This window comes from Anas acuta, unplaced genomic scaffold (assembly GCF_963932015.1).
Source record: "Anas acuta unplaced genomic scaffold, bAnaAcu1.1 SCAFFOLD_38, whole genome shotgun sequence".
NCBI classification, from domain to species: domain Eukaryota; kingdom Metazoa; phylum Chordata; class Aves; order Anseriformes; family Anatidae; genus Anas; species Anas acuta.
The window spans coordinates 108-277489 of record NW_027076215.1 but is presented as its reverse complement, the minus strand read 5'-3'; the positions used below and the strand labels follow the sequence as shown (position 1 = coordinate 277489).

General features: G+C 51.6%; 9 protein-coding genes and 3 long non-coding RNA genes across 23 annotated transcripts; 5 read left to right on the top strand and 7 right to left on the bottom strand.

Annotated features, from left to right (window-relative positions):
* The first annotated feature begins 106533 nt into the window (after positions 1-106533).
* Positions 106534-114982, top strand: LOC137849104 (uncharacterized). The gene is made up of 2 exons (XR_011091686.1): positions 106534-106655; positions 107493-114982. It is a non-coding gene; the product is annotated as an uncharacterized lncRNA (long non-coding RNA).
* Positions 114947-115669, bottom strand: LOC137849103 (mitochondrial import receptor subunit TOM5 homolog). The gene is made up of 2 exons (XM_068668581.1): positions 115487-115669; positions 114947-115275 (listed from the first exon to the last, which is right to left on the bottom strand). The coding sequence occupies exons 1-2, from the start codon at positions 115605-115607 to the stop codon at positions 115241-115243; spliced, it is 156 nt and encodes a 51-aa protein (XP_068524682.1). The 5' UTR covers positions 115608-115669; the 3' UTR covers positions 114947-115240.
* An 8572-nt stretch (positions 115670-124241) lies between these two features.
* On the top strand, positions 124242-142678 carry LOC137849112 (uncharacterized). Of its 2 annotated transcripts, XR_011091687.1 has the most exons (5): positions 124242-124363; positions 135651-135794; positions 137742-137860; positions 138107-138249; positions 140594-142678. It is a non-coding gene; the product is annotated as an uncharacterized lncRNA (long non-coding RNA). The 2 variants fall into 2 exon arrangements; XR_011091688.1 differs by lacking the exon at positions 138107-138249 and having other exon boundaries at positions 124243-124363.
* A 5680-nt stretch (positions 142679-148358) lies between these two features.
* LOC137849111 (S-adenosyl-L-methionine-dependent tRNA 4-demethylwyosine synthase TYW1B-like) lies at positions 148359-155125 on the top strand. The gene is made up of 2 exons (XM_068668600.1): positions 148359-148488; positions 154737-155125. Exons 1-2 carry the CDS (start codon positions 148419-148421, stop codon positions 154910-154912), a joined length of 246 nt encoding a protein of 81 aa, XP_068524701.1. The 5' UTR covers positions 148359-148418; the 3' UTR covers positions 154913-155125.
* Positions 155126-158629: 3504 nt separating this feature from the next.
* LOC137849108 (adenylate cyclase type 10-like) lies at positions 158630-175792 on the top strand. The gene is given in 15 exon segments (XM_068668592.1): positions 158630-158889; positions 159622-159775; positions 160006-160198; positions 160506-160592; positions 161047-161330; positions 162000-162136; positions 162788-162919; positions 163488-163742; positions 163887-164099; positions 164102-164218; positions 164436-164498; positions 164746-164968; positions 165339-165446; positions 169757-174072; positions 175390-175792. Coding segments are annotated over 13 exon segments (2073 nt in total). The 5' UTR covers positions 158630-158684; the 3' UTR covers positions 165349-165446; positions 169757-174072; positions 175390-175792.
* On the bottom strand, positions 171789-197843 carry LOC137849109 (protein N-terminal glutamine amidohydrolase-like). Of its 5 annotated transcripts, none has more exons than XM_068668598.1 (6): positions 197620-197843; positions 197333-197432; positions 196523-196573; positions 195167-195315; positions 194696-194820; positions 171789-171915 (listed from the first exon to the last, which is right to left on the bottom strand). In XM_068668598.1, the coding sequence occupies exons 1-6, from the start codon at positions 197694-197696 to the stop codon at positions 171896-171898; spliced, it is 522 nt and encodes a 173-aa protein (XP_068524699.1). In that variant the 5' UTR covers positions 197697-197843; the 3' UTR covers positions 171789-171895. The 5 variants fall into 5 exon arrangements, with proteins under 5 accessions (XP_068524699.1, XP_068524695.1, XP_068524697.1 ...); XM_068668594.1 differs by lacking the exon at positions 171789-171915 and adding an exon at positions 189428-189729; XM_068668593.1 differs by lacking the exon at positions 171789-171915 and adding an exon at positions 194075-194256.
* Positions 181249-182958, bottom strand: LOC137849110 (maestro heat-like repeat-containing protein family member 1). The gene is made up of 5 exons (XM_068668599.1): positions 182800-182958; positions 182579-182658; positions 182299-182419; positions 181928-182017; positions 181249-181841 (listed from the first exon to the last, which is right to left on the bottom strand). The coding sequence occupies exons 1-5, from the start codon at positions 182956-182958 to the stop codon at positions 181668-181670; spliced, it is 624 nt and encodes a 207-aa protein (XP_068524700.1). The 3' UTR covers positions 181249-181667.
* Positions 197844-198011: 168 nt separating the features above from the next.
* Positions 198012-264683, top strand: LOC137849107 (ATPase family AAA domain-containing protein 2-like). Of its 7 annotated transcripts, none has more exons than XM_068668585.1 (29): positions 198012-198218; positions 201301-201443; positions 210141-210333; positions 211182-211335; positions 212160-212238; positions 213757-213829; positions 215990-216100; positions 216541-216646; positions 217450-217572; positions 217801-217903; positions 218124-218262; positions 219189-219363; positions 219734-219822; positions 220156-220315; positions 221164-221254; positions 221682-221996; positions 222307-222433; positions 223411-223594; positions 224590-224775; positions 225990-226119; positions 226271-226467; positions 227614-227773; positions 228129-228242; positions 228339-228488; positions 229562-229810; positions 230495-230628; positions 231928-232056; positions 262716-262876; positions 264161-264683. In XM_068668585.1, exons 15-28 carry the CDS (start codon positions 221221-221223, stop codon positions 262836-262838), a joined length of 2232 nt encoding a protein of 743 aa, XP_068524686.1. In that variant the 5' UTR covers positions 198012-198218; positions 201301-201443; positions 210141-210333; positions 211182-211335; positions 212160-212238; positions 213757-213829; positions 215990-216100; positions 216541-216646; positions 217450-217572; positions 217801-217903; positions 218124-218262; positions 219189-219363; positions 219734-219822; positions 220156-220315; positions 221164-221220; the 3' UTR covers positions 262839-262876; positions 264161-264683. The 7 variants fall into 7 exon arrangements, with proteins under 7 accessions (XP_068524686.1, XP_068524685.1, XP_068524687.1 ...); XM_068668584.1 differs by having other exon boundaries at positions 218124-218945; XM_068668586.1 differs by lacking the exon at positions 217801-217903 and having other exon boundaries at positions 218124-219363.
* Positions 235585-245302, bottom strand: LOC137849113 (uncharacterized). Its single transcript, XR_011091689.1, has 2 exons — positions 245019-245302; positions 235585-235809 (listed from the first exon to the last, which is right to left on the bottom strand). It is a non-coding gene; the product is annotated as an uncharacterized lncRNA (long non-coding RNA).
* LOC137849114 (maestro heat-like repeat-containing protein family member 1) lies at positions 242442-243915 on the bottom strand. The gene is made up of 5 exons (XM_068668601.1): positions 243574-243915; positions 243353-243432; positions 243073-243193; positions 242702-242791; positions 242442-242615 (listed from the first exon to the last, which is right to left on the bottom strand). The coding sequence occupies exons 1-5, from the start codon at positions 243730-243732 to the stop codon at positions 242442-242444; spliced, it is 624 nt and encodes a 207-aa protein (XP_068524702.1). The 5' UTR covers positions 243733-243915.
* LOC137849106 (olfactory receptor 10H1-like) lies at positions 249440-251044 on the bottom strand. The gene has a single exon (XM_068668583.1). It carries the CDS (start codon positions 250960-250962, stop codon positions 249973-249975), a length of 990 nt encoding a protein of 329 aa, XP_068524684.1. The 5' UTR covers positions 250963-251044; the 3' UTR covers positions 249440-249972.
* On the bottom strand, positions 256482-261329 carry PPP5C (protein phosphatase 5 catalytic subunit). The gene is made up of 10 exons (XM_068668582.1): positions 260958-261329; positions 260276-260423; positions 259452-259573; positions 259262-259327; positions 259049-259147; positions 258851-258956; positions 257898-258040; positions 256947-257034; positions 256800-256840; positions 256482-256689 (listed from the first exon to the last, which is right to left on the bottom strand). The coding sequence occupies exons 1-10, from the start codon at positions 261312-261314 to the stop codon at positions 256507-256509; spliced, it is 1353 nt and encodes a 450-aa protein (XP_068524683.1). The 5' UTR covers positions 261315-261329; the 3' UTR covers positions 256482-256506.
* Positions 264684-277382: the final 12699 nt, after the last annotated feature.

Genomic DNA, 277382 nt, shown 5'->3' with positions numbered 1-277382 from the left:
ACGCATTTAATGGAGCCTGATTTTTCAGTCATCTTCGATGCCGGCTAGGGCTATGTTTAGGGGTGCTCAGAAACAGCGAACCCGGAGGGTCCAGTTGCATATGGGGCTCCGTAAAGGCTCTCCTTGGGAGTTCACTTGTACCCAAAGCCTTCCTTTGGGGGCACTTTTGGATGGTCCAAAGGGGCTTGCAACGTGTTTTCTGGGGTCCGGGTTTTCAGTCTTCTCCCATGCCGGCTAGGGATATATTTAGGGTTGCTCGGAAAAATCGAACCCGGAGGTGTCCAGTTGCATGTGGGGCTGCATAAAGGCTCCCCTGGGGAGTTCACTTGTATCCAAAGCCTTCCTTTGGGGGCACTTTTGGATGGGCGAAAAGGGCTCGTAAGGCATTTCCTGGGGCCTGATTTTTCAGTCTTCATTGATGCCGGCTAGGGCTATGTTTAGGGATGCTCGGAAACAGCGAACCCGGAGGGTCCAGTTGCATGTGGGGCTGCATAAAGGCTCCCCTGGGGAGTTCACTTGTATCCCAAGCCTTCCTCTGGGGGCACTTTTGGATGGTCCATAGGGGCTCGCAACGCATTTCCTGGGGCCTGATTTTTCACTCGTCTCCGATGATGGCTAGGGCTATGTTTAGGGATGCTCGGAAACAGCGAACCCGGAGGGTCCAGTTCCATATGGGGCTCCGTAAAGGCTCCCCTGGGGAGTTCACTTGTACCCAAAGCCTTCCTTTAGGGGCACTTTTGGATGGGCGAAAAGGGCTCGTAACGCATTTCCTGGGGCCTGATTTTTCAGTCGTCTTCGATGCCGGCTAGGGTTATGTTTAGGGATGCTCGGAAACAGTGAACCCGGAGGGTCCAGTTCCATATGGGGCTCCGTAAAGGCTCCCCTGGGGAGTTCACTTGTACCCAAAGCCTTCCTTTAGGGGCACTTTTGGATGGTCCAAAGGGGCTTGCAACGTGTTTTCTGGGGCCCGGGTTTTCTGTCTTCTCCCATGCCGGCTAGGGATATATTTAGGGTTGCTTGGAAAAATCGAACCCGGAGGGTCCAGTTGCATGTGGGGCTGCGTAAAGGCTCCCCTGGGGAGTTCACTTGTATCCAAAGCCTTCCTTTGGGGGCACTTTTGGATGGTCTAAAGGGGCTCAGAACGCATTTTCTGGGGCCTGATTTTTCACTCCTCTCCGATGACGGCTAGGGCTACGTTTAGGTTTGCTCAGGAACAGCGAACCCGGAGGGTCCAGTTGCATGTGGGGCTGCATAAAGGCTCCCCTGGGGAGTTCACTTGTATCCCAAGCCTTCCTCTGGGGGCACTTTTGGATGGTCCATAGGGGCTCGCAACGCATTTCCTGGGGCCTGATTTTTCACTCGTCTCCGATGATGGCTAGGGCTATGCTAAGGGATGCTCGGAAACAGCGAACCCGGAGGGTCCAGTTCCATATGGGGCTCCGTAAAGGCTCCCCTGGGGAGTTCACTTGTACCCAAAGCCTTCCTTTAGGGGCACTTTTGGATGGTCCAAAGGGGCTTGCAACGCGTTTTCTGGGGCCCGGGTTTTCACTCTTCACCCATGCCGGCTAGGGATATATTTAGGGTTGCTCGGAAAAATCGAACCCGGAGGGTCTAGTTCCATGTGGGGCTGCGTAAAGGCTCCCCTGGGGAGTTCACTTGTATCCCAAGCCTTCCTCTGGGGGCACTTTTGGATGGTCCAAAGGGGCTCGGAACGCATTTCCTGGGGCCTGATTTTTCCGTCGACTCCGATGACGGCTAGGGCTACGTTTAGGTTTGCTCAGGAACAGCGAACCCTGAGGGTCCAGTTGCATGTGGGGCTGCGTAAAGGCTCCCCTGGGGAGTTCACTTGTACCCCAAGCGTTCCTTTGAGGGCACTTTTGGATAGGCGAAAAGGGCTCGTAACGCATTTCCTGGGGCCTGATTTTTCACTCGTCTCCGATGCCGGCAAGGGCTATGTTTAGGGATGCTCGGAAACAGCGAACCCGGAAGGTCCAGTTGCATGTGGGGCTGCGTAAAGGCTCCCCTGGGGAGTTCACTTGTACCCAAAGCCTTCCTTTGGGGGCACTTTTGGATGGGCGAAAAGGGCTCGGAACGCATTTCCTGGGGCCTGATTTTTCAGTCGTCATCGATGCCGGCTAGGGTTATGTTTAGGGATGCTCGGAAACAGCGAACCCGGAGGGTCCAGTTGCATGTGGGGCTGCGTAAAGGCTCCCCTGGGGAGTTCACTTGTACCCAAAGCCTTCCTTTGGGGGCACTTTTGGATAGGCGAAAAGTGCTCGAAACGCATTTCCTGGGGCCTGATTTTTCAGTCGTCTTCGATGCCGGCTAGGGCTATGTTTAGGGATGCTCGGAAACAGCGAACCCGGAGGGTCCAGTTGCATATGGGACTGCGTAAAGGCTCCCCTGGGGAGTTCACTTGTACCCAAAGCCTTCCTTTGGGGGCACTTTTGGATAGGCGAGAAGTGCTCGAAACGCATTTCCTGGGGCCTGATTTTTCAGTCGTCTTCGATGCCGGCTAGGGCTATGTTTAGGGATGCTCGGAAACAGCGAACCCGGAAGGTCCAGTTGCATGTGGGGCTGCGTAAAGGCTCCCCTGGGGAGTTCACTTGTATCCAAAGCCTTCCTTTGGGGCACTTTTGGATGGGCGAAAAGGGCTTGCAACGCATTTCCTGGGGCCTGATTTTTCACTCGTCTCCGATGACGGCTAGGGCTACGTTTCGGTTTGCTCACAAACAGCGAACCCGGAGGGTCCAGTTGCATGTGGGGCTGCGTAAAGGCTCCCCTGGGGAGTTCACTTGTATCCCAAGCCTTCCTCTGGGGGCACTTTTGGATGGTCTAAAGGCGCTCGGAACGCATTTCCTGGGGCCTGATTTTTCACTCCTCTCCGATGACGGCTAAGGCTACGTTTCGGTTTGCTCAGGAACAGCGAACCCGGAGGGTCCAGTTGCATGTGGGGCTGCGTAAAGGCTCCCCTGGGGAGTTCACTTGTACCCAAAGCCTTCCTTTGGTGACACTTTTGGATGGTCCAAAGGGGCGTGCAACGCGTTTTCTGGGGCCCGGGTTTTCAGTCTTCTCCCATGCCGGCTAGGGATATATTTAGGGTTGCTCGGAAAAATCGAACCCGGAGGTGTCCAGTTGCATGTGGGGCTGCGTAAAGGCTCCCCTGGGGAGTTCACTTGTATCCAAAGCCTTCCTTTGGGGACACTTTTGGATGGTCCAAAGGGGCTCGCAACGCATTTCTTGGGGCCTGATTTTTCACTCGTCTTCGATGACGGCTATGGCTTCGTTTAGGTTTGCTCAGGAAAAACCGAACCCGGAGGGTCCAGTTCATTGTGGGGCTGCGTAAAGGCTCCCCGGGGGAGTTCTCTTGTACCCAAAGCCTTCCTTTGGGAACACTTTTGGATGGGCGAAAAGGGCTCGCAACGCATTTCCTGGGGCCTGATTTTTCAGTCGTCTTCGATGCCGTCTAGGGCTATGTTTAGGGATGCTCGGAAACAGCGAACCCGGAGGGTCCAGTTGCATGTGGGGCTGCGTAAAGGCTCCCCTGGGGAGTTCACTTGTACCCAAAGCCTTCCTTTGGGGGCACTTTTGGATGGGCGAAAAGTGCTCGTAACACATTTCCTGGGGCCTGATTTTTCAGTCGTCTTCGATGCCGGCTAGGGCTATGTTTAGGGATGCTCAGAAACAGCGAACCCGGAGGGTCCAGTTGCATGTGGGGCTGCGTAAAGGCTCCCCTGGGGAGTTCACTTGTACCCAAAGCCTTCCTTTGGGGGCACTTTTGGATGGTCCAAAGGGGCTCGGAACGCATTTCCTGGGGCCTGATTTTTCACTCCTCTCCGATAACGGCTATGGCTACGTTTAGGTTTGCTCAGGAACAGCGAACCCGGAGGGTCCAGTTGCATGTGGGGCTGCGTAAAGGCTCCCCTGGGGAGTTCACTTGTACCCAAAGCCTACCGATTTGGGCACTTTTGGATGGACGAAAAGGGCTCACAACGCATTTCCTGGGGCCTGATTTTTCAGTCGTCTTCGATGCCGGCTAGGGCTATGTTTAGGGATGCTCGGAAACAGCGAACCCGGAGGGTCCAATTGCATGTGGGGCTGCGTAAAGGCTCCCCTGGGGAGTTCACTTGTACCCAAAGCCTTCCTTTGGGGGCACTTTTGGATGGGCGAAAAGGGCTTCCAACGCATTTCCTGGGGACTGATTTTTCACTCGTCTCCGATGCTGGCTAGGGATATGTTTAGGGTTGCTCGGAAAAATCGAACCCGGAGGGTCTAGTTGCATGTGGGGCTGCGTAAAGGCTCCCCTGGGGAGTTCACTTGTATCCAAAGCCTTCCTTTGGGGGCACTTTTGGATGGTCCAAAGGGGCTCGGAACGCATTTCCTGGGGCCTGATTTTTCAGTCGACTCCGATGACGGCTAGGGCTACGTTTAGGTTTGCTCAGGAACAGCGAACCCTGAGGGTCCAGTTGCATGTGGGGCTGCGTAAAGGCTCCCCTGGGGAGTTCACTTGTACCCCAAGCGTTCCTTGGAGGGCACTTTTGGATGGGCGAAAAGGGCTCGTAACGCATTTCCTGGGGCCTGATTTTTCACTCGTCTCCGATGCCGGCAAGGGCTATGTTTAGGGATGCTCGGAAACAGCGAACCTGGAGGGTCCAGTTGCATGTGGGGCTGCGTAAAGGCTCCCCTGGGCAGTTCACTTGTACCCAAAGCCTTCCTTTGGTGACACTTTTGGATGGTCCAAAGGGGCTTGCAACGCGTTTTCTGGGGCCCGGGTTTTCTGTCTTCTCCCATGCCGACTAGGGATATATTTAGGGTTGCTCGAAAAAATCGAACCCGGAGGGTCCAGTTGAATATGGGGCTGCGTAAAGGCTCCCATGGGGAGTTCACTTGTATCCAAAACCTTCTTTTGGGGGCACTTTTGGATGTACGAAAAGGGCTCGGAACGCATTTCCTGGGGCCTGATTTTTCACTCCTCTCCGATGACGGCTATGGCTACGTTTAGGTTTGCTCAGGAACAGCGAAACCGGAGGGTCCAGTTGCATGTGGGGCTGCGTAAAGGCTCCCCTGGGGACTTCACTTGTACCCAAAGCCTACCTATTTGGGCACTTTTGAATGGGCGAAAAGGGCTCGGATCGCATTTCCTGGGGCCTGATTTTTCAGTCGTCATCGATGCCGGCTAGGGCTATGTTTAGGGATGCTCGGAAACAGCGAACACGGAGGGTCCAGTTGCATGTGGGGCTGCGTAAAGGCTCCCCTGAGGAGTTCACTTGTACCCAAGGCCTTCCTTTGGGGGCACTTTTGGATAGGCGAAAAGGGCTCGTAACGCATTTCCTGGTGCCTGATTTTTCAATCGTCTGCGATGACTGCTAGGGATACGTTTAGAGTTGCTCAGAAACAGCGAACCCGGAGGGTCCAGTTGCATATGGGGCTGCGTAAAGGCTCCCCTGGGGAGTTCACTTGTACACAAAGCCTTCCTTTGGTGACACTTTTGGATGGTCCAAAGGGGCTTGCAACGCGTTTTCTGGGACCCGGGTTTTCAGTCTTCTCCCATGCCGGCTAGGGATATATTTAGGGTTGCTCGGAAAAATCGAACCCGAAGGGTCCAGTTGCATGTGGGGCTGCGTAAAGGCTCCCCTGGGGAGTTCACTTGTACCCAAACCCTTCCTTTGGGGGCACTTTTGGATGGGCGAAAAGGGCTCGTAACGCATTTCCTGGGGCCTGATTTTTCACTCGTCTTCGATGCCGGCTAGGGCTATGTTTAGGGATGCTCGGAAACTGCGAACCCGGAGGGTCCAGTTGCATATGGGGCTGCGTAAAGGCTCCCCTGGGGAGTTCACTTGTACCCAAAGCCTTCCTTTGGTGACACATTTGGATGGTCCAAACGGGCTTGCAACGCGTTTTCTGGGGCCCGGGTTTTCTGTCTTCTCCCATGCCGACTAGGGATATATTTAGGGTTGCTCGAAAAAATCGAACCCGGAGGGTCCAGTTGCATGTGGGGCTGCGTAAAGGCTCCCATGGGGAGATCACTTGTACCCAAAGCCTTCCTTTGGGGGCACTTTTGGATGGTCCAAAGGGGCTCGCAACGCATTTCCTGGGGCCTGATTTTTCACTCCTCTCCGATGACTGCTATGGCTACGTTTAGGTTTGCAAAGGAACAGCGAAACCGGAGGGTCCAGTTGCATGTGGGGCTGCGTAAAGGCTCCCATGGGGAGTTCACTTGTACCCAAAGCCTACCTATTTGGGCACTTTTGGATGGGCGAAAAGGGCTCGGATCGCATTTCCTGGGGCCTGATTTTTCAGTCGTCTTCGATGCCGGCTAGGGCTATGTTTAGGGATGCTTGGAAACAGCGAACCTGGAGGGTCCAGTTGCATGTGGGGCTGCGTAAAGGCTCCCCTGGGGAGTTCACTTGTACCCAAAGCCTTCCATTGGGGGCACTTTTGGATGGGCGAAAAGGGCTTGCAACGCATTTCCTGGGGCCTGATTTTTCAGTCGTCATCGATGCCGGCTAGGGCTATGTTTAGGGATGCTCGGAAACAGCGAACCCGGAGGGTCCAGTTGCATGTGGGGCTGCGTAAAGGCTCCCCTGAGGAGTTCACTTGTACCCAAGGCCTTCCTTTGGGGGCACTTTTGGATAGGCGAAAAGGGCTCGTAACACATTTCCTGGTGCCTGATTTTTCAATCGTCTGCGATGACTGCTAGGGATACGTTTAGAGTTGCTCGGAAACAGCGAAGCCGGAGGGTCCAGTTGCATATGGGGCTGCGTAAAGGCTCCCCTGTGGAGTTCACTTGTACACAAAGCCTTCCTTTGGTGACACTTTTGGATGGTCCAAAGGGGCTTGCAACGCGTTTTCTGGGACCCGGGTTTTCAGTCTTCTCCCATGCCGGCTAGGGATATATTTAGGGTTGCTCGGAAAAATCGAACCCGAAGGGTCCAGTTGCATGTGGGGCTGCGTAAAGGCTCCCCTGGGGAGTTCACTTGTACCCAAACCCTTCCTTTGGGGGCACTTTTGGATAGGCGAAAAGGGCTCGTAACGCATTTCCTGGGGCCTGATTTTTCACTCGTCTTCGATGCCGGCTAGGGCTATGTTTAGGGATGCTCGGAAACAGCGAACCCGGAGGGTCCAGTTGCATATGGGGCTGCGTAAAGGCTCCCCTGGGGAGTTCACTTGTACCCAAAGCCTTCCTTTGGTGACACATTTGGATGTTCCAAAGGGGCTTGCAACGCGTTTTCTGGGGCCTGGGTTTTCTGTCTTCTCCCATGCCGACTAGGGATATATTTAGGGTTGCTCGAAAAAATCGAACCCGGAGGGTCCAGTTGCATGTGGGGCTGCGTAAAGGCTCCCATGGGGAGATCACTTGTATCCAAAGCCTTCCTTTGGGGGCACTTTTGGATGGTCCAAAGGGGCTCGCAACGCATTTCCTGGGGCCTGATTTTTCACTCCTCTCCGATGACTGCTATGGCTACGTTTAGGTTTGCACAGGAACAGCGAAACCGGAGGGTCCAGTTGCATGTGGGGCTGCGTAAAGGCTCCCCTGGGGAGTTCACTTGTACCCAAAGCCTACCTATTTGGGCACTTTTGGATTGGCGAAAAGGGCTCGGATCGCATTTCCTGGGGCCTCATTTCTCAGTCGTCTTCGATGCCGGCTAGGGCTATGTTTAGGGATGCTTGGAAACAGCGAACCTGGAGGGTCCAGTTGCATGTGGGGCTTCGTAAAGGCTCCCCTGGGGAGTTCACTTGTACCCAAAGCCTTCCTTTGGGGGCACTTTTGGATGGGCGAAAAGGGCTTGCAACGCATTTCCTGGGGCCTGATTTTTCAGTCGTCATCGATGCCGGCTAGGGCTATGTTTAGGGATGCTCGGAAACAGCGAACCCGGAGGGTCCAGTTGCATATGGGGCTGCGTAAAGGCTCCCCTGGGGAGTTCACTTGTACACAAAGCCTTCCTTTGGTGACACTTTTGGATGGTCCAAAGGGGTTTGCAACGCGTTTTCTGGGACCCGGGTTTTCAGTCTTCTCCCATGCCGGCTAGGGATATATTTAGGGTTGCTCGGAAAGATCGAACCTGGAGGGTCCAGTTGCATGTGGGGCTGCGTAAAGGCTCCCCTGGGGAGTTCACTTGTACCCAAAGCCTTCCTTTGGGGGCACTTTTGGATGGGCGAAAAGGGCTCGTAACGCATTTCCTGGGGCCTGATTTTTCACTCGTCTCCGATAACGGCTAGGGCTACGTTTAGGTTTGCTCAAGAACAGCGAACCCGGAGGGTCCAGTTGCATGTGGGGCTGCGTAAAGGCTCCCCTGGGGAGTTCACTTGTACCCAAAGCCTTCCTTTGGGGGCACTTTTGGATGGGCGAAAACGGCTCGCAACGCATTTCCTGGGGCCTGATTTTTCAGTCGTCTTCAATGCCGGCTAGGGCTATGTTTAGGGATGCTCGGAAACAGCGAACACGGAGGGTCCAGTTGCATGTGGGGCTGCGTAAAGGCTCCCCTGGGCAGTTCACTTGTACCCAAAGCCTTCCTTTGGTGACACTTTTGGATGGTCCAAAGGGGCTTGCAACGCGTTTTCTGGGGCCCGGGTTTTCTGTCTTCTCCCATGCCGACTAGGGATATATTTAGGGTTGCTCGAAAAAATCGAACCCGGAGGGTCCAGTTGAATATGGGGCTGCGTAAAGGCTCCCATGGGGAGTTCACTTGTATCCAAAACCTTCTTTTGGGGGCACTTTTGGATGGTCCAAACGGGCTCGGAACGCATTTCCTGGGGCCTGATTTTTCACTCCTCTCCGATGACGGCTATGGCTACGTTTAGGTTTGCTCAGGAACAGCGAAACCGGAGGGTCCAGTTGCATGTGGGGCTGCGTAAAGGCTCCCCTGGGGACTTCACTTGTACCCAAAGCCTACCTATTTGGGCACTTTTGAATGGGCGAAAAGGGCTCGGATCGCATTTCCTGGGGCCTGATTTTTCAGTCGTCATCGATGCCGGCTAGGGCTATGTTTAGGGATGCTCGGAAACAGCGAACACGGAGGGTCCAGTTGCATGTGGGGCTGCGTAAAGGCTCCCCTGAGGAGTTCACTTGTACCCAAGGCCTTCCTTTGGGGGCACTTTTGGATAGGCGAAAAGGGCTCGTAACGCATTTCCTGGTGCCTGATTTTTCAATCGTCTGCGATGACTGCTAGGGATACGTTTAGAGTTGCTCAGAAACAGCGAACCCGGAGGGTCCAGTTGCATATGGGGCTGCGTAAAGGCTCCCCTGGGGAGTTCACTTGTACACAAAGCCTTCCTTTGGTGACACTTTTGGATGGTCCAAAGGGGCTTGCAACGCGTTTTCTGGGACCCGGGTTTTCAGTCTTCTCCCATGCCGGCTAGGGATATATTTAGGGTTGCTCGGAAAAATCGAACCCGAAGGGTCCAGTTGCATGTGGGGCTGCGTAAAGGCTCCCCTGGGGAGTTCACTTGTACCCAAACCCTTCCTTTGGGGGCACTTTTGGATGGGCGAAAAGGGCTCGTAACGCATTTCCTGGGGCCTGATTTTTCACTCGTCTTCGATGCCGGCTAGGGCTATGTTTAGGGATGCTCGGAAACTGCGAACCCGGAGGGTCCAGTTGCATATGGGGCTGCGTAAAGGCTCCCCTGGGGAGTTCACTTGTACCCAAAGCCTTCCTTTGGTGACACATTTGGATGGTCCAAACGGGCTTGCAACGCGTTTTCTGGGGCCCGGGTTTTCTGTCTTCTCCCATGCCGACTAGGGATATATTTAGGGTTGCTCGAAAAAATCGAACCCGGAGGGTCCAGTTGCATGTGGGGCTGCGTAAAGGCTCCCATGGGGAGATCACTTGTACCCAAAGCCTTCCTTTGGGGGCACTTTTGGATGGTCCAAAGGGGCTCGCAACGCATTTCCTGGGGCCTGATTTTTCACTCCTCTCCGATGACTGCTATGGCTACGTTTAGGTTTGCAAAGGAACAGCGAAACCGGAGGGTCCAGTTGCATGTGGGGCTGCGTAAAGGCTCCCATGGGGAGTTCACTTGTACCCAAAGCCTACCTATTTGGGCACTTTTGGATGGGCGAAAAGGGCTCGGATCGCATTTCCTGGGGCCTGATTTTTCAGTCGTCTTCGATGCCGGCTAGGGCTATGTTTAGGGATGCTTGGAAACAGCGAACCTGGAGGGTCCAGTTGCATGTGGGGCTGCGTAAAGGCTCCCCTGGGGAGTTCACTTGTACCCAAAGCCTTCCATTGGGGGCACTTTTGGATGGGCGAAAAGGGCTTGCAACGCATTTCCTGGGGCCTGATTTTTCAGTCGTCATCGATGCCGGCTAGGGCTATGTTTAGGGATGCTCGGAAACAGCGAACCCGGAGGGTCCAGTTGCATGTGGGGCTGCGTAAAGGCTCCCCTGAGGAGTTCACTTGTACCCAAGGCCTTCCTTTGGGGGCACTTTTGGATAGGCGAAAAGGGCTCGTAACACATTTCCTGGTGCCTGATTTTTCAATCGTCTGCGATGACTGCTAGGGATACGTTTAGAGTTGCTCGGAAACAGCGAAGCCGGAGGGTCCAGTTGCATATGGGGCTGCGTAAAGGCTCCCCTGTGGAGTTCACTTGTACACAAAGCCTTCCTTTGGTGACACTTTTGGATGGTCCAAAGGGGCTTGCAACGCGTTTTCTGGGACCCGGGTTTTCAGTCTTCTCCCATGCCGGCTAGGGATATATTTAGGGTTGCTCGGAAAAATCGAACCCGAAGGGTCCAGTTGCATGTGGGGCTGCGTAAAGGCTCCCCTGGGGAGTTCACTTGTACCCAAACCCTTCCTTTGGGGGCACTTTTGGATAGGCGAAAAGGGCTCGTAACGCATTTCCTGGGGCCTGATTTTTCACTCGTCTTCGATGCCGGCTAGGGCTATGTTTAGGGATGCTCGGAAACAGCGAACCCGGAGGGTCCAGTTGCATATGGGGCTGCGTAAAGGCTCCCCTGGGGAGTTCACTTGTACCCAAAGCCTTCCTTTGGTGACACATTTGGATGTTCCAAAGGGGCTTGCAACGCGTTTTCTGGGGCCTGGGTTTTCTGTCTTCTCCCATGCCGACTAGGGATATATTTAGGGTTGCTCGAAAAAATCGAACCCGGAGGGTCCAGTTGCATGTGGGGCTGCGTAAAGGCTCCCATGGGGAGATCACTTGTATCCAAAGCCTTCCTTTGGGGGCACTTTTGGATGGTCCAAAGGGGCTCGCAACGCATTTCCTGGGGCCTGATTTTTCACTCCTCTCCGATGACTGCTATGGCTACGTTTAGGTTTGCACAGGAACAGCGAAACCGGAGGGTCCAGTTGCATGTGGGGCTGCGTAAAGGCTCCCCTGGGGAGTTCACTTGTACCCAAAGCCTACCTATTTGGGCACTTTTGGATTGGCGAAAAGGGCTCGGATCGCATTTCCTGGGGCCTCATTTCTCAGTCGTCTTCGATGCCGGCTAGGGCTATGTTTAGGGATGCTTGGAAACAGCGAACCTGGAGGGTCCAGTTGCATGTGGGGCTTCGTAAAGGCTCCCCTGGGGAGTTCACTTGTACCCAAAGCCTTCCTTTGGGGGCACTTTTGGATGGGCGAAAAGGGCTTGCAACGCATTTCCTGGGGCCTGATTTTTCAGTCGTCATCGATGCCGGCTAGGGCTATGTTTAGGGATGCTCGGAAACAGCGAACCCGGAGGGTCCAGTTGCATATGGGGCTGCGTAAAGGCTCCCCTGGGGAGTTCACTTGTACACAAAGCCTTCCTTTGGTGACACTTTTGGATGGTCCAAAGGGGTTTGCAACGCGTTTTCTGGGACCCGGGTTTTCAGTCTTCTCCCATGCCGGCTAGGGATATATTTAGGGTTGCTCGGAAAGATCGAACCTGGAGGGTCCAGTTGCATGTGGGGCTGCGTAAAGGCTCCCCTGTGGAGTTCACTTGTACCCAAAGCCTTCCTTTGGGGGCACTTTTGGATGGGCGAAAAGGGCTCGTAACGCATTTCCTGGGGCCTGATTTTTCACTCGTCTCCGATAACGGCTAGGGCTACGTTTAGGTTTGCTCAAGAACAGCGAACCCGGAGGGTCCAGTTGCATGTGGGGCTGCGTAAAGGCTCCCCTGGGGAGTTCACTTGTACCCAAAGCCTTCCTTTGGGGGCACTTTTGGATGGGCGAAAACGGCTCGCAACGCATTTCCTGGGGCCTGATTTTTCAGTCGTCTTCAATGCCGGCTAGGGCTATGTTTAGGGATGCTCGGAAACAGCGAACACGGAGGGTCCAGTTGCATGTGGGGCTGCGTAAAGGCTCCCCTGGGGAGTTCACTTGTACCCAAAGCCTTCCTTTGGGGGCACTTTTGGATGGTCCAAAGGGGCTTGCATCGTGTTTTCTGGGGTCCGGGTTTTCAGTCTTCTCCCATGCCGGCTAGTGATATATTTAGGGTTGCTCGGAAAAATCGAACCCGGAGGTGTCCAGTTGCACGTGGGGCTGCGTAAAGGCTCCCCTGGGGAGTTCACTTGTATCCAAAGCCTTCCTTTGGGGGCACTTTTGGATGGGCGAAAAGGGCTCGTAACGCATTTCCTGGGGCCTGATTTTTCACTCGTCTTCGATGCCGGCTAGGGCTATGTTTAGGGATGCTCGGAAACAGCGAACCCGGAGGGTCCAGTTCCATATGGGGCTGCGTAAAGGCTCCCCTGGGGAGTTCACTTGTACCCAAAGCCTTCCTTTGGTGACACTTTTGGATGGTCCAAAGGGGCTTGTAACGCGTTTTCTGGGGCCCGGGTTTTCAGTCTTCTCCCATGCCGGCTAGGGATATATTTAGGGTTGCTCGGAAAAATCGAACCCGGAGGGTCCACTTGCATGTGGGGCTGCGCAAAGGCTCCCCTGGGGAGTTCACTTGTATCCAAAGCCTTCCTTTGAGGGCACTTTTCAAAGGGCGAAAAGGGCTCGTAACGCATTTCCTGGGGCCTGATTTTTCACTCGTCTTCGTTGCCGGCCAGGGCTATGTTTAGGGATGCTCGGAAACAGCGAACCCGGAGGGTCCAGTTGCATGTGGGGCTGCGTAAAGGCTCCCCTGGGGAGTTCACTTGTACCCAAAGCCTTCCTTTGGGGGCAGTTTTGGATGGTCCAAAGGGGCTTGCATCGTGTTTTCTGGGGTCCGGGTTTTCAGTCTTCTCCCATGCCGGCTAGTGATATATTTAGGGTTGCTCGGAAAAATCGAACCCGGAGGTGTCCAGTTGCATGTGGGGCTGCGTAAAGGCTCCCCTGGGGAGTTCACTTGTATCCAAAGCCTTCCTTTGGGGGCACTTTTGGATGGGCGAAAAGGGCTCGTAACGCATTTCCTGGGGCCTGATTTTTCACTCGTCTTCGATGCCGGCTAGGGCTATGTTTAGGGATGCTCGGAAACAGCGAACCCGGAGGGTCCAGTTGCATATGGGGCTGCGTAAAGGCTCCCCTGGGGAGTTCACTTGTACCCAAAGCCTTCCTTTGGTGACACATTTGGATGGTCCAAAGGGGCTTGTAACGCGTTTTCTTGGGCCCGGGTTTTCAGTCTTCTCCCATGCCGACTAGGGATATATTTAGGGTTGCTCTAAAAAATCGAACCCGGAGGGTCCAGTTGCATGTGGGGCTGCGTAAAGGCTCCCATGGGGAGTTCACTTGTATCCAAAGCCTTCCTTTGGGGGCACTTTTGGATGGTCCAAAGGGGCTCGCAACGCATTTCCTGGGGCCTGATTTTTCAGTCGTCTCCGATGACTGCTAGGGCTACGTTTAGGTTTGCACAGGAACAGCGAAACCGGAGGGTCCAGTTGCATGTGGGGCTGCGTAAAGGCTCCCCTGGGGAGTTCACTTGTACCCAAAGCCTACCTATTTGGGCACTTTTGGATGGGCGAAAAGGGCTCGTAACGCATTTCCTGGGGCCTGATTTTTCACTCGTCTTCGATGCCGGCTAGGGCTATGTTTAGGGATGCTTGGAAACAGCGAACCTGGAGGGTCCAGTTGCATGTGGGGCTGCGTAAAGGCTCCCCTGGGGAGTTCACTTGTACACAAAGCCTTCCTTTGGTGACACTTTTGGATGGTCCAAAGGGGCTTGCAACGCGTTTTCTGGGACCCTTGTTTTCAGTCTTCTCCCGTGCCGGCTAGGGCTATATTTAGGGTTGCTCGGAAAAATCGAACCCGGAGGGTCCAGTTGCATGTGGGGCTGCGTAAAGGCTCCCCTGGGGAGTTCACTTGTACCCCAAGCCTTCCTTTGGGGGCACTTTTGGATGGGCGAAAAGGGCTCGGAACGCATTTCCTGGGGCCTGATTTTTCGCTCGTCTCCGATAACGGCTAGGGCTACGTTTAGGTTTGCTCAAGAACAGCGAACCCGGAGGGTCCAGTTGCATGTGGGGCTGCGTAAAGGCTCCCCTGGGGAGTTCACTTGTACCCAAAGCCTTCCTTTGGGGGCACTTTTGGATGGGCGAAAACGGCTCGCAACGCATTTCCTGGGGCCTGATTTTTCAGTCGTCTTCGATGCCGGCTAGGGCTATGTTTAGGGATGCTCGGAAACAGCGAACACGGAGGGTCCAGTTGCATGTGGGGCTGCGTAAAGGCTCCCCTGGGGAATTCACTTGTACCCAAAGCCTTCCTTTGTGGGCACTTTTGGCTGGTCCAAAGGGGCTTGCATCGTGTTTTCTGGGGTCCGGGTTTTCAGTCTTCTCCCATGCCAGCTAGTGATATATTTAGGGTTGCTCGGAAAAATCGAACCCGGAGGTGTCCAGTTGCATGTGGGGCTGCGTAAAGGCTCCCCTGGGGAGTTCACTTGTATCCAAAGCCTTCCTTTGGGGGCACTTTTGGATGGGCGAAAAGGGTTCGTAACGCATTTCCTGGGGCCTGATTTTTCACTCGTCTTCGATGCCGGCTAGGGCTATGTTTAGGGATGCTCGGAAACAGCGAACCCGGAGGGTCCAGTTCCATATGGGGCTGCGTAAAGGCTCCCCTGGGGAGTTCACTTGTACCCAAAGCCTTCCTTTGGTGACACTTTTGGATGGTCCAAAGGGGCTTGTAACGCGTTTTCTGGGGCCCGGATTTTCTGTCTTCTCCCATGCCGGCTAAGGAAATATTTAGGGTTGCTCGGAAAAATCGAACCCGGAGGGTCCACTTGCATGTGGGGCTGCGTAAAGGCTCCCCTGGGGAGTTCACTTGTATCCAAAGCCTTCCTTTCAGGGCACTTTTCAAAGGGCGAAAAGGGCTCGTAACGCATTTCCTGGGGCCTGATTTTTCACTCGTCTTCGATGCCGGCTAGGGCTATGTTTAGGGATGCTCGGAAACAGCGAACCCGGAGGGTCCAGTTGCATGTGGGGCTGCGTAAAGGCTCCCCTGGGGAGTTCACTTGTACCCAAAGCCTTCCTTTGGGGGCACTTTTGGATGGTCCAAAGGGGCTTGCATCGTGTTTTCTGGGGTCCGGGTTTTCAGTCTTCTCCCATGCCGGCTAGTGATATATTTAGGGTTGCTCGGAAAAATCGAACCCGGAGGTGTCCAGTTGCATGTGGGGCTGCGTAAAGGCTCCCCTGGGGAGTTCACTTGTATCCAAAGCCTTCCTTTGGGGGCACTTTTGGATGGGCGAAAAGGGCTCGTAACGCATTTCCTGGGGCCTGATTTTTCACTCGTCATCGATGCCGGCTAGGGCTATGTTTAGGGATGCTCGGAAACAGCGAACCCGGAGGGTCCAGTTGCATGTGGGGCTGCGTAAAGGCTCCCCTGAGGAGTTCACTTGTACCCAAGGCCTTCCTTTGGGGGCACTTTTGGATAGGCGAAAAGGGCTCGTAACGCATTTCCTGGTGCCTGATTTTTCAATCGTCTGCGATGACTGTTAGGGCTACGTTTAGAGTTGCTCGGAAACAGCGAACCCGGAGGGTCCAGTTGCATGTGGGGCTGCGTAAAGGCTCCCCTGGGGAGTTCACTTGTACACAAAGCCTTCCTTTGGTGACACTTTTTGATGGTCCAAAGGGGCTTGCAGCGCGTTTTCTGGGACCCGGGTTTTCAGTCTTCTCCCATGCCGGCTAGGGATATATTTAGGGTTGCTCGGAAAAATCGAACCCGGAGGGTCCAGTTGCATGTGGGGCTGCGTAAAGGCTCCCCTGGGGAGTTCACTTGTACCCCAAGCCTTCCTTTGGGGGCACTTTTGGATGTACGAAAAGGGCTTGGAACGCATTTCCTGGGGCCTGATTTTTCACTCGTCTCCGATGACGGCTAGGGCTACGTTTAGGTTTGCTCAAGAACAGCGAACCCGGAGGGTCCAGTTGCATGTGGGGCTGCGTAAAGGCTCCCCTGGGGAGTTCACTTGTACCCAAAGCCTTCCTTTGGGGGCACTTTTGGATGGTCCAAAGGGGCTTGCATCGTGTTTTCTGGGGTCCGGGTTTTCAGTCTTCTCCCATGCCGGCTAGGGATATATTTAGGGTTGCTCGGAAAAATCGAACCCGGAGGTGTCCAGTTGCATGTGGGGCTGCGTAAAGGCTCCCCTGGGGAGTTCACTTGTATCCAAAGCCTTCCTTTGGGGGCACTTTTGGATGGGCGAAAAGGGCTCGTAACGCATTTCCTGGGGCCTGATTTTTCACTCGTCTTCGATGCCGGCTAGGGCTATGTTTAGGGATGCTCGGAAACAGCGAACCCGGAGGGTCCAGTTGCATATGGGGCTGCGTAAAGGCTCCCCTGGGGAGTTCACTTGTACCCAAAGCCTTCCTTTGGGGGCACTTCTGGATGGTCCAAAGGGGCTTGTAACGCGTTTTCTGGGGCCCGGGTTTTCAGTCTTCTCCCATGCCGGCTAGGGATATATTTAGGGTTGCTCGGAAAAATCGAACCCGGAGCGTCCACTTGCATGTGGGGCTGCGTAAAGGCTCCCCTGGGGAGTTCACTTGTATCCAAAGCCTTCCTTTGGGGGCACTTTTGGATGGGCGAAAAGGGCTCAGAACGCATTTCCTGGGGCCTGATTTTACACTCGTCTTCGATGCCGGCTAGGGCTATGTTTAGGGATGCTCGGAAACAGCGAACCCGGAGGGTCCAGTTGCATATGGGGCTGCGTAAAGGCTCCCCTGCGGACTTGACTTGTACCCAAAGCCTTCCTTTGGTGACACTTTTGGATGGTCCAAAGGGGCTTGCAACGCGTTTTCTGGGGCCCGGGTTTTCAGTCTTCTCCCATGCCGGCTAGGGATATATTTAGGGTTGCTCGGAAAAATCGAACCCGGAGGGTCCAGTTGCATGTGGGGCTGCGTAAAGGCTCCCCTGGGGAGTTCACTTGTACCCAAAGCCTTCCTTTTGGGGCACTTTTGTATGGGCGAAAAGGGCTCGGAACGCATTTCCTGGTGCCTGATTTTTCAGTCGTCTTCGATGCCGGCTAGGGCTATGTTTAGGGATGCTCGGAAACAGCGAACACGGAGGGTCCAGTTGCATGTGGGGCTGCGTAAACGCTCCCCTGGGGAGTTCACTTGTATCCAAAGCCTTCCTTTGGGGGCACTTTTGGATGGTCCAAAGGGGCTCGCAACGCATTTCCTGGGGCCTGATTTTTCACTCCTCTCCGATGACTGCCATGGCTACGTTTAGGTTTGCTCAGGAACAGCGAAACAGGAGGGTCCAGTTGCATGTGGGGCTGCGTAAAGGCTCCCCTGGGGAGTTCACTTGTACCCAAAGCCTTCCTTTAGGGGCACTTTTGGATGGGCGAAAAGGGCTCGCAACGCATTTCCTGGGGCCTGATTTTTCAGTCGTCATCGATGCCGGCTAGGGCTATGTTTAGGGATGCTCGGAAACAGCGAACCCGGAGGGTCCAGTTGCATGTGGGGCTGCGTAAAGGCTCCCCTGGGGAGTTCACTTGTACCCCAAGCCTTCCTTTGGGGGCACTTTTGGATGGGCGAAAAGGGCTCGGAACGCATTTCCTGGGGCCTGATTTTTCACTCGTCTCCGATAACGGCTAGGGCTACGTTTAGGTTTGCTCAAGAACAGCGAACCCGGAGGGTCCAGTTGCATGTGGGGCTGCGTAAAGGCTCCCCTGGGGAGTTCACTTGTACCCAAAGCCTTCCTTTGGGGGCACTTTTGGATGGGCGAAAACGGCTCGCAACGCATTTCCTGGGGCCTGATTTTTCAGTCGTCTTCGATGCCGGCTAGGGCTATGTTTAGGGATGCTCGGAAAAATCGAACCCGGAGGTGTCCAGTTGCATGTGGGGCTGCGTAAAGGCTCCCCTGGGGAGTTCACTTGTATCCAAAGCCTTCCTTTGGGGGCACTTTTGGATGGGCGAAAAGGGCTCAGAACGCATTTCCTGGGGCCTGATTTTTCACTCGTCTTCGATGCCGGCTAGGGCTATGTTTAGGGATGCTCGGAAAGAGCGAACCCGGAGGGTCCAGTTCCATATGGGGCTGCGTAAAGGCTCCCCTGGGGAGTTCACTTGTACCCAAAGCCTTCCTTTGGTGACACTTTTGGATGGTCCAAAGGGGCTTGTAACGCGTTTTCTGGGGCCCGGGTTTTCAGTCTTCTCCCATGCCGGCTAGGGATATATTTAGGGTTGCTCGGAAAAATCGAACCCGGAGGGTCCACTTGCATGTGGGGCTGCGTAAAGGCTCCCCTGGGGAGTTCACTTGTATCCAAAGCCTTCCTTTGAGGGCACTTTTCAAAGGGTGAAAAGGGCTCGTAACGCATTTCCTGGGGCCTGATTTTTCAGTCGTCTTCGTTGCCGGCTAGGGCTATGTTTAGGGATGCTCGGAAACAGCGAACCCGGAGGGTCCAGTTGCATGTGGGGCTGCGTAAAGGCTCCCGTGCGGAGTTCACTTGTACCCAAAGCCTTCCTTTGGGGGCACTTTTGGATGGTCCAAAGGGTCTTGCATCGTGTTTTCTGGGGTCCGGGTTTTCAGTCTTCTCCCATGCCGGCTAGTGATATATTTAGGGTTGCTCGGAAAAATGGAACCCGGAGGTGTCCAGTTGCATGTGGGGCTGCGTAAAGGCTCCCCTGGGGAGTTCACTTGTATCCAAAGCCTTCCTTTGGGGGCACTTTTGGATGGGCGAAAAGGGCTCGTAACGCATTTCCTGGGGCCTGATTTTTTACTCGTCATCGATGCCGGCTAGGGCTATGTTTAGGGATGCTCGGAAACAGCGAACCCGGAGGGTCCAGTTGCATGTGGGGCTGCGTAAAGGCTCCCCTGAGGAGTTCACTTGTACCCAAGGCCTTCCTTTGGGGGCACTTTTGGATAGGCGAAAAGGGCTCGTAACGCATTTCCTGGTGCCTGATTTTTCAATCGTCTGCGATGACTGCTAGGGCTACGTTTAGAGTTGCTCGGAAACAGCGAACCCGGAGGGTCCAGTTCCATATGGGGCTGCGTAAAGGCTCCCCTGGGGAGTTCACTTGTACACAAAGCCTTCCTTTGGTGACACTTTTGGATGGTCCAAAGGGGCTTGCAACGCGTTTTCTGGGACCCGGGTTTTCAGTCTTCTCCCATGCCGGCTAGGGATATATTTAGGGTTGCTCGGAAAAATCGAACCCGGAGGGTCCAGTTGCATGTGGGGCTGCGTAAAGGCTCCCCTGGGGAGTTCACTTGTACCCCAAGCCTTCCTTTGGGGGCACTTTTGGATGGGCGAAAAGGGCTCGGAACGCATTTCCTGGGGCCTGATTTTTCACTCGTCTTCGATGCCGGCTAGGGCTACGTTTAGGTTTGCTCAAGAACAGCGAACCCGGAGGGTCCAGTTGCATGTGGGGCTGCGTAAAGGCTCCCCTGGGGAGTTCACTTGTACCCCAAGCCTTCCTTTGGGGGCACTTTTGGATGGGCGAAAAGGGCTCGGAACGCATTTCCTGGGGCCTGATTTTTCACTCGTCTCCGATGACGGCTAGGGCTACGTTTAGGTTTGCTCAAGAACAGCGAACCCGGAGGGTCCAGTTGCATGTGGGGCTGCGTAAAGGCTCCCCTGGGGAGTTCACTTGTACCCAAAGCCTTCCTTTGGGGGCACTTTTGGATGGTCCAAAGGGGCTTGCATCGTGTTTTCTGGGGTCCGGGTTTTCAGTCTTCTCCCATGCCGGCTAGGGATATATTTAGGGTTGCTCGGAAAAATCGAACCCGGAGGTGTCCAGTTGCATGTGGGGCTGCGTAAAGGCTCCCCTGGGGAGTTCACTTGTATCCAAAGCCTTCCTTTGGGGGCACTTTTGGATGGGCGAAAAGGGCTCGTAACGCATTTCCTGGGGCCTGATTTTTCACTCGTCTTCGATGCCGGCTAGGGCTATGTTTAGGGATGCTCGGAAACAGCGAACCCGGAGGGTCCAGTTGCATGTGGGGCTGCGTAAAGGCTCCCCTGAGGAGTTCAATTGTACCCAAGGCCTTCCTTTGGGGGCACTTTTGGATAGGCGAAAAGGGCTCGTAACGCATTTCCTGGTGCCTGATTTTTCAATCGTCTGCGATGACTGCTAGGGCTACGTTTAGAGTTGCTCGGAAACAGCGAACCTGGAGGGTCCAGTTCCATATGGGGCTGCGTAAAGGCTCCCCTGGGGAGTTCACTTGTACACAAAGCCTTCCTTTGGTGACACTTTTGGATGGTCCAAAGGGGCTTGCAACGCGTTTTCTGGGACCCGGGTTTTCAGTCTTCTCCCATGCCGGCTAGGGATATATTTAGGTTTGCTCGGAAAAATCGAACCCGGAGGGTCCAGTTGCATGTGGGGCTGCGTAAAGGCTCCCCTGGGGAGTTCACTTGTACCCCAAGCCTTCCTTTGGGGGCACTTTTGGATGGGCGAAAAGGGCTCGGAACGCATTTCCTGGGGCCTGATTTTTCACTCGTCTCCGATGACGGCTAGGGCTATGTTTAGGGATGCTCGGAAACAGCGAACCCGGAGGGTCCAGTTGCATGTGGGGCTGCGTAAAGGCTCCCCTGAGGAGTTCACTTGTACCCAAGGCCTTCCTTTGGGGGCACTTTTGGATAGGCGAAAAGGGCTCGTAACGCATTTCCTGGTGCCTGATTTTTCAATCGTCTGCGATGACTGCTAGGGCTACGTTTAGAGTTGCTCGGAAACAGCGAACCCGGAGGGTCCAGTTGCATATGGGGCTGCGTAAAGGCTCCCCTGGGGAGTTCACTTGTACCCAAAGCCTTCCTTTGGTGACACTTTTGGATGGTCCAAAGGGGCTTGCAACGCGTTTTCTGGGAACCGGGTTTTCAGTCTTCTCCCATGCCAGCTAGGGATATATTTAGGGTTGCTCGGAAAAATCGAACCCGGAGGGTCCAGTTGCATGTGGGGCTGCGTAAAGGCTCCCCTGGGGAGTTCACTTGTACCCAAAGCCTTCCTTTGGGGGCACTTTTGGATGGGCGAAAAGGGCTCGGAACGCATTTCCTGGGGCCTGATTTTTCACTCGTCTCCGATGCCGGCAAGGGCTATGTTTAGGGATGCTCGGAAACAGCGAACCCGGGAGGTCCAGTTGCATGTGGGGCTGCCTAAAGGCTCCCGTGCGGAGTTCTCTTGTACCCAAAGCCTTCCTTTGGGGGCACTTTTGGATGGGCGAAAAGGGCTCGCAACGAATTTCCTGGGGCCTGATTTTTCACTCGTCTCCGATGCCGGCAAGGGCTATGTTTAGGGATGCTCGGAAACAGCGAACCCGGAAGGTCCAGTTGCATGTGGAGCTGCGTAAAGGCTCCCCTGGGGAGTTCACTTGTACCCAAAGCCTTCCTTTGGGGGCACTTTTGGATGGGCGAAAAGTGTTCGCAACGCATTTCCTGGGGCCTGATTTTTCAGTCGTCTTCGATGCCGGCTAGGGCTATGTTTAGGGATGCTCAGAAACAGCGAACCCGGAGGGTCCAGTTGCATGTGCGGCTGCGTAAACGCTCCCCTGGGGAGTTCACTTGTACCCAAAGCCTTCCTTTGGGGGCACTTTTGGATGGTCCAAAGGGGCTTGCATCGTGTTTTCTAGGGTCCGGGTTTTCAGTCTTCTCCCATGCCGGCTAGTGATATATTTAGGGTTGCTCGGAAAAATCGAACCCGGAGGGTCCAGTTGCATGTGGGGCTGGGTAAAGGCTCCCCTGGGGAGTTCACTTGTATCCAAAGCCTTCCTTTGGGGGTACTTTTGGATGAGCGAAAAGGGCTCGTAACGCATTTCCTGGGGCCTGATTTTTCAGTCGTCTTCGATGCCGGCTAGGGCTATGTTTAGGGATGCTCGGAAACAGCGAACACGGAGGGTCCAGTTGCATGTGGGGCTGCGTAAAGGCTCCCCTGGGGAGTTCACTTGTACCCAAAGCCTTCCTTTGGGGGCACTTTTGGATGGTCCAAAGGGGCTTGCATCGTGTTTTCTGGGGTCCGGGTTTTCAGTCTTCTCCCATGCCGGCTAGTGATATATTTAGGGTTGCTCGAAAAAATCTAACCCGGAGGGTCCAGTTGCATGTGGGGCTGCGTAAAGGCTCCCCTGGGGAGTTCACTTGTACCCCAAGCCTTCCTTTGAGGGCACTTTTGGAAGGGCGAAAAGGGCTCGGAACGCATTTCCTGGGGCCTGATTTTTCACTCGTCTCCGATGCCGGCAAGGGCTATGTTTAGGGATGCTCGGAAACAGCGAACCCGGAGGGTCCAGTTGCATGTGGGGCTGCGTAAAGGCTCCCCTGGGGAGTTCACTTGTATCCAAAGCTTTCCTTTGAGGGCACTTTTCGAAGGGCGAAAAGGGCTCGTAACGCATTTCCTGGGGCCTGATTTTTCACTCGTCTCCGATGCCGGCAAGGGCTATGTTTAGGGATGCTCGGAAACAGCGAACCCGGAGGGTCCAGTTGCATTTGGGGCTGCGTAAAGGCTCCCCTGGGGAGTTCACTTGTATCCAAAGCTTTCCTTTGAGGGCACTTTTCGAAGGGCAAAAAGGGCTCGTAACGCAGTTCCTGGGGCCTGATTTTTCACTCGTCTTCGATGCTGGCTAGGGCTATGTTTAGGGATGCTCGGAAACAGCGAACCCGGAGGGTCCAGTTGCATATGGGGCTGCGTAAAGGCTCCCCTGGGGAGTTCACTTGTACCCAAAGCCTTCCTTTGGTGACACATTTGGATGGTCCAAAGGGGCTTGCAACGCGTTTTCTGGGGCCCGGGTTTTCTGTCTTCTCCCATGCCGACTAGGGATATATTTAGGGTTGCTCGAAAAAATCGAACCCGGAGGGTCCAGTTGTATGTGGGGCTGCGTAAAGGCTCCCATGGGGTGTTCACTTGTATCCAAAGCCTTCCTTTGGGGGCACTTTTGGATGGTCCAAAGGGGCTCGTAACGCATTTCCTGGGGCCTGATTTTTCACTCCTCTCCGATGACGGCTATGGCTACGTTTAGGTTTGCTCAGGAACAGCGAACCCGGAGGGTCCAGTTGCATGTGGGGCTGCGTAAAGGCTCCCCTGGGGAGTTCACTTGTACCCAAAGCCTACCTATTTGGGCACTTTTGGATGGGCGAAAAGGGCTCGGAACGCATTTCCTGGGGCCTGATTTTTCAGTCGTCTTCGATGCCGGCTAGGGCTATGTTTAGGGATGCTCGGAAACAGCGAACCCGGAGGGTCCAGTTGCATGTGGGGCTGCGTAAAGGCTCCCCTGGGGAGTTCACTTGTATCCAAAGCCTTCCTTTGGGGGCACTTTTGGATGGGCGAAAAGGGCTCGTAACGCATTTCCTGGGGCCTGATTTTTCAGTAATCATCGATGCCGGCTAGGGCTATGTTTAGGGATGCTCGGAAACAGCGAACCCGGAGGGTCCAGTTGCATGTGGGGCTGCGTAAAGGCTCCCCTGGGGAGTTCTCTTGTACCCAAAGCCTTCCTTTGGGGGCACTTTTGGATGGGCGAAAAGGGCTTGCAACGCATTTCCTGGGGCCTGATTTTTCAGTCGTCATTGATGCCGGCTAGGGCTATGTTTAAGGATGCTCGGAAACAGCGAACCCGGAGGGTCCAGTTGCATGTGGGGCTGCGTAAAGGCTCCCCTGGGGAGTTCACTTGTACCCAAAGCCTTCCTTTGGTGACACTTTTGGATGGTCCAAAGGGGCTTGCATCGTGTTTTCTGGGGTCCGGGTTTTCAGTCTTCTCCCATGCCGGCTAGTGATATATTTAGGGTTGCTCGAAAAAATCGAACCCGGAGGGTCCAGTTGCATGTGGGGCTGCGTAAAGGCTCCCCTGGGGAGTTCACTTGTACCCCAAGCCTTCCTTTGAGGGCACTTTTGGAAGGGCGAAAAGGGCTCGGAACGCATTTCCTGGGGCCTGATTTTTCACTCGTCTCCGATGCCGGCAAGGGCTATGTTTAGGGATGCTCGGAAACAGCGAACACGGAGGGTCCAGTTGCATGTGGGGCTGCGTAAAGGCTCCCCTGGGGAGTTCACTTGTATCCAAAGCTTTCCTTTGAGGGCACTTTTCGAAGGGCGAAAAGGGCTCGTAACGCATTTCCTGGGGCCTGATTTTTCACTCGTCTCCGATGCCGGCAAGGGCTATGTTTAGGGATGCTCGGAAACAGCGAACCCGGAGGGTCCAGTTGCATTTGGGGCTGCGTAAAGGCTCCCCTGGGGAGTTCACTTGTATCCAAAGCTTTCCTTTGAGGGCACTTTTCGAAGCGCAAAAAGGGCTCGTAACGCAGTTCCTGGGGCCTGATTTTTCACTCGTCTTCGATGCTGGCTAGGGCTATGTTTAGGGATGCTCGGAAACAGCGAACCCGGAGGGTCCAGTTGCATATGGGGCTGCGTAAAGGCTCCCCTGGGGAGTTCACTTGTACCCAAAGCCTTCCTTTGGTGTCACATTTGGATGGTCCAAAGGGGCTTGCAACGCGTTTTCTGGGGCCCGGGTTTTCTGTCTTCTCCCATGCCGACTAGGGATATATTTAGGGTTGCTCGAAAAAATCGAACCCGGAGGGTCCAGTTGTATGTGGGGCTGCGTAAAGGCTCCCATGGGGTGTTCACTTGTATCCAAAGCCTTCCTTTGGGGGCACTTTTGGATGGTCCAAAGGGGCTCGTAACGCATTTCCTGGGGCCTGATTTTTCACTCCTCTCCGATGACGGCTATGGCTACGTTTAGGTTTGCTCAGGAACAGCGAACCCGGAGGGTCCAGTTGCATGTGGGGCTGCGTAAAGGCTCCCCTGGGGAGTTCACTTGTACCCAAAGCCTACCTATTTGGGCACTTTTGGATGGGCGAAAAGGGCTCGGAACGCATTTCCTGGGGCCTGATTTTTCAGTCGTCTTCGATGCCGGCTAGGGCTATGTTTAGGGATGCTCGGAAACAGCGAACCCGGAGGGTCCAGTTGCATGTGGGGCTGCGTAAAGGCTCCCCTGGGGAGTTCACTTGTACCCAAAGCCTTCCTTTGGGGGCACTTTTGGATGGGCGAAAAGGGCTCGTAACGCGTTTCCTGGGGCCTGATTTTTCAGTAATCATCGATGCCGGCTAGGGCTATGTTTAGGGATGCTCGGAAACAGCGAACCCGGAGGGTCCAGTTGCATGTGGGGCTGCGTAAAGGCTCCCCTGGGGAGTTCTCTTGTACCCAAAGCCTTCCTTTGGGGGCACTTTTGGATGGGCGAAAAGGGCTTGCAACGCATTTCCTGGGGCCTGATTTTTCAGTCGTCATTGATGCCGGCTAGGGCTATGTTTAAGGATGCTCGGAAACAGCGAACCCGGAGGGTCCAGTTGCATGTGGGGCTGCGTAAAGGCTCCCCTGGGGAGTTTACTTGTATCCAAAGCCCTCCTTTTGGGGGCACTTTTGGATGGGCGAAAAGGGCTTGCAACGCATTTCCTGGGGCCTGATTTTTCACTCGTCTCCGATGACGGCTAGGGCTACGTTTAGGTTTGCTCAAGAACAGCGAACCCGGAGGTGTCCAGTTGCATGTGGGGCTGCGTAAAGGCTCCCCTGGGGAGTTCACTTGTACCCAAAGCCTTCCTTTGGGGTCACATTTGGATGGTCCAAAGGGGCTTGCATCGTGTTTTCTGGGGTCCGGGTTTTCAGTCTTCTCCCATGCCGGCTAGTGATATATGTAGGGTTGCTCGGAAAAATCGAACCCGGAGGTGTCCAGTTGCATGTGGGGCTGCGTAAAGGCTCCCCTGGGGAGTTCACTTGTATCCAAAGCCTTCCATTGGGGGCACTTTTGGATGGGCGAAAAGGACTCGGAACGCATTTCCTGGGGCCGGATTTTTCAGTCGTCTTCGATGCAGCTTAGGGCTATGTTTAGGGATGCTCGGAAACAGCGAACCCGGAGGGTCCAGTTGCATGTGGGGCTGCGTAAAGGCTCCCCTGGGGAGTTCACTTGTACCCAAAGCCTTCCTCTGGGGGCACATTTGGATGGTCCAAAGGGGCTTGCATCATGTTTTCTGGGGTCCGGGTTTTCAGTCTTCTCCCATGCCGGCTAGTGATATATTTAGGGTTGCTCGGAAAAATCGAACCCGGAGGTGTCCAGTTGCATGTGGGGCTGCGTAAAGGCTCCCCTGGGGAGTTCACTTGTATCCAAAGCCTTCCATTGGGGGCACTTTTGGATGGGCGAAAAGGACTCGGAACGCATTTCCTGGGGCCGGATTTTTCAGTCGTCTTCGATGCCGCCTAGGGCTATGTTTAGGGATGCTCGGAAACAGCGAACCCGGAGGGTCCTGTTGCATGTGGGGCTGCGTAAAGGCTCCCCTGGGGAGTTCACTTGTACCCAAAGCCTTCCTTTGGGGGCACTTTTGGATGGGCGAAAAGGGCTTGCAACGCATTTCCTGGGGCCTGATTTTTCAGTCATCATCGATGCCGGCTAGGGCTATGTTTAGGGATGCTCGGAAACAGCGAACCCGGAGGGTCCAGTTGCATGTGGGGCTGCGTAAAGGCTCCCCTGGGGAGTTCACTTGTACCCAAAGCCTTCCTTTGGGGGCACTTTTGGATGGTCCAAAGCGGCTTGCATCGTGTTATTTTGGGGTCCGGGTTTTCAGTCTTCTCCCATGCCGGCTAGTGATATATTTAGAGTTGCTCGGAAAAATCGAACCCGGAGGTGTCCAGTTGCATGTGGGGCTGCGTAAAGGCTCCCCTTGGGAGTTCACTTGTATCCAAAGCCTTCCTTTGAGGGCACTTTTCGAAGGGCGAAAAGGGCTCGGAACGCATTTCCTGGGGCCTGATTTTTCAGTCGTCTTCGATGCTGGCTAGGGCTATGTTTAGGGTTACTCGAAAAAATCGAACCCGGAGGGTCCAGTTGCATGTGGGGCTGCGTAAAGGCTCCCCTGAGGAGTTCACTTGTACCCAAGGCCTTCCTTTGGGGGCACATTTGGATAGGCAAAAAGGGCTCGTAACGCATTTCCTGGGGCCTGATTTTTCAATCGTCTGCGATGACTGCTAGGGCTACGTTTAGAGTTGCTCGGAAACAGCGAACCCGGAGGGTCCAGTTGCATATGGGGCTGCGTAAAGGCTCCCCTGGGGAGTTTACTTGTATCCAAAGCCTTCCTCTGTGGGCACTTTTGGATGGGCGAAAAGGGCTTGCAACGCATTTCCTGGGGCCTGATTTTTCACTCGTCTCCGATGACGGCTAGGACTAAGTTTAGGTTTGCTCAAGAACAGCGAACCCGGAGGTGTCCAGTTGCATGTGGGGCTGCGTAAAGACTCCCCTGTGGAGTTCACTTGTACCCAAAGCCTTCCTTTGGGGGCACTTCTGGATGGTCCAAAGGGGCTTGCATTATGTTTTCTGGGGTCCGGGTTTTCAGTCTTCTCCCATGCCGGCTAGTGATATATTTAGGGTTGCTCGGAAAAATCGAACCCGGAGGTGTCCAGTTGCATGTGGGGCTGCGTAAAGGCTCCCATGGGGTGTTCACTTGTATCCAAAGCCTTCCTTTGGGGGCACTTTTGGATGGTCCAAAGGGGCTCGGAACGCATTTCCTGGGGCCTGATTTTTCACTCCTCTCCGATGACGGCTATGGCTACGTTTAGGTTTGCTCAGGAACAGCGAAACCGGAGGGTCCAGTTGCATGTGGGGCTGCGTAAAGGCTCCCCTGGGGAGTTCACTTGTACCCAAAGCCTTCCTTTTGGGGCACTTTTGGATGGGCGAAAAGGGCTCATAACGCATTTCCTGGGGCCTGATTTTTCAGTCATCATCGATGCCGGCTAGGGCTATGTTTAGGGGTGCTCGGAAACAGCGAACCCGGAGGGTCCAGTTGCATGTGGGGCTGCGTAAAGGCTCCCTGGGGAGTTCACTTGTACCCAAAGCCTTCCTTTGGGGGCACTTTTGGATGGGCAAAAATGGCTTGCAACGCATTTCCTGGGGCCTGATTTTTCATTCGTCATCGATGCCTGCTAGGGCTATGTTTAGGGATGCTCGGAAACAGCGAACCCGGAGGGTCCAGTTGCATGTGGGGCTGCGTAAAGGCTCCCCTGAGGAGTTCACTTGTATCCAAAGCCTTCCTTTGGGGGCACTTTTGGATAGGCGAAAAGGGCTCGTAACGCATTTCCTGGGGCCTGATTTTTCAGTCTTCTTCGATGCCGGCTAGGGCTATGTTTAGGGATGCTCGGAAACAGCGAACCCGGAGGGTCCAGTTGCATGTGGGGCTGCGTAAAGGCTCCCCTGGGGAGTTCACTTGTACCCAAAGCCTTCCTTTGGGGTCACTTTTGGATGGGCGAAAAGGGCTTGCAACGTGTTTTCTGGGGTCCGGGTTTTCAGTCTTCTTCCATGCGGCCTAGTGATATATTTAGGGTTGCTCGGAAAAATCGAACCCAAAGGTGTCCAGTTGCATGTGGGGCTGCGTAAAGGCTCCCCTGGGGAGTTCACTTGTATCCAAAGCCTTCCTTTGAGGGCACTTTTCGAAGGGCAAAAAGGGCTCGTAACGCATTTCCTGGGGCCTGATTTTTCAGTCGTCTTCGATGCTGGCTAGGGCTATGTTTAGGGATGCTCGGAAACAGCGAACCCGGAGGGTCCAGTTGCATATGGGGCTGCGTAAAGGCTCCCCTGGGGAGTTCACTTGTACCCAAAGCCTTCCTTTGGTGACACATTTGGATGGTCCAAAGGGGCTCGGAACGCATTTCCTGGGGCCTGATTTTTCACTCCTCTCCGATGACGGCTATGGCTACGTTTAGGTTTGCTCAGGAACAGCGAAACCGGAGGGTCCAGTTGCATGTGGGGCTGCGTAAAGGCTCCCCTGGGGAGTTCACTTGTATCCAAAGCCTTCCTTTGAGGGCACTTTTCGAAGGGCAAAAAGGGCTCGTAATGCATTTCCTGGGGCCTGATTTTTCAGTCGTCTTCGTTGCCGGCTAGGGATATGTTTAGGGATGCTCGGAAACAGCGAACCCGGAGGGTCCTGTTGCGTGTGGGGCTGCGTAAAGGCTCCCCTGGGGAGTTCACTTGTACCCAAAGCCTTCCTTTGGGGGCACTTTTGGATGGTCCAAAGCGGCTTGCATCGTGTTATTTTGGGGTCCGGGTTTTCAGTCTTCTCCCATGCCGGCTAGTGATATATTTAGAGTTGCTCGGAAAAATCGAACCCGGAGGTGTCCAGTTGCATGTGGGGCTGCGTAAAGGCTCCCCTTGGGAGTTCACTTGTATCCAAAGCCTTCCTTTGAGGGCACTTTTCGAAGGGCGAAAAGGGCTCGGAACGCATTTCCTGGGGCCTGATTTTTCAGTCGTCTTCGATGCTGGCTAGGGCTATGTTTAGGGTTACTCGAAAAAATCGAACCCGGAGGGTCCAGTTGCATGTGGGGCTGCGTAAAGGCTCCCCTGAGGAGTTCACTTGTACCCAAGGCCTTCCTTTGGGGGCACATTTGGATAGGCAAAAAGGGCTCGTAACGCATTTCCTGGGGCCTGATTTTTCAATCGTCTGCGATGACTGCTAGGGCTACGTTTAGAGTTGCTCGGAAACAGCGAACCCGGAGGGTCCAGTTGCATATGGGGCTGCGTAAAGGCTCCCCTGGGGAGTTTACTTGTATCCAAAGCCTTCCTCTGTGGGCACTTTTGGATGGGCGAAAAGGGCTTGCAACGCATTTCCTGGGGCCTGATTTTTCACTCGTCTCCGATGACGGCTAGGACTAAGTTTAGGTTTGCTCAAGAACAGCGAACCCGGAGGTGTCCAGTTGCATGTGGGGCTGCGTAAAGACTCCCCTGTGGAGTTCACTTGTACCCAAAGCCTTCCTTTGGGGGCACTTCTGGATGGTCCAAAGGGGCTTGCATTATGTTTTCTGGGGTCCGGGTTTTCAGTCTTCTCCCATGCCGGCTAGTGATATATTTAGGGTTGCTCGGAAAAATCGAACCCGGAGGTGTCCAGTTGCATGTGGGGCTGCGTAAAGGCTCCCATGGGGTGTTCACTTGTATCCAAAGCCTTCCTTTGGGGGCACTTTTGGATGGTCCAAAGGGGCTCGGAACGCATTTCCTGGGGCCTGATTTTTCACTCCTCTCCGATGACGGCTATGGCTACGTTTAGGTTTGCTCAGGAACAGCGAAACCGGAGGGTCCAGTTGCATGTGGGGCTGCGTAAAGGCTCCCCTGGGGAGTTCACTTGTACCCAAAGCCTTCCTTTTGGGGCACTTTTGGATGGGCGAAAAGGGCTCATAACGCATTTCCTGGGGCCTGATTTTTCAGTCATCATCGATGCCGGCTAGGGCTATGTTTAGGGGTGCTCGGAAACAGCGAACCCGGAGGGTCCAGTTGCATGTGGGGCTGCGTAAAGGCTCCCCTGGGGAGTTCACTTGTACCCAAAGCCTTCCTTTGGGGGCACTTTTGGATGGGCAAAAATGGCTTGCAACGCATTTCCTGGGGCCTGATTTTTCATTCGTCATCGATGCCTGCTAGGGCTATGTTTAGGGATGCTCGGAAACAGCGAACCCGGAGGGTCCAGTTGCATGTGGGGCTGCGTAAAGGCTCCCCTGAGGAGTTCACTTGTATCCAAAGCCTTCCTTTGGGGGCACTTTTGGATAGGCGAAAAGGGCTCGTAACGCATTTCCTGGGGCCTGATTTTTCAGTCTTCTTCGATGCCGGCTAGGGCTATGTTTAGGGATGCTCGGAAACAGCGAACCCGGAGGGTCCAGTTGCATGTGGGGCTGCGTAAAGGCTCCCCTGGGGAGTTCACTTGTACCCAAAGCCTTCCTTTGGGGTCACTTTTGGATGGGCGAAAAGGGCTTGCAACGTGTTTTCTGGGGTCCGGGTTTTCAGTCTTCTTCCATGCGGCCTAGTGATATATTTAGGGTTGCTCGGAAAAATCGAACCCAAAGGTGTCCAGTTGCATGTGGGGCTGCGTAAAGGCTCCCCTGGGGAGTTCACTTGTATCCAAAGCCTTCCTTTGAGGGCACTTTTCGAAGGGCAAAAAGGGCTCGTAACGCATTTCCTGGGGCCTGATTTTTCAGTCGTCTTCGATGCTGGCTAGGGCTATGTTTAGGGATGCTCGGAAACAGCGAACCCGGAGGGTCCAGTTGCATATGGGGCTGCGTAAAGGCTCCCCTGGGGAGTTCACTTGTACCCAAAGCCTTCCTTTGGTGACACATTTGGATGGTCCAAAGGGGCTCGGAACGCATTTCCTGGGGCCTGATTTTTCACTCCTCTCCGATGACGGCTATGGCTACGTTTAGGTTTGCTCAGGAACAGCGAAACCGGAGGGTCCAGTTGCATGTGGGGCTGCGTAAAGGCTCCCCTGGGGAGTTCACTTGTATCCAAAGCCTTCCTTTGAGGGCACTTTTCGAAGGGCAAAAAGGGCTCGTAATGCATTTCCTGGGGCCTGATTTTTCAGTCGTCTTCGTTGCCGGCTAGGGATATGTTTAGGGATGCTCGGAAACAGCGAACCCGGAGGGTCCAGTTGCATGTGGGGCTGCGTAAAGGCTCCCCTGGGGAGTTCACTTGTACCTAAAGCCTTCCTTTGGGGGCACTTTTGGATGGGCGAAAAGGGCTCGTAACGCATTTCCTGGGGCCTGATTTTTCAGTCATCATCGATGCCGGCTAGGGCTATGTTTAGGGGTGCTCGGAAACAGCGAACCCGGAGGGTCCAGTTGCATGTGGGGCTGCGTAAAGGCTCCCCTGGGGAGTTCACTTGTACCCAAAGCCTTCCTTTGGGGGCACATTTGGATGGGCAAAAATGGCTTGCAACGCATTTCCTGGGGCCTGATTTTTCATTCGTCATCGATGCCTGCTAGGGCTATGTTTAGGGATGCTCGGAAACAGCGAACCCAGAGGGTCCAGTTGCATGTGGGGCTGCGTAAAGGCTCCCCTGAGGAGTTCACTTGTATCCAAAGCCTTCCTTTGGGGGCACTTTTGGATAGGCGAAAAGGGCTCGTAACGCATTTCCTGGGGCCTGATTTTTCAGTCTTCTTCAATGCCGGCTAGGGCTATGTTTAGGGATGCTCGGAAAAATCGAACCCGGAGGGTCCAGTTGCATGTGGGGCTGCGTAAAGGCTCCCCTGGGGAGTTCACTTGTACCCAAAGCCTTCCTTTGGGGTCACTTTTGGATGGGCGAAAAGGGCTTGCAACGTGTTTTCTAGGGTCCGGGTTTTCAGTCTTCTTCCATGCGGGCTAGTGATATATTTAGGGTTGCTCGGAAAAATCGAACCCAAAGGTGTCCAGTTGCATGTGGGGCTGCGTAAAGGCTCCCCTGGGGAGTTCACTTGTATCCAAAGCCTTCCTTTGAGGGCACTTTTCGAAGGGCAAAAGGGGCTCGTAACGCATTTCCTGGGGCCTGATTTTTCAGTCGTCTTCGATGCTGGCTAGGGCTATGTTTAGGGATGCTCGGAAACAGCGAACCCGGAGGGTCCAGTTGCATATGGGGCTGCGTAAAGGCTCCCCTGGGGAGTTCACTTGTACCCAAAGCCTTCCTTTGGTGACACATTAGGATGGTCCGAAGGGGCTCGGAACGCATTTCCTGGGGCCTGATTTTTCACTCCTCTCCGATGACGGCTATGGCTACGTTTAGGTTTGCTCAGGAACAGCGAAACCGGAGGGTCCAGTTGCATGTGGGGCTGCGTAAAGGCTCCCCTGGGGAGTTCACTTGTACCCAAAGCCTACGTATTTGGGCACTTTTGGATGGGCGAAAAGGGCTCGGAACGCATTTCCTGGGGCCTGATTTTTCAGTCGTCTTCGATGCCGGCTAGGGCTATGTTTAGGGATGCTCAGAAACAGCGAACCCGGAGGTGTCCAGTTGCATGTGGGGCTGCGTAAAGGCTCCCCTGAGGAGTTCACTTGTACCCAAAGCCTTCTTTTGGGGGCACTTTTGGATGGGCGAAAAGGGCTTGCAACTCATTTCTTGGGGCCTGATTTTTCAGTCGTCATCGATGCCGGCTAGGGCTATGTTTAGGGATGCTCGGAAACAGCGAACCCGGAGGGTCCAGTTGCATGTGGGGCTGCGTAAAGGCTCCCCTGAGGAGTTCACTTGTACCCAAGGCCTTCCTTTGGGGGTACTTTTGGATAGGCGAAAAGAGCTCGTAACGCATTTCCTGGGGCCTGATTTTTCAATCGTCTGCGATGACTGCTAGGGCTACGTTTAGAGTTGCTCGGAAACAGCGAACCCGGAGGGTCCAGTTGCATATGGGGCTGCGTAAAGGCTCCCCTGGGGAGTTCATTGGACCCAAAGCCTTCCTTTGGTGACACTTTTGGATGGTCCAAAGGGGCTTGCAACGCGTTTTCTGGGGCCCGGGTTTTCAGTCTTCTCCCATGCCGGCTAGGGATATATTTAGGGTTGCTCGGAAAAATCGAACCCGGAGGGTCCAGTTGCATGTGGGGCTGCGTAAAGGCTCCCCTGGGGAGTTCACTTGTACCCCAAGCCTTCCTTTGGGGGCACTTTTGGATGGGCGAAAAGGGCTTGCAACGCATTTCCTGCGGCCTGATTTTTCAGTCATCATCGATGCCGGCTAGGGCTATGTTTAGGGATGCTCGGAAATAGCGAACCCGGAGGGTCCAGTTGCATGTGGGGCTGCGTAAAGGCTCCCCTGGGGAGTTCACTTGTACCCAAACCTTCCTTTGGGGTCACTTTTGGATGGGCGAAAAGGGCTTGCATCGTGTTTTCTGGGGTCCGGGTTTTCAGTCTTCTCCGATGACGGCTATGGCTACGTTTAGGTTTGCTCAGGAACAGCGAAACCAGAGGGTCCAGTTGCATGTGGGGCTGCGTAAAGTCTCCCCTGGGGAGTTCACTTGTACCCAAAGCCTACCTATTTGGGCACTTTTGGATGGGCGAAAAGGGCTCGGAACGCATTTCCTGGGGCCTGATTTTTCAGTCTTCTTCGATGCCGGCTAAGGCTATGTTTAGGGATGCTCGGAAAAATCGAACCCGGAGGTGTCCAGTTGCATGTGGGGCTGCGTAAAGGCTCCCCTGGGGAGTTCACTTATACCTAAAGCCTTCCTTTGGGGGCACTTTTGGATGGGCGAAAAGGGCTCGTAACGCATTTCCTGGGGCCTGATTTTTCAGTCATCATCGATGGCGGCTAGGGCTATGTTTAGGGATGCTCGGAAACAGCGAACCCGGAGGGTCCAGTTGCATGTGGGGCTGCGTAAAGGCTCCCCTGGGGAGTTCACTTGTATCCAAAGCCTTCCTCTGTGGGCACTTTTGGATGGGCGAAAAGGGCTCGCAACGCATTTCCTGGGGCCTGATTTTTCAGTTGTCTTCGATGCCGGCTAGGGCTATGTTTAGGGATGCTCGGAAACAGCGAACCCGGAGGGTCCAGTTGCATGTGGGGCTGCGTAAAGGCCCCCCTGGGGAGTTCACTTGTACCCAAAGCCTTCCTTTGGGGGCACTTTTGGATGGGCGAAAAGGGCTCGCAACAAATTTCCTGGGGCCTGATTTTTCAGTCGTCTTCGATGGCGGCTAGGGCTATGTTTAGGGATGCTCGGAAACAGCGAACCCGGAGGGTCCAGTTGCATGTGGGGCTGCGTAAAGGCTCCCCTGGGGAGTTCACTTGTACCCAAAGCCTTCCTTTGGGGGCACTTCTGGATGGTCCAAAGGGGCTTGCATCGTGTTTTCTGGGGTCCGGGTTTTCAGTCTTCTCCCATGCCGGCTAGTGATATATTTAAGGTTGCTCGGAAAAATCGAACCCGGAGGTGTCCAGTTGCATGTGGGGCTGCGTAAAGGCTCCCCTGGGGAATTCACTTGTACCCAAAGCCTTCCTTTGGTGACACTTTTGGATGGTCCAAAGGGGCTTGCAACGCGTTTTCTGGGGCCCGGGGATTCTGTCTTCTCCCATGCCGGCTAGGGATATATTTAGTGTTGCTCGGAAAAATCGAACCCGGAGGTGTCCAGTTGCATGTGGGGCTGCGTAAAGGCTCCCCTGGGGAGTTCACTTGTACCCAAAGCCTTCCTTTGGTGACACTTTTGGATGGTCCAAAGGGGCTTGCAACGCGTTTTCTGGGGCCCGGGTTTTCAGTCTTCTCCCATGCCGGCTAGGGATATATTTAGGGTTGCTCGGAAAAATCGAACCCGGAGGGTCCAGTTGCATATGGGGCTGCGTAAAGGCTCCCCTGGGGAGTTCACTTGTATCCAAAGCCTTCCTTTGAGGGCACTTTTCGAAGGGCGAAAACGTCTCGTAACGCATTACCTGGGGCCTGATTTTTCAGTCGTCTTCGATGCCGGCTAGGGCTATGTTTAGGGATGCTCGGAAACAGCAAACACGGAGGGTCCAGTTGCATGTGGGGCTGCGTAAAGGCTCCCCTGGGGAGTTCACTTGTACCCAAAGCCTTCCTTTGGTGACACTTTTGGATGGTCCAAAGGGGCTTGCAACGCGTTTTCTGGGGCCCGGGTTTTCAGTCTTCTCCCATGCCGGCTAGGGATATATTTAGGGTTGCTCGGAAAAATCGAACCCGGAGGGTCCAGTTGCATGTGGGGCTGCGTAAAGGCTCCCCTGGGGAGTTCACTTGTATCCAAAGCCTTCCTTTGGGGGCACTTTTGGATGGGCGAAAAGGGCTTGCAACGCATTTCCTGCGGCCTGATTTTTCAGTCATCATCGATGCCGGCTAGGGCTATGTTTAGGGATGCTCGGAAATAGCGAACCCGGAGGGTCCAGTTGCATGTGGGGCTGCGTAAAGTCTCCCCTGGGGAGTTCACTTGTACCCAAAGCCTTCCTTTGGGGGCACTTTTGGATGGGCGAAAAGGGCTTGCAACGTGTTTTCTGGGGTCCGGGTTTTCAGTCTTCTTCCATGCCGGCTAGTGATATATTTAGGGTTGCTCGGAAAAATCGAACCCGGAGGTGTCCAGTTTCATGTGGGGCTGCGTAAAGGCTCCCCTGGGGAGTTCACTTGTATCCAAAGCCTTCCTTTGAGGGCACTTTTCGAAGGGCAAAAAGGGCTCGTAACGCATTTCCTGGGGCCTGATTTTTCAGTCGTCTTCGATGCTGGCTAGGGCTATGTTTAGGGATGCTCGGAAACAGCGAACCCGGAGGGTCCAGTTGCATATGGGGCTGCGTAAAGGCTCCCCTGGGGAGTTCACTTGTACCCAAAGCCTTCCTTTGGTGACACATTTGGATGGTCCAAAGGGGCTCGGAACGCATTTCCTGGGGCCTGATTTTTCACTCCTCTCCGATGACGGCTATGGCTACGTTTAGGTTTGCTCAGGAACAGCGAAACCGGAGGGTCCAGTTGCATGTGGGGCTGCGTAAAGGCTCCCCTGGGGAGTTCACTTGTACCCAAAGCCTACCTATTTGGGCACTTTTGGATGGGCGAAAAGGGCTCGGAACGCATTTCCTGGGGCCTGATTTTTCAGTCGTCTTCGATGCCGGCTAGGGCTATGTTTAGGGATGCTCGGAAACAGCGAAGCCGGAGGGTCCAGTTGCATGTGGGGCTGCGTAAAGGCTCCCCTGGGGAGTTCACTTGTATCCAAAACCTTCCTTTGAGGGCACTTTTCGAAGGGCGAAAAGGGCTCGTAACGCATTTCCTGGGGCCTGATTTTTCAGTCGTCTTCGATGCCGGCTAGGGCTATGTTTAGGGATGCTCGGAAACAGCGAACACGGAGGGTCCAGTTGCATGTGGGGCTGCGTAAAGGCTCCCCTGGGGAGTTCACTTGTACCCAAACCTTCCTTTGGGGTCACTTTTGGATGGGCGAAAAGGGCTTGCATCGTGTTTTCTGGGGTCCGGGTTTTCAGTCTTCTCCGATGACGGCTATGGCTACGTTTAGGTTTGCTCAGGAACAGCGAAACCAGAGGGTCCAGTTGCATGTGGGGCTGCGTAAAGTCTCCCCTGGGGAGTTCACTTGTACCCAAAGCCTACCTATTTGGGCACTTTTGGATGGGCGAAAAGGGCTCGGAACGCATTTCCTGGGGCCTGATTTTTCAGTCTTCTTCGATGCCGGCTAAGGCTATGTTTAGGGATGCTCGGAAAAATCGAACCCGGAGGTGTCCAGTTGCATGTGGGGCTGCGTAAAGGCTCCCCTGGGGAGTTCACTTATACCTAAAGCCTTCCTTTGGGGGCACTTTTGGATGGGCGAAAAGGGCTCGTAACGCATTTCCTGGGGCCTGATTTTTCAGTCATCATCGATGGCGGCTAGGGCTATGTTTAGGGATGCTCGGAAACAGCGAACCCGGAGGGTCCAGTTGCATGTGGGGCTGCGTAAAGGCTCCCCTGGGGAGTTCACTTGTATCCAAAGCCTTCCTCTGTGGGCACTTTTGGATGGGCGAAAAGGGCTCGCAACGCATTTCCTGGGGCCTGATTTTTCAGTTGTCTTCGATGCCGGCTAGGGCTATGTTTAGGGATGCTCGGAAACAGCGAACCCGGAGGGTCCAGTTGCATGTGGGGCTGCGTAAAGGCCCCCCTGGGGAGTTCACTTGTACCCAAAGCCTTCCTTTGGGGGCACTTTTGGATGGGCGAAAAGGGCTCGCAACAAATTTCCTGGGGCCTGATTTTTCAGTCGTCTTCGATGCCGGCTAGGGCTATGTTTAGGGATGCTCGGAAACAGCGAACCCGGAGGGTCCAGTTGCATGTGGGGCTGCGTAAAGGCTCCCCTGGGGAGTTCACTTGTACCCAAAGCCTTCCTTTGGGGGCACTTCTGGATGGTCCAAAGGGGCTTGCATCGTGTTTTCTGGGGTCCGGGTTTTCAGTCTTCTCCCATGCCGGCTAGTGATATATTTAAGGTTGCTCGGAAAAATCGAACCCGGAGGTGTCCAGTTGCATGTGGGGCTGCGTAAAGGCTCCCCTGGGGAATTCACTTGTACCCAAAGCCTTCCTTTGGTGACACTTTTGGATGGTCCAAAGGGGCTTGCAACGCGTTTTCTGGGGCCCGGGGTTTCTGTCTTCTCCCATGCCGGCTAGGGATATATTTAGTGTTGCTCGGAAAAATCGAACCCGGAGGTGTCCAGTTGCATGTGGGGCTGCGTAAAGGCTCCCCTGGGGAGTTCACTTGTACCCAAAGCCTTCCTTTGGTGACACTTTTGGATGGTCCAAAGGGGCTTGCAACGCGTTTTCTGGGGCCCGGGTTTTCAGTCTTCTCCCATGCCGGCTAGGGATATATTTAGGGTTGCTCGGAAAAATCGAACCCGGAGGGTCCAGTTGCATATGGGGCTGCGTAAAGGCTCCCCTGGGGAGTTCACTTGTATCCAAAGCCTTCCTTTGAGGGCACTTTTCGAAGGGCGAAAACGTCTCGTAACGCATTACCTGGGGCCTGATTTTTCAGTCGTCTTCGATGCCGGCTAGGGCTATGTTTAGGGATGCTCGGAAACAGCGAACACGGAGGGTCCAGTTGCATGTGGGGCTGCGTAAAGGCTCCCCTGGGGAGTTCACTTGTACCCAAAGCCTTCCTTTGGTGACACTTTTGGATGGTCCAAAGGGGCTTGCAACGCGTTTTCTGGGGCCCGGGTTTTCAGTCTTCTCCCATGCCGGCTAGGGATATATTTAGGGTTGCTCGGAAAAATCGAACCCGGAGGGTCCAGTTGCATGTGGGGCTGCGTAAAGGCTCCCCTGGAGAGTTCACTTGTACCCCAAGCCTTCCTTTGGGGGCACTTTTGGATGGGCGAAAAGGGCTTGCAACGCATTTCCTGGGGCCTGATTTTTCAGTCATCATCGATGCCGGCTAGGGCTATGTTTAGGGATGCTCGGAAATAGCGAACCCGGAGGGTCCAGTTGCATGTGGGGCTGCGTAAAGTCTCCCCTGGGGAGTTCACTTGTACCCAAAGCCTTCCTTTGGGGGCACTTTTGGATGGGCGAAAAGGGCTTGCAACGTGTTTTCTGGGGTCCGGGTTTTCAGTCTTCTTCCATGCCGGCTAGTGATATATTTAGGGTTGCTCGGAAAAATCGAACCCGGAGGTGTCCAGTTTCATGTGGGGCTGCGTAAAGGCTCCCCTGGGGAGTTCACTTGTATCCAAAGCCTTCCTTTGAGGGCACTTTTCGAAGGGCAAAAAGGGCTCGTAACGCATTTCCTGGGGCCTGATTTTTCAGTCGTCTTCGATGCTGGCTAGGGCTATGTTTAGGGATGCTCGGAAACAGCGAACCCGGAGGGTCCAGTTGCATATGGGGCTGCGTAAAGGCTCCCCTGGGGAGTTCACTTGTACCCAAAGCCTTCCTTTGGTGACACATTTGGATGGTCCAAAGGGGCTCGGAACGCATTTCCTGGGGCCTGATTTTTCACTCCTCTCCGATGACGGCTATGGCTACGTTTAGGTTTGCTCAGGAACAGCGAAACCGGAGGGTCCAGTTGCATGTGGGGCTGCGTAAAGGCTCCCCTGGGGAGTTCACTTGTATCCAAAACCTTCCTTTGAGGGCACTTTTCGAAGGGCGAAAAGGGCTCGTAACGCATTTCCTGGGGCCTGATTTTTCAGTCGTCTTCGATGCCGGCTAGGGCTATGTTTAGGGATGCTCGGAAACAGCGAACACGGAGGGTCCAGTTGCATGTGGGGCTGCGTAAAGTCTCCCCTGGGGAGTTCACTTGTACCCAAACCTTCCTTTGGGGTCACTTTTGGATGGGCGAAAAGGGCTTGCATCGTGTTTTCTGGGGTCCGGGTTTTCAGTCTTCTCCGATGACGGCTATGGCTACGTTTAGGTTTGCTCAGGAACAGCGAACCCGGAGAGTCCAGTTGCATGTGGGGCTGCGTAAAGTCTCCCCTGGGGAGTTCACTTGTACCCAAAGCCTACCTATTTGGGCACTTTTGGATGGGCGAAAAGGGCTCGGAACGCATTTCCTGGGGCCTGATTTTTCAGTCTTCTTCGATGCCGGCTAAGGCTATGTTTAGGGATGCTCGGAAAAATCGAACCCGGAGGTGTCCAGTTGCATGTGGGGCTGCGTAAAGGCTCCCCTGGGGAGTTCACTTATACCTAAAGCCTTCCTTTGGGGGCACTTTTGGATGGGCGAAAAGGGCTCGTAACGCATTTCCTGGGGCCTGATTTTTCAGTCATCATCGATGGCGGCTAGGGCTATGTTTAGGGATGCTCGGAAACAGCGAACCCGGAGGGTCCAGTTGCATGTGGGGCTGCGTAAAGGCTGCCCTGGGGAGTTCACTTGTATCCAAAGCCTTCCTCTGTGGGCACTTTTGGATGGGCGAAAAGGGCTCGCAACGCATTTCCTGGGGCCTGATTTTTCAGTTGTCTTCGATGCCGGCTAGGGCTATGTTTAGGGATGCTCGGAAACAGCGAACCCGGAGGGTCCAGTTGCATGTGGGGCTGCGTAAAGGCCCCCCTGGGGAGTTCACTTGTACCCAAAGCCTTCCTTTGGGGGCACTTTTGGATGGGCGAAAAGGGCTCGCAACAAATTTCCTGGGGACTGATTTTTCAGTCGTCTTCGATGGCGGCTAGGGCTATGTTTAGGGATGCTCGGAAACAGCGAACCCGGAGGGTCCAGTTGCATGTGGGGCTGCGTAAAGGCTCCCCTGGGGAGTTCACTTGTACCCAAAGCCTTCCTTTGGGGGCACTTCTGGATGGTCCAAAGGGGCTTGCATCGTGTTTTCTGGGGTCCGGGTTTTCAGTCTTCTCCCATGCCGGCTAGTGATATATTTAAGGTTGCTCGGAAAAATCGAACCCGGAGGTGTCCAGTTGCATGTGGGGCTGCGTAAAGGCTCCCCTGGGGAATTCACTTGTACCCAAAGCCTTCCTTTGGTGACACTTTTGGATGGTCCAAAGGGGCTTGCAACGCGTTTTCTGGGGCCCGGGGTTTCTGTCTTCTCCCATGCCGGCTAGTGATATATTTAGTGTTGCTCGGAAAAATCGAACCCGGAGGTGTCCAGTTGCATGTGGGGCTGCGTAAAGGCTCCCCTGGGGAGTTCACTTGTATCCAAAGCCTTCCTTTGGGGGCACTTTTCGAAGGGCGTAAAGGGCTCGTAACGCATTTCCTGGGGCCTGATTTTTCAGTCGTCTTCGATGCCGGCTAGGGCTATGTTTAGGGATGCTTGGAAACAGCGAACACGGAGGGTCCAGTTGCATATGGGGCTGCGTAAAGGCTCCCCTGGGGAGTTCACTTGTACCCAAAGGCTTCCTTTGGTGACACTTTTGGATGGTCCAAAGGGGCTTGCAACGCGTTTTCTGGGGCCCGGGTTTTCAGTCTTCTCCCATGCCGGCTAGGGATATATTTAGGGTTGCTCGGAAAAATCGAACCCGGAGGGTCCAGTTGCATATGGGGCTGCATAAAGGCTCCCCTGGGGAGTTCACTTGTATCCAAAGCCTTCCTTTGAGGGCACTTTTCGAAGGGCGAAAAGGTCTCGTAACGCATTACCTGGGGCCTGATTTTTCAGTCGTCTTCGATGCCGGCTAGGGCTATGTTTAGGGATGCTCGGAAACAGCGAACCCGGAGGGTCCAGTTGCATGTGGGGCTGCGTAAAGGCTCCCCTGGGGAGTTCACTTGTACCCAAAGCCTTCCTTTGGTGACACTTTTGGATGGTCCAAAGGGGCTTGCAACGCGTTTTCTGGGGCCCGGGTTTTCAGTCTTCTCCCATGCCGGCTAGGGATATATTTAGGGTTGCTCGGAAAAATCGAACCCGGAGGGTCCAGTTGCATGTGGGGCTGCGTAAAGGCTCCCCTGGGGAGTTCACTTGTACCCAAAGCCTTCCTTTGGGGGCACTTTTGGATGGGCGAAAAGGGCTCGTAACGCATTTCCTGGGGCTTGATTTTTCAGTCGTCTTCGATGCCGGCTAGGGCTATGTTTAGGGATGCTCGGAAACAGCGAACCCGGAGGGTCCAGTTGCATGTGGGGCTGCGTAAAGGTTCCCCTGGGGAGTTCACTTGTACCCAAAGCATTCCTTTGGTGACACTTTTGGATGGTCCAAAGGGGCTTGCAACGCGTTTTCTGGGGCCCGGGTTTTCAGTCTTCTCCCATGCCGGCTAGGGATATATTTAGGGTTGCTCGGAAAAATCGAACCCGGAGGGTCCAGTTGCATGTGGGGCTGCGTAAAGGCTCCCCTGGAGAGTTCAATTGTACCCAAAGCCTTCCTTTGGGGGCACTTTTGGATGGTCCAAAGGGGCTTGCAACGCGTTTTCTGGGGCCCGGGTTTTCAGTCTTCTCCCATGCCGGCTAGGGATATATTTAGGGTTGCTCGGAAAAATCGAACCCGGAGGGTCCAGTTGCATGTGGGGTTGCGTAAAGGCTCCCCTGGGGAGTTCACTTGTACCCAAAGCCTTACTTTGGGGGCACTTTTGGATGGGCGAAAAGGGCTCGTAACGCATTTCCAGGGGCTTGATTTTTCAGTCGTCTTCGATGCCGGCTAGGGTTATGTTTAGGGATGCTCGGAAACAGCGAACCCGGAGGGTCCAGTTGCATGTGGGGCTGCGTAAAGGTTCCCCTGGGGAGTTCAGTTGTACCCCAAGCCTTCCTTTGAGGGCGCTTTTCGAAGGGCGAAAAGGGCTCGTAACGCATTTCCTGGGGCCTGATTTTTCAGTCGTCTTCGATGCCGGCTAGGGCTATGTTTAGGGATGCTCGGAAACAGCGAACCCGGAGGGTCCAGTTGCACGTGGGGCTGCGTAAAGGCTCCCCTGGGGAGTTCACTTGTACCCAAAGCCTTCCTTTGGGGGCACTTTTGGATGGGCGAAAAGGGCTCGCAACGCATTTCCTGGGGCCTGATTTTTCAGTTGTCTTCGATGCCGGCTAGGGCTATGTTTAGGGATGCTCGGAAACAGCGAACCCGGAGGGTCCAGTTGCATGTGGGGCTGCGTAAAGGCTCCCCTGGGGAGTTCACTTGTACCCAAAGCCTTCCTTTGGGGGCACTTTTGGATGGGCGAAAAGGGCTCGCAACAAATTTCTTGGGGCCTGATTTTTCAGTCGTCTTCGATGGCGGCTAGGGCTATGTTTAGGGATGCTCGGAAACAGCGAACCCGGAGGGTCCAGTTGCATGTGGGGCTGCTTAAAGGCTCCCCTGGGGAGTTCACTTGTACCCAAAGCCTTCCTTTGGGGGCACTTCTGGATGGTCCAAAGGGGCTTGCATCGTGTTTTCTGGGGTCCGGGTTTTCAGTCTTCTCCCATGCCGGCTAGTGATATATTTAAGGTTGCTCGGAAAAATCGAACCCGGAGGTGTCCAGTTGCATGTGGGGCTGCGTAAAGGCTCCCCTGGGGAATTCACTTGTACCCAAAGCCTTCCTTTGGTGACACTTTTGGATGGTCCAAAGGGGCTTGCAACGCGTTTTCTGGGGCCCGGGGTTTCAGTCTTCTCCCATGCCGGCTAGGGATATATTTAGGGTTGCTCGGAAAAATCGAACCCGGAGGTGTCCAGTTGCATGTGGGGCTGCGTAAAGGCTCCCCTGGGGAGTTCACTTGTATCCAAAGCCTTCCTTTGAGGGCACTTTTCGAAGGGCGTAAAGGGCTCGTAACGCATTTCCTGGGGCCTGATTTTTCAGTCGTCTTCGATGCCGGCTAGGGCTATGTTTAGGGATGCTTGGAATCAGCGAACACGGAGGGTCCAGTTGCATATGGGGCTGCATAAAGGCTCCCCTGGGGAGTTCACTTGTACCCAAACGCTTCCTTTGGTGACACTTTTGGATGGTCCAAAGGGGCTTGCAACGCGTTTTCTGGGGCCCGGGTTTTCAGTCTTCTCCCATGCCGGCTAGGGATATATTTAGGGTTGCTCGGAAAAATCGAACCCAGAGGGTCCAGTTGCATATGGGGCTGCGTAAAGGCTCCCCTGGGGAGTTCACTTGTATCCAAAGCCTTCCTTTGAGGGCACTTTTCGAAGGGCGAAAAGGTCTCGTAACGCATTACCTGGGGCCTGATTTTTCAGTCGTCTTCGATGCCGGCTAGGGCTATGTTTAGGGATGCTCGGAAACAGCGAACCCGGAGGGTCCAGTTGCATGTGGGGCTGCGTAAAGGCTCCCCTGGGGAGTTCACTTGTACCCAAAGCCTTCCATTGGGGGCACTTTTGGATGGGTGAAAAGGGCTTGCAACGCATTTCCTGGGGCCTGATTTTTCAGTTGTCTTCGATGCCGGCTAGGGTTATGTTTAGGGATGCTCGGAAACAGCGAACCCGGAGGGTCCAGTTGCATGTGGGGCTGCCTAAAGGCTCCCCTGGGGAGTTCACTTGTACCCAAAGCCTTCCTTTGGTGAAACTTTTGGATGGTCCAAAGGGGCTTGCAACGCGTTTTCTGGGTCCCTGGTTTTCAGTCTTCTCCCATGCCGGCTAGGGATATATATAGGGTTGCTCGGAAAAATCGAACCCGGAGGGTCCAGTTGCATTTGGGGCTGCGTAAAGGCTCCCCTGGGGACTTCACTTGTACCCAAAGCCTACCTATTTGGGCACTTTTGGATGGTCCAAAGGGGCTCGCAACGCATTTCCTGGGGCCTGATTTTTCACTCGTCTCCAATGAAAGCTATGGCTACGTTTAGGTTTGCTCAGAAACAGCGAAACCGGAGGGTCCAGTTGCATGTGGGGCTGCGTAAAGGCTCCCCTGGGGAGTTCACTTATACCTAAAGCCTTCCTTTGGGGGCACTTTTGGATGGGCGAAAAGGGCTCGCAACGCATTTCCTGGGGCCTGATTTTTCAGTCGTCTTCAATGCCGGCTAGGGCTATGTTTAGGGATGCTCGGAAAGAGCGAACACGGAGGTTCCAGTTGCATGTGGGGCTGCGTAAAGGCTCCCCTGGGGAGTTCACTTGTACCCAAAGCCTTCCTTTGGTGAAACTTTTGGATGGTCCAAAGGGGCTTGCAACGCGTTTTCTGGGTCCCGGGTTTTCAGTCTTCTCCCATGCCGGCTAGAGATATATTTAGGGTTGCTCGGAAAAATCGAACCCGGAGGGGCCAGTTGCATGTGGGGCTGCGTAAAGGCTCCCCTGGGGAGTTCACTTGTACCCAAAGCCTTCCTTTGGGGGCACTTTTGGATGGGCGAAAAAGACTCGGAGCGCATTTCCTGGGGCCTGATTTTTCACTCGTCTCCTATGACGTCTCAGGCTATGTTTAGGGATGCTCGGAAACAGCGAACACGGAGGGTCCAGTTGCATGTGGGGCTGCGTAAAGGCTCCCCTGGGGAGTTCACTTATACCTAAAGCCTTCCTTTGGGGGCACTTCTGGATGGGCGAAAAGGGCTCGTAACGTATTTCCTGGGGCCTGATTTTTCAGTCATCATCGATGGCGGCTAGGGCTATGTTTAGGGATGCTCGGAAACAGCGAACCCGGAGGGTCCAGTTGCATGTGGGGCTGCGTAAAGGCTCCCCTGGGGAGTTCACTTGTATCCAAAGCCTTCCTTTGGGGGCACTTTTGGATGGGCGAAAAGGGCTTGCAACGCATTTCCTGGGGCCTGATTTTTCACTCGTCTCCGATGACGGCTAGGGCTACGTTAAGGTTTGCTCAGGAACACCGACCCCAGAGGGTCCAGTTGCATGTGGGGCTGCGTAAAGGCTCCCCTGGGGAGTTCACTTGTACCCAAAGCCTTCCTTAGGGGGCACTTCTGGATGGTCCAAAGGGGCTTGCAACGCGTTTTCTGGGGCCCGGTTTTTCTGTCTTCTCCCATGCTGGCTAGGGATATATTTAGATTTGCTCGGAAAAATGGAACCCGGAGGGTCCAGTTTCATGTGGGGCTGCGTAAAGGCTCCTCTGGGGAGTTGACTTGTATCCAAAGCCTTCCTTTGAGGGCACTTTTCGAAGGGCAAAAAGGGCTCGTAACGCATTTCCTGGGGCCTGATTTTTCAGTCGTCTTCGATGCCGGCTAGGGCTATGTTTAGGGATGCTCGGAAACAGCGAACCCGGAGGGTCCAGTTGCATGTGGGGCTGCGTAAAGGCTCCCGTGGGGAGTTCACTTATACCTAAAGCCTTCCTTTGGGGGCACTTTTGGATGGTCCAAAAGGGCTCGTAACGCATTTCCTGGGGCCTGATTTTTCAGTCATCATCGATGGCGGCTAGGGCTATGTTTAGGGATGCTCGGAAACAGCGAACCCGGAGGGTCCAGTTGCATGTGGGGCTGCCTAAAGGCTCTCCTTGGGAGTTCACTTGTACCCAAAGCCTTCCTTTGGGGGCACTTTTGGATGGTCCAAAGGGGCTCGCAACGCATTTCATGGGGCCTGATTTTTCAGTCGTCTTTGATGCCGGCTAGGGCTATGTTTAGGGATGCTCGGAAACAGCGAACCCGGAGGGTCCAGTTGCATGTGGGGCTGCGTAAAGGCTCCCCTGGGGAGTTCACTTGTACCCAAAGCCTTCCTTTGGGGGCACTTTTGGATGGTCCAAAGGGGCTCGCAACGCATTACCTGGGGCCTGATTTTTCACTCGTCTCCGATGACGTCTATGGCTACGTTTAGGTTTGCTCAGAAACAGCGAAACCGGAGGGTCCAGTTGCATGTGGGGCTGCGTAAAGGCTCCCCTGGGGAGTTCACTTGTACCCAAAGCCTTCCTTTGGGGGCACTTTTGGATGGGCGAAAAGGGCTCGGAACGCATTTCCTGGGGCCTGATTTTTCAGTCGTCTTCGATGCCGGCTAGGGCTATGTTTAGGGATGCTCGGAAACAGCGAACCCGGAGGGTCCAGTTGCATGTGGGGCTGCGTAAAGGCTCCCCTGGGGAGTTCACTTATACCTAAAGCCTTCCTTTGGGGGCACTTTTGGATGGGCGAAAAGGGCTCGTAACGCATTTCCTGGGGCCTGATTTTTCAGTCATCATCGATGCCGGCTAGGGCTATGTTTAGGGATGCTCGGAAACAGCGAACCCGGAGGGTCCAGTTGCATGTGGGGCTGCGTAAAGGCTCCCCTGGGGAGTTCTCTTGTACCCAAAGCCTTCCTTTGGGGTCACTTTTGGATGGGCGAAAAGGGCTCGCAACGCATTTCCTGGGGCCTGATTTTTCAGTCTTCTTCGATGCCGGCTAGGGCTATGTTTAGGGATGCTCGGAAACAGCGAACCCGGAGGGTCCAGTTGCATGTGGGGCTGCGTAAACGCTCCCCTGAGGAGTTCACTTGTATCCAAAGCCTTCCTTTGGTGACACTTTTGGATGGTCCAAAGGGGCTTGCAACGCGTTTTCTGGGACCCGGGTTTTCAGTCTTCTCCCATGCCGGCTAGGGATATATTTAGGGTTGCTTGGAAAAATCGAACCCGGAGGGTCCAGTTGCATGTGGGGCTGCGTAAAGGCTCCCCTGGAGAATTCACTTGTACCCAAAGCCTTCCATTGGGGGCACTTTTGGATGGTCCAAAGGGGCTCGCAACGCATTTCCTGGGGCCTGATTTTTCACTCGTCTCCGATGACGGCTATGGCTACGTTTAGGTTTGCTCAGAAACAGCGAACCCGGAGGGTCCAGTTGCATGTGGGGCTGCGTAAAGGCTCCCCTGGGGAGTTCACTTGTACCCAAAGCCTTCCTTTTGGGGCAATTTTGGATGGGCTAAAAGGGCTCGGAGTGCATTTCCTGGGGCCTGATTTTTCAGTCGTCTTCGATTCCGGCTAGGGCTATGTTTAGGGATGCTCGGAAACAGCGAACCCGGAGGGTCCAGTTGCATGTGGGGCTGCGTAAAGGCTCCCCTGGGGAGTTCACTTGTATCCAAAGCCTTCCTTTGGTGACACTTTTGGATGGTCCAAAGGGGCTTGCAACGCGTTTTCTGGGGCCCGGGTTTTCTGTCTTCTCCCATGCCGGCTAGGGATATATTTAGGGTTGCTCGGAAAAATCGAACCCGGAGGGTCCAGTTGCATGTGGGGCTGCGTAAAGGCTCCCCTGGGGAGTTCACTTGTATCCAAAGCCTTCCTTTGGGGGCACTTTTGGATGGGCGAAAAGGGCTCGTAACGCATTTCCTGGGGCTTGATTTTTCAGTCGTCTTCGATGCCGGCTAGGGATATGTTTAGGTTTGCTCAGGAACAGCGAACCCGGAGGGTCCAGTTGCATGTGGGGCTGCGTAAAGGCTCCCATGGGGAGTTCACTTGTACCCAAAGCCTTCCTTTGGTGACACTTTTGGATGGTCCAAAGGGGCTTGCAACGCGTTTTCTGGGGCACGGATTTTCAGTCTTCTGCCATGCCGGCTAGGGATATATTTAGGGTTGCTCGGAAAAATCGAACCCGGAGGGTCCAGTTGCATGTGGGGCTGCGTAAAGGCTCCCCTGGGGAGTTCACTTGTACCCAAAGCCTTCCTTTGGGGGCACTTTTGGATGGTCCAAAGGGGCTCGCAACGCATTTCCTGGGGCCTGATTTTTCACTCGTCTCCGATGACGGCTATGGCTACGTTTAGGTTTGCTCAGGAACAGCGAACCCGGAGGGTCCAGTTGCATGTGGGGCTGCGTAAAGGCTCCCCTGGGGAGTTCACTTGTACCCAAAACCTTCCTTTTGGGGCACTTTTGGATGGGCGAAAAGTGCTCGTAACGCATTTCCTGGGGCCTGATTTTTCAGTCGTCTTCGATGCCGACTAGGGCTATGTTTAGGGATGCTTGGAAACAGCGAACCCGGAGGGTCCTGTTGCGTGTGGGGCTGCGTAAAGGCTTCCCTGGGGAGTTCACTTGTACCCAAAGCCTTCCTTTGGGGGCACTTTTGGATGGGCGAAAAGGGCTTGCAACGCATTTCCTGGGGCCTGATTTTTCAGTCGTCATCGATGCCGGCTAGGGCTATGTTTAGGGATGCTCGGAAACAGCGAACCCGGAGGGTCCAGTTGCATGTGGGGCTGAGTAAAGGCTCCCCTGGGGAGTTCACTTGTACCCAAAGCCTTCCTTTGGGGGCACTTCTGGATGGTCCAAAGGGGCTTGCATCGTGTTTTCTGGGGTCCGGGTTTTCTGTCTTCTCCCATGCCGGCTAGGGATATATTTAGGGTTGCTCGGAAAAATCGAACCCGGAGGTGTCCAGTTGCATGTGGGGCTGCGAAAAGGCTCCCCTGGGGAGTTCACTTGTACCCAAAGCCTTCCTTTGGGGGCACTTTTGGATGGGCGAAAAGGGCTTTCAACGCATTTCCTGGGGCCTGATTTTTCAGTCGTCATCGATGCCGGCTAGGGCTATGTTTAGGGATGCTCGGAAACAGCGAACCCGGAGGGTCCAGTTGCATGTGGGGCTGTGTAAAGGCTCCCCTGGGGAGTTAACTTGTACCCAAAGCCTTCCTTTGGGGGCACTTTTGGATAGGTGAAAAGGGCTCGTAACGCTTTTCCTGGGGCCTGATTTCTCAGTCGTCTCCGATGACTCCTAGGGCTACGTTTACAGTGTCTCGGAAACAGCGAACCCGGAGGTGTCCAGTTGCATGTGGGGCTGCGTAAAGGCTCCCCTGGGGAGTTCACTTGTATCCAAAGCCTTCCTTTGAGGGCACTTTTGGATGGTCCAAAGGGGCTCGGAACGCAATTCCTGGGGCCTGATTTTTCAGTCGTCTTCGATGCCGGCTAGGGATATGTTTAGGGATGCTCAGAAACAGCGAACCCGGAGGGTCCAGTTGCATGTCAGGCTGCATAAAGGCTCCCCTGGGGAGTTCACTTGTACCCAAAGCCTTCCTTTAGTGACACTTTTGGATGGGCGAAAAGGGCTTGCAATGTGTTTTCTGGGGTCCGGGTTTTCAGTCTTCTTCCATGCCGGCTAGTGATATATTTAGGGTTGCTCGGAAAAATCGAACCCGGAGATGTCCAGTTGCATGTGGGGCTGCGTAAAGGCTCCCCTGGGGAGTTCACTTGTACCCAAAGCCTTCCTTTGGGAGCACTTTTGGATGGGCGAAAAGGGTTCGCAACGCATTTCCTGGGGCCTGATTTTTCAGTCGTCTTCGATGCCTGCTAGGCCTATGTTTAGGGATGCTCACAAACAGCGAACCCGGAGGGTCCAGTTGCATGTGGGGCTGCGTAAAGGCTCCCCTGGGGAGTTCACTTGTACCCAAAGCCTTCCTTTGGGGGCACTTCTGGATGGTCCAAAGCGGCTTGCATAGTGTTTTCTGGGGTCCGGGTTTTCAGTCTTCTCCCATGCCGGCTAGGGATATATTTAGGGTTGCTCGGAAAAATCGAACCCGGAGGTGTCCAGTTGCATGTGGGGCTGCGTAAAGGCTCCCCTGGGGAGTTCACTTGTATCCAAAGCCTTCCTTTGGGGGCACTTATGGATAGGCGAAAAGGGCTCGTAACGCGTTTCCTGGGGCCTAATTTTTCACTCGTCTTCGATGCCGGCTAGGGCTATGTTTAGGGATGCTCGGAAACAGCGAACCCGGAGGGTCCAGTTGCATATGGGGCTGCGTAAAGGCTCCCCTGGGGAGTTCACTTGTACCCAAAGCCTTCCTTTGGGGGCACTTCTGGATGGTCCAAAGGGGCTTGCATCGTGTTTTCTGGGGTCCGGGTTTTCAGTCTTCTCCCATGCCGGCTAGTGATATATTTAGGGTTGCTCGGAAAAATCGAACCCGCAGGGTCGAGTTGCATGTGGGGCTGCGTAAAGGCTCCCCTGGGGAGTTCACTTGTACCCAAAGCCTTCCTTTGGTGACACTTTTGGATGGTCCAAAGGGGCTTGCAACGCGTTTTCTGGGCCCCGGTTTTTCTGTCTTCTCCCATGCCGGCTAGGGATATATTTAGGGTTGCTCGGAAAAATCGAACCCGCAGGGTCGAGTTGCATGTGGGGCTGCGTAAAGGCTCCCCTGGGGAGTTCACTTTTATCCAAAGCCTTCCTTTGGGGGCACTTTTGGATGGTCCAAAGGGGCTCGGAACGCATTTCCTGGGGCCTGATTTTTCACTCGTCTCCGATGACGGCTATGGGTACGTTTAGGTTTGCTCAGGAACAGCGAACCCGGAGGGTCCAGTTGCATATGCGGCTGCATAAAGGCTCCCCTGGGGAGTTCACTTGTACCCAAAGCCTTCCTTTGGTGACACTTTTGGATGGTCCAAAGGGGCTTGCAACGCGTTATCTGGGGCCCGGGTTTTCAGTCTTCACCCATGCCGGCTAGGGATATATTTAGGGTTGCTCGGAAAAATCGAACCCGGAGGGTCCAGTTGCATGTGGGGCTGCGTAAAGGCTCACCTGGGGAGTTCACTTGTACCCAAAGCCTTCCTTTGGGGGCACTTTTGGATGGGCGAAAAGGGCTTGCAACGCATTTCCTGGGGCCTGATTTTTCAGTCGTCTTCGATGCCGGCTAGGGCTATGTTTAGGGATGCTCGGAAACAGCGAACCCGGAGGGTCCAGTTGCATGTGGGGCTGCGTAAAGGCTCCCCTGGGGAGTTCACTTGTACCCAAAGCCTTCCTTTGGGGGCACTTCTGGATGGTCCAAAGGGGCTTGCATCGTGTTTTCTGGGGTCCGGGTTTTCAGTCTTCTCCCATGCCGGCTAGTGATATATTTAGGGTTGCTCGGAAAAATCGAACCCGGAGGTGTCCAGTTGCATGTGGGGCTGCGTAAAGGCTCCCCTGGGGAGTTCACTTGTATCCAAAGCCTTCCTTTGGGGGCACTTATGGATAGGCGAAAAGGGCTCGTAACGCGTTTCCTGGGGCCTGATTTTTCACTCGTCTTCGATGCCGGCTAGGGCTATGTTTAGGGATGCTCGGAAACAGCGAACCCGGAGGGTCCAGTTGCATATGGGGCTGCGTAAAGGCTCCCCTGGGGAGTTCACTTGTACCCAAAGCCTTCCTTTGGGGGCACTTCTGGATGGTCCAAAGGGGCTTGCATCGTGTTTTCTGGGGTCCGGGTTTTCAGTCTTCTCCCATGCCGGCTAGTGATATATTTAGGGTTGCTCGGAAAAATCGAACCCGCAGGGTCGAGTTGCATGTGGGGCTGCGTAAAGGCTCCCCTGGGGAGTTCACTTGTACCCAAAGCCTTCCTTTGGTGACACTTTTGGATGGTCCAAAGGGGCTTGCAACGCGTTTTCTGGGCCCCGGTTTTTCTGTCTTCTCCCATGCCGGCTAGGGATATATTTAGGGTTGCTCGGAAAAATCGAACCCGCAGGGTCGAGTTGCATGTGGGGCTGCGTAAAGGCTCCCCTGGGGAGTTCACTTTTATCCAAAGCCTTCCTTTGGGGGCACTTTTGGATGGTCCAAAGGGGCTCGGAACGCATTTCCTGGGGCCTGATTTTTCACTCGTCTCCGATGACGGCTATGGGTACGTTTAGGTTTGCTCAGGAACAGCGAACCCGGAGGGTCCAGTTGAATATGCGGCTGCATAAAGGCTCCCCTGGGGAGTTCACTTGTACCCAAAGCCTTCCTTTGGTGACACTTTTGGATGGTCCAAAGGGGCTTGCAACGCGTTATCTGGGGCCCGGGTTTTCAGTCTTCACCCATGCCGGCTAGGGATATATTTAGGGTTTCTCGGAAAAATCGAACCCGGAGGGTCCAGTTGCATGTGGGGCTGCGTAAAGGCTCACCTGGGGAGTTCACTTGTACCCAAAGCCTTCCTTTGGGGGCACTTTTGGATGGGCGAAAAGGGCTTGCAACGCATTTCCTGGGGCCTGATTTTTCAGTCGTCTTCGATGCCGGCTAGGGCTATGTTTAGGGATGCTCGGAAACAGCGAACCCGGAGGGTCCAGTTGCATGTGGGGCTGTGTAAAGGCTCCCCTGGGGATTTACCTTGTACCCAAAGCCTTCCTTTGGGGGCACTTTTGGATAGGCGAAAAGGGCTCGTAACGCATTTCCTGGGGCCTGATTTTTCAGTCGTCTCCGATGACTGCTAGGGCTACGTTTAGAGTTGCTCGGAAACAGCGAACCCGGAGGTTCCAGTTGCATATGGGGCTGCGTAAAGGCTCCCCTGGGGAGTTCACTTGTACCCAAAGCCTTCCTTTGGTGACACTTTTGGATGGTCCAAAGGGGCTTGCAACGCGTTTTCTGGGGCACGGGTTTTCAGAATTCTCCCATGCCGGCTAGTGATATATTTAGGGTTGCTCGGAAAAATCGAACCCGGAGGTGTCCAGTTGCATGTGGGGCTGCGTAAAGGCTCCCCTGGGGAGTTCACTTGTACCCAAAGCCTTCCTTTGGGGGCACTTTTGGATGGGCGAAAAGGGCTTGCAACGCATTTCCTGGGGCCTGATTTTTCAGTCGTCATCGATGCCAGCTAGGGCTATGTTAAGGGATGCTCGGAAACAGCGAACCCGGAGGGTCCAGTTGCATGTGGGGCTGTGTAAAGGCTCCCCTGGGGAGTTCACTTGTACCCCAAGCCTTCCTTTGGGGGCACTTTTGGATGGGTGAAAAGGGCTCGAAACTCATTTCCTGGGGCCTGATTTTTCAGTAGTCTTCGTTGCCATCTAGGGCTATGTTTAGGGATGCCCGGAAACAGCGAACCCGGAGGGTCCAGTTGCATGTGGGGCTGCGTAAAGGCTCCCCTGGGGAGTTCACTTGTACCCAAAGCCTTCCTTTGGGGGCACTTTTGGATGGGCGAAAAGGGCTCGTAATGCATTTCCTGGGGCCTGATTTTTCAGTCGTCTTCGATGCAGGCTAGGGCTATGTTTAGGGATGCTCAGAAACAGCGAACCCGGAGGGTCCAGTTGCATGTGGCGCTGCGTAAAGGCTCCCCTGCAGATTTCACTTGTACCCAAAGCCTTCCTTTGGGGGCACTTTTGGATGGGCGAAAACGGCTCGTAACGCATTTCCTGGGGCCTGATTTTTCACTTGTCTCCGATGACTGCTAGGGCTACGTTTAGAGTTGCTTGGAAACAGCGAACATGGAGGTTCCAGTTGCATATGGGGCTGCGTAAAGGCTCTCCTGGGAGGTTCTCTTGTACCCAAAGCCTTCTTTTGGGGGCACTTTTGTATGGGCGAAAAGGGCTCGTAACACATTTCCTGGGGCTTGATTTTTCACTCGTCTTCGATGCCGGCTAGGGCTATGTTTAGGGATGCTCGGAATGAGCGAACCCGGAGGGTCCAGTTGCATGTGGGGCTGCGTAAAGGCTCTCCTGGGAGGTTCTCTTGTACCCAAAGCCTTCTTTTGGGGGCACTTTTGTATGGGCGAAAAGGGCTCGTAACACATTTCCTGGGGCTTGATTTTTCACTCGTCTTCGATGCCGGCTAGGGCTATGTTTAGGGATGCTCGGAATGAGCGAACCCGGAGGGTCCAGTTGCATGTGGGGCTGCGTAAAGGCTCTCCTGGGAGGTTCTCTTGTACCCAAAGCCTTCCTTTGGTGACACTTTTGGATGGTCCAAAGGGGCTCGCAACGCATTTCCTGGGCCTGATTTTTCACTCGTCTCCGATGACGGCTAGGGCTAAGTTCAGGTTTGCTCAGGAACAGCGAACCCGGAGGGTCCAGTTGCATGTGGGGCTGCGTAAAGGCTCCCCTGGGGAGTTCACTTGTACCCAAAGCCTTCCTTTGGGGGCACTTTTGGATGGTCCAAAGGGGCTTGCATCGTGTTTTCTGGGGTCCGGGTTTTCAGTCTTCTCCCATGCCGGCTAGTGATATATTTAGGTTTGCTCGGAAAAATCGAACCCGGAGGTGTCCAGTTGCATGTGGGGCTGCGTAAAGGCTCCCCTGGGGAGTTCACTTGTACCCAAAGCCTTCCTTTGGGGGCACTTTTGGATGGTCCAAAGGGGCTTGCAACGCGTTTCCTGGGGCCTGATTTTTCAGTCGTCATCGATGCCGGCTAGGGCTATGTTTAGGGATGCTCGGAATGAGCGAACCCGGAGGGTCCAGTTGCATGTGGGGCTGCGTAAAGGCTCCCCTGGGGAGTTCACTTGTACCCAAAGCCTTCCTTTGGTGACACCTTTGGATGGTCCAAAGGGGCTTGCAACGCGTTTTCTGGGGCACTGGTTTTCAGTCTTCTGCCATGCCGGCTAGTGATATATTTAGGGTTGCTCGGAAAAATCGAACCCGGAGGGTCCAGTTGCATGTGGGGCTGCATAAAGGCTCCCCTGGGGAGTTCACTTGTACCCAAAGCCTTCCTTTGATAACACTTTTGGATGGGCGAAAAGGGCTCGGAACGCATTTCCTGGGGCCTGATTTTTCACTCGTCTCCGATGGCGGCTAGGGCTACGTTTAGGTTTGCTCAAGAACAGCGAACCCGGAGGGTCCAGTTGCATGTGGGGCTGCGTAAAGGCTCCCCTGGGGAGTTCACTTGTACCCAAAGCCTTCCTTTGGGGGCACTTTTGGATGGGCGAAAAGGGCTCGTAACGCATTTCCTGGGGCTTGATTTTTCACTCGTCTTCGATGCCGGCTAGGGCTATGTTTAGGGATGCTCGGAATGAGCGAACCCGGAGGGTCCAGTTGCATGTGGGGCTGCGTAAAGGCTCTCATGGGAAGTTCTCTTGTACCCAAAGCCTTCCTTTGGTGACACTTTTGGATGGTCCAAAGGGGCTTGCATCGTGTTTTCTGCGTCTGGGTTTTCAGTCTTCTGCCATGCCGGCTAGGGATACATTTAGGGTGACTCGGAAAAATCGAACCCGGAGGGTCCAGTTGCATGTGGGGCTGCGTAAAGGCTCCCCTGGGGAGTTCACTTGTACCCAAAGCCTTCCTTTGGGGGCACTTTTGGATGGGCGAAAAGGGCTCGTAATGCATTTCCTGGGGCCTGATTTTTCAGTCGTCTTCGATGCAGGCTAGGGCTATGTTTAGGGATGCTCAGAAACAGCGAACCCGGAGGGTCCAGTTGCATGTGGCGCTGCGTAAAGGCTCCCCTGCAGATTTCACTTGTACCCAAAGCCTTCCTTTGGGGGCACTTTTGGATGGGCGAAAACGGCTCGTAACGCATTTCCTGGGGCCTGATTTTTCACTTGTCTCCGATGACTGCTAGGGCTACGTTTAGAGTTGCTTGGAAACAGCGAACATGGAGGTTCCAGTTGCATATGGGGCTGCGTAAAGGCTCTCCTGGGAGGTTCTCTTGTACCCAAAGCCTTCTTTTGGGGGCACTTTTGTATGGGCGAAAAGGGCTCGTAACACATTTCCTGGGGCTTGATTTTTCACTCGTCTTCGATGCCGGCTAGGGCTATGTTTAGGGATGCTCGGAATGAGCGAACCCGGAGGGTCCAGTTGCATGTGGGGCTGCGTAAAGGCTCTCCTGGGAGGTTCTCTTGTACCCAAAGCCTTCTTTTGGGGGCACTTTTGTATGGGCGAAAAGGGCTCGTAACACATTTCCTGGGGCTTGATTTTTCACTCGTCTTCGATGCCGGCTAGGGCTATGTTTAGGGATGCTCGGAATGAGCGAACCCGGAGGGTCCAGTTGCATGTGGGGCTGCGTAAAGGCTCTCCTGGGAGGTTCTCTTGTACCCAAAGCCTTCCTTTGGTGACACTTTTGGATGGTCCAAAGGGGCTCGCAACGCATTTCCTGGGCCTGATTTTTCACTCGTCTCCGATGACGGCTAGGGCTAAGTTCAGGTTTGCTCAGGAACAGCGAACCCGGAGGGTCCAGTTGCATGTGGGGCTGCGTAAAGGCTCCCCTGGGGAGTTCACTTGTACCCAAAGCCTTCCTTTGGGGGCACTTTTGGATGGTCCAAAGGGGCTTGCATCGTGTTTTCTGGGGTCCGGGTTTTCAGTCTTCTCCCATGCCGGCTAGTGATATATTTAGGTTTGCTCGGAAAAATCGAACCCGGAGGTGTCCAGTTGCATGTGGGGCTGCGTAAAGGCTCCCCTGGGGAGTTCACTTGTACCCAAAGCCTTCCTTTGGGGGCACTTTTGGATGGTCCAAAGGGGCTTGCAACGCGTTTCCTGGGGCCTGATTTTTCAGTCGTCATCGATGCCGGCTAGGGCTATGTTTAGGGATGCTCGGAATGAGCGAACCCGGAGGGTCCAGTTGCATGTGGGGCTGCGTAAAGGCTCCCCTGGGGAGTTCACTTGTACCCAAAGCCTTCCTTTGGTGACACCTTTGGATGGTCCAAAGGGGCTTGCAACGCGTTTTCTGGGGCACTGGTTTTCAGTCTTCTGCCATGCCGGCTAGTGATATATTTAGGGTTGCTCGGAAAAATCGAACCCGGAGGGTCCAGTTGCATGTGGGGCTGCATAAAGGCTCCCCTGGGGAGTTCACTTGTACCCAAAGCCTTCCTTTGATAACACTTTTGGATGGGCGAAAAGGGCTCGGAACGCATTTCCTGGGGCCTGATTTTTCACTCGTCTCCGATGGCGGCTAGGGCTACGTTTAGGTTTGCTCAAGAACAGCGAACCCGGAGGGTCCAGTTGCATGTGGGGCTGCGTAAAGGCTCCCCTGGGGAGTTCACTTGTACCCAAAGCCTTCCTTTGGGGGCACTTTTGGATGGGCGAAAAGGGCTCGTAACGCATTTCCTGGGGCTTGATTTTTCACTCGTCTTCGATGCCGGCTAGGGCTATGTTTAGGGATGCTCGGAATGAGCGAACCCGGAGGGTCCAGTTGCATGTGGGGCTGCGTAAAGGCTCTCATGGGAAGTTCTCTTGTACCCAAAGCCTTCCTTTGGTGACACTTTTGGATGGTCCAAAGGGGCTTGCATCGTGTTTTCTGGGGTCTGGGTTTTCAGTCTTCTGCCATGCCGGCTAGGGATACATTTAGGGTGACTCGGAAAAATCGAACCCGGAGGGTCCAGTTGCATGTGGGGCTGTGTAAAGGCTCCCCTGGGGAGTTCACTTGTACCCAAAGCCTTCCTTTGGGGGCACTTTTGGATGGTCCAAAGGGGCTCGTAATGCATTTCCTGGGGCCTGATTTTTCAGTCGTCTTCAATGCCGGCTAGGGCTATGTTTAGGGATGCTCGGAAACAGCGAACCCGGAGGGTCCAGTTGCATGTGGGGCTGCGTAAAGGCTCCCCTGGGGAGTTCACTTGTACCCAAAGCCTTCCTTTGGGGGCACTTTTGGATGGGCGAAAAGGGCTCGTAACGCATTTCCTGGGGCTTGATTTTTCACTCGTCTTCGATGCCGGCTAGGGCTATGTTTAGGGATGCTCGGAATGAGCGAACCCGGAGGGTCCAGTTGCATGTGGGGCTGCGTAAAGGCTCTCATGGGAAGTTCTCTTGTACCCAAAGCCTTCCTTTGGTGACACTTTTGGATGGTCCAAAGGGGCTTGCATCGTGTTTTCTGGGGTCTGGGTTTTCAGTCTTCTGCCATGCCGGCTAGGGATACATTTAGGGTGACTCGGAAAAATCGAACCCGGAGGGTCCAGTTGCATGTGGGGCTGTGTAAAGGCTCCCCTGGGGAGTTCACTTGTACCCAAAGCCTTCCTTTGGGGGCACTTTTGGATGGTCCAAAGGGGCTCGTAATGCATTTCCTGGGGCCTGAATTTTCAGTCGTCTTCAATGCCGGCTAGGGCTATGTTTAGGGATGCTCGGAAACAGCGAACCCGGAGGGTCCAGTTGCATGTGGGGCTGCGTAAAGGCTTCCCTGGGGAGTTCACTTGTACCCAAAGCCTTCCTTTGGGGGCACTTTTGGATGGGCGAAAAGGGCTCGTAACGCATTTCCTGGGGCCTGATTTTTCACTCGTCTTCGATGACGGCTAGGGCTACGTTTAGGTTTGCTCAAGAACAGCGAACCCGGAGGGTCCAGTTGCATGTGGGGCTGCGTAAAGGCTCCCCTGGGGAGTTCACTTGTACCCAAAGCCTTCTTTTGGGGGCACTTTTGGATGGGCGAAAAGGGCTCGTAACGCATTTCCTGGGGCTTGATTTTTCACTCGTCTTCGATGCCGGCTAGGGCTATGTTTAGGGATGCTCGGAATGAGCGAACCCGGAGGGTCCAGTTGCATGTGGGGCTGCGTAAAGGCTCTCCTGGGAGGTTCTCTTGTACCCAAAGCCTTCCTTTGGTGACACTTTTGGATGGTCCAAAGGGGCTCGCAACGCATTTCCTGGGCCTGATTTTTCACTCGTCTCCGATGACGGCTAGGGCTAAGTTCAGGTTTGCTCAGGAACAGCGAACCCGGAGGGTCCAGTTGCATGTGGGGCTGCGTAAAGGCTCCCCTGGGGAGTTCACTTGTACCCAAAGCCTTCCTTTGGGGGCACTTTTGGATGGTCCAAAGGGGCTTGCAACGCGTTTCCTGGGGCCTGATTTTTCAGTCGTCATCGATGCCGGCTAGGGCTATGTTTAGGGATGCTCGGAATGAGCGAACCCGGAGGGTCCAGTTGCATGTGGGGCTGCGTAAAGGCTCCCCTGGGGAGTTCACTTGTACCCAAAGCCTTCCTTTGGTGACACCTTTGGATGGTCCAAAGGGGCTTGCAACGCGTTTTCTGGGGCACTGGTTTTCAGTCTTCTGCCATGCCGGCTAGTGATATATTTAGGGTTGCTCGGAAAAATCGAACCCGGAGGGTCCAGTTGCATGTGGGGCTGCATAAAGGCTCCCCTGGGGAGTTCACTTGTACCCAAAGCCTTCCTTTGATAACACTTTTGGATGGGCGAAAAGGGCTCGGAACGCATTTCCTGGGGCCTGATTTTTCACTCGTCTCCGATGGCGGCTAGGGCTACGTTTAGGTTTGCTCAAGAACAGCGAACCCGGAGGGTCCAGTTGCATGTGGGGCTGCGTAAAGGCTCCCCTGGGGAGTTCACTTGTACCCAAAGCCTTCCTTTGGGGGCACTTTTGGATGGGCGAAAAGGGCTCGTAACGCATTTCCTGGGGCTTGATTTTTCACTCGTCTTCGATGCCGGCTAGGGCTATGTTTAGGGATGCTCGGAATGAGCGAACCCGGAGGGTCCAGTTGCATGTGGGGCTGCGTAAAGGCTCTCATGGGAAGTTCTCTTGTACCCAAAGCCTTCCTTTGGTGACACTTTTGGATGGTCCAAAGGGGCTTGCATCGTGTTTTCTGGGGTCTGGGTTTTCAGTCTTCTGCCATGCCGGCTAGGGATACATTTAGGGTGACTCGGAAAAATCGAACCCGGAGGGTCCAGTTGCATGTGGGGCTGTGTAAAGGCTCCCCTGGGGAGTTCACTTGTACCCAAAGCCTTCCTTTGGGGGCACTTTTGGATGGTCCAAAGGGGCTCGTAATGCATTTCCTGGGGCCTGATTTTTCAGTCGTCTTCAATGCCGGCTAGGGATATGTTTAGGGATGCTCGGAAACAGCGAACCCGGAGGGTCCAGTTGCATGTGGGGCTGCGTAAAGGCTCCCCTGGGGAGTTCACTTGTACCCAAAGCCTTCCTTTGGGGGCACTTTTGGATGGGCGAAAAGGGCTCGTAACGCATTTCCTGGGGCTTGATTTTTCACTCGTCTTCGATGCCGGCTAGGGCTATGTTTAGGGATGCTCGGAATGAGCGAACCCGGAGGGTCCAGTTGCATGTGGGGCTGCGTAAAGGCTCTCATGGGAAGTTCTCTTGTACCCAAAGCCTTCCTTTGGTGACACTTTTGGATGGTCCAAAGGGGCTTGCATCGTGTTTTCTGGGGTCTGGGTTTTCAGTCTTCTGCCATGCCGGCTAGGGATACATTTAGGGTGACTCGGAAAAATCGAACCCGGAGGGTCCAGTTGCATGTGGGGCTGTGTAAAGGCTCCCCTGGGGAGTTCACTTGTACCCAAAGCCTTCCTTTGGGGGCACTTTTGGATGGTCCAAAGGGGCTCGTAATGCATTTCCTGGGGCCTGATTTTTCAGTCGTCTTCAATGCCGGCTAGGGCTATGTTTAGGGATGCTCGGAAACAGCGAACCCGGAGGGTCCAGTTGCATGTGGGGCTGCGTAAAGGCTTCCCTGGGGAGTTCACTTGTACCCAAAGCCTTCCTTTGGGGGCACTTTTGGATGGGCGAAAAGGGCTCGTAACGCATTTCCTGGGGCCTGATTTTTCACTCGTCTTCGATGACGGCTAGGGCTACGTTTAGGTTTGCTCAAGAACAGCGAACCCGGAGGGTCCAGTTGCATGTGGGGCTGCGTAAAGGCTCCCCTGGGGAGTTCACTTGTACCCAAAGCCTTCTTTTGGGGGCACTTTTGGATGGGCGAAAAGGGCTCGTAACGCATTTCCTGGGGCTTGATTTTTCACTCGTCTTCGATGCCGGCTAGGGCTATGTTTAGGGATGCTCGGAATGAGCGAACCCGGAGGGTCCAGTTGCATGTGGGGCTGCGTAAAGGCTCTCCTGGGAGGTTCTCTTGTACCCAAAGCCTTCCTTTGGTGACACTTTTGGATGGTCCAAAGGGGCTCGCAACGCATTTCCTGGGCCTGATTTTTCACTCGTCTCCGATGACGGCTAGGGCTAAGTTTAGGTTTGCTCAGGAACAGCGAACCCGGAGGGTCCAGTTGCATGTGGGGCTGCGTAAAGGCTCCCCTGGGGAGTTCACTTGTACCCAAAGCCTTCCTTTGGGGGCACTTCTGGATGGTCCAAAGGGGCTTGCATCGTGTTTTCTGGGGTCCGGGTTTTCAGTCTTCTCCCATGCCGGCTAGTGATATATTTAGGTTTGCTCGGAAAAATCGAACCCGGAGGTGTCCAGTTGCATGTGGGGCTGCGTAAAGGCTCCCCTGGGGAGTTCACTTGTACCCAAAGCCTTCCTTTGGGGGCACTTTTGGGTGGGCGAAAACGGCTCGTAACGCATTTCCTGGGGCTTGATTTTTCAGTCGTCTTCGATGCCGACTAGGGCTATGTTTAGGGATGCTCGGAATGAGCGAACCCGGAGGGTCCAGTTGCATGTGGGGCTGCGTAAAGGCTCTCATGGGAAGTTCTCTTGTACCCAAAGCCTTCCTTTGGTGACACTTTTGGATGGTCCAAAGGGGCTTGCATCGTGTTTTCTGGGGTCCGGGTTTTCAGTCTTCTGCCATGCCGGCTAGGGATACATTTAGGGTTGCTCGGAAAAATCGAACCCGGAGGGTCCAGTTGCATGTGGGGCTGCGTAAAGGCTCCCCTGGGGAGTTCACTTGTACCCAAAGCCTTCCTTTGGGGGCACTTTTGGATGGTCCAAAGGGGCTCGCAACACATTTCCTGGGGCCTGATTTTTCACTCGTCTCCGATGACGGCTATGGCTACGTTTAGGTTTGCTCAGGAACAGCGAAACCGGAGGGTCCAGTTGCATGTGGGGCTGCGTAAAGGCTCCCCTGGGGAGTTCACTTGTACCCAAAACCTTCCTTTTGGGGCACTTTTGGATGGGCGAAAAGGGCTCGTAACGCATTTCCTGAGGCCTGATTTTTCAGTCATCTTCAATGCCGGCTAGGGCTATGTTTAGGGATGCTCGGAAACAGCGAACCCGGAGGGTCCAGTTGCATGTGGGGCTGCGTAAAGGCTTCCCTGGAGAGTTCACTTGTACCCAAAGCCTTCCTTTGGGGGCACTTTTGGATGGGCGAAAAGGGCTCGGAACGCATTTCCTGGGGCCTGATTTTTCACTCGTCTCCGATGACGGCTAGGGCTACGTTTATGTTTGCTCAAGAACAGCGAACCCGGAGGGTCCAGTTGCATGTGGGGCTGCGTAAAGGCTCCCCTGGGGAGTTCACTTGTACCCAAAGCCTTCCTTTGGGGGCACTTTTGGATGGGCGAAAAGGGCTCGTAATGCATTTCCTGGGGCCTGATTTTTCAGTTGTCTTCGATGCCGGCTAGGGCTATGTTTAGGGATGCTCAGAAACAGCGAACCCGGAGGGTCCAGTTGCATGTGGCGCTGCGTAAAGGCTCCCCTGCAGATTTCACTTGTACCCAAAGCCTTCCTTTGGGGGCACTTTTGGATGGGCGAAAACGGCTCGTAACGCATTTCCTGGGGCCTGATGTTTCACTTGTCTCCGATGACTGCTAGGGCTACGTTTAGAGTTGCTCAGGAACAGCGAACCCAGAGGGTCCAGTTGCATGTGGGGCTGCGTAAAGGCTCCCCTGGGGAGTTCACTTGTACCCAAAGCCTTCCTTTGGTGACACTTCTGGATGGTCCAAAGGGGCTTGCAACGTGTTTTCTGGGGTCCGGGTTTTTAATCTTCTCCCATGCCGGCTAGTGATATATTTAGGGATGCTCGGAAAAATCGAACCCGGAGGTGTCCAGTTGCATGTGGGGCTGCGTAAAGGCTCCCCTGGGGAGTTCACTTGTATCCAAAGCCTTCCTTTGAGGGCACTTTTGGATGGTCCAAAGGGGCTCGGAACGCAATTCCAGGGGCCTGATTTTTCAGCCATCTTCGATGCCGGCTAGGGATATGTTTAGGGATACTCGGAAACAGCGAACCCAAAGGGTCCAGTTGCATGTGGGGCTGCGTAAAGGCTTCCCTGGGGAGTTCACTTGTACCCAAAGCCTTCCTTTGGGGGCACTTTTGGATGGGCGAAAAGGGTTCGCAACGCATTTCCTGGGGCCTGATTTTTCAGTCGTCTTCGATGCCGACTAGGGCTATGTTTAGGGATGCTCGGAAACAGCGAACCCGGAGGGTCCAGTTGCATGTGGGGCTGCGTAAAGGCTCCCCTGGGGAGTTCACTTGTACCCAAAGCCTTCCTTTGGGGGCACTTTTGGATGGGCGAAAAGGGCTCGTAACGCATTTCCTGGGGCTTGATTTTTCACTCGTCTTCGATGCCGGCTAGGGCTATGTTTAGGGATGCTCGGAATGAGCGAACCTGGAGGGTCCAGTTGCATGTGGGGCTGCGTAAAGGCTCTCATGGGAAGTTCTCTTGTACCCAAAGCCTTCCTTTGGTGACACTTTTGGATGGTCCAAAGGGGCTTGCATCGTGTTTTCTGGGGTCCGGGTTTTCAGTCTTCTGCCATGCCGGCTAGGGATACATTTAGGGTTGCTCGGAAAAATCGAACCCGGAGGGTCCAGTTGCATGTGGGGCTGCGTAAAGGCTCCCCTGGGGAGTTCACTTGTACCCAAAGCCTTCCTTTGGGGGCACTTTTGGATGGTCCAAAGGGGCTTGCATCGTGTTTTCTGGGGTCCGGGTTTTCAGTCTTCTCCCATGCCGGCTAGTGATATATTTAGGTTTGCTCGGAAAAATCGAACCCGGAGGAGTCCAGTTGCATGTGGGGCTGCGTAAAGGCTCCCCTGGGGAGTTCACTTGTACCCAAAGCCTTCCTTTGAGGGCACTTTTGGATGGGCGAAAAGGGCTCGGAACGCATTTCCTGGGGCCTGATTTTTCACTCGTCTCCGATGACGGCTAGGGCTACGTTTAGGTTTGCTCAAGAACAGCGAACCCGGAGGGTCCAGTTGCATGTGGGGCTGCGTAAAGGCTCCCCTGGGGAGTTCACTTGTACCCAAAGCCTTCTTTTGGGGGCACTTTTGGATGGGCGAAAAGGGCTCGTAACGCATTTCCTGGGGCTTGATTTTTCACTCGTCTTCGATGCCGGCTAGGGCTATGTTTAGGGATGATCGGAATGAGCGAACCCGGAGGGTCCAGTTGCATGTGGGGCTGCGTAAAGGCTCTCCTGGGAGGTTCTCTTGTACCCAAAGCCTTCCTTTGGTGACACTTTTGGATGGTCCAAAGGGGCTCGCAACGCATTTCCTGGGCCTGATTTTTCACTCGTCTCCGATGACAGCTAGGGCTAAGTTCAGGTTTGCTCAGGAACAGCGAACCCGGAGGGTCCAGTTGCATGTGGGGCTGCGTAAAGGCTCCCCTGGGGAGTTCACTTGTACCCAAAGCCTTCCTTTGGGGGCACTTTTGGATGGTCCAAAGGGGCTTGCATCGTGTTTTCTGGGGTCCGGGTTTTCAGTCTTCTCCCATGCCGGCTAGGGATATATTTAGGTTTGCTCGGAAAAATCGAACCCGGAGGTGTCCAGTTGCATGTGGGGCTGCGTAAAGGCTCCCCTGGGGAGTTCACTTGTACCCAAAGCCTTCCTTTGGGGGCACTTTTGGATGGTCCAAAGGGGCTTGCAACGCGTTTCCTGGGGCCTGATTTTTCAGTCGTCATCGATGCCGGCTAGTGCTATGTTTAGGGATGCTCGGAATGAGCGAACCCGGAGGGTCCAGTTGCATGTGGGGCTGCGTAAAGGCTCCCCTGGGGAGTTCACTTGTACCCAAAGCCTTCCTTTGGTGACACTTTTGGATGGTCCAAAGGGGCTTGCAACGCGTTTTCTGGGGCACTGGTTTTCAGTCTTCTGCCATGCCGGCTAGTGATATATTTAGGGTTGCTCGGAAAAATCGAACCCGGAGGGTCCAGTTGCATGTGGGGCTGCATAAAGGCTCCCCTGGGGAGTTCACTTGTACCCAAAGCCTTCCTTTGATAACACTTTTGGATGGGCGAAAAGGGCTCGGAACGCATTTCCTGGGGCCTGATTTTTCACTCGTCTCCGATGGCGGCTAGGGCTACGTTTAGGTTTGCTCAAGAACAGCGAACCCGGAGGGTCCAGTTGCATGTGGGGCTGCGTAAAGGCTCCCCTGGGGAGTTCACTTGTACCCAAAGCCTTCCTTTGGGGGCACTTTTGGATGGGCGAAAAGGGCTCGTAACGCATTTCCTGGGGCTTGATTTTTCACTCGTCTTCGATGCCGGCTAGGGCTATGTTTAGGGATGCTCGGAATGAGCGAACCCGGAGGGTCCAGTTGCATGTGGGGCTGCGTAAAGGCTCTCATGGGAAGTTCTCTTGTACCCAAAGCCTTCCTTTGGTGACACTTTTGGATGGTCCAAAGGGGCTTGCATCGTGTTTTCTGGGGTCTGGGTTTTCAGTCTTCTGCCATGCCGGCTAGGGATACATTTAGGGTTGCTCGGAAAAATCGAACCCGGAGGGTCCAGTTGCATGTGGGGCTGCGTAAAGGCTCCCCTGGGGAGTTCACTTGTACCCAAAGCCTTCCTTTGGGGGCACTTTTGGATGGTCCAAAGGGGCTCGTAATGCATTTCCTGGGGCCTGATTTTTCAGTCGTCTTCAATGCCGGCTAGGGCTATGTTTAGGGATGCTCGGAAACAGCGAACCCGGAGGGTCCAGTTGCATGTGGGGCTGCGTAAAGGCTTCCCTGGGGAGTTCACTTGTACCCAAAGCCTTCCTTTGGGGGCACTTTTGGATGGGCGAAAAGGGCTCGGAACGCATTTCCTGGGGCCTGATTTTTCACTCGTCTTCGATGACGGCTAGGGCTACGTTTAGGTTTGCTCAAGAACAGCGAACCCGGAGGGTCCAGTTGCATGTGGGGCTGCGTAAAGGCTCCCCTGGGGAGTTCACTTGTACCCAAAGCCTTCTTTTGGGGGCACTTTTGGATGGGCGAAAAGGGCTCGTAACGCATTTCCTGGGGCTTGATTTTTCACTCGTCTTCGATGCCGGCTAGGGCTATGTTTAGGGATGCTCGGAATGAGCGAATCCGGAGGGTCCAGTTGCATGTGGGGCTGCGTAAAGGCTCTCCTGGGAGGTTCTCTTGTACCCAAAGCCTTCCTTTGGTGACACTTTTGGATGGTCCAAAGGGGCTCGCAACGCATTTCCTGGGCCTGATTTTTCACTCGTCTCCGATGACGGCTAGGGCTAAGTTTAGGTTTGCTCAGGAACAGCGAACCCGGAGGGTCCAGTTGCATGTGGGGCTGCGTAAAGGCTCCCCTGGGGAGTTCACTTGTACCCAAAGCCTTCCTTTGGGGGCACTTCTGGATGGTCCAAAGGGGCTTGCATCGTGTTTTCTGGGGTCCGGGTTTTCAGCCGTCTTCGATGCCGGCTAGGGCTATGTTTAGGGATGCTCGGAAACAGCGAACCCGGAGGGTCCAGTTGCATGTGGGGCTGCGTAAAGGCTCCCCTGGGGAGTTCACTTGTACCCAAAGCCTTCCTTTGGGGGCACTTTTGGATGGTCCAAAGAGGCTCGCAACGCATTTCCTGGGGCCTGATTTTTCACTCGTCTCCGATGACGGCTATGGCTACGTTTAGGTTTGCTCAGGAACAGCGAAACCGGAGGGTCCAGTTGCATGTGGGGCTGCGTAAAGGCTCCCCTGGGGAGTTCACTTGTACCCAAAACCTTCCTTTTGGGGCACTTTTGGATGGGCGAAAAGGGCTCGTAACGCATTTCCTGGGGCCTGATTTTTCAGTCATCTTCAATGCCGGCTAGGGCTATGTTTAGGGATGCTCGGAAACAGCGAACCCGGAGGGTCCAGTTGCATGTGGGGCTGCGTAAAGGCTTCCCTGGAGAGTTCACTTGTACCCAAAGCCTTCCTTTGGGGGCACTTTTGGATGGGCGAAAAGGGCTCGGAACGCATTTCCTGGGGCCTGATTTTTCACTCGTCTCCGATGACGGATAGGGCTGCGTTTATGTTTGCTCAAGAACAGCGAACCCGGAGGGTCCAGTTGCATGTGGGGCTGCGTAAAGGCTCCCCTGGGGAGTTCACTTGTCCCCAAAGCCTTCCTTTGGGGGCACTTTTGGATGGGCGAAAAGGGCTCGTAATGCATTTCCTGGGGCCTGATTTTTCAGTCGTCTTCGATGCCGGCTAGGGCTATGTTTAGGGATGCTCAGAAACAGCGAACCCGGAGTGTCCAGTTGCATGTGGCGCTGCGTAAAGGCTCCCCTGCAGATTTCACTTGTACCCAAAGCCTTCCTTTGGGGGCACTTTTGGATGGGCGAAAACGGCTCGTAACGCATTTCCTGGGGCCTGATTTTTCACTTGTCTCCGATGACTGCTAGGGCTACGTTTAGAGTTGCTCAGGAACAGCGAACCCAGAGGGTCCAGTTGCATGTGGGGCTGCGTAAAGGCTCCCCTGGGGAGTTCACTTGTACCCAAAGCCTTCCTTTGGGGGCACTTCTGGATGGTCCAAAGGGGCTTGCAACGTGTTTTTTGGGGTCCGGGTTTTTAGTCTTCTCCCATGCCGGCTAGTGATATATTTAGGGTTGCTCGGAAAAATCGAACCCGGAGGTGTCCAGTTGCATGTGGGGCTGCGTAAAGGCTCCCCTGGGGAGTTCACTTGTATCCAAAGCCTTCCTTTGAGGGCACTTTTGGATGGTCCAAAGGGGCTCGGAACGCAATTCCAGGGGCCTGATTTTTCAGCCATCTTCGATGCCGGCTAGGGATATGTTTAGGGATACTCGGAAACAGCGAACCCAAAGGGTCCAGTTGCATGTGGGGCTGCGTAAAGGCTTCCCTGGGGAGTTCACTTGTACCCAAAGCCTTCCTTTGGGGGCACTTTTGGATGGGCGAAAAGGGTTCGCAACGCATTTCCTGGGGCCTGATTTTTCAGTCGTCTTCGATGCCGACTAGGGCTATGTTTAGGGATGCTCGGAAACAGCGAACCCGGAGGGTCCAGTTGCATGTGGGGCTGCGTAAAGGCTCCCCTGGGGAGTTCACTTGTACCCAAAGCCTTCCTTTGGGGGCACTTTTGGATGGGCGAAAAGGGCTCGTAACACATTTCCTGGGGCTTGATTTTTCACTCGTCTTCGATGCCGGCTAGGGCTATGTTTAGGGATGCACGGAATGAGCGAACCTGGAGGGTCCAGTTGCATGTGGGGCTGCGTAAAGGCTCTCATGGGAAGTTCTCTTGTACCCAAAGCCTTCCTTTGGTGACACTTTTGGATGGTCCAAAGGGGCTTGCATCGTGTTTTCTGGGGTCCGGGTTTTCAGTCTTCTGCCATGCCGGCTAGGGATACATTTAGGGTTGCTCGGAAAAATCGAACCCGGAGGGTCCAGTTGCATGTGGGGCTGCGTAAAGGCTCCCCTGGGGAGTTCACTTGTACCCAAAGCCTTCCTTTGGGGGCACTTTTGGATGGTCCAAAGGGGCTCGCAACGCATTTCCTGGGGCCTGATGTTTCACTCGTCTCCGATGACGGCTATGGCTACGTTTAGGTTTCCTCAGGAACAGTGAAACCGGAGGGTCCAGTTGCATGTGGGGCTGCGTAAAGGCTCCCCTGGGGAGTTCACTTCTACCCAAAACCTTCCTTTTGGGGCACTTTTGGATGGGCGAAAAGGGCTCGTAACGCATTTCCTGGGGCCTGATTTTTCAGTCATCTTCAATGCCGGCTAGGGCTATGTTTAGGGATGCTCGGAAACAGCGAACCCGGAGGGTCCAGTTGCATGTGGGGCTGCGTAAAGGCTTCCCTGGAGAGTTCACTTGTACCCAAAGCCTTCCTTTGGGGGCACTTTTGGATGGGCGAAAAGGGCTCGGAACGCATTTCCTGGGGCCTGATTTTTCACTCGTCTCCGATGACGGCTAGGGCTACGTTTATGTTTGCTCAAGAACAGCGAACCCGGAGGGTCCAGTTGCATGTGGGGCTGCGTAAAGGCTCCCCTGGGGAGTTCACTTGTACCCAAAGCCTTCCTTTGGGGGCACTTTTGGATGGGCGAAAAGGGCTCGTAATGCATTTCCTGGGGCCTGATTTTTCAGTCGTCTTCGATGGCGGCTAGGGCTATGTTTAGGGATGCTCAGAAACAGCGAACCCGGAGGGTCCAGTTGCATGTGGCGCTGCGTAAAGGCTCCCCTGCAGATTTCACTTGTACCCAAAGCCTTCCTTTGGGGGCACTTTTGGATGGGCGAAAACGGCTCGTAACGCATTTCCTGGGGCCTGATTTTTCACTTGTCTCCGATGACTGCTAGGGCTACGTTTAGAGTTGCTCAGGAACAGCGAACCCAGAGGGTCCAGTTGCATGTGGGGCTGCGTAAAGGCTCCCCTGGGGAGTTCACTTGTACCCAAAGCCTTCCTTTGGGGGCACTTCTGGATGGTCCAAAGGGGCTCGGAACGCAATTCCAGGGGCCTGATTTTTCAGCCATCTTCGATGCCGGCTAGGGATATGTTTAGGGATACTCGGAAACAGCGAACCCAAAGGGTCCAGTTGCATGTGGGGCTGCGTAAAGGCTTCCCTGGGGAGTTCACTTGTACCCAAAGCCTTCCTTTGGGGGCACTTTTGGATGGGCGAAAAGGGTTCGCAACGCATTTCCTGGGGCCTGATTTTTCAGTCGTCTTCGATGCCGACTAGGGTAAGTTTAGGGATGCTCGGAAACAGCGAACCCAGAGGGTCCAGTTGCATGTGGGGCTGCGTAAAGGCTCCCCTGGGGAGTTCACTTGTACCCAAAGCCTTCCTTTGGGGGCACTTTTGGATGGGCGAAAAGGGCTCGTAACGCATTTCCTGGGGCTTGATTTTTCACTCGTCTTCGATGCCGGCTAGGGCTATGTTTAGGGATGCTCGGAATGAGCGAACCTGGAGGGTCCAGTTGCATGTGGGGCTGCGTAAAGGCTCTCATGGGAAGTTCTCTTGTACCCAAAGCCTTCCTTTGGTGACACTTTTGGATGGTCCAAAGGGGCTTGCATCGTGTTTTCTGGGGTCCGGGTTTTCAGTCTTCTCCCATGCCGGCTAGTGATATATTTAGGTTTGCTCGGAAAAATCGAACCCGGAGGTGTCCAGTTGCATGTGGGGCTGCGTAAAGGCTCCCCTGGGGAGTTCACTTGTACCCAAAGCCTTCCTTTGAGGGCACTTTTGGATGGGCGAAAAGGGCTCGGAACGCATTTCCTGGGGCTTGATTTTTCAGTCGTCTCCGATGACGGCTAGGGCTACGTTTAGGGATGCTCGGAATGAGCGAACCCGGAGGGTCCAGTTGCATGTGGGGCTGCGTAAAGGCTCTCCTGGGAGGTTCTCTTGTACCCAAAGCCTTCCTTTGGTGACACTTTTGGATGGTCCAAAGGGGCTCGCAACGCATTTCCTGGGCCTGATTTTTCACTCGTCTCCGATGACGGCTAGGGCTAAGTTTAGGTTTGCTCAGGAACAGTGAACCCGGAGGGTCCAGTTGCATGTGGGGCTGCGTAAAGGCTCCCCTGGGGAGTTCACTTGTACCCAAAGCCTTCCTTTGGGGGCACTTTTGGATGGTCCAAAGGGGCTTGCATCGTGTTTTCTGGGGTCCGGGTTTTCAGTCTTCTCCCATGCCGGCTAGTGATATATTTAGGTTTGCTCGGAAAAATCGAACCCGGAGGTGTCCAGTTGCATGTGGGGCTGCGTAAAGGCTCCCCTGGGGAGTTCACTTGTACCCAAAGCCTTCCTTTGAGGGCACTTTTGGATGGTCCAAAGGGGCTCGGAACGCATTTCCTGGGGCCTGATTTTTCAGTCGTCATCGATGCCGGCTAGGGATATGTTTAGGGATGCTCGGAAACAGCGAACCCGGAGGGTCCAGTTGCATATGGGGCTGCGTAAAGGCTCCCCTGGGGAGTTCACTTGTACCCAAAGCCTTCCTTTGGTGACACTTTTGGATGGTCCAAAGGGGCTTGCAACGCGTTTTCTGGGGCTTGATTTTTCACTCGTCTTCGATGCCGGCTTGGGCTATGTTTAGGGATGCTCGGAATGAGCGAACCCGGAGGGTCCAGTTGCATGTGGGGCTGCATAAAGGCTCCCCTGGGGAGTTCACTTGTACCCCAAGCCTTCCTTTGATAACACTTTTGGATGGGCGAAAAGGGCTCGGAACGCATTTCCTGGGGCCTGATTTTTCACTCGTCTCCGATGACGGCTAGGGCTAAGTTTAGTTTTGCTCAAGAACAGCGAACCCGGAGGGTCCAGTTGCATGTGGGGCTGCGTAAAGGCTCCCCTGGGGAGTTCACTTGTACCCAAAGCCTTCCTTTGGGGGCACTTTTGGATGGGCGAAAAGGGCTCGTAACGCATTTCCTGGGGCTTGATTTTTCACTCGTCTTCGATGCCGGCTAGGGCTATGTTTAGGGATGCTCGGAATGAGCGAACCCGGAGGGTCCAGTTGCATGTGGGGCTGCGTAAAGGCTCTCATGGGAAGTTCTCTTGTACCCAAAGCCTTCCTTTGGTGACACTTTTGGATGGTCCAAAGGGGCTTTCATCGTGTTTTCTGGGGTCCGGGTTTTCAGTCTTCTGCCATGCCGGCTAGGGATACATTTAGGGTTGCTCGGAAAAATCGAACCCGGAGGGTCCAGTTGCATGTGGGGCTGCGTAAAGGCTCCCCTGGGGAGTTCACTTGTACCCAAAGCCTTCCTTTGGGGGCACTTTTGGATGGTCCAAAGGGGCTCGCAACGCATTTCCTGGGGCCTGATTTTTCACTCGTCTCCGATGACGGCTATGGCTACGTTTAGGTTTGCTCAGGAACAGCGAAACCGGAGGGTCCAGTTGCATGTGGGGCTGCGTAAAGGCTCCCCTGGGGAGTTCACTTGTACCCAAAACCTTCCTTTTGGGGCACTTTTGGATGGGCGAAAAGGGCTCGTAACGCATTTCCTGGGGCCTGATTTTTCAGTCGTCTTCAATGCCGGCTAGGGCTATGTTTAGGGATGCTCGGAAACAGCAAACCCGGAGGGTCCAGTTGCATGTGGGGCTGCGTAAAGGCTTCCCTGGAGAGTTCACTTGTACCCAAAGCCTTCCTTTGGGGGCACTTTTGGATGGGCGAAAAGGGCTCGGAACGCATTTCCTGGGGCCTGATTTTTCAGTCGTCTCCGATGACGGCTAGGGCTACGTTTATGTTTGCTCAAGAACAGCGAACCCGGAGGGTCCAGTTGCATGTGGGGCTGCGTAAAGGCTCCCCTGGGGAGTTCACTTGTACCCAAAGCCTTCCTTTGGGGGCACTTTTGGATGGGCGAAAAGGGCTTGCAAGGCATTTCCTGGGGCCTGATTTTTCAGTCGTCTCCGATGACTGCTAGGGCTACGTTTAGAGTTGCTCGGAAACAGCGAACCCGGAGGGTCCAGTTGCACGTGGGGCTGCGTAAAGGCTCCCCTGGGGAGTTCACTTGTACCCAAAGCCTTCCTTTGGGGGCACTTCTGGATGGTCCAAAGGGGCTTGCATCGTGTTTTCTGGGGTCCGGGTTTTCAGTCTTCTCCCATGCCGGCTAGGGATATATTTAGTGTTGCTCGGAAAAATCGAACCCGGAGGTGTCCAGTTGCATGTGGGGCTGCGTAAAGGCTCCCCTGGGGAGTTCACTTGTACCCAAAGCCTTCTTTTGGGGGCACTTTTGGATGAGCGAAAACGACTCGTAACGCATTTCCTGGGGCCTGATTTTTCACTCGTCTCCGATGACGGCTAGGGCTACGTTTAGGTTTGCTCAAGAACAGCGAACCCGGAGGGTCCAGTTGCATGTGGGGCTGCGTAAAGGCTCACCTGGGGAGTTCACTTGTACCCAAAGCCTTCCTTTGGGGGCACTTCTGGATGGTCCAAAGGGGCTTGCAACGTGTTTTTTGGGGTCCGGGTTTTTAGTCTTCTCCCATGCCGGCTAGTGATATATTTAGGGTTGCTCGGAAAAATCGAACCCGGAGGTGTCCAGTTGCATGTGGGGCTGCGTAAAGGCTCCCCTGGGGAGTTCACTTGTATCCAAAGCCTTCCTTTGAGGGCACTTTTGGATGGTCCAAAGGGGCTCGGAACGCAATTCCAGGGGCCTGATTTTTCAGCCATCTTCGATGCCGGCTAGGGATATGTTTAGGGATACTCGGAAACAGCGAACCCAAAGGGTCCAGTTGCATGTGGGGCTGCGTAAAGGCTCCCCTGGGGAGTTCACTTGTACCCAAAGCCTTCCTTTGGGGGCACTTTTGGATGGGCGAAAAGGGTTCGCAACGCATTTCCTGGGGCCTGATTTTTCAGTCGTCTTCGATGCCGACTAGGGCTATGTTTAGGGATGCTCGGAAACAGCGAACCCGGAGGGTCCAGTTGCATGTGGGGCTGCGTAAAGGCTCCCCTGGGGAGTTCACTTGTACCCAAAGCCTTCCTTTGGGGGCACTTTTGGATGGGCGAAAAGGGCTCGTAACACATTTCCTGGGGCTTGATTTTTCACTCGTCTTCGATGCCGGCTAGGGCTATGTTTAGGGATGCTCGGAATGAGCGAACCTGGAGGGTCCAGTTGCATGTGGGGCTGCGTAAAGGCTCTCATGGGAAGTTCTCTTGTACCCAAAGCCTTCCTTTGGTGACACTTTTGGATGGTCCAAAGGGGCTTGCATCGTGTTTTCTGGGGTCCGGGTTTTCAGTCTTCTGCCATGCCGGCTAGGGATACATTTAGGGTTGCTCGGAAAAATCGAACCCGGAGGGTCCAGTTGCATGTGGGGCTGCGTAAAGGCTCCCCTGGGGAGTTCACTTGTACCCAAAGCCTTCCTTTGGGGGCACTTTTGGATGGTCCAAAGGGGCTCGCAACGCATTTCCTGGGGCCTGATTTTTCACTCGTCTCCGATGACGGCTATGGCTACGTTTAGGTTTGCTCAGGAACAGTGAAACCGGAGGGTCCAGTTGCATGTGGGGCTGCGTAAAGGCTCCCCTGGGGAGTTCACTTGTACCCAAAACCTTCCTTTGGGGGCACTTTTGGATGGGCGAAAAGGGCTCGTAACGCATTTCCTGGGGCCTGATTTTTCAGTCATCTTCAATGCCGGCTAGGGCTATGTTTAGGGATGCTCGGAAACAGCGAACCCGGAGGGTCCAGTTGCACGTGGGGCTGCGTATAGGCTTCCCTGGAGAGTTCACTTGTACCCAAAGCCTTCCTTTGGGGGCACTTTTGGATGGGCGAAAAGGGCTCGGAACGCATTTCCTGGGGCCTGATTTTTCAGTCGTCTCCGATGACGGCTAGGGCTACGTTTATGTTTGCTCAAGAACAGCGAACCCGGAGGGTCCAGTTGCATGTGGGGCTGCGTAAAGGCTCCCCTGGGGAGTTCACTTGTACCCAAAGCCTTCCTTTGGGGGCACTTTTGTATGGGCGAAAAGGGCTCGTAATGCATTTCCTGGGGCCTGATTTTTCAGTCGTCTTCGATGGCGGCTAGGGCTATGTTTAGGGATGCTCAGAAACAGCGAACCCGGAGGGTCCAGTTGCATGTGGGGCTGCGTAAAGGCTCCCCTGGGGAGTTCACTTGTACCCAAAGCCTTCCTTTGGGGGCACTTTTGGATGGGCGAAAACGGCTCGTAACGCATTTCCTGGGGCCTGATTTTTCACTTGTCTCCGATGACTGCTAGGGCTACGTTTAGAGTTGCTCAGGAACAGCGAACCCAGAGGGTCCAGTTGCATGTGGGGCTGCGTAAAGGCTCCCCTGGGGAGTTCACTTGTACCCAAAGCCTTCCTTTGGGGGCACTTCTGGATGGTCCAAAGGGGCTTGCAACGTGTTTTCTGGGGTCCGGGTTTTTAATCTTCTCCCATGCCGGCTAGTGATATATTTAGGGTTGCTCGGAAAAATCGAACCCGGAGGTGTCCAGTTGCATGTGGGGCTGCGTAAAGGCTCCCCTGGGGAGTTCACTTGTATCCAAAGCCTTCCTTTGAGGGCACTTTTGGATGGTCCAAAGGGGCTCGGAACGCAATTCCAGGGGCCTGATTTTTCAGCCATCTTCGATGCCGGCTAGGGATATGTTTAGGGATACTCAGAAACAGCGAACCCAAAGGGTCCAGTTGCATGTGGGGCTGCGTAAAGGCTTCCCTGGGGAGTTCACTTGTACCCAAAGCCTTCCTTTGGGGGCACTTTTGGATGGGCGAAAAGGGTTCGCAACGCATTTCCTGGGGCCTGATTTTTCAGTCGTCTTCGATGCCGACTAGGGCTATGTTTAGGGATGCTCGGAAACAGCGAAACCGGAGGGTCCAGTTGCATGTGGGGCTGCGTAAAGGCTCCCCTGGGGAGTTCACTTGTACCCAAAGCCTTCCTTTGGGGGCACTTTTGGATGGGCGAAAAGGGCTCGTAACGCATTTCCTGGGGCTTGATTTTTCACTCGTCTTCGATGCCGGCTAGGGCTATGTTTAGGGATGCTCGGAATGAGCGAACCTGGAGGGTCCAGTTGCATGTGGGGCTGCGTAAAGGCTCTCATGGGAAGTTCTCTTGTACCCAAAGCCTTCCTTTGGTGACACTTTTGGATGGTCCAAAGGGGCTTGCATCGTGTTTTCTGGGGTCCGGGTTTTCAGTCTTCTGCCATGCCGGCTAGGGATACATTTAGGGTTGCTCGGAAAAATCGAACCCGGAGGGTCCAGTTGCATGTGGGGCTGCGTAAAGGCTCCCCTGGGGAGTTCACTTGTACCCAAAGCCTTCCTTTGGGGGCACTTTTGGATGGTCCAAAGGGGCTTGCATCGTGTTTTCTGGGGTCCGGGTTTTCAGTCTTCTCCCATGCCGGCTAGTGATATATTTAGGTTTGCTCGGAAAAATCGAACCCGGAGGTGTCCAGTTGCATGTGGGGCTGCGTAAAGGCTCCCCTGGGGAGTTCACTTGTACCCAAAGCCTTCCTTTGAGGGCACTTTTGGATGGGCGAAAAGGGCTCGGAACGCATTTCCTGGGGCTTGATTTTTCACTCGTCTCCGATGACGGCTAGGGCTACGTTTAGGGATGCTCGGAATGAGCGAACCCGGAGGGTCCAGTTGCATGTGGGGCTGTGTAAAGGCTCTCCTGGGAGGTTCTCTTGTACCCAAAGCCTTCCTTTGGTGACACTTTTGGATGGTCCAAAGGGGCTCGCAACGCATTTCCTGGGCCTGATTTTTCACTCGTCTCCGATGACGGCTAGGGCTAAGTTTAGGTTTGCTCAGGAACAGTGAACCCGGAGGGTCCAGTTGCATGTGGGGCTGCGTAAAGGCTCCCCTGGGGAGTTCACTTGTACCCAAAGCCTTCCTTTGGGGGCACTTCTGGATGGTCCAAAGGGGCTTGCATCGTGTTTTCTGGGGTCCGGGTTTTCAGTCTTCTCCCATGCCGGCTAGTGATATATTTAGGTTTGCTCGGAAAAATCGAACCCGGAGGTGTCCAGTTGCATGTGGGGCTGCGTAAAGGCTCCCCTGGGGAGTTCACTTGTACCCCAAGCCTTCCTTTGATAACACTTTTGGATGGGCGAAAAGGGCTCGGAACGCATTTCCTGGGGCCTGATTTTTCACTCGTCTCCGATGACGGCTAGGGCTAAGTTTAGTTTTGCTCAAGAACAGCGAACCCGGAGGGTCCAGTTGCATGTGGGGCTGCGTAAAGGCTCCCCTGGGGAGTTCACTTGTACCCAAAGCCTTCCTTTGGGGGCACTTTTGGATGGGCGAAAAGGGCTCGTAACGCATTTCCTGGGGCTTGATTTTTCACTCGTCTTCGATGCCGGCTAGGGCTATGTTTAGGGATGCTCGGAATGAGCGAACCCGGAGGGTCCAGTTGCATGTGGGGCTGCGTAAAGGCTCTCATGGGAAGTTCTCTTGTACCCAAAGCCTTCCTTTGGTGACACTTTTGGATGGTCCAAAGGGGCTTTCATCGTGTTTTCTGGGGTCCGGGTTTTCAGTCTTCTGCCATGCCGGCTAGGGATACATTTAGGGTTGCTCGGAAAAATCGAACCCGGAGGGTCCAGTTGCATGTGGGGCTGCGTAAAGGCTCCCCTGGGGAGTTCACTTGTACCCAAAGCCTTCCTTTGGGGGCACTTTTGGATGGTCCAAAGGGGCTCGCAACGCATTTCCTGGGGCCTGATTTTTCACTCGTCTCCGATGACGGCTATGGCTACGTTTAGGTTTGCTCAGGAACAGCGAAACCGGAGGGTCCAGTTGCATGTGGGGCTGCGTAAAGGCTCCCCTGGGGAGTTCACTTGTACCCAAAACCTTCCTTTTGGGGCACTTTTGGATGGGCGAAAAGGGCTCGTAACGCATTTCCTGGGGCCTGATTTTTCAGTCGTCTTCAATGCCGGCTAGGGCTATGTTTAGGGATGCTCGGAAACAGCAAACCCGGAGGGTCCAGTTGCATGTGGGGCTGCGTAAAGGCTTCCCTGGAGAGTTCACTTGTACCCAAAGCCTTCCTTTGGGGGCACTTTTGGATGGGCGAAAAGGGCTCGGAACGCATTTCCTGGGGCCTGATTTTTCAGTCGTCTCCGATGACGGCTAGGGCTACGTTTATGTTTGCTCAAGAACAGCGAACCCGGAGGGTCCAGTTGCATGTGGGGCTGCGTAAAGGCTCCCCTGGGGAGTTCACTTGTACCCAAAGCCTTCCTTTGGGGGCACTTTTGGATGGGCGAAAAGGGCTCGTAATGCATTTCCTGGGGCCTGATTTTTCAGTCGTCTTCGATGCCGGCTAGGGCTATGTTTAGGGATGCTCAGAAAAAGCGAACCCGGAGGGTCCAGTTGCATGTGGCGCTGCGTAAAGGCTCCCCTGCAGATTTCACTTGTACCCAAAGCCTTCCTTTGGGGGCACTTTTGGATGGGCGAAAAGGGTTCGCAACGCATTTCCTGGGGCCTGATTTTTCAGTCGTCTTCGATGCCGACTAGGGCTATGTTTAGGGATGCTCGGAAACAGCGAACCCGGAGGGTCCAGTTGCATGTGGGGCTGCGTAAAGGCTCCCCTGGGGAGTTCACTTGTACCCAAAGCCTTCCTTTGGGGGCACTTTTGGATGGGCGAAAAGGGCTTGCAAGGCATTTCCTGGGGCCTGATTTTTCAGTCGTCTCCGATGACTGCTAGGGCTACGTTTAGAGTTGCTCGGAAACAGCGAACCCGGAGGGTCCAGTTGCACGTGGGGCTGCGTAAAGGCTCCCCTGGGGAGTTCACTTGTACCCAAAGCCTTCCTTTGGGGGCACTTCTGGATGGTCCAAAGGGGCTTGCATCGTGTTTTCTGGGGTCCGGGTTTTCAGTCTTCTCCCATGCCGGCTAGGGATATATTTAGGGTTGCTCGGAAAAATCGAATCCGGAAGTGTCCAGTTGAAAGTGGGGCTGCGTAAAGGCTCCCCTGGGGAGTTCACTTGTACCCCAAGCCTTCCTTTGGGGGCACTTTTGGATGGGCGAAAAGGGCTCGGAACGCATTTCCTGGGGCCTGATTTTTCACTCGTCTTCGATGCCGGCTAGGGCTATGTTTAGGGATGGTCGGAAACAGCGAACCCGGAGGGTCCAGTTGCATGTGGGGCTGCGTAAAGGCTCCCCTGGGGAGTTCACTTGTACCCAAAGCCTTCCTTTGGGGGCACTTTTGGATGGGCGAAAAGGGCTTGCAACGCATTTCCTGGGGCCTGATTTTTCAGTCGTCTTCGATGACGGCTAGGGCTATGTTTAGGGATGCCGTGAGACAGCGAACCCGGAAGGTCCAGTTGCATGTGGAGCTGCGTAAAGGCTCCCCTGGGGAGTTCACTTGTACCCAAAGCCTTCCTTTGGGGGCACTTTTGGATGGGCGAAAAGGGCTTTAAACGTGTTTTCTGGGGTCTGGGTTTTCAGTCTTCTTCCATGCCGGCTAGTGATATATTTAGTGTTGCTCGGAAAAATCGAACCCGGAGGTGTCCAGTTGCATGTGGGGCTGCGTAAAGGCTCCCCTGGGGAGTTCACTTGTACCCAAAGCCTTCCTTTGGGGCACTTTTGGATGAGCGAAAACGACTCGTAACGCATTTCCTGGGGCCTGATTTTTCACTCGTCTCCGATGACGGCTAGGGCTACGTTTAGGTTTGCTCAAGAACAGCGAACCCGGAGGGTCCAGTTGCATGTGGGGCTGCGTAAAGGCTCACCTGGGGAGTTCACTTGTACCCAAAGCCTTCCTTTGGGGGCACTTTTGGATGGTCCAAAGGGGCTTGCATCGTGTTTTCTGGGGTCCGGGTTTTCAGTCTTCTGCCATGCCGGCTAGGGATACATTTATGGTTGCTCGGAAAAATCGAACCCGGAGGGTCCAGTTGCATGTGGGGCTGCGTAAAGGCTCCCCTGGGGAGTTCACTTGTACCCAAAGCCTTCCTTTGGGGGCACTTTTGGATGGTCCAAAGGGGCTTGCATCGTGTTTTCTGGGGTCGGGGTTTTCAGTCTTCTCCCATGCCGGCTAGTTATATATTTAGGTTTGCTCGGAAAAATCGAACCCGGAGGTGTCCAGTTGCATGTGGGGCTGCGTAAAGGCTCCCCTGGGGAGTTCACTTGTACCCAAAGCCTTCCTTTGGGGCACTTTTGGATGGGCGAAAACGACTCGTAACGCATTTCCTGGGGCCTGATTTTTCACTCGTCTCCGATGACGGCTAGGGCTACGTTTAGGTTTGCTCAAGAACAGCGAACCCGGAGGGTCCAGTTGCATGTGGGGCTGCGTAAAGGCTCTCATGGGAAGTTCTCTTGTATCCACAGCCTTCCTTTGGTGACACTTTTGGATGGTCCAAAGGGGCTTGCATCGTATTTTCTGGGGTCCGGGTTTTCAGTCTTCTGCCATGCCGGCTAGGGATACATTTAGGGTTGCTCGGAAAAATCGAACCCGGAGGGTCCAGTTGCATGTGGGGCTGCGTAAAGGCTCCCCTGGGGAGTTCACTTGTACCCAAAGCCTTCCTTTGGGGGCACTTTTGGATAGGCGAAAAGGGCTCGTAACGCATTTCCTGGGGCCTGATTTTTCAGTCGTCTCTGATGACTGCTAGGGCTACGTTTAGAGTTGCTGGGAAAAAGCGAACCCGGAGGTTCCAGTTGCATGTGGGGCTGCGTAAAGGCTCCCCTGGGGAGTTCACTTGTACCCAAAGCCTTCCTTTGGTGACACTTTTGGATGGGCGAAAAGGGCTTGCAACGCGTTTTCTGGGGCACGGGTTTTCAGTCTTCTCCCATGCCGGCTAGTGATATATTTAGGGTTGCTCGGAAAAATCGAACCCGGAGGTGTCCAGTTGCATGTGGGGCTGCGTAAAGGCTCCCCTGGGGAGTTCACTTGTACCCAAAGCCTTCCTTTGGGGGCACTTTTGGATGGGCGAAAAGGGCTTGCAACGCATTTCCTGGGGCCTGATTTTTCAGTCGTCATCGATGCCGGCTAGGGATATGTTTAGGGATGCTCAGAAACAGCGAACCCGGAGGGTCCAGTTGCATGTGGGGCTGTGTAAAGGCTCCCCTGGGCAGTTCACTTGTACCCCAAGCCTTCCTTTGGGGGCACTTTTGGATGGGCGAAAAGGGCTCGTAACGCATTTCCTGGGGCCTGATTTTTCAGTCGTCTTCGTTGCCGTCTAGGGTTATGTTTAGGGTTGCTCGGAAAAATCGAACCCGGAGGTGTCCAGTTGCATGTGGGGCTGCGTAAAGGCTCCCCTGGGGAGTTCACTTGTACCCAAAGCCTTCCTTTGGGGGCACTTCTGGATGGTCCAAAGGGGCTTGCATCGTGTTTTCTGGGGTCCGGGTTTTCAGTCTTCTCCCATGCCGGCTAGTGATATATTTAGTGTTGCTCGGAAAAATCGAATCCGGAAGTGTCCAGTTGAAAATGGGGCTGCGTAAAGGCTCCCCTGCAGATTTCACTTGTACCCAAAGCCTTCCTTTGGGGGCACTTTTGGATGGGCGAAAAGGGCTCGAAACGCATTTCCTGGGGCCTGATTTTTCAGTCGTCTTCGATGCCTACTAGGGCTATGTTTAGGGATGCTCGGAAACAGCGAACCCGGAGGGTCCAGTTGCATGTGGGGCTGCATAAAGGCTCCCCTGGGGAGTTCACTTGTACCCAAAGCCTTCCTTTGGGGGCACTTTTGGATGGGCGAAAAGGGCTCGTAACGCATTTCCTGGGGCCTGATTTTTCAGTCGTCTTCGTTGCCGTCTAGGGTTATGTTTAGGGATGCTCGGAAACAGCGAACCCGGAGGGTCCAGTTGCATGTGGGGCTGCGTAAAGGCTCCCCTGGGGAGTTCACTTGTACCCAAAGCCTTCCTTTGGGGGCACTTCTGGATGGTCTAAAGGGGCTCGGAACGCATTTCCTGGGGCCTGAATTTTCAGTCGTCTTCGATGCCGGCTTGAGCTATGTTTAGGGATGCTCGGAAACAGCGAACCCAGAGGGTCCAGTTGCATGTGGGGCTGCGTAAAGGCTCCCCTGGGGAGTTCACTTGTACCCAAAGCCTTCCTTTGGGGGCACTTTTGGATGGGCGAAAAGGGCTCGTAATGCATTTCCTGGGGCCTGATTTTTCAGTCATCATCAATGCCGGCTAGGGCTATGTTTAGGGATGCTCAGAAACAGCGAACCCGGAGGGTCCAGTTGCATGTGGCGCTGCGTAAAGGCTCCCCTGCAGATTTCACTTGTACCCAAAGCCTTCCTTTGGGGGCACTTTTGGATGGGCGAAAAGTGCTTGCAACGCATTTCCTGGGGCCTGAATTTTCACTCGTCTCCGATGACGGCTATGGCTACGTTTAGGTTTACTCAGGAACAGCGAAACCAAAGGGTCCAGTTGCATGTGGGGCTGTGTAAAGGCTCCCCTGGGGAGTTCACTTGTACCCAAAGCCTTCCTTTGGGGGCACTTTTGGATGGGCGAAAAGGGCTCGTAACGCATTTCCTGGGGCCTGATTTTTCAGTCGTCTTTGATGCCGGCTAGGGCTATGTTTAGGGATGCTCGGAAACAGCGAACCCGGAGGGTCCAGTTGCATGTGGGGCTGCGTAAAGGCTCCCCTGGGGAGTTCACTTGTACCCAAAGCCTTCCTTTGGGGGCACTTTTGGATAGGCGAAAAGGGCTCGTAACGCATTTCCTGGGGCCTGATTTTTCAGTCGTCTCCGATGACTGCTAGGGCTACGTTTAGAGTTGCTCGGAAACAGCGAACCCGGAGGGTCCAGTTGCATATGGGGCTGCGTAAAGGCTCCCCTGGGGAGTTCACTTGTACCCAAAGCCTTCCTTTGGGGGCACTTCTGGATGGTCCAAAGGGGCTTGCATCGTGTTTTCTGGGGTCCGGGTTTTCAGTCTTCTCCCATGCCGGCTAGTGATATATTTAGGGTTGCTCGGAAAAATCGAACCCGGAGGTGTCCAGTTGCATGTGGGGCTGCGTAAAGGCTCCCCTGGGGAGTTCACTTGTACCCAAAGCCTTCCTTTGGGGGCACTTTTGGATGGGCGAAGAGGGCTTGCAACGCATTTCCTGGGGCCTGAATTTTCAGTCGTCTTCGATGCCGGCTAGGGCTATGTTTAGGGATGCTCGGAAACAGCGAACCCGGAGGGTCCAGTTGCATGTGGGGCTGTGTAAAGGCTCCCCTGGGGAGTTAACTTGTACCCAAAGCCTTCCTTTGGGGGCACTTTTGGATAGGCGAAAAGGGCTCGTAACGCATTTCCTGGGGCCTGATTTTTCAGTCGTCTCCGTTGACTGCTAGGGCTACGTTTAGAGTTGCTCGGAAACAGCGAACCCGGAGGGTCCAGTTGCATATGGGGCTGCATAAAGGCTCCCCTGGGGAGTTCACTTGTACCCAAAGCCTTCCTTTGGGGGCACTTCTGGATGGTCCAAAGGGGCTTGCATCGTGTTTTCTGGGGCACGGGTTTTCAGTCGTCTCCGATGACTGATAGGGCTACGTTTAGAGTTGCTCGGAAACAGCGAACCGGACGATCCAGTTGCATATGGGGCTGCGTAAAGGCTCCCCTGGGAGTTCACTTGTATCCCAAGCCTTCCTTTGGGGGCACTTTTGGATGGGCGAAAAGGGCTCGCAACGCATTTCCTGGGGCCTGATTTTTCACTCGTCTCCGATGACGGCTATGGCTACGTTTAGGTTTACTCAGGAACAGCGAAACCAAAGGGTCCAGTTGCATGTGGGGCTGCGTAAAGGCTCCCCTGGGGAGTTCACTTGTACCCAAAGCCTTCCTTTGAGGGCACTTTTGGATGGTCCAAAGGGGCTCGGAACGCATTTCCTGGGGCCTGATTTTTCAGCCGTCTTCGATGCCGGCTAGGGATATGTTTAGGGATGCTCGGAAACAGCGAACCCGGAGGGTCCAGTTGCATGTGGGGCTGCGTAAAGGCTCCCCTGGGGAGTTCACTTGTACCCAAAGCCTTCCTTTGGGGGCACTTCTGGATGGGCGAAAACGGTTCGCAACGCATTTCCTGGGGCCTGATTTTTCAGTCATCATCGATGCCGGCTAGGGCTATGTTTAGGGATGCTCAGAAACAGCGAACCCGGAGGGTCCAGTTGCACGTGGCGCTGCGTAAAGGCTCCCCTGCAGATTTCACTTGTACCCAAAGCCTTCCTTTGGGGGCACTTTTGGATGGGCGAAAAGGGCTCGTAACGCATTTCCTGGGGCCTGATTTTTCACTTGTCTCCGATGACTGCTAGGGCTACGTTTAAAGTTGCTCGGAAACAGCGAACCCGGAGGGTCCAGTTGCATATGGGGCTGCGTAAAGGCTCCCCTGGGGAGTTCACTTGTACCCAAAGCCTTCCTTTGGGGGCACTTTTGGATGGTCCAAAGGGGCTTGCATCGTGTTTTCTGGGGTCCGGGGTTTCAGTCTTCTCCCATGCCGGCTAGGGATATATTTAGGGTTGCTCGGAAAAATCGAACCCGGAGGTGTCCATTTGCATGTGGGGCTGCGTAAAGGCTCCCCTGGGGAGTTCACTTGTATCCCAAGCCTTCCTTTGGGGGCACTTTTGGATGGTCCAAAGGGGCTCGCAACGCATTTCCTGGGGCCTGATTTTTCACTCGTCTCCGATGACGGCTATGGCTACGTTTAGGTTTACTCAGGAACAGCGAAACCAAAGGGTCCAGTTGCATGTGGGGCTGCGTAAAGGCTCCCCTGGGGAGTTCACTTGTACCCAAAGTCTTCCTTTGGGGGCACTTTTGGATGGTCCAAAGGGGCTCGGAACGCATTTCCTGGGGCCTGATTTTTCAGCCGTCTTCGATGCCGGCTAGGGCTAAGTTTAGGGATGCTCGGAAACAGCGAACCCGGAGGTGTCCAGTTGCATGTGGGGCTGCGTAAAGGCTTCCCTGGGGAGTTCACTTGTACCCAAAGCCTTCCTTTGGGGGCACTTTTGGATGGGCGAAAAGGGCTCGCAACGCATTTCCTGGGGCCTGATTTTTCAGTCGTCTTCGATGCCGGCTAGGGCTATGTTTAGTGATGCTCGGAAACAGCGAACCCGGAGGGTCCAGTTGCATGTGGGGCTGCGTAAAGGCTCCCCTGGGGAGTTCACTTGTACCCAAAGCCTTCCTTTGGGGGCACTTTTGGATAGGCGAAAAGGGCTTGCAACGCATTTCCTGGGGCCTGATTTTTCAGTCGTCTCCGATGACTGCTAGGGCTACGTTTAGAGTTGCTCGGAAACAGCGAACCCGGAGGGTCCAGTTGCATATGGGGCTGCGTAAAGGCTCCCCTGGGGAGTTCACTTGTACCCAAAGCCTTCCTTTGGGGGCACTTCTGGATGGTCCAAAGGGGCTTGCATCATGTTTTCTGGGGTCCGGGTTTTCAGTCTTCTCCCATGCCGGCTAGTGATATATTTAGGGTTGCTCGGAAAAATCGAACCCGGAGGTGTCCATTTGCATGTGGGGCTGCGTAAAAGCTCCCCTGGGGAGTTCACTTGTATCCCAAGCCTTCCTTTTGGGGCACATTTAGATGGGCGAAAAGGGCTCGCAACGCATTTCCTGGGGCCTGATTTTTCACTCGTCTCCGATGACGGCTATGGCTACGTTTAGGTTTACTCAGGAACAGCGAAACCAAAGGGTCCAGTTGCATGTGGGGCTGCGTAAAGGCTCCCCTGGGGAGTTCACTTGTACCCAAAGCCTTCCTTTGAGGGCACTTTTGGATGGTCCAAAGGGGCTCGGAACGCATTTCCTGGGGCCTGATTTTTCAGCCGTCTTCGATGCCGGCTAGGGCTGTGTTTAGGGATGCTCGGAAACAGCGAACCCGGAGGGTCCAGTTGCATGTGGGGCTGTGTAAAGGCTCCCCTGGGGAGTTCACTTGTACCCAAAGCCTTCCTTTGGGGGCACTTTTGGATAGGCGAAAAGGGCTCGTAACGCATTTCCTGGGGCCTGATTTTTCAGTCGTCTCCGATTACTGCTAGGGATAGGTTTAGAGTTGCTCGGAAACAGCGAACCCGGAGGATCCAGTTGCATATGGGGCTGCGTAAAGGCTCCCCTGGGGAGTTCACTTGTACCCAAAGCCTAACTATTTGGGCACTTTTGGATTGTCCAAAGGGGCTCGCAACGCATTTCCTGGGGCCTGATTTTTCACTCGTCTCCGATGACGGCTATGGCTACGTTTAGGTTTACTCAGGAACAGCGAAACCAAAGGGTCCAGTTGCATGTGGGGCTGCGTAAAGGCTCCCCTGGGGAGTTCACTTGTACCCAAAGCCTTCCTTTGGGGGCACTTTTGGATGGGCGAAAAGGGCTCGCAACGCATTTCCTGGGGCCTGATTTTTCAGTCGTCTTCGATGCCGGCTAGGGCTATGTTTAGGGATGCTCGGAAACAGCGAACCCGGAGGGTCCAGTTGCATGTGGGGCTGCGTAAAGGCTCCCCTGGGGAGTTCACTTGTACCCAAAGCCTTCCTTTGGGGGCACTTTTGGATGGTCCAATGGGGCTTGCAACGCGTTTTGTTGGGCCCCGGTTTTCAGTCTTCTCCAATGCCGGCTAGGGATATATTTAGGGTTGCTCGGAAAAATCGAACCCGGAGGGTCCAGTTGCATGTGGGGCTGCGTAAAGGCTCCCCTGGGGAGTTCACTTGTACCCAAAGCCTTCCTTTGGGGGCACTTTTGGATGGGCGAAAAGGGCTCGTAACGCATTTCCTGGGGCCTGATTTTTCAGTCGTCTTCGATGCCGGCTAGGGCTATATTTAGGGATGCTCGGAAACAGCGAACCCGGAGGGTCCAGTTGCATGTGGGGCTGCGTAAAGGCTCCCCTGGGGAGTTCACTTGTACCCAAAGCCTTCCTTTGGTGACACTTTTGGATGGTCCAAAGGGGCTTGCAACACGTTTTCTGGGGCACAGGTTTTCAGTCTTCTCCCATGCTGGCTAGGGATATATTTAGGGTTGCTCGGAAAAATCGAACCTGGAGGTGTCCAGTTGCATGTGGAGCTGCGTAAAGGCTCCCCTGGGGAGTTCACTTGTACCCAAAGCCTTCCTTTGATGACACTTTTGGATGGTCCAAAGGGGCGTGCAACTTTTTTTCTTAGGTCCGGATTTTCAGTGTTCTCCCATGCCGGCTAGTGATATATTTAGGGTTGCTCGGAAAAATCGAACCCGGAGGTGTCCAGTTGCATGTGGGGCTGCGTAAAGGCTCCCCTGGGGAGTTCACTTGTACCCAAAGCCTTCCTTTGGGGGCACTTTTGGATGGGCGAAAAGGGCTCGTAACACATTTCCTGGGGTTTGATTTTTCACTCGTCTTCGATGCTGGCTAGGGCTATGTTTAGGGATGCTCGGAATGAGCGAACCCGGAGGGTCCAGTTGCATGTGGGGCTGCGTAAAGGCTCCCCTGGGGAGTTCACTTGTACCCAAAGCCTTCCTTTGGGGGCACTTTTGGATGGGCGAAAAGGGCTCGTAACGCATTTCCTGGGGCCTGATTTTTCAGTCGTCATCGATGCCGGCTAGGGCTATGTTTAGGGATGCTCAGAAACAGCGAACCCGGAGGGTCCAGTTGCATGTGGGGCTGCGTATCGGCTCCCCTGGGGAGTTCACTTGTACCCAAAGCTTTCATTTGGGGACACTTTTGGATGGTCCAAAGAGGCTTGCAACGCGTTTTGTTGGGCCCGGGTTTTCAGTCTTCTCCCATGCCGGCTAGGGATATATTTAGGGTTGCTCCGAATAATCGAACCCGGAGGGTCCAGTTGCATGTGGGGCTGCATAAAGGCTCCCCTGGGGAGTTCACTTGTACCCCAAGCCTTCCTTTGGGGGCACTTTTGGATGGTCCAAATGGGCTCGCAACGCATTTCCTGGGGACTGATTTTTCACTCGTCTCCGATGACGGCTAGAGATACGTTTAGTTTTGCTCAGGAACAGCGAACCCAGAGGGTCCAGTTGCATGTGGGGCTGCGTAAAGGCTCCCCTGGGGAGTTCACTTGTACCCAAAGCCTTCCTTTGGGGGCACTTTTGGATGGGTGAAAAGGGCTCGCAACGCATTTCCTGGGGCCTGATTTTTCAGTCGTCTTCGATGCCGGCTAGGGCTATGTTTAGGGATGCTCGGAAACAGCGAACCCGGAGGGTCCAGTTGCATATGGGGCTGCGTAAAGGCTCCCCTGGGGAGTTCACTTGTACCCAAAGCCTTCCTTTGGGGACACTTTTGGATGGTCCAAAGGGTCTTGCAACTCGTTTTGTTGGGCCCCGGTTTTCAGTCTTCTCCCATGCCGGCTAGGGATATATTTAGGGTTGCTCGGAAAAATTGAACCCGGAGGGTCCAGTTGCATGTGGGGCTGCATAAAGGCTCCCCTGGGGAGTTCACTTGTACCCAAAGCCTTCCTTTGGGGGCACTTTTGGATGGGCGAAAAGGGCTCGTAACGCATTTCCTGGGGCCTGATTTTTCAGTCGTCTCCGATGACTGCTAGGGCTACGTTTAGAGTTGCTCGGAAACAGCGAACCCGGAGGTTCCAGTTGCATATGGGGCTGCGTAAAGGCTCCCCTGGGGAGTTCACTTGTACCCAAAGCCTTCCTTTGGTGACACTTTTTAATGGTCCAAAGGGGCTTGCAACGCGTTTTCTGGGGCCCGGGTTTTCAGTCTTCTCCCATGCCGGCTAGGGATATATTTAGGGTTGCTCGGAAAAATCGAACCCGGAGGGTCCAGTTGCATGTGGAGCTGCGTAAAGGCTCCCCTGGGGAGTTCACTTGTACCCCAAGCCTTCCTTTGGGGTACTTTTGGATGGGCAAAAAGGGTTCGCAACGCATTTCCTGGGGCCTGATTTTTCACTCGTCTCCGATGCCGGCAAGGGCTACGTTTAGGTTTGCTCAGGAACAGCGAAACCAAAGGGTCCAGTTGCATGTGGGGCTGCGTAAAGGCTCCCCTGGGGAGTTCACTTGTACCCAAAGCCTTCCTTTGGGGGCACTTTTAGATGGGCGAAAAGGGCTCGTAACGCATTTCCTGGGGCCTGATTTTTCAGTCGTCTTCGATGCCGGCTAGGGCTATGTTTAGGGATGCTCGGAAACAGCGAACCCGGAGGGTCCAGTTGCATGTGGGGCTGCGTAAAGGCTCCCCTGGGGAGTTCACTTGTACCCAAAGCCTTCCTTTGGGGGCACTTTTGGATGGGCGAAAAGGGCTCGAAACGCATTTCCGGGGGCCTGATTTTTCAGTCGTCTTCGATGACGGCTAGGGCTATGTTTAGGGATGCTCGGAAACAGTGAACCCGGAGGGTCCAGTTGCATGTGGGGCTGCGTAAAAGCTCCCCTTGGGAGTTCTCTTGTACCCAAAGCCTTCCTTTGGTGACACTTTTGGATGGTCCAAAGGGGCTTGCAATGCGTTTTCTGGGGCACGGGTTTTCAGTCTTCTCCCATGCTGGCTAGGGATATATTTAGGGTTGCTCGGAAAAATCGAACCTGGAGGTGTCCAGTTGCATGTGGAGCTGCGTAAAGGCTCCCCTGGGGAGTTCACTTGTACCCAAAGCCTTCCTTTGATGACACTTTTGGATGGTCCAAAGGGGCGTGCAACTTTTTTTCTTAGGTCCGGATTTTCAGTGTTCTCCCATGCCGGCTAGTGATATATTTAGGGTTGCTCGGAAAAATCGAACCCGGAGGTGTCCAGTTGCATGTGGGGCTGCGTAAAGGCTCCCCTGGGGAGTTCACTTGTACCCAAAGCCTTCCTTTGGGGGCACTTTTGGATGGGCGAAAAGGGCTCGTAACACATTTCCTGGGGTTTGATTTTTCACTCGTCTTCGATGCTGGCTAGGGCTATGTTTAGGGATGCTCGGAATGAGCGAACCCGGAGGGTCCAGTTGCATGTGGGGCTGCGTAAAGGCTCCCCTGGGGAGTTCACTTGTACCCAAAGCCTTCCTTTGGGGGCACTTTTGGATGGGCGAAAAGGGCTCGTAACGCATTTCCTGGGGCCTGATTTTTCAGTCGTCATCGATGCCGGCTAGGGCTATGTTTAGGGATGCTCAGAAACAGCGAACCCGGAGGGTCCAGTTGCATGTGGGGCTGCGTATCGGCTCCCCTGGGGAGTTCACTTGTACCCAAAGCTTTCATTTGGGGACACTTTTGGATGGTCCAAAGAGGCTTGCAACGCGTTTTGTTGGGCCCGGGTTTTCAGTCTTCTCCCATGCCGGCTAGGGATATATTTAGGGTTGCTCCGAATAATCGAACCCGGAGGGTCCAGTTGCATGTGGGGCTGCATAAAGGCTCCCCTGGGGAGTTCACTTGTACCCCAAGCCTTCCTTTGGGGGCACTTTTGGATGGTCCAAATGGGCTCGCAACGCATTTCCTGGGGACTGATTTTTCACTCGTCTCCGATGACGGCTAGAGATACGTTTAGTTTTGCTCAGGAACAGCGAACCCAGAGGGTCCAGTTGCATGTGGGGCTGCGTAAAGGCTCCCCTGGGGAGTTCACTTGTACCCAAAGCCTTCCTTTGGGGGCACTTTTGGATGGGTGAAAAGGGCTCGCAACGCATTTCCTGGGGCCTGATTTTTCAGTCGTCTTCGATGCCGGCTAGGGCTATGTTTAGGGATGCTCGGAAACAGCGAACCCGGAGGGTCCAGTTGCATATGGGGCTGCGTAAAGGCTCCCCTGGGGAGTTCACTTGTACCCAAAGCCTTCCTTTGGGGACACTTTTGGATGGTCCAAAGGGTCTTGCAACTCGTTTTGTTGGGCCCCGGTTTTCAGTCTTCTCCCATGCCGGCTAGGGATATATTTAGGGTTGCTCGGAAAAATTGAACCCGGAGGGTCCAGTTGCATGTGGGGCTGCATAAAGGCTCCCCTGGGGAGTTCACTTGTACCCAAAGCCTTCCTTTGGGGGCACTTTTGGATGGGCGAAAAGGGCTCGTAACGCATTTCCTGGGGCCTGATTTTTCAGTCGTCTCCGATGACTGCTAGGGCTACGTTTAGAGTTGCTCGGAAACAGCGAACCCGGAGGTTCCAGTTGCATATGGGGCTGCGTAAAGGCTCCCCTGGGGAGTTCACTTGTACCCAAAGCCTTCCTTTGGTGACACTTTTTAATGGTCCAAAGGGGCTTGCAACGCGTTTTCTGGGGCCCGGGTTTTCAGTCTTCTCCCATGCCGGCTAGGGATATATTTAGGGTTGCTCGGAAAAATCGAACCCGGAGGGTCCAGTTGCATGTGGAGCTGCGTAAAGGCTCCCCTGGGGAGTTCACTTGTACCCCAAGCCTTCCTTTGGGGGCACTTTTGGATGGGCAAAAAGGGTTCGCAACGCATTTCCTGGGGCCTGATTTTTCACTCGTCTCCGATGCCGGCAAGGGCTACGTTTAGGTTTGCTCAGGAACAGCGAAACCAAAGGGTCCAGTTGCATGTGGGGCTGCGTAAAGGCTCCCCTGGGGAGTTCACTTGTACCCAAAGCCTTCCTTTGGGGGCACTTTTAGATGGGCGAAAAGGGCTCGTAACGCATTTCCTGGGGCCTGATTTTTCAGTCGTCTTCGATGCCGGCTAGGGCTATGTTTAGGGATGCTCGGAAACAGCGAACCCGGAGGGTCCAGTTGCATGTGGGGCTGCGTAAAGGCTCCCCTGGGGAGTTCACTTGTACCCAAAGCCTTCCTTTGGGGGCACTTTTGGATGGGCGAAAAGGGCTCGAAACGCATTTCCGGGGGCCTGATTTTTCAGTCGTCTTCGATGACGGCTAGGGCTATGTTTAGGGATGCTCGGAAACAGTGAACCCGGAGGGTCCAGTTGCATGTGGGGCTGCGTAAAAGCTCCCCTTGGGAGTTCTCTTGTACCCAAAGCCTTCCTTTGGTGACACTTTTGGATGGTCCAAAGGGGCTTGCAATGCGTTTTCTGGGGCACGGGTTTTCAGTCTTCTCCCATGCTGGCTAGGGATATATTTAGGGTTGCTCGGAAAAATCGAACCCGGAGGGTCCAGTTGCATGTGGAGCTGCGTAAAGGCTCCCCTGGGGAGTTCACTTGTACCCAAAGCCTTCCTTTGATGACACTTTTGGATGGTCCAAAGGGGCTTGCAACTTGTTTTCTGGGGTCCGGATTTTCAGTCTTCTCCCATGCCGGCTAGTGATATATTTAGGGTTGCTCGGAAAAATCGAACCCGGAGGGTCCAGTTGCATGTGGGGCTGCGTAAAGGCTCCCCTGGGGAGTTCACTTGTACCCCAAGCCTTCCTTTGGGGGCACTTTTGGATGGGCGAAAAGGGCTCGTAACGCATTTCCTCGGGCTCGATTTTTCACTCGTCTTCGATGCCGGCTAGGGCTATGTTTAGGGATGCTCGGAAACAGCGAACCCGGAGGGTCCAGTTGCATGTGGGGCTGCGTAAAGGCTCCCCTGGGGAGTTCACTTGTACCCAAAGTATTCCTTTGGTGACACTTTTGGAAGGTCCAAAGGGGCTCGCAACGCATTTCCTGGGCCTGATTTTTCTCTCGTCTCCGATGACGGCTAGGGCTACGTTTAGGTTTGCTCAGGAACAGCGAACCCGGAGGGTCCAGTTGCATGTGGGGCTGCGTAAAGGCTCCCCTGGGGAGTTCACTTGTACCCAAAGCCTTCCTTTGGGGGCACTTTTGGATGGTCCAAAGGGGCTTGCATCGTGTTTTCTGGGGTCCGGGTTTTCAGTCTTCTCCCATGCCGGCTAGTGATATATTGAGGGTTGCTCGGAAAAATCGAACCCGGAGGGTCCAGTTGCATGTGGGGCTGCGTAAAGGCTCCCCTGGGGAGTTCACTTGTACCCCAAGCCTTCCTTTGGGGGTACTTTTGGTTGGGCGAAAAGGGCTCGGAACGCATTTCCTGGGGCCTGATTTTTCACTCGTCTCCAATGACGGCTAGGGCTACTTTTAGTTTTGCTCAAGAACTGCGAACCCGGAGGGTCCAGTTGCATGTGGGGCTGCGTAAAGGCTCCCCTGGGGAGTTCACTTGTACCCAAAGCCTTCCTTTGGGGGCAATTTTGGATGGGCGAAAAGGGCTCGGAACGCATTTCCTGGGGCCTGATTTTTCAGTCGTCTTCGATGCCGGCTAGGGCTATGTTTAGGGATGCTCGGAAACAGCGAACCCAGAGGGTCCAGTTGCATGTGAGGCTGCGTAAAGGCTCCCCTGGGGAGTTCACTTGTACCTAAAGCCTTCCTTTGGGGGCACTTTTGGATGGTCCAAAGGGCCTTGCATCGTGTTTTCTGGGGTCCGGGTTTTCAGTCTTCTCCCATGCCGGCTAGTGATATATTTAGGGTTGCTCGGAAAAATCGAACCCGGAGGGTCCAGTTGCATGTGGGGCTGCGTAAAGGCTCCCCTGGGGAGTTCACTTGTACCCAAAGCCTTCCTTTGGGGGCACTTTTGGATGGTCCAAAGGGGCTTGCAACGCATTTCCTTGGGCCTGATTTTTCAGTCGTCATCGATGCCGGCTAGGGCTATGTTTAGGGATGTTCGGAAACAGCGAACCCAGAGAGTCCAGTTGCATCTGGGGCTGCGTAAAGGCTCCCCTGGGGAGTTCACTTGTACCCAAAGCCTTCCTTTGGGGGCACTTTTGGATGGGCGAAAAGGGCTCGTAACGCATTTCCTGGAGCCTGATTTTTCAGTCGTCTCCGATGACGGCTAGGGCTATGTTTAGAGTTGCTCGGAAACAGCGAACCCGGAGGGTCCAGTTGCATATGGGGCTGCGTAAAGGCTCCCCTGGGGAGTTCTCTTGTACCCAAAGCCTTCCTTTGGGGGCACTTTTGGATGGGCGAAAAGGGCTCGTAACGCATTTCCTGGGGCCTGATTTTTCAGTCGTCTCCGATGACGGCTAGGGCTATGTTTAGAGTTGCTCGGAAACAGCGAACCCGGAGGGTCCAGTTGCATATGGGGCTGCGTAAAGGCTCCCCTTGGGAGTTCTCTTGTACCCAAAGCCTTCCTTTGGTGACACTTTTAGATGGTCCAAAGGGGCTTGCAACGCGTTTTCTGGGGCACGGGTTTTCAGTCTTCTCCCATGCCGGCTAGGGATATATTTAGGGTTGCTCGGAAAAACCGAACCCAGAGGGTCCAGTTGCATGTGGGGCTGCATAAAGGCTCCCCTGGGGAGTTCACTTGTACCCAAAGCCTTCCTTTGGGGGCACTTTTGGATGGGCGAAAAGGGCTCGGAACGCATTTCCTGGGGCCTGATTTTTCACTCGTCTCCGATGACGGCTAGGGCTACGTTTAGGTTTGCTCAAGAACAGCGAACCCGGAGGGTCCAGTTGCATGTGGGGCTGCATAAAGGCTCCCCTGGGGAGTTCACTTGTACCCAAAGCCTTCCTTTGGGGGCACTTTTGGATGGGCGAAAAGGGCTCGCAACGCATTTCCTGGGGCCTGATTTTTCAGTCGTCTTCGATGCCGTCTAGGGCTATGTTTAGGGATGCTCGGAAACAGCGAACCCGGAGGGTCCAGTTGCATGTGGGGCTGCGTAAAGGCTCCCCTGGGGAGTTCACTTGTACCCAAAGCCTTCCTTTGGTGACACTTTTGGATGGTCCAAAGTGGCTTCCATCGCGTTTTCTGGGGCACGGGTTTCAGTCTTCTCCCATGCTGGCTAGGGATATATTTAGGGTTGCTCGGAAAAATCGAACCCGGTGGGTCCAGTTGCATGTGGAGCTGCGTAAAGGCTCCCCTGGGGAGTTCACTTGTACCCAAAGCCTTCCTTTGGGGGCACTTTTGGATAGGCGAAAAGGGCTCGTAACGCATTTCCTGGGGCCTGATTTTTCAGTCGTCTCCGATGACTGCTAGGGCTACGTTTAGAGTTGCTCTGAAACAGCGAACCCGGAGGGTCCAGTTGCATATGGGGCTGCGTAAAGGCTCCCCTGGGGAGTTCACTTGTACCCAAAGCCTTCCTTTGGTGACACTTTTGGATGGTCCAAAGGGGCTTGCAACGCGTTTTCTGGGGCCCGGGTTTTCAGTCTTCTCCCATGCCGGCTAGGGATATATTTAGGGTTGCTCGGAAAAATCGAACCCGGAGGGTCCAGTTGCATGTGGGGCTGCGTAAAGGCTCCCCTGGGGAGTTCACTTGTACCCAAAGCCTTCCTTTGGGGGCACTTTTGGATGGGCGAAAAGGGCTCGGAACGCATTTCCTGGGGCCTGATTTTTCACTCGTCTCCGATGACGGCTAGGGCTACGTTTAGGTTTGCTCAAGAACAGCGAACCCGGAGGGTCCAGTTGCATGTGGGGCTGCGTAAAGGCTCCCCTGGGGAGTTCACTTGTACCCAAAGCCTTCCTTTGGGGGCACTTTTGGATGGGCGAAAAGGGCTTGTAACGCATTTCCTGGGGCTTGATTTTTCACTCGTCTTCAATGCCGTCTAGGGCTATGTTTAGGGATGCTCGGAATGAGCGAACCCGGAGGGTCCAGTTGCATGTGGGGCTGCGTAAAGGCTCCCCTGGGGAGTTCACTTGTACCCAAAGCCTTCCTTTGGGGACACTTTTGGATGGTCCAAAGGGGCTTGCAACGCGTTTTCTGGGGCCCGGGTTTTCAGTCTTCTCCCATGCCGGCTAGGGATATATTTAGGGTTGCTCGGAAAAATCGAACCCGGAGGGTCCAGTTGCATGTGGGACTGCGTAAAGGCTCCCCTGGGGAGTTCACTTGTATCCCAAGCCTTCCTTTGGGGGCACTTTTGGATGGGCGAAAAGGGTTCGCAACGCATTTCCTGGGGCCTGATTTTTCACTCGTCTCCGATGACGGCTATGGCTACGTTTAGGTTTGCTCAGGAACAGCGAAACCGGAAGGTCCAGTTGCATGTGGGGCTGCGTAAAGGCTCCCCTGGGGAGTTCTCTTGTACCCAAAGCCTTCCTTTGGTGACACTTTTGGTGGTCCAAAGAGGCTTTCATAGCGTTTTTTCGGGCCCGGGTTTTCAGTCTTCTCCCATGCCGGCTAGGGATATATTTAGGGTTGCTCGGAAAAATCGAACCCGGAGGTGTCCAGTTGCATGTGGGGCTGCGTAAAGGCTCCCCTGGGGAGTTCACTTGTACCCAAAGCCTTCCTTTGGGGACACTTTTGGATGGTCCAAAGGGGCTCGCAACGCATTTCCTGGGGCCTGATTTTTCACTCGTCTCCGATGACGGCTAGGGCTACGTTTAGTTTTTCTCAGGAACAGCGAACCCAGAGGGTCCAGTTGCATGTGGGGCTGCGTAAAGGCTCCCCTGGGGAGTTCACTTGTACCCAAAGCCTTCCTTTGGGGGCACTTTTGGATGGGTGAAAAGGGCTCGTAACGCATTTCCTGGGGCTTGATTTTTCAGTCGTCTTCGATGCCGTCTAGGGTTATGTTTAGGGATGCTCGGAATCAGCAAACCTGGAGGGTCCAGTTGCATGTGGGGCTGCGTAAAGGCTCCCCTGGGGAGTTCTCTTGTACCCAAAGTCTTCCTTTGGTGACACTTTTGGATGGTCCAAAGGGGCTCGCAACGCATTTCCTGGGCCTGATTTTTCTCTCGTCTCCGATGACGGCTAGGGCTACGTTTAGGTTTGCTCAGGAACAGCGAACCCGGAGGGTCCAGTTGCATGTGGGGCTGCGTAAAGGCTCCCCTGGGGAGTTCACTTGTACCCAAAGCCTTCCTTTGGTGACACTTTTGGTGGTCTAAAGAGGCTTTCATCGCGTTTTGTCGGGCCCGGGTTTTCACTCTTCTCCCATGCCGGCTAGGGATATATTTAGGGTTGCTCGGAAAAATCGAACCCGAAGGGTCCAGTTGCATGTGGGGCTGCGTAAAGGCTCCCCTGGGGAGTTCACTTGTACCCAAAGCCTTTCTTTTTGGGGCACCTTTGGATGGGTGAAAAGGGCTCGCAACGCATTTCCTGGGGCCTGATTTTTCAGTTGTCTTCGATGCCGGCTAGGGCTATGTTTATGGATGCTCGGAAACAGCGAACCCGGAGGGTCCAGTTGCATGTGGGGCTGCGTAAAGGCTCCCCTGGGGAGTTCACTTGTACCCAAAGCCTTCCTTTGGGGGCACTTTTGGATGGGCGAAAAGGGCTCGCAACGCATTTCCTGGGGCCTGATTTTTCAGTCGTCTTCGATGCCGGCTAGGGCTATGTTTAGGGATGCTCAGAAACAGCGAACCCGGAGGGTCCAGTTGCATGTGGGGCTGCGTAAAGGCTCCCCTGGGGAGTTCACTTGTACCCAAAGCCTTCCTTTGGGGGCACTTCTGGGTGGTCCAAAGGGGCTTGCATCGTGTTTTCTGGGGTCCGGGTTTTCAGTCTTCTCCCATGCCGGCTAGTGATATATTTAGGGTTGCTCGGAAAAATCGAACCCGGAGGTGTCCAGTTGCATGTGGGGCTGCGTAAAGGCTCCCCTGGGGAGTTCACTTGTACCTGTCGTGGTTTAACCCGGCCGGCAGCTAAACACCACGCAGCCGTTCGCTCACCTCTCTATCCACCCCTTATTCCATACCATTTATGTCATGCTCAGTTTAGACTCTTTTCCATACATTCTAATTAGTCACCTATAGTAATCATGGTAGTGATAACATACAGTATAATATACTAAATTACATGGTACAATTCAGTTCATGGGCTATTCTCACCCTCTATTAAATCTCCTTGAGGTACACACCGGACCTCTCCGTTCTTTTGCATCACCCACCAAGTGTATCCAGGTCCCTGAGCGAAAACAATTCCACGAATAGGTTTGCCTTTTCCTGAGGCAGGAGTAGCCCAGACTGTTTTACCCAGCATATTTTTTACATGCACTACAGGAACTTTATCCCCATCTACAGTACGTAACAGGTTTGATTGGGCAGGTCCAGCTCGGTTGGTAGATCCCCTAGTATTGACTAACCAGGTGGCCTTTGCCAAATGCGTATCCCAGTTTTTGAACGTCCCAGCGCCCATTGCTTTCAAGGTAGTCTTTAACAGGCCATTGTATCGTTCAACTTTCCCGGAGGCTGGTGCATGATAGGGGATGTGATACACCCATTCAATACCATGTTCTTTGGCCCAAGTGTCTATAAGGTTGTTTCGGAAGTGAGTCCCATTGTCTGATTCTATTCTTTCTGGGGTGCCATGTCGCCATAGGACTTGCTTTTCAAGGCCCAGGATGGTGTTCCGGGCGGTGGCATGAGGCACAGGATATGTTTCCAGCCATCCGGTGGTTGCTTCCACCATTGTAAGTACATGGCGCTTGCCATTGCGAGTTTGAGGGAGTGTGATGTAATCAATCTGCCAGGCCTCTCCATATTTATATTTCAGCCATCGTCCTCCATACCAAAGAGGCTTTGACCGTTTGGCTTGCTTGATTGCAGCACATGTTTCACAGTCATGAATAACCTGTGCTATAGCGTCCATGGTCAAGTCCACCCCTCGATCACGAGCCCATCTGTATGTTGCGTCTCTACCTTGATGGCCTGAGGTGTCATGGGCCCATCGGGCTATAAATAATTCACCTTTATGCTGCCAATCCAGGTCCACCTGAGCTACTTCAATCTTAGCAGCCTGATCCACCTGCTGGTTGTTTTGATGTTCTTCAGTAGCCCGATTCTTGGGCACATGAGCATCTACGTGGCGTACTTTCACAGCCAGGTTCTCTACCCGAGCAGCAATATCTTGCCACAATGCAGCAGCCCAGATGGGTTTGCCCCTATGCTGCCAGTTGTTTTGCTTCCATTGCTGTAACCATCCCCACAGGGCATTTGCTACCATCCATGAATCGGTGTAGAGATAGAGAACTGGCCATTTTTCTCGTTCAGCAATGTCTAAAGCCAGCTGAATGGCTTTCACTTCTGCAAACTGACTCGATTCACCTTCTCCCTCAGCAGCTTCTGCAACTCGTCGCGTAGGACTCCATACAGCAGCCTTCCATCTCCGATGCTTCCCCACAATACGACAGGACCCATCAGTGAACAGGGCATATTTCTTTTCATTCTCTGGCAACTGGTTGTACAGTGGGGCTTCTTCAGCACGACCCACCTCCTCCTCTGATGATATCCCAAAGTATTTGCCTTCTGGCCAGTCCATGATCACTTCCAATATTCCTGGGCGACTGGGGTTTCCTATTCGAGCCCGCTGAGTAATCAGTGCAACCCACTTGCTCCATGTAGCATCAGTTGCATGATGCATAGAGGGGACCCTTCCCTTGAACATCCAGCCTAGTACCGGCAATCGGGGTGCTAGGAGGAGCTGCGCTTCAGTACCGACCACCTCCGAAGCAGATCGAACTCCTTCATATGCTGCCAATATCTCCTTTTCAGTTGGAGTATAGCGGGCCTCAGATCCTCTGTATCCCCGACTCCAAAACCCCAGAGGCCGACCTCGAGTTTCCCCAGGTTCTTTCTGCCAGAGGCTCCAGGTGGGGCCGTTCTCCCCGGCTGCAGTGTAGAGCACATTCTTTACATCTGGTCCTGTTCGAACTGGCCCAAGGGCTACTGCATGGACTATTTCCTGCTTGATTTGTTCAAAGGCTTGTCGTTGTTCAGGGCCCCATTCAAACTCATTCTTCTTACGGGTTACTTGGTAGAGCGGGTTTACAATCAGACTGTAATTTGGGATGTGCATTCTCCAAAACCCCACAACACCTAGGAAAGTCTGTGTTTCTTTTTTGTTAGTTGGTGGAGACATAGCTGTTATTTTGTTGATCACATCCATTGGGATTTGACGACGTCCATCTTGCCATTTTATTCCTAAAAACTGGATCTCTCGTGCAGGTCCTTTGACTTTATTTTGTTTTATGGCAAAACCGGCTTTCAGAAGGATTTGGACTATTTTCTTCCCTTTCCCGAAAACTTCCTCTGCTGTGTCACCCCACACAATAATGTCATCGATGTACTGCAGGTGTTCAGGAGCTTCCCCCTGCTCTAGCGCAGACTGGATCAGCCCATGGCAAATGGTAGGGCTGTGTTTCCACCCCTGGGGCAGCCTATTCCAAGTATATTGGACTCCCCTCCAAGTGAAGGCAAATTGTGGCCTGCACTCTGCTGCTAGAGGGATGGAGAAAAATGCATTAGCGATATCAATTGTGGCGTACCACTTGGCTGCCTTTGATTCAAGTTCATACTGAAGTTCCAGCATGTCCGGCACTGCAGCACTCAGTGGTGGCGTCACTTCGTTCAGGCCACGATAGTCCACTGTTAGTCTCCACTCGCCATTAGACTTTCGCACTGGCCATATGGGACTATTGAAAGGTGAATGAGTCTTGCTGATCACTCCTTGGCTCTCCAATTGACGAATTAGCTTATGGATGGGGATCAGGGAGTCTCGGTTAGTGCGATATTGCCGCCGGTGCACAGTTGTGGTAGCGATTGGCACTTGCTGTTCTTCGACCCTCAGCAACCCCACAACAGAGGGGTCCTCTGAGAGACCAGGCAAGGTAGATAATTGTTTAATGCCCTCTGTCTCTAAGGCAGCTATACCAAAAGCCCACCGGAACCCTTTTGGGTCCTTGCAATATCCTCTTCTAAGATAGTCTATGCCAAGGATACATGGAGCATCCGGGCCAGTCACAATGCGGTGCTTTTCCCACTCATTCCCAGTCAGACTCACTTCAGCCTCCAATACAGTCAACTGCTGAGATCCCCCTGTCACTCCACAAATATAGATGGGCTCTGGTCCTTTATAGCTCGATGGCATTATAGTGCATTGTGCACCGGTGTCTACTAAAGCCTTATACTTCTGTGCGCGTGATGTGCCAGGCCATCGAATCCACACAGTCCAATAAACTCGATTGTCCCTTTCCTCCCCCTGGCTGGAGGCAGGGCCCCCCTAATCCTGGTCAGAATCTTCCTCGGTTCTGTGTTTGAAGGACTGTCTGCTGGAAGTTGGAGCAGCAAACTTTTCAGAGAATCCCTTTTTCCTGATTGTTTTCTTTTGCAACTCACGTACCCGTGCCTCTAGGGTCGCGGTAGATTTTCCATCCCATTTTCTCATGTCCTCTCCATGGTCTCGTAAGTAAAACCACAGGGTGGCACGGGGTGAGTACCCACCATATCGTCTTCCTTGTGTGGGTGAACGCCTGCCCCTGACAGCTGAGACACTGCTTTGTACAGGTACAGAGGAGAATAATCTCTCTTCAAGTTGGTGAAACTTTTCAGAAAGTTTCTCCCAGGTGTTCTCTTTCGGTCGTTGGACACTGGTTGGTTCAGGTTGGGGGGAAGATAGATTCTCTTTAAGTTGGTGGACCTCTTCAGAAAGTTTCTCCACAGCTGAGACGCAGGCCTGTAAGGAAGAGGAGAGACTTTCTTCGTACTGCCGGAGTTGTTTAGCCGCTTCATCCACTGTGGGTTCCTCATCCTCTTTCCAGGCCATTATTGCCAATGAGCTGGCATATGATGATGGTGCACTCCGTACAAACTTCCGCCACATGGGTCGTGTACACTTGACTTCATCTGGGTCTTTGGATGTTTGTCTGAGGTCTGGATCCTCATAAATCACTTCCCGTATGGCTAATTCCCTCAGGTACTGGATTCCCTTCTCCATAGTGGTCCACTTGCCTGGTAGACATAAAAGTTCATAGAATCATAGAATCATAGAATATCCTGAGTTGGAAGGGACCCTTAAGGATCATCAAGTCCAACTCTTGACACCGCACAGGTCTACCCATGTTCAGACCATGTGACTAAGTGCACAGTCCAATCTCTTCTTAAATTCAGTCAGGCTCGGTGCAGTGACCACTTCCCTGGGGAGCCTGTTCCAGTGTGCAACCACCCTCTCTGTGAAGAACCCCTTCCTGATGTCCAGCCTAAACTTCCCCTGCCTCAGCTTAACTCCGTTCCCGCGGGTCCTGTCACTGGTGTTAATGGAGAAAAGGTCTCCTGCCTCTCGACACCCCCTTACGAGGAAGTTGTAGACTGCGATGAGGTCTCCCCTCAGCCTCCTCTTCTCCAGGCTGAACAGGCCCAGTGCCCTCAGCCGTTCCTCGTACGTCTTCCCCTCCAGGCCTTTCACCATCTTCGTAGCCCTCCTCTGGACACTCTCCAACAGTTTCATGTCCTTTTTATACTGTGGTGCCCAGAACTGCACACAGTACTCGAGGTGAGGCCGCACCAGCGCAGAGTAGAGCGGGACAATCACCTCCCTCGACCTACTAGCGATGCCGTGCTTGATGCACCCCAGGACACGGTTGGCCCTCCTGGCTGCCAGGGCACACTGCTGGCTCATATTCAACTTGTTGTCTACCACGACCCCCAGATCCCTCTCTTCTAGGCTGCTCTCCAGCGTCTCATCGCCCAGTCTGTACGTGCAGCCAGGGTTTCCCCGTCCCAGGTGCAGGACCCGGCACTTGCTCTTATTGAACTTCATGCGGTTGGCGATCGCCCAGCTCTCCAACCTATCCAGATCCCTCTGCAAGGCCTTTCCACCCTCATTCGAGTCCACAACTCCTCCAAGTTTGGTGTCATCAGCAAACTTGCTCAAAATGCCTTCTATTCCTACATCCAGATCGTTTATAAAAATATTGAAAAGTATCGGCCCTAAAATGGAGCCTTGAGGGACCCCACTGGTGACCGCCCGCCAGCCTGATGCAGCCCCATTCACCATAACCCTTTGGGCCATGCCCGTTAGCCAATTGCTCACCCATCGTATGATGTTTTTATTTAGCTGTATGCTGGACATTTTGTCCAGTAGGATCCTATGGGAAACCGTGTCAAAAGCCTTGCTGAAGTCCAAAAAAATCACATCAGCTGGTTTCCCTTGGTCTACCATATGGGTGATCTTATCATAAAAGGAAATCAGGTTAGTTAGGCAGGACCTACCCTTCACAAACCCATGCTGGCTGGGACCAATGACTGCTTTGTCCCCCAGGTGCGCCTCAATACGTTCGAGAACCATCTTCTCCATGATTTTACCAGGCACTGATGTGAGACTGACAGGCCTGTAATTGCTAGGGTCTTCTTTCTGACCCTTCTTGAAAATCGGCACAACATTTGCCAGCTTCCAGTCTACCGGGACCTCTCCAGACTCCCAGGATCGTTGAAAAATAATTGAGAGAGGTTCCGCGATGACGTCCACCAGCTCCTTCAGCACCCGGGGATGAATCCCATCCGGACCCATGGACTTGTAGGGATCCAGGTGGAGTAGCAGATCCCGCACACGTTCAGGGTTGGTTGGGAGTTTGTCATCCCCACCGTCCCGGTCCTCCAGCTCGGGGCACCCTGGGTCCCGAAGCCCATCATCGGCATTGAAGACAGAGGCAAAGAAGGCGTTAAGCGTCTCTGCTTTGCCTATGTCATCGTCTGTGAGAAGATCTTCCCTGTCAAGGAGCGGCCCTATGTATTCTTTAGTTCTCCTTTTTCCATTCACATATCTAAAAAAACCCTTTTTATTTTCTCTCACAGACACAGCCAGCTTCAACTCTAGGTGTGCTTTAGCCACACGAATTTTCTTCCTACAGACACGAACAGCATCCCTGTATTCTTTCCATGTCACCTGGCCCTCCTTCCAGTAGCGAAACACTCTCTGTTTCCGCCTAATCTCCATAAGAATGTTCCTGGTCAGCCACGCCGGCCTCCTGCCCCGCCTGCCTGACTTGCGATATTTAGGAATTGCCTGATCTTGTGCTTCTAGGAGGCATCGCTTAAAGAGTGACCAGCACTGGTGGACATCAAGGCCTTCAAGAGCGGCTTCCCAGGGGACCTTGCTGACTAGTTCCCCGAGCAGCCTGAAGTCCGCCTTCCCCATATCTAGGGATGAGGTTTTGGTGGCACTTTTCCTTCTGTCACCTTAAATTTTGAACTCAACCACTTCATGGTCGCTATGACCGAGGCGGCCACCAATCACCACATCTCCCACCAGACCCTCTCTGTTTTCTAGCAACAGGTCTAGGAGGGCACCTTTCCTAGTTGGCTCCGTTAGCACCTGCACCAAGAAGTTATCATCTAGGTGCTTCATGAACCTCCTGGACTTGCTCGTGTCAGCCGTGTGGCACTCCCAGTTAACGTCTGGCAAGTTGAAGTCCCCCATAAGGACAAGGGGAGTTGATCTCGAGGCCTCTCTTAGTTCTGTAAAGAATAAGTTATCGGCGCTATCGTCCTGGCCAGGCGGTCTGTAATAGACTCCCACAACGACATCCCCTTTATTCGTTCGTCCCTTGATCCTTACCCAGAGGCTCTCAACTTTGCCATCGCCGACCTGAAGTTCCACACAGTCCAGCCCCTGCTTCACATACATCGCCACCCCACCACCTCGCCTACCCTGCCTGTCCCTCCTGAAGAGCCTGTAACCGTCTATCGCAACACCCCAGTCACAGGACTCATCCCACCAGGTTTCGCTTATGCCGATGATGTCGTAGTTGCGGGACTGGGCCAGGACTTCTAGCTCATCCATTTTATTCCTCATACTGCGTGCGTTTGTGTAGAAGCATTTCAGGTGCGTCTCCTTACACTCAGCACCTTGTGGATCGAACCGAAGGACCTCACTGGCACACAGCCCCTCTGATTCTAGCGTACCAAGTTCTTCCTTGAAGGGATACCTTTCCCTCACAGCTGAGAGGAGATGCCTCCAGAGGCTGGTGGGTTGTGCTCCATCTGCAATTGCTTTGTCAATGCCGGCGTCTCGAGCAAGGGATCCCAACCGTCTGGCTTCCCTGCCGTCTAATTCCACACAATTGGCCCCAGAGTCCCAGCACCGGAGCAGCCAGGTGACAAGCTGCTCACCTATACAGCGACCAAAATCTTTTCGCACATCTCGTAGCTCGCGCTCGTTTAGGCTTCGGGTAGTTACTGTTGCTTTTTCGGCATCCTCATCTTCCTCCTCCTGAATCCTTGATGGCCCAGCGTCGTCGTCATCTTCGTCATCTCTATACTTAGTTTTGGCAGAAGCCTTACCTGGATTGGCAGAAGACTCTCTGCGTTCTAAACGACCTGAATCTCTATACCATTTTTTCACCTTCTCTACAGGGGCAGCTTGCACTGCTACTGCTCGTTTCTCTGACTTTGTTACAGGGTCTGCCACAGGGGTTGGAATACCCTCTGCAGGGTCAACTTGCACTGCTACAGCTCGTTTCTCTGACCCCGTTACAGGGATTGGAATACCCTCTGCAGGGTCAACTTGCACTGCTACAGCTCGTTTCTCTGACACGGCCACAGGAGCTGGAGCGGCTGCAGAAGCTGGAGCGGTTGCAAGAGCTGGAGCTGGAGCGGCTGCAGGAGCTGGAGCTGGAGCAGTTGCAGGAGATGGGACTGGAGTAGCGGCAGGAGCTGGAGCTGGAGCGGCTTCAGGAGCTGTAATTGGAGTGGCTGCAGGAACCGGAGCTGGAGTGGCTGCAGGAGCTGGAACTGGAGCGGCTGCAGGAACCGGAGCTGGAGCGGCTGCAGGAACCGGATCTGTAGTGGCTGCAGGAGCTGGGACTGGAGCGGCTGCAGGAACCGGATCTGGAGCGGCTGCAGGAGCTGGAGCTGGAGCAGTTGCAGGAGCTGGGACTGGAGTAGCGGCAGGAGCTGGGACTGGAGCGGCTGCAGGAGCTGGAACTGGAGCGGCTGCAGGAGCTGGAGCTGGAGCGGCTGCAGGAGCTGGGACTGGAGCGGCTGCAGGAACCGGATCTGGAGCGGCTGCAGGAACCGGATCTGGAGCGGCTGCAGGAGCTGGATCTGGAGCGGCTGCCGAGTCCACCGTAGGGGTCACAGTGGCCGTTGGATCTGTCACAGGGCTTGGAGTGGCCGCAGGGTCTGTCACTAAGTTGATAGCAGTATCAATGGCAGCTCGATAGGCATGAGCCAGGCCCCAGCACGTTACAATGATTTGTGTTACTTTGGAACTGCCAGAATCATGACACCTTTTTTTCAAGCATTCTGCCAGTTTTTGAGGATTTTGCCATTGTTCAGGGGTGAATTTCCAAAACACTGGGGGTGCCAACTGCTCTAGATGCCTGCCCATATCCACCCATACTCCCTGCCACCCACAACTATCCTGCCTCCGGGCAGATCTCCGGAAGAGCTTCCCAAGTAGTTGTTTAACTTTAAGCAGAATCTGAAGTGCATTCATGAGGCAGAACAACAAGACTATGGTATTCTGAGTATCCCAAGAATATTCAATATCTTGGAGAGCTATTGTGACAAGCTCAGGGGATAAGAGGGTGGTGAAGGAGGAAGGCAAAGTGATCCAGGAGGATACAGGGGTGGTGAAGGAGAAAGGGAGAGTAAGCAAGTAAGAAAAAATATCTTCCGCTTTCCCCTCCACAGATTGACTCTCTAACGGAGAAAAACAATAGGTATAATTGCTAATAGTTCCCAAGATACTGTTTCCACGATGTTACTGAGTATAAATACCAAGTTAGAGTCATGACCAGATATCTTATTGTCTCATAAGCCATTGCTATAACACTCAGTACCATAATGATCTGAAAACAGGGCCCGGAGAGGATAAACAACACTACAGAGAGCAAATACAGAAAATAATGTACTATAATACTCAATTTGGAAAACAGGCACAGCAGAGTTGAGATTAAAGCAATCAGCATTATGACAAGTGACTATTAAGCAGGTCTAATCCTTACACCAATTTTAGTTTAACACACTCTGGTCAGATCTGCCGTTATCTCAACCTTTCGGGCCCCACGTTGGGCACCAAAAAGGCTGTCGTGGTTTAACCCGGCCGGCAGCTAAACACCACGCAGCCGTTCGCTCACCCTCCCCCCTCCCTCTCTGGGACGGGGGAGAGAAATGGAAAGTGAAGCCCGTGAGTTGAGATAAAGACAGTTTAATAAGACAGGAAAATAATCATAACAAAAAAAAAATAATAACAATAATAATAATAATACAATGGTGATAATAGGAAAGTAATAATAATATGTACAAACAAGTGATGCACAATGCAATTGCTCACCACTCGCTGACCGATGCCCAGCCTAACCCCAAGCAGTCCGGCCCCCTCCCCCCGGCTAGCCACCCCTATATATTGTTTAGCATGACGTCAGATGGTATGGAATACCCCTGTGGCTAGTTTGGGTCACCTGTCCTGGGTCTGTCCCCTCCCAGCTCTTACTGCACCCCCAGCCTGCCCACTGGCAGGACAGAGCAAAAGGCTGAGATGTCCTTGGCTTAGTATAAGCACTGCTCTGCAACAATTAAAGCATCGGGGTGTTATCAGCACTCTTCTCATCCTAAGCCAAAACACAGTATTCCACCAGCTACAAGGAAGAAAATTAATTCTGTTCTAACTGAAACCAGGACACCCTTCCCTTCCCTTCCCTTCCCTTCCCTTCCCTTCCCTTCCCTTCCCTTCCCTTCCCTTCCCTTCCCTTCCCTTCCCTTCCCTTCCCTTCCCTTCCCTTCCCTTCCCTTCCCTTCCCTTCCCTTCCCTTCCCTTCCCTTCCCTTCCCTTCCCTTCCCTTCCCTTCCCTTCCCTTCCCTTCCCTTCCCTTCCCTTCCCTTCCCTTCCCTTCCCTTCCCTTCCCTCTCTCTCTCATTCTCTCTTCCTCTTCCTCTCTTTTTCCCTTTCCATTCCCTGTGTGTTGCAGTGCGCTCTCATTCCTTGTCAAGTTAGAACAGTTGGACCTTGGTGCTAATGACCTGGAATTACTGGTAGGTGAGGGATGGTGGGGAGGGAATATGGGTGGTTGGTAGGGGTAGCATCTGTACCTTTGTGGAAGTGTTTTTTGTTTTGTTTTGTTTTGTCTGAAATGCAAAGAGGTAGACCCTCAGGTTGTTTGGGAAGATTCTGATCTGCCCAGGATGGCCTAGTCATTGTTCCCAGTATAATGTTTTCTTTGTGTGTTGGCCCTGTTTCACTTTCTACTACCCTTATACACACCTTGCTCTGCTTTTTCCAAGCCCCTTTGCTCTGAGACATTCTTTGTTGCTATCTAGCTGCCTAAAGATCTTTCCTTTCCAATGAAATTCTTGTCTGGTACTTTATTTATCTGCTGTGTTGCACTGCCACCAGCTGTCATTTTCCACTTCTGCTGGGCTGACTTTCTGCATTTCCCTTTGTAATTTATTTTCTCCTTTAGAAAGTACAGGACCATTCCATGTTGTTCCTGACAGTTATGTCAGCCTAGCATGTGGTGTGTGCCCTCTGGATCAGGGTGCCTCCATGGAGGGCTCTAAACCCAAGCCTAAACCTAAGTATGCTGAGAGCCAGTGCATAATCTTGAATTACAGCTCGTCTTGACACTGGGGGAAATCCAGTGATATTTAACTTTGCAGTTGTGGATCAAGTTGTTACTGAATCCTGTTCTTAATGTTCTGAAATGCTTTTTGGCAGAAAGCCAACTAAAATGGGGACAGAAGAGATTTTGCAGCTTCCTACGCACAAAGCTGCAGCCTGCTTGTGAGAACAGTTGGCTGATGCTTGAACAGCACTCGAGTGGTGCTTTAAGTCCTAAACCAAACGCTCATCAGAGTGTGTTGTGTTTACAGGTAACAAAAGGAGCAACACTATGAACACGTCTACCATTGCTGATAGCGCTGCTATATCATGTTGGGATTGTCAGTGTTAACCAAAAGCTTTTATTCATGTCTGGGAGGAGGGGGAGAAAGACACATTTCTACTGTGGATCCAGCATTTCCAAAACCTTGCTACTGGACAGTCCTTCCTGTTGTCTTCTATGTTTCCTGTTGGGAGCTTCTGCAGCCAGTATGCTAACCCAGACACTTCCAAACATATTTGCTGCAGTATTGTGGCACACCAAAATGTTAGTTTCATAAACCATTTGATGAATGGTTGTTGGAGGTGTGAAAGCAGTAACATCGAGTTTTGGAGAGTTTTAGTGTGATTTGGAATATCCTAGAGCAGTTTCTCCCCTGGAAAGGACTGACACTGCTACTGCTGTGACACTGCTACTGCCCTGCTCTGTTACAGCCAGATAACTCTGGGAGTGCTACCAAACTTGTGCGAGCTTTGGTTAGACCAGAATGAAGTCCTGTACCCAGCTGCACGCTGTAATAGCAGAGAAGTCCGCATCAGATTCTGTGACATTTTGTTCATGTCCAGCTTGGGCTCTAGTGGTCTGATAAAACATGTCATTTGAACTGATTCAATCTTGAGGTATGACACGTATTCCTCTGATTGTTAAATGTCATGCTCTGCATGAGTGCTTTTTCTTCGGTAGGGCCTACAGCGCAGAGCAACCCCTCATCCCAGCGAGCTGAAGGTTATGAAGAAAGTTATTGAAGTTCTGTGCAATGAGGTACATGCTGCAAAACCTGGCACAGACCTGAATTCACCTAAGTCAGAAGCGAGTGCTGTTCACTAAGAAATGGATAACTGTACAGAGCATGTCGCAGATGGGGGAAATGGAGAGGCAGTGTTTGTAAGCTGGGCAGAAAGAACTTAACTTTTGGGAAATGTGAGACTGGACTGAGCATGGATTGCTTGCATTTCATGAGTTAGAACCTACCTTGTGGTGTCTGCTAGGGCCACTGAGACAGCACAAGATGCAGCAAGGATACAGAAAAGGCCATAACGGGGAATGTGTGCCTCAGTGCCACTTCAGTCACAGAAGAGGGAGAGAAAAAGAAGGCTCTGATATACTGAATAAAGATTGATGGGAATAGAGTACTGGGGGATGTTGCCTTGCTGCCCAGGTGTGATATTGACAATAAATGCCCACATAGATGGTGAAACAGGGGTAGAGCTAGGAAGGTAGTGGGCAACTTGAAAAAGCTGGTTCTTTTGGCAGTGGACCATACCCCACCCTGCACCAATCAGATTATACTGATACATTTCCTACTTTGGTTTCCGTCTTGATTTTTGTAATCTATCATCTTCCCAGGAGAAAGACTGAGTGCCACATCAAATCACAGTGAGGACTGCCACCTTTCTAACAGCACCACCTCTTGCTGACCTTAGGGGAGAGGAGCAGGGAAAAGAGGGACAAAGGAGCTGGCCAAATGGGCAGCTGTCTGAGATGCAGGAGCTGGGAAGGTTGTAAAGCCAAAAGCTGAAGAGGAGCATAAAGAAGCAGCTGTCCAAGAGGAGGAAGATGTAGAAGTAGAATACAATGAGGTAGGAATCTAGGAACTGCATCAGGGTCATGTTAAAAAGTGGAAGGATTTGAGAGTTTCTGAGAAAATGATAAATGGATTTACAGAGTATGATTTGGGCATTGCTGGAGGCAAGTAAAGGCCCTGGAAGCTAACTGCAAGGAGAGATTCAGGGAGCGTGGTGGAACAGGGTCCATCAAAGACTAGGAAAAATAGCATGGGAATGGGGCAGGGACTGTGCAAAAGTCAGGGTTACAGGTTTGAGTGCCCATGAAGCTGACAGATGTGTCTAGGTGAAGGAGTTAATATGGGAGATGGGGCAAAAACAAGTATAGGGAAATTGGGGTATGTATTCCTGCATCTTCTTTAACATTAAAGCAGAAATGCTGGCTTTGCATGTGTTGGTAGTAGAGGGACAGCAGATTTATGTGCTGCCTGCAGCTATGGCTGTTATCTGAGGCTCGCAGCCTTTCTGGGGCTTTGCCATTGCAGCCCACTGTACACTTTACTGAGGACACATTAATAAGGAGTGAAGATGAGGATGAAGATGAAAAGTGACCATTCCCAGTGGAGAAACAGAGGCTTATCCACAAGGACACACCCCATTATAAGAAACACTTTTAAGATAACTAAACTGCCCAAGCCGGAGGAAGTGGTGGCACTCCTGCAGGGGCTGAACAGTGAGGGAGTCCTAAAAGAGGAAGAGGAGCTGGGAAATCACAATAACAATGCAGAACCTGAGGATCGAGAGGAAGCATGGGATGAGGATAACAGAAAAAGTGGAGCTTTATCTGCTCATCCACCAGTGCAGATAAGGTCTTGAGGGGATGGGGAAAGGTCAGAGGGGTGCCAGACCACCCTTCTGCTGCTTTGAACTACCAGCCAGGTTGATGCAGTACAAATGAAAATGTTCTCAAGAGGCTCCAGCACTTCAGGAGAAACACGCTGAGGTCAGGAGAACTGAAGTTCTTTCTGGGGCTTATACAATTGTCCAACAGCTGTGCCATGTTGCTTATGTCTGACTTCTCACGCTATGTCCAAATGCTTGCATGCTCCCCTTATGTGTGATGTTGTGATCTGTGCTGCAAGAACGGTTCTTTTGTCCCATCACTGACGGGTTTTTTCATTCCTTTCAAAAAACGACCTCCTTGCTTGCTAGTTGTTGCACCTCGTTTGCTACAGAATGAGCCATGTCTGTGGATGGATCTAATCTCCTCAGGCTTATGTTCAGACTGCTTACAGTTGCTTTTCTGCCATGGTTCAGGTCCTGAAGAGGAGTACTAGTGAGAGCAGTTAGGAGCATGCCATTCTCATTGGTTCTACCCAGTGCCTGCCCCAGAACAGGTGCAGTCTGATGAAATGTGTCTAGGGACTCAAGAGAGCCTGTTTTATGAAGTTCTGCCATTGCCATGGGGCCACAGCGAGCCTTTCTGGTCATGGTTGGGGCTGATGAGTTAAAAGGTCCTTGGCTCTACTCAGGTGAATCCCCATGTTTCATCAGGGACATCCAGATTCTTGCTTGAGGAAGATGCTCACAGTAGAATAGGAATATACTTACAAGGGACATTGCCTGAGGTCAGACCAGTTCTTACTGAAATTGGTGATGAAACTGATGATTTTGTGAGGTGTTCTTAACAGGTAGGGATTAGGATGCAGTTGAATCTACATTATCTGTCTACATTATATAGAGTATGACACCAGCAAATCTTATGGGAGAGATGTAGGTCTCCGAACTGGTGTAATATGCTGGAGTAAAACCTATTCTTGCTGTTACTGCACGCACTCCAGACTATTGGGATCTTTCCAACCTGAGCTGGAGTTCAGATTGCACAGGGAAAGTTCTTGCACTCAAGTTTCCATTGGAGCCTTTCCTTCAGTGGATGCTTGCCTTGATGTATCTGAGCTGATATTTGATCCCTAGGGATGAGACATGCAGTTTCCTTACTATTTGCAAAGTTCTTCAGAGTGAAAATGCATTGTTGCTGCTGCTTGTAAGAGTGTGTGAAGCCATCCTAAATCCCCTGTATCTAAGACCTGCCGTACATGTGAAATGCCCTGACCCAAAAGGCTCCTGTCCCAACAGAGGGTGTCGTTTGATCAAGCCAATAATTTTAGTGTATGACTCAAAGCCAAGGACACACTGACCCACTGTAAAAACCTGTGAAGGTATTGCACCCATAGGTGTTGAGACCATGGGTTTGGTATCGCTGTTAAAATAGTTGTCCTTATTAGAGGCTAAACCTTCTGCCTGGAAATAACAGTTCTCCTTTTCTTGGGACTGGGTTGAATGCTTGCTCCATGAAGACATGTTTATTAGCTTGCCTCCTGAGCTGTCTTCCAGAAGTAGGAATGTGGGGAGCAATGTCCCCACAGAGTTTCAAGTGAGGAATGCAGTATACATGCACTAAGTAAGATGATAGGACAAGGTGTGCAGGAGGCTTAGTCCTTAAATCAGAGTATTTTTGTTTGTTTGTTTGTTTGCTCATTTTTTTTTCCCAAAGAGAGTTGGTTTTCAACAGAAATTCTAAGATTTCCTGTATTTGGGAGCAGGCTGACTGAGCATGTGACACTTCCACCGGAGGCATTTCCCTTCACAGGAGGGACCAGTGAAGTTTGATTTGGAACAGATGCATTCCTGTGCGGCAGCTAGGTGGTACCAGAGGGCCCTCTGCAATTTTCTTCTGTGTTGATTGATCGTTCTTCATTCACTGAAAGACACGGTACAGAGTGGGTAAAACCAGCTAATGATGTTTAGCTTGTGAGCGTGATGGTCACAGCCTCAGTGCGTCAACACAGACAAAATATGCCCTTTAAGATGTGACAAGCTCCCAACTGACCCTGAATGTGTGCGGGATTTGCTGCTCCACCTGGATCCATACAAGTCCATGGGTCCGGATGGGATCCATCCCAGAGTGCTTAAAAAGCTGGCTGATGTCATCACGGGACCTCTCTCAATTATTTTTCAACAATTTTGGGAATCTGGAGAGATTTAGGCTGGACATCAGGAAGAGGTTCTTCACCAAGAGGGTGGTCACGCACTGGAACAGGCTCCCCAGGGAAGTAGTCACTGCACCAAGCCTGTCAGAATTTAAGAAGCGATTGGACTGTGCTCTTAGTCATACGGTCTGAGTTTTTGGGTAGACCTGTGTGGTGCCAGGAGTTGGACTTGATGATCCTTATGGGTCCCTTCCAACTCGGGGTATTCTATGATTAAATCTTTATTAATTTTGACAGTCTCTTCGCATGTTTAAACATCAGAAATTGCAAACCACCTAGTTCTGGTTCACAAGAATGTGAGCTTCTCTGACAGCTGAGTTGAAAGCCCAAGCTATTTCTGCCAGTAGATGATTTCACACCCCGCCTGCCTGCACAAAGACAGCTTGCCTGGTGCATCTGGCATAACACGGGGGGAATGCTAGCCATGCCAGGTAGCCACATCTAGGTAAGTGTTTAGTTTCTTCCAGCTCCTGTGCTCATTCCGTTACCGAAGAAAATTCACAATGTCACAGGGGCCTGGCCATATCTATCCCATGAACTGAATAAAGTGCCCACTCCTGGCACCACTTGGAGAAAGGTATGAGTAGGAACTTGTACAGGAAGACCACTTTAAGCATTTAAAAGCAGACACGGCTCTGCATTCCCACGCTTAGGTTCTCTATTGTCATACTGCATTTCAGGTAACTTAGTTCACTATCTGTTTCCTTGCTGATAGCAATGTAGGGACAGCTTCTTCCAACACTTCTTAAGTTTGGAGTACCCATCTGCCACCTGTGGGGGGTGGGTCTTGTCCTCATCTCTCTGAAGGGTCTCATGAATGTCAGCACTTTTCTCACATTAGTTTAAGACAATGGACTATGTCAGAGTGCCTTATGAAGTACTGTGAACGAGAGAGCGCCTTAGAATCATACCATAGAACGGCTTGGGTTGAAAGGGACCATAAAGACTATCCAATTCAAATCCCCCTGCCATAGGCGGGGATGCCACCCACTAGATCAGGCTGCTCAGGGCCTTGTCCAACCTGGTTGTGAACACCTCCAGGCATGGGGCATCCACGGGTTCCTTCTCTGGCCAACCTGTTCCAGTGCCTCACATTGCTTACGGTGATGAATTTCCTCCTAACCCCTAATCTAAGTCTCCCCTCTCTTAGTTTAAAAAAAGGGTCCTCTTTTCCATCCTTTTTAAAAATGGGAGTGATGTTTCCCTTTTTCCTGTCACCAGCTACTTCACCTGACTGCCAAGACTTTTCAGGTAGGATGGAGAGAGGCTTGGCGACGACATCAGCCATTTCCCTCAGGACCCTGAGATGCACGTCATCAGGCCCAACAGACTTCATAGAATCATAGGATCTTAGAATATTTGAGTTAGAAGGGACCCACAAGGATCAAGGCCAACTCCTGGCTCCCCAAAGAGCCACTCAAAATAATAATAAAATAGTGAAATAATAATAATATAAGATCAGATCATGCACCTGAGAGCACTGTCCAAGCGCTTCTTCCATTCTGGCAGGCTTGGTGCTGTGACCACTTCCCTGGGGAGCTTGTTCCAGTGCGTGACCACCCTCTCGGTGAACACTGACATTCCCTCAGGTCTTGTTGCTGGTCACCAGAGCAGAGACCAGTGCTTGCCTCTCCTCTCCCCTTGTGAGAAAGCTGCAGACCACAATGAGGTCTCCTGCTGTCTCCTCCAGGCTGAACAATCCAAGCGACTTCAACTGCTTCTCCTACGTCTTCCCCGCTAGACCCTTCTCCATCTTTATTGCCCTACTTTGGACACTGTCCAACAGTTTTATGTCTTTCTTCCTTACACTCTGGTGCCCAGAACTGCACACAGCACTTGAGGTGAGGCTGCACCAGCGCAGAGCAGACTGGGACAATCCCCTCCCTTGGCCAGCTAGCGATGCCGTGCTTGATGCACCCCAGGGTATGGTTGGCCCTCCTGGCCACCAAGGCACACTGCTGGCTCATGTTCAGCTTGCTGTCAACCAAAAACCCCAGATCACTTTCTGCAGGGCTGCTCTCCAGCCTCTCATCCCCCACTCTTTATAAATAGCCAGGGTTGCCCCTTCCCAGGTGCAGAATCTGGCACTTGCTCTTGTTAAACTTCATACTGTTGGTGACTGTCCAGCTCTCTTCATTTGTCCAGATCTCTCTCCAAGGCCTCACCACCCTTGACGGAGTCAACAGCTCCATCCAGTTTGGAATCATTTGTGAACTTGCTCAAAAATCCTTCAAGCCCTTCATCCAGATTGTTTATGAAAACACTGAAGAGGACCGGTCCTAAAATGGAGCCCTGGGGAACCCCACTAGTGATAGATCACCAGCCTGATGTAACCCCATTTACAAGAGCCCTCTGGGTCTCACCTGTCAGCCAATTGTTCACCCATCTTACTGCGATTTTATCTAACTGCTTTCTGGTCATTTTGTCCAGACAAGTTCTGTGAGACAGTATCGAATGCTTTAGTGAAATCCAGAGAGACTACATCAGCTGGCTTCCTTGGGTCAGATAGCTGGACTTTTCAAATAGGATGGAGAGAGGCTTGGCATCTGCATCAGCCTGTTCTCTCAGGACCTTGGGATGCACACCATGAACCCCCCAGACTTGTACCTGTTCAGTCTGATCAGGTGGTATCAATCCTTCTTTTTGCTTACTATGGGAGTGACTTTGTTCCCCCTGGGAGACTTTATAAATCAATCAGTACCAGAGTTGTTCATTAATTGATAGGACTGCTCTTCCATTTATTTTAAATCAACTTTCTGAATTGGATTCATTAACAACCTGATTTCTCATACAGACAGGTTCAGTAATATTAACAGCTATGTGGCAATTTAGAGGCAGATGCATAACAAAGCAACGTCCTGGCACTTTATACAAAAAGAAGATGGAGGTGGGTTTTTGTTGTTGTTGTTTAAACAGTACCAGAAGTATTCCATCATAACATACTGCTTCCTGTAGTACAGAGTACTCTGCGACCAGAAGTCAGCTGCAGGAAAAACAGACATCTTCCCCACACTCCCAACCAAGCTATCATTTTCAGGTCAGATATGCTTAAATGTCCATTTTTAACACCATTTAGGACCGCACGCCTGTCTCTCGCACAGCGTTTAATTAACAAGAAAGGGAAAGCAGCTACAGTTCATTTCACGTCTGCAGAAGCCGCGTCTTCTTTGCGCCTCGTCCGCTGTTCATACACTGTCCAGCTTCTTCAGGATGACAGGAGCTGAAAAGAGAACACAGAAGGAGCATCGCCGAGCCTGCCGCCCAGCTGCAGCGCACCTCGCCTACCCAGCCGGGCTGCGTCTCCGCCACCCAGCTCCCTCCCCCCGCCGCGCCGCCGCTGCTCTGCCCGCCGAGGCCCCTGCCCGCCCGGCCCCGCCAGCAGCAAGGCCCGGCCCGGCCCGGCCCGGCCCGGCGCGGTGCCGCGCACTCACTGATCCGCAGCAGCGCCACGTAGATGAGGAAGTTGCGCACGGAGGCGAGGACGTCGCGGCGCATCTTCCGCCGCAGCTCCTCCGGGTCCATCTTGGGCCCCAGCCCCTCGATGCGGAACATGCCGCCGGCCCCGCGCCGCTACGGCTGCCGAGCAGGGACAGGCGGCGGCGGGCAGCGGGGCGGGCTCCGAGCATGCGCACGGAGGGCGGCGGCGGTCCCGGCCCCCCGCGGCGGGGCCTCTGGGGGGCGGGGGGCGGTGGGGCTCGGTGCGTCCCTGCCGCCTGGGGAAGCTGCTCTGCCCTCAGGGGCTCCCGCACAGCCCTGGCTTTGGCAGAGGATGGCCGAGGAGGAGCCTTCCCAAAGCGCCCTGCTCCGAACCGGGACTGTTCCCAGCTTGCAGCCCCTAGTCCGAAGGAATGGGCAGCCCTTCCTCGTTACCACAGCTGGAAGGCTGTCCTCCCAAGAGTTCTAGGGCAAGGCCCTAAACGAAAGTACACCAGATCTCATCATCTGCGATCTCAAGCACTTCTGTGGGGGGAAAGGAACTTGGCGAGACGCCTGCATCCTCCTTGATGAAGATGCTTTGTGAGGTGGCCCTGCACACACTGTTCTGGGGTGTTTCTCCAGGGCTGCTCCAACATCCAGGAGATGGCTCCTCAGCCACCTGAAAGGACAGCACACCTTCCCTTTAGGCAAGGCAACGGTAGCTTTCTCTGGCCCCTTGAGCACCTGCTAAGAAGATACAGAGAAGTACCAGAAACCTTCACTGCTGCAGTCAGATCAGGATGTTTATCACTGATGCATACCAAAGAGGTTTCAGAGACCCAGGGGAAGACTTGCAGAAGCACAAAGGGGAGGCAAAGTAGATAATGGTGGAGCCTTGGTGCTACCTACTACGTTGACCCTTTCGCCCCATCAAAAGGATCAGTATTGATCATACACCAATGGCAGTGTTTACCTTTGTGAAAGCAAAAAGAGTTTGTCTGTCTTCATCTGGCCAATAAATTTCAGCTCTGTGATCTCTCTGTATGGGCTCCGTACAGTCAGTCAGACTGTGCAAAGATGCATTTTCTGGGTTTCATTAAGCCAGCCTGAAAACAAGTGAATGTCAGTGCTATTTCAAGTTGAAGGGACGGTTCCCATCCACTCTACTGATGCCTCCCCAGCTTCTCAGGCTTGGTTTATGGCCACGCCACCCCTCCATGTATGTTTTGAGTCTAGGACTGATGCATATACAACGGGCTTACGTGGCAATGTTTTGGTAGTGGGAGAGGCTGCGGGGTTGGCATGGATGAGCAAAGCCCAGCAGCTGCCCCATGTCAGATCAGAGCCAGCTCCAGCCAGCTCCAAAATAGACCTGCTGCTGGCCAGAGCCGAGCCAGTGAGTGATGCCGGTTGTGCCTCTGGGAGGTGTTTAAGAAGAGTTTAAAAAAAAAAAAATGCTGCATTGTAGCAGCTGGAAGAGGGGACTGAGAAACAGAGAGAAGAAACCCTGCAGCCACCAAGATCAGTGTAGAAGGAAGGAAGGAGGTGCTCCAGACACCCTGCAGAGAATGAGCTGCAGCCTGTGGAGAGGAGACCACACAGGAGCTGGGGATCTGGGGGTAGTTGCTGCCCACGGGAGACCCATGTTGCAGCATTTTGCTCCTGAGGGATGGACCCCATGATACAGACCCATATTGGAGATGTTCCTGAAGAGCTCCCACTTCCTGTGGGAAGCCCACGTAGGATCAATTTGGGAAGGATGGCATCCCATGGGAGGGACCCCACATGGCGCATGGGCAGAGAGTGACCGCGAAGAAGTATGTGACTGGTGCTCCCTGCTCCTGATCCCTGGCAGTATGGTGAGCATGACAAAGAATATGTGAAATATCCATAATATTCTAGAAAACAGGTCTTATGTGGAGTGGCTAAGGGAGCTGGCATTGTTTAGCCTGGAGAAGGGGATGCCCAGGGGAGACCTTAGTGTACTTCACAGTTACCTTAAAGGAGGCTATGGCGAGGTGGGGATCGAGCTCTTCTCCCAAGCACCAAGTGGTGAGACAAGGGGAAATGGCCTCAAGTTGTGCCAGGGAAGGTCTAGGTTGGATATTAGGAATTCCTTCACTGAAAGGCTTATGCAGCATTGGAACAGGCTGCCCAGGGAAGCGGTTGAGTCACCATCCCTGGAGGTCTTCACGAAATGTGTAGATGTAGAACTTAGTAGCACACGTCAGCATGGGTTCTGGTTCAGGGAAGCGTAACAGCACCAGGAGCACTGTCTGCCAGCAGGCTACCAGCCCTAAGGGGGTCTTAAACTGGAGCTGCTGCTGGGTGGCAAAACCTGTGGTCCCTCAGTGGGCAGGGGCACCTCCGCTGTTGTCTTCTTCCTCTGAGCAGTGACTGAGTGACTCCTGTTCTTCTATGTAAATCCCGAGTCTAGGTTATGCTTGTATCTTGCACCGGTTGATAAGATTTTGACCCAATCTGCAGGGGTCCAGGTGACTGAAAAACCTGTGTAACTAGTAATTCTACTGTAGTTCTAGAAATTCTGTGCAGCTATCAGCTATGCTAGGTGCTGGAAATTGCAGATAATAAAATATGTTGATTGTTAATCTCTTTTTATATATATATTTATAATTATAACCACAAACCTGTGGCCAGTCCTCATTCTGCCAAAGGTCCCTGAAGAACCTGCCCGTCCTCTGTAGTGTTGGGTGAGAGAGCAGCGAAATATTCTGGACTGACCACAACCTCCATTCCCCATTCCTCTGCACTGCTTGGGCAGAGAGGTAAAAGAGAGTGGGTGATGGGAAGGTGGGTTTAGGTTGCTTTTAGTTCTCACTGCTCTAGTCTGTTAGTAATCGGCAATAAATTAAATGAGTCTTCCCCAAGCTGAGTCCGTTCTGCACATGACAGTAATGAGTGAGCAATCTCCCTGTCCTTATCTCAACCCACTTTTTTTTTTTTTTATACATATATCATATTTTCTCCCTCTGTTCTTCTGAGAAGGGGGAGTGAGAGAGTGGCTGTGTGGTTATTAGCTACCCACCAGTGTTAAACTACAGCATGTATCTTCTGCAGACAATACTGCACAGGCACATGGGAAGACGCAGGTATCTAAGCCAGGCTGTGGCAGACCCTCCCAGACAGGATGGCACTGGCAGAATTGCCTCTGAGGCTTGGTCTGCCATGTCATTGTGCAAGCTGTTTTCTTTTGGGCCAGTCAATATTGGATAGCTTTCTTATTAATTGCATTTGTTTTCCATGGAAGATGACAATGACTATTATGTAGGGATTCTGCGAGTTTCTGGCCAGTGTATCTACTCAAATGGTGCACATGTAAATCCAGACATTGTACATGGTGTGTCAGGGGCAGCTGTACAGCAACATCAGTGTCCAGTCAGTGTTCACAGCAGTCATAGCATCCAGGGCTATCGTAACAGACACCCAGAGGGGGCACAGTGTTCCCTCTGTTTAGTCCCTCTCTTCATATCTGCAGCAGGTAAAACCATCCCCAGGTCACTGAAGAGACAAAGTCTGCAAGACAGGCATCTAACTATGCACAGTTAAAGCTCTGCTTCTGAGTTCACCAGACTGGAAATCTTGTCCTTTCAACTAATTCCAGCCAGAAGCTCTGCCATGGATTGCAGCTCATGTCTGCTTCTTAGGTCCAGGAGAGTCAGCAGAGCCAAGCAGGGTTCTTTTGGTGACTGTACAAGGGGGGAAGATGTTCTGGCACAGATAACTGCATTGAATGACAGAGACCAAAATGGAAATTACATTACTCTTTTGAATGCTCTGCTGTAGTAGTGCTGTCAACTCCTAATCTGAAGGGGAAGCAGAATGGTAAGGAGCTTAATCGGAGAAAGAGACTTAAAATACTATCTTGCAGTGACCTCTGTTAGGCATAAGGAAGGAGACTGCATAGATTCTCATGCAGGAGTACATTCAACATGGTACTCCTGGAGAAAGTGGAATCCTCAGGTGACATTAGGACCGTGGGAGAGATGTTATTTTCCTGCAGACCAAGTAACAACAAATAAAGCAGCATTCAGGCCCACTGTCCTGTGTTATGTAAACCAAGTGGATAATATGGGGAAAAAATGGACAGATACTCAGGTAATACTTCAGTATTACCACTACTGGGTACTAGTTACTGGGTACTGTTACTGGGTACTAGTAGTGGTAATGCTTCAATCTTCCCTTGTGTGCCTCTGCCACAGTGCTGCAACTGCCTCATCAGCAAAGACATGATCTTTGGCTGTTCCCTGTCAGGGGATGATGGATCCAGCAGCTCAAGAGCGGCAAGTTTGCTGCATCTCCAGGATTTGCCAGGAGCAAATCTGAATGTGTGTTACCAGAAGGTGCATGCACACACTTAGGTACATGGCTGGCCACACACACCAACACAGACAGACACCCTCAGCACTCCTACAAACTCAGATGGCCCAAACAACCTTATTCTGCTTCTCTTTATGTCTCTGAAATGCCAAAAAACACCTGCACATGAAAAGGACACTCCCTCCCCCAGGAAAGCAACTAGAAGTGGAGTTCAGCTGGGAGGCAGGACAGGCTGCCCCGATCAGGCAGACGGCATAGAAGACAAGCATCCTGACCAGCAAACCATTTATATGCTGCTGGCCCTTTTTATCCCATTCTCTCTCATTTTTCCCACATTTGTTCACCACAGGCTATCTCCATCCCTGCCCTTCCCCACGTTTATTCCTGCCCTGAGCATCGTGCAGTAAGCCCTCTGCAATCTTGAAATGCTCTTCTCCTGCACGCCATAGCATTTCCCACGCTCCTGGCAGGGACCCTCCTAGGTCCCAAGGGTGCTTGGGCTCTGACTCCCATTGAAGAGTTTTATGCCTGGACCCTGGGGCTGAGGTTCTCCTGAGAAAGCTCTGGGAGGGTCCTGGGTAGGGTACCCCTTCTGCTGAGTTCCTAATTTGAGTTTCCACCTGCCTTTGTGCTCCTCTGCTCCTCTGAGCTTGTGGAGACAGACCTTTGTTAGGCTGATGGCTCCTGGGAGTAAGTGGCACAAGATACTCTTTGGGTTCCTCCGCCACCATTGCCTCTCTGTGCTCCTCTGAGTGTGCAGAGCAGCTTCTATCACATAACACGGTGTGCTGTGCTCTTTCTCCTGATGTGGACAAAGAAAGTGGGTGTAGGGCTGCTTGGTGATTGCCCAGCACTGCACAGATGGGTATACAGGAACCCACATCCACTGTGTCAGCTCTTCCTCTCCATCTCTGACACTAGCCTTCCCTGTAAAAATGCCCTGTTCTGTATTTAAACGCCTCTGCTACTCTCTGCAGCCCTTTATTTAGCATAGGGTTGGACAAGAAAAGAGTCGCCTACTGAAAGGTATTGATTTTTTCTGTTTTGTGCCTTTCTGGTTTTGCTTTTTCAGACTCCCTAATTAGCCAGAGTATTTCCGCACTGCGGGTCCTTCTGCCTTTACCTTTGTTCTTTTTTGCTCCCGGCTCAGGAACTGCTCGTCTCCCAAATCAACACTGATTGAAACTATCATTATTTTTCTCTTCTGCTGTTGTAAAAGCTGAATTTGTCTGTCACTGTTCATGACCAGTACTATTTTGTGATTGCTGAACTTAGCCAAAATTACATTTGCTCCTGCCATCTGTAACTAATATAGCATTAAATAGTGCCCTGGAATAGGTTTTGCATCAACTGCTGATTCATGTACCTTTCACGGACAATGGACAAGCATACATCTGTACCTACCAGTGCCGATAGATGGTGTTTCCAAAGCAATCTACACAGGAAGCAGAATCTGAATTAAAAACAAAATTAAACAATAGTTGTCTTTCATGTGGATGAAAAGTGGAATCCATTAAAAAGATGAATCAGAGCTCCATGTCAAACTATCAGATGCATTAGGTATCTACCTGTGTACATTGTAGAGCTGAACATGTAGTTTTCCTCTCTCTGAGTTTTCCAAGTTTCAGAAGTTTGGGAAACATCTATCTAAAAAGGTATGAGACACTTTATCTCTCAGCAGTGTTCTTCCTTGCCTGTGTATTCATCATGTCAGAGCTGATCTATAAAAGCCTTCCGTCTGGGGAAACATTGCAAAACCATGCGGAAGCATCCAAATGGTTGATTCTGAGATGTTCTTCTGAAGAATGCAAGCACAGTTCAGATGTGTGGGGGTTAAACTAGATGGCCCACAATTTGGCCTTGAAACTTGTGACTTCCTTCTTACACCTTTGACAATGTATTTCAAAGGCAGAAAGCTCAAAAAGGAACCCACACATTTTATATCTGTTGTAAAAGGCAAAAAGGGGAGAGAGTGACAAGAGAGATGCTTCTGCTAATGAAAGTGACCAGAAAACATTCCCAAGTGACCAGAAAACATTTCTCCAGAAGGTTCAGGCTCACTCAGACTGCAGACACACATCATAATACTCTGTCATTCTTAAGAGTAGCAACTGCTTCTCAAAGTCACCCACACAAATGATACAAGTGATGTTCCCTTTCTTGTTCTCCTCAGTATAAAGTGCATTAAACTTTCAGAAGACATCAGAAATAATTTTCAATCATGTCTGGGCAGAACAGGAGGAAAAGCCTTCCCTTGGAGTCCTAGCAGAGCCAGGGTACCCCCTTGGAGCTGTAGTCCCAGGCTAGAATAGGAAAACGGGACTGGCCGAAGACCTGGGGTGTTGGGGACATCCCTGGGATTCCTGAATCAAGAACCGATGGGGGATTTCAAACTGTCTGACCTCACCTGGGTTGACTAATGCAGATTCCAGCCTGACTAGTCAAATAACACTTCTCTAAGCATTGTCTCTCAGAAAAGAAAACGTACTTTGCAGGTGCTTACTTTGGCACCAAAAAGCTCCTTTGCACAAACAAGAAGACCCCCAGACTCAAGGGCTGTCAAAGGATCCCCACTGATACACTCCAAGACAGAAGCCCCTGCCCAGTCCCTTCTGGAAAAGGTAGCTTGGCCACGTGTGGGGGGTGGACACCCACCCTACCCTGACCACCCCACAGACCCTGCCAGGAGCGTGGGAAATGCTATGGCGTGCAGGAGAAGAGCATTTCAAGATTGCAGAGGGCTTACTGCACGATGCTCAGGGCAGGAATAAACGTGGGGAAGGGCAGGGATGGAGATAGCCTGTGGTGAACAAATGTGGGAAAAATGAGAGAGAATGGGATAAAAAGGGCCAGCAGCATATAAATGGTTTGCTGGTCAGGATGCTTGTCTTCTGACGCCCTCTGCCTGATCCTGCCTCCCAGCTGAACTCCACTTCTAGTTGCTTTCCTGGGGGAGGGTCTCTATTTGGAGTGTATGTGTGCACAGGGTCACAGGGCCCACGTGTCAGTGGTGCAGCACCTGGAGCAGCGCGGGTGTGCACGTGAGTGTGCAAGCACAAGTGGAGATCCAGCCGGGCAAGTGGGCAAGGAGGGGATGTGGCTGGGGAGCCAGGGGGTGCGGGTCTCAAGGCGTGAGACCACCGGAGGGACTGGCTGTTGAGGGGGGACCAGGGCAGCCTTGGGCAGCTGTGTGCCGGTGCCTGCGTGAAGCTCAGTGCGTGCAAGGCGGGCTGTGGCAGCAGCTGGAGCAGTGCTGCTGCTGCAAGGGGCTCCCACCTGCTGGCGCCAGCAACCAGGGCAAGCAGGACCGAGGGGCATAAAGGGAAATTTCAGATCACAGTTGCTGGTACCACTGGTGATTTGTGACCCAGGAACAACCTGGCAAGGAGGCCTGGGTGCAGAAGGGGTTACGCTGCCTGTGAGCAGGAGCTGCAATCAGAGGCAGAGGTGCTACTAAGGGAGGGAGGTCTCCCTTGCAGGTGAGGTTGGAAATGCACAGCTTTGTCTCCTAGCACACTCAGGTTTTCTAGCTTGGAGAAAAAGCGGCTGAGGGGTGACTCTCCAACTTCCAGAGGAGGGGGGAAGCGCAGAGGGAGGTGCCTGCCTCTGCTCCTTGTAGCTGATGGCGAGACGCGGTAATGGCACAGAGCTGCGCCGGGGCAGGCTGAGACCAGACGTCAGAAAACATTTCTTTCCCATGAGAGCAGTCAGACGCTGGAACAGGCTTCCTAGGGAGGTGGTTGCACGTCAGGATTCAACAGGCATTTGGACAGCGCCCTCAGTAACTGCTCTAACTTTTGGCTAGCCCTGAAAGAGGTCAGGCATCTGGACTCAATGATCTTTGAAGGTCCCATCCAATTGAAGCGTTCTACTTCTAATACACATATCTGCATGCATGTGTGCGTACGTATATCTATATATCCATAGATCATTTTCTCAGTAATGGACCTTCATGCCAAGCATCCAGCGAGAACAGGATGAGACCGTTGGTGCTGTTTGTGTTTCTGCGGGTACTTCATGCATCTCTTTTCATCTCGCTGAGGAATGTCGTGTAAATGTGCTTTGTGTCTGCCTTTGGGGAACGCATTCCCAGTCTCGCTGCTGCTTTTACCCGGGGCAAAGAGTTGCAGCGCGTTCACCTCTGTAAGGATTCCGGACTTGTCTTCCTCAAGACATTGCAGAGACCGAGCAAGCCCGAGCCTTGCCCGGAGACGCGGCGCACAGTCGGAAAGAGCCTCTCCGAAACAGCGGAGGTTGCGCGGAGGAGACCTGCGGGGGGCGAGAGAGCGGGACAGCCGCCCCCGAAGGGGCAGGCAGCGGGACCGAGCAGGGCGCAGCGGCGGCGAGGAAGAGGGACGGGAGGGGGCGGCGCGGAGCCGAGGGCCGCCGGGACCCCCGCTGCGCCCTCCTGCGCGGGGCGGGCCGGGGGCGGTGCCCCCTGCCCCCACCGCCCCCACCGCCCCCAGCACCCCCTCCCCGGCTCCGCCTTTCCGGGCAGAGGCCGCGCCTGTCCCGCTGTCGCCGGCGGCTCTGCGCTCGCCTCCGCGCAGCAGGTAACGAGCTCCGCTCCCAGCGGCGCCGCCCGAGCCGCGGCTGCAAGGCAGGGGCGCGGGGGGGGGGCGAGGGCAGCGCGGCGCTGCCGCGGCTTCTCCCGGGCTTCTCCCGGTGTCCTCCCGACGTGCTCGGTTGGCTTCGGTGCTGTCCGGCCCAAAGCTGCCGGCTGAGGCGCGAGAGCCACGGCGGGGGCTTTGCTGGCAGTGGTCAGCCCAGTACAAAGGGGAGAGGTTGCCCCGCTTTGCGTCGGGTCCAGCAGAAAAACAGCGGCTCTGGGCTGTGGTCTCGCGTCCTGCTCTTCTCTCTTAGCCAAAAAATGCGTGCCTACCTGCATGGCAGCTCTTTGTGTTCCGTCAGTCTGAATGAAATGCTAACGACCTTGCACGTTGCGTGGCTGTCTGCGTGTGACTTGTTTGGTTGTTCCTGGCCTGATCTCGCTCTCGCACCAAATGCCGTGAGCTGATTTTCCTTTGCGTGGGAAGAAGCTCTAGATGCTCCCCTCTTCTCAAAGAAGGCTTTCAGTTGTAGAATTCAGTGCGTGATACTGGCTTTTTAACCGCAATGGGAAAATATGATGGGAGCAATTTTACCTGAGGTTGAGGGAGCTGAAGTCAAAGCGGCTTTAACATGTGAGTGGTGGGTGAACTGGTTTCCAGAGGGGATCTTCGTGACCAAGGGCACTGGTGTTGCTGTGCAGAGGCAGGGTCTCTGTGGGTCTGATGACATGCAGAAATCAGAACTCTGCAGGGGACAGTAGGTAGGATCAGACACCCTGTGCGTGTTTGTCTGGTAGGTGCTATGGATTTTGGTCGGATTTGCTCCACTTGTATGTGCTTACGGTGGCTATCTAAGCACTGAAACGCACCTGCCACATTCCACCTGAGAAACCTGTTCTGGATGTAGGTGTTGATCTCTACCTTCTGTGTTTTTGATAACGCTCTGCGTGCTTTGTGGCTCTTTTGTTGAAGATGATTGTAACTAAAGCAATGGGCAACTATCTGAGGTTTCTCCTTCGTGGCAGATTTGGGTTCCAGACTTACCTGTTTGTGAGATATATATCAGACCAATGGTCTAAAGGGGCTGTAAGACCAGAAATACCAGGAAGTGTGTTAGCTATAAGGGTCTCCTCCTGGAGGAGCAGTCCTACCGATGCAGAAGAATCTGCAGAACTGGAGATGAAGTGTAGTGATGTGAGATACAAAGCCCTCAGTGAACCATTTTCTCCACTTTTCCTTTGTTGCAGTTCCCACTCCCATATTGGGTGATCTGTAACAAGGCAAATCATGAAATGTTGAGAAGGCTATTATACAACCTGATAAAAATCAAAGCTGGGAAAAAAAATCTAGAAGCCTGCAAAGCGGAACTTTTCTCTCTGTGTACATTTTACCTGACATCAACTAGAGAGGCACTTCGCTTGTGGTCCAGTTCACTGTTTCTGAATTGCCTGTGATGAGTAAGCTCAGGGACTGAATTGGGTGGGAAGACTGGAGGTGGGGGGGGGGGGGGGGGAGAGGCACTGGGACCATCTGCAAGGACTCAGCATAACTGAAAACGAGGTGCTGGCCCCATTGTGCAAAAGGGGATGGTAGAGATGGCAGTGTGGAGATGGGTTCTCAGATTGGCTATTGGGGTAGGAGTGCTCTGGAAGAAAAGGAGGCTTGAAAGAAGCCAGTGAAAACTTCCAGGGAATAGCAAGTGAAATTCTTTTCCACCAGAGCCTCTCAGCTGCATTCTGTGCCAATTATGGCTGCTGTGGGGAAGAGCAGCTGGGCAGCAGAACCGCAAGCATTCGGTTGCAGCTGGGCTTGCAGTTAAGTGTGGAGCTTGCCATAGAGACTCCTTTGCTTCCGTAATGTAGCCTTTGGTAGCAGGCATATGGCACATGCTTCCAAGCGTCGTGCTATCTAATGTATCTAACCATCCCTAGGTGATTTCACCCATCTAAGTTTTAGTAAATTACTCTCTAAGCAAACTGCCAGCAAATAGAGCGGTGTGTTTAGTGCTGCTTAGCCATCTGGGCTGTAATGCTTCCAAAGAGCTTGATACTGTTAAAACTGAAGAGGATTCCTAGGCTGCTTGTGAAATGAATGACTCTGTATGCAGCATGACATTCCCAAGTCAGTGTTCTTTAAGTGCGTGTGGTTTTCCTTTCTTTAATCTTCCTTTCATATCATTTACTGAAAGGTTATGCAGAAGTTGTTTCCCAACATGTAGTCCTCAAGCTTGATAAAACCCCAAGCACAAGTAAAGACCACCTCCAGACGTGGAAGAACCTGTTACGTTGCCTGCCCTGAGCTTGTGCATGATCAGGTTAGTTTTCTTCTGCATGAGCGACCACAGGAAGATACTGGGAATACTGCAGAGTGCTGAATTTCAGAGGCATGTTTCTCGGTTCAAGGTCTGCACCAGAACATGGAGACCAGTGCCAGTACGTGGAGTTCTGCACAGGATTGCTTTGTGTGTGTGTTTTCCCTCCATGCTGTGCAAACTTCAGGTGCTGCATTTGGAAGAGTGTTGCCAGCAGCTTAGGAGAGGTGATCCTCCCCAGCTGCTTGGCCCTGCTGAGGCCACACGTGGAGTATTGTGCCCAGTTCTGGGCTCCTCAGTACCAGAGGGACATAGAAGTACCGGAGTGGGTTCGGATGAGGGCTGCTAAGATGATTAGAGGACGGGAGCACCTGTCACACAAGGACAGGCTGAGAGAACTGGGCCTGTTTAGCCTGGAAAAGGGGATACCAAGGGGAGACCTCATCAATATCTCTATAAATATCTGAGGGGAGGGTGTTGAGAGGATGGAGTCAGTTTCTTTTCAGATGTGCCCAGCAACAGGACGAGAGGCAATGGGCATAAACTGCAACAGAGGAAGTTCCAGCTGAATATGAGAAAAATTTCTTTACCGTGAGGGTGACGGAGCACTGGAACAGGTTGCCCAGAGGGGTTGTGGAGTCTCCTTCTCTGGAGATACTCAAAACCCATCTAGATGCCATCCTGTGCAATGTGCTATAGGTGAGCCTACTGGGCAGGAGGGTTGGACTGGATGACCTCCAACATCCTTTCCAACCTGAGCAATTCTGTGATTGTGTGAAATTAAAGGGGAACAGTTCCTTATATGCTGGTAGTTCTTGTCCAGAGAAATATAACTGAAGGGATCAAAGTCTTCACACACTTCCACACAAGTCTAGTTCTAGAAGTGAAAGGTATACAGGAAGAGAGGCATTGATTTTTCTCCTTTCTCCCCCTTGCTCAAAAACATGTATAATTTTCTTTGGTTTGTGTGCAGTGGCCCATGGCACTATTCTTACTACTCTCTTCTTCTGTTCTGAATCTACGCGCAAGGCAGGAATGTGAGGTCTTTGCTAATGTTGTTATTCGGTGCGTAAACTCTTTCCATACTATGTCTAGAACCTTGTATTTTGAAACTAATTTGGACTTGAATCCTCTTAGGTCTGCAGAAAGTTCTTAAACCAAAGCAGTATGAAGGTGTAATGGTATAGTCCAAAGTACTGCAAACGACTGCCGACAAAAAGCCAACAGCTGGCACGGCCCTGCAGGTTGGCTGAGCTGCACAGCAGCCAACAGCTTGTGTTCAGTAGCAGCTTCTGGGCACCAGTAGTAAGAGTGGTCAGGCTAATGAGAGGGACTGTGTTAACGACTATCTGGTAGCACACTGTCAGCTTGCTGTTTGTGCCTGTTCTCAGGCAAACCGCAAGAAGCGCTCCTGCCTCCTCAGATCTTGCCAAGCATTACTTGGATTTTGCTTACAGATTCCAAATGGCAGTGGTTCTTCTGGGCCTCTTGGGCAGTGGCTACTCTAGGTAATTCCTGTGGAGGGCATGGCTCATTTGGACCCTCAGATTCGTCTTTCAGCTTGTCAATAGCTGCTGTGTCCCTTCCTCTGTTCTGCTGCAATAAGTTCCTCCTCTGGGGTGGGGCATGGAGCCACCTTGCACAGGTCCTCAGCAGGGCTGAGTCTGTACCTCTGCCAGTGGACGGTGTGTCTGCAGGCTGAGCGGTCTCATGACATTCCTCTCCTCCATGGTCAACTCGTCCCCAGGCCGTGCTGCTCCACTGGACACATCTGCTAATCATCTCTGTCCAGAGAGATCTGGACAGATTGGAGGGCTGGGCGATCATCAACCACATGAAGCTTAACTAAAGCAAGGGCCGGGTCCTGCACCCAGGACGGGGCAAGCCTGGCTGCACGTACAGACTGGGCGATGCGACACCGGAGAGCAGCCCCGCAGAGAGGGATCTGGGGGTTGTGGCTGACAGCAAGTTGAATATGAGCCAGCAGCGTGCCCTGGCAGCCAGGAAGGCCAACCGTATCCTGGGGTGTATCAAGCACGGCATCACTAGTTGGTTGAGGGAGGTGATTGTCCCACTCTACTCTGTGCTAGTCCCACCTCACCTCGAGCACTGTGTGCAGTTCTGGGCACCACAGTACAAAAAGGATGCAACGTTGTTGGAGAGTGTCCAGAGGAGGATGATGAAGATGGTGAAGGGACTAGAGGGGAAGATGTAAGAAGAGCGGCTGAGGTCGCTTGGCCTGTTCCTCCTGGAGAAGAGGAGGCTGTGGGGGGACCTCATCACAGCATACAACTTCCTAGCGAGGGGGAGTGCAGAGGCAGGCACTCACCTGTGCTCCGTAATCACCAGTGAAAGGACCTGCGGGAACGGGGTTAAGCTGAGGCAGGGGAAATTTAGGCTTGACATCAGGAGGGGGTTCTTCACAGAGAGAGTGGTTGCACACTGGAACAGGCTCCCCAGGGAAATGGTCACTGCACCGAGCCTGACTGAATTTAAGAAGAGATTGGACTGTGCACTTAGTCACATGGTCTGAACTTTTGGGTAGACCTGTGCGGTGCCAGGAGTTGGACTTGATGATCCTTATGGGTCCCTTCCAACTCAGGATTTTCTATGATTTTATGTTGCAAGGCAGGTTCCCCTGTGAAGAGCACCTGAAAGGTGAATCTGGGGCCCTGAGAAGCTCTGTCCCAAGTGACAGGCACCTGTGAAGATGCTGTGGTCTGGGTGAGCCAGAGTGAGTCTGAGGGAAACCTGATCCTTGCTGACCAGCACTGTGGAAAATAGAAAGACCATAGGATTCCCAGGGGTATTTGGAATATCCAAGTAGAGGCAACATGAGTGGTGTGTCTTTAGATATCCCTGATGTTCCTGGAAATCCTTTTCTGTGTGCAGCATATTCATCAGGCAGGGTTCACCAGCAAGAAGGCCTGAAGGAGAAACTCCTGTCTTTCCTGGATTTCCAAAGTGCTTAGTATTTCTGTGGTGAAGGCTTTCGACTTCAAGAAGGTGGACAGTTTTTTTGTTGTTGTTGTTGTTGTTTTTGGCTGGTTGGTTGTTTTTTTTGTTTGTTTGTTTTTCCTGGCAGCACCTGTTTTTAGGTGAAAACCTGTGTTTTCATTAAGATTAAAAGGCAGTTGGTTTTTTTTTGGCTGTTGTTTTTTTGTTTGTTTTACAGAGTCAGAAAGGCAAGTGGCAATTCTCCCTGATATTAAAAAACAAAAAACAAGTGCTGAATATTGTTTTGTTTTGTTTTGTTTTGTTTTTTTTCCATTTTAAACAAGAAGAAAAACAAGAAGGAAATAATGCTATGACTTGGAAGCACTTTTTGGGGGCAATGACTGGGACACAACGTGTTTCTGACACAGACTGCACCTCCTGAAATGTTTCAGAGCTTCATTACCATGTTGCCTTGTTTTCCTCAGTTCAAAGTGGCGGATATGGTATGTTGTGGGAGGAGGAGTCCAGTCAAGGACTATGACTTTACTAGCTGCAGACTAGAAATGACAAGTCCCTTAGGCTGCTGCAACGCGTTCAGCTAGTGAGGGCCTGACCCACAGGGTCAGAGGCTGGTCCTGGCTCTGTGGGTGGGCTGATGGTGGTGTCTCATTCCTTGAGGTGTGATGTACCACTCATGCAAAAAGTCCTTTTGTTCTGTTAAGACAAAAACGTGAAGCCCAAGATACATTGATGGCTATATAAAAAAACTAAGTTGGATTGGTGCTTTTTTCTAAGGTGGTTAGTGACAACACCTGACGAGCCAGAACTTGCTTGCTTGCCCCCACTGAAAGCATTGCAATCAGAAATGGTGACTACTGGAACACATGAAGAAGGCCTGTTCACATTGGAGCAGGAATTAGTTGTTGCTAGACTTGCCTGGTGCTGCTTAGCAAAGAAGACCATATGTTTCCGGGGCAGCACAGCCTCTCTTTTTGGCTGCCCATGGCAGGAGGTGAACCACAGGCTGTACAATAGACTATGTAGGATCTGCTGGTGTGCTGCAGGACCAGGCTGGAGGGATGTGGTCCACACTTCTGCACTGTCAGAGGAAGGGTCCTGTGATGCCGCAGACCTATTCTTCTTGCAACGTTTGTTCTTCTGCCTATTATCTCCCTGAGCGGGGAAGCAGTGAGGCTGGGGTTGTACTTGTTCAGAGCACACATCAGCGTCGTCTGCCAGCTTTCAGAGGAAGGTTGACCGCAAGAGGAATTCATGTAGTCACTGTTGTCTGCCTTCCCCCAGAACCCCAACACAAACACCCAATGCCGGTTGTTTTTAAGGTGTTCTAGAAACAGCTTGGTAAAAGGGTGTGTGTACAGACCTTGGAGGACATTTTGCTAACACAAGCTGTAAGTCACGTGGACTGTGCTAGATCCCTTTCTTGGTAGCAGAAAAGCAACTGTCACCTGCTCCTCAGTGCTAGGCCATGGGCTTGCTGACCCACCGACTGATGCTGTAGGGTTCCTTCCCCTTTTAACCAAGTCAAAGCTTTTCAATTTCTTTGTCCCAGATGAGCTTTTTTGACATGGGGAAGCTGAGGAAAAACACTCGGAACAGTCGTACAGTCAGGGGGACATCAGCTCAGTTGTAAAGTCCTTGTAAGAGAGCAGGCTGTTCTGTGGTACCAAAGCGATTATAATGAGAGCCCCAGGGTGACTGGAAAAGTAGCTGACATAAGGGCGTGGAGGATAGTCTAAATCCCATTAGAGACATCTGGCAACGCTGAACAGTGTCATGGGGGTGTTTTCCTCATGAGTAGAATCAGCACTGCTGCATGGGTGAGGGGACTGACAGAAAAGGATGTTTGTGGCTGCCTGCCCTTTGAGCACAGAGAGGGACTCTTTGGGATGAGCCCCAGGCAGGCCCATGCCCCTCAGGAGACACCACAATGCATTTGGGCTCTTTGGGCTGTCCTGTGAGCTGGGCAAGTCTGTGTGAATGCAGCTTGTTTCAGCGGAAGCCAGGGAAGAGTTATAGATCTGCTCAGGGAGAGCTACTCCTCATACTGAATTGACTTATAAGACAGGATGACCATGGTGATTCTTTACTCTCTCCCCTCTCCTTTCCCCTCTGTTATGCTTTTTTTTTCTTCTCCAAAGGCATGTTACTTAACTATGTGATTGTGGAAAACTTGTTAGCAACAGCTCAATCACACTCAAATAACGAAAGCAGCATAGCTTGCCCCAGCCTGTGTGCTCCCGTTTATTTTTCCTCAAATCTTCACCTGCCTCACTACAGAGGTGGAAGAAGGGAGCTGTGATGGGGATGTAACAGTCTTTGGTTTCTGTAAAAGTCGTGTCCACTGGAGGAGGAATGAGGCCTGCCCTGTCAGTATCTGCTGTGTTAGCATGGGAGCGAGCCTGAGGAGAGTCTCAGGAGATGTGGGACCTGGGAGGTAGTGGGCGAGTGCTGGCTGCTGGGCTGCAGCTGCAGGCATGTGCTTTTCCTCTGTGTTCATGTGCCATCCAGCTTGTCCTGCCTCATGGCACAGCTTGAATCCTTGGTGTGTGCATCTCAGCAGCACTGCAGGGTCAGTGCTGTGGGTAGAATGTCTCCAAAGAAGAGGAAAGCCCTTATGGGCAGGTGCAATGGAGACAATGTTCTGGGGAGGGGGCTCTAGTATCATCCTGCTGGCTGGGGCTTTCTCATGTTCTGATGGGAGTGCAGGTTGCCATTGCAGGTTTAATCCTGGTCCTTTGGACCAGCTATCTCCTCTGACCACATCTCAGAGAACATCTTTAGAAGCTAGTATGTGGAATGTCTGTAAAATACTGTTTTGTCCCAGTGACTTGTCAGGACTGGCTGACCTTCAAAAGCTTTGCTGCAGAGACAGCCAGTCCTCCCAAAAGTGTCTTCTGATGCAGTTCAGGCTCACAATGACTACATTTGTCAGGAATTAGCTTAGTTTTCTACTGTCTGCCTGGAAAGCAAGGAATGGGCTTGCCCTCTGATGGCACATGCAGGAGAAGAAGTGTTTAAGAATCGAGGACAGACATGGCTAGTTTCCCTGATACCTCTCTACCCCGTAGGGGACCCACTCCATGACCCTGGCAGGTCACAGAGACATGAGTTTGGCTGTGTGAGAACCTGCCTGTTCTCTTGAACCTGCATCTGCCTGGTTCCACGCCTGCTTACGCTGTCAAGAGTGGAGAGCCATCCCTTGCCCGAGGGATCCCAAACTGTCCTGTAGGAGCCCAGCCTTCCTCCAGAGTCAGACGTGTTCATTGCCTGGGGATGACCTCAAAGAGCACCTGAGCTGAACCCTTTATTCACTGTCCTTTTGATCTCTGAAAGCAGGTGGGAAAACGGGGGCTTTCTGACACTTCCTGACAGCAGAGAGGCTGAGTTGTAAGCTAGAGTGTTTCTGGGCTGTTCTCCAAACCAAGATCAGCCACGTTGCACAAGAAAACACTCTGCTGCTGCAGTTTCTGCTTTTTAGAGCTTGTGATGGCAGCACGTAGAAGGTGACTGGTCTCTAGGGAATAGCAGGCCTTAACGAGTTTGGGTAGCCTGTGCAGGGAGCAGCCCCGCTTTGTCTCCGAACTGCACTGTCTGAGGATCAGTCGCCAGCTACATTGGAGGTAAAATTCTCCTGCACAAGCCTTTTCAGCAGGAATAGCTGCAGTTTGGATACCAGCAGGACTGTGGACTTGTTTATATTGCCGTGTCTCTGCCACAAGAAGGCAAAAGCAGAAGACATCTCGAAGTGCACAGCCGTGTCATGGTTTTTCACAGCTCATTCTCTAGTGGCTTTCACTGCTGTAGAGCATAGTATCCCCGTAGCACTGCATGCAAGGCAGAGACACCTCTGCTCCTTTTCCAGGGGAACTGCTGAAGTTCAACATCATTAGGATTACGTTGAAGACCGAGAGGTCTGATCAGGAAGTTAGCCATCCATCAAAGGATATGAAAAGATGCTGAGGCCTAATTAGCTTCAATGAATGGAGCAGTCTTGCAGCTTCTGTGAGACTCAACAGCCCCATAAAGGACAATTGGGAAGAGGACAAGAGGTTATTTTAGGAACTTTGAGCTGCTCCTGAGGGACAACATACAGCTTTTTTTTTTTTTTTTTTTTTTAAAGATCTAACCTAGTGTTCAGGTTTTGATCATGCACAAAAAGAGAGATTTGATTTAAATGAAAAATAGACAGAACCAACACAAAGGGCTGTATTTATGCTTTGGATCGTGGCAGTGACTGACATTGAATCTTATTTGCCTGTATTTTCAACACCCCAGCTGCTGTGGAGGTTGCTGCTAGTATTTGGTCCATGGCATGCTAGGGTGGCCAGAGGCAAGGTTTCAGTGTCTTCCATGGTCAGACAGTTCAGCTCAGCATGGCAAGGCTTCATGTCCGGGCTGCACAGTATTATCTGGAGCTTAGGTGCCTGAACTATGTACTTCCATGATTATCTCTGCCTGCAAGCATTGTTGCAGAGTGACTAGGAAGCTGGCCTGAGGTTGGGAGGTCGAAGAAGCCTTAAAGAAGCTCTTTAAGCCTCCCTCTTGGGAGGTCGAAGAAGCTCTTTGTCAGTATATGTTATTGTACTGGGGTTTGGGAACTGGGGAAGGAAAGGGTGCACTATTTTGATTGTATTGTAGTCATCACTGAGAATGATGCTTCTAGAAGACCTGTGATTTAGGTCAGTGGCCGTAAGGCTGGACCACATCTAGAGATGTTTTATGACAGGTTATTTCAACTGTTTCTGTTTGTGCAGTTCTTTGCTTTCCTCTAAGTCTTGTTTTCCTCTAACAAAGTTTAAGGATCTTTTGGTATTATGATTCTGGTCCACTCAAGCAGTTCCATGATGTGTTTGAGGACTTGATCCAAAAATGTTTCAAAATGGCAGGTGCAAGTGGGAAAAAGACTCCGGTTAGAGCTCTTCTGGGGATTTGAAGCAAAGAGGAGGTGCCAGTCACACAAGCTTGGTTTGCACATGCAAAGGGATAACCCTGTCACACACAGCACGTGTAGGTGCCTGCGTGCCCAGGGGATACCCTGAGAAAGAAAACAAACCCTACTGCACTGAGTTTTGCACTGCTATAAGGAAATAACTGCCAAAGCATTCTCTTTTGAGACACCTATCTCAAACGTTATGTTTTACAGGAAGAAGAGTGATTTTTTTTTTCTTCTTTTATATTCCATCAAGGGTTTCTAAGCGTTTATGTTCATTCTTCAAGATTTTTGTCCTTGTCATGTGGACTCAGACTTCCTCCAGAAATCCTTTTTTTTATGAAGGGCAGCACAAGTATGGAAAGGAAAGTCTGTCCTTTCTGCAAAGAAGAAAAATAGAAGGGGCAGGGATAGAGGACGGAGCGGCCACACTGTGACACACGTGTAACAGTGTCTAGGGCTGCCTACAGACAGAGAAGGTGAAATATTTTGACTGAAAGAGTGATGTTAAGTGTAGATGATGAATGATTAGGCCTTGGCTTGAAATGTCCGATTTATGTCTTCCTGGCTGCAGAACTGCTATGCTTGTTCTTGTGCTATGATTATTCCCCAGTCACCCATCTGGAAAGAGGCCAGATTTCCTATCCAATAATCTATTTCTTCCTTCAGAAAGTACTGTTTGATTGCAAGGATGCTCATTTCAGCTCAAAGATGCTGTTCAGAGGCAGGTGTAGGAGCAGTGTGGCTAGAATCACTTTTTGATTGTGCTGCATAAGAAAGAGCAGCCAAAAAAATGCTCATGAAAGAAATGAAGGGTTGAATTTTATGACCCTCTTTTCTGTCCATTGCTATGTGGTTGGGTAGTGAAAGGGGCCAAAACAGCTTCCGGGGAAGGAAAAGAGAAATCAACAAATGTTGGTCCCATCCTTTCACCATTGTTAGGAAGAATGTAGTGAGTGGAGAATGTGAAGAGGAATAGAGATCCAGTTTGTGTTCAGACAAAATGTCTCATGCCTCATTTCTGTCAGCTTCCAAGCATCTCTTTTATACCTTGTTATTCTGATATTCACTTACTAATGTTTCTCTTGCAGCAGAGCTTCTGCCATGGATCAGCAGCTGCTGTCATCTCAGCAGAACAAAGAATGTCCCTGACGTGCTGAGTTTACCGTCTGAGCAGAAGATCAAGAGCTGAGGACTTACAAATCTTGCAGATTGAGTGGAAGACGGTGTGAAAGGTGATTGTTTCTTTGTCAATATTTGAAATACAAAGTGTTGATATTATTTATAACTTTTTGTAGATGCAAACATATTTTCTGATTCTGAAGTTGAAAGCTGGCCTGTAATGGTATACATTTGAGGAGTAACATTGATTTTAACGCGCTCAAGCCTTCAGCATTTGCAGGATGATAAACCAGGAATCAGCATCTCATCAAAATGCCAGCGCATCTCTAATTCTTGAGCTGTGGCAGCGATCAGTTCCTTGGTCTCTCAGCTCTCTTTTTGCTGCATGATTAACTTTGTTTATTTTTGAAAAGAGCTCTTTGAATGGCAATCACCTAAGTGGGTGGCTGCAGTGAGGTTTTTATTGAAATGGCTGGTATCAATGAACTGTCTTATCAAAAGACAGTTTGTGAACAGCTTAAAGAGCCCACCGTTGTATTGTCATGAATATTTGAGACATACTGATCCCAGTGATGCTTCTGCTGTTTACTCTTGCAAATATTTCTCTTCCATCATTTTTAGCGTCAGAGAAGGCCACAAAATGTTTAAAGAAAAAACTTGTCAGACTTCATCAATGCTGTGACTGAGAGAAAACCAGAGAACCTATTTTTATTAAAGAACTGAAATTTAATGCAGCACTGTAAAGCCATTTCACAAAATAAATAGCAGCTCTGTGTGCTTAGATAGTACCATACTATTTTTAGCTTAAGCAGGAATTGAACATAAAGCCTTCTAATAAATTGAGCTGAAATTGGTTACAGGCAGTGGCTTTGACTCAGATTCACACCGATATGCGAGTGTCTTCAGGAAGTTTGTTCCAGATTTGTATCAGTGGAGAGAAGGAGCCAGGGCTACGAGGAATAGTATTAAGCAGCGCTCCACAGTGATATCTCAGATTAAAATGATTGTGTCTGTCGTATTCTGGAAAAGAGCATGAACCCTGCAAATTTAAGGCAGGGTCCAATTTGCCTGTTTTATGAAATCCATAATACAACTTGCTCTCCTAGAACTTGTGAGTCTCCTGAAACCTCTGTCATTTGAGGGATGGGTAGAATAAGTGATATTTTCTATTTTGTTTAATCTTCCAGCAATGCTGTACATATGCTAGGCATTACCTATTCTTTCCCTAGTGCTCAGTGGAAACTTTCTCTTGGATCACTAGGACACTTCAGGTAGAGGAAGATAGATTAAAAGCTATTATGTTATATTTCAAATTTTCTCTGGAGAATGGTAAAGATCCTTTCTCATTTATTATTATTTAACTGAGATAATGAAAGACAGTCTTTGCTCCAAGCAACTTGCATACTAAATAGGAGACAAATTCCGGTGGGAAGGCTGCTGCAGCTCTGTGAAGGAACGTGCAATGTGCTGCTGGAGCCAATGACTGGTGTGAATGAGGGTTTATAAGGTCAGGATATTCGTTTAATTTAGTGCTAGAAGAAATGCTTTACTAGACACATGGAAAGAACTGAGTGTTTCATAGTGCAGCGTTTAAATTGATCCTTGTTACTCTTGATTGGGCTCTTGCAATAATATTTCTTCTGGCTTAAGTGGCTTTACCTGCTTTCTTCTGTTGGCTGGTTCAGTTAAAAGGTTCGGTGGAGCACAGTTATGCTTTGGTGCTGCAAGTGAGAAGATGCTGATTGGATAGATCCTTACAGAAACAAGGCACTTATGGTGTCAAGTTTAAAGCTGTGTGAGAGGAAACTTACACAATCAGACTGCATGGTGATATGCCTATTAAAAATTTCTTAAAACAGACTGCATCTGTCATTATTCTGACCTGTTGCATAGCTGTGACCTGGCTCGCTGTACCCATCACAGGTGGCTGAACACCAAATTTACTAGTGATTGAAAACTGCAAATATGCCCAGGGAGCAGACTTGAAATCTCTGCACTTGGCTTGGTTACAGATAATGTGTTTTAACTTTCTCAGTATTTGTGTCTTTTTCTGCTGCCAGTCGATGCTTCGAGGCCGAGGCGGCTGCTACAAGCACACATTTTATGGAATTGAGAGCCATCGCTGCATGGAAGCCACGCCGAGCCTTGCTTGTGCCAACAAATGTGTGTTTTGCTGGAGGTAAGATATTGTTGCAGTTTTGCTTTGGGGGGAGATCACCTAGTCATGTATTACAGTCTTTCTGTGCTATTGCACTTGGGGAGAGGAATCCTGTACTGTGAACAGCAACACAAGGAACAGGGCAATAGCTACGTAAGAGGGATGTCTGTCCACGGTGCTAATCCTGTGCCCTGCTCTACTCAACTGTGTGGGCCAGCTGGGCTTTGTTCTTCACCACTCCGTCCCTGTCCTTATCCTCAAACATAGGGCAGTGCCATTCGTGTGTCCTTTTCCACTTGGAAGTGGGAGGAGGAGGAGGAGTGAGGAAGGGAGCTGTGCTCACCCCTGCCTTCGTGCATCTGCCTGCACTCCTCCTCGGAGAGCTGTGGAGCCCATGGCTTGGGCCTGAGGTAGGTGCATGGGAGACTGTATTTCCTAGAGGCTGAATAAGATGTGATGGCTCCCCAGCGCTACCTTCCCTAGAGCAGGGTCCTCTGCAGCCACATCTTGGGGCCCCAGCAAGTTCAGACCAGCTGGTGGAAGGAGAAATCAGGGAGACAGGAGATGGGCTTTTCTCTATCAACTGCCCACAAGTCCCTCTGCACCCTGCTCTGAAAGGGTTGGCAAGAGCCAGCACTTGACAGCAGTATGGTTCCCTTTTGAGGTCACTGTCTGGGACTGGCTCGTGGTGCTTTGGAGCACATGGACAGGCCCTCATGTTGTGCAGAGCCACCAAGGTGCTAAATATTCTGTTGTTTTCTTTGAAACTGGATCTTTTGTCTTACCTTCACACTGCAATTCACATTCTCAGTGAGAGAAAAGTGATGACTACATAACTGTTGCCTTTCTAAAACAGTAGTTAATAAATGATTTTCCATTTTAGCTAGTAGAGTGACCCTTTTCTCGAAGGAATTACTTCACTGTCATTTCTCTGAAGGAAATGAGCTTTGCCTAGATCTGAACTGTCAGCTGCTCTGGCACTGCTAACTCACCATAATGCCTGGATTTCAGAGGAAGTTTTTTGCTAGGCTGGGGGAGTGCAGGAGGGGATCGGTGAGACTGAGAAGCTCAGCAGAAATAAAAGCAATGACGTGAAAGTGTACCGAGTGGGAGGACACAGAGGTTATTCTTTGAGCTCTTTTGTCTTCTGCCTTGCTAGCTATTTCAAACCATGGGGGCTGCACGTCCTCTGCTATTTGTCTAGCCTAGGGGGCTGTCTGCCAGCAGCAGCTATTCCATCCCTGAGCCTGGGTGTCCAATGTACCAGTATTTTCATGCCGAAACAGCTGCGTTTCTGAGTACTGTTTCCTGTCTCTCACAGTCATCAAGTTCTAATAATGCAAATGTTTCAAGAGAATATTTAAATGACAGCATCCACACAAAAGTGCTGCTGAAACTTTGAATGCACTTTGACGCTGCCTTCCATATTAGTATTAAGTATAAGCATCAGATACCACTTGTCCTGTTAAGTTTGCGTTTGGGAGCCTATTCCAGAATGTTAATTGGTGCTCTTGATGGGCTTTCATTGTATCCTGGCTTGAAAGGACAGCAACTGGCAAGTATTACCACTTTTCTTCAGAGCCTGTAATAACAATCTGATGACTGCAACAAAAAATGTATTGCTTATTCCTTTTTTCCAAGTATCAGCTAGCAGTAGTGCATTTAATTCTGCAGTGGTGGCTGTACTGCTAGGAGGAAGACCGCCATGCGTATTAGTGTCCCTCTGTCCCTACACAGAAGGTACATCATAAACAGCAAATAGAAAGCAATAACATCACCAAAACATAGTGTTTTGTTCCTAGTATTGCACTGCAGACCATTTAATGCTGTTCCCCTTCAAAATGACCCAACTCTGGCTTTTCTTAGCAGCGGTATCCCAGCCTGTACCTAGAGTATGGGGCTGAGCTGGAGAGGTCAAACAAGTGTAAATTAGGATAAATGGCAAAGTGTGCTACCTTCCACGTGACTCACCATTCTGGAGGTGTCATCTGGCACTTTGAGAAGAATCCTGGAAACATGTAGCTCTAATCATACTGAGTGCTGGAATGCTTTTTTTGCTAATGGTAACAACCTGAATACAAGCAAATAGCTTTCCAGAGGACTGTGCCGAAAAACTTTCTCATTCACCTTCAGTAGGTGAAATGGGTTGCAGTTGTTGGACTTGTCCATGTGGACAGCAGCTGTCTGCTCATCTCTGACCTCTGGATTTGAAGACTTAAGGTTCAGTTTGCATCTCATCTCACGGCTCATTTTATGTACACCTTAAGCTTGACATAAACCAGAACTGTCACTGAACGAAGCTTTCTCCTCGGCTTTGGCAGCGCTTTCAGACCCTGTGCTTGTGCTGCTACAATCCTTCCCATGGCTGCAAGCTGCGCCAGGTCCGGTTAGTTGGATGAAAGGAGACTTCCTCATCCACTTCTGTCGTTACCTGTTACATGTCACTGCAGTTCACAAACATCCAGCAACATCTACACAGTTCTTACTTTAAACCCACCACTCCTTGCAGATGCTTAATCACGTGAGGCTGAATGCAGAATTACAAGCACCAGCGGCTGGGTAGTATAAATATATTACCTTCTTATTAGCAGTTACCATCTGTGCTGTTGGAGACATAGGAAACGATAGTTTTGATCTACAGTTGGCAAAATGTTTTTAATACAGGTTTTATGCTTTGCTGGCCTTGTTGTGCAGCTCTGTGCACTAAGCTGCAGATAAGACTGCTGTGATTTTTTTTTCCTTGATCCCTTTCAGGATTTTGACATTTGTAGAGGCTGCCAGTACTTCCAGCTGCATAACTCACTGCGGCTCTCCGAGGATCACTGAGGAAAAGGCCAAGGAGCCTGTTTGTTTTCTCTTCCTCACTTTGGCAAGAAATGCTGTAGTTCAGCAGCGTTCCTTGGGAATTGGATGTCATTGCAGCTGGCTGGTCATGACTGATGCCTTCTGGCCCCAGACCAGGCATTGCGGGTGGAGCCAACCCCCAAACACTTGGACAGTTGGGCTGCCTTATAAAAGCTGCAGCTTGACTTGTGCTCTAGAGACCTTCCTCCTCCGGGCTGGTTGGTAACCTGCCTGTGCCCCCTGCTGGGCTGGCCGCTGGCCCTTGCTTCCATTCCCCTTGTGGCCGGTGGTTTGTTGGTGCAGGTTAGCGATGTGGCAGGTCGTTCGTTTGTGTTGTTCCCCTGCAAGGCGGTGTTGCAATAAAAGCAAGAGGGGGTAAAAAAAAAAAAAAAACAAAACCAAACCCAACAAATTTTAGTTACAGCAACATCCCTAACTTATAACTGTCCCTACAGAAATAGTCCGTTGCTATCCATTATTGCACTCAGTTGGTCTCGCTGTTTGTAGTGCCTCTTTAGCTTAATTGTCTAAATGGAAACGTGCAAATGACCGAATCCCTTAATCAATTAGAGCAAGTGTGGGGACTGAGGCTTTCTGACACTGTACTGCGGCACAGCCACCAGGCAAACCTGATTTGATTATGTCCTCTGGCTGAGTGTCTAAAACACGATCAATTTTTGTGGAGCGATGGAACAGCTAAATAAGATTTAAATTAATAGGCTTTATTTTGCATCTGAGGAAGAGGCAAACCAGACAGAATAAAATATCCCATAAAGAAATGTGTTCATATTTCTTCTTTTGTAGCTTTATATTGTTTGTACCTGTACTTGAAGGCTCCAGCTTGAACTTGTACAGTAGGCAACAGCTGAAACTGTTTGCACTGGCTTTTGGCCACGTACATGCAGACAGTCGTTACAGTAAGCCCTGCAAAATGAAGAGATTAAAAAGAAAATAATATTAATCTCCTACAGGAGAGGTGCTTGAAAACTGAAAACAGATCAAAACAAAGTTTATTTTTATTAAAGGACTACTCCAGAGGTGAAGTTTGTCAGGGAAATGTGAAATACGATATCAAAGTTGCTGACAGCAATGCAGATTTGTAAAATAAGTTTGGAACCTGAGCCTGGAAGTTCAGGAAGCCTTTTGGCATCTCCAGTCACCTGTTCTTGTTTCAACAGAGCGAGACTCTTCTCCCAGCATAAGTCTAATTCTCCTGTTTTTGTTTACAGAATTGTAGTAGTATATGGTGACCTGTTCACCCTTTTCAGTGTTATTTTTTTCACTGGTTTATTTACCTGGAGGTAACCGTGTAAATGAAAGGGGAGGGGCAGATGGCAGAATATAGCTGGCTCATCCTTGGTAAAACCTGAACCAAGTAATTTCTGAACACAATTGTTTTTACTTTCGATAGAGAATGTTTCTCTCCGTGCCTTTATGTGCTGCTCTGCCAGCGCTGCAGTCACCTGTTGGGCATTTTTCTTGTGGAAACACTTTGGTGGGGTCCATCGGGTGAGGTGGGAGCAAGCCTCTGGGTCTCGCTTGGCTGGGGGCTTCTGTGCTGGCACACGGGAGCGTTGGGGCTCTGCTGAGGCACTGTCAGTGCCGTTGGTGCTTGTTGTTAGAGCAGGATGGAGTTGGATCAGTTGCTCTGTGTGGTACAAAAGACCGCACTGCTAAGCGTGGTCCTTGGTAATGGTTAGATGCTGGTTTGCCAAATCCAGGCATGGGAGCATAGCGGTAAGGTTCCTGTCAGTGACCTTGAGGTCAATAAAGCCCCAGTGGGGCATCTACTGTGGAGGGTTCCCAGCTCACCCTGTGCAGTGAGGAGCATTTTCATTGCTATTGTTATGTAAAAGGCTCACAGGGGAACAAAAAATAGCCTGCCAGCACTTCCTGGGGCTGAAGTCTGTGCTTTTCATCTCACAGCCGCGTGCATTTTTGTGTTCTTGGACTTGTTACTGGCTTTTGTAGCTGCCATGGCCAATCTGTGTATTTATGGCATTAGTGGTGACTGTAACCAGATCACTGGCTAGTGGAATGCTTCTGTATGTCTTGTTAGGTATCGTAGGTGACTTGGTAGCCAGTTACAGCAATGAGTAACTTGATGGAGCGATCGTGGGCTCTGAAAGTGACCCTGCACATCCTGAGGGCTGCCTTTGGGATGGTTTCTTATGCTGTGCTGAGCACAGTGCCTGTTTCTGCTGGGAATGAACGAAATACACCAACACAGCCCTCGGCAGGCCTCTGGGAGGTGCTCAGCAGCACCTGCTGTTCTATAAACTGTGCCCTGCTTATAAAAGGTGAGTACTTTTGACATCTGAGGGTTGGGGTGTAATTCTTCAGCATGGCCCGTCTTCTGTCCTTAAGACTTCGGAAATGCGAGTTCAAAAAGGGGATTTGTCTAGAGCCTTGTGAAGCTCAGTCCCCTCTGTTTGGGGTAGCTGGCAAATCCAACCTCATCTAAAGCAATCACCGTTGTTAGTGCCACGAGTTGTAGGCAGTTGTACCATGACTATCTCAGGAAAAATTGCACCTTGTGATTTGGCAGCAGGTTGAGGGGGGAGCATCAGCACTCCCCTGGAGCTGGAGGGAGGTCAGCTGCAGCGTGTTCTAGGGAAGTGCTCTGAGCTGCTGGATTTGGGATGAAAAAATAAATCAGCCATGGGTTTTTTATGTTTCTGAAAAATCTTTTTTTTTTTTTTTTACCTGAATTGATTTCAAAACATGGATGTCCAAGTTTTCTTTCTAAAATACTCACTATTGTCACTGTTAAAATGAGTTTTCTTTGGATATTTAGATATCCAAAATTTGGTTTTGGACTTATTTCCCCAGTGTTTTCTTCTCTAAAATAGCTTATCCGTACATTCTGCTGAGTTAATGCCATGTGTTTTGATTTTTTTTCCCAAATTTATTCATTATAAACTATTTTTCCTACTCCTAAACCTAAAAAAAGACTTCTCAAAGCAACACACAAAAAATATTTAATGGGAAGTTTCTGTAGGTACATTGTTCCTTTTTCTCTGACAACAGTCTAGATAAGAACAAAAAACTAAAAATGCCTATCAGCTTTTTTCTCTTTAAAGTGAGTGTTGCGTGATTTGTAAAACAATCTGAGACATGAAGTCTCTGGTGCATCCTCTGCGGAGGGCAGGTCCAGGTGAGCCTGTGTCAGTCCTGCTTGATGGCTGCGTGCTGCCTGTGCTTAGAGGCACGAAGCAGTGATTCCCTCGCAGCATGCTGCAGCGTTGGTCTGCAGGGGGACTGGTAGAACCAGGCATCCCTCCTCACTGTTGTTTTGAGGCCGTTTGTGATTCTGCATGCCTGGAGAACAGCCCGTCCTCGCTATCCCATCCCTCGTGGAGGAGGCGCTCCCCAGCTCTTTGCCTCCCTGCGCTGCGTTTTGCAGCCAGTGGCAGGTTACGACAGCTTGTCACCAGCAGGGCGGTGATGTCCTCAGCCAGCGGGTGATCTGTTCCTAATGGCATGCTGTGGGTTTGCATCTCCAGAAGTGTTGGTTCCACCTGGGGCTGTGGCAAGCCTGCCTCCTGCGCTGCTCAGCTCTAAGAAACCGCTGAATGGGGCCAGTTCCGCACACGCCCTGCAGCTGTCCTTCTGGCCAGGTCTGGTGGCCTTCTGAAGCAGTGGCGACTGATCGCAGATCTAAGTTTTCCACCACGATAATGTACTCTTTAAAAATAGTGCCTTCTACGGAACATTTCCTTGGTGAAATTGTGAAAATATTGGGTAAATCAGAGTCCAAAGCTTGAACTCTTCTATTCTCCTTTGCCTACAAGGTGGCCACCACACCTACGTGGTGGTGTTGGTGTGAAATGTTCTCTGTTGGCTGTTATCATCTGCAGGCTGTCTTCTCAAGGGGGTGTGGAAATCACAAACACGTAATCCATTGTGTCCCAAGGAATTCAAAGTTAAGAGGGGCTGATACAGAAATCCTCGATTCCTGCTAAAGCAGGCGTTGCACTTGCAGTCTTGTAGTCTTTTTGAAGTTGCATTTCTGTGTTGGCCACACACTTTCAGCTTATTGCTACCCACCGTGATGCTCCGTCAGCTGGTTCATCCAGCACATTCCGGGGCAAGGTTACCACCCGAGTGAAAACACTTTTTAGAGAAGTATTGTTAACTTGTCCTTTCCTAGTCTCATCTGGTTTGTTCCTTTGTCATTAGGAAGAAGAGGTGCCAACGCTCCTTGTTATCACGGAGGAACAAGCTTTGTGTCCTTGTGCATTGGCCAAATTTTTTCCTTGGTTGTCTGCTTGCTCCTGATGTCAGCACAGGGAGAGGCTTTCTTGTTGGCCCTTTTGTACATCCTTTGCTAGGTGTATCATACTCTGTGCATTGATCTCTCTGATTGTGACCCTGTGTTCTGAAGTTCTTCCTTTTTTTCTTTTTTTTTTTTTCTCAGCTGGAGGATTGCAAGGTTGCAGAAGAGCCTGTGATTCTGCTGGATTGGTTTCTTGTTACACTTTGCTTTATATTGCCACAGTTGCACTTCTGCCTTAATAGGGTTTAAAAACCTGCTAGTTCTCCAGAGCTCCTTTGCCCTTCAACATTTCTCCTCTAGGACCTCACCTGCTGGTTCTCAGGGATCCTTGAGATCTGCTGTCTTGAACCTTCTTATTTTTGTTCTGCTTTTCCTTCCTGTCCCTTCCTGGGAATTGCGTACCCTGTCCTTTCATGATCACTGCCCCCAGTGTTTCCTCACCTTCGTGTTCTCTGCCAGGTATCGACATCAATCCCTGGAGTAAAGGATACTTTATACCTGTACTACGTTTTCCCACAAAGTCTCTTGAAAGACTTCATAATGCTAACCTTTGCTCATAGAAGAAAGCAAACATTTTAAAAGAGGGTCATTGGTTTCTTCTGGCCATGCTGGGAGTAGATTGCAAAATAAACTTTCATTTTAGAGCCCAGATTTTCAGGCTCTCATCCTAAGACCATCTGTACTCATGGTTTCACCCTGACAAAAGGCAAGAGGCACAAACTCAGACACTTCTGGTCATTTTAAAAGGATTTCCTTTATAAACAAGCTGTAGTTTCTTAACAGGGAGAGAACAACTCTAGTTTTGTAAAGAAGTAGTTGTAAATTCCCCTGGCATTTTCTACAGTTAGAATTAGCAGTGTTGAATGAACCTGTCCTGAAAATAAAGCAAAAGCTGCGTTACTGAAATCGTGCCCTGGCAACTGGGGGTGGGGATGCAGTGCCTCACCGAAGCACCCGCCTTTCTCACAGAGGTCTGATTGGGGCTGTGCTGGTGACGCTGCCAAATAACACTGGTAGATCAGAGATATGAGGAGTGCAAACCAGCCTTGATTGGTGGCAGTCCTTACTAGCTGGGGAAGAGCTGGAGTGAGCCGAGAGCTCGCCATCATCGCTTTGTCTTAGTGGGGTGCTGGGATGGCGATGGCTTGTCTCCAAAGGGTCAGGTGAATGTTCCTGACTCAAATTCTAACACAGTAAGAGCTTTCTAGTGTGTGTGTGGTTTTGGGTAGGACTTCTTTGTGTGCGGTGTTATTTTGGGATGGAAAGGAGTATCACGCTTAATTACCTGCTCAAGGCTTGAGTAGCTGGTGAGGCAGGGGATGCAGGGGTGACAGCCTGCAGGGGAGTGGGAAGGTGGCGGGGAAAGCCGGTCTCTGCTGGGGACTGCGAAACAGTCTCATCAGCCACAAACCCTTGCTTTGTGCCCTGGGAGAAAAGAAGCTGCTTCTTGCCAAATGAGCTTTGTAGACGTGACCCGGTATGTTTAATAAACAGAATGTGCTAAAAATTCAAGGGCTGTTAGACGCTAGTAATTAATAGTTGTCCAGTGTGCATTAAGAGCCTGTTGATCTTCTGCCAGCTTGCCCTATTAAATATATGGGGTACAAGCTATGTAGTTAAACATGTAAGCGTTTTATAAATGCCTTTTTATAGTTGGCATTCCGAAAACTTTCCATGTTGGCAGCGTTTAAAAAAAAATGCAAAAAAGCTGTTTTTGCTTAAAGCAGCTTTGCGATGCTGAAGCGGTTTGAGAGTAGCATTTGAATCTTTGCTCTTGAAGCGGGCACAGCAGCATTTGGGCTAGGGTCTGTTCTTGTTGACTGTGGAGCTAGAATTTGTGTTTTAGCACTGCTCAAGTGGAGCTGCAGCCAGTGGGAATCTTTTGATGGTCTTCAGTAGGCCATTTCCTTCTAAAAAAGCAGCCATTGCTTTCTGGAAAAAGTGCCCTTGTCTCTCTTTTCTCCTTTAGTTAAGTGCTGAATGTTATCTCCTAATGCCCTTGGAGATGGAAGGAGTGAGTGAGGCAGGTAACCTCAGTCCTCTCCATGGCTGACTTCCAGGGGTGATGAAAGCAGGAGAGAAAAGAGATCAGCTGGTTATAAGACTGAGTTTCAAGAAGATGCATTGCTTGATGTTTTCTTGTCCAGACCTATATTGATCTAATAACGCTATTTTGAAAGGCACGGCAAATATATACTACTACTCTTTGATTGCATTATTCAGTAAGCCACAGTAGAATTGGTAGGGGAGAAGTAGAAAAACTTTTGTAGTGTATTTTGGGGAGCAAACAGGAGAGGGCAGAGAGAACAAGGAGGTGAAAACACAAATTCTTTGGTTTTCTTAGTGCAGCCTTTAGACATCTTCCTACCCCTGTTTGATACTAATCTGAGTGCAGCAAGGTTAGTGGGAAGTTCCTCTCACCAGGGAGAGGTCCATGCTCTTGTACAGGCTCTCCTTGGGTTGGAGTTGTCCAGGAATGAGCGTGTTGCTTTGTGGGGTTTCACTTGCTGGTCTGGATTAGGTTCTTGCAGATAACTTACAGGGGCTGAGTAATATCCTCCCATGGCAACGAATAAAGGAACAAGAAGTTTCAGGTATCTTCCAGGCACTTGAATGGTCGATTCACCTGAGTATGCTTTTTGCATTTTTGAGGAAAGCAAAATGTGGCTACAGTGAGTGGTCTTCTCTGCATAGGCAAGGTCGGCTTCCTATCCCAGTTCAACACAGCTGTCCCTCAGAGGGACGATCAGTGGTTTTTGTCCCTGCAGTCAGTTTGATTCCTAAATTAACACTTAATTTTTCCCTTTGGGTGTCAGAAACTGGGTGGCAGGTCTCAGAAGTGATGAGAAGCCCCTACTGAGTAAATCTGGGAGACTAACTGGATTCACCAGAGATGAATCTCTGGCATACTGCAGAATTCCCAGAACCTTCATGTGTTTTGAGTAGCCTGCTATCATCTGTTTTGTTACTAGTGTTAACCAAAGATTGGCTTAGAAGTAAATCCTTTCCTTCTTAGGGTAATAGTTTGCCTTTCCAGAATGGATCTATAAGGGTCTTAGGATCTTCCTTCTTAAGCGCTTTGTGTGGCTGTGGTCAGAAGAGGAGGTAGAGCTGGTTTTTCTTTCTTTAAAAAGAGGTCTTTCTGGCTGCAGAGCGTCATTTTAACGTCTTAAAAACCTTTTACCCATGATTCAAAATACGTATGCTAATGTTTATACTAGACTACAAGGTCCATTCTTTCTGGAGAGGACCAGAGTCTGGGAGGAGAGGGGTAGAAGACTGGTGTTCAAAGGTCACATCTGAGAGTTGTTGGAAGCAGGGTCTTGCAGATAATTTGCTCTTGTTTTTCAGAGTCCCCAGGGTGATGGATGGGTTTGTACAAATTGCAATGAATAACTCAGTCTCTTTTTCCTTCAGACATCATACAATCCAGTGGGCACAGAGTGGAGATGGAAGATGGACCAACCTGAAATGATCTTGCAGGAGGCTATTGAGAACCATCAGAATATGATTAAGCAGTTCCAAGGTAACCTTTCTTACTCTTGCCCATTAATGATACTTTGGGAAGATAATCAGCAGCACCACCCTCAAAGTTTAGATTAAAACATTTTGGTTACATGCAGAATGCTGGTAAGGAGGCATAAGATTTATAATCTCGGAAAGATAGGCAAACTTTGTGGGTGTACTTATTACTTGTTTTTGGAAATGTTCTGTCTTGTTTTTGAACTTAGAACATGAGTCAGCTGTTGGGAATCTACTGCTGCCTTGAGGGAGTACAGTGGAGTTGCCTGTTGTGCATCCTGGCAGTGACATCCTTTCGTTGTGTGTACAGAGGCTTCTGCAGTGGCTGAAGCTAGCTCGCATGATGAGTGATGTTGATTCTTATACAAAAGTGAGGGCAGGTGGAAGGCAAAAGGAATCAATTTCTAAACTGAATAGGAAATATGCTGTCCAGCCATATTCCCCTGAGAGCATTTGTTACCTCTGAAACTTCCAGGCTGTATTTTCCTCACTTATAAGTGAGAGGTAGCGTTCAGGATGATGATATTTGTTAAGAATTATTCAGTATATTTGTGTGCAACTGAAGCTGCAGTTGTTAGGCAGTTTTGAAAATTACTGTATTTTGCTTCCAATATCAAATCTTCATGAGTTCATTCACTTGCTATATATCTGTATATATAGAGATAGATAGCTGTTAGTTTTGTTTTGTTTTTCCCCCAGATGTGTGTAATAAGCTTGGTCTTTTTGCCAAGGTCAGCGTTGTGTGCTCAGAGGACTGGCCAGCTTGGCAGGGCAGGTCTAGAACTCTGCTCTTCCTAATTGACAGCAGAGGCTGCGTGAGCAGCAGGAGTGAAATGAAGCGTCCAGAAAACGTGCAAGATGAGCCTCAGTCCTGGCTGTCATTTTGGGAGCCCGTTTGTTTACGTTGGCTGTGCACAGAGAGAACCCAACGGATTAAAAAAGTGACAGGCAAAAAAAAAACTTGCGTCAGTGGAGGGGAGTTGCTCTGTCTCACTCATTGGACTTATGTAATAGGCAGAAAAATGACTCAAGCTGGGGCCTCATGAGCTTTGTTTTACACATTCATGAAGTGGCTGGTTTGAATCATCTTGCAATCCCAGACCAACAGCTCCAGGGAAGCCAGCTCCCTGGGAGCTCCCGTTCTGAGCTGAGTGGTTAGCAGCTAGAAGAACAAGACCTGGCTGCACTCTGCCCCTTGCATGCAGCCCAATGGGTTGGGTTGCAGTGCTGTTGTTCCTCAGGAGAAAAGTGACGGTGCTGTAGTGTAACAGGGGAAGAGGATGGTAGTTTGGTGGGGAGGTTTTCCTTACAGAAGAGCTAGTGAGAGGATTGGAGGCACAGTAGGAGTAGTTTGGTGTCAGTAGTGCATCTTCCTTCAGTTCGAGCAAAGCACAGCTCCTGGTGCTCGAGGCAGGGCAGGGTGTTAAGATGTGCAGGTCTCACATCCTAGCTTTGGTGGTGTTCCTTTTGTGCTGCAGCTAGGTGGGGAGAGTGCTTGGGAAGGGCAGAACACCTGCAGCAGTGCTGCCTGGCTGGCCCAGAGCCACTGCAGGGTTTCATGGCAGCCTGTTAATTCAGCTGCTGGGATGCAGTGCCAGCACAGCAGGGGTTTGGGTACAGGTGGCTCATCTGAGTGAGGAGCCTGTAGGATGTCAGATTTCGTCTGGAATGCAGTAACAGTTAAAGCTATAAACAAAACAGTATTCATGCTTAATACTTACAGCACCGAGCACTTCTCAGAATTCAGTCTGTTCCGGATAGCCAGGCTATTAAATTAGTTGAAATGTGGCTGGGCAAGGTAAAGGGATCATGATCAATAGCTTGAAGTCTGGTTGGTGGCTGATAACAAGCAGGGTAATTCAGGTGTTGATCCAGGAGCCTGTGTTATACATCTCCATGAGCGGATGATGAGACTGAGTACACCCCCAGCAGCTTTGCAGGCAGTACTGATTTAGGGGGGTGACAGGCGCACTGACCAGCAGAGCTGTACTTCAGCAGCACCTCGAGAGAGCTGCTCTTTGGGCTGATGGGGACACATGGAGCTCAGCAAGAAGCAGAAAGTTCTGTGAGGGTGTCATCGCCCTGTTGTCACTGCTGGGAGGAGACCCTCCTGCTATTGTAGATGAAGGGACAACAGAGTCAGGTTGCTGTTTGATAGATTCAGGCTGGACATAAGAATAAGCTTGCACAGGGAAGGTGGTGCAGCTCTCGGACAGGTCGCCAGAGAGGAGGGGAGACCGTCCAGCCTTGGAGGCTTTCAAGTCTTCTAAGCAAATCTGTTACTGCCCCAGTAGTGTTGGCAGCTGTCCTCTCTGAGCAGGAGCCTGGCCCAGACACCTGTGGCAGTCCCTTCTGACCAGTAGTTCTGTGACTTGTGTTATACCTGTTAAAATCAAAAGTCCTGAAACAAATTAAAAATATATATCCTCTTTTATCAGGTAGGACCTGAGTTCTAAATCGTCACTTACATTCACCTTGAAAAAAGCCACGTGCTGTTTCAGATGATGACTGGGTTTGCCTGCAGTTTGTGATGGAGCACAGGGTGCGTTTCTGTGTGAGTCAAGGGCAATTCCTGCATGCAGTGTTGGTGCACTGCAGTGTGATAGAAATGTTGCTCCTGTATGGCAGAATATGTGTTCTTGTTTGCATTACAAGAAGGTGAAAAGCAGCTTATTCTGCAGCTGTTTGAAAGCCCGGCCTTCTGAAAGCTAAGTACAGGAGTTGGTTTAAACCCAACTTCGAACTCTGGAGTAACCCTCTTCTCCCCATGATACACCTTGATGCATTCCCAAAAAGGGCTGGGAAGGAGGAAAGACTCAAGCATGACTTGGCAGCATCTGAAAGTATTCCCAGAGTGTTGAGAGGTCTGTAAAGACGATCCAATTCTCTCTTCTGGAGCGTATTTTCCATTAAATAGATTCCCAAACGATGCCTGAAACTCGCACATGCTTCCTCAGCACAGTTATCCTTGACCTGGAACTGTGAGAGGAGTGACTGGAGGGGGGAAAAAAAAAAGCTCTGGACTAGAACTGTGTTGCAAAGTGGAAAAAAAAAAAGGGGGGGGGGGGGGGCGTTGTTACTGCAGAGTAATAGATGGTAATGTACTCCCTGTCTTGGGAGCCTAAGAGCAAGTGTTCTCAGGAGAAGAAAAACAGGAAAAAATTAAGACCAGTAGCTAGCTGTTACATTTTGTGAATTTTACACTGTTTCCCTGAGGTGCAGGTGAAAAATGGCTAGAATAGAACCATGTCAGAGCAAAATTGATTAGAAGTGTTGCCCTGAACCCAGGGGGAACCCACGGGGAACCCCCTGTGCGCCTGCCAGAGCTGTGCTCCATCTGGGCTGGAGGTGGCTCAGGCAGAAGACACCACTGCTTCCAGCAAACCCAGCGGCGCAACGCAAATACTGGGTTGGATTTTACAATGATTGATTTTAAGATAAATAGGTAATACATGTATGTTTTAGCAGAGTGATGGACTAGATTGCGTTGTTGAAGAGGGAGAGAGTGTAGAGGGAAGATGGATTGCAGCTGGGCTCCATGGGCTGCTCCAATGACAGCGGTCAAGTTTCCAGCTGGGTGCTGCCAAGGAGTTTGAATGCTGATCCCAGTGTAGAGCAGAGAATTTGAGCTGCTGGAGAAGAAAAGCATGGGGAAAATGTCTTCGTCTTCATGGCTCTTGAGTCTGGTAATGTTGTTCAGATAACGTTTGAATAAATTTGTGCTCTTCGTAGTACCAGTACCACAGCTTTGCATTCTGGTACAGACATCTCTGTGCACCAAAGGGAGAGGAGACTTATTGTGTTGCGTTGTTATCTGCACACATTGTAGTAAAAATAAAATGTTCCCTGAAAGAACAAAAAATATTTGCAGACCCTCTCTCCTATAATGTATCCTAGAGGATAGCTCTTCATTCTGCAAGAGTCCCTCTGCATGCTTTTAAAGATACCTTCTTCCCTCTTTTAATGTTGCCATAGTGTGTACAGGTTTTGAAGACTAGAGATGTTAATTAATGTCACATAATTCTCTCTTAGAGTAACTTATGGAGACACATCTTCCTGATAGGGAGCTGAGGTGGGAAGGTGTGAAGCAGTTTATTTGATGGATACCTTTTCTAGGTGGTGACTAGTAAATCTCAGTGCCCTTGTGAAGGGCACGCACAGAATGGAAACATAATTCAAAAAATAAGAGTGGGTGTCTCTAATAGAACCCTTGTTTAGCTTGGGGGAAAAATGAACAAATAAGCACATGACCTAAACTAGGAAATCCTGCCAGCTTACAGGGAGCAGCTTTGTGGGAATCACTCAAAACACAGGTCTTAAAATGAGATCTGGGAAGACCTGTGTGTCTTGATGTAAGCATGCATAAAATGTGCTCCTTGCACCCCAGGCAGTAGCACAGGTACTTGCAGAGGGATGCACGAAGCCGGCAGCCAGCCTGAACAGGGTGACGTGCCAGATGATGCTTTCCTTTCTGAAATTGAAGTGTGTCAGTAGGAGAGCAGCTGGAGTCAGCTTTTCAAAGATCTGCAGCTCAGAGGTGGCTTGGCTGCACGCTCCGCTGAGATCTGAGCTGGAAGCTGTGCATCGCTCTTGCAGAGGCATCTCAAGCTCCTGTGGCTCCCAGCTCCTGCACCTGTGTGGGACTTGCCGCATGCCATGTGGCATCTGCCCGAACTCTGCCTTTGTTGAAGTCCATTGCTGGCTGAAGACAGAAGGGGGCTCATCTGCAGGGGCAGAGGCCGAGCGCTGGAGTGGTAGGGCAGCCACACGTACAGCAGCATTCATATACTCCTTGGAGTACCCACTAATCCTGTTTAGTTTACTTCTGTCTAGCTCATGATTTATGTGGTCAAATGATCACATATAAAACCTCTACTCTCCTCTGGAGTGTATTTACTGTATGCCAGGTTTGATGTAAACCATTTTGAGAAAGTTACTCTCGAACTTCGTGATGTTGGCACTTTCTTCTGTCTGCTTATAAATCTGGCAGTGTAATTACTGTAGTCCAATTGCAAGATACTGAGAGAGAAATTAATTCCCAAAATGACCTAAAGTAGCTTTAGGAAAACAAAAGTTAAGTCCTTTAATCTCCGTGTGTGGTTGAGATGCTCCTTTCTTTTCAAATAAAGTTCTCATTTAGCGCTGTCAAGTTTCTGCAGAGTAACCATTAGTCCTGTCACCTATTCAGGACAGAGCCTGGCTGGTTTAAAATGCACTAAGCTTCACTCTGATCACAAACCAGCTTTTCTACGTGAGGCTGAAGCGATATCCACGAACACCTCTTTTTATCTTGGCTTTGCAGCATAGCATGTAATTTTCTGTACCGCTTGAGCTCCAGCGTCTAGGCAACAGGAGGTGAGCTGAGGACCTGGTTTCAAACTTAAGTCTTTGTTTTTTGAAACAGACCAACCCCCAATCTGAAACCTCAGATATTATTCAAGTACATCAAGGCACATCAAGGAAATGTGAAGTGACACATTTGGAACAAAAGCTTGTTTGTAGTCAGATGGCTTCATGCGGGGTGCTGAGCACTTAGTCAGGTATGGATGGGCAGGAGCAGTGCTCATCTCTCTCCTGCCCTCCTGTGGGTGCAGTAAATGTGACTCGGGTCAGTTAAACCTGCAGATGGTATTTTCACGTGGATGCTGCAGTTGAGTTCCTCGCTTTTCTGTCTTTGTTCTGGAACTGCTCTCACTATTCAAGACAGTGTCATGTGTTGAGGTTTCTTTTGAGCACGTCCTCTGTTGGGTTGCATTGCACGTGGTGGCTGATGCTGATTCAGACCTGGTGGTTGTGGCTCTGCTCGAGGGAGCCAGGCCCACCTCACTGAGGAGCTTGTTCTTGTGGGGCTGGAACACAGTCTGTGGTTAGCATTGGAGAGAAACAGAACCTATTTGTTTTTTAAATGCCAACTTGAAGTGGAATTGAACTTGCTCTGGTGCTTGTCTCAGCATTCAGGCAGCATCACTGAGGTCTTAGCAAGGGAAAGTTTGACTCAAACGTTACTAAGAAGAATCACTTGCAATAGTTAACTGTGCACACAAAGCCCTGAATTTTGTGTGCCTGGCCATACACTGCTTTCTGGGTTCCTGCAGAGCTGTCTTGGTGGTCTCTGTCTGTGGCTTGGTGTTCTCTCTGGTTCAGGAAGGCTCTAGCTGGTTTTACTTGGTGACAGGGTATATTTTAGATATGGATGCATGGTTCAGGGGGAGGTTATATGCAACTTATGCCAGTTCTCCGTCTTTTTTGCAGGAGTGGCAGGAGTAAAAGCAGATCGTTTTGAGGAAGCAATGACAGCAAAGCACTGCGCGCTGTCACTGGTGGGAGAGCCCATCATGTACCCGGAGATCAACCGCTTCCTGAAGCTCCTGCACCAGCACAATATCTCCAGCTTCGTGCACAGCCCTGGCACCCTCCAGTGCTGCTGACTGCTGCTGCTCCCCGGTGTCAATGCTGCTTCTTGCTCTCTCGCCAGGGATCTCCGCAGGGCAAATGACCATACTGTCTGCTGGAGACAGGTACCATCAGCAGTACTTCGTCTGCAGCAACGCCCTGGATGAAGTTATGAAGGCCCAAAACCTTGTGGTTACAAGTGAAGTGATTGTCTCGCCCACCTGCTGGGAGCTGTGTGAGCAGGAACAGATCCAGAGCAGGCTTCTTGGTGGCAAACGGGTTCTGAAGGTAGGTGGACGGGTTGGCCTCTAGAGCCTCTCTGAAGACCCGCACCTGAGAGGGAAGGAGGCAGGTGCTAGAAGGCTGAGGCACTGGATGTGGAGAGAGTTGTAGCTGTAAGGGTTGGTAGAGAGCTGAAGCAGTTGCCCTTCCACCTCAGGGGTAGCTCTGGGTAGTGCTTGCTTGGTGTGACTGGCCGAGGGAAGCACAGGAAGGGTGTGGGCCCCACCAGCAATGTCCCCTGTGGGTCGCGCAGCTGTCCTGGAGAGCTGGGGCATGCTTGGGTGATGCCTGTGTGGCTCTGGTCCTTCTGAGGAGGCACTTCTGTCCCAGCTGAAAAGCCAGAGAGGTGGGCTTGCTGCACCAAGAGGTTCTGCCCTTCTCTGGAAAGTGAGAGTGGAGGGGCAGGCTGTGTCTCCCGGGGCTCCTTGGGGAGGCCAGTGGCAGTACTTTTGTTCTGCGTGTCTGCAGGTTCAGAGGACGGAGCACATGTCTGGATCAGAACGCCAAGATGCTGCAGGCCAGTTTGACCAACACACGAAGATGCGGCGTTTGGAAAGGATAAGTGAGTCCCTGCTTCACCATGTTCTGAGACTGGCTGGAAAAATGGGGCCTGCCTGCTTCAGAGGTCCAGGGAGGAACTCCCCCTGCCCTCTTCCACCTTTCAGTCAGCGTTCGTGCCTTTGTCCCTCCTGTGCTTTAGCTGAGGCTGTCGCTGCCATCCCCTCCTTCCAGGGCACGGCTCTGGCTAAGCAGCTGCAGAGGGGAGCAGGAGGAAACGCCAAAGAATCTTTGCTCTGCTTTGCCCAGTGCCAGCCCCGTCTTTCAACCCGCTTCTAGTCCCATCCTGCCAGTGAAGGCCTGCATTTGCTTCCCTTAGGGCACCAAAGGCCACCTTTTCTCGTGTCCAATGATCCTAAAGCGGCAGCAAAGATGCAGAAGTACATACCAGAAGCTGCTCTCAGGAAGGTAAGGCCACTGCTGCTGGAGGCTTCATTTTGGGAGGGCAGAAGAAGGTGTGCGTTGCATGGGTGGAGCTCTCGTGAAAACAGGCAAATGGAAGAAAAAGCACCCTGGGGAGGGAACCCAGGGGACCTGATGCCAGGCTTAGTGGTGCCGCATGTGCCAGGCAACTGCCCATTTCGTGCTGCTCCTCAAAGAGGCACGGGTGGCGGGAGGTGGACTTGCCTCTGTCTTTTCCATGACTATTGCTCTGGACGTGCTGTGGGCACGAGGCGAGGACAAGGGGGCGAGTCTGCTCAAGTCCCTGGGACGTGCCAGAGGGTCGCCCCTCGCATCCGTACTTGCCACAAGATGGAGTGTTGCTGGAACATTCCCCTCTGTCGTTTGTGCTATGACTCTGCTATGACCTGCCTGCCGCAGGCTGGCCTGCGATTGGCACCGAGCAGAGGACTTACCCTTCCTCCAGTAGTACCTGGTATTGCCAACATGCCCGATCTCCCTTGGTACGTGGCACGGGCCCAGAGGAACCGCCGGGAGAACAGGCTGGCAAAGCTGTCATGCTCTTCACTTCCAGCTGGACGTGGATATGCCGCTGCACCTGTGGTCTGAGCTACGGCCAGTCACCAGCCTCTTTATCCAGCTGCGGTTTTCTGCAAATGCCGACATACTGGATCTTCAGAGGGGCCTCTGTGATGCCACCAGGATGATTTCAACAATCATCAGTCCTCACAAGGGCGAAATCAACAAAAGCCTTCTGTTTGATAAGGTGAGCGTGGGGGAGCAATCCCACCCCCCGAGGGTGGCCTATGTCTGTGTAGTGGAGAGGGACTGAGGAGCAGCTCTGCCTTGCTGGTGGGATCAGTCCTCTGTGGCTTTGTGTTGACCTGCAGCTGTACTGGTCTCCCTGGCGACTGCAATGGAACGGCATTAGCTGCTGGCCATAGGCACTGTAACCAGATGTGTTGCATCTGTCCTCTGCAGGGCTGCACATTCCTCTGTGTGTTCAGAATGTCTGGAGCAAAGCTGCATCACGAGAGCACCCATGCCTTGGACAGCGCTCTTCAGATCTTCAGCACGTGCTCCACGTCGTTGAGGAATCTTGAGTGAGTGTGTGGCGGTGTTGCAGGGCATGCGTGCTGCCTGGGACAGCACAAGGGGGCTGACCAGCAAGAGACGTGGCCTCCTGGCTTGGCCTCCTTTGTCCCTGGCAGGACTGAGGCAGCACCCTGAGAAGAAGCAGGTGGCCCCTGGGCTTAGCTCACGGCAGCCAGGCGCAGTCCCTCCAAGCAGAGCCTGCCAGGAACAGGGCTCGGGCCTAATCTCAAAGTCGCTGGCATTGTAGGTGCTCTGTGGGTAGCACCTGCTTTCCTCCACTAGTGAGAGGGGCTGTGGCCTGCTGCAGGTCGCAGCCATTGGGCCTCAGGGGAAGGGTCCAAGCCATCTTGCGTGCACCCTCCCCACGTCCCTTGTGGGTGGGCCGTGTGGTGCCCCGAACTCTCCAAGTCCCCAAGGCACGCACCGGCTGTGGTGCCCCTGGTTGGTGCCAAGGGGAGACGTGGGAAGTGGCAGAGTGGGGCGAGCAGGACTGCGCCTGGGGCACCACTGAATTTGCGCTTCTCTCCCTGTGTGCCAGGGCAATGTCTATTGGGGTCACCAGCGGGACGATGTTATGCGGTCTCTGTGGCCATCCGGAGAGGGCTGAACATACAGGTACCGCACCTTAGTCTGAAGAGTGGGAGGCTGGCGTGGGTGTGCTTAAGCATGTCAGTCATGAAGAGATGGGAAGGCTGGGGCAAGCACATATGCTACAGCCTGCCAAGAGCAGCCCAGATGTGACGGGTCTCCACCTGAGGTGGGAGAATGGCCTCAGACTTGTGGTTCCCGCTGGGTCCGCTTGCCCTGCTGCGGGGTTGACCTGTGCCTGAGGGTGTAGTCCCAAAGCTGGGAAAGAAACAAGGAAACCTTGAAGAATATAGAGAGGCCTGTAGCTTGTGTAGTATTTCTATAGCTTGTATAGTCTTTTAGGTGAGAGAATAAGGGAACAGAGAGACAGGTAGCCTTGAGCTAGCAGAAGCAAGGGAGATAAGGGACAAAAGGTGAAAACAAGGAGGAGAACAACAGCTCCAGACTAATCTGTAGTAACCTTTTGCTCATTAAGGGTCGTAAACGTATTAAAAATCGTACCCATCAAAATGCTAACGTATGCTAATGTGGGATTTGGTGTGTCCCTGCTTCCCCAGCCCCCACTCTTTCTCTGTAATGTGCAAACTCAGGAGACATAAGTTAGGTGAGCTGTAATAGCCAATCAAAAGTACCCAAAGAGATAACTTTCACAAGTTTGCTGTGTATAAGTAACAGTGATTTAAGTCAGAGGTGTGCTGGCTTTGCGGAAGATCGCTTTGCGGAAGATCTTCTTCCGCAGAAGAAGCCACACCCTGGCTTCTTTGCCCCATCTGGGCTTTCTTTGGTTTTGGCCTCTGGCAAGGGACTCCCAACACCTTCTGCTGTCCCGCCATGGCTGCTGGCCTTCTTTGTGCTTGAAGCTGTCCTGGCATGTCCACTTGAATGTTGGCCGGGGAGCATGCTCTGGACAGCATGCTGCTGGAAAGAAAAGCAGTTACCTGCGGAGGGTCTCCTCCCCTAACACAGCAGGCTCTATATTCCCTGGCTTCTGACCAACTAAGTGAAACTCATGTTTTGTCTTCTCCCGCTTCTAGCATCTTTGACACGGATCGTACCAAGAGGAGGTCGGACTGTGGCCCCTTGCTGGGTAGGTAGAGAAGTCCTCGCTCTTCAGAACCCCAGCTGCTTCCCTTTGCCCAAAGCGGTGCGCCTTGCTGGAGGTTAACCCCGGTAGGCAGCTGAGCCCCACACAGCCCCCTCCCTCCCTTCCTCCCTCCTCTAGCCTGCTGGCTAGTGGCACAGCATGAGAAACTGCAGAGGCCTTGACACTGTGCCAGCACTGCTCGGCAAGAGTTCAGTGTGTTCTCGGCGTTCCTTTGGTGGCAAGTCCACCACATCACAGCACACTCCAAGCTCCTGTGAAGACAAGGAGCTGTATCGCAGCCAAAACCACAACAGGCCCAAAGACACCACCTTAGCTACAGGGTGCTGGCAAGAGCTCTGGGGCTCAGGGTGCAGTGAGATGTTTGGCATGCCTTTTGGGCGCAGCTGCCTGCAGTGTCTCCAAGTGTGCCCTCCAGTCTTGGGCTGGATCAGTGTGGGGAGCTGCGTCCAGCTGGCTGAATCTCGTTGCCTGTGGGAGGAGAAGCGGAGGGGAAAGAGCTCCTACAAGCTGCGCCGTGTGGCCAGCGGGCAGGCGGCTCTGTTAGAGCTCTAAGGAAGGCAGTGGTGCCAAAGCTGAGCTGAGGGGCTTGGAAGGAGGCCTGGGTGTAGGCAGGCTTGCTGACGTGGTGGAGGGAAGCCGCCGTGCCAGCAAAAGGGAATGCTGCCCTGCTTTTCAGCATGCTACAACAGCTTGTTTCCTGGTTGGTCTTCACAGGTCGGGAGGTGGAGATTGACCTCTTTGAACGCAGCTTGAAGGCCTACGAGACTTTGGGACAGCCGCACATCCTGGCGTACGCAGGCATTCTGGGCTCTGTAAAGAGCCGCTTACTTACTGAGCTGGCCTTTCTGGGCCACGCCGCTGGGCACAGGTAAGTGGGTTTTTTGAGACCCTTCCCATGCCCGTCCCCTGACGTTCGTGGAAGACTGCGATGCCTCTGCCCTGTGCCTGGCCCTCCGCCCCCACCCCCGGGACTGTGCACCCTGCGTTCCTTTGCAGTAAGAACCCGGCAGCGTGCATCTCTAACTCTCCTGTCTCGGCAGGCGTGGGCTACTGGGGGCCTTTTCTGCAGCTCAAGTGCCTTTTGCTTTTGCACCGCAGGGTTGTCACCATGGAACTGACCGAGGCCAACATGAGGCAGCACTTCTCTGCCATCAGTATGCTGGTGGCCAGGGCCCTGGGACTGCAGGCAGGTGAAATGTGCGAGGACTGGCAGCGCACCCTGCAGGCCAAGCTCCAAGGGGTGATAGAAGAGAGCAGATACTGCCTCCTCAACAACATTTTCCTCGTCAAGGTGAGAGCGAGAGGGAGGCCTCCTGAGGTAGTCTGGTGGTTGTTTGGGTGTTCTGCTGGGCTGGGAGTTGCAGTGCTCATAGCACCCCGTTCTGATTCCTGGGTCCAGGGAGGCTCCTTGTCTGTGGTGACTTCATGTCCTGTGCATGTGCCAGGTGTCTTGGTCAGCACCCTGGAAAGGCCAGTGAAGAGAGGCTTGCGCTGACCTCATGCAAAAGCAGAGGCGCTTTGCTCTGCCGTCTAGCTTGGTGGATAGGCATGCCTGGTCACAGGATGATGTTTCTTTCTGACTCTGCTTTCCTGTCCAGTTTGCCATCTCAGACCAGGTTCGCCAGATGCGTGACCTTCAAATGAAAAGGGAGTTGCAGAAGACTTGTAGGAAAGTGCTACAGAAGGTGAGCGTTCCTCCTTCTGCCTGGGTCAGGGAAAGAAAACAACCCTGCCCGCTGCAGGCTCCACATCAGAACAGCCTGAGTGGGCAGCAGGACGATGTGCCAGGGTCACCGCCCTTCAGGGCCCAGGAGCCCCTCCTCCCAGAAGCCCCTCTCACGCCCTCCCCATATGCCTCGTCGTAGCTCGCCTCCTGTTAAGTTGGAGGCTATGTGCCCTGGAGGAGGATTGACGCCTTCTGCATTCCTTCGCCCAAGCCCCCTTCTTCAGAAGGGCAAGTGATGTTCGAGGAGGCCTTAAAGTCTCGCGGAAATGAAAAGCCAGTAAGCTTCTGAAGAGGGAAGCGGCTGGGGAGAGACTTCTGAGTATTCTCCATCTCCGGAGAGAGGCTACATCTCCTCCCCTAGAGGGTGCTTGAGAATCCGCCAGACTCCACGCAGAACCATCTGCTTTTTTCAGACCCTTGGAGGAGAATTTGGCATATTTGTCATCGACAACGCCCACTTCATCGACCCTGCCTCCTGGACTGTCATGTGGCCCGTGCTCCAAAGCGTCACGCTCTTTATGGTGATGAGCTTAGCTCCTGGCCACGAGAGAATGGAGAGCTTTTTCAAAGCTGCAGCAGACAGCACAACGTCCCAGAGAATCAGCTGTCTTCATCTGGAAGAGCTGAAACCTGCAGCTGTGGTGCAGAAAGTCTGCCAGGACCTTGGAGTGGTCAGCATCCCCAGGGATCTAGCAAGGTATGTTGCAGGCCACGGAGCTCTTCCGGAGGGGTTGGACCTATGCTGCCACGGAAGGAAGTCGCCCCGCAGGAAAGGAAGCACCGGGGCCTTCTGGCAGCATCCTTGACTCCAGCAAGGACCTGGGTTTCTCCTTAAGAACCACCACAGCAGGTGTGAGCTAAGAATAGGCAGCTCCCAGGACGCAGCACGTGGGCAGTGACAGCCCTTTGCTGTTGCAGAGGAGGGAGGGCAAGGCAGGGAGGAAAAGGGAGAGAAGAGGAGAGAGGAGAGCAGAGGGAGATGGGTACCCAAGCCTCAGCGTGGCTGAGGTGTCAAAAAGGCTCTGCCCAATGTAGCCAGGCTGCAGTAGGGATTCCCAGGAGCAGGGGGTCCAGCCAGCTGCCAGAGCAGATCTGGGCTCCTGAGGACAGGGAAGATCAGGCTTGCTGTGTTGTGCTTTGGACATTGCCCACGACCATTTCCCCACAGACTCCAGCAAACAGTGTAGGGTCAGGGGTCCCAAACGCCCAAGCCAGTGGGAGGACCGCCCCCTTCTGAAGTGAGCCGTAGCTGTGACAAAGAGGCTGGTTACCCTGTGAGGCCTGAGTGACTCGCCACTCGCCCATCAGAACTGTGTTGCACCATACTTCCCTGGTGTTGGTCACTGCTGGGTCTGCTCCTGCCCAGGTTCCTGATCCAAAGAAGCTCTGGCATCCCATATTACTGTGAGGAACTGCTGCACTGCCTGCGTCGCAACAACATGCTCTTGTTCAGCACTGGGAGGCAGGACAAAAAAGTAGAGGACAACTGGGAGGGCTTGATCGGTAAGCACTCTTGTTGCGGACTGGCTAGATGCTGTTGCACGTCACCCCCCCCCCCACACACACACACACATGACCGTGTCCTGTGGCTTTCCAGTGACTCTGGGCAGAGTCCGATCTGGCAGCAGGACAGAACTTGATCTGGCTGAGGTGTGGGCTCCTGCACACCTTGCTGTCACCTTGGCAAGCCACCAGCTCCCTCGAGAAGAAAGCCCTTCTGCAGGAGAGGGTCAGACCTGGGAAAGCGTAATCCAAAACCAGAAATGCCTGCAAAGGCGCTGGGAACTGAGGAGCTTGGCAGTAACGCAAGAGCAGTAATTGTAAGAGCAATGTCAAGCAGAGTGCTGTTGCCCTGGGGACAGCCTGCATGGGCTTTGCCTTTTGGATTATCACTGGCAATTTCCCTGGTTGTGGGAGGGAGCGCTGTCAAAGGTAGCAACCGCTGTGTTCTGTTGTGGGATATTCAGTCAGTACAGCTGGGCAGCAGGTCCGAAGGCAGAAAAAGAGTTGCAAGGGCAATGCAGACAAAACCGTTGCAGTGGAAACCGGTTTGCCCTGCTCACTGACCGCATTCGGTGCGGGCCATGAAGTGCACCCAACCGTGACAGGTTGGACTTGCCCCACCTTGTTCATGCTCTCTCTCTCTCTTTCCAGCTTCTGCAGTCGAGGCTTCACTCATTGTCTCAGCCACCTCAAGCTCCAGTGCTGGGAATAACAGTGTCAGGGTCTGCACCATCAGAGCAGACGTCAGCCTGGAGACCACCGTGCTGCCGGCCGCCTTGAAAGGTGAGGGGCTGAGTTCGCGGCTGTGCTGGGGTCCTTTCCTGGGGTGCACGTGAGAGAGGGGATGGGCATCGGCATGCTGCAGAAGCACCCTCTCAGCCTGGGGGGCCCTGCCAGGAAGGCGACTCTGGTCTGAGCAGACAGAGCCCTGTGCTTAAGGGCACAGATGTTCCCCTCCGGGCTGTGGGCCAGCTGTGAGGCCCACAGCAATTGTGGGGAGCTCCAAGTCCAGCTCTGAGGTGCTGAAAGCGCTCTCTGCTCTCTGTGTGCGCTGCTGGGCGTCAGCCTAGTTCAGCTCTGGCAGGTCGCATCACGGGTCGCATGTACCCGCAGGATCGTGCCCTCCCCATCGTTGGTGGAGGAGCTCTTATCCCTGGGCCTTGTGGCCTGTGGTTGCAAGAGGAGTGGAGCCATCTTGAAGACATTCCCCTGGGCTCCAATTGCCCAGCAGGTGCCATCTTGAGGAAGAGAGGCCAAAGTCTATCCTGTTTCCTGTGATGGAACTGTCCAGCCTCTCCAAGCTCAGGCTCCAGGACACAAAAGAGAGAGACGTTTTGCTTCTTCTTGACAGAGATTGCACTGGCTGAGCTGGACCGGATCACGCTGCAGAAGCAGATGGTTTTGAAGTTTGCAGCCATCATAGGGCCAGTGTTTACCACCCAGCTGCTGGCTCACATCCTTCCCACTTGTACCAGGCAGCACATGAATTATTGGTTGGACGGGCTGGTGAGCGACAACATCCTTAAGTGGCTGAAGGACACAGGGGTGCCCAGAGACATCCAAGATGCTCGAGAGGGGCTGGCCACCTCTCAGCAGGCAGGGAGCGGTAAGTGGTGGCAGTAAGGTAGACCCAGGAGCGCTGTAGCTGAAGGAGGCCTTCCCCCACCAGCTTTGTGCAGAGGGAAATTCCCAGCGGCTGTTGGGAATGTCTCTACCACTCTGGCTGAGGCCACCATCCATTGCCTTGCAGGGGTGGAGAGGCCGTCTACAAGCAAGGAGACCACGGAGCAGCAGGCTGGCGTTCTGGCCTTTTGTGCCCCACTGCTGCAGGAGGCAGCCTACGAGCTGTGGCCCAAGAGACAGAGGGCCAGCACGCAGCGCAAGTGTGCTGCCTTCCTGGAGAAGCATGCGCACAAATGCCGGAGCTGCCACGGAGGGGACTTTGTGGCCTTCCACCGCTTCGCCGTCCCCAGGACGGGGAAAACTGCCAGGGCTCTGCTGCCGAGGATGACTGGCACAGCTGGGAGGCCTTGGTGCTCGCTGGAGAACAGCTGAAGAAGGACAGGACTCACATCCCTGAAGGTAGGCTGTGTGCCCTGCTGCGGAGCCCCCTCCTTCTGGAAGTCCAGGCCCATGCAGGCTGGGGCCCACCGGGTCCCCAGCACCAGGGATAAGCCAGGGGACGAGGATGATCACCGCAGCTCTTGTGCCCTGGGTCTGCTCGGCAGGACCCTTGCAAGCCTGCAGCTCTTAGCCCGGGCTACGTGGGGAGTCCCTTGACACGCTCTCTTCTTCCCAGGTCCCTTGACACGCTCTCTTCTGCCCTGCAGCCGCAGCAGGCTTTCTCGGAGGAGGAGTTCAGGTGAGGAGACAAGGTTCTGATGATTGTGGAAACGAGCGAGCTCCAGAGGAGACAGATGGAGCTCTGCCATTTGGCTGCTGGCTGGGACTCCAGCTTTGGGAGGAGGAGGCTGGCTGTGGGGTGGGAGCTGGGATGAGACAGCAGGAAATAGGGTTTTGTTGCTACCCGTAGGGAGAGCAGGGTCATCTCAGGTGATGCTCATCTGCTCTTTGCTCTCTTCTTTTCCTGGCAACCTGCCTCTGACCAGAGCGTCAGAGCGGTTTCCACCAGAGGGCAAATGGACAACTGCGCAGCCCAGCAGGACCAAAGAGAAGGACGGTGGCAAGCGTTCCTGCAAATGCAAAGCCGTCATTGAATCAGTGCTTGTGCCTTTGGCTCGCCACTATGTGGCAACAGGCAATGCTTCCCGAGCCTTCTACTACCTGCTGGAGTGTGCGGCTGCCTACCTGCACGTCTCCAACAGCTACATGGTGAGTGACCCTGCTTGCCAGCACGCACTGCACCTGGAGTCCACTGCAACAGGACATGCCCACTGAGGGGCCTCCCAAAAGAAACAGTGGGGGCAGAGCCGGACTGTTTCCTGCGCTTTGCCTCTCCCACAGCAAGAGACGCGGGGCACTGAAGCAGGCCCGTCAGCACAAGCTGCGTTACCTGGGAGGCAGTCTGAAGGCTCCCTTGGTGCCTGAGCTCTGAGCCCACGGGGCACTGTGCTAGGGCAGGGATCACATGGGGAGATGCGGGCCCTCCTAAGGCAGGTGCCACAGGAGGCAAGAGGGAAGGGTGGAGCTAGCTGGGGGCTCTGCACCGATGCTCTCCTGCTGCCTGTGTGCTTGCTCAAAGGCCCTTATGAAGCTCAGCGAAGCAGAGGTCCTGAGGAGCTCCATGGGGAAGACAGCAACTGTGTTAGACTGCTTTGAGAAGGCGACCTTCTTCAGCCTCAAAGCGGAGGTAAAGCGGCAGGGTGATGCCCTTCTTGCAGGGGGTGTCCCTGCTATGGCCAGCCCCCTGTACGTTTCTGCAGCCTCTGCAGGAGGAGAGGCTTGGGAAAGCGGTCCATGTCTGCATGGCTTCCTCTTCCTGTGCAGGTCTGCTATAATCTAGGATGCGTGGGGCTGGCCAAGAAAATGACCAGGCAGGCGCTGAGCCTTCTGAAAAAGCGATTCCCTCAGACATGCTCCGGAGCCTTTGTCATGTCTCTGTGGGAAAGGTTTCAGGGTGGTGGCCATTGGTGGCCAAGTGGTGACTATGAAGTGATAAGGTTTAAAATTCATGGTTACAGAAGGAAAACTGCCACCAAACTTCGGCCCTAGATATGGGGAAAGCAGACTTCAGGCTGCTCAGGGAAGTAGTCAGCAAGGTCCCCTGGGAAGCTGCTTTTGAAGGCATTGGCGTCCATCAGTGCTGGTCAGTCTTTAAGCACTGCCTCCTAAAAGCACAAGATCAGGCAATTCCAGAATATCGGAAGTCAGGCAGGCGGGGCAGAAGGCCGGCCTGGCTGACCAGGGATCTTCTACTGGAGCTTAGGTGAAAAAAGAAAGTGTATGGCTGCTGGAAGGAGGGTCAGGCGACGAGGAAGGAATACAGGGATGCTATTGCGGTTTGTAGGGAGAAAATTCGTGTGGCCAAAGCCCAACTAGAGTTGAAGCTGGCCATGTCTCTGGGAGACAATAAAAAAGTTTTTTTTAGATATGTGAACAGAAAAAGGAGAACCAAAGAAAGCATTGATGGGTATCCATCAAAAAAGGAGAACCAAAGAAAACAAGCTACTTGTTGGGGAAGGTCTCCTCACAGACAATGACATAGGCAAAGCAGACGCGTTTAATGCCTTCTTCGCCTCCATCTTCAACATCGATGATGGGCTTTGGGACCCAGGGTGCCCTGAGCTGGGCACCCAACCGCCCCTGAACATGTGCGGGATTTAGTGCTCCACATGGATCCGTGCAACTCCATGGGTCCGGATTGGATTCATCCCAGGGTGCTTAAAGAGCTGGCTGACGTCATTGCGGGACCTCTCTCAATTATTTCTCAACGCACTTGGGAATCTGGAGAGGTCCCAGTACACTGGAAGCTGGCAAATGTCGTGCCAATTTTCAAGAAGTGTAATAAGAAAGAAGACCCTAGCAATTACAGGCCTGTCAGTCTCACGTCAGTGCCTGGTAAAATTATGGAGAAGATGATCCTTGAACTTATTGAAGCGCACCTGGGGGACAATGCAGTCATTGGTCCCAGCCACCATGGGTTCATGAGGGGTAGGTGCTGCCTAACAAATTTGATATCCTTTTATGATAAAGTCACCCATCTAGTTGATCAAGGGAAACCAGCTGATGTGATCTTTTTGGAGTTCAGCAAAGCTTTTGACACGGTTTCCCGTAGGATCCTACTGGACAAAATGCCCAGCATACAACTTAACAAAAGCATCATACGATGGGTGAGCAACTGGCTGACGGGCAGGGCTCAAAGGGTTGTGGTAAATGGGGCCACATCTGGCTGGCGGATGGTCACTAGTGGGGTCCCTCAAGGCTCCATTCTAGGGCCAGTCCTCTTCAAAGTTTTTATAAATGATTTGGATGTAGGACTAGAAGGTGTTTTGAGCAAATTTGCCGAAGACACCAAACTTGGAGGAGTTGTGGACTCGGATGAGGGTGGAAAGGCCTAGAGGGGAAGACATATGAGGAGCGGCTGAGGGCGCTGGGCCTGTTCAGCCTGGAGAAGAGGAGGTTGAGGGGGGACCTCATCGCAGTCTACAACTTCCTTGCGAGGGGGAGTGGAGAGGCTGGTGACCTATTCTCCGTAATCACCAATGATAGGACCCGTGGGAAAGGGGTCCTGAGGCAGGGGAAGTTTTGGCTGGAGGAGGGTAAGCAAGCTTTAGTGGCAACTGGCATAATGTTTGCAGCTGCTGAGGAATAATTCTAACTGGAATAATAACTGCACATTGTATATTGTATATATAAAAGCCCGGCCATTTTTGTTAAATTGTTCTTTTACACATATGTTAATATGTAAAGATGTAACTGTAAGAACTGCCATTGAGGTGTATGTCTAAGGGAACAAAATTTGCCCAGGCATATTATCGGCTCATCAGGTTTAAATGTCCTCAGTGTAATTGTCTACAGGCAGTTAATTTACAGTGGTCTGATTTTACTTGTGTATTTATTTATTTTGGGGGGATTGGGATTGACTAGTAAAGAGCTTCTAGGAAAACGGTGGAATATTAACCACTGTAGATTACTATAGGAAAAGTTCAAAGCAAAGAAACCCCGAGGAAAAGCCCCCTAGGATGTATACTAACACATTGGAGGGATATAGTGGGGTGAGAGGGTACAGAGAGTAAAAGAACCCTTATCAAATATTGTAATCAGTGGTGGCCACTTTATAAACTAGAGGATGGAGCAGAGTGGCCCCTAAATGGAACTACTAATTATAACACCATGTTACAGTCAATGTTGTTTTTGTGGAAAGAAGGAAAACAGGATGAAATGTTGTATATTGATGTTGTTTCAGCATCTTGGAGGGAAAAGGTACGGAATTAAGTTGGCCCCTGACTGAGCCTTTGATGTCGGCATTAGAAAAGTAAAGGCTAGAGAAAGATAAAGGAAGTGTTCAAAGGTTTGTTGAAAGTGTTAAAGGTATTCGAAGTTGAATGAGCAGGGAAAGGTGATGTAGGCATTATCTAAGTAACAGTCTAGAAGTTTTGGTATATTTGCATATTTGCTGTGGTGTTTGTTCAGTTTCCCAAGCATCGGGGAGGGGGGAACAGCCTGCTCCACCAGGGGCCTCTCCAGCGGCCGCAGGGGGGCTTCGGCTCCAGCGCCTGGAGCGCCTCCTCCCCCTCCTTCTGCACTGACTTTGGTGTCTGCAGGGGGGGTTTCTTGGTCTCCCAACTGCTGTTGAGCAGCAGGTTTTTGTTTGTTTGTTTGTTTGGATTGGCTCTGGGCAGCAGTGGGCCCCTTTAGGGCCAGATGAAATTGTCCCTTATCTACCACGGGGAGGTTTCTGTTTTTTGTTTTTGTTTTTTTTTTCACAGGGGCTGCCACTGCAGTTTCCCATCCCCACACCCATCACACCCCCCCCATACCTTGCCATCAAACCCAATATACTGGGGCAGCTAAGTGATTACTGACTTGTAAAGTATCAGGGATTAAATTAACTAATGAAACCCTAAATGTGATGGGGGTAGAAGGGACTGGGATAACAGTGCCACTTTTGGGGGATACCAAGCTGAGACTAGGGGATAAAATGATCACTGGGCAATTATTGTATGTATCCAAGGCAGAGACTAACTTGTTGGGAAGGGATTTGATGATTAAATTGGGCATTCAACTAGTAAATTGTTAGACTGGAATAACAGTGTTATTAATGGAGTGCTCTCTGGCCCTGAGAGCAAACATACATGTATATTCACCTCTGACTGGAAAGACCCTGAAATGGGGGCGAAAGCAACAATATAGGTGGACAATTTTACCTCAGGGGTTTGCAGGGCCACCTATCTATTTGGGTAAATTCTAAAAAAGATTTTGGAGCAATTACAACCTCCCAAGGAGGTATTAATGTTACAAATATGTGGATCATTTTAAGGAAAATCGATACTCCCTGATGGGAGAGAAATGCTGAATAAAGTGATAATGAGGCAAATATTAACTGTTTTACATCAGAAGAGTCATTGGGAGGTGCAAGCAATGTGTGATGTTGTTCTAAGAAAGCATGTCTGTGTAGGAGAATATACTTTAGAGAAGCACACATGCAGAGGATGTACTACTATATGTCAAAGGGTAAATAAAAAGGTCTTCTGTAACCTATCTAGACGGGGACGGGAGCCAGGGCTTTGACCTTTCCAAAGTATACAGGTAGACTTTACTGACTTACTTGTTTGTCCTAATTGACCACATGACTGAATGGGTGTAAAGCTTTACTGCAAGGATCAAAGCAGGCCTTAGAGATTGAGTGGGATTTTCACAGACCCTGGCACCCCTCCTCTTCTGGAAAGGTAGAGTGAATGAATGGTGAAATTAAGAAACAACTAACAAAACTTGTGCTGGAAACTAAGGCTTCTTGGGTAAAATGCTTACCTCTTGCACTGTTAAACATATGGACACAGCCCAGAACTGAGGTAGGAATTTCTCCTTTTGAAATACTATATGGTATGCCCTATGACTTGAAATTGCCACTTGATCATCCTCAATTCTAATTATGACTTGGAAAGAGACTTCTTTAACACCACGATGGGGAAGGCCCCTATGTTGTTTTGCTTACCACAGAAACGGCTGTTCGAACTGCGGAGAAAGGATGGACGCATGCCAACCGTGTGAAAGGCCCAATCTGGGAAGGTAAATGGGAGGCAGCTCCAGGCCCTGACGACTTGAAGCTGACACTAAGACGGACTCGATAAGTATTTTATATTATCTGTGTATCGTGGGAAGGGGAGGAGGCCCTGTTTCAAAGGCTCCCTAGTAGGTTCCCCTGAAGAACACTGCTGCTGCCAAGAAGAACCGATACCTTGTAGTTCGCTGCAACCGAACTGACAAGTGAGGTGGAGAAGTGAAAACAGTGGGGGACTGAGGGGCTGACAATTTAGATGGGCTCCGACCACCTCCTACGATACATGGGAGTCAGTATCATCGTTTTGGTCAGCTATGGGTCTGCGCATCCCCATCAGCCTTTTAAGTGGAGCTTGGTCAGATGGGAGAATTAATTCATCATCCAGCAAACAACGACAGCAGGTGCTCCCAGTTTCTGCATCACATTATGTGACCTGGTGTCAGTGCAGCCATGCTTTAACTGATCAGGATTTTATTTCTGCCCAAGTTCTAACCCAGGAAAGGGGTACTGTATTTACCCGAACGTGTATTACTGTGCATACCAGGGCTGTGAAACCGTTGCTACAGACTGGACACTCAGGGCTGGTTGGGATAAAATTTTACAAGTGGGATATGGGCCGCAAGGTTGTAACCAACAAGCAGATCCCCGTTACAGGTGGCGAGGGCATGGTATAGGGTATACAGGAACCTTCCATGGAAATAAAAAGTTTGCAAGGTTCTATATATATAACAAACTTGGACGATACTAGCTGGGTACTAGGAAAAATGTGAGGTGTCAGATTTTACAAACACAGAACAGATAGGGGAGGACTCGTACTAATAAAAAGGAGGATGCTGATAGGCCCCATGCAGTAGGACCAAATGAGGTATTGTCAGAAAATGTCCAGGGAATCCAGCCTGCGGAAAATACTACACTTCCAACCCTCGGCAGCCCTACGAGCTCAGGTAAAGCCGAGAATGATAACATAGCTGAGAATAACATATGGGGGTGTCATGAATGCCAGCTACCAATTATTAAACAAAACAAACCCAAATGTAACAAAACACTGTTGATTATGCTTTAGTATAAGGCCTTCATATTATGATGCTATCGGGAATCCTGGGGAGCCCTCCCACACAAACGAGAACAACCCTCTACAATGCAGTTGGGGAAAAGACATAAGGGTAACACTAACACAAGTCACTGGAGGTGGGAGGTGTGTGGGCATGGTTCCTAGTGGGAAGTGTCACCTATGTAATATCATGAAGAATGGAAAACAATCAACCGAGTGGCTAATCCCAGCCAACAACGCTAGGTGGGTTTGTTCGTGAGTGGGCGTAACTCCTTGTCTATCACTAAAACTCTTTAATGCGTCTCGTGATTTCTGTATACAGGTGATAATTATACCAAGGATTCTATACCACCCTGAGGATTGTATGTATACCCAGCACACAGTGGCAAGGCATCATCTGGAAAGACAGGAACGGTTCACGGCTCTCACTTTGGCCACCCTAATAATCCTGGGAGGAGCTGGAGTGGGAACCAGGGTAGCCTCATTGGTTAAACAAAATCAAGAATTTACTTCCTTACGCATTGCTGTGGACGAGGACCTGACCCAAATTGAACAATCCATCTCGGCCCTGGAAAATCTATCAGGCCGTTTTCAGAGGTAGTGTTACAAAATCGTAGGGGATTAGATTTGGTATTTTTTACAACAGGATGGGCTGTGTGCAGCCCTGAAAGAGGAGTGCTATATGTATACTGATCACACTGGAGTGGTAAGAAATACAATGGCAAGACCCAGGGAAGGGTTGGAAAAAAAAAAAAAGGAAACAGGAGAATGAAGCCCGACGGAGCTGGTATGAATCTTGGTTTAATTATTCACCTTAGCTTACTACTTTATTATCAACAATAACCTTTGTTGTTATTAATAATAGCACTAACTTTTGGACCATGTATTTTTAATAAATTGATTGCAATTGTAAAGGGATGTTTAGAAGCGGCACATTTAATGCTCATACATGCCAAATACGAGCCAATAAGTACCAGCGAAGGAATCGAGGAAACATTAGTTCTTAGTAGCCAGGCATTGCAGAGCTTCAATGAACAAAATGAGTAACTAAAAGAAAAAGGAGGGATTGTAATGCACGATAAATGTTTGTTCATTGTCTTTTGTAAAAACAAGGAGTTCCGCTTGAGGAGCGGGAGTTGCGAAGGCTCCCTGCTGAAGTAAGGAGCTGTATAATGCTTGGCTAGACACTATGAAAATTCTTTTGCTTAATGTAATAAAAAAGAGAACCCCCTCCCCTTCTCTCCTTCTGCATCTCAGTTGCCTCTTTTGTTCAAAGACCCTGCTGCAAAGCTCATGTAACCATCTCCTGATAAGTTGTTAAACTAGTGTATCAACATCCTGCCTTCCCGTCTCACGCTGGGCCAACATGACCAACTAAAAAAAGAAGTTGAACCACAACGCCGAGGAAGACTACGGCCTTCATCTTCACGACCACCAGAGGGACAGGGACGACCCCCTAGCAACAGTGCACACAGTCACAGAATATACCAGGATGTGCTGCATAATCCCGGAATTACCAAGATATAAAAAGGGATGCTGGCGGGGGTGAGGTGCGCGCTGTTGGCGGAGCCGAGACTCCGCAGCCACCCAGCGCTGTTTTGCTTGCTGTTGCTTACTCAATAAATTCCTTTCTATTATTAATGCAATGCTCTCTGAAAATTAATTAAGGGGGCAACTTATAACACTTTTCTTGATTACTAACAAGTCTCCATTTTCCATTCCTTTTGAACAATATGTCTTGCTTTATGTTGTCAAGCAACTCGGTCTTCAGGCCTTATGGATCCCGTTCTTCCCAAATTGAAGACAAGCATATCCAGCTCCTTCTCAAGGCCATAGGGCCTGGGCCAAAAGGCACGTCCAGGTCACCATGGGCGTAACAGCAAAAGCCTTCGATGGCTGTAGCAGCAGAGGGGCCGATGGCGTGGCAGAAGGAGCAGTAAAGGAGCCCGCGGCTCCCTCACAGTCTGGCAAACCACACGTTTCTGACTGTGGTCCCACAGGGCTCTTTAAGGCCTCAGAGACTGCTCGCCAGGTGCCGAGCAATCCCACTGCTCACCTTGTCGTTTTGTCGTTTTTAGTTGCAGAGTCCCACGCCTTGACCTCAGTTTGGTCCCATGTTTCAGGCTCATAAACTGTCCGATTGTTAATAAGGAGAATAAGCTGTGAGGTGACCAGGACAGTCTTTGTTCCTAAGGACGTATGATTCCCCATAATGCGCACCTGCTTAGCAGCGAGGGGCAGTTGTGTGCTGGCTCTGCTTCTCTCAGCTCGAGCTTCTCTCCAGCTCTGGCGCACCTGTTTCCAGTACGAGCTTCTCTGAGCAGTTTGCTGAGTTTGGCCGAACCTATCTTCATGAGGCAATCAAAATGCCTGTTCCCGTCCTGGTCTCCATTCTGCCAGCCTGTTCCTCTTCACTTCTTTTTCCTGCTTCTTTATTGATGTAACTTCATCGTGTTGCTTTTTTTTTCTTCTTCTTTCTTGAGGGCAGGCTCCCCTCTTATCCCCTTCTCTCCACAGCAGTTCTTTTCAAAACAACTTTTCATTGCTCAAACAACTTTGAATGTAACAACAACAGCAAACGCCCAGAAACATCCATGCCTTAATGGCTGGAGAACAAGAAACCCAAGCCTGCATGGAGTCTCCTGAATCACCCTTCTTGGTTCCCTCTAAACTCTTTTACATTCCTGATGGCCTCCTCGTTAAGAGTCTAATTTTATCTCAACCACAGGGCTTTCCAAGCCCCATGGCCACACTCCCAAATCTCCCCCTTCTTTATTAATATCAACCATTTTCTCCACACGAATTACCACTCCATATATGACAATCCCTCATCTTCTTTTGAGTATCATTAATCCGTGTCTTGTTTTCAGATTTGGCCAAGGCCAATTGAACCAGAAGAGAATGCTTTCACAATATTCTCTGCAAGATTTATAAACAAGTTTTTAGCAATTATTGGACTCCCATATCTAGAATATTTCACCCAACTCATTGTTCCATACAATGTATACTAATCATCCCCAGCAGCATCACGTACATCAAATTTGATTGATCAAAGTAGATAACCAATCCTCTAGGTATAGAGGATTATATATACTTGCAGCGCCGCCTCTTCTGCAAGTGGGGGCTGCACGCCGGTGAGGGGGGGGCACAGGGTGACAACAGGTGACAACATCGACGTCCACTACGTCACCAAGGGCCTGCAAGGTGCGTCCCCAGAGTGTCCCCATATTGTCCCCAGGGTGTCCCCAGATAGCTCCCAAGGTGTGTCCCCAAATAGCCCCCAAGGTGTCCCCAATGTGCCTCCAGATTGTCCCCAAATTATCCCCAGAGTGTCCCCAAAGTGTCACAAAATAGCCCCCAGGGAGGGGGCTCCCCTCTGGAGCTCTCCTCAGGCCCTCCCCCCGGTACCCCCACGTCCCTCGGGAGCCCCCTGAGCACCCCCAGGCCCTTCTGAGCACCCCCAGAGACCTCCTTAGGGCTCTCCCCTGCACTCCCGCATCCCTTGGGAGCTCTTTGACCACCCCTGAAGCCCTCTGAGCACCCCCAGACCCATCTGAGCATTCCCAGAGTCCCCAAAGCCCTCCTCGGGGCTCCACCCATTACACCCCCTGCCCCTCAGGAGCCCCCTGAGCACCCCAGAGCCCTCCTCAGGACTCCCCCCTGCACCCCCACATCCCTCGGGAGCCCTTTGACCAGCCCTGGAGCTCTCTGAGCATCCCCAGAGCCCCCTAAGCCCCCCCGTAGCCCTCCTCAGGGCTCCCCCTGTTACCTTCCTGTCCCCTCAGGATCCCCCTGAGCATCCCCAAACCCCTCCGAGCACCCCCGGAGCCCTCTGAGCACCTCAGGAGCCCCATAAACCCCTATAGCCCCCCCTCAGGGCTCCCCCCGTTTCCCCCCCGTTCCTCAGGAGCCCTGTGAGCACCCCCAGACCCCTCAGAGCACTCCTGGACCCCACCCCCTCAGCCCCCCCCACGCCCCTCGGAGCCTGGCCCCGACCCCATCTCCCTCCCGAGCCCCCCCCCCCCCCCCAGGCGGCCCCCACCTGGCAGCCACAACTTGGGGCGCAGCAGCACCTCCAGCGTCGCCCTCTTGGGGCTCTCCTTTGAGCCCCGCACCTCCGCGGGGCCGTACAGCCCGGCCAGCACCGAGGTGTCACCTGCGCGGAGGGGGACACAGAGGGGACGGCACTGCCACCGGGCCCCGAAAAACCCCGGGGACAGAACAATAATGGATGATGCTCAGAGGGCCTTACGGGGCGAGTGAGCTTTCCAGAAACACCTTTTACCCTGATCTCCTGGGAGGCAGCAGACTTCTCCATGGGTTGGGTCAGGTTGGCGTATGCGGCCCTCTGTTCTGCTCAGAAGGGAGTCACTTATGACAGTAACCCTTCTCTTCTTCTTGATGGAGGTGGTCGTGATACTGGGGAAGGCTGACTTGCCCTAGAAAACCCCTCCAACCTGGATGGACCTTCATGCACATCATCGTTTGTGTGTCCATCACTTCCAGAGTCTGTTGTTTCAGGGCACCTGAAAGGAAGGTGAGGTAGGCAAGGAGGGGTTCGCCTGCTGCCCCGAGCAGATCTAAACTTCCATCCCTTCGTCACTGAGATGCACTCCTTCTGCCTGATGGCCAGAGGGTAGGGGATCCTCCATTTCCTCTGCTGTGTCTGCCTGACGCATCTGTCCCAGGGCTGGCAGAGTACAGTTCAACCTTCTCCGACTCCCTGGTGCTCCTCAGCCTGCCCACCTCCTCCCGAAGCTCTGCCAGGAGGCTGAGCAGTTCTTCTACCTGGGCGCACCTACCACAGGTGGACTCACAGGATGGGATGTCAGGAAGAATTTCTTCATGCAAAGGGTGGAACCGGCTGCCCAGGGCACTGCTGGAGTCCCAGGCCTGGAGCTATTAAAGAAATGCGTGGACTTGGCGCTAAGGGCCGTGGTTTTGTGGTGGGCCTGGTGGTGTTAGCTGACGCTTGGACTTGAGCTGAAGGCCCTTTTCCAAGCGCAAGGGTTCTGTGACTCTTTCACTGGTTGAGTAGGCGCCATGCAGTCACCGGGCCCAGGGAAAAGACGTCCTTGGTGGCCTCCAAGTTAGCTCAGCGTCATGGCACCGAGTCACTGTGAAGGAGCTGCAGGAATAACGAGACAACAACCTAGTTCTATTAAAATATATATTGCTCTTTTGAGGACTGCTGCGGGGCTAGCGGCACCACGGCAGTGGAAATCTCCGTCCTGACGTTGCGGTATGCCTTGACTCCAGGGTCACGGTGGTTTCAACTGCCAGGGAACGGACCATGGGTTCCGGGTCGTTCTCTGAAGGCTGGAGGACTGCAAAAGAAAGAAGAGCAGAGATGAAAACCCACTCCTTGCAGAGATCCCCAGGCATCCCCTGCAGAGCATGCCAGCCCCACTCGACTCTTCCCCAGGCCAGGAGGAGCAGGAGGGACAAAGGAATCCGTTGAAAGCTGCTGCTCAGCAATGTCCCAAATGCAGCCACCAGTCCTTCCCCACCTGCGCACCACAGGTCAAGTGGGGCACCTTCACAAGCTGGTTCCCTCACCACCTGCCTCCATCCCTTGGGAGGATTCACACACTCCAGGAATCTCCTGGACTCTTTCCTCTCGCTATTGTGCTTCCCCATGAGAGCAAGGGCTAGCAATCGTGACCCTGCTCCTAGCTGCTTGTAGGCTGTCTCATCTCCCTCTTCGTCCTGGTTGCGTGCTCTACAACAGGCTCCCACCTTCTGTCAGCCTTACTGCCCTTTCCCCTGACTCTTCCTCAGGGACACTCAACCCTTTCAGCGGCACTGCCCAGCTCCAGGCTGGGAGGCCATTCCCTGACACCACAGGCTACCCCGTCTCCTCTCCCTCGTTCCTATGGCTGCATTGCTCCTCCGCCCCGAAGCATTTCCCTGGAGCAGGGCAAGGCACGGGGGCCTCTGCCGCTGTCCCCCCAGCCCTAGCACACGCCCCACTGCCCTCACTCACCTCTGAGGATTTCATTCAGCTTCTCCTTGTTCTGGTCCTTGCAGTAGCGCGCAGCAAGACCTAGACACAGAGACCCCATCAGAGCCCCGCTCCCCAGCACGCTCCCAGCAGCGCAGCCCCTGGCCTGGCCAGCCAGGCTGTGCCCCCTCCTGCACCCTGGAGCAAGGGCCCAGTCGGGAGGCTCTGGGGGCAACAGGGCAGTGCCTGGGGCTGCCAAAGGCTGCCCCAAGAGGGACCCAGGGGCTGGGCTCACCAATGAATCTGACGGCCTCAAGTCGCAAGTTGGTCTGAGTGGCCTGCAGGTAGGGCTGGCTCTGCTGCAGGTATTCTTCTACTCTGCCTCTGTCCTGCTGCAGCTGGAGAGAGAGAGAACGCAGGGTCACGGGGCTTGCACACCCTCTCCAGGGTCTCCTCCAGCATCCTGGGGGCAGGGAGGGCAGAGGGGCCTGCAGAAGAGCCCCCTGGGGCTCTGTGCTGGCAGGAAGGGAGCGAGGATGCGGCTGCAGGCAGCGGGCTCTGGCCGGGCGCGTTTGCCCAGCTGGGGCAAACCAAGTTGGGTCCTTACCAAGCACTCCCCGATCCTCTGCGTCTGTTCTGTCTGGACGAAGCGCTTGAGCTCCTTGCGTCGCAGAAACTCTGCAGCCACGGCGAGAGCTTCCCCAGAGGCCTGCGGAGCAGCAGAGGTTGGGAGGTAGCAGCACAGCCTTGGGAAGGAGACCCTCTGTCCCCTCCTCTTGGCAGGGCTGCGAGCCTTTCCCAGCGCGTTATGGGAGGCTGTGGTGGGGGGCAGCGTGCACTGGGTTCAGTGGCCAAGGCAAGGCCACGGGACAGCCACCATCGGAGGCAGCTCATGCTGCCGGCCAGAGATCCCCCAGAGCAACCCTGTGGCATCAGCACACCCTTGCCCACATAACTGCTCAGCTCTGAGATCTGTACCTTTGCTATGCTCTCACTCTGGTCTCTCATGTGAAAGTAGAGTGGGAGAAGGCTCCTGTGAACTGTCCTCTTCATTCTCTTCGTCCTTTGCCGCAGCACAGCCTCCACCACGGCTTGGAAGAGGCAGATGGAGTGCTCCTGCACCTGGCTGGACGCCTGGCAGGGAGGAGGACAGGAGGAATTTCAGCATTAGCGTGGCCGATGTGAAGGGAGCTCCCAGCACTGTGAGATGCTTCAGCGCTGGATCCTTCCCAGAGGAGCTGCTCAGGGGCAGCTGCAAGGCCTGGTGCCCGTGAAGGGCAACGCAATCGGTTGCCATCGCAGGCTGCCCGCCAGCCACCCCACTTTCGCCACCAGCCGCACCAGCCATGCCCAAGCAGAGCTCCCCAGCGCCTGGGCTGACGAGGAGACTGGGAAGGCCCTGCCTGAGTGCTGCCCACAGGGCCGGGCTGAAGGGCAGCCCTCGTTACAGGGGGCCCAGCTGAGGGCTCGGGCTCCCGCAGCACACTTACGTGGTCAAAGAGCGGCAGGAGCTTCTCAGCCAGCTGCGGAGGCGGGCCACCGTACTTCCACCTCTCCACATGAGCCATCACGTTTCTCAGCACAAGCAGGGCCTTCAGCACCACGTCTGTGTTGGTGTCCTGCAGGGCCTCCACAATGTCTGACAGCACGACCTGAATTTCCCTTGCCTGTAGGAAAGACACCATTTCCCTTCCGTGAGGCAGTGAGAGACCACCCTGGGCAAAGGGCTCTGGTTCCTGAGCACCAGCCTCCTGCCTTGCTTCCTGGCAGCGGGGAGGGACGGGAGGGCAGAAGAGCAAAGCCCCAGGCTGCCAACATGGCTTTGCTTGACGATGGCCCGCTCACCTTCTCAGGGCTCTCTGACACGGTGCAGAGCCCTTTCAGAACCAAAAAGCGCATCATTGGTCTTGGGTGCCTCAGGTAGCTCTGGAGGTGCACTGGGTTAACAAAGTCCTCCTCAGAAATGTGATTCTGGGCCAGCATCTGCAAGAAAGAGCAGTGAGAGCCTGGCAGGGCCCCCTGCAGCCTCTTCTTCTCCCACCTTTGGGCAGGGATGGGGCAGCGCCAGCTGGCACCAAAGAGGCACCAGGCGCGGGGAGCTACGGGGGCTTGCCGGCCCCAGGGACCATGTGTCCGTACGTCCTGCGGGAGCTGGCAGTTTGGGGGTAGATGGGCACAGGGCTGTGCCTGTGTGCCTGAAGGGGCACACGTAGCCCTGCTGGGAGCAAGGTTTCATCTGGGAACTCACAGCCAAGCGACGGATGCAGGTATCTTTGGTGACTTCCTTGCACCACTGGCACAGCGGGATGCCTTGCAACACGATGTTTAAAACCCTCTCCAAGGTCTTCGGCATGGCCAGGATCACCTCCCACATGGCCAGGTCAGTGCTGCAAGCCCAGAATCCTCTGTCAGTGAGGCTGCCTCAGCCGCAGGGCCACCATCTGGGCCAGCCCCAGAGGACCCAGGCTGTCCTGCAGCCCCTGTGACCTGGGGAGCACTGAGGGCCCAGCCTGGGCAGGCAGGAGGGGGCTGAGCTGGTGTTCCCTGGGGGCAGGGGGACTCTGGGCTGCCTTGGACAGCTGGGCTGCTGCAGCCCTGGCTGGCCCAGTAGGGCTGGAACACATTGGTGGGAAGGAGGGCTGTGCTCCTTGGGGATGTCCTGCTCTTTGCCATTGGTGTGGCAAGCAGAGAGTCTCCAGGTGCATCTCCCGACGCGGAACAAGCCCTCAAGGATGTTAAGGCCAGGACCTGTCACGTGGCGGAGGGAACTGCAGCAGGTTCTCGACTTCTTCCCTGGGCATCATGTTGGTCATCTGGAGAAGCAGGGAGTCCAGGCACTGCCGCGCCGATGCCGTGTGGATGCTGCCCAGGTTTCTCCTGATGCACTCCATGATTGTTGGCACCTTGGGGGACAAAGTGGGAATGGTGTTGCCAGCAGACCGCAGCCATTGCCACAGCTGCCACTCAAACTTTGGCCCCTTCCATTGCTCTCTGCTGGCTTCAGGTGGCTTCTGGAGCCCAAGAGACCCCGATGTGCGAGGGAGGCAGGGAGGGAGGCAGGGAAGGAGAGAGGAACCACGCCTGGAAGAGCTCAAGGGCAGGGCCATGGCCACAGGCCACTTACATCTGTCAGCCAGTAGAAAGGGTCCTCCAAGGCTGCGTCCAGCACGCTGCAGGCCCCCTGCTTGTCATGGATGCTGGAGTCTTGTAAAGCTTCAAGGGCTGTGAGGACGATGTCCAGCCTCTCAGCAGGGAAGAGATGTCCTCCAAACCCCTGTGGGAAGAAGGAGGAGCGAAGACATGCCTCACTGAGTGTCCCAAGGGTGCTGCTTAGCTGAGCAGCAAGGGCAGCTCTGGAGAGAGGGCCCTCGGGGGAAGGGGTGAGGATGGGGCATATGGGGCCAGAGTGCTGGCCCTGCAGGTAACCAGGGCCTGCTGGTGGCCAGGAGGGCTGGAGCTGCTGCCGGGACACAGGGGAGCAGCCTTCGCATAGCCCCAGCCTGGGGACAAGAGGAACCCTCTCAGCAGGGCGAGTGAGGCCGTGCCAGCCCCACCGGTTCTGGACCCCTTTGCTCACACGAGATGCCTGCTGATGCTGCGGACAAGATCCCCAGCAAGGCCAGAGCTCATTACCTTGGCAATTTCACACGGAGTTGATGTTGTAGAAAATGGAAGTTTTGCATACTCCAATTTCTTGTGTCTCACTGCATAATTTACCATGTCCTCTCTCAATATGCATTCTAAACAGGGGGAAACAGCGAAGAGTCAGTAGGGAAGAGCATCTTTGCCAACAAGCTTGCCAAATGGTGAAAAGCACTTTCACTAGGAATGGCTGAGGAGGGAGGCTCAGACCCACGGCGAGGAGAGTGGCGGGCAGGGATGTAAAGCACAAGGTGAGGAGTGCTGGGAGCAAGAGGGACCTCAGGGATGATGCAGAAGGAGGAGAAGCAATGCCGTTGGGTGCCGTGGGGGTAGCAGCGTGTCACAGACCCCCTTCTGCTCGGGGTCAGGATGTGCAGGAAGCCCCCTGACACCTGCCTTTAAGACGGCAGGGAGCAAACAGTCAGGGAGCATTCTGGAGGGCGTCACCATCCCTGGTGCTGCACGGCTGGCTCTGCTGTTCACTCCTTGGGGAAGATGCGGTTTGGGAAGTGCTCATCGATTGATGGCTTAGACTGGGGGACACCACAAAACAGCGTGGTAGGTGATCTGGGGAGGGCTGCTCCTGGACGGCAGGTGAGCATCTAGCTTCTGTGGAAAACGATAGGCAGAATGCTGCGGGAAGCTGCTGTGAGGAGCAGAGGAGGCCAGGGAACCTGGCAGAATTCCGTGGGCAGCCTCCACCAAGCACAAAAACAATCCTTCACAATACTCACAGAATCACAGAATTTCTAGGTTGGAAGAGACCTCAAGATCATCGAGTCCAACCTCTAACCTAACACTAACAGTCCCCACTAAACTCGGGGAAAACAAGTAGACAAATCAGTAGATGTTTGTGTGCAGACGGACGCTGCCCACCACACCTTCTTACCTCTTCCTTTTCTGATGATTTTGTATATGTGAGAAAGAGTTTCTAAAGCTGTGAATCTGATGGAATCTTTGTCACCGGTGAAAATGAAGAGGATGCCCAGCAGCTGTCCCAGGATGGGGATGTAGAGCTCTGTGGGCTCATCATCGCTATAGTTTTCATAGTCATCTGTGATCTGGGTGAGGAAGGGAGGAGAGACAAAGGGCTTAGTGGAGGCAGAGCCGGTCCCTGAGAGAGCACGGCCTGGGAAGGGAAGAGCAGGGGCGAAGGAGGGACGAAGACCCTCGATTCACGGTTCTGATGCACTCACGTGCATCGAGGCTTGCCTCACAGGCACCCCTGAGTGGCAGGATGCTCTGGGATGCAGGAAAGGGTGGAGGGTTCCTTGTGCCTTACCTCGCTCACGAAATAACTGATGATGAAATCACCCAGCCTCTCAATCCTCCTCACAGCGCTCTCACGCACAGCTGAGTCTTTGGAGACAGCAAAGTCCAGCATCACCTGCGAGAAGAGAAGTTGCTGGGTTGACAGTGGTCTGCAAATGTGACCTGAGAGGATTCTTTGGAAATTCTTTGCAAATGCCAAACCTTCAACATATTCTCCAACTCTATGCTGACACTGGTGTTGGGACAGTTGCGTACGAAGCCCTCCAGCATGGTGTCCATGGCTTTCATAGTCTGCAGGGAGGACAGAAGAGCATCGAATTATTTCTGTGGCCCTCCTCACCCCCAGGAGCTGGCTCTGAGCCCCTCTGGAGTTCAGGGGTGGCTTTGGGGCTAAAAAGCTGCTGTGTGCAGACCTCCTGCAGCACAAGATCAGGTCGGGGAAGGGGAAAGGGTGAGGCTGGGAAAGCAAATCTGGGCCCCGGCCCTGCACTGGTCTCTGGTTGTGTCAGCACGGGGAAGCAAGGCAGCAGCTCAGCAGGACTGGGGGTGCCGGTACCTCACCCAGCACATACCTTGGCGTAGAGCACTCCTGTCTCTGGCACATCCGACTCCGGAGGCAGAAAGAAGACGCTCTTGAAGCACACACGCAGGAGTCTCTCCTTTTTGCCACGCAGTGCTGTTGGTATGGTGTTGCTGAAGGAGAGAGAGAGAGGAGCCTGTTGGACGCAGTGCCTCGAGGCTTATGAAGGAGGACATGGACCTCCCTTGGCCAGGCATCCCTGGGAGGGACGGGCAGCCTCCCTGCCAGCTTCAGGGCCACCAGGACATTGCCACCAGGGGCTGGGCACGCACCTGAGGAGGGCGACAGTCTCCATGGCCTTCTGCCGGAATGCTGTGCGCAAGCTGTCCACGGGCTCCTTTTCCAGCAGCGCCTGCAGAGCACAAGCAGGATGAGACCTTGGAGCCGCCGGCACCCAGCAGCAGCAGAGCCAGCGCTGCCCCAGCCCTCGCCTCCCAGGGGGCTGGTGCCGGGGGGCCTTGCCCCTTCCTCAACCCGCTGCGCATCCTCTCACCATGATGTTCTCCACCAGCTTATGTTTGCTGCAGAAGCCATGCAAGTTCATTGGCACACCCTTCTCGGTGACACATCTGCACAGATCGCAGATTTTGCTGAGGAACAGCATCTTCTGCTCCTCGTCGTCCTGGCAGCCACAAAGACACCAACAGAGCATTAGGGGGACACCCACGGCCAGCAGGACCAAAGCCTTGAGGGGTCTGGGGCTGTGTGGGACCCCTGGAGGGCAGCGCCAGGAGCACAGCTGTGATGCAAGCGGCTGCCATTACCTTTTCTGTGCCTCTGACATACGCCCTGATGAATTCCACGGCCTTGTCTCTGCACAGTTTCCATGCCTTATCTGGAAAGGAGGAAAGCAAAGAGTGCTGCAGAGAAGGGCTGAATGCAGGGGTGAGGAGAGGAAGGGCCCCAGCCCCAGAAGGACGTGGGGAGGCCGCGGGGATGCCCAGAGGCTGCAGCAGCTCCGCTGGGAAGAGAGGCTGAGGGAGCTGGGCTTGTGGAGCCTGGAGAAGACTGCGGGGGGACCTCGCTGCGGCCTCCCCGTGCCCAAAGGGGCCTCCAGGAAAGCTAGGGGGGGATCTTCATCATGGACTGCAGCGACAGGACAAGGGGTGACACCTTTAACCTCAAAGAGGGCAGGTTTCTTTCGGCCAGGCAGGGATTTCTCTCCTTCACGCCCAGGGCAGTGAGGCCTTGGCGCAGGCTGCGGTGCCCCCTCCCTGGCACTGCCCACGGCCAGGCTGGGTGGGCTTTGGGCAGCCTGGGCTGGGGGGGAGCATCGTGATCGCCGAGGTCCCCCCCAGCCCAAAGCGTCCTGGCATTCTGTGGTGCTGCGGAGGAAGCTCGGCCCCGTCAGCCCAAGCGCCGCTTTACCCAGGGAAGGAGTCCTGGAGTCAGGCTGCGGTCTCTGTGTCCCCAACCCTCCCCACCCCATCCCGAAGACCCTGACTCACTGGGATCCAGCCACTGTAAGTCGTCCTGGCTCTCCTCTACCCCGCTGCTGCCCGCTGCCTGAGCAATGGCGTCTGCCGGGCTGCTGTCCTCTTCCGGCAAAAAGGCCTCGACTGGGGTTCTTTCCACTGCCAGCAAGCTGTCCTCTGCTGGCCGGTTGCTGCCCCTAGACGACCAGGTCTCCTGCCAGGCCAGCCTGGGCTGCCTGGGGGGCATGCCTCCCTCCTCATCCCCTTCAGAAGCAGCCTCTGGAGTGGGAGAGTTCTCAGATAGAAACCGGCGGCTCCTCTGGGCGGGCGGTTGCGGCATTGTGGGACGTGGGCTATGCTCGGGGACTCCTCGAAGGCCCTGTGCTCCTGCCCTGTCCGTCACTGCCGTGCACCGACACTGAGGGTCCGAGCCACGGCTGCGCTCTTATAAGGCGGAGCCCTGGGGTGTCACCAAGTGATGTCACAATGGGTGCCACTGTGACACGCGCCTGGGCTGGGTGGGCACCCATTGTGACGTCACTTGGTGACACCCCAGGGTGCTGCCTGACGCGAGCGCAGCCGTGGCTCGGACAGCGTGCACTGGGTTCAGTGGCCAAGGCAAGGCCACGGGACTGCCACTATCGGAGGCAGCTCACAATGAGAGAGATCCCAGAGATCACGGCCAGAGATCAGAGGCTGGACTCGATGATCTTGAGGTCTCTTCCAACCTAGAAATTCTGTGATCCCCCAGAGCAACCCTGTGGCATCAGTACACCATTGCCCACATAACTGCTCAGCTCTGAGATCTGTACCTTTGCTACGCTCTCACTCTGGTCTCTCATGTGAAAGTAGAGTGGGAGAAAGCTCCTGTGCACTGTCCTCTTCATTTCCTTCTTCCTTTGCCGCAGCACAGCCTCCACCACAGCTTGGAAGAGGCAGATGGAGTGCTCCTGCACCTGGCTGGACGCCTGGCAGGGAGGAGGACAGGAGGAATTTCAGCATTAGCGTGGCCGATGTGAAGGGAGCTCCCAGCACTGTGAGATGCTTCAGCGCTGGATCCTTCCCAGAGGAGCTGCTCAGGGGCAGCTGCAAGGCCTGGTGCCCGTGAAGGGCAACGCAATCGGTTGCCATCGCAGGCTGCCCGCCAGCCACCCCACTTTCGCCACCAGCCACACCAGCCATGCCCAAGCAGAGCTCCCCAGTGTTATAAGTTGCCCCCTTAATTAATTTTCAGAGAACATTGCATTAATAATAGAAAGGAAGTTATTGAGTAAGCAACAGCAAGCAAAACAGCGCTGGGCGGCCACGGAGTCTCGGCTCCACCAACGGCGCGCACCTCACCCCCGCCAGCATCCCTTTTTATATCTTGGTAATTCTGGGATTACACAGCACATCCTGGTATATTCTGCGACTGCGCGCACTGTTGCTAGGGGGGTCGTCTCTGTCCCTCTGGTGGTCGTGAAGATGAAGGCCGTAGTCTTCCTCGGCGTTGTGGTTCAACTTCTTTTTTTAGTTGGTCATGTTGGCCCAGCGTGAGACAGGAAGGCAGGATGTTGATACACTAGTTTAACAACTTATCAGGAGATGGTTACATGAGCTTTGCAGCAGGGTCTTTGAACAAAAGAGGCAACTGAGATGCAGAAGGAGAGAAGGGGAGGGGGTTCTCTTTTTTGTTACATTAAGCAAAAGAATTTTCATAGTGTCTAGCCAAGTATTATACAGCTCCTTACTTCAGCAGGGAGCTTTTGCAACTCCTGCTCCTCAAACGGAACTCCTTGTTTTTATAATACAAAAGACAATGAACAAACATTTATTGTGTATTACATGGTGAGGCCGCCCCTCAGGTGCTGTGCTCAGCTTTGGGCCCCTCAGTACCAGAAGGACATCGAGGCCCTGGAGTGTGCCCAGAACAGGGCTACAAAGCTGGGGAAGGGCCTGGGGCACAAGTCCTGTGAGGAGCGGCTGAGGGAGCTGGGGGTGGTTGGTCTGCGGAAGTGGAGGCTCAGGGGAGACCTCATTGTACTCTACAACTTCCTGAAGGGAGGTTGTGATGAGGAGGGGGTCAGCCTCTTTTCTCAGATAACTAATGATAGGACTTGAGGAAATGGCCACAAGTTGTGCCTGGGGAGATAAGATATCAGGAACAACTTTTTCTCTCAGAGAGCAGTCAGGCACTGGAACGGCCTGCCCAGGGAGGTGGTGGAGTCACCGTCCCTCACAGTGTTCAGGAAGTGTGAATGAGGGATTAAGCATCTAATTCCTCCCAGTAAAACACCACTGGTTCATATGGCAGGTAGGGCACTGTAACCCCCTCCAGGTCCCCTCTTCCCACCCTGCTGCTGGGACCAACGTGGGGGGAACATGGTGCTGCTACCCCTGGTCTAGAGCCAGGCTGGAGGCACTTGGCCTTCCTCTTCTCTTCTTCCTCTGCACCTCAGGACTGAGCTGCTCGGGCTCCGTTTACTGTGTAGCAGCTCCCTGGAACAAGGCGTTTGAAAACATCTTCTGGCTAGACACATACCTTAGCATATTAGAAGGTATTTTTAGTACCTCTGGCAGAACGGATCAAACTCGGCTTTCAGCTCTACTAATGGAACCCTGTGGACTGTGCTGGCATCGCCTCATATTCGTACTGAGGTAGCAGCTGAGCAAAGTTTACTAAATAGTTGTGTTTACTTCACACAAGACAAAAAAAAAACAAGTAGAGAAAAACACCAGAGGGGTTCCTGACGTACAGCAGGCTGGGGTTTTTGTGCTAGGAGCGTGGCTCGGGCTGGTAGACGCTCCGTTTGCTGAAGAAACAGCAGCACGCAGCAAGGGCAAAACACGCCGAACGTTGCCGCCCGAGTTTGTGATGACTTTGTTTTTGCACAGGGAAAATATAACCACGACCATTTCATACAGCAAAACACTCTGTGATGAGTGCATGAGTACAGTATAAGTGGCCTTACTGATTACAGGAGCTATAAACACGGGCTGGAAACCCTTGTTCCCCTCTGCAAGTCGGAAGCCATGGCAGCGGAGGGAGGTTTTACAGCTAAATCATTAAAAGCCGTGGCAGAGTGGTTTTTCTGGAGGGCTCCGAGTGTGAAGCTGGTGCTCTGCCACCCGACCAGCCATGCCAAGGCGGTGGGAAGCATGCCACCACCATTACACACTCGGAAGAGGGGAAGGCTGAGCTAACTACCATATTCTTACCGTGTAGGCTGGTTAAAAAAAAAAAAAAGTAACATGTAACGATTCCTGCCTTATTGCAGTGTTTGGCTTTCAGATATAGCCCTGCATGGGAAGGCAGGTATGACGTTGGAGAGAGCCAAATGAGCATTTCCTGCTTTTAAGTCATGTAATGTCAGGAATCTGGCCTGCTGGAAACACCCTGCTCATCACACCCAGCAATGCCACCTCCCTCGGGCCTGGCGAGCACCGGTCCACAGCTCAGGTCCTTTGCGTGCTGATTTTCGGCGGCACGAACCCGAGCTCTGTGTGCCTCCCGCATGGGAAGCAGCTTAGCTCCCCCAGAAACTCAGGGACTTGCCAGAGGCCTTAGATAAGTAAGCAAGATTTGTTTTAGCCGCCCTCAGCATCCAAGGTATTTCCTACTGTAAGAACAAGGAAACATTGAGGACGCTTCAGCTGCCATATTTGTTTATCTTAGGTCAAACCGGGGAGATTTTCCAGAACCGCTGCTGCAGCTGTGCTTTGAGAGGCTGCCCTTCCAGCGAGTGCTTCTCTGCTGACACCATGATGACAAAAAAGCCTCGCTCAGATCTTCGCCGAGCTCCAGGGGCAAGGGCGCAGGCAGCTGCTGAGCAAAGCTGCGCGGATGCCTCCGGACACTCCCCGGGTATGCCTCATTCACCTTGACCTCGGCTGGGCCAGCACGGGGGAAGCCAGGAGGGAGAAGAAAATCACCGGCGCTTGCTCCCTCCAATTTCTGAGCAGGAAATTACCGCAGGCGGACGTGGAGATGGGTTTCACGTTGAGATTCCCCGAGCCTGCGAATCCTAAGTGCCCTAAGAGGGCAACCCCACAAAAGGTGGAGGCAGGTGCTCAGCTGCTGGGGGCTACAGGAATGACCCGGCGGGGTTTTCACACCTCCTGCCTGCTCCTTGCAGTGTCCTTCAACCCACCACCCGCGTTTGCTGGAAAGGCAAGGGGAAAAGGAGAAAACAACCTCACGGCACCGTAAAACGGGAAAATTCGGCCCAATTCATCCTAACAAGGGAAAAGCAGACCCTAGAGCTGACCGTTTTCACAGCAGATGGTTTCACAGCACACATGAGGTCCTGGCTGGATGACGCCGAGCGGGCGAGCAGGGAAGGGCCCCACAGGCCAAAATGTTCCGACCCGGGCTCTGATCCTGGAATCTGATTCATACGAGTACAGCCCGGTGCCTCCCAGCTGCTCTACTTAGTGGTGCAGATCGGATTGCAGCCTCCCAGGTGCCTAAATTTAGCCCCCCAAATCCATACATCGATTAGTTTGACATCCTCAAGTGCCACGCACCCATTTCAGTAGGAATTACAAACGCTGGTTCGATCCAAAGGCTTGGTTTGAAGGCCTTGGCACGCTCCTCGATGCCCTCAGGGGCTCAGGCTGACAAGGGCAACACGAAACCCGGTGCCCCAACCCTGTGAGACACAGATCACCTCTGCGCCGCTGTGGGATGATTTGTTTTGAGCTGTAACAGCTCCTGGCACACCGTGCCAGCAGGGAACTGGCCGCACGCTTGCTGCGTGCTGACTGCTCTCTGCTGGCCAACTGAAAAATTTTATTTCCACGAGATGGGCCTGCAGAAATGCATCAACCGAGAAAATGCGTGTCAGAAAAATAGAGCTTTTTTTTTTCCCCTAAAGTCCCAAACAGGCACATAAAAGAGGTTGAATTGAATAAATGATATTCTTAACAAAAAGGAAGCAGCAGAGGAGAAAGAGGCAGGACAGACATGGGTCTTCTGTCCCATCCCAGCTCACTGCATCCATAGTTTGGTGGAAGTGAGAGGACCGACCCATGGGACAGGGTGACCCCAGCGTGGATGTCAGGCCGTCAAGGCCTTGCCCTAACATTTTCAGTAGCAAACGTTGTAGTGTTGGGTTACTGGAGAATTTCCAGTGACCACCAGCACAGAGAAGCCAGGAGAGAGTGGGACTGTGAGGAACTTTTTTCTGTTTGTTCAATGCCTAATTCAGGGGTGACCGAGTCCAAAAAGCCACCACACGGGGACTCTCAGCACATAAATACTGTAATAGGAATGGACTACAGAAAGTCAAGACTTCTCTGTGGGAAAGGACAAGCTAAAGAGTGAGTAAAGAGAAAAAGGAACGTTTCTTCATGCTGATTTTTAACTTCTACATTCTGAATAATGGTTGTCTCTGTTCTCCTTAACAGCCTTGATCCTGAAATTAGACCAAACGTGGCAAATTCTCCTATCTGAGCCTCACTAAAGGGAGCGTGCCATGGATTTCAGCCACCAGGAACCAGCTCAGTAGTTTAATCAAGGAGCAAACTCATGTCTGGAGGGATGACAACCTGATGTTCTACAGCTCAATGGCTCTGTTGAGTGACGCCCAGGTGCTGGGTTTATGTGGCGAGGTTTTGGTAGTGGGGGGAGCTGCAAGAGTGGCCTCTGTTTACAACAGAGCAACACGTTTATGGTGGGATGTCAACCTCTGATCTGATTTATTAAAAAAAAAAAGAAGTTGACTCTTTTGTAATAAAAATAAAAGACTTTATTCAGTTCAGTGTACCCTGGGTACTGTATTTGCCCAAACGCTTATTCCATATAAAGAAATGTAAACCATTCATAAATACAATGTAAGAGCAGCAAAACAAATCAAACCACCTGCAACCTGCAGCCTAAAGAGCTTCTTTACTTCACTGTGCTTTCACGGAGCAGCTGAGATGAGTCTGTCTGCCAAACTGGCGCACAAAGTCCGATAAGGGCAGCACTGAGCCCCAGCCCACTCTGGGATTCATACCGATGAAATCATCCAAGTTCATCTTGGAATCTAAAACAAGAGCAGAGAAGTGAAATGTCAGAGTTCCCGATTCAGCTTCTGTAGCACATACAGCTACCATGAAAATCCCAAGAAAAACCGTTTGAAAGTATAACTCAGAGCAGCTCACAGCACGCTTGCTGAGCAGCAGTCCAACAGCTCTGCAGACCATACAGAGCCACCAGAACCAAATTCCATAGAAATGGAATTTGCTCCAGCTGCAAAAAGCCTGTGTAATTAGGCTCACCATTACAGATAGTGTAAGCGAGGAAGGGAAGACGTTTGGGAATCCCATACCCAGCAGTCCCAGCCAACACGCAGCCCCTGCAGCCCTCTTGTTTGCACCATATCTACGCCGCAGCACAGCTTTGGGATTTTCTGAGCCCCAGCTCTCAGCACCTGCAAGGTCTGGCCCCTAACTTGACCTTTTCCTTGTCAGCCCCTTTGGGTACTGAACATCAAAAACTCTCTCAACCACAGTCCCACTGCTGCCACAAGTGCCAGCACAAGGCCACTTTCTACTCGACTACGTGGGGATTTAAAATAGCACAAGCCCAGCAATTTTCTGTTGGAACTCCAGAACAACCGGCAGAGGATAACAGTTCCAGCATGCAGGTAGCCTGGTAAGCTTGTTTTCCAATCCCCAGCTTGTCTTTTCCTCTCAGATGCTTTTATTTCACAATTAATGTGATTACTCATGTAGTTTAAGATCTGAAAGACAAACAAGTCCCTGCTTTATGTGCACTGAGCATAGCAGAAGAATAATTTAATTAAAATGTTCTGCGAATGGTGAAGAAGCCCAAGGGGGATTGTTCCAGCAGAGTCACAACCAAAGCAGCTGCTGTTAGCAACTTGGGAGCTGCTGTCACACTGTCTGTAGGAAGGAAAACAGTCTCTGACAGTCAGGAGGGTGGTGGCAGGGCATAACACAGTGCATCAGGAGTTTAATGAAAGCAAAACCTGTTGTAACAGGCAAGCAAGAAGAAGAAACAAGTTTCACCATCCCGCGAAGAGCAGATGGTCTAAAGACCAGTCAGTAGGTGGCACTAAAGCAGTATGAGAGCCATGTAACTGCCTGTAGGAAAACACGAGTGCTCTCCCATCTCCTTTGGTTCAGGAGACAGAAGTCCCCCTTTGTCATCCTTGTTATTCACGTGTCACATCTAAAGGCTGTGCACTTATGTGAGACCTTACAGCTTTAGCCAACAGCTCCGCAAAAACAGACCACCACAAAAGCCTTTTTCTGAAGCAGATAAAAAGTGGCAAAAAATAATAATGAAAAATCTGCTGTTTATTTTTAAGATTTACAACACGCTCACAGTCCTCCTCTGATGCTGTAGGTGTTACACTAGTCTGCATTTGGGCACGCACAGAGCTAAGGCTTCCTCTTTGCCCAAACTCACTTTGTTTACAGTCCGTGAGACCTACCTGGTGCATTCTGAGATCCGTGCACGTTTTCATTTCTTTTTTGATCAAGTCTGACACTTTTGCCCTGAGCAGGGACAAAACAAAAACACCATCCGATAGTGCACAGCCTAACAGCCACGATACCTGTGGCATCTGCCAACAGGAGTTTTTGGAGTAATTCCAACCTCCAAAGGGGGTGTTGCTGTAACAATATATGGATGATCTTTTATTGTTAGGACAGGAGAAAGCAGCTGTGAAGGAAGGCACTAACAAGCTATTTGAATTTCTGGGAAAACAGGGCTTGAAAGGATTGGAAAATAAATTAAAATTCATAGAAAAAGAGAAGTCAAATAGTTAGGGCATCTAGTGGCTGAGGGGGAATGAAGAATAAATCCAGAGAGGATTCAGTGAGGAAACAGGGGAGGTGATCAGGCATCGGGTAATAGCGAATAAAAGGTTATGGTTTGTTTACTGAAATGCGCTCCTGATTGACAGGCCGCATGCCATTGCACTCGCAAATAAAATAACTTCACAGAAGATCCTGTCTGAAGAAAATTATTTGAGGTGTTTCTCACAACAGTTTTATTTTCAAATGGGAATCAGGTTATAGCACGCATGAGCTGCTTAGATCTGTATCAGTCCTTCTTTCCTTCCGCTAGGATCCTGCCATTACCTTGTGGAGAAGGTACAGAAGGGAACTGCAGCCACCTGCCTGCCCTGTCTAGCAGCTGCCCGTTACAGAAACGCATCACACACGGCACCCACACAGTTCCTCAGCTGCCCTACCTGCATTCTTCAGAAATAAACCCCCAGAATTCATGGCTTCTAGGGATTTCAGTAGTAATAAGAAGAACAAAAAGCCTTTACACATCCATTCTGCCTGTGTGCTGCCAAACACCTGGGGAGAACTGAAAATCAAAGTGAGGCTTTTCAGCGTTAGGAGCTGGTGCTACCAGTTGTATCGAAGCAGTAAGACCTGAGTAACTGCAGGGTGCAAGCTGGATTTTACACAGGCTTGCAGCAAGGAGGGCTGATCTCATCGGGACTTAAACCATGCAGAATCAAACCTCATTCATTTGTAGGAGGAAGACTTAAAAGAAAACCCCAGGCTGGGCTAGCCAGCTCCAGAATGGTGAATCCACACCTCAAAACAGATCTTGTTTAGTTTTATTTAAAAAAGCAGGATGAGCACCCGCAGCAGAGGAACAGAGGCCAGAGCACTGCCAACACAAGACTTACTCCAACACAAGAATTATTCCTTTTGAGTTAGTATTAGGAAAAAAAAAATGCTTCACTGGTTCCTGATAGTTTATTGGTTGAATTCCAACAGGAATTTCACAGTCCTTTAACACTTCCTGGTAAACTTCATAAAAAGGCATCACTGGTCCCAGTGCCTTGTCCCAGCACCACAGTGGGTATTTACATTACCCTATTTGGCCTACATTTGACTTAAATGCTACAGAATTTCCTTGCCCAAAGTGCTCTATTTGGGCTCAGCAGCTGCTCTGCCCTGAAGAGGCAATATTTCAGTATCAAGAACAAAACCTCCAATCTTTTTAAGTTTACTAAAAGCTTTAAAACCCCACCAGATAAGTGAAGCAGGGTGTGTTGAGTGTAACTAACATCCTTTAAGACGCAGCAGCACCAGAGCACTGATTTTCTTTAAATACCCTAAGTTCACAAGCTCATTTCTTTTTAACAGTACAATGCTCATATACATTAAAAAAAAATATATGTATTTATGCTATTTTTCAGTCTTCAAGCATTTGTTTAGCATCAAAGACAGACCAAATAGATGTAATATGAGTCCTTGTAACTGATAAGCTTTTGTAGTCATCTTCTCAAGAGCTTATGACTCTGGCTTCTCTAAATGACAGCAATATAACCTCAAGGAGTAATGTAATGCTCTGATCTCACAAATAAATTGGCACTAAAGCCATATACGTGATCAATTCCGCCAGCTGTTAAATTACAGTCACCTCTAACACCAGCAGCGAGCAATTTAATCTTCCACAAACACAAATTAGCATGGAAAAGAGAGTACTCTAAGTGGGGAGGAAGCAATTATCCATAAAGGCATTTGGCGTGGATGAACATCAATGTCCCAGGCTGTTTTACACTAACCAAGGGTCAGCCACCTGGCTTCCTATCAAGTTTGAAATCAGGTGCTTTATGCCTGATAAGACTGTGCATACATGGAAGCACACACCATTACGAGGTGCCTCAGGTGAGGAAAGGAAAAACAAAACCAAAGCCTGAGAAACTTGCACTGAGCGAAAGGCAGTGTGAACGAGATGTCCTAGACCTGACAGAGTCTCCTCCTGTTCTGACCCCAATCCCAGAGCTACCCAGTCAGCGATCCTCCACCTTGGGTGGGCGCAGGGTAAGCAGTCACTGTCCCCTGCAACACCCAGGTGACTGCCCAGACAAGAGCACATCACCACAGGTGCACTCAGAGCCTTCCAGGTGGCTGGCAACAGGACAAGAAGCAAAGCACTCGAGTGGGAACACAGGAAACTCTGGTTGCATACTGGAATTGTATTGAATTCATGCCTGGGATCAAATATTGGAACACTGTGCCCAGAGAGGTGGTGCAATGGCTGTCCCTGGAGTTGTTCCAGGCTAGACCAGACAGAGTCTTAAAGCCCCTCAGTCTAACTGCACCGGCTTTGAGCAGGGTCTGGACTGGATGACCTGGGGATGCTCCTCCCAGCCTGGCAAGGTACAGGCTAAGGAATGAAGTACGGCAGCAATCAAAGTCTCTGCATCTTTAGCTACCTACCAACATCCCAAGGATGACCTGGAGGCTGGCTGAGACAGGTGTTTCATAGCCTGGAATTTCTAAAAATGCTTCACAAGGCTGTACCTGTGCTCCCGCCCCCACTCATAACTCATTTATACCCAAGTGAAACGCCAAACTTTCTTAGAAAGCAACACAAAAACTGTGAATTAACTTGCCTGTGGCTTAAAACCACAATAAACTTGGCTCTAGACACAAGACATGTTCCTTTGACCCCACCTTCTCTAACAGAAATATATGGTAGCATTGTATTATTAAAAAAGCAGCAAAACCAAACGTGCACAGCATCAACAAACTCCACCAAAACAAAACTTCACCACACTTCTCTCCATCTGGGAAGAAAAGGAGAGAATAAGCACATGGCAAACATTAGCCAGCTTGGCAAACACGTGGTTCGAGTAAGCTGAAATGCCGTGTGATAAAAAAAAGTGGGGTAATCACCGTGTTAAAAATTCCCTTTCCAACCCTAGGCAGGTTGCTTGGCCTCTGTTTCAGCTCCCCACTGCAACATTTCATACCTCTTACTCTCTGCTCAGTTTCTGAAGACCAGCAGTTCGTGTTTGATAACAGCAGTGGCAGCTGCCAGGAAGCACGCTACACTTTACATGTTCGGAAAAGGCAAGCACTGCAGAGCCCCATTTTGTCCCCACACACTGTGCTGGCTGGATACGCTTCCAAAGCACATGTCCAAAAGCACATTTTTTTATTGCACCCACCTCTGACTGAATCATTCAACTCTGTTAAAAGGAAAAAGGAGTCCTGCCAGCTCACCTGCTGTTTCAATGCAGGGGTACGAGGGAGGAGGTTTCTGCCATTTCCCATCTGCATCTTTCATGTGAGATCTGTCCGAAGCAAACGTCTCCAGGTACAGATCTGCTCGTATCATCCGGATTTTCCTAAACAACAATGCACAATTGTATCAAGAGATATATGTACATAACGCTGCATTAGCCACTCTGGAGAAGAGCCCTTTCTTCCTCCCAGGGAGTCTTAGCTTAGTTAAATACTCCACTCAGAAACACTGGGCTAAGCTGCTGGGCTGTTAAGAATAAACATCAGCAAGGAAAGGCTTTTGATGATTAAACAACAGCAATTAAAGAGCTTTAGAAAAATAATGCAGTGCATTGAGTTTCTTGGAGTATAACAGAAGACTTCTATCAGTATATATCCACAGAGACAACTTCAACTTGGACTTCATGAAATAAAATTCATGCTCTTCATCTTTTTTTTTTTTGTCCTCACCTGTGAAATTCAGGATGAAGGCTGTCATCCAGCCTGAAGGCCTCCGTGCTGTACACGTCAAAAGGACAGGGGAATGGCAGCACTGTGTCAAGATCATAAATGAAGTTCTGCTCCCCACTGGAAACATGAAGTAGGATAACGTGGTAGTCCTGGGAAGAACGGTAATTGTCAGGAGTTAAACAGTTGTTAACCAGAAACCCACACAGGGAGTAGAAAAAAAGCCTCCTGGAAGCTGAGGCTACAGCTTCTCTTCTTTAGAGACTGCTTTCTGATGCTCGGGTATCGCGCCTGTGATGTTCCAGCACCAGGAGAGACGTTTCCTAATGCCTGCCTCAGCCCTCGTGCCTTTTGGTAAGCCTTGCTATTCTCCCCATTACTTGTAGCCTTCTTTGGTATCAGCCTGGGCAGCTAACCTGAAGAGTACGCTAGTCCTCATACCACATCTTTGATTCCTTAACATGTAGGAAACACGGGTATGGCAGGGGGCTGGAGAAACTCCAGTTACTATTTTCAGTGTTAGTTACTTACATTCATTGCAGTTTTCCAAAAAGTAAACTGAAGATACTTGTTGTTAACTCCTATTCCTTCTCAGATCATCCCGATAACACTTGGACCTCTTTTTAAACCAAGCCTTTTGTACAATATAAACACACTGATAATTTTCCAGAAAATGACTCTGTAAGGACAGAATTTCAGAAATTCACAGATTTTTTTTTTAAAAAACAGAATTTCTGAAACAAATTGCCACGCAAAATTGATTTTTTCCCTCCCATACAGTATAACCATAACTACACATCTTTAAAAGGAATTCTGTAGTGGCAACTACTGAACTACATTACATTAAATGACACGCCAAAAACTCTGGAAGAGCTTACATACAAGCTGGCACCTGAAGACATGTATTGCTCACGTTTTTCCATCCCATGTCAGACCTATATGGATATTTTCACCCGTCAGCTTGTTACAAGACATCTATTTAACATCCTACAAAGCTGGCGGGCCCCAACAAAACCAGACAGTAATTTTCACAGAACTGTTGTGCACTCTTACCGATGCTAACTAAGCTTTGTCACCTGGTGGTTTTATGGGCCATCTCACTGCTATTTCCCTGTGAACAATAAAAGGGTTGCATTTAGGCTGCTGTAGAAGAATAATAAATACTAATACAGAAATACAGGACGGCTGAGGTCGGAAGGGACCTCTGGCACATACAGAGTGCTTCCTGATGCTCAGGGGGGACATAAACCTAAATTCATTCCAGCAGAGGTATCTAACACTACCCACATCTGATCCTGCAGACCTCAGCTACAGAGGCACGCACTTAAATACTGACAAAGAAAGAACAGAGGGCCTTACCCAGACAACAGGCTCATCTCCATGCCCTGACTTCTGTTTCCAGAGCGGGACCTGAAAGTTAAGCAATTTGGCATAAACCACTCCTGACTTACAGAGATTAGTTTCGGCTTGGGTAAGTTCTTTGCTAAACTCTGCATTTCATCAGCTTGTGTCAGTGCTGCTGTCAGAAAGCTTGCTCCAGTTTTTATCTTTCAGAAACATTAAACTGGACGCTATTCTGGACCATATAATGTAATATTCCCCCTAACTTGATGGATGACAGGGAAAAATCATCCCACAGCCCTTAGGGGCACCGTGATTCCTTCTTCCCACAATCCAAGCGTGTCAGGTAAGGACATTCATAGAAACATTCAGGTTGGAAGAGACCTTTAAGATCATCTAGCCCAACCTTTAACCTTTAATTAAGATTGATCTGTTGTTTTAGGGCAACTTCTTTTAAGCTTGGAAAGAATGCCATGAACCTTTTGTTCCCCTGAGGGTATCCTTATCCTTGGGGCTTCTAGAGGAGAGAGCAGGGCTCTCTTCTGGTGCAGCAGGTCGAGCTGTTTCCTTTTACTGTTTCTCAGGTTCTGGTGTTGCCTTGATGTCTTGAGCAAATACTGCGTGGGGTCTGGAGGCCAGAAACAAATGAAATTCTTCATGCTCCCAGGTGCTGCTGCCTGCGTGCCTCTCAGCTGCTGCAGGGGGGCCTGGGGCCAAGACTCACCTACCCCAGGCTGTACTTAAAAGGCCTGGGGTAGTTAAAGCGCCTCCCACCTCCCCCCGCCTCTGGTTTACCACCCCCACGGAGCGCACAACTCACCCACTCACCATCCTCCTCTCGTTGGAGATGAAAACCGCGTAGAACTCCTCCACAGGGCGCTCCCCCCGACTCCTGATGTAGTCGCACAGCTTCCACACGTTTTCCTCACTGCAAAACACAACCGTCGACGGCACCGTTTTCTTTTCAATCCCCTTTTCACCTTCACTTCCAGCAACCCAAACCGGGCCGGGAAGGTTTCCCTGCGGGGTTTTTAGCTCCGTTTTCAACTCCCCCCCTCAGCGTGCCGCCAGCCTCCAGTCAGGCGCCGGCCGCCATTTTCAGGCGCCTCCCTTACCAGTAGCAGCCGGTGTAGGCGCAGGCGGCTCGGGGAGGCACCGCCGGCCGGTACCGGTCCTCATCCAGCTCCGCCATGCTCCGGGGGCAGACTTCCCGTGCTGGGGAACGGGGCCGGGCTCCTGAGGGAGCCGCCTGAGGGCGGGCGCGGAGCCCGTGAGGAGGCGGCGCCCGCCTGAGGGGGCGGCACGCGCCGCTTCCCGCCCGCCAAAAGGCTCAAACGGTGCTGCGCCTGCCGCCTGTAACCCTCCGCCGGCAAAGATTTAAAAAATACTTCCAAAAAAAAATGAAAAAAATTAAAAGAGCGGGCGAGGGCCGGCCCTCAGTGAGGGCCGGAAGAGGGAGCCGCGCCGAGGAGGGAAGAAAGGGGGGAGGAGGGGGATGGAGGGCTCCGTGTGAGGCGGAGGGATCCGCAGCGGGCCGCGGGGCCGCCTCAGTGGGCGCCGCGCCTCCGGGAGGCCCTGCGGCGCCGCCATGGTGGTGCTGAGGCGCAGCGCCGGCAGCCGCCGGCGGTCCCTGGCTGCCATGGACTCGAGCTCTGAGTTCCTCTCGCTGCAGCCCGGCGGCAGGAGGACGAGCAGGCAGAGAGCAGCCCCGGCCGTGAGTTCCCGCGGGGTTCCCTCCGAGCGAGCCCGGGCGGGGAGCTTTGGGGGGGGGTTCGTTCACCAGCCCCCCACCCCCTCAGGCGGCCCCGCGGGCAGGTGCACGCGGGGGGTGCTGAGGGGGCTCGGAGAGCAAGGCTAAAAATCAGGGTTAATTAGTGCTGAAGTAAAAAAACCGTTAGTTAGGGGGTGTAATGTGGTTACGACTTCCCTTAAGGGGTTGATGGTGTTAGGGAAAACCCTAATTTGCTCTTAGGGACGATTCGTGTGTCTGGTATTTCATCCACACCATTTCCAGCTCCGTCTTGCTGCTCCCATCCCCGCTCAGCATCACCTGAAGGAATTGGCTGCTGTACACACAGCTAGCTAGAGCTCAAGCTCTGCTCTTCCCAAAGGCAGAGCAGAACCACCTCAAAGCACCTCCCAGCTCTCAGGGCGAGCCCCGCCTCCGAGCGGTGCTTTCAGCTCTCCGTGCCGCCGAGCTCAGCGTTCTCGGCTCTTTGGGTTCAGGCTGGGGTTTTGTTTTGCTCTTTCTCTTCCCCCTTCTCATTTCAAGTCTACTGAACTAAGCAGGAAGCAGCCCTTGGGGTGTCGTCTCTTTGCAAGCAGGCGCTGGAGGCTGCTTCAGTATCTCCACTTTGCCGTTGCAGTGTGCATGAGAAGCGGTTGTCAATGCCTGCAAGGACTTGAGCTGCCCGTGGCACGTGAGGGAAGGCTGTGCAAAGTCAGGCAGGGCAAACAGCTGGCCCGCTTTCCTTGTGGGAGCAGGAATGGGGAAGTTAAATGTAAAGTTTTCACTGAAGCGAAAGCAGAATCCTTCTCATGAAACAGGTTGTAAGGTGTGTTTGGTTTGGTTTCTTTCTTTGTGTTTTTTCACCTCTTTGCAGAACTTTCCCATGCTTCGAGGCACAGAGTCAGTCCTGTTTCGTTTGTAGGACCGCCAGCCTTTGCTGGAGCACTCATATAGCAGAGACATGTAGAAGTGCCCTAGATGACAGAGATGGCGATCCTGCTCCTAGCTGCTTGTTCACATCCTAATGTCTCTTCCCTGACTTTCTGGTGCGCAAAGACTCGGCAATAGCAGCTTTTGCAGTTTTCCCGATACCAGCAAGCCATTTACCTTCAGTTATTCGGCGTATTTCATCCATCTAGATTAAGGAGCATGCAGCAGAAAGTCTCAGGTAAACCGGAGTCTGATGGCTTCGTCTTCTCCCAAGTTTCCAGTCCCAAGGAGTCCTGTGGCAGACCGTAAGCGGCGGCTGTCCCTCTGGAGGCTGTTTGTCTGCAGCTTTACAACCCCGCTGTGATTCCTCAGGCCGAACAAGGTCGTTTTGTTGTGACCTGTACTTGACACCCGTGTGCTCCAGAGTTCCCTTTTTGTTTGGGGAAAGTGGGAAGTGGCCCTTTTCTCTGCTGAGCCTTCCTGAGTCATCTGCGTAGGGACTTGACACCAGAGCTCCTAGCCTAAACACACTTATCTGTTTGGCTGGCACTTGAGCATCTGCTTGCTTCCTTAGAGACACCCAACAGCTAACTTCTTAGAAGCAATTGTTGATCACTTCCCATAGTAGGAGGAAAATAACTTTCAAACTACTACAAAATTCCTTCCTGCAGTTTCCTTGCTCTGGTTTAGCCACTTGCTTCTGCTGAATTTCACTTCTTGAGTGCGTTTTTTTCAGCCTTGTATGACTGATACGAGCCAGTTCTGCCCTGCTGGCAGCCTGCTGCAGGTAACGTAGTGCTTCTCAGTGTCTGCTGTCTCACTGACTTGGGATGCTTTTGTAGGAGCCAGAGGATGGTCAGGGCTCCTGGTCCATTGTTCCTGGCTGTGCCCTTGTTTGAGACAAGGTGAAGATAAAAGAAGAGCTGATAAAGAATAACACGAGTACACGGCACTGTGCTTGTTGCAGAGAAGTCATCAAATAAATGCATAACTATGTGTACAGAGGTCTCCTGAGTTATTCCACTCTTTCCTTTCTTAAGCCTCCCACAGGAAAAACATTAAACATCACTGTGGCAGACCAGGCTGGTCTCATCAAGCTTTAGGTCTTGTTTCATCTCTGCTGGGTCTGGGGAATAAAAAACGTCTTCAAGAGTTGTTTCAGATGCCTGGATTCAAACTTGTGCTAGGGCAAGCATCTCGTGAGGCCCCTTTCTATCAGCACGGAGAACAGGAGGAAGAAAAGCATTCTCCCACGTGCCCTTACCAGTGCCCTCCTCTAACTTCTTCATGCCTTTGCTGTTACCTTGAGGAAACGCTAGCTAAGCTCTTAGTAAAGTTAGTGCCGGGAAGCAGAAGAATCTTGTCTATTTTCTGACTTTGGAGTGAAATTTCATTTGATGTACTCTTATTGGAACTTCATTTTGTAAACAGAACGACCCCCCACTCAAGGATATCACAGCTTCCCTCCCGTACTAAAAATGATAGTACTCACCCTTGTAGGAGCAGCAATGTGAAGAAGGTCAAGGGCAGTAAGAAGGGTTCAAAGCTTTGATATAACAAGCCTTACACTTTTTTTTGACAGAGCTCCTAATAAGCATCTTTAGCAAGGTCTGGAGATGGGAGAAAAACTCGAACTAGATTTTAATTCTAGGATGTATAATGTCAAGCTTGACTGTTCCTCTGAACAGTCAATTGAATTTAATTTTTTTAAATTTAATTAGTTTATTCTCTTTAATTTAAATTCAATGGAATTTAAAGTTTTGAATTTAAATTCCAATTGAATTTATTGAAAAAAATTCCAATTGAATTTAAAGTTTTTTGTTGTTGTTGTTTTTCACGAAACACTAAGTTTATGTGAAAGGTTTTGCTGCAATATCTTTTTGCCAAGGATATTAAGCTTAAGTTATCCACAAGAAAATGGTGGGGAGAGGGAAGCTTTAGTTTTGAAAGTTTTTTTTTGTTTGTTTGTTTTTTTCCTCCAGGTTTTTCTTGAGCACAGCAGCGTTTCAGTGTCTGCCTGCCATTAGTTGCCCCACTACCAAGTCAGGAGGGTTAATTAAACTTGCGTGAGGCAGAATTTCTTTATCTGAATCTACGTGGTTCACATAAATATATTCTTATTTCCTTCTTTCCCTAGGATTATTCTTCTACCAGTATTGAATGTTTCAACGGACACCGTTTAAGATCAATGAGAAAAAGCATCCTGCGGTGTTCGGTCTCCAGCTTTGAAGAAAGTATGGCGATACTGAGGGGAACTGTCAACAGAAGACGCTTTTCAAGGTACTGTATTTCTATATGTTCAATCTCTGTTCGATTTGTAGATTGAAAAGCAAGAGAGAAAGCATGTGCAGTGAGTTGTGGCCTGATAAACCTCCGGCTAAAATCAGCAAAGGCCTATGAGCATGCTGATGGCGTACCAGTACCTTAAAACTAGAATCCTTCTTCTCAGTGAAAGTCTTTTCTAAAACGTGTGTTTTTTTCCCCAACCCCTTTGAGGTGTTGTTGTGGTTTAACGCGGCCGGCAGCTAAACACCACACAGCCCTTCTCCAACCCTCCCACCTCCCTCTCTGGGATGGGGGAGAGAAACGGGAAAGTGAAGCCTGCGAGTTGAGATAAAGACAGTTTATTAAGACAGGAAAATAATAATGATGATGATGATGATAATAGTACTGCTAATGCAGTTGCTCACTACCCACTGACCAGTGCCCAGCGTAACCCCTAGCAGCCCGGCTGCCCCGCCCTATCCATGGTGCAGCGTGTTGCCATAAGGCAGAGCTACAGGCTGGGAGATGAGTGGTTGGAGAGCTGCCAGGCAGAGAAGGACCTGGGAGTGATGGTGGACAGTCGGCTGAATATGAGCCAGCAGTGTGCTCTGGTGGCCAAGAAGGCCAACGGCATCCTGGCTTGTATCAGAAACAGCGTGACCAGCAGGGCTAGGGAGGTGATCGTCCCCCTGTACTCGGCTCTGGTGAGGCCGCACCTCGAGTACTGTGTTCAGTTTTGGGCCCCTCGCTACAAGAAGGACATCGAGGTGCTTGAGCGGGTCCAAAGAAGGGCGACGAAGCTGGTGAGGGGCCTGGAGAACAAGTCCTACGAGGAGCGGCTGAGGGAGCTGGGCTTGTTCAGCCTGGAGAAGAGGAGGCTCAGGGGCGACCTTATCGCTCTCTACAGGTACCTTAAAGGGGGCTGTAGTGAGGTGGGGGTTGGCCTGTTCTCCCACGTGCCTGGTGACAGGATGAGGAGGAATGGGCTAAAGTTGCGCCAGGGGAGTTTTAGGTTAGATGTTAGTGTTATAAGTTGCCCCCTTAATTAATTTTCAGAGAGCATTGCATTAATAATAGAAAGGAATTTATTGAGTAAGCAACAGCAAGCAAAACAGCGCTGGGCGGCCGGGGAGTCTCGGCTCCGCCAACGGCGCGCACCTCACCCCCCCCAGGGTCCCTTTTTATATCTTGGTGATTTCAGGATTACGCAGCACGTCCGGGTATGTTCTGCGACTGCGTGCACTGTTGCTAGGGGGTCGTCTCCGTCCCTCTGGTGGTCGTGAAGATGAAGGCCGTAGTCTTCCTCGGCGTTGTGGTTCAACTTCTTTCTTTATTTGGTCATGTTGGCCCAGCGTGAGACGGGAAGGCAGGATGTTGATACACTAGTTTAACAACTTATCAGGAGATGGTTACATGAACTTTGCAGCAGTGTTTTTTGAACAAAAGAGGCTACTGAGATGCAGAAGGAGAGAAGGGGAGAGGATTCTTTTTTGTTACATTAAGCAAAGGAATTTTCATAGTGTCTAGCTAAGCATTATACAGCTCCTTACTTCAGCAGGGAGTTTTCACAACTCCTGTTCCTCAAACAGAACTCCTTGTTTTTACAAAAGACAATGAACAAACATTTATTGTGTATTACAATCCCTCCTTTTTCTTTTAGTTACTCATTTTGTTCATTGAATTTCGGCAATGCCTGGCTACTAAGAACTAATGTTTCCTCGATTTCTTCGTTAGTACTTATTGGCTCGTATTTGGCATGTATGAGCATTAAATGTGCCGCTTCTAAATGTCCCTTTAAGATCACAATCAATTTATTAAAAATACATGGTTCAAAAGTTAGTGCTATTATTAAGAACAACAAAGGTCCTGTTATTGTTGATAATAAAGTAGTAAGCCAAGGTGAATAATTAAACCAAGATTCGTACCAGCTCTGTCGGGCTTCATTCTCCCGTTTCCTTTTTTTTTTTTTCCAACCCTTCCCTGGGTCTTGCCATTGTATCTCTTACCTCTCCAGTGTGATCAGCATACACACAGCATTCCTCTTTCGGGGCTGCACACAGCCCGTCCTGTTGTAAAAAAATACCAAATCTAATCCCCTATGAATTTGTAACACTACCTCTGAAAGCAACCTGATAGATTTTCCAGGGCCGAGATGAATTGTTCAATTTAGGTCAGGTCCTCGTCCACAGCAATGCATAAGGAAGTAAATTCTTGATTTTGTTTAACCAATGAGGCTACCCTGGTTCCCACTCCAGCTCCTCCCAGGATTATAAGGGTGGCCAAAGTTAGAGCCGTGAATGGTTCCCATCTTTCCAGATGATGACTTTCCACTGTGTGCTGGGTGTACATACAATCCTCAGGGTGGTATAGAATCCTTGGTATAATTATCACCTGTATACAGAAATCACAAGACGCATTAAAGAGTTTTAGTGATAGACAAGGAGTTATGCCCACTCACAAACAAACCCACCTAGCGTTGTTGGCTGGGATTAGCCACTCGGTTGATTGTTTTCCATTCTTCATGATATTACATAGGTGACACTTCCCACTAGGAACCATGCACACACACCTACCACCTCCAGTGACTTGTGTTAGTGTTACCCTTATGTCTTTTCCCCAACTGTAATGCAGAGGGCTGTTCTCGTTTGTGCGGGTGGGCTCCCCAGGATTCCCGATAGCATCATAATATGAAGGCCTTATACTAAAGCATAATCAACAGTGTTTTGTTACATTTGGGTTTGTTTTGTTTAATAATTGGTAGCTGGCATTCACGACACCCCCATATGTTATTCTCAGCTATGTTATCATTCTCGGCTTTACCTGAGCTCGTAGGGCTGCCGAGGGTTGGAAGTGTAGTATTTTCCACAGGCTGGATTCCCTGGACACTTTCTGACAATACCTCATTTGGTCCTACTGCCTGGGGCCTATCGGCATCCTCCTTTTTATTAGTACGAGTCCTCCCCTATCTGTTCTGTGTTTGTAAAATCTGACACCTCACATTTTTCCTAGTACCCAGCTAGTATCATCCAAGTTTGTTATATTTATATATAGAACCTTGCAAATTTCTTTATTTCCATGGAAGGTTCCTGTATACCCTATACCATGCCCTCGCCACCTGTAACGGGGACCTGCTTGTTGGTTACAACCTTGCGGCCCATATCCCACTTGTAAGAATTTATTCCGACCAGCCCCGAGTGTCCAGTCCATAGCAATGGTTTCACACCCCCAGTATGCACAATAATACATGTTCGGGTAATTACAGTACCCCTTTCCTGGGTTAGAACTTGGGCAGAAATAAAATCCTGATCAGTTAAAGCATGGCTGCACTGACACCAGGTCACATAATGTGATGCAGAAACTGGGAGCACCTGCTGTCGTTGTTTGCTGGATGATGAATTGATCCTTCCATCTGATCAAGCTCCATTTAAAAGGATGATGGGGATGCGCAGACCCATAGCTGACCAAAGCGATGATACTGACTCCCATGTATCGTAGGAGGTGGTCGGAGCCCATCTAAATTGTCGGCCCCTCAGTCCCCCACCGTTTTCACTTCTCTGCCTCGCTTGTCAGTTCGGTTGCAGCGAACTACAAGGTATCGGTTCTTCTTGGCAGCAGCAGTGTTCTTCAGGGGAACCTACTAGGGAGCCTTTGAAACAGGGCCTCCTCCCCTTCCCACGATACACAGATAATATAAAATACTTATCGAGTCCGTCTTAGTGTCAGCTTCAAGTCGTCAGGGCCTGGAGCTGCCTCCCATTTACCTTCCCAGATTGGGCCTTTCACACAGCTGGCATGCGTCCATCCTTTCTCCGCAGTTCGAACAGCCGTTTCTGTGGTAAGCAAAATAACATAGGGGCCTTCCCCATCGTGGTGTTAAAGCAGTCTCTTTCCAAGTCTTAATTAGAATTGAGGGTGATCAAGTGGCAATTCCAAGTCATAGGGCATACCATATAGCACTTCAAAAGGAGAAATTCCTACATCAGTTCTGGGCTGTGTCCATATGTTTAACAGTGCAAGGGGTAAGCATTTTACCCAAGAAGCCTTAGTTTCCAGCACAAGTTTTGTTAGTTGTTTCTTAATTTCACCATTCATTCGCTCTACCTTTCCAGAAGAGGAGGGGTGCCAGGGTCTGTGAAAATCCCACTCAATCTCTAAGGCCTGCTTTAACCCTTGCAGTAAAGCTTTACACCCATTCAGTCACGTGGTCAATTAGGACAAACAAGTAAGTCAGTAAAGTCTACCTGTATACTTTGGAAAGGTCAAAGCCCTGGCTCCCGTCCCCCTCTAGATAGGTTACAGAAGACCTTTTTATTTACCTTTTGACATATAATACATCCTCTGCATGTGTGCTTCTCTAAAGTATATTCTCCTACACAGACATGCTTTCTTAGAACAACATCACACATTGCTTGCACCTCCCAATGACTCTTCTGATGTAAAACAGTTAATATTTGCCTCATTATCACTTTATTCAGCATTTCTCTCCCATCAGGGAGTATCGATTTTCCTTAAAATGATCCACATATTTGTAACATTAATACCTCCTTGGGAGGTTGTAATTGCTCCAAAATCTTTTTTAGAATTTACCCAAATAGATAGGTGGCCCTGTAAACCCCTGAAGTAAAATTGTCCACCTATATTGTTGCTTTCGCCCCCATTTCAGGGTCTTTCCAGTCAGAGGTGAATATACATGTATGTTTGCTCTCAGGGCCAGAGAGCACTCCATTAATAACACTGTTATTCCAGTCTAACAATTTACTAGTTGAATGCCCAATTTAATCATCAAATCCCTTCCCAACAAGTTAGTCTCTGCCTTGGATACATACAATAATTGCCCAGTGATCATTTTATCCCCTAGTCTCAGCTTGGTATCCCCCAAAAGTGGCACTGTTATCCCAGTCCCTTCTACCCCCATCACATTTAGGGTTTCATTAGTTAATTTAATCCCTGATACTTTACAAGTCAGTAATCACTTAGCTGCCCCAGTATATTGGGTTTGATGGCAAGGTATGGGGGGGGTGTGATGGGTGTGGGGATGGGAAACTGCAGTGGCAGCCCCTGTGAAAAAAAAAACAAAAACAAAAAACAGAAACCTCCCCGTGGTAGATAAGGGACAATTTCATCTGGCCCTAAAGGGGCCCACTGCTGCCCAGAGCCAATCCAAACAAACAAACAAACAAAAACCTGCTGCTCAACAGCAGTTGGGAGACCAAGAAACCCCCCCTGCAGACACCAAAGTCAGTGCAGAAGGAGGGGGAGGAGGCGCTCCAGGCGCTGGAGCCGAAGCCCCCCTGCGGCCGCTGGAGAGGCCCCTGGTGGAGCAGGCTGTTCCCCCCTCCCCGATGCTTGGGAAACTGAACAAACACCACAGCAAATATGCAAATATACCAAAACTTCTAGACTGTTACTTAGATAATGCCTACATCACCTTTCCCTGCTCATTCAACTTCGAATACCTTTAACACTTTCAACAAACCTTTGAACACTTCCTTTATCTTTCTCTAGCCTTTACTTTTCTAATGCCGACATCAAAGGCTCAGTCAGGGGCCAACTTAATTCCGTACCTTTTCCCTCCAAGATGCTGGAACAACATCAATATACATTTCATCCTGTTTTCCTTCTTTCCACAAAAACAACATTGACTGTAATATGGTGTTATAATTAGTAGTTCCATTTAGGAGCCACTCTGCTCCATCCTCTAGTTTATAAAGTGGCCACCACTGATTACAATATTTAATAAGGGTTCTTTTACTCTCTGTACTCTCTCATCCCACTATATCCCTCCAATGTGTTAGTATACATCCTAGGGGGCTTTTCCTCGGGATTTCTTTGCTTTGAACTTTTCCTATAGTAATCTACAGTGGTTAATATTCCACCGTTTTCCTAGAAGCTCTTTACTAGTCAATCCCAATCCCTCCAAAATCCACAATATATAGATACACAAGTAAAATCAGACCACTGTAAATTAACTGCCTGTAGACAATTACACTGGGAACATTTAAACCTGATGAGCCGATAATATGCCTGGGAAAATTTTGTTCCCTTAAACATACACCTCAATGGCAGTTCTTATATTTACATATTTACATATTAACACAGGTATAAAAGAACACTTTAACAAAAATGCCCGGGCTTTTATATATACAATATGCAATGTACAGTTATTATTCCAGTTAGAATTATTCCTCAGCAGCTGGAAACATTGTGCCAGTTGCCATTAAAGCTCGCTTACCCTCCTCCTGTCTCTTTCTTAAAATCTCGGACGTCCCTGGAGTTAATGTGGACGGCCACATATTCCTAGTCACTGGTCCCTGAACGCTAGAGTCAAAGTCGCTATCAGAGTCTCCCTGGGGTTGCGGATTAGGAAGCCCGGGAGTCAGAGGGGCTGCAGATGGTGGTGGTGAAATATAGGGAGGCAGTGGGGCTGGGATCTCTAATTTTCGGTTTTTCTTGTGCCTCCCATTCCCTCCTTTTTCTTTTAGAGGATATAAATTGGCTCGAGTTTCCAAGATGATCCACAAATGTCCATATTCACTTTCTTCCAAACTAAAAGGTTCCTTTGAGTTTACATAAATGTTTAGGGCCTGGCAAACCCAATCTTCAAAGGACCCAAATACGGGCCAGTAAAGGTGGTCTCCTCAAATCTGTTTACCACCCCAAACTTCAACACAATAATGTATCATTTTTACTTTATTGCTTCCCCGCCTAAAAGGGGAATCCTGCCAATTTTTAATCATTAATCCCAGGGTAACCTAACATCAGACGTTACCCTGCCCATGGGACCAGAAGGCTTACTCTTCTTCTGTCCCATCTTCTGGAGGGCCTTCACACACACACACACACACAAATCGCTTCCCCCTTTTCGTGGCCCAGTCCCTCGCGGGATGTGGGAACCGCACTACCGAGGGGTCCGCACTCGCTTCGTCCGCAATTGGACGTCTCACAACGCTACGCTCCAGGATACCCAACCCCAACCGAACGGATCACCGGCCTATACTTACTCACTCCTGAGTCTTCGTTCGGTCTTCGTGCACAAAGATTACTAGGGGTTGCCGGCTTTATTTGCTTGCTGCCGAATTTAGGGTTCGTCGGTGAAGGATTTGAATGAAAGTAGTCCTAGCGAAGGCCGCTGAAATCAGCGGGGCGCCCCCTCCGAAGGTCTTTCAATCAGATTGCCTTCATCCGAGTCACGGCACCAAATTTGTTATAAGTTGCCCCCTTAATTAATTTTCAGAGAGCATTGCATTAATAATAGAAAGGAATTTATTGAGTAAGCAACAGCAAGCAAAACAGCGCTGGGCGGCCGGGGAGTCTCGGCTCCGCCAACGGCGCGCACCTCACCCCCCCCAGGGTCCCTTTTTATATCTTGGTGATTTCAGGATTACGCAGCACGTCCGGGTATGTTCTGCGACTGCGTGCACTGTTGCTAGGGGGTCGTCTCCGTCCCTCTGGTGGTCGTGAAGATGAAGGCCGTAGTCTTCCTCGGCGTTGTGGTTCAACTTCTTTCTTTATTTGGTCATGTTGGCCCAGCGTGAGACGGGAAGGCAGGATGTTGATACACTAGTTTAACAACTTATCAGGAGATGGTTACATGAACTTTGCAGCAGTGTTTTTTGAACAAAAGAGGCTACTGAGATGCAGAAGGAGAGAAGGGGAGAGGGTTCTTTTTTTTTGTTACATTAAGCAAAGGAATTTTCATAGTGTCTAGCTAAGCATTATACAGCTCCTTACTTCAGCAGGGAGTTTTCACAACTCCTGTTCCTCAAACAGAACTCCTTGTTTTTACAAAAGACAATGAACAAACATTTATTGTGTATTACAGTTAGGAAGAACTTCTTTACCGAAAGGGTTGTTAGGCACTGGAACGGGCTGCCCAGGGAGGTGGTGGAGTCACCATCCCTGGAAGTCTTCAAAAGACGTTTAGATGTAGAGCTTAGGGATATGGTTTAGTGGGGACTGTTAGCGTTAGGTCAGAGGTTGGACTCGATGATCTTGAGGTCTCTTCCAACCTAGAAATTGTGTGTGTGATTTCTGTGTGCATGGAATTCTTTGGCCAGTTGGGGTCGGCCATCCTGAATCTGTCCCCTTGCAGCTGTTGCTGTGTGCCAATTCTGATCGCTAGTAGGACAGTGAGACACCGAAAGGTCCTTGGCTTGTTGTAAGTACTGCTCTGCAGCAATTGAAACATCGGGGTGGTATCAGCACTCTTCTAAACATCCTTTTACACATCCTAAGCCAAAACATTTAAGAAGAATTTAAGAAGAGATTGGACTGTGCACTTAGTCACATGGTCTGAACTTGGGTAGACCTGTGCGGTGTCAAGAGTTGGACTTGATGATCCTTAAGGGTCCCTTCCAACTCAGGATATTCTATTCTATGATTCTATTCTATGATTCTAACATAGCAACGTACCCGCTACTAGGAGAACTAACTGTCCTAACTGAAACCAGGACATGTATCTTTTCCACTTGGGTGCTATTGCTCATAATTTTGAGAATTCAACATGAGCAAGCTAGGAAATGTGGGTACATACAGAACCGCATGTATATCGTACACAGCAGACTTGGGATCTGGATCCTCCGTGAGGCCTACAGGCTTCTCTTTGTATACCATGGAGCACTGGCTTGTAAACATGGTGAAATTTCCCATCCTTGATGGGTCTAATGCAAAAAGTCTCTTCTCCCTTCTCTCCCGTCCTCTTTCTTAATGTAGGCAGTTGAGAAAGCCGAAATTGGAACAAAAAAAAAAGAATATAACACAGGCAAGTGGCTGTAACTCCCCGGGATACCGATTTATGCTGGTTACTGAAGAGGATGGCACTTGGTCACTCCATCGCTTTCATTTGGCACCAAAGCCTTCTGTAGTCAGCTGAATTCACTCATCAGTGACTTTTCTGTGAAGAGAGGTAGGTGCAAATAGGAGATTTTATGAATTCCTTGGGGAGGGAGCAGTGTGAATTGCAGCTTCGTAGGCACAAAGCAAACTGTTCTAATTGTGCAAAGTAAATTGATACTTGGTAAGTTTAAACTTAGTTTTATAGGTGGCAACCACAAAACTAAACCTTAGCTGTGATCCTACCACCACAGTGGTGTAGCTCTTCCCTTCCCCTTGTCCTCTTGGCTCTTTTAATGACAGTGCAAGCAACAAACCTGTGCCAAAGGGTGCTGTACGGTAAACAATGGGCAGGCTTTTTTCTAAAAAGCACGAGTTTGAGTTATCTGGTGTTTGGGTGTTTCTCTTGAAACGATTCTTACCTCCTTGAGCTGTTAGATCATAATGCAGGAAATGAAAGTGCTGCATGCATAAACAGAGTAATAAAACATACACCTCTTAGGAAGAGGCTTGCAATGTAATAGTGTTTTTTTTGAGCACTGTTAGATACAGTTTGACATGAATGGAGTGAAAACACCTTAGAGAAAGGTGTTGATTGTTCTCACTTTTCCAAGACAGAAATAACTGGAGTAAATTTCCCTCCTGCATGGAACAAAAGTTGCACGTTTGTTTTTGTCTGGCTAGCTTTCAGTCTCTTTAAAAATTCTCTACAGGTCACAGTTTTTAAGTAGACAGTTTAAACGTGCAGAGCGATAAATAAGTGTAATGCAGCGGTTGTGTCAACAACTTCTGATCTGAAATTTAAAGAAAAATCAATCCACTTTAGGGTGCCTTTTTTGTTTGTTTACATTTTACAAGAGCAATGGTGAAATAAGGAGAATCCCATCTTGACTGTTTCAAAATACTTTTTCCGCGTTTCAGTCACCAGAACATTGAGGAGTAGAGCTGGTGCAAAAACTATGAGACGAGTCCATGGAGAAAACAGGGACTTGGAGCTGCGCCGCAGCTGTAGAGTCCGACGCAGTCGGTACTCTACTACTAACTCGTCCATTCTATTTGACAAACTTATAACAAAGTAAGTCATCTTTTCTTGCAGACCTCTTAAAATGATCTTTCTTAGCAAGCCTTTGCACTATGGCATGATGTTGGCCTTGACTTGCTCTTTTTTTTGACAGCAAAGAGGTATGGCTGCTCCTGGCATTGAGAGTTCAATTTGTTGAGTTTTCCCCATTTGGCAGTTTTCTTAGCATCAGAAGTGCCGTCATTTTTAATGAACTTTTTGTTCCATACTCACAAAAGTGAATGTAATGCTTGGTTAAGAAACTGAGGACAGTTTGATACAGTCAAAGCAAAGTAGTCCTAGCGATTCTGCATTTCTGTCCATGGTTTATTTCTGTTTCTGAAGCCAAAATTGTTTTCTGCTTCAGAATTTGCTTTCCTTTCATTTCATCATTTTCTACAACACGAAACTTAGATTCCCGTGTAGAGAAGAACAAACAGCCTTTCCTTGGTTAACAAAAAATGACTTAATGCTACTGTGCAGAGCAACTTAAGTAGGATTAAAAGTTGACATAATTTTTTTATATCATCTTACTAGGATGTCAGAATTCTTATTTTCCTCCTGCATTTAAATATATATATATTTTAAATGTGCTCAGTAAGAGGGGAAAATAAACCTGAAAACAGCGTATGTTTGCAAATCCTCAAAAGCTTGTTCTTAAATCTCTATCAAAACTAAAGATTTGACCTAATTTTTTGGTAATGTCTAAAGTCTTGGCTAAGTGTCAATGACTTTTGCTTTGTGCATACTACATTAAAATCTCTTATTGATTGCGTGTGCTGTTTTATTTTTTTCATACATACCTAACTTTGCTCTTACATGTCAAGTTTGTATCTTAGTACTGTGGAAGTTGTGCTACAAAAAATGGATGAAATGGAGCAGATGCGTAGATGCCAAAGATGTTGGGAAGATGTTGAGGTACAAATGACAGAGCAAATACTCCGTCAGTTTGCCATTTTTGTAGAGTATTTCACGTAGGGAAGTAACTTAGTTGTAATTTTAATTGAACTGAAATAACTTCCTTCCAAAGAATAGTGTGGTCTAAACTACCATTTGGTCTTGCTCTCTGGTTATATCTTCATGTCTTACTGATAGGGTTGTGCTCCAGATATCTTTTCAGAGTGGAGGAAGCATCTTCTGCAGAAGATGTGGGATAACGGGGAGATGCTGAAATGCATGTCTTCCACTCCAGTTTCTGAATTGCCTTCTGCTTTTTGAATGGACGCTGTTTACAAACAGCTGTTTCGGACTTGGGTTTTTACTGCAAATGTTACTAAAAGCTCTGCCTGGGGGACTGAATATGCAAAAAGACTGGTGCTTTCCATCAGCTTGGCAGTTTAAGCTGTTTAGCTTTTTCTCCTTAACTCCTAAATCATATTTCTCGTCATGCTCAGGAACGCACTTACTTGGAAAGCTTAACAAAAGGCAGTGCATAGCTTCCTGTGTTGGTCACTCACTCGAATTTTGATTCCTGTTAACGTTTTTTTTCCTGAGAGCTCACAAAGAATCTCCAGTATCATGTAGCTTTAATCATCTGTTACAGGCAAATGGAGCTGTTTTCTTTAATTGACCTAACTTGCATTTTAGAATTCTTCCTTGGTTGCAAACTGCTCCCAGAGTTTTCAGGAACTTGAAGCCTTTCAAATTTCCAGCTGAATGAACTGATGGCTACTTTATGTATATTTGTTTGTGTGCTGGCCTTGCCTGAGAGCTTAAATAAACCCCTGTCTCTAGAGGAACCCCTGTTAAAGTTGTATGCAGCAATCATACTTCCTCTGTCTTAGTTTTGCTCTATTAAATTCAACTATTTTATTAAATTACTGTTCTTTTGAATGATAGGCACATCATTTTAAAACTTCCCGATAACCTACTTTCATAGCTTTTAGTTTAGCTCTGAATTCCCTTTTTTTTCTCTCAAATCACAGAATGGTTGAGGTTACAAGGGGCCTCTGGAGGTCACCTGGTCCAACCCTCCCCTGCTCAAGCAGGGACACCTAGAGCTGGTTGCCCAGGGCTGTGAAATGAATCCAGAATTGTCCACAGTACTTTTTATTAGCATCTCTCACACGCCTGTATGATTTCTTTTGGTATGTCTGCTAGAAAGGTAGTTCTTTTTCCCTGGTTCTGTCACGCTGTAGGTTATTAACCTCTGATTAACTAATGCACTCAGTTGTGTATCTGGGCAAGTATTTAACCACTGCATGTACTGAGCCCTGGTTTAGAGCAGAAATTCTTGTTGCTGATTGTGGGTGCACGCAATCATATTCCCATTCTCTCCTCTTGTGCAATAATTTATTTTTTGTGTGTATACGGGGTGCCTCGATAATGTTACTGTGTAAGCATCAACAGACAGACGTGTCTGTCAGTGGATGTACGTGTATGCACGTCTGTTTTTCTGCACGTTTGTGACCGATCTTTCTTGCTGCTTGGAATTAGGAGAACCTTGATATCTTCACCTGAGTGAAGTCAGACTTTGAAAGAACTGGACCTGGCAGTCCAGATGAGGTTGGTGAGTTCTGGTTTTAAGTTTTCTTTACTCTGTTCTAACCAAAAGCCTTAAACAATTGAAAGAAGCTAATCTACAGGGTATTTGTCTTCTGTAAAAATTCTGTGTTGCTATTGACTTCACAAGCCTTAGTATGAGCTCTAGGGCTGTACTGTAGTGAGCTGAAAGGTGAAAAAAAAAAACCACCAAAAACAACAGTGCTTTTCCAAACTGCTTACAAGATAAAAGGCAACAGATGGTTGTAGACAGGTGGGAATGGAAAGAAATGGACAGCATTGCTATTACTCAGCATGCGAAACGGTGATACCGCTACAGCAGGAGCGTGACAGTTTTCATGGTTTTGAGCAGCACAGCAAGAATTTTCAGGAAGCAAGGTAGATAGGCTGCCAGATGTTTATGAAAAGCTCCTCCCAAGCGTGAAGCTCAGCAGGAGGGAGGATAGCGTTGTGCATTTCTGCGTTTAGGAGGCAGTCACCGTAAGCTGCTGTCAGGGCCTGTAATTAGGAGCTGTCATCTGGGTACTCAGTGACTTGTGGAATGAGGTTAAGCCACGAAAGGCCGTATTAACTTGGAAGTGATGGGAAAACTTACAGTTTTTAAGAAGAATGTTAGTTGTGATTAAGGCAGTAAATTAGATCATCCTCGCAGGAGCTTTCTAAACAGATCAGAACAGGGCAAGACTGTACTTAAGGACCGAAAAGGGTGTTGCAGTAGATGAGCTGACAAGTTAGATTATGTGAGAGAGCTCACCTGCACACCTGCAAAGGAGCTCAGAGAGACAGTGACAGGAGGCTGAGCCCCAGAAAATAGTTTGCTCCTCCCTTCAGAGGCCCAGAGGAGCAGAGAGATGCACAGTGGCAGGTGGGAACCCGAGGGAAGTTCTTCGGAGGAAGAATGGCTGGGCCATGGACTAGTAAGGGAGAAGCAGAGTTGACTCCTTTGGAGGTTTAGTTAGGAAAACATTAGCTCAAAGTCTTAATAAGAGTAGCTTGAATACAAGGCGGGGGCCAGTCTAGAGGGAGAAGCTTGGTTAAAGTGTGTGGGTTTCAGGGAGCTGTGCAGTAGAGGCTTGTAGAGAGGAATTTTAAATAGCACGTTGAATGGGAAATGAGCCCGGGGCAATTAATTGATGATCAAAATGCAAACTACAATTTTAAATCAGGAAAGAGCTAGAATATACTTTTATAATGAAAAATACGCCAGAAAAGAGTGAGGAAAGTGTCAGTGTTGTTACAAAGGAAGTTACTGGAACAAAGGAAAGGGTTAGTGGAGCAATAAAGCAGAGAAATTCATGCTTTTGTGATAGAAGTGTTGGAACACCAAGGACTGGAGATGGTAGTGATCACAAACTCATTTACTGATCGCTCAGTTTTCCGTGTGCTGTCTGTATACCCCATGGCACCTACCTTGCGTTCAGAAAGCAATGCAACCTTTGGGGTTAAAAAATAAAAACCAAAGAGGGCGGTGCTTTCCAAGAAAAAAAGATAAGTCCTTTTGGCAAACAGGTAGGTGAACGGAGTATGTACGTTCCTTCCTCGGTGTCCTGCTGTTAACGTGAGAGGATATTCACCAGAACCCAGTAGATAATTGCACTCTGGTTTTTGTGTTTTTTACCATCTTTCATGAAACAACTTCAGGTTACTTGACAGAAGCTAATGGCCTAAGCTTATGTGCATTTGGCATTGTTTTCTCATTGGTGAGCTTCAAGCCTGTGTCTGGCCCATTATTGCTCACAGAATTTGTGGCAGAGCTAGACTTGGACTTAGATTACTGTGCTTAGTCTTAGCACTACAGATTATTAAAACCCTTTCCATTAAACACTTTCTCAAACTAAGAAGTGACTTTCTGAAATAGCTGTTTTCAGAAGATCTGCATCTTAGCTAAGCAATATGACAGAATTTTGCCTGTTGTTAAACACTGAGGCTGACGACAAGTCCATCAGCAGTTTCAGAGAGGACAGACAATGTCTAGATGCATGCTCATCTGCTAGGATTTGTGATTTCTGAAACGTGACTTGCATAAATTCATCTTAAGGTTTTGCAGGATCCACTGTGTCATTAAAATAATGATAATAATAAAACTTACAGGCATCTGTGTAATGCATTTTGGATTTCATATAATTTGCAAAAGTACTTAACGATTCGGTGTCATTTTGTGGTACAGTACAAACATCAAGAGGAAGTGAGAACAAAGAAAATGACGGTGAAGATGTTCCAAGGCGTTACAACCTTCGACGGAGGAAACCTGTTGACCGCTACCAAGCTCCTATGGAAAGTAGGTTGAACGCACAGTTTCTCTTAAAACCTTATTTCTTGCACATAAGTGAGATAAAATTTTTGAATGCAAATACATGTGTTTGCGCACACAGTTCTGTTTCAGTTCTGTACCTTCATTCTGCACATGAACTTCACTGTTTTTATCAGACACGTGTGTCCTGTGCCCATTGTATTTCTTTGCTGTTTGGCGTACTTAGTGCTATGTATCCTTGATATGACAGTAATTAATCACACTTAATAGTCTTGCTCTTGTGATTTTCAGTTCACCTTTAAAAAGGGCGTAGTTTTCCACTTGTACCATGCACTGATGAAAAGCAAAAACGGTTAAAAATTCTTCTGGAATTAGGGATGAGTGAAACACGTGGCATTTTCTTTATCTTTTGATTTCCTCCTCTCTTAAATGTATCTGTATCATTATTCTAAATTCTTTCCTTTCAGTAAGACAAAGAGATTGAGAGAGGACTAACTCAGGCCAGCCCTGTTCTGTCAGACAGAAAGAGTCACTTGAAAATGCTGGGTCACAAAAATATAGAAGACGTGCCAGGTTGGTGTATGGCTAGTGATAGCTCTTACTTAACCGTAGAGCTGTCAGTCTCCTTACTGCATAATGCTTCAAAGGGTTTTCAGTTTAGTGGTAATTACAGAGTAAGTTTATGATCAGTACTTTGGTAGTCTGAGGATAGAGAGGAAAGAAATATTTGGAGGGCAGGAGGTGGATACTTTTAAGTTGGTTTCTTTTTTAAATCCAATATTTGTGGGTTGCTGATAAGATGATTATGGAGGTAGTGTCTGAGTTTCTGTAACTGAAATTCTTTGGTTCTGGAACTGAAGCCAGAATCCCCCCTTAAAAATCTTAGTCAGACTATTTAATCTTGAAGGATACAAATTATTTTCTTAAAACCAAAAATAATTTTATTCGATTTAGAGGGAGAGGCTTTATGGAAGTTTTGTTGGATTAAAAAAAAAAAAGTTATCACTCAAATACTGACTCTAGTTTCTGTTTGGAATCAACTAATGTTTCTATATGAAGTTAACCTTAAACAATAAAAGATCTAAATGAAATCATAAATTGCCTTAGTGGTGATAAAGGCTTCTTGGATTCTGTAAGCAGTTAGTGCGTAGAGAATGCTGTTGATTGCCAGATATTTTGTTGAGCATTCTTGAAAGCAGACAGTTGTCACGAGGAAAATCATGTCATGGCCTTTGAAATCAGATTGCTAAGGAGTACAATGGACTGGAAAATAGATCTCAGAATAAATTTTGAGATAGAATTCCCTTAATTTTTGGTGTTACTTAGTATCTGCTCTATTTTCTTTTTAACTTTCTGGTTTATATGCTTGCTTGCAGACAGAGACATGCAGATGACATCAGTGATTCTACACCCTCTTGCTCATCTCCCTTGCTTAGCACATGTGATATGGAGGAGAGTGGTGAGAGCAGTGAGGACAGCGAGAGCACATCTCCAAGAAGGTTGCTGTCATTAGAGAACAGGGGAGGGATGAATCTCCTTCAAATGAATATTTAGCCATGTTTAAGTTTATCTAAATTTAACTGTGTGAGTTTATGTCAATTAATTAGGTCTTCTGTATATTAATTAATGTTTTCTACATTTGCTTGGCATTATTATGAAAAACAAAAATCTTCAAGTTGCATCTTAAAGAAAAAGAAGCCCTATAACTTCTCCTTAATTCAAATCAGGACTTTTTGAGTGAAACTTCAGAAACAGGACCTAAAGAGAGTTCAGAGGGATCAGAAGAAAGTTGGAAGAAGTCAGGGAGATGCAATGCAAATAGATAGTGCGGTAAGTCTTAAACTAATCATCGTGTCAGTGAGTGTTTCCAGGGATTATGAAAGATCTCAGTGTGCCATCTACAACTACCTTTGTTGATGGTTTTCTCTAAAGCAACTTCAAAAATTGCCCAGAATGTTTCCGTTGTGCTGAGATAATTTCTGATGAAACCTTGATCTAGGTTGCTGCTTTCTTTAACATACAAACTCTGTTGTGTTGAATTTCTCTTTAGATTGGATTTGAGAACGTGGGTGGTCTTTCCAAACACATCGCAGCTTTGAAAGAGATGGTGATTTTTCCCCTCCTGTATCCAGAAGTTTTTCAGCGGTTCAATATTCAGTCCCCAGGGTAACTCATTAAAGTGATAAATCGTAAGTCAGCTGTTTTCAGGAGAAAGTTCAATTAAGGTATCAATATGCTTCCATGCTTCAACATTTTGGCAGCGGTGAACGTTTGTTTTAGTAGTGGCAAAAAGTGGGTTATTAAAAATGGATAGAATCCAGAATATTTGTAGGTTAAAAATATAAGCAACGTCTTAAAATTTTAAGTTTTACCGTCTGGTGTCTTTAAAAAGTTGGGTTAGTTGGGTTGGAGTGGTTTTGTTCTCAGTTTTATGTACAAGTCAGCTTGATTAGTTTGTAGGCAAGAAGGGATTATCTAGTGGAAGTCAATTGTAATATGTTGCCTGGAAGCCCAATTGTTTTTCCTGCCTACTTTTGTTTTCTTTTTTTTTTTCCCTCTGAGTGCTAAGGCATCGCTTTTCCTTCCGGCTTTAGGCTTCCTCACGTGCCATCAGCAATAGATGGTCTGAGAGACCAAACCCAGTAACTTAATGCTTTTGAGAGGAGCATTAAATGCTTTACTATCAGATTCTGCATATTGTGAAAGCAAGAATATGCAGTTTATCACTGAAGAATGAAGTGGTGATTCACCATTCAGCCCATTCTCAGATTCTGTGCTGAAGTTTGCCTGTTTGGCTCCGGTTTGCTGTGATCAAACTGTTTGTCAGCAGTTTTGGAAGTGTCCTTCTGGGACAGTATGCTCTCTTTTGAAGGTTTTATACACTTGAGTTACCCCCTTATTCATTTCTTTGGGTGAAAAAAATGAATTTTCTTGTGAAACGTTGTAAAAATGCAGAACTTCTATCTGTTCTGACTCTACCCACACTTCAGCTATTACTGCTGTCTTGTACATGATGTGTTTTGGTTAGGAAAGACGCTTGTTCTAGAGATGATGGTTGTAGGAGGTACTCATCATGATGTTTTTTTTTTCCTATCTGGATCTTTTTTTATTGCAGAGGCTGTCTATTTTATGGCCCCCCAGGAGCAGGGAAAACACTAGTTGCTCGTGCACTTGCCAATGAATATAGCCGAAGTGACAGAAAAATAACATTTTTTATGAGAAGTGCTTCGGACTGCATGAGAAAATACGTGGGGGAATCAGAACGCCAACTTCGTGTGTTATTTGAACAGGTAAGGTTGAAATGCACAGTGTGTTCTGTCAGAGTTGAAACCATTATTTTCTGTGGTCAACGTTTTTAAGTAGAACTTGCTTTTTTTGTATTTTGTTATTTTTTTTTCCCACTGAAATGGAAATGCCAGTGTTTCTGCTGTGAATGTCAGCTGTAGGAACTACTGGAACAAGTTGCTTCCTGTCACCCGGATACAGTGGGTTGACACAGACTGCTGTCTTCTGTTAGTCATGCCAGATACTCCAGTAGCTCTATCGGTAGAGGTCCCAGAGGCTGAAGTGAAAAATCTAGTTTAGATGACATTCCAACCATGATGTTTTTGTGCATTTTTCCTTTAAATAATGGTGTTTTACTCTGTGTTTTTGTGCTAGGCCTATCAGATGTGACCTTCAATTATTTTCTTTGACGAGATAGATGGTCTCGCTCCTGTGCGCTCCAGTAAACAAGACCACATTCATAGGTATTACAGTTTTGCACCTACATAAAATCTGCTTGATCTTTGGGGAATGAAAAAAAAAAAAGGATGATGACCTGTTTAATTTACTGTGAACACATTAATTTATCCTGAAAACTTGTAACTCAATGCCAAAACAGGTGCTTCTAAATGATAGTTGAAACCAGTTTACTAAGCCTGATATCAGCTTGTGGTCTGTGTTAACTTACCTATTGTTTATGTCTTAAAATGAGTCTTGTCCTTAAAAAGCTTGTCCTTTTTGACTACTCATGGAAAAAAGTCATATGGAATGTGACAAAATTTACTGAACCAGTAAAAAAAATTATATTTTTCTATTAGTTCCATTGTTTCAACTCTTCTGACGCTTCTGGACGGCATAGTTAACAGAGGGGAGATCGTGGTAATCGGAGCTACCAACAGACTGGATTCTATAGATCCTGCTTTACGAAGACCAGGACGCTTTGACAGAGAGTTCCTCTTCAACTTGCCAAATAAAGAGGTGAGAACTGAAATTCAACGTTAGCGCTACCATGGCAAAGTCCAACTTTATAGGAAAAAAAAATTGACAACTTGAACAAGAGAGTGATATGTGGAGACACTGCGTTGTTCCATGGAGGGCAAATCTGGTACTGAATATATATGGTCAAGATGATACCACCAAGTAGTTAGTTCTATAATCAAACCTTTCATTCCCAAAGTTGTACCTGTTTGCTTAATTATTTAGTCCACTTGGGCCCTTTCATCATGAAGTTGTGTTTTTGGTCTCAATCCTTCACTTATGAATGAATAGGGGACGTGTGTGCATTTGACTGTGCCCCGGATCAGTGGTAGTAGTTTGAGTCATAATTATTTTCTTCTTTATAGTAATTGTAGCAATTTGAAGCATTGTGCCAGAAGTGCTTTCTGTGAATTTACTGCCTGAAAAGCAAATGTGATGAAGTAATGAGACTGTCACAATGAAAGCTTGTTAAATTTTAGAGAAGTTTTTTGGACAACAAAGAAATGCTTCTGGATAAATTTTTCATTGCAGTATTTTCCTCTGGGTCCTTAGGTCTCGTAGTTTGGAAACTTGTTATTGAAGCTATAAATGCCTTTTCTTTCACTGTAGGTTCCTAGAAAAAAGTCCAGTGTAACAAATAAGAAATATTCAATTTCCTGGTTGACAATGCAGAGTGTATATTAAATAACTGTAAAATACTTGAAAGTTGAGCAAGTAAGAAAAGCATATTAATAGATGAGGGGTTTTGAGGGAGGACTGTTTTGGGGTTTTTTTTTGTTTGTTTGTTTCTTGTTGGTATTTTTAAGGAAAACTTGAGACAAGCTAAAATGCAATGATTTTGCTTCCAGGCTAGAAAAGAAATTTTCAAGATTCATACTCGTGACTGGACCCCTAAGCCACCAGACATGTTGCTTGATGAACTAGCTGAGAAATGCATTGGTAAGACTGAAACCAAAATGGATTCTTGCTTGTGACCAAGTTGTAAAGAACCTTAGCTTGTACCAGGCAGTACCCAAGCTCTTGTGCCTTGCTGCACAACTAGTCAACGAGGCAGCTGGCACGCCTTCATAGCAATCAGAGTTAGATGCTTTCATCTATTTACTCTTTGTTGTCGTTCCTCTTGTTGTCTGAGAACATTAAATGGTTCTGGGGCATCTGCCTCAAGAGTATAGTTTTTGATGAGGAGTCTGCTTCAGCTGCATAAGCGCAGGATATCAGGCAGTGAGCAACATGAAACTTCCCTGCAGAACGGTAGCACTTTGAATTCCCTGTTAACCTGTTTGGTTTTGACATTACAAATTCTTTAAATGTTGCATGTTGTAAACCTGGGCCTTGACTGATGTAACGTTTGATTTTTGTTTGTAAGGATACTGTGGTGCAGATATCAAATCCCTATGTACTGAAGCTGCGCTGTGCTCTCTACGTCGATGCTATCCTCAGATTTATGCAAGTAGGGAGAAATTGCAACTAGACGTTAATTCTATTAAAATAAAAGCAAAGGACTTTTTCATGGCTCCGAAGAAGGTTGTTCCGGCATCAAACAGGATCGAGGCTTCACCCGTACAAGCACTATCACCCATTTTCAAGCCACTTTTTAAAAGATCAGTAGAGAATATTTTAAAAGTTGTGCAGAAGATCTTCCCGCAGGCACAGCTAGTGCTAAAGGAGGACCGACAGCAAGGTATAACCACAGCATCCACTTCTTTATAATTCTGCTAAAGATTGTTCGTAAGCTCCTTTATTCTAAGGGGGAGAAAAAAATCACCAAGAGTAGCGTACCTTATACGTACACATCAGTGGGACTTGGTACAGCTTTGTAGGGCCTTGTGCCATCTCCTTAGATCTGTGGTGGGATGAACTCTAGGAAATAGCTTTCAGTGTGTGCTCTCAAATGAAGAAAGGGTTTTGGCACTGATTTAGAAGCTGTATTAATGTAAGAGAAAGAGACAAAGGCTATTCAGGAAAGTTAACAAACCTCTTTTGTCTTTCAGACCATTTAAATCCTATTTTACAAGATGATATGTTCGACAGTGATGACGATGCATCCTTGGTTTCTGGAGATGAATTAAAAGATGGAATGCCTGACGGACCAGAGAAAAAACTCCTCTGTTTCAGCAGGTAAAGAAAGATAGATCCCTGTTATGTTTAAATTCTCAGGTCTGATGAGCCTTTGTAAACAGTTCCAGCTGTTAAAAGTGTGAGGGGTGGTAGACGAAGGGGTAACATCAAGTTAGTGTGTAGAAGGGGTGCTTGGTATTCACAAGAAGAAAGGGTGAAGGGACTGAAGTTGTAATGAAGTTGCTCTGAATGACCCAATTGAAAAGCCCAGGCTTCTCTTCCTAAGCCAAAGTGATCCGTAGACTACCAGAACACGTTGACTTAATCCATGGCATTCTTTGAAAGACTCAAGACCGCATACATGTCCTATCTGTCCTTTTAGCTAAAAGTACCCCAACTTTATGGGTTTGTGTTGCCACCTTTTGCCCTTCTGTTTTCCAGGATTGTTAAACCAGTAGTGAATTTTGTAGTAGAAAGAACACTGAGAAATGGCTTGTTAAAACACCTTGAGAAAAATTTGAATGGTGTCTTTATTTGTTAAGCCACCAAGTTGTGTTAATCTTGTGGTATTTTAGTATGGAAGTCATGCAAGCCCACGGTTGGAAAGTTAGATCATGTTGTCGCAGCTGGATCAGTTATTTTTCTCAGTTTCTATTTCTGTGCTGTCCAGAAGATTTTCTGTCCTCTAGAGCAAGGCTAAGTCTCTAGCATCTTTGATTTAAGCCAGCAAAGGTACAGCCTGATTGTAGTGGGGAAACAAATGCTCATTGCAAATTTATTTCCTAGTAGTAAAGCAAGATTGCAGGGATATTAATTTGCAGTCTTGGTTTAGTAAAGAATAGGAAACACAAGGGAAGAAGATGAAACAATTGGAATGACTGAATAACTTAACTGGAAATCTTACATGTATTTAATGTACCACTGCCATTGGGATTATTTGGGGAGGGAAAAGAAAATCTATAGGAAAAGTACTTGGAACATCTGTGTGTCTATTCAGCACCTCATTTATAAGCTTGTTTTCTTAACTCTTGTTCTAGGAGTGCTTTCTGCGAACCAACATCACGCCGGCCCCGTCTGCTAATAGTAGGAAAAGAAGGGTACGGCCAGGTTTCTTACGTGGCACCCGTGGTGTTGCACGCTTTGGAGAAGTTTCCTGTTCACACCCTGGACCTTTCTGTTCTGCTTACAAACGTTGCACCGCCAGAAGAAATCTGCAGACAGGTACCTTTTTTCTTTTTATTCTCATCGGATTCACTGACTGTATGTAGAGGATCAATCGAGTTGCAAGTAAGGTGAGCAAAATTCATTGGTAATGGAGGTGGCCTTCTTTTAATGTGCTGGGATGTTTGCTTCTGTCTGAAAATCCCCTTTTCTTTTAGACAGCACCACAAACAATCTGGATGTTGTACATGTCCACATTTTCCATACCCAATTTTACAGTGAGGATGTTGCTAGCAGCTCAGGAAGCTGGGCGGTGTTGCTAATGAACATCTCTTTGTGGAAAGAAATGCTGCTCATCTCCCTGGGATCCAGAAAGTAGTTCTCATTGCCTCCTAAGACTGTGTGCTCCCAGTAGATGGCTCTGTACCAGACTGCATGTCGGCTACTTTTTGTAGCCGCCTTTTAAATTATATTAGTAAGGCAACCAAGGTTTGGAGCTTCTGTTTATTTTGTTTTCACACGGACATACACAACTTGTGCTCTTGCAGTATGTGCAATAAGAGCATTAACATTCACTAAACACTTCATTTGCACGCTGATGTGGTTTGAACTAGAAAAAATAAACAGATTTGGTGTTCTTACTTTTAGGCAGGAAATCCATTTTATTGTTTGGCATCACTACCTTAAAATATTTTTACCTTTAGCGGAAATATTTGAGAGCTATACAAGTAAGGACAGACATGTTACACTACTGAATACTGATGTGTCCCATAAGAGGGACATTTCCTTTCTTTGTTATGCGATGATTGTGGCTGTGGCCATATAGCTACGGTGTCTAGCCACTGCCTGAATATATCCTTCCCATCTTCTGACTAGAGTTCTCCGAATACTGATAATCTGAAAGGGTGCCCAGAGAAATTCCTTATGTGAAAGGATGCTTGCCACTCTGTTCACATAGTTTCATTTCATGGGGCAGTCAGATGGCTATGTAGCTATGTATTAACAGGTTATTCTCCGTGTTTTAGTTTTCTTACCCAAGCTTTCCTTTTCACTAGCTGATCCGAAATGCTCAGAAGACAGCACCAAGCATAAGTTATGTCCCAGATATCCATTTATGGTGGGACAACGCTGGACCTGCCTTGAAACTTACTTTTCTAACTCTACTACGTAACATTCCAGCATTTTCGCCAGTTTTGCTGCTTGCTACGTCTGATGTACGTCACTCAGATCTCCCAGAAGAGGTATTTGTCAATACTTTTCTTACTATTTCTTCAGTTTCTTGTAATTTTTGAATGCTTTCAGCATCAAAATGCTGTGCTGTTAAATGCATACTGTTATTACTCAGGCACCCTAACAAATCACTTAAAATTTGCTTAGAGAAAAAGAATACTGTGAAAGCATCTGCTTAAAGTTTTTTCTGAGTCAAGCAAGTGACTTTCACCCCCTCCTCACGCATGCAAATAATAAATACAATAATTCCAGTGGCTACAAAGTGGTTCAGTCAAGAATATGCAGTGCTTGAAATGACAAGAGGATGTCTTTACTGAAGAGATTTCTTCTGACAGTCTGCCATTCCATGCTATATTGGGTAAACTGCTAATAATGCAATTTAGTAGAGAATTGAAACACTTTGATTAAAAAAAAAAAAAAAAATCAGTTTCTTTCTTCATATAGGCCAAAGCTTTCCAAGCTGGAAAGCTGAGTTCCAATTTCTGCTCAAGTAACTTTGGAATGGAATTCTAGTTGTATTCCTAAATAAACTGTAGTAAAAGTACATGCAGAACTTCATTGACTTCTGAGAGTTTACATTAAGGGAAGGTGCCCAAAACAGGAACACGCTGTTCTCGTTCTGATTATTTTGTCTCAGTTATTGGGGGAAGAGAACGGGTCTTACCTAGACGTGTTTATTATCAACTGCTTTGAAAGTGCTTGAGTTCCCACAGAAGTTTTTGTGCAGGTTCTAAATTCCTTCTAAAATAAGTAGTGAAATTCCTTACCTACCTTTTAATACTAGAAATTGAAAATGGAGGAAGACGTAGAGGTACTAGCTACTTCAGACACCTTTTGGTAGAGAAATAAAAACTCAGCAAAAAGCCCTCACTTGTCTGCTGAAGCCTTTCTCTTCCCTCTATAGCCATAAAGGTTCTAAGTAAAGGATGCAGCAAGGCAAGTAAATACAAAGGAAGCGATGTTGGATGTGGTGAAAGGCATTACTTTATCAGTGTAGCGTACAATCCCTTCACCGAGCTTTAATTCTACAGGTGATTCTTAAAGGTGATATTTGAATTTGCCGTGCCAGCCTGTGAAAATGTAGCCGTTTAAGGCCAGGAAGATAACTTTTTTCAGTTTGTGTTCTTCAGGTTATTATTAATTTTAAAAGGTACTCGTCTTTTTGGAATAGAAGATGAGTTTTTGTGGCCTTAAATCTGAAATGTCTTTCCTCCTTCTGCTTTAGATCCAAAAATTATTTAATAAGGAATTTGGAGAAGTGTGCAATATTGAGGTGCCTGGTAGGGCAGAGAGAGCAGCTTTTTTTGAGGACCTAATTCTAAATCAAGTGGCTAAGCCTCCTGTAAAGAAAACGGGTGAGGAGGGTATAAGAAGTACATCTAAAACTTTCCTATCGAAGTTACTAGCTCTTTGGGATTTGCTTTGGTGGTCATTTTCTGTCAGTAATTTGTCATATGCTTGAATTTGAGTACTGTAAATTGGCTAATGTTTCCTGATTAATTGAAGTTGATCAGACGTTGGAAGTCCTGCCTGTAGCACCACCAGCTGAGCCTCAGAAGCCACAAGAGGAAGAAGTAGGGATGCTGGAGGAGGAAGAGGAGGATACGTTGCGTGAACTTAGAATTTTCTTGAGGGACATTACTCACAGACTTGCCACTGACAGACGTTTCAGTGAATTTGCAAAGCCCGTTGACCCACAGAAGGTAAACTAGTGCTGATCTGTGTGTGTCTGTAACTTCTCAGTGTTCGTATTTCTCAGCGTTTTGGGGAAGGTTCAACTTTGTTTTTAGGGCTGCGCTATTAGGATTTTGCAAGAAGCAGAGGCAGTGCTTTTACTTCTGCTGACTCTCAAATGTCTCTTATTGGATTATTCGCTGAAAGCCCTGGTTTCATTCTAAAAAGCCAGTCCAAATGCCAACACAGTTTGCTCGTGAAAAGGCTTTGATATGTAGGCATGTCACAGCACTGAAAAGCCCAGAGATCTTTCCTTATAATTACAAACAGTATTTACAGGACTACTTTAATGAAGTCTAAAGCCATTTATTGGACTGTCAGTTCCTGTGGGAACAGGAATAGGAGCAGCCGTTTGTAAAAGTAAGTTTTGAGATCCTGTTCTCTGTTTCATCTGGAACTCCTCAATAGGAATCAACCATAAGTGCAGTGTGTTTTCTTTTTCCTCCAATAGGCTGCTTAGATCCCTTTTTCTCCTTAATTGATTAGATAAGCCTAAACTAGGGGCGTATATTTCAAAGACAGATATAACTTGAATATACCTGCGGATCAGCAAAGGCTTCTTCATGTGGGCATCCACTGGCTTTTCTTCCCCTTTTCTCCTAGGTTCTTGAGCTGTGAAAAATCCAGACAGATACATATGTCCTCATCTGAACTAGTTATTAGGCTCCTCTTACGGTCTGAGGGAAGAACTCGGCACCTCTGGGCCCAGTTACCTCATTCTAAAGTAGATGCCTGCAATAGGTACTTCACAGGTGCAATTCATGCACCTTTTCCTCAATGTCGACAACAAAGAGAATGTCGGATGGCTTACTCAGCTTTCACTGTTGTGATTTTCTGAAGCAAAGTGAAATGAATCTCCCACCCTCAGTGTTTCTTCTCTACCATGCACGTGCTTCTGACCGCCCTACTTCTTGTTGTCCTCTCCTAGCAGCTCTAATGTCAGTTGAAAGAGCCCTTCCATTTTTGAGAAGCAAACTGGTTAATTTCAGCATCTTCCGATGCATTGCAAATGTTCAGGGTTTTTAGGAAGGCGTTTATTTAAAGTTTTCAGAATAATTTTGGTAGACAGTGTGCAAGGTTAAGAAAACCTCTGAATGCTTGTATTTGATCTGCAGGTACCTGACTATGCCACAAGGATTAAAGAGCCGATGGATCTTTTAACAGTTCTGACTCAAATTGACTCGCACCAGTACCTCACTGCAGGAGACTATCTGAAGGACATCGATCTAATCTGTAACAATGCCTTAGAGTACTACCCGGATCAAAGATCTACAGGTGAGGATGTGCTTTTTAGCCCTAGTTTAAAAAATCGGTCAAACGTATAGATGGATAAATGCTGTGTTTAGACAGTAGACTTCAGATGGATTAGATGATTTTGGACATCCACAGAGAACATCTCTTACCACATTGTAAATATTTTACCATTTTGCTACTTGGGCATGGAATTGTGATATAAGTGTTCCCAAGGAACTAGTGCTTTTGTTTTAATTAACTTCTATGTTGTTATGCTGAAAATATTCACTGAGATAACCTTTCGGAACCAACCTATGAAGAAAGCAATTTTTTTCTGTGATCAAAACAGTTTCATTGGTTGGTAGACAACATGCAGTTAAAGTCTGTAAAATTTCAGATCGTCACAGAGCCTATGTTTTGCAAGACACTGCATATTCAATGGTGAGGAACGAAATGGATACAGAGTTTGGACGACTTTGTGAACAAATTAAAGAATCTCGTGAGAAAAGAGGTACGTGCTTTAACGCTAAGGATTTTAAGACTTGTCTCTGCATTTGTAACTGAAAATGCACGACAAAGATCTTTGGTATCTATTCTTTATTGCAAGGTCGCACCTCTCCAGCGTGTGCTCCATGGGACAACTCCAAGTCACCACAGCAGAACCCTGCTACTGAAGACGACAAACCAGATGAAGAGAGTAATGAAAATGAGGAGATGACAGCGGCACCTGTAGATGCCAGTACACCCATTTCTAATGGTAAGTTGCATTTTATTCAGCTGCTCTTGTCATTCATACCTTCTCTGTTCTTGAGGCGCAACAGGTGTCTCTGATGCCTGGCTCTTTATGCCAGAGGTATTTTGTTTTCAAATTTACTTCAAAATGTGAGAGAGAAATCCAGAGGTCATTCATTCAATATAGTGATGAATTAAAGTTCAAAGAAAGTTGGTTTACAATATAAAAACCAACCAACCAACCAAACAAACAAAAACAACTTTGATGGCCCAATTGACATTTAGCCGCCCCTAAATTGCTAATTCTTGAGGTAAAAAATGTTGTGGATGGCAGTTTCTGAATACTTAACTAGTTTTTAATTATGCAAAATGGTATTTTTACCCCCACTCCACCCCTCCCTTCCCCAAATGCTAAAACCTTAGCTACCTCATACTGTGATTTCCAGTTGAAGGAGGGAAGTCTAACTAGTGAGAGTGGGAATTTTGCCATGGACTCCACCCATATCCTTTTGCAATACTATATGAATACTACGAATGTTGGGCAAAACCACAAAGTTTGTTTTTTCACAAAAGGTTTACCAAATCAGGAAGCGTACGAGGTATAAGTCTTCATGTTTTTTCTCCTTTGAATATTCCCTTAAAATTGTCTCATTAATTAATCTCTTCCAAACACGTATTCAGCTTTTGAAGTCTTCAGCTTGATACCAGACTCGAAGGAGAGCTTATTTCCAGAGGCTTTTATGATGTTCATCTGTATTAGTTCATGTAGTAAGACAGTGACTTTATCAAATAACCTCACGTTGTATTAATGCTGCCCATCCAAAGTAAGAATCCTCAGCATGTAAAATCCTGAAAGTGACTGTTTAGTGAATGAAATTCCGTAGCTGTGTGTGTGGTTTGTTTGCTTGTTTTTAATCTTAATAGCAAACTGACCCCATTAACTTTCAACTCTTTTCTCAGCATCTGTAGGGATATAGGCAGTGGTAGCTCAGTTCCTTTGTTTTCCTTGTCAGTTGAGTAAGATGAAGATAATGGATTTTGAAGAAAGAATTCTTTTGGTTATGTTTTGGATTATTTTTTTATGCTGTCTCTTTGTAGGTGCGTCAGAAAGAAAGCGCAGAAGGAACAACTGTGCGCGTGCTGCAGCAAAGAGGAGTTCTCAATTCGATACAGAGAACAGAGTACCAACAGATGACCAAAACAATAGTGATGAAGAAGAGTTTGTGGACAAACATGTTTCTGACATATGTCAAGTTAAACTTAACACTGAAAAGGAAAGTGCTAAGCTTTGTGGATATTCCCCACCAAGATGGGGAACTATAACTAATGGAAATCCAAGTTCAAATGGTAAGGGAGAAGTCCATCAGATCCTTTAGCACCCTATTCTTGCTGAGGAGGATTGCACTATTTATTAGCTTTAGCCTTCAATTTCACTCTATTTTTTCTGTTACAGCTCTCAAAAATCATCACACAGTTTATTCCATAATGATGTTGCTCCTCTAATTGTGCAAGCCTAGCCCACATGTTTCTGTAGGTGCTGTTTTTTTGATTCTAAAGTGTGTTTTTTTCTAATGGTACCTAACTGAAAGCCAGCAGTCACTGACACTCTTTTATTGTACGAGGTGCTTTCCAATAACGAGCAGCTTAGGTGAAAAAGCAGCACTTCAAGATGCGTGGATCCAGAGTAACATGTGGAATAGGAGACTTAAGCCCTAATGTTGTACTCTAAGATGTGTTCCCTAACCTGAATTGGCAACATGACTATTTTTTTTCACTATTAACCTTTTCATTAGTGCTTTTTGTTTGTTTGTGGGTATTTTTGTTTGCTTTTTTTTATCTTAGTTTCTGTTTTTTATGGAGCAGTGGCTTTAGCTGGAAAGAAGGGAGAAGCCAAGTATTTCTCAGTGCAGACGATAACAATTCTGTCTCTGTATTTGTAGAGAGAGACTGTTTTGCAGGTACAGGATACTTCACTGAGACTGTATTCTAGATAAACAGGAAACCTGACTGAAGAAATTTGTGTCCTTCCAGATTCCTGGGCATTTCAAGCAGTGACTCCTGAACATTCTTGGGAAGAAGACCAGCAACAGATAAGTGATGAGAACCCTGTACAAGTTCCTACAGAGACAGACTACATAGTTATCGTGGATCGCTATGAGCTCAAAGTATGTCTAATTTCAGCTTTTTTTTTGATGCTCAAATAGGACATATGCACTGTGACTGTTTAGTTTCCATACCTCGTGTAGATTTCTGTAGGCTACCATTTGCTTCTGGTCATCTGTAGTTTAGGAGACAGATTCTTTGCCTAATTTTTAAGATAAAAGGCCTTGCTGAATTTTAAAATACCACATTGACAACCTGCTAGTACTATTATGGATATCATTTAATGATTTGTAATTTTAATGATGGGTTTGAGGGCTTTTATTTGGGGATTTTTTTTTCATGCTTTGATGTATTAAGAACCTGAAAAGGATCTTTATTTCTTGCAGTGATGATTTTAAACCTGAAGTTAGCAGGTTGACGTAAACTAGCTAGCCATGGAGAAGTGACTACTTTTCTGAAATTCCTTGAAAGTGCAGCATTAGAAGTTCTTATAGTGTGTGTGTGTGTGTGTATATATATACACGAGGGAGGCAGAGTTTGCTGATTAGATGATAAGCAGCATTATTTCCAGGGGGCAGTAGTATTTCCATTTGGTATGGCTGCTCCCTAAAGCTACATACTCGCAGGCTCACACAGCTAATGGACAGCTGTGGCAGTGGAAGAAGGTGCTGCCACTAGCTTGTCACAGTTGCTGTGCCAGAGATTATCATCTCTGCATCTTTGGTAATAGAAATGGCTGTGTGAGAGAGAGGTGATTGCTACAAGCAGTCACTTTGCTATTTACCCACCCCTGAATTTAAAGGTAGGACTGAGCAAACTAATCCACCTTTGCTCTGGGCGTTTGAGCAACCTGTTCTGCCAGCAGAGTTGTAGGCATGGCACACGTGGGTAAAGGTAATCACCTAAGGGTGCTTCCTTTTCCAGCTGGCACAGCTGTATCTACAAGATCTGCAGCCTTTTTACAGTGCCCCGCGCTGCTGCAACGCTTCTCTAATGAAATGCAACAGTGGCTTTGCTGTGGCAGCAGCTGTCCTACAAAGAGGATCGTGTCATTCCCTGCTGCTTTGGGAGCAGTCGACTTGCAATTACAACCGTTGATGTGATTGATTAGTAGTAAAAGATTGTCCGAAATTTCAGCCTTTCCTTTCTCTGAAATATGAAAAATTAACTCATATTTTCCCTGCTGAAATCTTATGGGATATTTAATCTGTTCTCTGAAGTGTCACATTTTATTTAATAGCGTAAGAAAAAGTAGGCTGTCACTTGTATTGTTACTGTTCAACCTCTGAAAACATATAGAGCGTATTCAAAGGATCTTATACTATTCTAAAGTTGTTGTTTTGCTCCATTGTTGTCTTCAGAAACTGTTATGCTTTGTCACTAAGATAACAAAGGGATTTGACATTTATCACCTGGAAAAAGTATATGGCGTCATTAATCAGTGTATTTACAACCATAGAGAAGACTATGACAAAACCGATTTGGTGGAGGTAATTTTTGTTTTGAATTCTAGCGCTTTCTGTCACTGTTACGCAGTATTTGTGTGTTCTGGGATATCGTGGTTGTTTAGCATTGCTCTTTACTGCTTAGGTGTCTGTGCACAGACAACAACAGTACGACTTCTCCCTTTCAGTCTGGAAGACGTTTATCCATCTTGCAAAACCATTGTTGTATTTGGCATAATTGTTGGCAGTTTCTGCAGGAAAGAGCTTGAACTTGAAGACAACGGGTCCACCCACACAGCCCTTTCAAAGCAGTTAACTTTAGTCTGTCAGTAGTTTTCCTTGAGAACCATTTTGGGAGTGGGAGGACTATGAAGGGAAGGTGCTTTTCTAAGTCTTTCACTCGCTCTCTCCCTCTACAGCCAGTCATGCACGGTGATAGCAGTTGTTCCATCCTTGGAGAAAAATTTAAGTATATAACAAGAGTTTGAGACTTCTCTCTAGTCACACTCTAATCTCTTTTTAACTAATGCGCTTGAGCATCTGTAATTGGGGAGATTTCTGCCTGTGCCAGTTTTACACTGAGTCAAATTCTCTGGTCTCTTCCTGTAAAAGATGATTTCTGAGTTGTCCGAATTCCTCCGAAATCTGCGTGAGGCGTCCATGGTCCAAGTCAGGTGTTCCCGGTATACGCTGGATATTCACTCTTCACATTGAAGATCCTTGAACCCATTTATCTTAGAGTTGCTTGTGCTTGAGAACAGATAAAATGTGTTGTGCTGATCAGTCTGCCTTAAAAAGAGAGTGCCTCTTTTTTTTAGGCACTGGTCATCTCGATCTCTTTTTCCACATCTGATAAAGAGTTAGAACGGACACTCTGTTCTGCCTGTGAGAGGATTATTTAGATTCAGGGAGGCCGCTCCTGAAAAAAAAAAAAAGAGATCTTTTAGGTCGAGAAGAGATTTATTTCTGATCTCATGGCCTGTGAACTTTTGTAACTTAACATTTAATTTAAGTATTAAAAGTCAAGTAGCTTTCTTGGTTTTCTATTTCTTCCTTTAGCATAGGCAAACAAATCTCTCCTATTCAGAGTGCACTGTACAAGTCAGTCAGGAGCGTGCTCTACTGTATGGAGAGAGAGAGAGAACTTAAGGAGTAATTATTCAAAGTCCAGAAATTAACTTGAGCTTGTTGTGGCTTCTCAGGAACTGTTTCTTCTTTCTAATTGTTGTGAAACCACTGCTGAGAGAGATCCATATAGTTGCTATCCTCCTCTCTATTTTGGATGTATAAGGATGTCTCTGAAGCTAGAAGGGGTAATAGGCCGTTGTGATGGTGGTAGCACACTGTTTGCTAAATATTACTAACCATGTATTACAAGTTATTTATTTTTATAGTAATAGAAAGTGTTCTTAAGCTTTCATTTGTGCTGACTGCTATTTTGTCTTTTTTTTTCTTACTAGGAAATTAAGAAAGAAATCTCAGCCTTCTGGTCCGACAAGTAGTCTTCAACATACTTAATTTTTACTCTCCAGAGGCTTTTGTTGCACACTGTTCTGTTATTTGTAAACAACTTAGTAAATAGTATCTCATATAGGTATATAAAATTTCATATATAGGTATTTTAAGATATTTTAAATAAATTTGTTTATTTGATCTTTCTTAAACATATTTAAGTACTTTTATTTCATATTTTTGTTCTATATATGTAGCTCTCTATTTATTATCCTATATATTTATATATAGGATAATAGAGAAGTGAGAAACAAAGGAAAGAAGCCAAAAGCACCTTCTCCCCCGTCTACCCTCTTCCACCTCCTCCCCCCGAGCAGTGCAGGGGAACGAAGGAACGGGGGTTATGGTCAGTCTACAGTGCTTCTTCTCTGCCGCTCCTTCTCGGTCACTCTTGTCCCCTGTGCTGTGGGATCCCTCCCACGGGATGCAGTCCTTGATGAACTGATCCGGCGTGGGCTTCCCACAGGCAGCAGCTCTTCCAGAACTGCTCCAGATATGGGTCCGTAGCACGGGGTCCATCCCTCAGGAGCAGACTGCTCCAACCTGGGTCCCCCATGGGCAGCAGCTCCTGCCAGACCCCCTGCTCCTGCGTGGGCTCCTCTCCACGGGCTACAGGTCCGACCCAGAATCTGCTCCGGCAGGGGTCTTCCACAGGCCGCAGCCTCCATCGGTGCAGGGCCACCTGCTCCACCGTGGTCTCCTCCACGCGCTGCAGCGTGGAACCCTGCTCCACCATGGTGCTCCATGAGGCTGCAGGGAGACAACCTGCTTCACCAGGGTCCTCACCACAGGCCGCAGGGGACTTGTGCTCCGGCGCCTGGAGCACCTCTCCCCCTCCTTCTTCACTGACCTTGGCGCCTGCAAGGCCGTTCCTCACTCCTCTCACTCTCCCAGCTGCTGTGTGGCGCAGCGTTTTTTTTCCCTGTCTTAAATATGCTTTCACAGAGGCGCAAATCGTGGGACCAGCAGGGCTAGGGAGGTGATCGTCCCCCTGTACTCGGCTCTGGTGAGGCCGCACCTCAAGTACTCTGTTCAATTTGGGCCCGTCGCTACAAGAAGGACATTGAGGTGCTAGAGAGAGTCCAGAGAAGGGCGACAAAGCTGGTGAGGGGCCTGGAGAACAAGTCCTACGAGGAGCGGCTGAGGGAGCTGGGCTTGTTCAGCCTGGAGAAGAGGAGGCTCAGGGGCGACCTTATCGCTCTCTACAGGTACCTTAAAGGGGGCTGTAGTGAGGTGGGGGTTGGCCTGTTCTCCCACGTGCCTGGTGACAGGATGAGGAGGAATGGGCTAAAGTTGCGCCAGGGGAGTTTTAGGTTAGATGTTAGGAAGAACTTCTGTACCGAAAGGGTTGTTAGGCACTGGAACAGGCTGCCCAGGGAAGTGGTGGAGTCACCATCCCTGGAAGTCTTTAAAAGACGTTTAGATGTAGAGCTTAGGGATATGGTTTAGTGGGGACTGTTGGCGTTAGGTCAGAGGTTGGACTCGATGATCTTGAGGTCTCTTCCAACCTAGAAATTCTGTGATTCTGTGATTCTGTGACTTACTGGCTCAGCTCTGGTCAGCAGAGGGGCCCTTAGCAAACATGGGGCAGCTTCCAGATCCTTCTCACAAAAGCCACTCCTATGGCCCCGTGCTACCAAAACCTTGCCAGGTAAAACCACTACAGGGAGGCGCATCTCATCTGGTGGTAGCAGGCCAGTGTCACATAGACCCTCCCATGATCAGCAAGCCCAAAGTTCTACCAGTTGCACCAGTCCCGAAGCTACGTGTTAATGTGATGAGTCTGCTTGTCAGCATCGATCCCCCCTATCGGAAGGACAGAGGCAAACACAACCTGTGCCCCTGATCCTTTAAGTAGTCGCCCCAAAGCCCTAAAGCCCCTTTTTTTACTAGGCATTAGTAACAAAAACTTGAACAAGGTGGAAATAAATTAACTTGGCTACAGCATTAAAGATGAGCTTTGCGCAGTGGTCAATTGCTGGCTGGCTTGAGGCGCGTGGCTGAGGGTCTCTAATGAATTGTATGACTGATTCAGGCGCGTGGACAGCGCAAGTGGTTACGGGGAAAGTATATGTAGCAGAGAAAAATGGCAATAAAGGCCTTCTGCTCAAGAGGCATCGGGAGACCGTGTCTTTCATCCCTTCAGGTCTGCCCCCTTCCAACTCAGGATATTCTATGATTCCAAGTGTGGAACCCAGCATTTGGCCTTGAATGCCACGCAGCTGGATGCGGCCCGTTGATCCAGCCTGTCCAGATCCCCTTGCCCAGCTTGGTGTCGCCCACGAACTTACAGCGCCCGGTGGGGCCCATCCAGCCCAGGCACGTGTCACATGGGACCCTTGGTGACCTCCCTTGGTGACACCCCAGGGGTCCGCCTTATATGACTGCAGCTGTGGCTCGGACCCTCAGCGTCGGTGCACGGCAGTGACGGACAGGGCAGGAGCACAGGGCCGTCGAGGAGTCCCCGAGCATAGCCCACGCCTGCCCGAAGGAGCCTCCGTTTTCTATTTGAGAACTCTCCCACTCCAGAGGCTCCTTCTGAATCTGATGAGGAGGGAGGCATGCCCCCCAGGCAGCCCAGGCTGGCCTGGCAGGAGACCTGGTCTTCTAGGGGCAGCAACCGGCCAGCAGAGGACAGCTTGCTGGCAGAGGACAGCACCCCGGTAGAGGACATTTTGCTGGCAGAGGACAGAAGCCCAGCAGAGGACAGCTTGCTGTCAAAGGGCAGCAGCCCGGTAGAGGACAGCAGCCTGGCAGAGGACAGGAGACCAGCAGAGGACAGCTTAGTGGTAGAGAACAGAGGTTTGACAGAGGACAGCAAGAAGGAGTTGCAGTTGCTGGATCCCAGTGAGTCGTGAGTCCTCTCTGTACCCCTCCCTGCCACTGTAGGGGTGGACAAAAACACCACCTGAACTCCCACTCCATCCACTACCCGTCCCAGTCCCCTAAAGTCCCGCTTGATAGTCTTCAGGCTTCTATCTTCAGTATTATCACTGCCGGCCTGGACTATCAAAAGACGATAGTAATCAGAGGGGAAAACCAGGTTGGGAAGCTTTCTGGCAACGTCCATGACCCTAGCCCCAGGGAGGCAGCAGACTTCCCTACGGGTAGGGTCAGGCTAACAAATAGGGCCCTCTGTTCCCCTCACAAGGAAGTTGCCTTCTCAGGGGAACAGAGGGAACTTCTCAGGGTCCTTGGTGGCCTCCAAGTTAGCTCAGCGTCATGGCACCGAGTCACTGTGAAGGAGCTGCTGGAATAACGAGACAACAACCTAGTTCTATTAAAATATATATTGCTCTTTTGAGGACTGCTGCGGGGCTAGCGGCACCACGGCAGTGGAAATCTCCGTCCTGACGTTGCGGTATGCCTTGACTCCAGGGTCACGGTGGTTTCAACTGCCAGGGAACGGACCATGGGTTCCGGGTCGTTCTCTGAAGGCTGGAGGACTGCAAAAGAAAGAAGAGCAGAGATGAAAACCCACTCCTTGCAGAGATCCCCAGGCATCCCCTGCAGAGCATGCCAGCCCCACTCGACTCTTCCCCAGGCCAGGAGGAGCAGGAGGGACAAAGGAATCCGTTGAAAGCTGCTGCTCAGCAATGTCCCAAATGCAGCCACCAGTCCTTCCCCACCTGCGCACCACAGGTCAAGTGGGGCACCTTCACAAGCTGGTTCCCTCACCACCTGCCTCCATCCCTTGGGAGGATTCACACACTCCAGGAATCTCCTGGACTCTTTCCTCTCGCTATTGTGCTTCCCCATGAGAGCAAGGGCTAGCAATCGTGACCCTGCTCCTAGCTGCTTGTAGGCTGTCTCATCTCCCTCTTCGTCCTGGTTGCGTGCTCTACAACAGGCTCCCACCTTCTGTCAGCCTTACTGCCCTTTCCCCTGACTCTTCCTCAGGGACACTCAACCCTTTCAGCGGCACTGCCCAGCTCCAGGCTGGGAGGCCATTCCCTGACACCACAGGCTACCCCGTCTCCTCTCCCTCGTTCCTATGGCTGCATTGCTCCTCCGCCCCGAAGCATTTCCCTGGAGCAGGGCAAGGCACGGGGGCCTCTGCCGCTGTCCCCCCAGCCCTAGCACACGCCCCACTGCCCTCACTCACCTCTGAGGATTTCATTCAGCTTCTCCTTGTTCTGGTCCTTGCAGTAGCGCGCAGCAAGACCTAGACACAGAGACCCCATCAGAGCCCCGCTCCCCAGCACGCTCCCAGCAGCGCAGCCCCTGGCCTGGCCAGCCAGGCTGTGCCCCCTCCTGCACCCTGGAGCAAGGGCCCAGTCGGGAGGCTCTGGGGGCAACAGGGCAGTGCCTGGGGCTGCCAAAGGCTGCCCCAAGAGGGACCCAGGGGCTGGGCTCACCAATGAATCTGACGGCCTCAAGTCGCAAGTTGGTCTGAGTGGCCTGCAGGTAGGGCTGGCTCTGCTGCAGGTATTCTTCTACTCTGCCTCTGTCCTGCTGCAGCTGGAGAGAGAGAGAACGCAGGGTCACGGGGCTTGCACACCCTCTCCAGGGTCTCCTCCAGCATCCTGGGGGCAGGGAGGGCAGAGGGGCCTGCAGAAGAGCCCCCTGGGGCTCTGTGCTGGCAGGAAGGGAGCGAGGATGCGGCTGCAGGCAGCGGGCTCTGGCCGGGCGCGTTTGCCCAGCTGGGGCAAACCAAGTTGGGTCCTTACCAAGCACTCCCCGATCCTCTGCGTCTGTTCTGTCTGGACGAAGCGCTTGAGCTCCTTGCGTCGCAGAAACTCTGCAGCCACGGCGAGAGCTTCCCCAGAGGCCTGCGGAGCAGCAGAGGTTGGGAGGTAGCAGCACAGCCTTGGGAAGGAGACCCTCTGTCCCCTCCTCTTGGCAGGGCTGCGAGCCTTTCCCAGCGCGTTATGGGAGGCTGTGGTGGGGGGCAGCGTGCACTGGGTTCAGTGGCCAAGGCAAGGCCACGGGACAGCCACCATCGGAGGCAGCTCATGCTGCCGGCCAGAGATCCCCCAGAGCAACCCTGTGGCATCAGCACACCCTTGCCCACATAACTGCTCAGCTCTGAGATCTGTACCTTTGCTATGCTCTCACTCTGGTCTCTCATGTGAAAGTAGAGTGGGAGAAGGCTCCTGTGAACTGTCCTCTCCATGTCCTTCGTCCTTTGCCGCAGCACAGCCTCCACCACGGCTTGGAAGAGGCAGATGGAGTGCTCCTGCACCTGGCTGGACGCCTGGCAGGGAGGAGGACAGGAGGAATTTCAGCATTAGCGTGGCCGATGTGAAGGGAGCTCCCAGCACTGTGAGATGCTTCAGCGCTGGATCCTTCCCAGAGGAGCTGCTCAGGGGCAGCTGCAAGGCCTGGTGCCCGTGAAGGGCAACGCAATCGGTTGCCATCGCAGGCTGCCCGCCAGCCACCCCACTTTCGCCACCAGCCGCACCAGCCATGCCCAAGCAGAGCTCCCCAGCGCCTGGGCTGACGAGGAGACTGGGAAGGCCCTGCCTGAGTGCTGCCCACAGGGCCGGGCTGAAGGGCAGCCCTCGTTACAGGGGGCCCAGCTGAGGGCTCGGGCTCCCGCAGCACACTTACGTGGTCAAAGAGCGGCAGGAGCTTCTCAGCCAGCTGCGGAGGCGGGCCACCGTACTTCCACCTCTCCACATGAGCCATCACGTTTCTCAGCACAAGCAGGGCCTTCAGCACCACGTCTGTGTTGGTGTCCTGCAGGGCCTCCACAATGTCTGACAGCACGACCTGAATTTCCCTTGCCTGTAGGAAAGACACCATTTCCCTTCCGTGAGGCAGTGAGAGACCACCCTGGGCAAAGGGCTCTGGTTCCTGAGCACCAGCCTCCTGCCTTGCTTCCTGGCAGCGGGGAGGGACGGGAGGGCAGAAGAGCAAAGCCCCAGGCTGCCAACATGGCTTTGCTTGACGATGGCCCGCTCACCTTCTCAGGGCTCTCTGACACGGTGCAGAGCCCTTTCAGAACCAAAAAGCGCATCATTGGTCTTGGGTGCCTCAGGTAGCTCTGGAGGTGCACTGGGTTAACAAAGTCCTCCTCAGAAATGTGATTCTGGGCCAGCAGCTGCAAGAAAGAGCAGTGAGAGCCTGGCAGGGCCCCCTGCAGCCTCTTCTTCTCCCACCTTTGGGCAGGGATGGGGCAGCGCCAGCTGGCACCAAAGAGGCACCAGGCGCGGGGAGCTACGGGGGCTTGCCGGCCCCAGGGACCATGTGTCCGTACGTCCTGCGGGAGCTGGCAGTTTGGGGGTAGATGGGCACAGGGCTGTGCCTGTGTGCCTGAAGGGGCACACGTAGCCCTGCTGGGAGCAAGGTTTCATCTGGGAACTCACAGCCAAGCGACGGATGCAGGTGTCTTTGGTGACTTCCTTGCACCACTGGCACAGCGGGATGCCTTGCAACACGATGTTTAAAACCCTCTCCAAGGTCTTCGGCATGGCCAGGATCACCTCCCACATGGCCAGGTCAGTGCTGCAAGCCCAGAATCCTCTGTCAGTGAGGCTGCCTCAGCCGCAGGGCCACCATCTGGGCCAGCCCCAGAGGACCCAGGCTGTCCTGCAGCCCCTGTGACCTGGGGAGCACTGAGGGCCCAGCCTGGGCAGGCAGGAGGGGGCTGAGCTGGTGTTCCCTGGGGGCAGGGGGACTCTGGGCTGCCTTGGACAGCTGGGCTGCTGCAGCCCTGGCTGGCCCAGTAGGGCTGGAACACATTGGTGGGAAGGAGGGCTGTGCTCCTTGGGGATGTCCTGCTCTTTGCCATTGGTGTGGCAAGCAGAGAGTCTCCAGGTGCATCTCCCGACGCGGAACAAGCCCTCAAGGATGTTAAGGCCAGGACCTGTCACGTGGCGGAGGGAACTGCAGCAGGTTCTCGACTTCTTCCCTGGGCATCATGTTGGTCATCTGGAGAAGCAGGGAGTCCAGGCACTGCCGCGCCGATGCCGTGTGGATGCTGCCCAGGTTTCTCCTGATGCACTCCATGATTGTTGGCACCTTGGGGGACAAAGTGGGAATGGTGTTGCCAGCAGACCGCAGCCATTGCCACAGCTGCCACTCAAACTTTGGCCCCTTCCATTGCTCTCTGCTGGCTTCAGGTGGCTTCTGGAGCCCAAGAGACCCCGATGTGCGAGGGAGGCAGGGAGGGAGGCAGGGAAGGAGAGAGGAACCACGCCTGGAAGAGCTCAAGGGCAGGGCCATGGCCACAGGCCACTTACATCTGTCAGCCAGTAGAAAGGGTCCTCCAAGGCTGCGTCCAGCACGCTGCAGGCCCCCTGCTTGTCATGGATGCTGGAGTCTTGTAAAGCTTCAAGGGCTGTGAGGACGATGTCCAGCCTCTCAGCAGGGAAGAGATGTCCTCCAAACCCCTGTGGGAAGAAGGAGGAGCGAAGACATGCCTCACTGAGTGTCCCAAGGGTGCTGCTTAGCTGAGCAGCAAGGGCAGCTCTGGAGAGAGGGCCCTCGGGGGAAGGGGTGAGGATGGGGCATATGGGGCCAGAGTGCTGGCCCTGCAGGTAACCAGGGCCTGCTGGTGGCCAGGAGGGCTGGAGCTGCTGCCGGGACACAGGGGAGCAGCCTTCGCATAGCCCCAGCCTGGGGACAAGAGGAACCCTCTCAGCAGGGCGAGTGAGGCCGTGCCAGCCCCACCGGTTCTGGACCCCTTTGCTCACACGAGATGCCTGCTGATGCTGCGGACAAGATCCCCAGCAAGGCCAGAGCTCATTACCTTGGCAATTTCACACGGAGTTGATGTTGTAGAAAATGGAAGTTTTGCATACTCCAATTTCTTGTGTCTCACTGCATAATTTACCATGTCCTCTCTCAATATGCATTCTAAACAGGGGGAAACAGCGAAGAGTCAGTAGGGAAGAGCATCTTTGCCAACAAGCTTGCCAAATGGTGAAAAGCACTTTCACTAGGAATGGCTGAGGAGGGAGGCTCAGACCCACGGCGAGGAGAGTGGTGGGCAGGGATGTAAAGCACAAGGTGAGGAGTGCTGGGAGCAAGAGGGACCTCAGGGATGATGCAGAAGGAGGAGAAGCAATGCCGTTGGGTGCCGTGGGGGTAGCAGCGTGTCACAGACCCCCTTCTGCTCGGGGTCAGGATGTGCAGGAAGCCCCCTGACACCTGCCTTTAAGACGGCAGGGAGCAAACAGTCAGGGAGCATTCTGGAGGGCGTCACCATCCCTGGTGCTGCACGGCTGGCTCTGCTGTTCACTCCTTGGGGAAGATGCGGTTTGGGAAGTGCTCATCGATTGATGGCTTAGACTGGGGGACACCACAAAACAGCGTGGTAGGTGATCTGGGGAGGGCTGCTCCTGGACGGCAGGTGAGCATCTAGCTTCTGTGGAAAACGATAGGCAGAATGCTGCGGGAAGCTGCTGTGAGGAGCAGAGGAGGCCAGGGAACCTGGCAGAATTCCGTGGGCAGCCTCCACCAAGCACAAAAACAATCCTTCACAATACTCACAGAATCACAGAATTTCTAGGTTGGAAGAGACCTCAAGATCATCGAGTCCAACCTCTAACCTAACACTAACAGTCCCCACTAAACTCGGGGAAAACAAGTAGACAAATCAGTAGATGTTTGTGTGCAGACGGACGCTGCCCACCACACCTTCTTACCTCTTCCTTTTCTGATGATTTTGTATATGTGAGAAAGAGTTTCTAAAGCTGTGAATCTGATGGAATCTTTGTCACCGGTGAAAATGAAGAGGATGCCCAGCAGCTGTCCCAGGATGGGGATGTAGAGCTCTGTGGGCTCATCATCGCTATAGTTTTCATAGTCATCTGTGATCTGGGTGAGGAAGGGAGGAGAGACAAAGGGCTTAGTGGAGGCAGAGCCGGTCCCTGAGAGAGCACGGCCTGGGAAGGGAAGAGCAGGGGCAAAGGAGGGACGAAGACCCTCGATTCACGGTTCTGATGCACTCACGTGCATCGAGGCTTGCCTCACAGGCACCCCTGAGTGGCAGGATGCTCTGGGATGCAGGAAAGGGTGGAGGGTTCCTTGTGCCTTACCTCGCTCACGAAATAACTGATGATGAAATCACCCAGCCTCTCAATCCTCCTCACAGCGCTCTCACGCACAGCTGAGTCTTTGGAGACAGCAAAGTCCAGCATCACCTGCGAGAAGAGAAGTTGCTGGGTTGACAGTGGTCTGCAAATGTGACCTGAGAGGATTCTTTGGAAATTCTTTGCAAATGCCAAACCTTCAACATATTCTCCAACTCTATGCTGACACTGGTGTTGGGACAGTTGCGTACGAAGCCCTCCAGCATGGTGTCCATGGCTTTCATAGTCTGCAGGGAGGACAGAAGAGCATCGAATTATTTCTGTGGCCCTCCTCACCCCCAGGAGCTGGCTCTGAGCCCCTCTGGAGTTCAGGGGTGGCTTTGGGGCTAAAAAGCTGCTGTGTGCAGACCTCCTGCAGCACAAGATCAGGTCGGGGAAGGGGAAAGGGTGAGGCTGGGAAAGCAAATCTGGGCCCCGGCCCTGCACTGGTCTCTGGTTGTGTCAGCACGGGGAAGCAAGGCAGCAGCTCAGCAGGACTGGGGGTGCCGGTACCTCACCCAGCACATACCTTGGCGTAGAGCACTCCTGTCTCTGGCACATCCGACTCCGGAGGCAGAAAGAAGACGCTCTTGAAGCACACACGCAGGAGTCTCTCCTTTTTGCCACGCAGTGCTGTTGGTATGGTGTTGCTGAAGGAGAGAGAGAGAGGAGCCTGTTGGACGCAGTGCCTCGAGGCTTATGAAGGAGGACATGGACCTCCCTTGGCCAGGCATCCCTGGGAGGGACGGGCAGCCTCCCTGCCAGCTTCAGGGCCACCAGGACATTGCCACCAGGGGCTGGGCACGCACCTGAGGAGGGCGACAGTCTCCATGGCCTTCTGCCGGAATGCTGTGCGCAAGCTGTCCACGGGCTCCTTTTCCAGCAGCGCCTGCAGAGCACAAGCAGGATGAGACCTTGGAGCCGCCGGCACCCAGCAGCAGCAGAGCCAGCGCTGCCCCAGCCCTCGCCTCCCAGGGGGCTGGTGCCGGGGGGCCTTGCCCCTTCCTCAACCCGCTGCGCATCCTCTCACCATGATGTTCTCCACCAGCTTATGTTTGCTGCAGAAGCCATGCAAGTTCATTGGCACACCCTTCTCGGTGACACATCTGCACAGATCGCAGATTTTGCTGAGGAACAGCATCTTCTGCTCCTCGTCGTCCTGGCAGCCACAAAGACACCAACAGAGCATTAGGGGGACACCCACGGCCAGCAGGACCAAAGCCTTGAGGGGTCTGGGGCTGTGTGGGACCCCTGGAGGGCAGCGCCAGGAGCACAGCTGTGATGCAAGCGGCTGCCATTACCTTTTCTGTGCCTCTGACATACGCCCTGATGAATTCCACGGCCTTGTCTCTGCACAGTTTCCATGCCTTATCTGGAAAGGAGGAAAGCAAAGAGTGCTGCAGAGAAGGGCTGAATGCAGGGGTGAGGAGAGGAAGGGCCCCAGCCCCAGAAGGACGTGGGGAGGCCGCGGGGATGCCCAGAGGCTGCAGCAGCTCCGCTGGGAAGAGAGGCTGAGGGAGCTGGGCTTGTGGAGCCTGGAGAAGACTGCGGGGGGACCTCGCTGCGGCCTCCCCGTGCCCAAAGGGGCCTCCAGGAAAGCTAGGGGGGGATCTTCATCATGGACTGCAGCGACAGGACAAGGGGTGACACCTTTAACCTCAAAGAGGGCAGGTTTCTTTCGGCCAGGCAGGGATTTCTCTCCTTCATGCCCAGGGCAGTGAGGCCTTGGCGCAGGCTGCGGTGCCCCCTCCCTGGCACTGCCCACGGCCAGGCTGGGTGGGCTTTGGGCAGCCTGGGCTGGGGGGAAGCATCGTGATCGCCGAGGTCCCCCCCAGCCCAAAGCGTCCTGGGATTCTGTGGTGCTGCGGAGGAAGCTCGGCCCCGTCAGCCCAAGCGCCGCTTTACCCAGGGAAGGAGTCCTGGAGTCAGGCTGCGGTCTCTGTGTCCCCAACCCTCCCCACCCCATCCCGAAGACCCTGACTCACTGGGATCCAGCCACTGTACGTCGTCCTGGCTCTCCTCTACCTGGCTGCTGCCCGCTGCCTGAGCAATGGCCTCTGCTGGTCTCCTGTCCTCTACTGGGCTGCTGTCCTCTTCCGGCAAAAAGGCCTCGACTGGGGTTCTTTCCACTGCCAGCAAGCTGTCCTCTGCTGGCCGGTTGCTGCCCCTAGAAGACCAGGTCTCCTGCCAGGCCAGCCTGGGCTGCCTGGGGGGCATGCCTCCCTCCTCATCCCCTTCAGAAGCAGCCTCTGGAGTGGGAGAGTTCTCAGATAGAAACCGGCGGCTCCTCTGGGCGGGCGGTTGCGGCATTGTGGGACGTGGGCTATGCTCGGGGACTCCTCGAAGGCCCTGTGCTCCTGCCCTGTCCGTCACTGCCGTGCACCGACACTGAGGGTCCGAGCCACGGCTGCGCTCTTATAAGGCGGAGCCCTGGGGTGTCACCAAGTGACGTCACAATGGGTGCCACTGTGACACGCGCCTGGGCTGGGTGGGCACCCATTGTGACGTCACTTGGTGACACCCCAGGGTGCTGCCTGACGCGAGCGCAGCCGTGGCTCGGACCCTCAGGCCCTGCTTCCCAGGACGTGGCTGAACACCGCTCGTTGATGGGAAGTAGAGAATAATTTTTTTTTCCCTCTCTCCGTGCTCCCGCGCGGACTGATTGTTTCTTTTGTTTCGTTTTTTTTTTTTTTCCTCCCCATTCCCTTTCCATTTAATTAAACCTTTCTCATCTCAAACCTCGAGTTCTCTGTGTTGTATTTTCTCCCCCTTCCTCTTTGAGGAGAGGGGGAGTGAGAGAGCGGTTGTGGTGGAGCTCGGCTGCCCACCTGAGTAAAACCACCACACTTTGTCCCAGCAGCTGCGGTGCCTTGTGAGGGGCTGGGGCTGGGGTGGCCGTGCCCAGAGCCCTGCAGCAGCCTGTGGAGGGCATTGCCCTGGGGCCAGCCCAGCCTGGGCTGCTGGGCTGGGCTGGGCTGGAGAGAGGGCAGGGTGGTGGGGAGAGGTGGGCAGGGGCCGGGCTGGGCTGGGCAGTGCCCGGCAGAGCACTTTGTTGACTTTGATGACTTTCACCTATTTCTTTGAGGACTGTAGACACCCGTCTCTGTTCACCACCTTGCTCTCATCCCAGCATTTCCATCATTTCACCAGTGTCTCATCAACCCTCCCCAGCTGCTCCTTCTCACACAAAGCCATGCTCTGATCACAGACGCTCTTTGGGTGACCTCTGGCAACGCAGCACAACACTCTGAGGGACAGTTCTTCCTCCTCGTGGCCAGCACCAACATTCCAAAGTGCACTTTGTGGCAGTTTTTTCTCTCCTACTCTTTTCTACTACAAAAGAAAGCTCCATCAGGGTGGAACCCCCTCCTAAAGTAGGCATCCCAATCCATCAGGCTCCTTGCGGCCTGTCAGCCAACCAGACAGAAGTCACCGCACCAGCATCTTCCAAGCCATGGGCCTGCTGCTGTCCAGTCATGGACTCAAGCAGAAGGGACAGGACAACCCATATGTGGGCCTTCTTTCTGCATGGGTCCTCCTGGGTATGTAGGCAGAGGGGATCCCACAGTCAGCATGCCAGCCAGGTGCCTTTTGCTGGCCTACCAGGGCCACTGGCAGATGTCAGCCGAAAAGTACCGATCCCAGCTCTAAGTCAAGGGTGACCTGCCACCTACAGACAGAAGTGACCTCTCAGTCCCTTTCTGTGACATGTTCCTGCTGCTGCCCTATCTTCTGCAGGGACAGAAGTGACCTTACAGTCACTGCACACATGGGCAGATAGTGACAGACACCCAGCCTCCTGGTGCCTCCTTGCAGCCCAAAGCAAATGCCTCTAAAGCTCTGCCCGAGCAGGACGAGTTGTAGGTACAAATGTGTCCATGCTGGGGCGAGGAAGATGCAGGAAGAGTCTAAGGTAAAGAAACAGAGACCTTTTCACTGCTGTATTTCATTATGCGGAATCCAGATTAGAGAAGTGTTAGTGAAGACTGGAACAGCCCTGACATGGATAAGAGGCAGGATAACGCACAGAAGCAGGTCCTCTGGTACATCCCTCTAAATATGGAGGGTAGCTCCCCTTCTGCAGTGCCCTTCCTACTTCCACAGCAGCACCTGGAGGACAGCGAGTCCTTGACATGCTCCCGTGTGGGACAGAAGTTGGCTTTTGAGGCTGTGGTCTTGGGTGAGAAGTCCTTTCCACCCAAGAAGGTATGTTAGTCGCTCAATAAGATTTGAGCATGGGACATAAAAGACGTGGGTGGCAGAAGTCTAAAGGTTTTATCTGATGTTTTGCTCTGCCTCTTCATGCTGGACAGTCTCTCCTTCCTCCCCGAGAATACTGAGATGCCCATGCAAATGGCTGTAAATAACACAGGGGAATCTGCTGCCACATCAGAGACCACCTACCCCACTGGATCTTGCAAGTGTTAAAAGGAGGCAGCTTCCTCATCTGTTTTCACAGAATGACAGAGCCACGGAATGGTTGAGGTTGGAAGGGACCTCTGGAGGTCATCTGGTCCAACCCTGCTGCTCTAGCACCAGCACCTAGAGCAGGTTTCCCCGGACCATGTCCGCACGGCTTTTGAAGATCTCCCAGGAGGAGACTCCAGCACCTCTCTGGGTAACCTGTTGCAGTACTCCACTACCCACACAGCACAGAAGCACTTCCTGACATATAGACAGAACCTCTTTTGTTGCAGTTTGTGCCCAGTGCCTCTTCTCCAGGCACTGGGCACCAATGAAAAGAGCCTGGAATCTGTGTTCTCTGCACTCTCTTCAGGTATTTAAGGACATTGATAGGAGCCTCCTTTTCTCCAGTCTGAGCAGCCCCCACTCCCTCAGCCTCTCCTCCTCATAGGAGAGGTGCTCCAGTTCCTCAATCACCTTGGTGGCCCTACATGGGGCTTGTTCCAGTATAGCCACATTTCTCTTTTGAATTTGATAGGGGAACAGTGTGAAAGGTCTTTCTGAAGTCCAGGCTTTTCTTTGGTGAAAGAATTTCAGAAAACAATCATAGAATGCCTTGTGATTGGCATATCACCATGCAAAGACCAGGAAAATTTCCATTTTCAGGAAGCTGTAAATAGGCATCCATAAGCAAGAAAATGGTTGTAGGTGGCCAGAGAAACAGAAGGCCAAATGCTAAGGTATGTCCAGAACAGCACCTTCCACAATAATTATAGTGAATTAAAGCAAATCTCAAAATTAGGATGAAACTTTACTTGATGAAGTAGGAAATGGACTATGAGATGGATATGAAATTCGATGTTACAGGAAAAGGACAGTACCAGAAACAAGGACAGCATCTTGGTCCCTGCTTCGAGGGCAGATCTCTCCCAGGGCCAAGCTGTAGCTGTTTGGTCCCAAGGGTAAATGAGATGTGTGTCTGAGTGCCCACCACTGCCATCAGTGTCTGCCCTTTGCAGCAATGCCAGTGTTAAGAAGGGAGGATGTGAGTTTTATAGTCCTAAAGTCCATATAAAATGCAATACAAAGACAGTCGGTGCCTGTTTAGAGCTAGATTGACCAACCTGTGCCTTGCACTGGATTTCTGTGCAGGCAGAAACCAAAGTAGAAAGCTGTTTAAAAAACAAATAACAAAGAAATAAAAAATCAAACTACAACAAAAACTACCAACATGTGCTATGCCACGTTTATTTCTATGGATGTAAAGGATAAATATTTCCGTCTGAATCACCTTTCATCTCTGCTGGGAAGCACAGGCACAAGCAGCACAGGGGCACTGGTGGCTGCTCCAGCAGAGGCCTGGTGCAATGGGAACTCTAGCTGGTAATGTCTGTTTCTCAGGGGGTTCTTCAGGTGGTTCTGCTGAGCTTGACGTTTTAAAGCCAGCTATAAGCAGTGACATGGCCAAGCTCTGGCATGCAATCAGCCAGGCACAAAGTGGAACGTGCCAACATGGCCAGAGCCCTACTCCTACCTCCCCATGCTCCAGCCCCTGTCCACCTGTCCAAAAGGCCAAGGGCAGACCTATCCTTCAGATCTGAGCTCAGCAGGCTCCTGGACTTTCTTTTTAAACAGAGTCCTGTCAGATTTGCACAAAGCAGGCTGAATTTTCCAGGGCAGCACTGGCACACCCCTGTCCAAAGCTCCTCTTCTCCTGACTATGCTCACTGCCTGTCGGTGTCAGGCTACTTTGATGGGTTTTTCTCTCTTTCTTATCCTTCCCTTCTGAGATCTGTCTCACCAAGGGTTCCTGTGCACTGATGGGATGAAATGGGGAGACAACAACCCCACACAACCTTCCTGACATCTTTCTGTGCATTTCTTTTTGTACATCATTGTCTTGGTCCCTATGAAATCAGTGTAGTGTTTCATATCCTGGATGTTAGACCCTGGAAGTCTGCCTGTTCCTCAAGCTATGGCTGGGCCAACAAATATATCTACTGGTCTGTGCAAAGTACAATGACTTTTACCCAGTATTTGTTTGTTTGTTTGTTTGTTTGTTTTTTTCCTTAGTTCTGTTGAAAGCACATTCAAGTGGTGTCCTCTCACTTGCAGTAACAATCATGCACAAATGTGCTACTACTGAGTAACACTTCCTTCATTTTTCACTCTGAGTACAGAAGAGCACTGGTAGGTTAATTACTTATTACAAAGCTATTAATTAAAGCAAGTGGATTCAGAGATCTCCCTGTCTTGTGTCTGTAGCCCTGGGAGAGAACATAGTCCTGCTGAAATTACACGTATGTCATGGGGGGAGAAATTATGCCTGAAAATCAGTGTTCAGAAAAAACGAGGTATTTTATGATTTTGCACCTATCCAGATGTAGGAAAACTGCTTAAATGGTTGATTGTTTTTGCATAAACAGGAGTGCAAATACCTGGAGAAATAAATAAATATATAAATATTTTTATCTCAAACAAAATCCTTATACTCTAAAACTACCTTTTTAAATCCACATCTAAATTCCTTAGAGAAGTGAGTTTTTCAAAACAGCAGAATAGTAAAACGTGTTTGTCTTCAAGCGAGCACTTATGAGTTTGCAAATTGTCAAAAGCTGAACAAGACAAAAGGGAATCAGTCCAAAGCCTTCTCAGGCCAGCTTCACAGTCAGCACCAGAAGAGACAAAGTCATACTTAGAGGATCAGTCAGAGTGCCTATGGTGGGGACAAGAGCCTACTGCACCAGGTCTCAGACAGTCACCTGCTGCTCCTCAAGAAGTGGCTCGTGTCTCCTCTGGGAGTGTTGAGAGCTTTGTCCACTCTTGCTTCTGCATGACGCTGAATTTTCAGCATTAAAAGTTACACCTAGGTGCTCCAGCCAAGCCTTGCAGTGCAGCCTGTGATGCCCAGTGAGTGCAAAAGGTGTCACATCTGCAGGAATGAATCATTTGCCTGGAAAAAAAAGTATGGCTATTCTTTCGAAAGCAGCAAGGAACTACCAAAGGAAAAATAAATAAATAAAAATTAGCAATAATCACTCCTGTAACTGAAACTAGATCCTGGACAAATATTTGCATTCCTGATGATGAAGTTTTTCTTCAGAGATTTCCAAAAGGCATTTTTTATATCTTTGTTTCGCAGACTAAAAATGATGGGGCTCAGGAAGGGGGTGAAGACAGTGTAAGACACATCAATCAGAACACTAGCTCCTGCAGCACAGGGTGACTGGTGTTTCAAATAGATGACAGAGGCACAGCCATAGTGCACCACCACTACGGTGATGTGGGAGGCACAGGCGGAGAAAGCTTTGTGCCTCCCCTTGGCTGATGGCATCTGCAGGATCCAGCCAAGGATAAAGGCGTAGGAGAGACGGATGAACAGAAAGCATCCCAACAAGGCAGTAATGCAAAAGATGCCAACTACAGTGCCAACCACCTCGCCACCAGCACAAGCCAGCTGGAGTATGGGGGGCACATGGCAGAAGAAGTGGTCAATGCGGTGGGACTGGCAGAACGGTAACTGGAACACAGCGCTGGTCACCAGCAGCCCCAGGAGACCACCCCCTGCCCATGAGGCAGCCACCAGCTGGGTACAGGCTCGGGAGGTCATCACGGTGCTGTAATGCAAGGGCTGACAGATCGCCACGTACCGGTCATATCCCATCACCGTCAGGAGGAAAGAGTGCGTGAATCCAAACATGAAGGAGAAATGCATCTGTGCAGCGCAGCCCAGGAAAGAAATGGTTCTAGTTCCCAGCACTAATCCGGACAGCATCTTTGGGATGATGGAGAAGGTATAACAGATTTCTGAGAAGGACAGAGCACTTAGGAAAAAATACATGGGCATGTGCAGCTGCTGATTCAGCCTGATAACAAACATTATCATAATATTTCCAACTAGGGTCACCACGTGCATGAGGAGAAACAGCACAAACAGCACAGCCTGGAGTTTAGGAAAGTAGGAAAACCCAATAAAAGCAAACCCTGTTGGAACGGTTTGATTCTCCCTTCTCATTTGTGCTTTGTCTGAGAAGAGCACAAGAAGAGCAATATTTTAACAGCAGCAGCTGTATCTTGGTGTGAGGACGGCAGTGGTGAAGATTTTGAGCATTCCCCTTTTAAGGCTGAATTTCTCTCTGCACTCTCAGTCCTATGCCAAGCACAGCATGCCTTTTTGTTCTCCACTGCTGCTTGCCTTCAAGGGTTGTGCTGCATTAGCTAAAGGAGTACACTGGCCTATTGGTGTGCAGCAGCACTGATTGCAGCTGGAAAAGAAAGAAGAGAACAGAAGTGGCATTAGTTCCTCAGCAGGCTTAGGGCACACTGCACACAAGGGAGAAGTGAGGATTTCTTACTGGCATTCATCCAGGGAGGAGCAGAATTGAACCCTGGCCACCATGGGCTGCAGCTCCAAGGGCTTTGCATGGACTGAGAGGGATGAACCTACCTGCAGACACCTCAGGCAGACAGCTCACCCTCCCTCCCGCTCTCTCCCGAGATGTTTTGACCTTGTTCTCTCCTAGGATCTGCACCCACTTGTAGCTAACCATGGGTCTTGATGGAGAGGACAAGGGTAGTCGCCTGATTTATCCTGAGCTGTAATGAAAGCGTCTTTCATCTCATTAGCAGATCTGGGCATGGTTAAGGGAAGAGCAGCATGTTCAGCACTCCCACAGGACTCTAGGAGAGTCAACCGAGCTGTATCTTAAGGGGAAACTTGTCTCACCTGCCTCTGGATGTCCACCATTCACGTATGTGTCTTTTTCTCCTAGATGGGGACAGACATTTCTTGCGATGTCTGATCACATCAGTCTTTTACCTTCAGAGGGTGTGACCCGTACTGCTCCAGGGGTGCTCGTGCTCCAGGAGGTGCAGCTCCGGGGATGCCTAGAGACATTGGTGGTGCTGGAAATTGGGGGAGATGCCATTTGATGTGATGGCCTTGGAACTGTAGGGATACCTTCCTAGAGCTGTGTTGTTTCAAGGTGCCCCCCTAACAGGGATGGCATGTGTGGGGTGGTCTTGATCTCAGTGAGAACAGTGGGATATTACCCTGGCTTCTTCAAACAAGGTCTGACCCAGGCTTTAACACAGGACCGCACCTGCACTGTCAGCTCCCAGCTCTGTCCCGTTCGCTGGACATTTTGCACTGCTTGAGTTTTTAATGCGTCGTTAACCACAAGTCAGTGCAATCCCGGATCAGACAAGACGCAGCAAGAAAGGGTGAGGAAAACACCTTTAAAACTTCCTCCAAGTCAATGTCTCCTCCTGCTGCTTTTGACCCGCCGGCTGCAGGAGGAAGAGGTGTTCACTGACCTTCAGCAGGACTCTGCCGCCTGCCCAGGCAAGCATCTCCCTTGCACACCGATGAGGAGGTGATGAGCACTCACTCTCCCAGGAAGGACGGATGCCCTGCACCACACTGCAGCCTGTCAGCCCCGTGATGACCCCGTGTGCCCCTTCTCTCTGTGCTCAGCCACAATCATGGCTTTACAGAGGGTCTTAGCTTGTGGGCACCCCCGGTGGATTGAGCACCGTTATCCAGGGCAGGATTCTGCTTGGCTCTTACCTGCAGGCAGCGCAGGTGCCAGGCTGGCAGCGGGGGCTGCAGATCTCCTTCTCTCTTGGTGCAGGAATGGAGGGAGGAGTAGGAGCTCAGCCCCTGTCCCTCTTCCCCACTGCAAGCCTGGCACTGGGGCTTGAAGAAACAGGCTGGGGAGGTGGAGACTCGGCTCCCTCCTTCGTGCCTCCTGAGGGGAAGCATCCCACAGGAGGCCACGTTGTCAGGAATCCCAACACGTAGCCAAACAGAGGTCAGTGCTGTGCAGCCCTGGATTTTTAAGCAGCAGTTAAACATCTGCATGGGAAGAGGGTCTGGAGCTCTCCTCAGAAAGAAGCACAGGACTGTGCTCAAATAGCCCAGCTCGGAGGTGCCGTCCCCCATCTCTTGCCGTCTCCCCAACCCCTCATCACACAGAGGACCAGGCACTCTGCCTGCAAGGCCCGGGTCTCTCTGGGGTGGCACAGGGCCACTCCTTGTGTCTGAGGTCATTTAATACTTCGTTTTAGGACTACTTCTGAAAAACGCAACAAGAGACCCAAATCACAAGGGGGGGTTCTCACAGCTGTTTGTCTGGGCGACTCAGTACTACAGTGGAAATCCATGGATGGGCAGGCGAATCAGGCCTCTTCAGTTTCCCTCTCCTGCCATAAGGTTAGGATTCAGCGCACCTAACTCCAGAAGTCTTGCCTGGAAGTATCTCCACCTGGGCTAGATCCCCAGGTCCTCAGACAGGTGGGAAGGCCTCGGCAGGGGACCATGGGCACACCTCCCTTCGTTCCACAGCAGGGTAGGATGCGGAGGACCTCATGTCCCTGTGCTGACTGTGTAGGGCGTGTGGGCGACCAGCTCATAAACAGACCATGTGCACAGAACAAGCCTCTGGACAGGGAGAATGCCATGGCAATCAGCATGTTACCCAGGGAGGAATATTAGCCAGATTTGTAGAGCTTAGGGATATTGATATGGTTTAGTGGGGACTGTTAGCGTTAGGTCAGAGGTTGGACTCAACAATCTTGAGGTCTCTTCCAACCTAGAAATTCTGTGATTCTGTGATTCTGTGATCACAAATACCTCCAGTATCGGCGAGAATATCTACTCAAGCTCTCTGGGACTGGGTTTAGTTATCCAGTGCCTTGCTAGGAATAGGACATCCTGACAACTTCTCCAAGGTTGTCACAGAATCGTAGAATCGTAGAAACATAGGGTTGGAAAGGACAACCTTTCAAGATCAAGATCACCTAGTCCAACCGTCTTCCTATCACCAATACTACCCACTAAGCTACTAAATCCTATCTCGTTAAGACCAGCTCCATTCCAGCGAGTGGTCCTTGGAAGGTGCATTCATCACTACGCCACCTTTACCGTAGACTTCATGGACAAATGACAGCATTGCTCTGTGAACCCCCCCCCACTGCCCAAACCTGCAGGACAGAGCTGAGAGGGAGCTGTAGGAGCTGGGCTGAGCTCCAGTCCTTCCCCTGGAACCACAAGAAATGGATTCCCCAAAGAAGGGACAGCAGCGTAGAACAAGATCTGGGCCACTGCTCATGGACAGTCCCTCTGCAAATATCTTCCTCTGTCAAAAATATATAATGGGAACAAGCATGCCAAATGCACATGTGGGGTGCCAGTCTTTTTTAGGGGTGATACAAAGAGCTGGGGAAATATTTATCATCGCAGCATGCAGGGAGCAAGCGGTTCTTCCTGAGCAGCCTCCGGCTGGGTCAGCAAGAGCAACACTGGACTGTGACGCTGTTGGTTAGCCCCAGTAGGCAGCTAAGCACCACACAACCACATCCCGTGGCACTGAGGAGAGAAGGAAAGCAACCAAAGTTGTGCGTTGAGATAAAAATTATTAAGCAAAGGAAAAGTGGAAGAAGAAGGACACACAGCACCATAGAAGCCGCTGTGAAGACAAAGAAGTCCTTCCCAGACAGGCTCAGTACAGAAGCATTGCAAGATTTTGTCACATTTACAAATGGGTAACGCTTAAATCTTGATTCGGGAATGATTTGCTCTATAAAAGATTTTATTGATTCATTTATTTGCTTAGGACTGTTTGCTTATTCCCCTGGTAAGAAGTTAGTCTGGTAGATGGCACTGGACCAGGTTGCCAGAGAAGCTGTGGATGCCCCATCCCTGGAGGTGTTCAAGGCCAGGCTGGGTGGGACTTTGGGCAGCCTGATCGAATGGGAGATGTCCCTGTCTGTGGCAGGGGGGTTGGAGTTAAATTATCTTTAGGGTCCTTTAGGATTCTGCAATTCTGTGGATGAAATGGCATTAAATACCTTGCTGAGAAGCAGCATCCAACAGCTGAGTCTCTGGACCAGAGAACTGACATTCCCATTAGCTGTCTGCAGCTGGGGGTGTCTGCCTCTCACCTTACTTTATGGTTAGAAACCACGTGCCCCTGCATTTGGAGTCAAAACCTTGTCCCCCATAGCCCCTTGCCTTTCATACTTGGTGTTTGTTTTCTCTCAGTTTCAGTGACAGAAGGAAATTACGATTAGAAATCCTACAGCCCATGGAACCACCAGGGATAAAAGTCGGCTCCATACCAGTGGGGTTCTCTGGGTCAGGGCTTTGTTTTGTCCTCTGCTGCTCAGTGGAGGGAAGGATCACGACAGCTTACGGGATCCCCCATGGCCTCAGGGCTGCCTACGGCTGCAAATGGGACCCCAGAAGGGACCGGCCAAGGCAGCACCTTCCTGACCACCTTCTTGGTGGCTGAGATGCCTCTGATGGCCTTCCTCAAGGCCCGTGGTGGAAGGTGCTGTAATGCTGGTGCCAGCCAGGGACAGCAAGAAATCTGTGTCGCAGCCAGCATGAAGCTGCGTGGCACCCACGTGCCAAGGACCAGGAGGGGTCCCTGAGCAGCCCCTGCAGATGCAAAATTATCTGAGGAGCCATTCTGCAACCGCATTATGGAAACCCTTAACTAGGACTCGGTGCAGGAAGACATTAAACAAGGGAAGCACTTGGCTGGTTTGATTTTGATGAACAGAAAGGAGAAGTTTTTCCTTCTGCAAGCTGTTGGGTTCTTGCTGTGTGGGTGAAATGCTGTTCCTTCACCACCTCTAGCTTGAATCATTTTTGCAGGTGCGTCTTCCTTATGCAATCCTTTCTTTTTTTTTTTTCTGCCCGAACATGGACTCAAGTTGCTGGTGCTGGTGCCTGATTTTCACAGTGCCCTTTGTAAAGCACCCCACCAAAGGCCACCCGAAGTTCCCAGGTACCTGCCGGGGTTGTGGCACCCTGCCTGCCATTCTCCACTCCACCTCCTATTTGCTGCGTGTTCTGATTCTAGACCCACAAAAAAAAATGAAACGGGGCACGAAACCCACCCAAACCCCCAAAAAATAGGGACACGAGGACACGGGATGGGGACTCCGCCACCCCCCTGGGCAGCCCATCCCAATCCTAATATCCGTAATCCAGGGGTCCTGATATCCATAATCCAGGGGTCCTGATATCCATAATCCAGGGGTCCTAATATCCAAAATCCGGGGGTTCATAACATTCATAATCTGCGGTCCTAATATCCATAATCTGGAGGTCCTAAAATCCATAATATGGGGTCCTAACATCCATAATCCGGGGGTCCTAATGTCCATAATCCAGGGGTCCCAACATCCATAATCCGGGGGTCCTAATACCCATAACTGGGGGTCCTAATACCCAATATCCGGGGGTCCTAAAATCCGTAATATGGGGTCCTAACATCCATAATCCGGGGTCCCAACATCCGTAATCTGGGGTCCCAACATCCGTAATCCGGTTTTTAACCCAATTAAGAAGTCCCAGCCGAGAACAGCCCCTTTTTTTGAGGACAAAACTGCGGGAAACGGTGCCAAAACCCTTCCCAAAACCAAGGACTCCACGCCCGCAGCCTTTCCCTCAGCCACCCAGCCCCTCGCTATCCCGGGAGGAGCTCGGGGGTCTCCGCGGGTCCCCCCGGAGCTGGAGGGGGGGGTGGCACAGCCCCCCCAGTGCCACTCACCAGTAGTTGGACGCGGAGAAGACGGTGACACACTTGCCATCGTGGGCCACCTCGTAGCCCTCGGGCTTGACCTCGTGGCTCCGGATGATGTAGTCGAGGCGGTTGCGCTCCAAAAAACTTTTGGTGACGTCCGGCCCGAATTGGCAGCTCACCCCCCTCTTGCTGACCGAGCGCCCGTTCTGGAAAAAGGGGGGGGGGGCGTCACCGTCACAGCCCCCCTTCCCCCTCCCCACCAAGGGTTATTTTGGGGGGACCGAGCCCCGAGGTTGTAGGGTGGGGATCGACTCACCTGCGGCTGCGGGTCCGACCACAGCAGGTCGCACATGGGACCTGCAGGGGGGGTGTAGGGTTAGGGACACCCCCCCCCCAAAAAACACCACAGCGGGTGGGGGTGGGGGGATACAGGGGACACCCCCCCCTAAGCCCCGAGTCCCACCTGAGTCTGGGGGCTGCCGGTTCCTCTCGATTTTGCGGATGTCGTCGAGGGTGACGCCGTCCTCGCTGAAGAGGCCGCCGTGCATGATCTGGGGGGGGGCAGGCAGGTGGGCACAGGGACACCCCCAGACCCAAATGGGGACAGCCTCCCCCCCGAACCCACACAGGGACACCCCCAGCCCACACGGGGACAGCCCCCTGGATCCAAACGGGGATGACCCGAATGGGGACAGCGCCCAGACCCAAATTGGGATGCCCCCACCCCACACAGGGACAGCCCCCCAGGACCCACATGGGGACACCCCCAACCCAAACAGAGACAACCCCCCAGACCCAAACTGGGACACACCAGACCAACAAAGGGGAGGCCCCCACCCACATGGGGACGGCCAACACCCCCCGACCCAAACAGGGACACCCCCAACCCAAACGGGGACAACCCAAATATGGACACCCCCCAGGACCCTGACCCCTACAGGGACATCCCCCAGACCCACACGGGAACAGCCCCCCAGATCCAAACTGGGACACACCAGACTAACACAGGGGAGGCCCCCAACCCACACAGGGACAGCCCCCCCAGACCCTAACCCAAACAGGGACGCCCCCAGGACCTACACGGGGACAGCCCCCCCAGACCCTGACCCAAACAGGGACAACCCCAGACCCACACAGGAACAGCCCCCCCAGCCCCAAATGGGGACAGCCCCCCCAGGACCCTACACAGGGACACCCAATGCCCCCCCACCCACATGGGAACAGCCCACCTGGCCCCAAATGGGGACAGCCCCCCCAGGACCCAACATGGGGACACCCAATGCCCCCCCACCCACACAGGAACAGCCCCCAGGACCCCAAATGGGGACAGGCCCCCCAGGACCCCACACGGGGACACCCAATGCCCCCCGCCCACCTGGGAACAGCCCCCCCGGCCCCCCCGGGGGTGACCCACCAGCACTTTGCCGTTGATGCACTGGGCCAGGGGCAGCCACTCGAAGACCTCGCTGAAGAGGGCGAACATCTGCGCCGTGTACTTGGCCTTCACCTCCCCTTCGAAGCCGTAAATCTGGTTCATGTTGTCCGTCTCGTGGTTCCCTGGGGGGACACGAAGCGGGGGGGCCCCCAAAATCAGCCCTGAGGATTAGGGACACGCCGGGCAGCCGGGACAGGGGGCGAGGCGCTGAGGATGTGGGATGGGGCACAGCCAGGGGGAGCGGGGCCTCTCGGTGGAGGACGGGGACATGGGGCAAGGACGAGGCACCGGTGACATCGGCTCAGGGAATTCTGGGGATGGGGCAGCCCCAGGATGTCCCCCAAAAGGGACACGGGGCATGGCGCTGCGGCAGGGGACATGTGGCAGCCCTACAACCAAGGACAGGGGACGAGGCCCCAAAACGTGGCCCCAAAACCCAGGACAGGGGTCAAGTCCCCAAAACCCAGCCCCACAACCAAGGATGGGGGACGAGTCCCCAAAACCCAGGACAGGCGACGAGTTCCCAAAACCCAGCCCCACAACCAAGGACTGGGGACGAGTCCCCAAAATCTGGCCCCAAAACCCAGGACAAGGGGCAAGTCCCCAAAATCCAGGACAGGGGACAGGGGACAAGTCCCCAAAACCCAGCCCCACAACCAAGGACAGGGAACGAGTCCCCAAAACCCAGGACAGGGGACAAGTCCCCAAAACCCAGCCCCACAACCAAGGACAGGGAATGAGTCCCCAAAACCCAGGACAGGCGACGAGTCCCCAAAACCCATCGCTGCAGCCAAGAGCGGGGCACACAGCCTTGTGGCCCCAGGCATGGGACCCAATCCCAGGATGTGGGGACAAAACCCCACAGCCAGGGCTGCTCAACGTAACCCCACAACCTGCCCCATCACACCCAGCACCCGTGGTGGCCCCGTTACCTCGCAGCAAGTGGAAGTGATCGGGGTAGAGCAGCTTGAAGCCGAAGAGCGTGAGGATGACCTCGACCGAGAAGGAGCCGCGGTCCACGAAGTCCCCGTTGAATATCTGCGGCTGGTTCAGGAAAAAAAAAAAAAAAAACTTTTCCCCCTTTTCCCCACCCCACCCCGCCACGTCCCCTCGGCCGGGGGGGGGGATACGTAGGGGTTGGACTCGGAGGGCAGCCCGTTGAGCTCGAAGATGTTCAGCAGGTCGTAGTACTGCCCGTGGGTGTCCCCACACACCGTCAGCTTCTCCGTCTGCGTTCGGGATCAAACGTCACCACCCAGAATTTGGAGGGGGGGGGGAACCTCCAAATGGCCCCCCCACCCCCCAACAAGGTGGTCCCAGCACCCGGCGAGGGGGGCACCCACCTCCTTCAGCGTCGTTTCTACCAAGGTGGGCAGCTTGGCCAGCACCTCCTTCACCTGCACCAGGATCTGCTGGGGCAAACGGGCAGCGGGGACAGGGGGGGGGGACACACAACGGGGGACATGTGGCACTCCGGGGACGGGGTCGTCCCCACCGAGGGGCTTGGGGGGGGTTTTGGGAGAAGTGGGGCACCTGGTAGGCGCATTTTCTGTGGAGTTTCTTCTGCTCCTTGTACCACTGCATCAGGTCCTTCATGAAAGCCAGCGTGACTTTGCCGTCCTCCAGCTTGGGGCCGCTGTACTCGTCCTCGATGGCTGCAAAACGAGGCCCCCCCCGAAACCCCCCCCGGCAGCTGGTGACACAAGGGGACAACGGGGACAAGTTGGGGTGCTCGCAGGCACCCCGAGGCCCTCCTGAGGACCCCAAAACTCTTCTGGTGACCCTCGCGGGGACTCCGAGACCACCACAGGGACCTCGTGGGTCCCTCAAGACCCTTCAGGACCCCCCCCCCCTGCAGTTCCTCAAGGTTCTCACTGGAACCCAGAGCCTCAACCTGGGACCCCAAAGCCCCCCCCAGGACCCTTCCAGGTGATCCTGAGGTTTTGCCAGGGATCTTCGCGGGGATCTGCCCCCCCCAAGATCCTCATGGGGGCTCTGAGCCTCCAATGGGGCCTCTCAAAAGGACTCCAAGACCCCCAAGGAGACCCCAGGCCTCTGCTAGGACCCTTCACAGCCCCCCACAACCCCTGTGGGGACCCTGAGCCTTCCGTGGGGGCACGCACAACCCCAACGAGACCCCCACAGCCATCCGAGACCCCCTAGCAGAGCCCCAATCTCCCCCAGGCCCCCCAGAGCACCCGGGACCCTCCGAGAGGACCCTAAACTTTTAGCAAAGACCCCAACCCCCCCCGCCAAGCAGCTCCAGGACCCGTTTCTCCTGCCCTGCCCCAAAAGAAAGCAGCATCTGGATTTCGGGGTGGGGTGGGGCGGGGGGGGGGACACGGGGAGAGCCTCACTCATGCTCTCGATGTCGAGGGAGTCGACGACGGAGCGCTTCTGCTCGTCGCTGGCGATGGCCCGCTCGAAGGCCTTCTGCTTGACGATTTTGTTGCACTCCTGGTACTTCAGCTTGGCGTCCTTGTCATTCGGCCTCACCTTCACCACCTGTGGGGCCCAAGGCATCAGGGGACAGGGACAGGGACACATGCCCCCCCCTCAAACCCCCCCCAAGGTCCCCGAGGATTTCTCTGCCTGCAGGCGGACGCGCGCCCCAAGACACCCCACAGCTCTGATGGTCAGGGAGGGGAACAAGGGGGGGCCCTGACAGCACTCAGGGGGCATCAGGAGGTCCCCAGGTGGCCCCAAAATTTTAGGGCATGTGGAGAGGGGGGCGATAAGGCCCTCAGCGGGCAGGGAACTCACTAACAGCGTGGGGATGGACACAAGGAAACCCTCACGCTCGTTTTTTTTTTGGAGGGGGGGTCTGAGACAGCTCCCCAGAGCCCCCCTCCTCATTTTTGGGTGCCGTCAGCACGGCAGGGAGGCTCTCCCAGCCCTCCTGGACAACCCACAGGGCTACCCCCACCAACAGCCCCCAAGGGCTGCTCCGACACTGGGCGGGGATCCCCGAACCGCTGAAAAAAAAGGTAAAAAAAAGACAAAACAAAGCCCCCAAGCCCCCCCCCACTCCAGCCTCACCGTCTCGTAGTCACGCAGGGCGGCCTTGAACTTGCCCAGGGCCATGTTGCTGGCGGCGCGGCGGTAGTAGCCCTTGACGTACTTCTTGTCCAGCTCGATGGCTCGCGTGGCGTCGGCCAGGGTGTAGCCGTAGCACTCGGTGCGCAGGTAGGCCAGGCTCCGATTCCCATAGTAGATGGCGTTGCCGGGGTTCAGCTCGATGGCGCGGCTGTAGAACTCCACCGCCTTCTCGTAGTCCTTCCCTGGGCCACCGGCGGGCGTCAGCGGGGAGGGAGCACGGGGTGAGACACCCCCCCAACCCCCCCAAAAAAAAAAAAACAAACAACCCCCCTCACACACACCCCAGGGGCTTGCCATGTGCTGCTCGGTGCGGCGGCTCTGCCGAGCGCCGCGTCCCCCTCCCCTAATTGGGGCTCTTCTCTCGAATTGCCTCCCTGTCTGGCAGCCCCCTTCCCTCATTGCCCTCAATAGCTCCCTATCTGGCAGCCCCCTCTCCTAACTCACCCCAAAAGCTCCCTGTCTGGCAGCCCCCTCCCCTCACTCACCACAAAAGCTCACTGTCTGGCAGCCCTTTTTCCTCACTGACCCCAATAGCTCCCTATCTGGCAGCCCCCTCCCCTTCACGGCCCCAAAAGCTCCCTATCTAGCAGGCCCTTTCTCCTCATTGCTCTTAGTGGCTCCCTGTCTAGCAGCCCTCTCACCTCCCTGACCCCAAAAACTCCCCATCTGGCAGCCCTCTTCCTCATTGCCCCCCCAACAGCTCCTTATCTGGCAGCCCCCTCCTCTTAGTAGCTCCCCATGTGGCAGCCCCCTGCCCTCATCGCCCCCAATAGCTCCATATTTGGCAGCCCCCTGCCCCCAGCAGCTCCCTATCTTGCAGCCCCCTGCCCCCACTGCCCCCAATAGCTCCCTATTTGGCAGCCCCCTCCCCTCATTGCCCCCAATAGGTCCCTATCTTGCAGCCCCCTGCCCCCATTGCCCCCATGAGCTCCCTATTTGGCAGCCCCCTCCCCTCATTAGCTCCCTATTTGGCAGCCCCCTGCTCTCATTGCCCCCAATAGCTCCCTATCTGGCAGCCCCTTGCCCTCATTGCCCCCAATAGCTCCCTATCTTGCAGCCCCCTCCTCTCATTGCCCCCAGCAGCTCCCTATCTGGCAGCCCCCTCCCCTCCTTAGCTCCCTATCTGGCAGCCCCCTGCCCCCATTGCCCCTAATACCTCCCTATCTGGCAGCCCCCTGCCCCAAGCAGTTCCCTATTTGGCAGCCCCCTGCCGTCATTGCCCCCAATAGCTCCCTATCTGGCAGCCCCCTCCTCTCATTGCCCCTAGCAGCTCCCTATCTTGCAGCCCCCTGCCCCCATTGCCCTTAATAGCTCCCTATTTGGCAGCCCCCTCCCCTCATTAGCTCCCTATTTGACAGCCCCCTACGCCCTCATTGCCCCCAATAGCTCCCTATCTGGCAGCCCCTTGCCCCCATTGCCCCTATGAGCTCCCTATTTGGCAGCCCCCTCCCCTCTCTAGCTCCCTATCTGGCAGCCCCCTGCCCCAAGCAGTTCCCTATTTCCCCACTATTTCCCCCTATTTCCCCCCTAGTTCCCTTTTCCCCACTCCACCCCGCCACGTCCCCTCGGCCGGGGGGGGATACGTAGGGGTTGGACTCGGAGGGAGAAACCCCTGCGGGGGGACATGGACCCCCCCTCTGGGGTGGGGTGACACCGTGTGTGTGTGGCCCCATGTCCCCCCGCCCCGTGTCCCCACAGGGCATGGCGGAGCTGCACGTCATCAGGCAGCTGGTGGGGGGCAGCGGCTTCCCCCAGCGCAGCCTCTTTTGCAAGTGGGGGCTGCACGCCGGTGAGGGGGGGGCACAGGGTGACAACAGGTGACAACATCGACGTCCACTACGTCACCAAGGGCCTGCAAGGTGCGTCCCCAGAGTGTCCCCATATTGTCCCCAGGGTGTCCCCAAATAGCCCCCAAGGTGTCCCCAATGTGCCTCCAGATTGTCCCCAAATTATCCCCAGAGTGTCCCCAAAGTGTCACAAAATAGCCCCCAAGGAGGGGGCTCCCCTCTGGAGCTCTCCTCAGGCCCTCCCCCCGGTACCCCCACGTCCCTCGGGAGCCCCCTGAGCACCCCCAGACCCTTCTGAGCACCCCCAGAGCCCTCCTTAGGGCTCTCCCCTGCACTCCCGCATCCCTTGGGAGCTCTTTGACCACCCCTGAAGCCCTCTGAGCACCCCCAGACCCCTCTGAGCATTCCCAGAGTCCCCAAAGCCCTCCTCAGGGCTCCCCCCATTACACCCCCTGCCCCTCAGGAGCCCCCTGAGCACCCCCAGAGCCCTCCTCAGGACTCCCCCCTGCACCCCCACATCCCTCGGGAGCCCTTTGACCACCCCCGGAGCTCTCTGAGCACCCCCAGAGCCCCCTGAACACCCCCGAAGACCCTCTCAGGGTTCCCCCCATTACCCCCCCACCCCTCAGGATCCCCCTGAGCACCCCCAAACCCCTCCGAGCATCCCCAGAGCCCCCTAAGCCCCCCCATAGCCCTCCTCAGGGCTCCCCCTGTTACCTTCCTGTCCCCTCAGGATCCCCCTGAGCATCCCCAAACCCCTCCGAGCACCCCCGGAGCCCTCTGAGCACCTCAGGAGCCCCATAAACCCCTATAGCCCCCCCTCAGGGCTCCCCCCGTTTCCCCCCCGTTCCTCAGGAGCCCTGTGAGCACCCCCAGACCCCTCAGAGCACTCCCGGACCCCACCCCCTCGGCCCCCCCCACGCCCCTCGGAGCCTGGCCCCGACCCCATCTCCCTCCCGAGCCCCCCCCCCCCCCCCCAGGCGGCCCCCACCTGGCAGCCACAACTTGGGGCGCAGCAGCACCTCCAGCGTCGCCCTCTTGGGGCTCTCCTTTGAGCCCCGCACCTCCGCGGGGCCATACAGCCCGGCCAGCACCGAGGTGTCACCTGCGCGAAGGGGGACACAGAGGGGACGGCACTGCCACCGGGCCCCGAAAAACCCCGGGGACAGAACAATAATGGATGATGCTCAGAGGGCCTTACGGGGCGAGTGAGCTTTCCAGAAACACCTTTTACCCTGATCTCCTGGGAGGCAGCAGACTTCTCCATGGGTTGGGTCAGGCCGGCATATGCGGCCCTCTGTTCTGCTCAGAAGGGAGTCACTTATGACAGTAACCCTTCTCTTCTTCTTGATGGAGGTGGTCGTGATACTGGGGAAGGCTGACTTGCCCTAGAAAACCCCTCCAACCTGGATGGACCTTCATGCACATCATCGTTTGTGTGTCCATTACTTCCAGAGTCTGTTGTTTCAGGGCACCTGAAAGGAAGGTGAGGTAGGCAAGGAGGGGTTCGCCTGCTGCCCCGAGCAGATCTAAACTTCCATCCCTTCGTCACTGAGATGCACTCCTTCTGCCTGATGGCCAGAGGGTAGGGGATCCTCCATTTCCTCTGCTGTGTCTGCCTGACGCATCTGTCCCAGGGCTGGCAGAGTACAGTTCAACCTTCTCCGACTCCCTGGTGCTCCTCAGCCTGCCCACCTCCTCCCGAAGCTCTGCCAGGAGGCTGAGCAGTTCTTCTACCTGGGCGCACCTACCACAGGTGGACTCACAGGATGGGATGTCAGGAAGAATTTCTTCATGCAAAGGGTGGAACCGGCTGCCCAGGGCACTGCTGGAGTCCCAGGCCTGGAGCTATTAAAGAAATGCGTGGACTTGGCGCTAAGGGCCGTGGTTTTGTGGTGGGCCTGGTGGTGTTAGCTGACGCTTGGACTTGAGCTGAAGGCCCTTTTCCAAGCGCAAGGGTTCTGTGACTCTTTCACTGGTTGAGTAGGCGCCATGCAGTCACCGGGCCCAGGGAAAAGACGTCCTTGGTGGCCTCCAAGTTAGCTCAGCGTCATGGCACCGAGTCACTGTGAAGGAGCTGCTGGAATAACGAGACAACAACCTAGTTCTATTAAAATATATATTGCTCTTTTGAGGACTGCTGCAGGGCTAGCGGCAGCAGCAACACGGCAGTGGAAATCTCCGTCCTGACACTGCGTTATGCCTTGACGTCAGGATCAGGGTGGTTTGAACTGCCAGGGAACGGACCATGGGTTCCGGGTCGTTCTCTGAAGGCTGGAGGACTGCAAAAGAAAGAAGAGCAGAGATGAAAACCCACTCCTTGCAGAGATCCCCAGGCATCCCCTGCAGAGCATGCCAGCCCCACTCGACTCTTCCCCAGGCCAGGAGGAGCAGGAGGGACAAAGGAATCCATTGAAAGCTGCTGCTCAGCAATGTCCCAAATGCAGCCACCAGTCCTTCCCCACCTGCGCACCACAGGTCAAGTGGGGCACCTTCACAAGCTGGTTCCCTCACCACCTGCCTCCATCCCTTGGGAGGATTCACACACTCCAGGAATCTCCTGGACTCTTTCCTCTCGCTATTGTGCTTCCCCATGAGAGCAAGGGCTAGCAATCGTGACCCTGCTCCTAGCTGCTTGTAGGCTGTCTCATCTCCCTCTTCGTCCTGGTTGCGTGCTCTACAACAGGCTCCCACCTTCTGTCAGCCTTACTGCCCTTTCCCCTGACTCTTCCTCAGGGACACTCAACCCTTTCAGCGGCACTGCCCAGCTCCAGGCTGGGAGGCCATTCCCTGACACCACAGGCTACCCCGTCTCCTCTCCCTCGTTCCTATGGCTGCATTGCTCCTCCGCCCCGAAGCATTTCCCTGGAGCAGGGCAAGGCACGGGGGCCTCTGCCGCTGTCCCCCCAGCCCTAGCACACCCCCCACTGCCCTCACTCACCGCTGAGGATTTCATTCAGCTTCTCCTTGCTCTGGTCCTCGCAGTAGCACGCAGCAAGACCTAGACACAGAGATCCCATCAGAGCCCCGCTCCCCAGCACGCTCCCAGCAGCACAGCCCCTGGCCTGGCCAGCCAGGCTGTGCCCTCTCCTGCACCCTGGAGCAAGGGCCCAGTCGGGGGGCTCTGGGGGCAACAGGGCTGTGCCTGGGGCTGCCAAAGGCTGCCCCAAGAGGGACCCAGGGGCTGGGCTCACCAATGAATCTGACGGCCTCAAGTCGCAAAAGGGTCTGAGTGGCCTGCAGGTAGGGCTGGCTCTGCTGCAGGTATTCTTCTACTCTGCCTCTGTCCTGCTGCAGCTGGAGAGAGAGAGAACGCAGGGTCACGGGGCTTGCACACCCTCTCCAGGGTCTCCTCCAGCATCCTGGGGGCAAGGAGGGCAGAGGGGCCTGCAGAAGAGCCCCCTGGGGCTCTGTGCTGGCAGGAAGGGAGCGAGGATGCGGCTGCAGGCAGCGGGCTCTGGCCGGGCGCGTTTGCCCAGCTGGGGCAAACCAAGTTGGGTCCTTACCAAGCACTCCCCGATCCTCCACATCTGTTCTGTCTGGACGAAGCGCTTGAGCTCCTTGCGTCGCAGAAACTTTGCAGCCACGGCGAGAGCTTCCCCAGAGGCCTGCGGAGCAGCAGAGGTTGGGAGGTAGCAGCACAGCCTTGGGAAGGAGACCCTCTGTCCCCTCCTCTTGGCAGGGCTGCGAGCCTTTCCCAGCGCGTTATGGGAGGCTGTGGTGGGGGGCAGCGTGCACTGGGTTCAGTGGCCAAGGCAAGGCCACGGGACAGCCACCATCGGAGGCAGCTCATGCTGCCGGCCAGAGATCCCCCAGAGCAACCCTGTGGCATCAGCACACCCTTGCCCACATAACTGCTCAGCTCTGAGATCTGTACCTTTGCTACACTCTCACTCTGGTCTCTCACGTGAAAGTAGAGTGGGAGAAGGCTCCTGTGCACTGTTCTCTCCATGTCCTTCGTCCTTTGCCACAGCACAGCCTCCACCACGGCTTGGAAGAGGCAGATGGAGTGCTCCCGCACCTGGCTGGACGCCTGGCAGGGAGGAGGACAGGAGGAATTTCAGCATTAGTGTGGCCGATGTGATGGGAGCTCCCAGCACTGTGAGATGCTTCAGCGCTGGATCCTTCCCAGAGGAGCTGCTCAGGGGCAGCTGCAAGGCCTGGTGCCCGTGAAGGGCAACGCAATCGGTTGCCATCGCAGGCTGCCCGCCAGCCACCCCACTTTCGCCACCAGCCGCACCAGCCATGCCCAAGCAGAGCTCCCCAGCGCCTGGGCTGACGAGGAGACTGGGAAGGCCCTGCCTGAGTGCTGCCCACAGGGCCGGGCTGAAGGGCAGCCCTCGTTACAGGGGGCCCAGCTGAGGGCTCGGGCTCCCGCAGCACACTTACATGGTCAAAGAGTGGCAGGAGCTTCTCAGCCAGCTGCAGAGCCGGGCCACTGGCCTTCCTCCTCTCCACATGAGCCATCACGTTTTTCAGCACAAGCAGGGCCTTCAGCACCACATATGTGTTGGTGTCCTGCAGGGCCTCCACAATGTCTGGCAGCAGGACCTGAATTTCCCTTGCCTGTAGGAAAGACACCATTTCCTTTCCGTGAGGCAGTGAGAGACCACCCTGGGCAAAGGGCTCTGGTTCCTGAGCACCAGCCTCCTGCCTTGCTTCCTGGCAGCGGGGAGGGACGGGAGGGCAGAAGAGCAAAGCCCCAGGCTGCCAACATGGCTTTGCTTGACGATGGCCCGCTCACCTTCTCAGGGCTCTCTGACACGGTGCAGAGCCCTTTCAGAACCAAAAAGCGCATCATTGGTCTTGGGTGCCTCAGGTAGCTCTGGAGGTGCACTGGGTTAACAAAGTCCTCCTCAGAAATGTGATTCTGGGCCAGCAGCTGCAAGAAAGAGCAGTGAGAGCCTGGCAGGGCCCCCTGCAGCCTCTTCTTCTCCCACCTTTGGGCAGGGATGGGGCAGCGCCAGCTGGCACCAAAGAGGCACCAGGCGCGGGGAGCTACGGGGGCTTGCCGGCCCCAGGGACCATGTGTCCGTACGTCCTGCGGGAGCTGGCAGTTTGGGGGTAGATGGGCACAGGGCTGTGCCTGTGTGCCTGAAGGGGCACACGTAGCCCTGCTGGGAGCAAGGTTTCATCTGGGAACTCACAGCCAAGCGATGGATGCATGTGTCTTTGGTGACTTCCTTGCACCACTGGCACAGCGGGATGCCTTGCAACACGATGTTTAAAACCCTCTCCAAGGTCTTCGGCATGGCCAGGATCACCTCCCACATGGCCAGGTCAGTGCTGCAAGCCCAGAATCCTCTGTCAGTGAGGCTGCCTCAGCCGCAGGGCCACCATCTGGGCCAGCCCCAGAGGACCCAGGCTGTCCTGCAGCCCCTGTGACCTGGGGAGCACTGAGGGCCCAGCCTGGGCAGGCAGGAGGGGGCTGAGCTGGTGTTCCCTGGGGGCAGGGGGACTCTGGGCTGCCTTGGACAGCTGGGCTGCTGCAGCCCTGGCTGGCCCAGTAGGGCTGGAACACATTGGTGGGAAGGAGGGCTGTGCTCCTTGGGGATGTCCTGCCCTTTGCCATTGGTGTGGCAAGCAGAGAGTCTCCAGGTGCATCTCCCGACGCGGAACAAGCCCTCAAGGATGTTAAGGCCAGGACCTGTCACGTGGCGGAGGGAACTGCAGCAGGTTCTTGACTTCTTCCCTGGGCATCATGTTGGTCATCTGGAGAAGCAGGGAGTCCAGGCACTGCCGTGCCGATGCCGTGTGGATGCTGCCCAGGTTTCTCCTGATGCACTCCATGATTGTTGGCACCTTGGGGGACAAAGTGGGAATGGTGTTGCCAGCAGACCGCAGCCATTGCCACAGCTGCCACTCAAACTTTGGCCCCTTCCATTGCTCTCTGCTGGCTTCAGGTGGCTTCTGGAGCCCAAGAGACCCCGATGTGCGAGGGAGGCAGGGAGGGAGGCAGGGAAGGAGAGAGGAACCACGCCTGGAAGAGCTCAAGGGCAGGGCCATGGCCACAGGCCACTTACATCTGTCAGCCAGTAGTCAGGGACCTCCAAGGCTGCGTCCAGCACGCTGCAGGCCCCCTGCTTGTCATGGATGCTGGAGTCTTGTAAAGCTTCAAGGGCTGTGAGGACGATGTCCAGCCTCTCAGCAGGGAAGAGATGTCCTCCAAACCCCTGTGGGAAGAAGGAGCGAAGACATGCCTCACTGAGTGTCCCAAGGGTGCTGCTTAGCTGAGCAGCAAGGGCAGCTCCGGAGAGAGGGCCCTCGGGGGAAGGGGTGAGGATGGGGCATATGGGGCCAGAGTGCTGGCCCTGCAGGTAACCAGGGCTTGCTGGTGGCCAGGAGGGCTGGAGCTGCTGCCGGGACACAGGGGAGCAGCCTTCGCATAGCCCCAGCCTGGGGACAAGAGGAACCCTCTCAGCAGGGCGAGTGAGGCCGTGCCAGCCCCACCGGTTCTGGACCCCTTTGCTCACACGAGATGCCTGCTGATGCTGCGGACAAGATCCCCAGCAAGTCCAGAGCTCATTACCTTGGCAATTTCACACGGAGTTGATGTTGTAGAAAATGGAAGTTTTGCATACTCCAATTTCTTGTGTCTCACTGCATAATTTACCATGTCCTCTCTCAATATGCATTCTAAACAGGGGGAAACAGCGAAGAGTCAGTAGGGAAGAGCATCTTTGCCAACAAGCTTGCCAAATGGTGAAAAGCACTTTCACTAGGAATGGCTGAGGAGGGAGGCTCAGACCCACGGCGAGGAGAGTGGTGGGCAGGGATGTAAAGCACAAGGTGAGGAGTGCTGGGAGCAAGAGGGACCTCAGGGATGATGCAGAAGGAGGAGAAGCAATGCCGTTGGGTGCCGTGGGGGTAGCAGCGTGTCACAGACCCCCTTCTGCTCGGGGTCAGGATGTGCAGGAAGCCCCCTGACACCTGCCTTTAAGACGGCAGGGAGCAAACAGTCAGGGAGCATTCTGGAGGGCGTCACCATCCCTGGTGCTGCACGGCTGGCTCTGCTGTTCACTCCTCGGGGAAGATGCGGTTTGGGAAGTGCTCATCGATTGATGGCTTAGACTGGGGGACACCACAAAACAGCGTGGTAGGTGATCTGGGGAGGGCTGGGAAGGACAGCAGCAGAGAACTGCTCCTGGACGGCAGGTGAGCGTCTAGCTTCTGTGGAAAACGATAGGCAGAATGCTGCGGGAAGCTGCTGTGAGGAGCAGAGGAGGCCAGGGAACCTGGCAGAATTCCGTGGGCAGCCTCCACCAAGCACAAAAACAATCCTTCACAATACTCACAGAATCACAGAATTTCTAGGTTGGAAGAGACCTCAAGATCATCGAGTCCAACCTCTAACCTAACACTAACAGTCCCCACTAAACTCGGGGAAAACAAGTAGACAAATCAGTAGATGTTTGTGTGCAGACGGATGCTGCCCACCACACCTTCTTACCTCTTCCTTTTCTGATGATTTTGTATATGTGAGAAAGAGTTTCTAAAGCTGTGAATCTGATGGAATCTTTGTCACCAGTGAAAATGAAGAGGATGCCCAGCAGCTGTCCCAGGATGGGGATGTAGAGCTCTGTGGGCTCATCATCGCTATAGTTTTCATAGTCATCTGTGATCTGGGTGAGGAAGGGAGGAGAGACAAAGGGCTTAGTGGAGGCAGAGCCGGTCCCTGAGAGAGCACGGCCTGGGAAGGGAAGAGCAGGGGCGAAGGAGGGACGAAGACCCTCGATTCACGGTTCTGATGCACGGTTCTGCTGCCGGGACACAGGGGAGCAGCCTTCGCATAGCCCCAGCCTGGGGACAAGAGGAACCCTCTCAGCAGGGCGAGTGAGGCCGTGCCAGCCCCACTGGTTCTGGACCCCTTTGCTCACACGAGATGCCTGCTGATGCTGCGGACAAGATCCCCAGCAAGGCCAGAGCTCATTACCTTGGCAATCTCACAGGGAACTGATGTTATAGAATATGGAAATCTTGTATCCTTCGATATCACGCAGTGCAGCCAATAATTTTTCATGTCCTTTGTCTGTGTGCTTTCTAAACAGGGGGAAACACCAAAGAGTCAGTAGGGAAGAGCATCTTTGCCAACAAGCTTGCCAAATGGTGAAAAGCACTTTCACTAGGAATGGCTGAGGAGGGAGGCTCAGACCCACGGCGAGGAGAGTGGCGGGCAGGGATGTAAAGCACAAGGTGAGGAGTGCTGGGAGCAAGAGGGACCTCAGGGATGATGCAGAAGGAGGAGAAGCAATGCCGTTGGGTGCCGTGGGGGTAGCAGCGTGTCACAGACCCCCTTCTGCTCGGGGTCAGGATGTGCAGGAAGCCCCCTGACACCTGCCTTTAAGACGGCAGGGAGCAAACAGTCAGGGAGCATTCTGGAGGGCGTCACCATCCCTGGTGATGCACGGTTGGCTCTGCTGTTCACTCCTTGGGGAAGATGCAGTTTGGGAAGTGCTCATCGATCGATGGCTTAGACTGGGGGACACCACAAAACAGCGTGGTAGGTGATCTGGGGAGGGTTGGGAAGGACAGCAGCAGAGAACTGCTCCTGGACGGCAGGTGAGCGTCTAGCTTCTGTGGAAAACGATAGGCAGAATGCTGCGGGAAGCTGCTGTGAGGAGCAGAGGAGACCAGGGAACCTGGCAGAATTCCGTGGGCAGCCTCCACCAAGCACAAAAGCAATCCTTCACAATACTCAGGGAGAACAGGCAGACAAACCAGCAGATGTCTGTGTGCAGATGGACATTACCCACCACACCTTCTTACCTCTTCCTTCTCTGACGACTGTGTACATGCGATGAAGACTTTCCAAAGCTCATGTCTCATGGAATCATCGCCACTGCTGAAAAGCAAGAGGTGGCCCAGCAGCTTGCCCAGGATGGGGATGCGCAGGTTGAAATCTGTGGGCTCATCGTTGCCATAGTTTTCAAAGTTCCCTAAGATCTGTTTGAGGAAGGGAGGAGAGACAAAGGGCTTAGTGGAGGCAGAGCCAGCCCCTGAGAGAGCACGGCCTGGGGAGGGAAGAGCAGGGGCAAAGGAGGGACAAAGACCCTCAATTCACAGTGCTGAGGCACTCACGTGCGTTGAGGGTTGCCTCGCAGGCACCCTTGCATGGCAGGATGCTCTGGGATGCAGGAAAGGGTGGAAAATTCCTTGTGCCTTACCTTGATCACCAAATACCAGCGGATGAAAGTAATCAGCCTCTCAATCACCTTCACAGCGCTCTCACGCACAGCTGAGTTTTCGGAGACAGCAAAGTCCAGCATCACCTGCGAGGAGAGAAGTTGCTGGGGGTTGACAGCGGTCTGCAAATGTGACCTGAGAGGATTCTTTGGAAATTCTTTGCAAATGCCAAACCTTCAACATATTCTGCATCTCTATGTTGAAACTGGCGATGGGACAGTTGAGTACGAAGCCCTCCAGGGTTTCGTACTCAACCTTACCCTATACCTAACCCTAACCTTAACCTAACCCTAGGGTTAGGGTTAGGGTTAGGGTTAGAATTAGGGTTCGGTTTAGGGTTAGGGTAAGGGTTAGGATTAGGGTTAGGGTTGGATTAGGGTTAGGGTTTGGGTTAGGGTTGGGTTAGGTTTGGAGTTAGGGTTAGGGTTAGTGTTAGGATTGGGTTAGGGTTGTGGTTAGGTTTAGGGTTAGGGTTACGGTTAGGTTAGGGTTAGGGTTAGGGTTAGGGTTACGCTTAGCGTTAGGGTTCGGGTTAGGGTTAGGTTTAGGTTTAGGGTTAGGGTTAGGATCAGGTTTAAGGTTAGGGTTAGGGTTAGGGTTAGGTTTAGGGTAAGTTTTAGGGTTAGGGTTAGGGTTAGGGTTAGGGTTAGGGTTAGGGTTAGGGTTAGGGTTACGCTTAGCGTTAGGGTTAGGGTTAGGGTTAGGGTTACGCTTAGCGTTAGGGTTAGGGTTAGGGTTAGGTTTAGGGTTAGGGTTAGGGTTAGGGTTAGGGTTAGGGTTAGGGTTAGGTTTAGGCTTAGGTTTAGGGTTAGGGTTAGGGTGGGTTAGGGTTAGTTTTACGGTTAGGTTTAGTGTTAGGGTTAGGGTTAGGGTTAGGGTTAGGGTTAGGGTTAGGTTTAGGGTTAGGGTTAGGATAAGGTTTAAGGTTAGGGTTAGGGTTAGGGTTAGGGTTAGGGTTAGGGTTAGGATAAGGTTTAAGGTTAGGGTTAGGGTTAGGGTTAGGGTTAGGGTTAGGGTTAGGGTTAGGGTTTATGGTTAGGGTTAGGGTTAGGGTTAGGGTTAGGGCCTTTAGGGTTAGGGCCTTTAGGGTTAGGGTTAGGGTTAGGGTTAGGGTTAGGGTTAGGGGTTAGGGTTAGGGTTAGGGTTAGGGTTAGGGTTAGGGTTAGGGTTAGGGTTAGGGTTAGGGTTAGGGTTAGGGTTAGGGTTAGGGTTAGGGCTAGTGTTATCGTTAGGGGGTTAGGGGTATTGTTAGGGGGTTAGGGTTTAGGGTTAGGGGTAGTGTTAGGGTTTGGGTTTAGGGTTTGGGTTAGGGTTAGGATTATGGTCAGGGCGTTAGGTTTAGGGTTAGGGTTAAGGTTAGCGTTAGGTTTAGGGATAGGGTTAGGGTTAGGGTTCATTAGGGTTAGGGTTAGGGCTTAGGGTTATGGTTAGGGGGTTAGGGTTCGGGTTCAGGGTTAGGGTTAGGTTTAGGCTTAGGGTTAGGCGGGTTAGGGTTAGGGTTAGGGTTCGGGTTAGGGCTCGGTTTAGGGTTAGGGATTTGGGTTAGGGTTAGGGTTTGTTAGGGTTAGGGCTAGGGTTATGGTTAGGGGGTTAGGGTTAGGGTTAGGGGGTTAGGTTTTTGGTTAGGGGTTAGGGTTAGGGGTAGGGTTAGGGTTAGGGTTAGGTTTTGGGTTAGTGTTAGGGTTAGGGTTAGAGGGTGAGGCTTAGGGTTAGGGGTAGGGTTAGGGTTAGGGTCAGGGTCAGAGTCAGAGTCAGGGTAAGCGTAGTGAGATCCTCTCCTGAGCCTATGTTATTTTCCAAAGATTGATTCACGCTTTTAAGCTTTCAGGGGTAGGGCACTAGGGTTGGGTTTCAGGGTAAGTATTCTCAGGGTTTATGTTTAGGATTTTAAGTTGTTTAGGTTTGGATTTTTAACGGTTAGTATTTTAGGGATTTGGGGGTTAAGGTTTTAAGTTTTTCAGGGTTAGTGTGTTAGGGTTTTAGAGTTTATGGGTTGTAGTGTTGAAAGGTTTTTTAGGGTTAGGGTCTTAGGGTTTTCTTTTTGGTCAATTATTTAGGGTTAGGGTTTTAAAATTTTATTTTTATTTATTTATTTATTTATTTATTTTTTCAGGTTAGGTTCTCCAGGGTTAGGGTTTTGAGTGTCCTAATTTTTTGGGTTAGGGTTTGGAGCCTCTTAATTTTTTGCGTTAGGGTTTTGAGCATCTTAATATTTTGTGTTAGTGCTTTGAGCGTCTTATTTTTTTGGATTAGTGTTTGGAGCGTTGTTGGGTTTAGGTTTTTGGGTTTTTAGGTTTTAGTTTTTGGGTTTAGGTTTTGAGAGTCCTATTTTTTGGGCTTGGGATTTTTGGGCTTGGGCTTGGGTCAGGGGTCAGAGGTCAGGGGGTCAGAGGTCAGGGGTCACAGGTCAGAGGTCAGAGGTCGGGGGTCAGGGGTCGGGGGTCAGAGGTCAGGGGTCAGAGGTCGGGGGTCAGAGGTCAGAGGTCAGGGGTCAGGGGTCATAAGTCAGGGGTTCAAGGGTCAGGGGTCAGTGGTCAGAGGCCGGAGCTAAGGGGCCGGGTGTCTGAGGTCAGGGGTCAGGGGTCAGAGGTCAGGGGTCAGGGGCTCAGAGGTCAGAGGTCAGGGGTCAGGCGTCAGAGGTCAGGGGTCGGGGGGATCAGAGGTCAGGCGTCAGAGGTCAGGGGTCAGATGTCGGGGGTCAGAGGTCAGGGGTCTGAGGTCAGGGGTCAGGGGTCATAGGTCGGGGGTCAGAGGTCAGGGGTCAGAGGGGGTCCATGAGGCTTGGGGGGACCCCAAGGGTGGGGGGAACCAAAATGAGGGGGGAACCAAGTGTGCGGGGTGCTGTTTCCGGGGGGACGCATTTGTGAGGGGCACCGAGGGGGGGGAACCAAAATGAGGGGGGAACCAAGTGTGCGGGGTTTTGTTTCCGGGGGGACACATTTGTGGGGCGCACCGGGGGGGGGGACCAAAATGAGGGGGGAACCAAGTTTGCGGGGTTTTGTTTCCGGGGGGACACATTTGTGGGGTGCACCGGGGGGGAACCAAAATGAGGGGGGAACCAAGTTTGCGGGGTTTTGTTTCCGGGGGGACGCATTTGTGGGTTGCTCCGGGGGGGGACCAAAATGAGGGGGGAACCAAGTTTGCGGGGTTTTGTTTCCGGGGGGACACATTTGTGGGGTGCACCGGGGGGGGACCAAAATGAGGGGGGAACCAAGTTTGCGGGGTTTTGTTTCCGGGGGGACACATTTGCGGGGTGTACCGGGGGGAACCAAAATGACGGGGGAACCAAGTGTGCGGGGTGCGGTTGCCGGGGGGACGCATTTGCGGGGTGCACCTGGGGGGGTCCATGGGGCTTGGGGGGAACCCAAAGCGGGGGGGGGGGGGGGGGGGAACCAAAATGAGGGGGGAACCAAGTGTGCGGGATGCGGTTGCCAGGGGGTTAGGGTTAGGGTTTTGCTTTAGGGTTAGGGTTCGTTAGGGTTAGGGCTAGTGTTATCATTAGGGGGTTAGGGGTAGTGTTAGGGGGTTAGGGTTTAGGGTTAGGGGTAGTGTTAGGGTTTGGGTTTAGGGTTTGGGTTAGGGTTAGGCTTATGGTCAGGGCGTTAGGTTTAGGTTTAGGGTTAAGGTTAGCGTTAGGGTTAGGGGTAGGGTTAGGGTTAGGGTTAGGTTTTGGGTTAGTGTTAGGGTTAGGGTTAGAGGGTGAGGCTTAGGGTTAGGGGTAGGGTTAGGGTTAGGGTCAGGGTCAGAGTCAGAGTCAGGGTAAGCGTAGTGAGATCCTCTCCTGAGCCTATGTTATTTTCCAAAGATTGATTCACGCTTTTAAGCTTTCAGGGGTAGGGCACTAGGGTTGGGTTTCAGGGTAAGTATTCTCAGGGTTTATGTTTAGGATTTTAAGTTGTTTAGGTTTGGATTTTTAACGGTTAGTATTTTAGGGATTTGGGGGTTAAGGTTTTAAGTTTTTCAGGGTTAGTGTGTTAGGGTTTTAGAGTTTATGGGTTGTAGTGTTGAAAGGTTTTTTAGGGTTAGGGTCTTAGGGTTTTCTTTTTGGTCAATTATTTAGGGTTAGGGTTTTAAAATTTTATTTGTATTTATTTATTTATTTATTTATTTTTTCAGGTTAGGTTCTCCAGGGTTAGGGTTTTGAGTGTCCTAATTTTTTGGGTTAGGGTTTGGAGCCTCTTAATTTTTTGCGTTAGGGTTTTGAGCATCTTAATATTTTGTGTTAGTGCTTTGAGCGTCTTATTTTTTTGGATTAGTGTTTGGAGCGTTGTTGGGTTTAGGTTTTTGGGTTTTTAGGTTTTAGTTTTTGGGTTTAGGTTTTGAGAGTCCTATTTTTTGGGCTTGGGATTTTTGGGCTTGGGCTTGGGTCAGGGGTCAGAGGTCAGGGGGTCAGAGGTCAGGGGTCACAGGTCAGAGGTCAGAGGTCGGGGGTCAGGGGTCGGGGGTCAGAGGTCAGGGGTCAGAGGTCGGGGGTCAGAGGTCAGAGGTCAGGGGTCAGGGGTCATAAGTCAGGGGTTCAAGGGTCAGGGGTCAGTGGTCAGAGGCCGGAGCTAAGGGGCCGGGTGTCTGAGGTCAGGGGTCAGGGGTCAGAGGTCAGGGGTCAGGGGCTCAGAGGTCAGGGGTCAGAGGCCGGAGGTCAGGGGTCAGAGGTCAGGGGTCAGGCGTCAGAGGTCAGGGGTCGGGGGGATCAGAGGTCAGGCGTCAGAGGTCAGGGGTCAGATGTCGGGGGTCAGAGGTCAGGGGTCTGAGGTCAGGGGTCAGGGGTCATAGGTCGGGGGTCAGAGGTCAGGGGTCAGAGGGGGTCCATGAGGCTTGGGGGGACCCCAAGGGTGGGGGGAACCAAAATGAGGGGGGAACCAAGTGTGCGGGGTGCTGTTTCCGGGGGGACGCATTTGTGAGGGGCACCGAGGGGGGGGGAACCAAAATGAGGGGGGAACCAAGTGTGCGGGGTTTTGTTTCCGGGGGGACACATTTGTGGGGCGCACCGGGGGGGGGAACCAAAATGAGGGGGGAACCAAGTTTGCGGGGTTTTGTTTCCGGGGGGACACATTTGTGGGGTGCACCGGGGGGGGGGAACCAAAATGAGGGGGGAACCAAGTGTGCGGGGTTTTGTTTCCGGGGGGACGCATTTGTGGGTTGCACCGGGGGGGACCAAAATGAGGGGGGAACCAAGTTTGCGGGGTTTTGTTTCCGGGGGGACACATTTGTGGGGTGCACGGGGGGGGGAGACTAAAATGAGGGGGGAACCAAGTTTGCGGGGTTTTGTTTCCGGGGGGACACATTTGCGGGGTGTACCGGGGGGAACCAAAATGACGGGGGAACCAAGTGTGCGGGGTGCGGTTGCCGGGGGGACGCATTTGCGGGGTGCACCTGGGGGGGTCCATGGGGCTTGTGG

Excerpts from the sequence above, each read along its gene's own strand:
- LOC137849103 (XM_068668581.1), bottom strand. The coding sequence starts at position 115,607 with ATGTTCCGCATCGAGGGGCTGGGGCCCAAGATGGACCCGGAGGAGCTG. Across the intron at positions 115,276-115,486 it reads CGTGGCGCTGCTGCGGATCA|CTCCTGTCATCCTGAAGAAG; the intron begins GTGAGTGCGCGG and ends TTCTCTTTTCAG.
- LOC137849111 (XM_068668600.1), top strand. The coding sequence starts at position 148,419 with ATGGACCAACCTGAAATGATCTTGCAGGAGGCTATTGAGAACCATCAG. Across the intron at positions 148,489-154,736 it reads TATGATTAAGCAGTTCCAAG|GAGTGGCAGGAGTAAAAGCA; the intron begins GTAACCTTTCTT and ends TCTTTTTTGCAG.
- LOC137849110 (XM_068668599.1), bottom strand. The coding sequence starts at position 182,958 with ATGCTCTGTTGGTGTCTTTGTGGCTGCCAGGACGACGAGGAGCAGAAG. Across the intron at positions 182,659-182,799 it reads AGCTGGTGGAGAACATCATG|GCGCTGCTGGAAAAGGAGCC; the intron begins GTGAGAGGATGC and ends TGTGCTCTGCAG. Across the intron at positions 182,018-182,298 it reads CAGGAGTGCTCTACGCCAAG|ACTATGAAAGCCATGGACAC; the intron begins GTATGTGCTGGG and ends TCCTCCCTGCAG.
- LOC137849109 (XM_068668593.1), bottom strand. The coding sequence starts at position 197,696 with ATGGCGGAGCTGGATGAGGACCGGTACCGGCCGGCGGTGCCTCCCCGA. Across the intron at positions 194,821-195,166 it reads CTTCATCCTGAATTTCACAG|GAAAATCCGGATGATACGAG; the intron begins GTGAGGACAAAA and ends ATTGTTGTTTAG. Across the intron at positions 194,257-194,695 it reads CCCCTGCATTGAAACAGCAG|ATGGAGAGAAGTGTGGTGAA; the intron begins GTGAGCTGGCAG and ends TTTTCTTCCCAG.
- LOC137849107 (XM_068668586.1), top strand. The coding sequence starts at position 221,221 with ATGTTGCTTGATGAACTAGCTGAGAAATGCATTG. Across the intron at positions 229,811-230,494 it reads TGGAAATCCAAGTTCAAATG|ATTCCTGGGCATTTCAAGCA; the intron begins GTAAGGGAGAAG and ends GTGTCCTTCCAG. Across the intron at positions 232,057-262,715 it reads ACAAAACCGATTTGGTGGAG|GGCATGGCGGAGCTGCACGT; the intron begins GTAATTTTTGTT and ends GTGTCCCCACAG.
- LOC137849114 (XM_068668601.1), bottom strand. The coding sequence starts at position 243,732 with ATGCTCTGTTGGTGTCTTTGTGGCTGCCAGGACGACGAGGAGCAGAAG. Across the intron at positions 243,433-243,573 it reads AGCTGGTGGAGAACATCATG|GCGCTGCTGGAAAAGGAGCC; the intron begins GTGAGAGGATGC and ends TGTGCTCTGCAG. Across the intron at positions 242,616-242,701 it reads AGTTGGAGAATATGTTGAAG|GTGATGCTGGACTTTGCTGT; the intron begins GTTTGGCATTTG and ends CTCTTCTCGCAG.
- LOC137849106 (XM_068668583.1), bottom strand. The coding sequence starts at position 250,962 with ATGAGAAGGGAGAATCAAACCGTTCCAACAGGGTTTGCTTTTATTGGG.
- PPP5C (XM_068668582.1), bottom strand. The coding sequence starts at position 261,314 with ATGGCAAGCCCCTGGGGTGTGTGTGAGGGGGGTTGTTTGTTTTTTTTT. Across the intron at positions 259,148-259,261 it reads TAGAAACGACGCTGAAGGAG|ACGGAGAAGCTGACGGTGTG; the intron begins GTGGGTGCCCCC and ends TCCCGAACGCAG. Across the intron at positions 258,957-259,048 it reads CCTCCGAGTCCAACCCCTAC|ATATTCAACGGGGACTTCGT; the intron begins GTATCCCCCCCC and ends AACCAGCCGCAG.